The 252,900-nt window shown below is 40.4% G+C and overlaps 6 protein-coding genes and 2 long non-coding RNA genes across 18 annotated transcripts; 3 read left to right on the plus strand and 5 right to left on the minus strand.

The window, feature by feature from the left end:
* Window positions 1–5,327: 5,327 nt before the first annotated feature.
* Window positions 5,328–27,331, minus strand: DCTD (dCMP deaminase). 2 transcript variants are annotated; one of them, XM_048078264.2, is made up of 6 exons: window positions 27,178–27,331; window positions 23,407–23,518; window positions 21,870–22,005; window positions 12,370–12,486; window positions 10,736–10,832; window positions 5,328–6,981 (listed from the first exon to the last, which is right to left on the minus strand). In XM_048078264.2, the coding sequence occupies exons 1-6, from the start codon at window positions 27,207–27,209 to the stop codon at window positions 6,903–6,905; spliced, it is 573 nt and encodes a 190-aa protein (XP_047934221.1). In that variant the 5' UTR covers window positions 27,210–27,331; the 3' UTR covers window positions 5,328–6,902. The 2 variants fall into 2 exon arrangements, with proteins under 2 accessions (XP_047934221.1, XP_047934222.1); XM_048078265.2 differs by lacking the exon at window positions 27,178–27,331 and adding an exon at window positions 24,468–24,490.
* A 34,860-nt stretch (window positions 27,332–62,191) lies between these two features.
* WWC2 (WW and C2 domain containing 2) lies at window positions 62,192–169,062 on the plus strand. 5 transcript variants are annotated; one of them, XM_013179853.3, is made up of 24 exons: window positions 62,564–62,696; window positions 65,706–65,763; window positions 103,165–103,274; window positions 118,543–118,746; window positions 119,750–119,826; window positions 124,386–124,465; window positions 127,895–128,024; window positions 128,648–128,794; window positions 129,747–129,820; window positions 133,907–134,149; window positions 138,546–138,635; window positions 140,382–140,995; window positions 144,380–144,503; window positions 147,043–147,123; window positions 147,207–147,293; window positions 149,134–149,326; window positions 151,027–151,191; window positions 151,958–152,076; window positions 152,739–152,931; window positions 154,877–155,041; window positions 157,563–157,655; window positions 158,772–159,014; window positions 165,088–165,215; window positions 166,497–169,062. In XM_013179853.3, coding segments are annotated over exons 2-24 (3,429 nt in total). In that variant the 5' UTR covers window positions 62,564–62,696; window positions 65,706–65,761; the 3' UTR covers window positions 166,564–169,062. The 5 variants fall into 5 exon arrangements, 4 of the variants coding, with proteins under 4 accessions (XP_013035305.1, XP_013035307.1, XP_047934199.2 ...); XM_013179851.3 differs by lacking the exon at window positions 65,706–65,763 and having other exon boundaries at window positions 62,192–62,696; XR_007168824.2 differs by lacking the exons at window positions 62,564–62,696; window positions 65,706–65,763 and adding an exon at window positions 62,802–62,974 and having other exon boundaries at window positions 165,077–165,215.
* Window positions 159,337–221,883, minus strand: LOC125184582 (uncharacterized). 2 transcript variants are annotated; one of them, XR_010831208.1, is made up of 4 exons: window positions 221,764–221,883; window positions 214,183–214,295; window positions 164,934–165,026; window positions 162,888–163,022 (listed from the first exon to the last, which is right to left on the minus strand). It is a non-coding gene; the product is annotated as an uncharacterized lncRNA (long non-coding RNA). The 2 variants fall into 2 exon arrangements; XR_010831209.1 differs by lacking the exons at window positions 162,888–163,022; window positions 214,183–214,295; window positions 221,764–221,883 and adding exons at window positions 159,337–159,573; window positions 192,590–193,310.
* Window positions 169,538–170,750, minus strand: LOC106035127 (putative claudin-24). The gene has a single exon (XM_013179734.3). It carries the CDS (start codon window positions 170,638–170,640, stop codon window positions 170,014–170,016), a length of 627 nt encoding a protein of 208 aa, XP_013035188.3. The 5' UTR covers window positions 170,641–170,750; the 3' UTR covers window positions 169,538–170,013.
* Window positions 171,778–172,645, minus strand: LOC106035190 (claudin-22-like). The gene has a single exon (XM_013179855.3). It carries the CDS (start codon window positions 172,520–172,522, stop codon window positions 171,869–171,871), a length of 654 nt encoding a protein of 217 aa, XP_013035309.1. The 5' UTR covers window positions 172,523–172,645; the 3' UTR covers window positions 171,778–171,868.
* On the plus strand, window positions 217,245–221,331 carry CDKN2AIP (CDKN2A interacting protein). Its single transcript, XM_066996207.1, has 3 exons — window positions 217,245–217,547; window positions 217,660–217,790; window positions 218,623–221,331. Exons 1-3 carry the CDS (start codon window positions 217,324–217,326, stop codon window positions 220,074–220,076), a joined length of 1,809 nt encoding a protein of 602 aa, XP_066852308.1. The 5' UTR covers window positions 217,245–217,323; the 3' UTR covers window positions 220,077–221,331.
* Window positions 221,884–222,464: 581 nt separating the features above from the next.
* LOC106035137 (uncharacterized) lies at window positions 222,465–231,001 on the minus strand. 5 transcript variants are annotated; one of them, XR_007168828.2, is made up of 4 exons: window positions 228,147–228,454; window positions 224,890–228,080; window positions 224,561–224,776; window positions 222,465–224,274 (listed from the first exon to the last, which is right to left on the minus strand). It is a non-coding gene; the product is annotated as an uncharacterized lncRNA (long non-coding RNA). The 5 variants fall into 5 exon arrangements; XR_007168831.2 differs by having other exon boundaries at window positions 224,561–224,982; window positions 227,983–228,080; window positions 228,147–228,451; XR_007168830.2 differs by lacking the exon at window positions 228,147–228,454 and adding an exon at window positions 229,114–231,001 and having other exon boundaries at window positions 224,561–228,080.
* Window positions 228,607–232,845, plus strand: ING2 (inhibitor of growth family member 2). The gene is made up of 2 exons (XM_048078262.2): window positions 228,607–228,920; window positions 231,551–232,845. The coding sequence occupies exons 1-2, from the start codon at window positions 228,752–228,754 to the stop codon at window positions 232,219–232,221; spliced, it is 840 nt and encodes a 279-aa protein (XP_047934219.1). The 5' UTR covers window positions 228,607–228,751; the 3' UTR covers window positions 232,222–232,845.
* Window positions 232,846–252,900: the final 20,055 nt, after the last annotated feature.

Genomic DNA, 252,900 nt, shown 5'->3' on the forward strand with positions numbered 1-252,900 from the left:
AGTGCTTTCACTATGCTTCCATCTAACTTCCAACTAACCATGAAGGTACTCTGCAATGACCTCTTAGTTGCCTGGCACACTAGAAGCACTAACATAGCCTATGACTTTCAAAAGACAATAACTCTAGTTAGCACAAAAGAAACACAGATTTTCATCAAATAAAGAATATATATTACCTAACCAGTTTGAAAAAATTCCTTCAGTTTAGGACAGGGCTGTCTGAGGTGCTCAGCTTCTTCACCCTTCCTCTTATTCAACTTTTTTTTTTCCTCCAAATTATAGGGAGGTTCCTTCTCTCCCTCTTTCCAGATATCTTCATTTGGCCTTGAAGTGTCCAATAGATAGCACAGCTCTTATACAAACACACGTCCTTTTCTCTCATTGTTTCATCTTCAGACTTCAACGTCTTACCACAGAAAGTCCCTGTTCTGGTCTCCTCTGCCCCTTTCCTCAGGCCAAACCTCCAAGTACCAGCCAACACTCTTCTGAGGTGTTTCCACACCTAACTAGCTTCTGGGTTTTTGTTAGTGTTAGTTTTCTTGTTGTTGTTACTGTTGTTTTATTGTTTTTTTTGTTTGTTTGTTTTTGTTTTTCCCTCTGGAAGACAGATAAGCAATGTTAACAGCAAAGACCCATTTCTTACAAAGCCATTTCCCCAGTTGTCACAGAAATACACCTTCCCCATAAGATTTAAAACCAGAAAGAATAAATATGATACACATATCCAATATAATTAAGTACAGTCATTCCTGAAAAAGGAAATCTGCAATACAAAATCCTGGCATCTGAATTTGAAGCTCTCTAGCAAAACTTGTCAGCTACTCAAGAAATAAATATGAAAACCACACCACAAAACACTAGATGCATTATTATTAGTATCTTAACAACAGTACAAATATTAAAGTGCCATATTGTTTACAACACAAAATTAAAATTTTAATTTTAATCAGTCTTGTTTACCCAGCAACATTCTGATTAGCAGAGTTGATTGAACAGTGAAGGAGGGGAAAAAAAAAAAAAAAAAAACAAGAAGATATGCCACATAAAAGACTTGAGCACAAGTCAACAAGCAGGAACAGCAGAGTTACACAGCCAACTGAAGAATACACCCAAGTCTCTGGCAAAACAAGACACATATTATGCCACTGAAGTGGTGATTTGAATACATTTCATTTCATTTCCTCTCCTTTGGTGCAGGAAGCCCTTCTGCATATTTGCATGACAGAATTGAAATACACATTAGCTTAAAACAATGAAGGAATAGGGAGGTAGAGAACATGGAGTAGGAAATCCCATGAAACCATAGGCAATTGCTTCTTTATTATGCATATTTTGCTGCTGAAGCACATTATTCTCATTCTCCTTAGGGCACCATTTGTTAAGAGCACAGTAAATAATGTCAATAACAGAAAATCCAACACACCGAGCTCAATTTTTTTGTCTCATGTGTGGGTGAGAGAGGGTATTGACAGAAGCCATATTTTCCAGCACAAACCTCAAAGCACGCAAGAGGGAAGTGGCAGTTCTTCGTTCCAACCCCTGCTCTTTAACACCTCCCAAAAATAAAAAAGTCAGGTTCACAGGAAGATGGTGCCCTTCGTAGAATCATAGAAGACCAGGTTGGAAGGGACCCGTAAGGATCATCAAGCCCAACTCTTGTTCCTCATGAGGAGCCATGGGCAGCTGCCCTCCGCTCAGGTGCCACCATTTTGTGCCACGACTATGGAGGTGGTGCCTCACGGGCAGGAAGCTGAAGGCACCTTCCTCCTGGAAGGCCTGCTCCGGAGGGACTCACTTCAAAGCCATGGTCATGGTACATTGGAAGGGTTTGGACAACGCCATCCCACTGCTCTTGGAGATGAGAGCGTTGGGAAGCCAGCTGCTGCCATCCTGCTCCAGCAGAAATCAAATGCTGCACTCTCTTCCAGTTTGATTAACCACACGCTTCATTAAACCTTTCACTGTTGTTTAACAATGCTGTAAATGCCAGGAAGACATTGGTTGGTTGGTTGTTTTTTGAATGAGGCAGAGACAATTCAGAAATGCTTTTTTTTCCCCTCTTTTTTTTATTTTTTCCCCTCATTTTCTTTAAGCCAGAGAAAATAAACAGGTGAGTTAAGTGTAAAAGGTAAGGAATGCAGACTTAAAAGGTTTCATACAGGGTTTCTTAAACAGTCAGTCTGTTAAATGCTTTTCCGTTGTGCACCTTTCAGTAGTTCCTGAAGCTGAGAACACGGAAGAGATGCAGACTACGCACTTGAAACAAGTTTTACCCCTCTGTTCTCAAGTCACAGAGAGTTTTGCACTAGATTTTAAAGGAAAGGGAGAGAGAAATCTACTAAAAACGGCTTCAGTGGAGCAAACTCTTTGAGCCAGCCCCAGTGAAGAGAGCAAGAGTTGTTTCCTCACACTTTCAGACATGTATTACATAGGCCCTTTTCTTACCTACAACTGAGAAGAAACAGCTGCAAGTAAGCAGCCCTTCAGCTGTGGTCACTTCTGAACTTCATTCTTAAGTGCTTCCAGTGTAGCAAAACCTGAAGCCAACCCCTTTGGATTACTAGAGTACTGCGCTCTGCTTCTTCACGAGTTTCTCACCACTCGATAGCAGCTTCAAGACTCCCTGCGGCACAGCTGCTCCCCGCAGCCTCACCTCGTAAACTTAGCGCAGACACCCAGGTGAGACCAAGCCCTGCCTAATTGCTGCTTCAGGGCAATCAAGTGGAGCCTCTGTGCTTTGTCCCACTGCACTTGCATCAAGTCTCCCATCACCCAACTTCAGAGAGAAAAGTGGAGAGCAGTAAGTCAGAATTCTTGTTTACTTTGCTTGCTCTCAACAGGATAAAATCCCTCCAAGATTCATTTCAGCAGCTGATTAATTGCTGCAGTTTCTGCAGTTGTATGCACGGAGCTTTCAGTCTGAGTGATAAACCAGAAGAGCTTTTATTGCCAATGCTATAGCAGGCTATTTTGGAAATCAGAACAATTATACTGGTCACAGCATACTTTTTGTTGTGTTTGTGAAAATATTCCTCATATACAAAGCAGTAAAGTGTTCAGTCAGTGATCAAAGTTTCAGAGATGAAGATTATACTCTCATACAAAATGAGAGAGTATGAAACCACCCTTTCTTAAATGAAATTTATGTAAATAAGATTGCTGGTTCCTTGGGTTCTCTGACGGTGGAATAGAATAATATTTAGAAGGAAAATCTAGATGGCAGGATTTAGATTCAACCTTTATGGTGGTGTTATATTGAACTCAATAGGATCTCAGAATTTATTTGAATGTGATTTCTTCCTCCAATTAATGCTGCTGAGGTAACTATCAAAATGCTCCCCAGTCCCCTTTCAGCTTCCTGCAGTTTTTTAAGCAGTCCCCTAAAGAAACCCCATCCTAGTCACCTGCCCATCCTCTGGCAGGCTGTGGAGGTGGTTTACCATGGGTGCGGTGTCAGTAGCCACGATGGGTCCTGTGAAGCTTCATGCTGGTGAGACATGGGGCGCAAAGAGTAGTGCGGCTGGTAGTTCAAAGCCCAGCTGTGCCAACGGTAATGACTGGAGGGAAGGGCTGAGGGAAACATGATGGATTGCAACAAGGCAAACACAAAGTCCTGCACCAGGAACAGAACTTCACATTACAGGACTGGCTGGACACACACACTGGTTAGAGGGCTCCTTGGTAGAGAAGGACTGAGGTGGACAAGAAGATGAAGCGCCCTCACACCAGAGAAGGCTAACTATGTATTAGGCTCTACTCAGAAGCATGCAGCCAGAGGGTTAATGGGGTGACTATTTGTGCTCCTCTGTTCAGCGTTTTTAAAAAGGCATCTGGAGTAGTGTCATCTTGGTGCTCCCCAGACAGTCAGTAGAGGGACACTAAGATGGTGAGGGAGTTGCGCACGTAATGCATGAGAAAGAATGAAAGCAGCACTTGTTCAGCCTGGAGAAGAAAAGGTTAAAAATGAGGGGAACCCAGCTGCTAACTTCAGATACCTAATAAGTGGTAACAAAGATGACAGCCAGGTATTTTTTTTCAGACACCTACAGGGAACAGATGAGAGGCAACAGACATAAACTGTAGCAGTGGAAATTCTGACTGAAGTAAAATGAAACCTAGTGAGGGTGGAGCAAGTACTGGAATGGCTGACCAGAAAGGCTGCAGAATCTCCATTCTTGGAGATTTGCAAAACTCAACTGGACAAGGCCTGAGCAACTGGATCTAACTTATCAGCCAACCATGATTTCATCAACAGTAGGACTAAATGACCTCTAGATGTCTTGCCAGCCTGAATGGTTCTATGTATCCTCAACTTGAGCTTCAGGACGTGACACACAGTTTATGATATTTAACAATTTTCATTGTTTCCTCTGGTAATTGACATAATTATTCTTTATTTGGAAGGCAAAGCACTATCTCCTAAACTATTAAAAAATTATAATAATAAAATTATAAAATCATTATTAAAAATTAAAATTGTTATAAAATAATAAAATTATAATTATATATAATTATTTTATTAATTATTAAAATATTATAATATAATTTTATAATTGTATATTAATCATATTATAATTATGTTATTTATGTTATTAATATTATATATTAATTATGTATAACATTATACTAATATAATACAATACACATATTGTTAATATATTAATTATTATTATTATAATCATATAATCATTATAATAAAAGTCAGCAACATAGATTTCTAGGCATGCACACAAACAGTAAGGGTCAAAGCATCTTCAAGATTTTTCTAAGACATTAAGCTCAGGCTAAGCATATGTTATCTCAACAGTGTATGTGCTTTTTTCCATCTCTTATCAAGTTGCTCTGCAAATCAAAGTACCTACTTGCTAGCCTGGATCAACAGAAACTTACTCTGAAAGGTTATAAACATGGCTTTTAACAGATCAAAAACAACGATTGGAAGAAATCTATAATCCTATCATACTCTCCAGTGCTGCTGTTTTGTTACACAGAGAAGTCTTGGGGGGGGGGGGGGGGGGGGTGTATAAATTAGTGCATTGCATTCCTAAAAACACTTGAACTTTGGTTCAAAAACCTTTTGACTTATGTACACTCTACATTCCTGTTATCCAAGGCCTTATAGAAAAAAAAGCTTAAATTAACCTGAATCACAATGCATACATCTCATAAGTCTAAAAAATTAGCAATTATCTATGAGGAAAACAGCAGTTTTGCTGCCAAAAACAAAATTTTGCTTCTTTTCTCCCCTCTGTCCCATTGTCAGAACACTGTAACTTAAAATGCTTCTACTTATTAATTTAGGCCAAAGAAAAAGACGTGCATAAGCTGTTTTAGTGACATTTTATTAAAGTAATTTTTCAGGTTTCACCCTCCCCCTCCACATATGTGCAAATTTCTTCTTCTGGCAGTAAGCCACAGACCAATTCTGAGGTGGAAAACAGTTGTAAGAAAAAAAAAAGTCAGAAATTACTTTATAAACGGACACATTTTATAATACATTACAATGCTCCCTTTAGTAGCCAAATGGTTCGTGAACATTACCCTTTATGTAATATCACAAATGCACAAAATATGCTTTGCATATGATTGCAAAACCAGCAGCACTCTGGAGCCAAGCACATGGTTTAATATTATAATAATGAGTCTACTTCAACGTAGTGGATTTTAATAAGACTTTAATAATACTGGTATGAAGCCAAATTACATAATGTCCCAAAATATGAAACAAAGCTTTTACAGAGAAAATAAAAGCTCACTGAAGTATAACCACATTTAAAAAAAAAAGGCAAAACAAAAAAACAACCCACCAACAACGTTATCTAAACAAAGCCATTAGGCATATTTAATTTAAAAAAATCAAATTAGAGAAAAGGAACTCAAATCTATTCCCAGATCTCAAGATAAAATTAAAAAGGACATTATTTTAGGCAACATTTATGAAAATGAAGGTACTACGCCAGCACTGGGAAACAAGCTAACACCATAATTACCTCTTTTGGCACAGATGTGGATACGGGTTGAATATCTCCAATTTCTCTCAAAGGACAAAAAATGATTCAGTTACCTTATAGGTTAATTTTAAGATTGAACTATGTTGGATTGTCTAGAAACAACTTAGACCAATAATTTCCTTCTATACACGAAAACCAACTCCAAATAAGAGTCCCAAAAGTAAGAGACAAATGATTTACTCCCTCTAACCCTCTCAGTTCTAGAGTCTTGGGAAAAATAAGGAATTGAAAGGGCTCTGAAGCTTGCTCCATCATGGACCATTCTCAGAACAACTTCCTCTCTCACCTCTCCTCAAATATAACATTGTTAGATAGCAATTAAAAGAAAAATCAATATTCCATTGTTGGATAATGCATGTAGAAGATCACACATTCTTTAATCTGTATAGCCTTTAAAAATACTAGTGTTATGCTAGTTGGAAGATTACTATTTGCATGGATAACATTTTTTGTTATCTATTAGAATCAACTATTTAGACCCACATACCCAATAGAGAGATCAACATATATTAGCATATTCCAATGTACCTCTAGTTACAATAAGAACTACTGTTAAACTGAGTCTAAATGAATGCTGACAGCCTATCAGAGCATGTGGTGAAGAATACAGCAAGAATCAGAACAGTTTTCTTTACATACAGTATATTGTCTCAACTACACATCTCTAGACTTTTAAAGCAGATTTGATAAAGGCATTAAAATTTTTTAAGTAGATTTAGATTCCACGTGACAAGATGAAGTGAGGGGAACATTTTATGCCTTACATTTCTTAGAAGTTTACTTTAGCTATAGAAACCATTAAAAAGTTGCAAGTAACTTCAAGATGAAAGGCATTAGCAGCTTTTTAGAAAAGGATAATCACAGTCTTCTAGAGATTTAATGAGACTTAATTCACAGAAGCTTTTGACTTGGTCTGCTGTTAATTGAATCAAAGTCGATGATGATCTTGTTACATTTTGGCTTGAATTCCCTAAAATAAAGAAAAATACATATAGTGAGTAGTTAAAACATTTTGCTTGCTTTAGCTCCAGCTAAATTTTTGAAAGAAAAAATCATCCTTGGATTCACATAGTTTTCATCTCTGTGGGAGCCAATTACAGTGCAACAGACTGCGAGAAACCTGGACAAGAAAGACTAAGACAAAAAAGACACATGGAGTGGGTTAGCCTTTACATTCTTCAGCTATTGGAGTTCATAAATTACCCAGGAGTCAAAGGACTTCTAACAACTTAGCTGCAGGTGGTGGCATCATGTTACCACGGCTGGGATTTTTGTTCATATATATTTATATTTCAAATACTTTACACATAAAGATGTATAGGTAAATGTGTTTGTATGCATATATGTAAATATTTCCATATACTGTACACGTTTATATACATACGCACGTGTGTATATAAAATATTTGAAATACATTTTGATGAATGTTTTGATCACTTTTTTTTTCCTCACCAAGTTTTCAAAGAACTTTGATATTTTGCCTCAGTGTATTTTAATATTTTTTGAGCTAGGGGAATAGATCACATTACATTTTGTACTGGGGTAAAAACAAACTAGTTAACAGAGAATCATTTAAAAATTGTAACTTTAGAACTATAAAATTAATACAGACACAAAATGTTTCCTTTTATTATCATTAGAGCATCTGCTACAGCAATTAGTAAGTAAGGTATTTGGGGACTGAGCATATATTTTACAGTCTACCAGTAAACAAAGGATTATGCAAATAGTGTGGATTTAGTGCCTAATTAAGCTCTGCAATTCAGTTCAAGAGGTTCATTAAGTACCACCTACATCCTTAATAATCAATACAAGAATGAAGAATAATCAACATAGAAAAAGCTCATGCTGCTGACCACAGAATCTCTGAAGGACTGCAACACACTTTGTCCAGAATAGCAGTCCAAAATACAAGAAACATTCTCACCCTGGAGAAGTTACAAGATTTGACTTGCAAGAGAATGATTTATGCTTCTTAGTCAACCAGTCTTAGTAGACACAAAATACACTGAAGGACTAAAACTGAATTTCAAGTACTGCTATATTTTTTCATGGATGTTTCTTAGCCCAGTAGGTACCTTTCATCCTAAAATTTTATGTCAGAATTGTTATGTTTGCAAATTTTTCAAAGCCTTTGTATTAATATTGTAAGACTTTTTAGAGCTGCAAAGCCTCCCTGACTGCATAATTACCCTCACCCACAGCATGCTACTGCTATCAGACTGGCTGTTGAACAGATCGTAGAATGGTTTGGGTTGGAAGGAACCTTAAAGCCCATCCAAGTTCCAACCCCCTGCCATGGGCAGGGACACCTCCCACCAGACCAGGTTGCTCAAAGCCCCATCCAGCCTGGCCTTGAGCACCTCCAGGGATGGGGCATCCACAGCTCCTCTGGGTAAACTGTGCCAGTGCCTTACCACCCCCAGAGTGAAGAATTTCTTCCTTATACCTAAATCTAAAATCTCCCCTCTTTCAGTTTAAAGCCATTACCCCTTGTCCTATCACTACACTCCCCGACAAAGTCCCTCCCAAGCTTTCCTGTAGGCCCCCTTTAGGTACTGGAAGGCCACTATAAGGTCTCGCTTCTCTTCCCCAGGCTGAAAAACTCCAACTCCCTCAACCCGTCTTCACAGGAGGGGTGCTCCAGCCCTCTGATTATCCTCATGGCCCTCCTCCGGATTCGCTTCAACAGATCCATGTTCTTCTTGTGTTGAGAGCCCCAGAGCCCCCTTCAGGTGGGGTCTCACTAGAACAGGGTAGAGTTGGGGAATCACCTCCTCAGCCTCCTGGTCAAGCTTCTTTTGATGCGGCCCAGGATACAGTTGGCTTTCTGAGCTGCAACTGCACATTACTGGGTCATGTTGAGCTTCTCCTAAACAAACACACTCAAGACCTTCTCCTCAGGGCTGCTTTCTCCATCCAGCCTGTGTTTGTGCTTGGGATTGCCCCTGACCCAGGTGCAAGACCTTGCACTTGGCTTTGCTGAACCTCGTGAGGTTTGCACAGGCCCACCTCTCAGGCCTGCCCAGGTCCCTCTGGATGGCTCCCTTCCCTCCGGTGTGTCAACTACACCACACAGCTTGGTGGTGTTGGCAAACTTGCTGAGGGTGCACTCAATCCCACCGTACATGTTACCAACAAAGATGTTAAACAGTGCCTGTCCCAACACCACTCATCACTGGTTTCCACCTAGACATCGTGCCGTTGACCACAACTCTCTGAGTGCGACCCTCCAGCCAACTCCTTATCCATGGAGTGGTCCGTCCATCAGATCCATGTCTTTCCAATTTAGAGATGAGGATATCATGCAGGACAGCGTCAAATGCCTTGCAAAAGTCCAGCTAGCTGTCAGTTGCTCTTCCCGTATCCACCAACGCTGTATCCCATCATAGAAGGCCACCAGATTTGTCACGCACAATCTGCCCTTACTGACACCACGTTGGCTGTCAGCAATCGTCTCCTTATTTTCCATGTGCCTTAGCATAGTTTCCAGAAGGGTCTGTTCCATGATTTTGCCAGGCACAGAGGTGAGACTGACTGGCCTGTAGTTCCCTGGGTCTTCCTTTTTTCCCCTTTTTAAAAATGGGAGTTATGTTTCCCCTTTTCCAGTCAGTGAGAACTTCACCAGACTGCCATGACTTCTCAAATATGATGGATAGATCCGCCAGTTCCCTCAGGACCCTCAGGGACATCTCATCAGGTCCCATGGACTTGTGCACCTTCAGGTTCTTTAGAACTGCAGCGGGCTGTTCTTCATTATCCCAGTCCCTGCCTTTTCCTTCTGTGACTTGGGTGGTGTGGCCAGAGCTCTTGCCAGTGAAGACTAAGGCAAAATAGTCATTGAGTATCTCAGCCTTCTCCTGGGAGAAGGCCCTGCTTTGTTGCCCCTCCAACAAGATATCAGGGTGGTTGAAGTCTCCCATGAGGACCAGAGCTTGTGAATGCAAGGCTGCTCCTATCTGTCTACACAAGGCCTCCTCCACTTGGTCTTCCCATCTGGTAGCCTGTAGCAGACCCCCACTATAATGTCACCTATCCCTGCCTTCCCTTTAATCCTGACCCTGATTGTCTTTAGGTATCTCTGCCAGCGTTTTTAAAAATCCTAGTCTTTTTACTTAAGGCAAATATTCCATGCTTTACACTTTTATCACAAGAAAAGCTGACCAAAGAAGACTGGACACCTATAGGCACCAATAATTATATTCGTTTGGCTGGTTTGATACCTGCCTAAATTGACTGCAACGTGAAGATACTAAGCTTTCAATAAGTATCAGGTAATCCATACAAAATAAATTGGTCATTTCAGTCCAACTCATAGGATAATTCATGTTGTAAGGGAATTGAGGAGGTCATCTTATCAAACCTCCTGTTCAAAACAGGGTCAGTGATGACTCTGAGCACAATGTAACAAATGAACCATCACATTCACAATTTCACTGGCAGTCTCAAAAGAAAAGTCCAGGAATGAAAAGGAATACTCCAAGTGGACCATTTTCTCATACAAACGTTATGAAACTGAACTTCAACCATACTCTAGGGAAAAACAATGGTGCAACAGTCCATCAACCCAGTATCTTTTGCAGGCATACAGAGCAAGCCTGCTATCAGAGAAGAAAACATTGCACAATGCAAAGAAAAAAACAATTGCCCTAAAGTTGGTCTCTTTCACGCACCATTTTCTTCCTTTCCAAAATAAAAATAAAGTTAATTGAAAGTTCACTTGCCTGTATACAATACCAGCTAAATCAAACATCCGCCGTGCTGCTGTCATTTCAGTAGTGTCGTGATACTTGTCAGACATAAAAATAATTTCCTTTATGCCTAGAAAGGTCATACAGAAAAAAAAAATGTTAGGATTACATTGAAAGAAAATAAAAAGTAATGACATACTAGAACTGGTGCACAAAATCAGAAAAGACAGCACTCATCCACATACTTTAAAACTCTCTGGTACATCTCTGCTTCCCCAAATATTACAGGTTGCACCTGTATATAGGGGTGTGTAAGGAAAACAGTTCTCTTAAAAATGTTAGAAAATATTTTCTCCACTTTCACCTAAGTTTACCACAGAAAACCAGAACCAAAAGTTGCCAGCAAACCCGTAAGATAGATGGACTAGAAATTAAGTATTTTTGCAAGAAGTTATTGAAAACTTGCCTTTTTACTTCTCTAATATGGATGAAATTCCTCACAAAGAACTTAACCCCAAATGTCATTCCCCTTCCAAATGCATAGTTGTTTCTTTTTCTTTTGTTTTTCATTTCATAAATAACTTGCAGTCCCAGGTTCAAATCCTTATAAACACATATTGTCTCAAATGGTTGAACGATCTATGCCTAAATTAACGATTTGTGCCCTACTTAGAGGAGAAGCGTAAAGGCTGACCCAAGAGAAGTTACAAATGTTTCAGAGCTTATCAATATCTTACTGTATTAGCAAATACCATACATATCAATACACTGCTATTTTTCTGCTGACCTAGCTGCATAAGGAAAAGGATGAGTGACTGACTACACTGAGAACAAGCAGCGAATCTACTTTGAAAACCATTTGATTTTTATTCTGTAAATAAGAGAATTGTAGCATACAGAATATGATTGTCTTCCACCTTCATCCCTCTTCACTTCAAGCCTTACTGACCAAAATGAGGAAGTATTCTTTTTGCTGCTTTCTTTCTTCCTAGATTCCAATGGCCATTAGTGGCAAGAGGAACTCCCCAGAACAGCAATCCATGCTAAGGCTGCGAAATATACGCTGCCTTAAGCAGAGATTTTTATGGAACTGAAGCCTATTGCAGATATGGCTAATCTGAAAAAGGCGACACATTTAGGCCAGCACACTTGCTGCAGTGGCACAGATTTATAACAATTGTAATGAAAGACATAATTAAATAGGATCATAGAAGTCTTATGACATTTATGCGCAAAGATATTTTAAAATCTTCAAATATCTACTATGCATCACATTCAAATTAAAATTTCATGTATATACTCCCAACAGACCTTTTGTCATGCAGAAGTTTATTTCTTTCTGCCCTACTCTATTCAATGTGTCAGAGCACAGTAAAATTGACAGTAATTATATGCAAAGCCTGTGTTGTTCTTTGGCAGCTCCTGGTCTAAGAAGTTACAAACCTAAATTAGAAGCACGCTTAGAATCACAGAAGATGCAATTAGCACTGGAAAAATTTGGCACCATTCAGATGCAAAAAAACTCCACAAGTAGCATCTTATGAAGTTGACAGTGCAATTAATTTAGATCTAACAGCAGCAATTTAACATCAAATACATCCGTGATAAGATACCAACGAGACGGCAGCTCTGCAACCCTGACAAATCAAGCTGGCACTACTCCTTACCTGCCTGGATGATGAGCTTTGCACATTCATTACATGGAAATAAGGCAACATACATGCTGCAGCCTTTCACATCAGCTGAGTTTTTGTTCATGATGGCATTCAATTCAGCATGGCATACTGATTAAAAAAAAAAAAACACAATTCATAATACTGTTCATTAAAATAAATCAGTCAAACTAAAATTAAAGTGTTACAATATAACTGCTTACATCCTTTCAGAGGCAAATAGCTTGCACAGCTTGTCATAAAGGGCAGAGGAAGAAATAAAAGCAGAAATACCAAGATCAATGAAGGTCAATTGTTCTGACCAGGTTGCCGATTAGTAATGATATCATTAAGCACATTAGCATTGCCATTTGCTAACACCTATAGCAGGCAACAAAGCCTTAGGCTGTGGGCCAAGTAGTTGCAACCACCCTAAGTGAAGCAATATCTCACAGCTTCACAACTCTCTAGAGAATCTAATTGCCAGTATAAAACAGCTCATTTATGTGTTTACATGCACAGATAGGAACATTCTTATGGTTATAAGAGCGCACTGTGTGCTCTTAAAGGCAGGAGAATCATGAAGTAAAACTGAGCAGCTCTGTCCTCTGGGTCCCAGAACTGCTCAGCGCTGCTGCATGATTCTCTCACCCCAAGAATACACAAGACACACTCAACCATAAAAACGTCCCAGCTTTAATATTAAAGCGAGTTTACTGCTCATTAAAAGGTGCCAGACTTCCCAAGCAAGAAAACAAAGTCCTCTATTTCTCCATGGATTTGAGATAGCCCAGGTAGAAACAGACAACCCTGCCTTATTCCACCATAACACAATAGCTCTTTCTGGACAGGTTGCAACTTCGGGTTCAGGTTTTTATGCTGTACACATCAGTACATTATCTAATGTGCCTCAAAAAAAGGTGAAAAAAGCTCAGTTTATGTCATCCACTCTGAAAAAAAAAACATTAGGAAAGAGGATCTCTGCTAGAACCTCCTGTTTACACCTAGAAATGACAGCAAGTTGCATAATTCATACAGCTATCTACTAAGAAACTGTCTGGTACCCTGACTTACTTCGTAAACAGGTGCTGAAGTGAAGTGTGGGTTTGAGCTCATCTAGAGACCTGCATGTGCAGAAACATTAAGCGTTTTTCTTCCCCTGCTTATTTTGAAGAATGGATTTTAAAAGTCTTCCTCTCCCTTGCATATATGGGAAAATTAAAACAGGCAAAGTTAAGAGCCCAGGTTCACAGTAGAGTTGCTACTATGTACTGACCCCATGTGTGAATGATCTCACTGCACAAAGAATAACTGAGTGTTGCACTTTCAACATGCAAGAACTGAATGGAAATGTTTTCCGTATGTGCTAAGGGTCTACATGGAATTTTCTATGTAGCAGCTAATGCACTAGAAATTTACAGCCTAACTTACAGCACACAAACTTTTCCATGTAGGCAAGTCACAAAGGACCAAACGCTTGCTAAAGAAGGCTGAGCATCAACTCCTACAAGCAGTCCCCAGAACTGCAATGATTATGCTGCCCACATACCTTCTCATAAACAGTAAAGCCAGAAACTAACATAAAAAATAGGAAATTAACAACAAAAAAGATTTCTATTACTATTATTTCTATTACTATTGTAATCAGCTCACACAACTTTAAACATGTACCATTAAGTATGTAAGATATACAATTTTATGAACTTAGAAGATTCAGAAAATACTTTTAACTCCAAATATATTACTGAGTTGCAGTAATCTTACCTTCACATGAAACAGCCACAGAATTATTTATCTGGGGCTACAAAAGATTGAGGGAAAAATAATTTCAGCAGCTGGAACCAGGTTGTGTTGACAGGTCAGAACCATCACTTTTAAGTTTCTTTGAACAACATACTTACGTCCCAGGCACCAGTCTCGAAGGCCTCCAGAAAGGAGGATGAGGGAATGTTTTCAAAGGCTTACAGAAGTCAAAAAAACCCTAATTCCTTCAGTAAATATTTTTCTTTCACTAAAACTCAGAAATCTTCAGCCATAAAACCAAACACATTTCATTATTAGTACTACAACAAGCTTCCTTCCTGCACTGAGGAGAAAGAGCCTTTAAGAAACTGCAGAATTCTGCAAATTTTCAACAACAAATCTCCCAAACAAAAACAATTTCAGGCCAAAAATAACTTGTAGAAGATAATCAGCTGGAGTAAGGGAGGGAAAAATTTTGCCTCCCGATCATGTTAATTCAATCTGAAGTTAAGAGCAACGACAACTCTCTAGAGTGGTGAGACAAAAAAAGACCAATGATAACAAGGAAGAAGTAGAAACTAATCATTCCAAGACAAGAATTAGCGGGGTCTCTAACAAAACCGGCAGGATTTAGTTTCAAAAACAAAAGGAGGTGGGCTTTGCATGCACACTGTTGCTCGACTAAATATCCCTTACTGCACAAAGGAGCTGAGAACTAAAGATTTACATTGATTCAAAAAGTCATGTTTTTTCTCCAGTATTTTTTTTCCAGTTTACTGGGCTATTAAATACAAAACGATCCTGTCTCAGTAGTTGGAACTTGGAAGATTATTATTCTGGGGTTCTGTCATTTTGTGTGTCTTTGTTGTATACATTTCCCTAGACATCTGCTACTGGCCCCTGTACGAGGTGTTATGTTAGATGGTCCATAAGAAGGTACAGGCATCAGACAAATATTTTCAGGTTTTCTGCCATCGCTCTTGATCCCCTTTTTCTCGTTTTCCCTCTCTCTGGCAGACAGGCATTGACTATTGACCCATTTATAGATAAGAAATTTCTATGAGTAACAGATTATCTCATAGACCTGCCAAACTTTGTATTGAGCATTACTGAAGGAAACAGAAATCAAATCCAGGAGTTCAAAATCTCTGGGTATAATAAGTACCACATTTAGGGTATTACGAAGTTTTCTAGCCTGTTAAGAGCTCCAACTAGGATTAGTAACATGTTGTTCTCTCTCAGACAGTAAGAGGCTAACTTGCAGTAACCTTTCACAGGTGCACAGCATTCAGAACTCTGAAAGCTGTTTATTTAAACAGACTGGTAGAACTAAGAGTTTTTACAATACCTGTGGGGGCCCCCAGTGTCAGTAGTGTTTTGGGTTATTTTTTCTTTTTTCCTTTTTTAAATATTATTCACATATAGTTAATATTACACTAGGTCTGCAACACTGGTTTCTATGTTGGAAAAGTGACTTGAAAAGTATTCTCTAAAGACTTCATTAGCTGAAGAAATAACCATGCAACGAGAAGTTATTGTGTCCTGTGACATTCTCACCACCTGCTACAGTGTTCGTGAGAGGAAGAAAAAAAAGCAGAGGAATGACTGCTTCATTACTGCTAGTATTAATTAATACTGTGTTTCTATCTTTTCTAATTGCATATTGCTTTGTGTTATGTATGTGAGATAGCACTCATCCTTAAGCCTACCTGTAAATAGGCGACCCCTAATAACCCTACTCATGGTCATTTTTCAGTAATTAAACACTTACCATGAACACGTTCTTGCAGTGTCAGAACTACTCTTCCCACCTTCTAAAAGTGTTCTGATAAATGATTTTATAGGAACCATATGATTATTCAAAATACTTATTAATTCTGTTAAAAGACTTATATGCCTGATGAAGACCTGAAGGGACCACCATAACATGTCACCTTTTAAAAAGAAATCAAAAGGAAGGCCTCCAGGGAGTGACCTGATGTGATTAATTACTAACAGAAACAGACTAGGAATTTGGAGAAATTGCGTACTAAATATGGTGTTACGTTCAAAAGGAATACAATTAAATGCATACAGATTGTCATGCAACAAGTTTTGACCTATTTATTAACATAAGATTTTATACTGCCACATTAACAAACTTGACAAATACTACAGGTTCTTGATACAGATATATGGTTCTGTTCCAAAACAAAGCTGTCACAGAAATAAATATAGGGAGTTCTGTAATTTGGCCCACTTGTTCCTCAGTCCTTTGGTAAGATCTGCACTTTTTGACATTCTTGCCCCTCATCCATTCAGTCTTTGTCCAAGCTCCACCTCTACTGTTACTTTCTACTCGCTGGACCTGACACTTGACACAACAAGGATCACAGAAGGGACTGAGATATTACTGAAAAGCACAGGGTCTGGAGTGCCATCCCTTGGGGACAGTGGTCAATGGATCAGTAATTTGTAGAATCATGACTTTTTTTTTTTTAACCCTTTGCGAAAGCATGGGGATGGGTGCAGGTGACTACATTAGCAGAAGACAGGACACTGATGTAGGGCTGATGCTGCCCTCAGCCCTTCTTCCTCTGTGTGTCAGAGGAAGAGCTGTTGCTGTGGTCAGGGCAGGAAGGCAAGGATAACATGACCAGATTTCATTGGCGTCAGCCTCTTCAGACTGCAGTCAGGAAAAGGGAACAGCCCCACCTCACTAATTTGTTCTCTGAAAAGGGAGAACTGGGCAGTGAAGCTGGGGCCTACTCAGCCCATCTACAAGCATCACAAAATCTGCCAGGGCAGGCCAGGGAAGCCCCTTTCAGAATCTCAGAAGCACTAAGCTAATCCAACCCATTTTCCAGTTCCTCCCACACTGCTCCAAGTCTGTTCAAATCTCAGCAAGAACACCGGGCTGTTTCTTAAGGGACAATCAGAACAAGAGAAATTACTTTCAGTGTTTCCAAATGTCCAAGCTTTCTAGAGATTTGGTGTGTGACACAAGAATCGAAAAGATATCCATGCAGGACAAGAAAGTGAGTGGCTGTAGGTGGAGACTGTCTCCTATAGATCCCCCTTCCAGTTGAAGCTTCAGCTTTGCACTGCCAGTTGGGAAAGAGAGCATCACACTTCTTCATAGTGCCTTATCAAGTTTTGTGCTGTCAAAATAACAGCTTCCACAAAAGTAACATTTGCCTGAATATGTTCAAGTGTTCATCTCTTTAAAAAAATGACGAAAAGCTCATAATCCTAACACGACAAAATGTTGCTAACAGTTTGTTTCATTTTACACAGCAGGTACTCTTCAATTAGAGTATACTTTTTGCCACAGCACATATTTTATCATATCTGAACCTGTATAAATATTTGTAAGCATATTTACTGAATATTTTCTCTATTGCTTAGAGGTTTCTATATTTGCCAGTCATTTTAATTTAAAACTCTCTTAATTGGAGACTGGTTGTCAAATAGATGTTCTTAGATTACAGTGGAGACAGAGGGCATAACAGGAGCACAGCAACTAGCATTAGTGGGAAGACTTACGTTAATAGGAGAAAAACATAGTACTTTAAATGATCAGTGAGAGGAAACAGTGCATCATCAAATCCTTGCATTCATCTAACAGTAACAGAGGGCACTCACTTTGACACTGAAAGCCAGAATTCTGTCTAATTATTAGGCAGGTTCTACACACTGTATTGAACACAAAGCTTTAGGAAGAGCTTTTAATAACATCTTAGTAAAGTAGGTATCCAAAACCTTTCTCCTGTGTGCACAGAAACATCCCCATTCCTGTCACTGACTGGCAGCCTGGAAAGAACCAGTTCCCACAAAGCAACAAAAGCCTGATTTTGTGCTGTGAAAGATGGCATCCTGCAAAACACTAACTACTTTCTGACATAACAAGGCCATACTACTTAACTGTTCAAATATATTCTGCAGCTCGAAAGAAAAGTTCTAATCAGTTTCAAAACTCTCACAAGGAATGTGAAATATGGGTACAGGCAATCCACATCAGGATTCCAGTATTGTACAAATGCAAACATCTGCATTCTCTAAGGTAAAGAGAGCACTACCTACCACATTTTCATGCTTTCTTTCAGTAGCAGCTCAGATTACACTTAGGTACGAGTAAATTCCTTGGTTTATTTTTTTTTTCTTAAATCAAGCATAGCCTGTTTCTTAACACTGAGCTGAACAGAAGCCATACTTCAGGGTGCCGGTTAGATGCTCACAACGTACCGTATATTGCAGCAGACACAGATAACTGAGACACTAGGGAATTTCAAGCCAACAGGTTTCAAGATGCAGTAAAATTTAAGAGTGATGGGACTTGTTTAGCCTTAAAAAAATAAAAGTTCAAAAGATTACTGTTATCAGTAAGTGCACAGGGGGAGGGAGAAAGGAAGAAGCAGCATTGATGGCACAGAGTAAGAAACGCTAAAAGAACAATGCTGGCATACACAAGAATGTATAAATTAACGATAAATAAATCTAGCATGGAAAGAGGAAGTTTTCTAGCCATGAAACAATGAAAATGATCAGAGCTGTGGGGTCAATGTACCCATCTGTTCTGCTGGAGCTCAATAAATTTATTATAGGATCATCTAACACACTTCTGCAAAGATAGCCTCTGGGCCCAATCCCCTGCTATGTCTGTGCTACTAAACACAGACAGGGCCAGGGACTGACCCTTGGCCCCGAGGCCAACTGGCACAGACTGGCTCCTGCTCCTCCTTCTCGGGGCTCCAGCAGCACTACATAGCACTTGGCCCCAGGTTTCCTTGCGGCTCCACATCTCCAGAGTCCCATGGCAACACACACATATTTTGTATGTTCAAAGTGCATAAAGAAATGAGATGGCTTTTTTGCAGCCCACCAGTGGTATTTTCACAGCATGAAACAGAGTATGCATTGCATATCCCCCAGTATGGCCTGAGGGAGGGAGGAAGGTTAAGCATACCATCTCAGCAGGCTTTGCATGATAAGCCCATACAGGATGAGACTTTTCTTACCGCCTTTCTTCCACCCTGGCTTCTGGAACAGTGTCTGAGTGAGCCATTTGCAGAGAAACACCCAGGCTTTGTTCTGGAGAGAGCCAGTCAGGGTGGTCCAAAACACCCTGTGAAAAAGTTAGTTGATGTTTATGCCTAAACTAATGCAGTACGTAAAACCAGGAAGGAGGTCAGCACTCAAATTCAACGCCAGTCCTTTCCTGTAGCGCCAGAGACGCATAAAATAGCTCTAGAAGGCATCTTCCAGGTTACTGTGGTGGTACATGCACAACTGTCATCAGCTTTACCCAATAAGTTACATTGCAGCTCTAGTGAATACAGTGCCAGCATTCCCATGATAAGCTAATGGAGCACATAGTAAGATTGTATCGTCTGCGAACAAGCTAGTCAGGAAAAGTCAAGGATAAAAAGTTCAATTTACACAAACGCTGTGATGATTAGTAAAAGCAGAAAGGAAAACATGACAGTTTAATGAGATTTTAGCAGCGATTCTATGTGTCTCCTTGCATCTACCAGAATTTTTTAAAGCAGAAGATTATTTTTTTTTTATATATACTTGTCTGGTCTGTCAACTGTGCTATCAAGATTAATAAGAAACTGCTAGAGTTTAAATGATCTGTGAATTACAAAATAGGTCGTTTATTCATCACAGCAGACATTTTACGTTACAAAGTTGTGATTTTTTTTAATGAGGTGAAGACTAAGATTCTTTGGGGGGAAGGGTGCTACTTAGACCAATTCCTAGAAAGGAAATCAGCTCTCCAGGCTGTTAGATTGGTTAGTGCATTTTTAAAACGTGTTACGAGGTTTTTACATGCTAAAACATTCTACATCTTTTGGAGTCAGCGTTAACTAAAAATAAAAAAATTCTCATGTTATCTCCTGCTAAAATTCCCCACAAATCCATACTTTTTTTTTTTTAGTTTAAGTTGATCAACTTTATATTAGAATGCCCTGTTTCTGCATCTCTCCTGGAACATGCTTACATCCCAAAGACCACCCACGCTGATCTTAGTTCAGAACTGAGACCTAACAGCAAGCATTACGACTCAACCAAAATCAATATTCTGTCTTCAGTACTTTGTATTTAATCAATGGGCTAATGCTTGTTTCCACACCCTATAAATAAAGAGCAGTCATACCACGCTGTACCGTTATGGGACCTTCATTGTACGTAAAACCACTGCTGCTGTGCCTTAGAGCAGATGTTAGAATTTGGCAGGAGCTGGCCCTACCATCAGCAATGCATCTCTTATGAAAAATAATATGAAACTGTATCAAGTTTAAGAGTTAATGTTAGAGGTTTTACAGCAAATTGGTAAACTGAATAAGGACAAGTACCGGAGTTGTAAGAACTCAAATACAAAACTGATTGAGCTGAACCACTGCATATAATCTTTCACTTCAATGCTACAGGAAACTGGAACATGTAATGTCAGTGTTTAGAGAGAGCTTTGGATGAAACAGGGAATTTCAAAACTAACACAAGTCTAATTTCTGTATCAGATCAACTTTTAGAAGTTATAAAAATAAAAAATAAAAAAAGTAATTAGTAGGCAGAGATAAATACTGTATACTGGAGGTGTCAGTATCTTTCCAAAGGCCAGATTCTGGTGCTCATTTCCCCACACCAATGCAGGCAGAAAGGGAGAGTTTCTCAGGGCTCTTGTTCAGCTTTGTGACTCTTCCCCCTTCCACTCCTGAGCCCAGGACAGACTATGATGCGGCACAGCACGAAGGAGCTCCGAATACCCATTTTTCCTACTCCACTGGTCTCATCCCACAGAGGTTCAGCAGGAGCTGGTGTGAAAGCAGAAAGATGAAGGGGGATGGAAGACAGAATGCACTCCCTCCTTCCTTATCAGTCCTAACCACAGTTCCTGCCCAACATAAGCTACTGAGGGCCACAAGGCAGCTCCCAATACCATTTCCATGCCCAAGAGGCAGTCCTCATGGAGTGAAGCCTGAGGCAGTCCACTGGGTTATCTTCACTGGCTCCTTCAAGCCTGTGGCCCAGAGGGGCAACAGTACAGCCTTGTACCACCGATATTCATAGAGGACCCTTCAAAGCAGGCTTGCAGAAGGCCAAACTAAGCCTGCTGCAGAGGCAAAGACCGGATCCGAAGCAGCACTCACCTATATTTACCATGAAACTGTCATTGCTCTTCATTCATTCTCTCAATTTAGTACATGTGAACCAAATCATAGGTTGAAATGAACAATGCAAGTCACTTTACCTGTAGCAGGGCAGATCTACTGCATACCATATAAGACAGAGGCATGGAATGACAGAATGTGATATTTCAAGACAAACAAAATTCAACTCTTTCATAATATGCATTGTCTATGCCATGAACATCTGAACACTGGAATTTCCAACAGCCACTAGAGTTTACAATTTTAATACCGCTACTTTAGACGCAATTATTTGTTTTGCATGTGCACACTCTCAGTAATTTCTGTGGAGACAAACACACTGAAACAGCAATCATTTGCATACACTGTGACTGTGTGCTGATGAGCTGCATTCTATTTACAAGTTTTCATTACATAATCCAAACCAGCTAACCATTCATGAATATATTTCACGAGGAATTCAGTCCTTCATGAAGACTTTCCATTTACTTTCACAGCTGTGATTTTTATCCTGACATATCACACGTGCACATTAACAAAGTTGGGTGAGTGGAAGAAAAACTGACTGACATTTTACCAAATGAACTTTCACAGACACAGACATCAAAAGCTTGATTTGTCAACCGCAAGATGCCTTACCATAAGGATATTTTGTGTCTAGTCTATGTGCTGCTGTTCTCGTCCAAGGTAGTACATCATCGCTGCAGCCATTTGGCATCCCATTGTATCCAATTCCAACAATCTTGTTTTCTGAATTTACAATGCAGGCACCAACCTAGATAAAATAAGACTTATACAGTATCAACAGCATGAAAAATAATGTATCAACAAGCACAATAAAACCTGAACCTGAAAAGCCAGTCCTACAAATGTAATTTAAGAGATACAAGCTTTACCCTGTATTAAGTCGCACTGTCTTGAGCACAACAAGGCTACGATAAGCAAGGCCACAACTGTACCTAACTGGCAGAGCTTGAAAATAAATCAGGGCAGACGCAAGCCTGCTACCCTCTGGTTATGCAGTCCCCAAACCAGTCTGCCAGCACCATTCCTTGCCTGGCTACAAAGTGAACCACGTTCAGGGAGCAGAACCAGCACAGAACTAACTGTACTAAGTGTAGGTTTTCTTGTAGTTTAGCTCCCCAAACTAGCAGCAGGAGCTAAAGAAAACGGATGGAAGATAAATTAAAATGTGGTAGTGCTGACCTACAGATAAGCTCACAAACCTCTGTGGCTTGTTTATGCAAACATGCACCAAAATAGCAGACCATTTAACTCCCACCCCTTATTACTTTAATAAAAGTCTGCACAGGAGCCCTACTTTTAGGGTGATGAACTGCCCCATTTTTACATTTTCTGTCCATATTTTATATATATTGAAACAGCAACAGCATTAATTTTACTTCATACAATGTGTTTATTAACCAGCACTTGGGTAACAGGAATTTAGTCCTAAGTAAGTATGATTCAGAGAAGTGAGAGCCATAACGTACAGAAGCCAGCAAGTAATTGAGCAAGCTGTTAATATGCATTTTAATCCATTGCTTTGTTGGGATTTTTTTCCAGACATTTGTCACACAAAAGAAGACTAACAGTATGACTGGGCCCCGCAGAACAGCATGTTTCAGGAGAGGTTATCTATCAACTCCAACCGATGTTCAAGTGCAAGAGAGGCACATGAAAGAAGTAAAGAATGGAGAGACAGGCAATGAATTGGAGGAGCAAGGAGAACTGGAAGGAGAAACCAAACTAGATGACAACTCAAATCAACCCAAGAACAAACAACTGGGAATTTTTATACTCTTACAGGTGAGGAAAAGGAACTTGCTGAGATGCTGTGTCTTAAAAATTACAATCTAAAATTTCAGTAGTTACATCCTCCTCTCACAGTAACTACATTTACTAGAAAAAGAAGAAAACATCTCTTCATCTGAAAGTTAAGATGACATAGAAGATTTACAAAACTCCAAGCTGCAAACGTACACACAGAATTATACACATGAGGTCAGACCCAATAAGAGAATTTCTGTAACAAAAAGTGCTGACCATGTTAAAAATTCAATAGCTATATACTGAAATAACTTTTAATAACAAAGCCCTGAAAGTGCTACTTGTGCATCTGATGTGATGTGCAACACAGATTAGGTTATGTTACTCTTATGCATTGCCTCCTTACCTGAGAACTTGGATCCTTGCTTCTTTGTGCTGACAAAAATGCTACGGCCATAAAATATTCAGGCCATTCCAAATAATCCTCTCGTTTTCTGCAGGATGCTTCATTGCCAAAACTACATTTTATGGGAAAAATACAAACATCAGTAAACAACACGTATGTACAGTTACTACAGACCGTATTTTTTAAATGTGCACAAGTTTAATTTAACCAGGATCAGATTGTGGCTAAGACCACCATATATTCACCAATATTTTAGCAGTAAAATAGTCAGTGTTATGTGCTTTCCAAGAACTTATATATGCAACATCTCCATTCAGGGGAAAGGCACCCAAGTGAGGTTGCAAATTTCAGTTTTAGATAAGAAGGCTGAGCTATTCAGAGCACTGAGCTATTCAAAGACAGAGCAATTTATCCCTGATAGATAACGCCTTGTATATTTCTAAGATCCAGGTATATCATGTACTGGCATTCTTTTCGCTCAAACAACATAATCTTTTTTTATGATGACTGTGCTAACTGCAAGCCTCTAATCTAAGCTATTTTGTACTTCTGCCTACGACAAGTGTTCGTTAGATTTCTATTTGGAAGCTTCCTGTGCAGGCTTTCCTTTCTGTCTGTACAATTATAGCGGTGAGCTTGCCTCTCAATGCAACACTTACTGGCAACAATCTGACCTTGTAAACTATTCTGATAGGCCCCTGCTAAGTTGCTCTTGAGATTATGCCCTTTATGAAAGCCTCCTAAAAGATGATACGAGATAGATTGAAGATTTTTTCCCTTAGAATATATAAGCGTGGCATGAAAAGCAGTTTCTTTCCATACTTTTTGGGGGTTTGTTTGGGGGAGGCAAAGGGGATGTGAAGAGGCAGAGGGGATGTGATTCATCACTTTCTCTTGCCTCCTTATGGTTGAAAGGCTGCTTAGACAGCATAAGAAAAAATTCTGTGCTTTCCAGTTCAAAGAGGGAAAAGACATCCCCCTCTCCCCTCCAATATACTAAAGCTTAGCAGATTTCAAGGAAAATATTGAATCCAAATGAGCTTCCCCCAGATCCCACTTACCATTGCTACACTTGAAAAACAAAGTGATGTCACAATTCTAACAGCTCTCCAGTGATCCATGGAACATCTCAAATACAAGACAGTAAATAGCCTATAAAAATACAACGGGTGCAGTACTTTTCTTCTTGGGCCCCTCTTACCAAGGACTACAGCTTAAGATATTTTAGGAAAAAGAGGAAGGAGACTGAGACACCCTTCTAGCAATGTTGAGCCATGCAGAAAAATACTTCATAGGCAATTGCAAGTAGCAAGACATCTTGTAGCCACTCTAGTACCAGCGCCTTCCAAGCACAAACATTAGAAGACAAATATTTTGTTAGTTGTGGTTTTTATAACAAAAAATATAAGAATAGCATGTATTTGAGGTTTGCAGTTAGCTTGTCACACTGAGGTTACACTATTTATTGAAGAGATTGCTGGTACATGAATGATAAAACTACAAAGGTGCTATCTACTAAAACTAAATTGCTGCTTTTGAGTTGTTTGTATATGACACCTTACAACTAAGCAGTTTTGGCTTTTCCGTGGAATGAATGAGAATTATCACTGAGGCCATCATCTCAGTATAAGGTGGGAGAAACGTACATTCTCTGTGCAACCAGCACACCTCTCACACTGACAACACTGTAAATAGTGTGAAAAACTGTCAATTATGAAAGCACACAAAAACGTGAGTGCCCAAACTGGCCTGAATCATTTCAGCTAAAGGGTTGGAATGGTATCCTACTAACAAAGAATAGTGTTCAGAGAACAAGTTCACAGCAGAAAGAAAAAAATTTAAGGCTTGCCTTACTGGTCTTGCCATTTTTCCATACCAAACTGAACTTTGACAGGTTAATTAAAATGCGAAAAAAGTACTTAAGCTGATTTGAGTGATTATTTAAAAAATGTCACAAAAGCAGGTTTACACAATCCAAAACACCAGCAGACTTCAAACGATTACTCTAATACATTCCAAACTAAGTGACATTCACAATGATGTCTTCAGAGAGTCCTCAGCAGAGACATTTAAGACTCAATGCAGAACTACAGCAAATAAAACATTCTGAGAAAAGCTCTCCAGAAAAACAATAGTACTCTGAAATAAGAGATCCTGAGGTCTCCTTTTGTTAAATTATCCCCTAGCAACCCTAGTTATTCAAAAAAAAACAAAAGCCCCTATTTACTTTTCTTATAAGTACAGAACGCTATGTAAGTGGAAGTCCCTCGGAGTACCAACTTAACAGGGAGAGGAGCATATCTGAAAAATGAGCAGAAGGCTTACATCAAAGGGAACATAAAAACAAAACAAAAAACCCCTTACTCAATTACTTCTACTTAACATCACAATGATTGGCTAGATAATTCCCTCAGCTCAATGCACAGGAACACAGGAGTGTGAAATGGATATAAAACACTTCATTTCTGATTGAGCAGAAGCCAAGGACTTGGCTAGCACTCAAGCACACAGAGGAAAATTAAGTTTATAGATTTTGGGCTGCTGGTCATCCTCCTCACACTCATTTATAAGTTCTAGAATTGCATGAATAAAGGCTATTCTAGAAAATATGATAGCTGGCTGTAAAATAAGCAAATAAGGTTTATCCTCGTGATAATTCATAAGAACTTATGAATAAAAGTAATGGGAAGTAATAGCCATGAATATAACACCACTCAAGAAAGAAGAAAAAAAAATCTTCAAATTCTACAGTGATTTATAGTCTGCAGGAAAGTCTGCATAAACTGTATTTCAAAGGCAAACAGAGAAAAAGATTCTGTAATTAAAGGACATTGCCTCTGTTCTCAGCTCTTTTGCATCCATCCAGGCTTCAAGCAAACTGTAACACGCTGTCTCAAAAAGGAAGAAGTTTCATTCAACTACTAAAAAATAAAAAGTCTCCCTTAATGAAAGATGTAGTCGAGGATCCTAGAACAGAATACACCATTTCAAAAAGATTTATGGTGGTCAGTTACACAACAATGTAGTACAACTCAGGAACAACACGGTATCAGGCTATTTTTTTTTCCTCTCTCTTTTTTTTTTCTCTGCTGCTTTCATATTTGTGATATCATGTGCATTATACTCCAACTATAACGTTGGTTTTTTTTCTTCAGGATGGATTATGCTCCTGAAGATCAACTATCAATATTTTGTCACTCAACTTGCAGCAGTTAGGGTAAACGAGAGGGAGGGTATTTAAAAAAAAAAAAAAAAAAAAAGCGCCTTTAGGCACAGTCTTTTTCCCCCAAGGCCACGTGGGATACATGTGTTTGATGGCTTCCAGCACTAACTCCTTTAGGGCTCCCCATTTTGTTTGCAACTGGTGCTTTATCAAGTGGGCCTGTCATCCCGAGGCTCGGCACCTTTCCCCCACGCGTACTGGGATGCAATCGTTACATGTTCCTCACTGGGAGACAAGTTTTTGAGAGAAATAGAAAACAAACCTTCCCCACCGAGAAGCGATACTGAAAATCAACTACACCCCGATTTTCCACGAGCCCCCCCCCCCCATACCCCTAAACGCAGGCGCTTTCTAGAAACACCCAGCCCCCCGCAGCACCCCGCGGCCTGCCCCCGCGGCTCCCCGGCCGAGAGCCGGGCCCAGCTTCCTCGAAAGCAGCCGGCCCGGGCCGGGGGCACCCCGCTTCCACCCCCTCCGGGCCGCGGCCGGCAGCCGGGCCGCAGCCCCCGTGGCCGTGCCGTGCCCGGGAGGAGGCGCTGGAGCCGTACCCGTTAACGTGGCCGGGCCGCTGGGCGCTCATCCCGCCGCTCGCCTTCGCCCGTTGGCGCCAAAGCGGGAGCGGGCGGGGAAAGGGGCGGGCGGGGAGGCGGGCTGCCCTGCCGCCATGTCGCGGGGAGCCACCGGGGGCCTGACAAGTTCGCTGAGGTGTTCAGGCAGCTGAACGTGTATGTAGGCCACGCGCGCGTTATAAGTGCGAAATAAATGTGTGTGCTCGCGTGGTGTGTTTGTGTTCTTTCGGCCGGGGGCTGCCCACTCTGGATGTTTGGTCGCCTTTATGGAGGCACTCGAATGGGAGCAAGTTACTGATGTTTGCGCTTACGGGGCTGTGAGACATCACGAGGAGCCTCCCCAAATCGATCCGTGTGTGTCCAACTCATTTCCCACTGTAAACAGCGACAGGTGCGACAAACTCACTGATGCACAAAAGAAAAATGCCTTTGAGGGCAGCCCTGACACAAGTTTGAGCACACGAGCTGTGCAGCTCGCACTGTACTGTTGTCCTGAACGCGGTCACCAGACACAGCTGAAATAACTGTTTCCTGCAGCCTCATCAAAAACCATCCTCTTAAGCTAAGACGGCATTTCTGGGAAACTGGGCACACAGTAGTCTTAACCCAGAAGCTGTCCTTAGAGTCCCCACATGCTAACTAAATGCATAGGAAACTGCACAGGTGAGTATACCAGGTGATGTAAAGTACACCAACATGTGCTGTGAAAAGGTGGCCAAGTCAAGGATCCCACCATGGTCATAGCTATTCTTGAAACCATCCCAAAAAAGAGAGGCAATGGTGATCAAAACAGAGATATGCATTGCTAATCCGTTCATATTTAGATCGCTGCATCAGCTAGCTGTCTTTTTTGTTGTTGTTGTTAACAACTGACAAGCCATCAAGAATGAAAATGTTACCTAATTTTACAGATAGTCCTATTTAGTTGTCATGAGAAAACTTGGCATAAGCAGCCTGTTTTCTAAGTTTTTCAGCCCTCAGAGTGGAAAACATAATTATTTTGGTTTGTAACAGTTCTGTGTTCACAATTTCATACAGACAACTAATGTTCATGAAAAGGAACAATTTAAATGCAAGAAAAAGAAAAGAAATTTAATGAAAGTAGCATCAGTCAGGAAAACATGAGTCTGAAGGTGAAATGAAAGGCCTGATTATGGCTGATCACGAAGAGAGTTAAAGAGCACTCATTTAATTAATCTGGAGAAAAATTTAGCATAATGCAGTTCAAAAAGTTTGCTACTAACTGTGTATGTGTTTCTGCACTCTTGAAGTATGAATTAAAATTAATAGTGCTACGATTGCCTATGCCATATTTATTATTGTTCATAATTAAGATTCTGAGGGCAAACCATAACAACTACTAACTTTTCAAAAACAGTGCTTATATGCTGATCATATGCAGTGAATGATGGATTTTCTGTTCTGTGAACACTGATTAAGAGTTCTCACAAACTATTCCCTGCCTTGAATTTATGTTTTCCAGCTTCCAGGACACTGTGGTATAAACATAGGGTTGCACTGAGGGCAGTTAGCTCGTCTTCCTACAGGTATGGGGCAAAGTCCTGCAGCCTGGTCTGTTCACTAAGACTTTTTTGGTGTCTGCCTACTTTGTAGCCCCTCTGCAGCTAATTGTCTGAATCCTCATCTCTACTACCTTTGTCTTACACTGTGATCTAGAAGCCTATTTGCCTCCTTCATCTGTCTCAGGACCATTCAGATCTTTGTGATAGAATTGGAATGCTCTAACTCAAAGCCCCTGTTAAGAAAGGCATGCACTCAAATAGGCTGAATTTCATCTAATTTTGTATCTGACACTTTAGCCCTTCCTTAGACATTCCTTGTTTGTTCCACAGAAGCAGGATGTATATGAAAAAGCATGGAGTACCTCAGGTACTCTTTTATAGTTTGTTTTTTTGTTGTTGTTGTTTTCTCTGATTTCATAGATGAAAGCCCTGAGCATGGAGTATCATGAACTTGCTGTATAGATGTCAATAAACAATCTGAGCTGATACAAATATTTTAGATGCTCTTCTTAATGAGAAGCAATACAACTTTGAAATACATGCTAAATGTATAACCATCTGTCAGGATATTTATATTTTTAGCTTAATGCTTAGGAAATGATCATCTTCTATCTTTTGTAAGTTTTGATAAAAGCAAACTAAGTTGAGTTTGGGGTTTCGGACCCTCTCCAGGTTTCAGACTCTCTCCCCATATTCTTGCTGCTTGCCAACACACACTTTTAACTTTGTTAATGTAGCATATACATAAGTTTACTCAGAGAGTAGTGTTTGCTATTGGCCAGGTTATGGAGCATACAGTTTGCTAGATGACCCTAAAATCAATCTCAAAACTTAAGAGAAAAGTAAAAAGAAATTGCTAATGAATTGTTGCTTTTTTCTCTAATAGAATAATGTTTTCAGAAACTAATTACTAGATTTAGAAAAAAAAAAGTCAAATAAATACAACAGTATGTCTATATCTGCCTATTTCTTTACATCTGGTTCTTACCCGTCTTTCAGAGAAATACATCTAGCTGACAGGATAATTTTCATAGTTAGAGAAGGGGAGTCATTTTTAGGTGTCTCATCATCCAAATATTTTTCCAAATAGGAATTTCTACTTGGGTTAAACTTTTTCTTCCGTACTTGCTTAGACACTGAGAACACACTCAATGCAAATGGAGCTGCTCATATATGCTGAACTTCTCAATTTCTATAGCCAATTTAATCGTGAATTTATGACTTCCTCACTGATCAAATGACATTTGTATCAATGTAAGGCTTTGTTCTGTGAACAAACTCCTATTGATGGAACCCTCTTGCTGGAAGACCTAAACAGGGTTAGCTGCAACAGCTTGTTAGTAAACCAGTCCATTAATAGACTGCAAAAACCTGTTAGATTTGTATAACATATCATTTTGTATAGGGAGCATAAGCATTTCAGAATTGCTACAGGAGTTTTAAATTATTACCATCCTTTGATCAAAACTAAGTAGGATGATATTGTGATACATTTGGTGCAGGTGAAAGCCTGTTGCAAATCCACTGTTTACAAACTCAAGTGCCAAAATTCAGGATGTCAGGTCTGTGTTTAGATGCCTACAGTTACACAGATTTGTGAACACAGAATGCCAAAAACACTTGATGCAGTCAGTAAAACTGTGCATGATGAGCATCTCTGACAGAATCCATGCAATACTAAGGTATTTCTGTGATTTTCAAGGCCGAATGGAAATCTGTTCTCTTTTTTATTTTTAGATTTGCTGATTTGTATATTACCTTACCTAGGATTGAGTGCTAGATTTAAGTTTTCTTCCTTCCTGTCAAAGTCTAACACTATCTATTTTGAATATCACATTCTCTGTCCTCCAGACTCAAAATTTCCACAGTTTACCAACTCCCTAAATCCAGCTTCTCACATTGCTGATAGCAGCTAAGTGTCTTCTCTGAGATCTGCCTTTTATTTGCGCTTTATTCTCACTGGGGTCACAAACAGTCTTCTGTTCGATTTTTAGCATCACAGCTATTTTTCATCTCACCTAAAATTTTTAAGAACGTATGTTGTTCTTCCTAATTCTGACTGTTTGCTTGTTTTATTCATACTGACCATTCCAATATCGGCAAATACTCTCTTCCCGGTGTCCTGATCGCCTCATCATTACTCTGATATCAGTATATTCTCCAGCTAGATTTGTTCTTTCTATATCTTATTTGCTGCTGCTTTCTCTTTTTTTTTTTTTATGTTTTTACTTATGACTCTGATCAGTCTTCTACTTTTTAAATTCCTTGTTCCATTCATACCTGCCCTTGCAAGCCAAATTCCCTGTTTTATGCAAGGTGGCATAATTGACAGGACAGAGACAAGTGCTAGAAAAACAGGTGATACCACATGTGATCTCTTCTCATACCTCTATCAAGAATAAATCCCAGATAACGTTGCTAGGTCATCCTTGGGAAAGTAAACTGAGATATAAAGTCTCAGACTGCAAGTCTTTTGGCAACCCTCATGTTTTTTTTCCAAAAGATGAATGACCTTCTTTGCCCACCCATACTAGTCATAATCACAGTTATTCCCTAATTAGAAGTGAGAAATTAATTTTCTGCTTTCAATATAATATTTCACTTTCTTGGCATGCTGCTTCTGTATTCAGCACCTGCCTACGTACTTCACAGCTTTCTATTTCTTCTGTTACCTTCCACTTATTATTCAAGGCTATTTTTGATAACTAAGAAGATTATTTTCAACTTCTGTACCTTCCACTTTACCATGATTTCCTATCATGATGCAGTGGCTTTTTACGTTACTTCCATGAACTTTGCCTAAGTCCCAAAATCTCTTACAATGCATCAACTTGTAGTAACTCTAGCTGGACTATAAGATGATCTGTACTCACTGCATCAGACACATTCTGAAGAAGGAAGTCTTTACTCTGCCATCACATATAAATAATCTTGAACACATGTATCCCTTCATATCTAGGGAACTGGCTTGCTTTACATAGTCTTTTTTTTTTTCCTCCTTGATAAAAGTTCCTTTTATGCTTCCCTTCTTTTACCTCAGTAGGTAGGTTTTCTCTCCATCTTTCTTCTTGTTCCTTTCAGTTTTTTCTTTGTTTATGGTAAGCTTTAGCTTTCTTCTATAGAGAGTTCTTCAATTTCAGTGTATCATTTCCTGTCATTTATCTTAGCCGTACCTTCAGATTTCATTGTTACAGTGTGATAATACTTAAATCTTCATATAAGAGCTGCTGTACAGAATCGTTTTCTTACATCTTTATATGGGCTTTAGCATGGACAGTTTTAAGTAAGCATGCTAAACCCATCCTGTGGTAAGATACCAGTTACCTTTTCAGGTATCCTCTGGATCATGGTTAAAAAAATAGACAAGTATTTCAGGATTCTTAGATACACCTCTTTAGTTAGCAGAATTAAATTAAGTTAAGAGAAACAAAAAGAACTGCTGTTATCACCCTATTTTTGTCCTGTTCCTCACCTCAGTGTGAGGAGATCCCTTTGACCTATTTGCCTTCCAAGTTTGCCAATATTCCCATTTCCCCAAATACCCATTAGCACCAGAGGTATTTCCTGTCTTCAGTAATAACTGCTCAATTCCTAGGACAGAGCAGCAAGCGAACTGTGCAGCAGAAGGCACAGAGCCTTCATTTTATGACGTCCCAGCATTCGCTTGGCAGCAGGGCAGAGGGAGCCCAGGTGCCACTATCATCATATTATATGTGAGTTCTTTTCATCTATTCCTACTCAAGCTCTGGCTGTTTCCTAAACTCATTGAACTAATTACCGAAGAGCAGCTAACAGCCACGATGCTTTAACTTATCAATAATGAAAAGTGAGCTGGAGCTGTCAGGAAATACATTTGACATCCCAGCTTTGAAGAACAGGAACTCTGCGCTCCGTCTATAGATACGAGGGGAAATATAATCATTAGTAAACCTAATTTATTTTATAAGTAGAGTTGGCAGTGTGATTCCTTCTCAAGATTTCCTGGCACTTTCCCATTATGAGATTCTGCTTTTAGTTGTCTACATCAGACAAACATGATTTGTTCAGGCTGAAATAACCCAACCTGGGTATTTGTCTCTACTAACATGATTTTTTATCTTTCAGGTTGTATTCATATTAAAAATATATATATATATTGTACCTTTGAAACCATTATAAATGAAAGCATATTCACATTAGAAAGGTATTGACTCAGACAGCAAAAACAGTGTATGGTAAATGAGGAATTTTTAGCATGGAGCCACAGCGGCTTTGGGCTATAGAAAACATATGATTAGGTAAAGGATGCAAAAAGCAGGATGTGATCTTCTAAGAAGGAATCGTTAACAAATTCAAAGGTAGAAGGACTATAGATTGTGGAAAGAGAAGACAGGCATTAGTTACATATTTTCATTTTTTATTTTTCAAAATACAAGAGAGTATTGGTAGGGTTCAAAGTACTGAAGAAAAATTGTCTTTCGAGGCCAGCCTTCACAGCAGCCTAGGGAGATAAAGAAATTAAAATAACACTTGCACTTATTTTTTCAAAACTGAGGAAGCAAAGGGAATTGAAATGTGATATTCTTCAATTACAGGAAAGCAAACTAAGAGACTCTCTATTACTTCTACAAAAATTCCTATATACCCCTATAATAGGTTCTGTAGGGAGAATAGCAAGGAGAACTCTAAATCTCTCCACTGGTGTATCTGTCCTCAGGGGTCAGCATTTTTCCACAGAAGAAGAATGTCTTACACAAGCAAAATAAAAAATAGGCCAAAAATGATAAGAATTCTTATGGATTTTTTGAAAACTCTTTACCCTTGTTAGTGTAACTTTTTAGGGTAAAAATGCAAAGAGCCTGTTAATTTGACCTTAGGTTTTTCAAAGGATTAGAAAATGGAGGTTTTTCTTTTTGGGTGATATTATGTGAGTTATTTTATTTGTGGATTTTGCATTAGAAAATTCTTTTAGATTTTGAATGGTGCTTCAGATGATCTGCAGTACAAGAACCTGAAATTAGCTAGCACAATGGAATCAATACTGAGCAATATTTTCTTTCTGAAAGAAATTCAGTCTGACAGAAAAAACTAAAAGCGGTTTAAGGAAACTGAGACTCTGGCTAAAAAGCTGGATACAGAAATTCCCTGTAAAGCAGTACAAATTAGTTGATGTCACCAGAGCAAGAAAACCATACTGACAGAATAAAATGTTATCCAGGTTCCAGAATACTTTATTATCACCACCTTAGGTCACTAAGCTTCACAAGCTATATCCATCAACTTTGATAGCAGTATATATACTCACAGCTGAAGCTAGAAGGTGCAATGCTTTCAAGTACTAATGATTTACATTAAGACACCTGGGTTCAAAGTCAGTTTATGACAAGAACAAAATGGGTTTGTTGGTCTCAGCCTGCTCTCTAGTGGACAATCACACATTAACCCAGTCCTGGGAAGAATCTCAAGAATTAGATTTGTTGGCCAAGACATAAGGTTAAATTCATATTCTCTGAATAACATTACTAGGAATAAAAATAAACTCTGTATCTGTGGTTTTTGTGCTATTCCAAAACACTGCAAGGTGAGATATTGCCATTAGCATCTCATAAATACTGTATTCAGTATTCTTGTTACCAGAATTTGAAAGGATACAAGAGAATGGGAAAAGATATGATGGAAGGCAACAAAGACAGTTAGATGCTTCCATGTTCAAGGAGAATGAAGATACGATGAAATACCACCATAAAAGATGTAATCCGTAATGTTTATGACTAGGTAAAATATTTTTCATTATTTACTCTTTTTTTGTAATACAAGACACATAGAAAAAATAGACAATAACGATTTTTTTAAAAAATCTGATATATAATTAACCTACAAACTTGTGTCTGAAAGACATCTTAGAGATGAGAGCTAAATAGCACTTTTAAAAGACTTTGGTTTTTATATGAATAAAAATAATAGTAAGAGTTATGTTAGATAGCATTAAAATGTATGAGGGATATAACCTCTCATGATTCTACATATAAAACACACATAAATTGCTAGAGCTTAGGAAGAAACTACACCCACAGATGTTTTATTTCATTAGTATATCCCATACAGTGGTTACGTTCACTTCATCAGGCAGGCAGTAGAATGCTGGAGTCTTACAGTTGTATAGTCTGTGGCATTTCCTACCTTTCCAAGACAAATTCCTGAGTGACTCATTTGCAGAAATCAGCTGCAAAAAATTGTCAGGAACTCTGACCTCATTTCAGGTTATTCCCCTTTACATTGCTTAACTTTTCATTAGTCAGGAAGATAACATTCATCGATACCCAAGCATTTCCAATTACAATCACATTCTGATTACAATCACATGCCAATTACAGAGGCAAAGCAAAATTTTATTGAGTCTCTTTTCAAAGCTTTTTTAAAAATATAAAAAAATAATCTTAGCTATCACTAACTTATAATTGACAATTACATACTATTTATATTATATATTATACATTAACATATATATACACTATATGTTAGCACCCACATTTTCTTACAAAGTCTTGCACTTTTGTCATAGTCTAAGATGACCATTCCATAATTTTTCATCAGATTATCTACCTCACCTTTTTGCAGGAATGCTAGAATATTTCTACATTTTACAAGCCTACATTTCAAATTCAAGACTAATTTAAAATTCAGTTCTTATCCAAATGGATCTCACGGACTGGCTGTTGTTTACTGTATTTAGAAAGCTACATTTCTGGATTTTACAATGAAAAAAGAAAAAAAAAAGCTGTCTTTTGAATTAATGATGTTATTCTGGTTCCAAATTTAGATTTTTTTTTTCACAAGAAAACAGATTTACTTTCAGTTTTGCAAAGAAATGCAACTCCAGATATACTTTAAAGGACAATTTGTCAACATTAATTTCCATTGCTTTCTCAGTTGCTAATTATACTATTAGTTATCAAAGTTCTTCTTTCTACAGTGCTTTCATAATTACCATTTCTGATTATTTATTTCTAACCTTGTGATATTTGATGTTTTACTTAGAGGTTGAGCCAGTAAATGCTAGTGTGAAAATGTGAGCTGTCATTTACAGAAAAAAAATATTCTTTCTAGACTTTGTAGTTAAAAAGTGAATTTTAACTACTTTTACAAAGTAAACCAAGTGAGTCTGAAAGTCCCTTAAGTCACAAGGCAAATGAAGAAATAATTTATTGGGGAAGGGAGCTGACTCATAATTTCTGCCTATGTGAAGACGACAATATGTTTCCGTGAGTAAATTCTTACTGCAAAATTATGTATTTATGGAATAGCTTGACAAGTGTAATTTCCTTGAATATAAAAAAAAAATAATTAGAAATGTTAAATAGGACCTAAATTTGTCAAGCATAATGCAGAGGAATGGAATGGCTAAAATCTCATAACTTCAAAAGAATTTGAATTATGCATTTAAATTCAGACTTGTGGCGTGAACTAAGATAATTACCAGGAAAATAGCAGCTTTTGCAGTCAATAACAGACATTACATTGAGTTTGTCAATTTTTCTGAGCTGACAAATGAAAGATGATGGCTGCAGAAATGAGCTGCCGATTATATGAGAACTACTACGGTCCATAAGAGCTAATGCTTTTATTCTCAAAGCCTGAAGCTGTAAGGAATATTAATAAAGCTATTTGTATTTAGCTAGTTGTAGTGCATCAGGTACCTAGTAAAGAAAGGTTTCTTCATGGAAGTAGTCTTCTGTTTCTACTTGGCATCCAACACAGCTTTCTAAAAATGTTTTTCCTCTCTATTCTCCTGATAATTCAACAGCAAAAGGACCAAGGAAACCCTGTCAGTAGTACCGACTGCTTGCACAGAAATTCTGTTGTACTCATGACCACTTGCTGGCAAACATTAATGCACAGAACAAAAATAAGTAAGATGTGCTATAGCTCAAAACAGATGTGCTGGAAATGGGATATAGTAAGTGATAAAGGAGAAATCCATCATAATAGTGTTGCCTGACTGCTAGAGAGCAAATAAATAAGTAATAATAATAAACAGTATTTAAACTATCCAATAACTTAATCTTGATTTGTTATCTTATAAAAGAGCTTCAACTATTTTATTTTCTGAAGAGCAGAGATCCATGCATATTAGAGGAGGAACATACTGTAACCATGTATATATATATATATATATATATTCCAGGGATATAAACCACTGAATGACAGCTCAGGATCAGCCAAAACTGATCAAAGTCTCAAGAATCTTATCTCCCGAACTTCTGTGGGAGCACACTGTGACAAGCTTATCTCTTTTAACCCAAATTTAGAATATGTCAGAATAGCTTAATCCTACATGTTTATTCTCACATTTGACTTTTTTTTTTTTTTTTTTTTTAAATTAACGTTGTAAGTGGGACCCAAACTTTCAATTTTCTTCCCGGTTGCCATCATTTGGAAAGTGCCATGGCATGGAAAAAAGTTCTAGCTTCTGAATTTCATCTTTCAGCTGAAATCTTTTCAGCTTTTTCTCAGCTCTTCTTCAAAAGGCTTCTGAGCAGGTTTGCAGGGAAACCTGAGTAGTAAGGATCCTTAGAACAGAAGTCTAAAGATCTAGCCTAGAAAGAAAATGAGACTATCGTTATTTTTACACCTCATAATTTTTCAAAGTATCATAATGCAACTTTCTTAGCAACGACAGAGATTCCCCAGAGCGGATGGCAGTTCCCTCACACCATAAGGCGTGGTACACTTGAGAGCAGCAGGCCGTCACCCTGAGCAGGGGACCCTCCGCCAGCCTGACTGGAGGCCGAGTTACCCGCGGCATGCACAGTCCTTCCACTGATATGAGGAGAGCCCTACACCCTCCTTCTGCACAATCTCATTAGCGTTCATTGTAATTGTCACAACTGCCCCTATGTGTGAAAGGCTTGTGAAAGAGCTGGGTCACTGAGCAGGCACCATGAAGAGCTCTCCCTGGTGCCTTAGCAGGGAGCCAGAGGCATGTGCTCCTATCTACTACAGCCCTACTGGGCAAAGCATCACCCCGACTACCATTGTCATTCCAGACATGGCAGCAGAGAAAGTCCAGTTACTCCCCACTGACATGGTCCCAAAACGGCAGTAAGGGTGCCACAGAAACTCAAATAGGGACAACCGTTCAACAAAACTTACAGTGGTTTGAGAGAAGTACAAGGCAGCTGGGTGGATTATCCACAGGAGTAAGGGGACAAAGTAAAGGCAGATATAAGCCTGGGAAGCCCTAGGGCAGCACATGCACATACCTCCCCATGTTTTCATTTTTTGGTTCTCTACAGAGACAGCTCTGAGGAAGGGATCCCTGCCAGCAATCTCCTAGACTAGAGCATGGTCAAGGAACAGCTAGGAGCTTACTCCTGGGCACTTCCTCACTATGGTTTTATTTTAATTCAAAAAAGAGCAACAAAGTAAGAAAGAGGACGTTTGTTAAAAGTCAGTCTCAACTCTGTACAGGCCCCAAAGAACCTACTTAAGGATTTGTACTAGAAATACATGCTTTCTCTTGAGAAGGACTTCAGAAAGGGCAAAAGAAAGCTCATGTAACTAATCGGCAAGGTAAGAGAGGTTGTTAGAAGCAAAAATACATCTTTGAAAATGCTGAAGTCATGTTCAAATGACACAAGAAGAAATAGTTACAAACTCTGGCAGGTTAAATGTGAAAATGTACCAAGGCAGACCAAAAAGCACCAGAAGAATAAGTAACAAAGGAATCAAAATTACTAATCCTTTCCTTTATGAAATACATCAGGAGCAGGAATTTTGCTAGAATATGTCAGACCAGTTGGTTTTCAGGGCATAAAAGAGTACTCAGGGAAGACAGGGTCATTGCAGAGACGCTAAGTGAACTCTGCATTGGTGTTCATTGTGGAAGGAACTGGGAAGATTCTGAAACCAGAACCCTTCTTGGCAGGGGACCCATCAGAAGATCAGTCTGAAATTGAAATTATTGTAGAAGAGATTATGGAATAAATAGATAAAGTGAAAATCACCAGGATTGTCTAGTATTCACTCCAAATTTCTAAAGGAACTCAAGGACGAAAGAGCTGAATTACTCACAGCAGGGTGCAACCTATTGCTTTAAATTGCCTTGCTTCTGGAAGGCAGCAGATGTGACATCAATTCCTTAAAAAGGTTCCAGAGAAAATCTGGGGAATGGTAGCAATGTAAGTCTGACACGTGTATTGGGCAAATAACTAGAAACAATGATAAGGAACAGAATTAGGGGACACCTGGACAGATCTGATTTATCTGGGAAGAGTTAGCATCCTGCTTAGGAAAGTACCACCTTACACTCTGATAAAAGCTTTTCAGTGCATTCAGATGTAGCCCAGTAAATATGATTTTGCCAATTCTAGTAAAAGGCCAGAAACTGCATAGTGACCTGGCAGTGCAGGAGTTCATGGGAGTTACCTGGGCTTGTCTTGACTTAAGGTGGTTTGGGATATTTTTCAGTACATTACAATTGTCTAGAGGTCATGTGGGTATTACCTAACCAGGTTAAGTTTGGCTCTGTGGATACTTTACATAGTAAAAGCCTAACAATCCTACTCTCACAATAGCCTTTTTATCTTTTTTATTTTTTTACTTTAAAAGAGGTTGTGAGAATCTGTGGGGCAGATTTCAGTCTTCAGCAATGAGAAGGATGCAGACTGTAGTAAGAAAATACAAGCAGACCCCAAAACAGAGGGGAAAGGCCCCCTCTCCCCCATGAACATCACACTCCCAGCAGCAAAGACGTGGGAGGCTAGGGACTCATAACACCTCCATTTCTGCTGCAATTTTTTCAGGAAGGTGAGGAAGATGGAAGTTGTTGGCCTTAGGACCCAGTGGTACATACAGAAGGTGAGCACAGCACCAGAGAAACTGAGTAGATACAAACAAGTTTATATACAATGATTTTAACTGTATTGTTAATGTATTCTTTCTGCATTAATGGGATGATTTCTACCATTAGGTTGTTAAAACATTAATGGGACTAACAGTGCATTCTTACCTCCTTCTATAAGGCATGATCCCTTCTGCCCATAACAGGATTTAAATGTAACATGCATCCAGCCTCAGGCTAGGGCTAGTCCTGAGGGCTGGGGTTAAGGTGTGATAAACCAGAATGCTTACAGGGCGTGATGAGACTGATGGTAGAAAAGGGAATCCAAGAAAGGACAGGTCAGGTGTCCAGGGGTTTCCCACAGAGAACACTACTTGATGGGCCTTAAGCACACTATGAGGCTTCAGCCTAAGCTTCATGTTAGCCTTTGACAAAGTTCAGAAAAGGTAGTTGAAAAGGGTGTGCTTCTTGATTCAACGTGGAAAATGTCTAGAAAGCAGAAAATACCTGTCACGAGTAAATTCCACAACAATATCTGCTTTATTATTCTTTTTGGAGCATTTGAACCTGAGCTTTGGCTAGGCCATGATTAAGATTTGTTTAAATAAAATGCTGACAGGGATGGTGGGACTCCACGGAAGTGGACGGCAGGCCTTAAAAAGCTTTGCAAAGACAGCATTAGGCTAGGGGATTCTGAGCATAAACAGTGAGGGCATCAAATGGAAGCTACTTGCATGGATAAATAGTTGGTTAAAAGATCAAAAAGAAAGCATCAAAGTAAATGGTGAGTTTTGATAGTGGAGGACATCGCAAGCGAAGATTCAGTGGTTTGAGACATGTTCTTCAGCATAAATGATTTGGAAATGGGAGTCAATAATGAGATGACAGTGTGTGTTGCTAATAACATCAAATTAATGGTTAGAGGGACAAAGGTTTCTTGTGAAGAATGGCTTAAGTCCCAGAGCCTGGTGAAGTCCCTAGAACATACAATGCAAACTAGGTCTCGTCTTTGAAAGGAGATAAAGAAAGTATGACAGGAAAGTTACCCACTGGTTCAATATTATGTATGAGACATCAACTCTGTCAGTATTCGACTCCCCAGTTACAGATACATCTAGTGTGGTTCAGGAAGCTTTGGGCTTGAATGGTCCAAGAGACCAATTGTCATTGTCCAGAAAACCTCAAGCAGCAATGGTAGGACATCAGCCAGTGTAGTAAAAGCAGTAAGTCACACAAATGGCTAGAGAACCTGTCCTCTAAGCTAGAGTCTGACTGCTGATTTGTGAAGTTGGCCATAGTGGTCACGTTTATGGGACCATGCTTTGCATACGGAACAGTAATGCTCTGGCTGGGAACAGGCCTTGTTCTGATTTCAAGCAGTCAAAAAGAAGACAACTCCCATTGTTCTGTTTCTTGTTATTTAAACTCTGTATCAATAAAAGAAGAAGAAGAAAAAAGTATGAAGTACCTAAGGAAAAAAAGTGTTGCTCTGAAGTCTATATTGCCCTTAATATGCCCGCAGAACTTCCAGGGAGATGCAAACATCTCCAGTCAGGCTTCTTTTCACTGGGAATCCCTGTTGAATTCATAGGGCTTTCAATGGCAACGAGTTTTAAAGGAATTCCAGTTCTAAATATATAACAGCCTAATAATTTGGAACAGTAATTCTTCCCCCATCAAATTTAATGGGTGCTTTTTGGATTTTATGTGTTTGTGACATTTTTGCAGACTCGTATTTCCTTTGTTGTCTTCGCATTGCTACAGAGTCGCACCCCAGGGTACTTTATGAAACTGTAACTGATGTAAAAACTTGATTGGCAGATTTTTGTGTGTAAAATATATGTTTCATGACATTTCAAAGTATTTCTTGATGGAATCTGCTTTGTTCTCTATTAGGCTGTAGTTCCTTTCTGTTTTGTGAAATTGTATTTTTTGCATTGGGTACTGTACCAAATACATTGCTTTATATAATGTCTCTCAGTAAAATATTAAATAATGCTTATGGGATTATGAAAGGTATCTAAAAATACATGAGAAATGTTTCTGCTTTGTTAAACTGCCCAGACCCTCCATGTAAATAGAATTTTTAATATTTAAGTGTGAAGATCACCAAAATGAAAATAATGCATAATAAATTTGCTTAGTTTCTTTGAGGAAATGACAACAAAACCAGGCAAGAATAAACAAGTATACATTATTCACTTGGATTCCAAGGAAGCTTTTAATACAGTACCAAATACATTATTAATGAATAGGGTAAGAAGGTAAGGAAGTAATACTCAACTGGCTAACAAAGTGGCTTGCTTACAAAGTCAGAGAATGATCATAAATGTTAAAGGAAGATGACAAATGCAGCACCACAGAGCTTAGCATTAGGTCCTCATCTTTGTCGTATAAATGAACTGGAAAACTGAGAGAGCTTTGAGATGTGCAATTTGATGTGTCAGGAATGCAGGGACCAGCCGGTCAGGAACAGGAAGGAGGAAAATACACTCCTTTGAGTGGGAAATGAATGGGAAAAAATGGTATGTATATGTGTTAGAAGTGATAAATGTAAAATGTCTAAAAGTAAGAATAAGGAAGTTAAAAAAATAACAGAGGTTATGCCCTAAATTATGGGCTGTATTGAGCAGGTCAAAGATCTGGAAACGTTAGATGCAAAGCTTAGAACAACAGGTAATTAGATGATTATATTAAATTCTGTTCAAATCATTTGGTAAGAATAAAATGCTGCATAAATACAATTAGCTGTTCAATATCTAGCAGCAGCTAGAAAGGACAAAAATTCAATGCAGAAGATGGAGAATGCTAAATCCAGACTCACTACAAATGAGCATGGAAAGAATTGAAAATCAGAATATTAATTTGAATCTGTCCCAGGAAGACAAAGATTAACAGCTCAAGTTTACTCATTTGGCTGTCTTTGTGCAATGAACTGATAATTAAGCCAGCAGACACATTAGTGACTGACAGAATAGCAAAATGAAATTTTCTCTTATCTGCCTGTTGTTCTCAGTAAATTAGGAGGTATACAAGGAGAGGACAGTACTGGCTGGAAGACTACTGTGATACTTCTGGGAACAAAGAGGGATTTAGTGCACTGTATTTCAAAAGTGCATATATTAGAGCACTAAGAGATGTTCTTCACTGCTATATTCTCTACCCAACAGAGTATATACTAAATTTATCACCGCTATACTTGCCCTTGTACTTTGAGTGTTTAGGTTTGAGTGGCCCCAGAAGGTGCAAACTCAAGAAGAGTGATTGGAAGCAGTCCTATTGCTACCAAATCCTTGATTTACATAGTCATGTGGAAGTTCTGTCTCCTACCTGCCTTTTCAGTTTCCACATGAAGCCTTTAGAAGAACCATTTAGGCAATATTAAGACAAGTGTGAGCTACACTTCACCGCATCTGAGCATACTCACTAGCATCAAGATGGCTTATTCTTTTGACAGCAGCAACTCGCAAATAAACACTGTCTGAAGCTGATGCAAACAAGTAGGTGATGCTACTTGAAGGGCTCATGGAGGCAGTAAGTCTACTCTGAATGAAAACACAAAACTCTAAGTGGCCAATTCAGTCTATAACTAAGGACTGTTTGTGGATTCTCACTGATGCTCTTGCATCTTTGCATCTGGGACAAATGCTAGCTCTCAGGCAGTTGTCTTTGTTGAATTGTAGCAGATTATAACATTCCATTTTACCTAGCTTACAGCAAAGCACTGTGAAACCTGCAGCTCCCTGTTACTCATCTTTTTGGAATCAGAATCAGTTCTGGGCACAGAAAACTCACTCTCCACTTCCCCATATTGCTTTTTCATAGATTCAAAGTTAAATCTGAGATCTCAGTATTCTGCAATCTCGAGTCAAACTGACTGAAAGCTAGGGAATGAAGAATATGAGGTTATGGTTTGACCAAGTTGCCTCTTTGTCATACTGTATCAGGATAACACATACCTAGATAACAAATACAATTCTGTAGGGGCTGAGCATAGGTCAAAGAAAAAAACACAAAATCATTTGTTGCAGAAAGGGTCATACAAGGTCACCACATTCTGTTTTGTGTGCAAAACCAGCTAAAACATAAAACTGGCTCATAAAAAATATTTCCCTATATTGTTAAGGCAGGGGTTAAAAGATGATAGATAGCCTCATTTTTGGAAGGGATTAAAATATTAATATAGTGAGTGCAGTATAAAGAATGGAACAGAACAAAAGAGGTCTTTTCTTTACAGTGAGTTATAACCTTCGCTATACAAAGCAACACAGTTGCCTGCCTACTGATGTCAGATGCATATGGAGAAAATAGGACTGAAAGCAGTGATTGCTTGGGATTGTCTCTCATGGGTTTTTGCACTGGGGATCAGGGTATTGAGAACAAAATGAACCTTCTCCCTGCCCCATTGAATCCTTCTTACAACAAAGGGATGAACTAATCTCTGCTATGCTGGCCTGTTCTATGTGGCTCTTTGTAGATCCTCTATGTTATAAAACCTTTCAGAGCAGCAATCAGTATGGACAGTCTTCATGTTGTTGTTGGTGGGTTTTTTTTAAATCATTCTCTTGAATCAAACTATGGGTGCTCTTGCTTAATTCTTTACATATCTCAGATATTTTCATCGTCTTACTGGGTGACTGTAACACACAGGTGCTGTCAAACACTCCAATGAATCTTATATCTATGCTTCTTATCTAATATTTTCATAAAGAATTTTTCCTCAAAGACATTCAGATATCCACCTTTGGTAGATTTCCAGATTTTGTATCCACACATTAAGACGCAAATTACTCTCCCTCTCCCTCCTTAGAGCAATCTCCTAATGCTTCTTTTCATAACATTGTCAGTTTTAAACTTCTGAATGTTCAGTTTTGCAATACTAATGACCATTTTTGGTAGAATATGCAAAATAGAGTAATCTGCTGTTAGCACCACTGGCATCAGTTGAATTTTTCTTGCTCTTTGTGAGTACAATGATGAATAGAAATAGGCCCAATGCACACAAGAATAGCTTCTCGGGATCCTCTTCTGGACAATCTTCCATTTAATTGTTTCTTTTACAAAGCTTTCAAGACATCCAGAATTTTTAATGTGTCTTTCCACTAGATTGGAAGAAATGTAATAATGTTTTTAATAGGTATGTAAGTGAATGAAGCTATGAAAATGAAATGAGGGTAGAAGCAGAACTGGAAGCAATCTTAATACTGTACTGTAGAAAAAAAGACATTGCAAGTTTGCTTGCTTTATCTTATTATGTGGAGAAGAATTAATATATCAAATATACTTACTGGTAGCTCATTTATAGACAGATGGTCATCAGCTATGGTCTATACGGTGACCTTTACATACTATTTTATGTCCTCTACATTAACGAACGGGGATGAATCTGTTTCATCCCCTAAAATCATAATTGACAAAAATGATGTTTCATCCATGAAGTTTGTAATAAAAATAATATGGCTTCAGGCATCAGCTGACAACTTATTTTCTGAGCACAAGGGAATCATTAATCTTGAGAGACAATCAACTGCTAAATCAATTAAAAAATATAGGCGCTTTCAGTTAGCTTTAATTGTTCATTATCAGAAGAAACTCAAATGCTTGGTGTAGCTGCCTAAGGCACCAGCTAACCAAACCTATGATGAAGTTCTAATAGTTTGCATAAAAGTGAATCTGAAATATTTGAGTAAATCTTTTCAAGGAACATATTTATTAGAGCATGGGATGCCATCCTCACCATAGCTACACCCAACCTCTGTTAGCCTCCTGATTTTCTTAATTCTACTGAAATTGGAAGCACTGAAATGTGTGGTAGGTCCTATCCATAGCATTTACAGTAATGGTTTTCCATAGAGCTGCCTCACTTTATCTTGTAGCCCACCTCCCTCCTTTAGGAAAAACAAAAAGTAACCAACCAACCAAAAAAAAATGCAAAGGAAGAAAGAATTAGCTCATGCATATGGGACATTACCAAGTCCCTGTGAAATCCATGGGCCGTATCTCAGCCTGCTGTACAAGAAATTCTAGTTGCTAGAATTAGTGAAAGAATTTTTCCAAGTATTATTGCAAATCACAATATTCCCTTTAGATTATCACTGACAGAATTTTAAAATATTTACATTATTCATCAGCTCCTGCATCTCCTCATCTAAATGAAAGTTGTAATCAATAAATCATCAATACCTCGCTTTTTCTTTCATTCTGTGGGATGTAAATTATGCAGCTTTCCATTGTTCCTATACATATACAGGTAATGCCCAGCCTTTCCGAACCCATCAGAAATAAACTTACTTCTAATCAATAAAGGTGCACCTATCATGGGAGTTGTAACTACTTCTATATACTGAGTAATGAATTTAAATAGCGCAGGATTAAATGGCAGAAGTTGTTTATGCATTCCAGCTCTGCAACCTTACAGCTTCAGAGTAAAGATGAACAGAACTGGCTCCGATGCTTAGGCAATGATTTAATTTTATTGTGAACTGTGTACTTACAACTCTCCTGGCCTATCATGAGAATTGAGAACGCTCAACACATCAGACTCTATTTTACTGTAGACAGAGCATTGAGAAGAGAAGAGAAGAGAAGAGAAGAGAAGAGAAGAGAAGAGAAGAGAAGAGAAGAGAAGAGAAGAGAAGAGATATAAGTTAAATCTCAATTTCTGCAGCAGTTTTAAAAGGCTCAAACCATAGGTTGCATTATTACCACAAAGTGTTTTCCCCTTCCTGATTTTGCAGTGTTTAAAGTGATTAAAAATGGATGGTAAAACTTAATAAAAAGAGAGTCTTTGTTTTTTCATAAAATACCTCCTTCAGGAAAGGTGAGCTGGTTAATGAAGCAACAGTAAATGCTGAAGATAGAGCTGGCATGCTTTCTGTAACAGAAGTCATGTGGGGCTTGAAGTAGTCCTTAAACTGGCTTTTTTGAGTACAGCTATACTTTACCCACAGACTTAAATGGAAGTTCAGTTTACTTAGGAATTTAATTAACTTTATTTCAAACCGTAGGGAAAAAGACATTTAAAACTTCTTACCATTACCCCCAAACTTGTTTTGAAGGTGTCTTTTGATAAGAAAAACCAGCCCATTAATCTGAATGACAATTATTACTGTTCTCAAAACTAAACCACTTAAAGAGTCCGGGAGTTCTTATGGGAAAGTTTAAAACTATTATACTTCAAATTAAATTTGAAGGTATTGCATATTGAGTTGCTTTTTTTTTTTCTCCCATCATTTTTAATTACTAGTACATTTGCATGAAAATGGGATCTTTATTTCTTGAAAGCTCATCTGCTCCTGCTGCTTATTCTTCATTGAGGATGTCACATGCAAAGGGTTAGATCTTCAGGTGAGGTAAAAGCAAGAACAGATGTGCTTAGAAGAAAGAAAGTTTTTATGCAAACAGTATTTTTAATAAAAACAGATGAGGATAAAAAGTGAAAATATATGCTCTGAAAACAAAATCCCAGTATTTTTTCCAGGAGATATAGTTGTCTCTCCAAACAAAAGTTACTTTGAACTTTAAAACGGAATACAGAATATGAAAAAAAAAAAAAGAACATAGAATATGAAATTACAAAAACCTAAAGATTCACTAGATCACTGTTTAGTCAAAAAAGCACCCTAATTTGTTATTCATGGTTCATTTAAGCCCTCAAAATAAGACATTCTACAATAAAGGAAAAAAAAAATCTAATTTTTTATGGTCCTTTCTGAAAAAAATGACTGATTTCTATCTAAACAGAGGTGTTTGTATTGTAAAATTCAACCAGTCAAATGCTTACACATTAGTGTGAACAAACCACAAATAACACAAAGTGGGAACTACATATTGGCTCCTCCATGTACAGATCCACTGGAAACACAGTGGTACAACACTTTGAGAGTTTGCACTGACATGTGTCTATGCTTTCAGAGAGAAGTGAAGATATTTAACACCTGGTGGTCCTTAATATATGCCCCTCAGCTTCTATTTCTCAACAATGTGGCTTGATTCCAGCTATCAACATAATCGAGTGCACGAAAATAGTCACGAGAGCCTGTATTAGAAGTATAAGAAAAGCTATAAAAGTCTCACACAGTAAAATAAAGCTGTTCTTTGAAAGAGCTAATGTACTCTACCAGATGTTTTGAAGATTAACTGTTCTTTAGATAGCTCCGTGCAGTTCCATAATAGACGTTGAGGTTAGGTTTGACAGCCATTGCACCTGCCTGCAGCCTATCAGGGAAGCATCCTGAAGTTCATCACACTCCGGGCGCCAGATTGGCGATGACACAAGATGAGCTGCTACTCATCGGGTATTCCAAAACCACACACAACAATTTGGCTGCCTAAGTAAAGACTTGGAATGACAAAATGGCACCAACGGTTTCCATGGTCAGATTCCCATTCCACGTAGGGTAAATCAGAGGCAGTGCTGCCGCTCTGCTGAAAGGGGGCACCACTTGATTTGGGAAAAGGGAAGGGAAGGGAAGGGAAGGGAAGGGAAGGGAAGGGAAGGGAAGGGAAGGGAAGGGAAGGGAAGGGAAGGGAAGGGAAGGGAAGGGAAGGGAAGGGAAGGGAAGGGAAGGGAAGGGAAGGGAAGGGAAGGGAAGGGAAGGGAAGGGAAGGGAAGGGAAGGGAAGGGAAGGGAAGGGAAGGGAAGGGAAGGGAAGGGAAGGGAAGGGAAGGGAAGGGAAGGGAAGGGAAGGGAAGGGAAGGGAAGGGAAGGGAAGGGAAGGGAAGGGAAGGGAAGGGAAGGGAAGGGAAGGGAAGGGAAGGGAAGGGAAGGGGTTTAGAACATGAATCCTACTAGGAAAAATACAACTCTGTCCAAACTCCAGAAGTGATACCTGACCTCATTTCTTTTAGTACAGAAAATGCCACATAGGCAGAGGCAAGGCCCAGCAAGTACTTCACCTGCAGCCAGGAAAAATTGACAGTGCACTCAGATACTCAGATTCAAATCTACAATCCAAATGAATTGCTACTAATAAAAACAAAGCACAGAGCCCCTTTTACATTGTTTTATCCTGTTTAAAAGACAAACATTTGCACACTGCAAGCCTCAAATGGATAAAAGCTACCATGAGAACTTATAAGCCATCTGCTAGCTTCCTAATGAAGCCAGTAACTATTATTGTTTACAGTTGAACACCGGGGGTCATGTGTATTTGCTGTAATGAAAGAATCAATGCATCACTGCAGATGCTAGAAGAGAACTTTTTTTTTCCAGACGGCTAATTATAAATACAATAAAATAACAAATTAAAAAAAAATCTGTTCATCTCCTTTGAGAAATAGTGCTTGGCACACCAAATACAAATTGCAGCACTTTTCTGTTTTCTAGTAGTCTCTACTTGATAGACTCAGCATACAGAAACAGAATCACGAAAAAGTTGCTCTTCGATTCTTAACGAATAGCTGACCACCAAGGAATGTTTAGTCCCTAATTCTCTAATCTTTACAAACCTCCTGCATTACTTAATTGCATGGTTTATCTGAATGTAATGATGAAACATGCATTAGCAAGCAGCCAGATATCTGTTGTTGTTTCACTCTGTTTCTCTTGCCTGAAGAAGACACCATGACATGTGAAAACTTGGCTCAGTCGGGCTATTAAAAACGTCCTGAAGTTTCTTGGATTTCTCAAATGTTGGCTGAAGAGAAACTGATACACAGCAGTGAAGCAACCCATTTCTGGCTTACTACTTCATCACTCACACAAAAATACACTAACAAAAATACACAAAAACCTATACAACAATATGAATTCCCAACATCTAGCAAAAACAAACAAACCATTCATTCTGAAACCTTGTCAATGGCCATTACGTGTTTTAAGAACGTATCTCAATTCCAGAAAATTTCATGAAGTCTGTAAGTCAAGAGAGCTGACTTGCTTTGCTGAGTGAAACAATGCAAGTGACCCTTCATGCCCTTCATAGACCTCTGATACCATGGTCTATGGTGCAGCCCTCCTAAAGCCCATACTCTTCTCATTCCACCTGTAGCATAAGTGGAGGTGCGTGTCTATCATGTGACTAAAATGCAGTATAAGATCCTAGCTAGATGGGTTGAGGTAGAAAGGAAAGCTGTATTATTGTATGTACCGAATCAGTAAGCACATTAGAAAAGAAAGGGGGACAAACTATATTCCTCTTTTACGATGACGCATACTTGTAGCAAGCTGTACCCACCCTGGAGACTGAAATAAAGGAAGCTGTCAGCAGAATACCACTTCTTTTTTTCTATTTTGTTTTCCTATTGTGGTGATGACCAGAGAGACAACACCTGGTGGATCAGCGTGGGCAGAGTTCATTACCAACAGCCTGCTGGAAGCTGCTGGCCCTCACTGCAACCCTTTGCTGTGACCCACTCCTTGACTGATGACCAGTGTGCAAAGGCAGACCTACTGCATGAATTGTTACACGAGTACCATCACTGAAAGAGCTCAGTGATTAGAGAATGGGAGAGGGTGAGAATAGTTTAGTTTTGGTTCCTACTCTGACAGTGTTTCTGTCTTTGTGGACTTAAGCGAATAACTTAATTTATATGTCTTAATTCTCTTGTTTCATAAAACGCCTCAGATAATACTTTCTTCCCTAAACTATATGCAAATGTACACGAATATGCTTGCATCCCCAAATTACAGGGGAGTTGCAAGAATTAATTAGTTAATGTTTGCAAAGTGCTTTGAAGGCAGAAAGCACTCTATAAATGCTAATTATTAAATCAAAGGTTTATCTGACTTTATTACCAAACCACTAATAAAATAAGTTACATAGCATGTGCAGGCTGGAAAAGGCACTTCTACTGTCTAAAAGATATAAAGGTTTTAATTAGCAAATGTTTTGAAAGCACTTTGCTGATGAAAAAATGCTAAATGTTAATAAAGGTTTTCCCTAATGAAAACAGCTACAAAATATGAACTCCTGGATGCTACTGTAACTTCTGCATATATTATCTAAAGTTTTGTCCCATGAGAACAACATTTTTATTTGAAGCATGGTTTTTGTAATATTGATGAAAAAAATTGTGGTTATGTTTGTCAAATGAATGTTCAGATGCAGCAAGAGATTAAAGGTATCATTCTTAGGAGAGAATAGCAAAACCTAATGTATTGTCAAATTATAAATGTATACACATACTATTGTTTTTACTATTTAACTTAAAATGGTATTTCGCTATGCTTCCAAGCATCTGCTAACTTACAAAGTTCAGCTCCTCCAAAACACTCTACATGCACATATGTGACCTGTTATCCACATGCTATCTTAAAATCTAAGCATGCAGACATTTGAATCGGTTAGGAATAGGTTAGAAAGACTGAACTCTGAAACTTCCTCAGGCCTTCTGAAACACTGTGAATCCTTTGCTTCGTATGATTTTATCCTGCCAGGGGAAAACTTTTGTTCACCTGTTTGCGACACTTTTTTGCCCTCTATATTTAATAGTATAAACTTGGATATAGTAATTTAAACATATAAATTTATTAATATTAGTGTAATTAATGTATTAACACAATTGACTCTGATTCATTCCCTCCCTACACACGTTTTAAAGTTAAACTTGACTTTAGAGCCCTCCGGAATAATATTATTATTTTGAAATTATCAGATGGTAATCAGTACTTGTCAAAAGCTTAGGCTAGTGGTTTGGAAGGAAGTTTGAAAGTAGATCTTGGTATGCATAATACCTCTTGTAATGTCTGCAGAAAACATGAAACCTTGAGCAATGAGCAAAGCCCTATTAATCTGCTTTGCTGAGAGGGAAGAGGCATGCCAGCATCCTCCCTACTTAATGCCATGCAGATGGCAGCAGGATGAGAATGCAACCAGTCAGGCCTGCTCAGTGAAGCAACGAAGCCTGGCTGCCAAGGCAGAAGCTGCCTGTTTCCATGGTCCAGGAGAGAAAATACCTAGTGCTGTCCCTGCTGCTTCCAGCAGAAGGAGAGCTCCAGGTGCTGCTCCTCCAGAAACCAACAGGGTCTGCCGCTTTCCAGTGTCACAGAATGCTGACTCAAAAAGTTACCTCTAAAATCCTGGGGTGTGGGCAATTGTACGTGTTCATTAATTTGAGACATAAAGCTCAAATAGGGCAGGAAAATGCCCAGAATCTGACATGCTACAGCAAGGGGTTGTGTCCATTTCTGTGCTCTTAGGATAGCTCTTCCGAGCAGACTGGGTGAGTCAGAGCAGCAGCAGATGTGATAATCCTTTATCACCACATCTATTTGTCAAGCTTGCCCTGAAAGAAAGGCGAGCAAGATTTTTGGAGAGGGAGGACGGTTCAGTGCTGGGGAAAGGAAAGGTCATCTGGGAATAGATGGGAAATGAAAAGTCCTCAGATTTGGTAAAATGTCAAATGGGTTTTTAGCAGAAGGAACTCAAGATTACTGATTTTCTCTAAGCCCAGCTTTTTTATTGTGTTTTCTTGGGTTCCAAAATTACCTTCTAGAAACATAGTTACTGTATTTTTTACAAAACAATTCCAGACTAACCAATAAAAAGATAGTCCGCATTATTTTACAGTTAGTTTAACATTACACATTGTGAAAAGCAGTACCAATGAGGTAAAGCAAGAGCAGCAGTGCTGAAGTAAGGTCTAAAATGGTATTCCTTATAGTATTATAGCTATTAGCCCTTATTTTTGTGAAAATATGGGAAATTTTGTGGCCTTCCTAGAGAAATCTTATGGATTTTAAGATTAATGGATGGCATTAAGATTACACTAAAAGTTGTGACAAAAGTAAAATAACCCTTTTAAAATTTTTAATGCTACATTAATTAAATCAGAATGGAATAACTTAAAGGTATATACAAATCCTTGCTTGGAAAACCTTAAGACGTATGCCAACTTGCACAGAATAATTTTGATGGCATCAGAACTCAAAAAGACAGGTCCACTTTCAGTCCTGTATTTTGACTTTGTATAGTTCTGATATCACCAGTGGTATGGGTCCATTCCTGGATGGAAGCAATAAAATTATAAATAATGCAGAAAAAAGCAGGCATGCTCATGAAATGCTTCTGTCTTGCAGCTGGGGAAAAGGCACATTAAGTATTAATAAATGATGCTGATAAAATACTTCCCATTCTAACAATAAATCAAAAAAACATTGTGATGGAACTGGGACTGGCACTAGAGCTTTGGAATACACTGGTCAAAAGTAAATGATATTGTACAAATATAAAGTCACATATCTGAGAAACAAGTATGCAGGCTATCCTTAGAGGATGGAGCCCTTAAATCACAGCAGTAATCCTTGATGAGGTGCTGTGGCAGGAGTTAATCCAATCTATGGACAAAAAAACATGGAATCTATAGTAGAAGAGGAGAGATGCCACATATGCCTATATTTGACACTAGTGTGACAGTTATTTATATTTTTGATAATTTAAACTGAAGAAAAATCTCCTTTAATTGGAGTGGAGTCAGAGAAGAGAAGTGAAAATCATTAATGGACTGGAAACTGAGCTATAGAGTGAAATCTTATCAAAGAGAAGATTAGGAAGCAATTTGACCACATTATGTGCATTTGTAAAATAGAAATAGTCATTTCCACTTGTGAAAAAAAAAAGATTTAAATAGGTCTGACAAAACACAAGATTGGAGAATTCTGGCATGGAAATGTTTACCTCTTTTCTACAGCTATGCTTAATTCAGCTATGTATAGAGCGATATAATTAAAATCCAATATTTGAAGATGATGCAAAAATCACTTGCTTGACTTGCTTCAAATAAAAATTCAAGTTGCTATCATTTAGCTTTTCGGGTTTCCTGCAGTCATTTGAAGGCAACCCTAAAAATGATTTTTTCTATTTGGTTTGGTATTCCACTATCCTTATTTACTTTAGTAATGTAGTTTTCTTCCTAACTGACACGTGTCTCCTTTTCAGAAAACATATTTTCGCGATTTGCCCCAGAACAAGTTGCTCAAACAGATTCACATTTAAAATATTGATAAGCCTAGCTACACTTTGAGACAATCTCCTATCCCACAAATCCCATGTAATGACCAACGTAGATTAGATGCCAATGCTAGTCTGGAAAAGAAAGGTTTTGCAGAGGTGATGAAACCCTGGCATATCCTGGCATTGACAGCATTTGCCCTGTACCCAGTTAGACGGCTTTTGGCATGGGGGGTCATGCTAAGGATTTTAAGTCATTGGACTGACTGAAAAAGGATTTCCCAACAGTGCTACAAAAGTATCAACTGTCCCATAAAGCTGGAGAGGCAATAGGAAGTTTTGACATACTAATTACAGGCTGTCTTACATACATCAATGTTTGGCTTTATTTGTTTTTTGCTTTTTTGTTTGTTTTGTTGTTGTTCTTTTTGCTATTTCTTAGTTTTCCGCAGGTTCTTCAGTTCATTATTTGACATTGTTTCCAAAAATATGACATGACAAGACATCATAATTATTCTGTCAGGATGATTTGGTATATTTGAACATATGAGTCTTCTGTAAATAAAGTGAAAGGGATATGAAAGAGAATTTTAGCTCTGCAGTCTGGTTTAAGGCCTTTGATTTTACTTTGATTTGGAAATGTCATGGTTCACTGAAAGCTTACCAGAGCGAGTTTAATGGATTAGAATATGTTATTAAAATGAGATGGCTAGAGACATGTATTCCACAGATGTGGAATATTGAGAAGGGAGATTAAACAAACTGACTTGCAAGAGGCCTCTGCTGCATTAAAAGGCACTGTAGACTACTTTTTCTTTCATGGCGTTTAGGATGAAGGGCAGGAGTAGCACTAGAGGTTCATTACAGCAGTGTTCTGAAGCCATCAAGTTTTCCCTGTTTGTACCTTTTCTTCATTTACACTGAGACACCGAAAAAGATGTCTCAGAGATATATGCAGAAAAATGTTAATATTTGATGTGGTGTTATGGACACACAAAATCTGCATATATGTGCTTTGAGAATTTTTTATGTTCTTTTTGAGATTATTTTTTTTTGGAAACAAGATTTCCTTCAGGGATTTCTTTGACTCAAGGAAATCTCTTTTAATAAGCAACTCCTTACTTTCTTCTCCCCCACCCCAGCATATTTCTTTTCCTCCTCTTACCAAAACAAACAAAAGCTTGCATTAATCTGTTCATGACCTACGAAAACAACCTAAAACTTTAAAAATATACATTTTTATCAGTCAGAACTTTGTTTTCTCTTAACAGAATCTTGAAACCTATAGCTAGTGGTTACATATAACCTGAGTACAGCTCTTTCCCTGTAACTCTTGTTCTAATTGCCTAGCTAGACCAAAAAGGAAATCAGCACTGAGTCTAAACATCCAGGGGCTCACTTGCTGGGACACTTCTGCTCTAGAATTCAAGCAGCATATTTGCAGCATAGCACTTTATTTGTTTTGGTATGTTTGAATTATGTGCCACTTTTTTGTGTTCTTTAAAGTAGGGTTAACAGGAACCTCATGAAGTTGAGCAAAGGCAAGTGCAAAGTCCTGCACAGGGGGAGAAATAATCTCATGCACAATTACATGTTCCAGGCCAACCAGCTGGAACACAGCTCTGCAGAAAGAGACCTGGAGGTTCTGGTGGACAAAAAGCTGACCATGAACCCGCAGGTGTCCTTGCAGCATCCTGGGCTGTGGTAGGATGAGTGTTGTCAGCAGGTCGAGGGAGGTGATTCTTCTCTTCCAGTCAGCACTGGTGAGGCCACACCTGGAGTGTTGTCCCCAGTTCTGGGCTCCCCGGTACAAGACAGACCCGGACATACATGAGAGAGTCCAATAAAGGGCCATGAAGATAACAAAGAGACTAAAGCATCTCTCCTGCGAGGAAAGGCTGACAGATCTGGGACTGTGCAGCCTAGAGAAGGATCTGGGGGGATCTTATCAATGTCTACAAATACCTGAATGGAGGGTGTGAAGAGGACAGAGCAAGGAACTTTTCAGAGGTGCCCAGTGACAGGACAAGAGGCCATGTGTACAGACTCAAACACAGTAGTTCTCTGAACATCAGGAAAAACCTTTTCACTGTGAGCATCACCAAGCTCTGGCACAGGTTGCCCACACAAGTTGTGGAGTCTCCATCCTTGGAGATCTTCCAAAGCCACCTGGGCAACGTGCTCTAGGTGCTCCTACTTGAGCAGGGTGGCTGGGCCAGATGGCCTCCAGAGGTGCCTTCCAACCTCAACCATCCTGTGATTCCTCAGCTGTAAGCATCAACTGTATATCCTTAGGTTTTACATTCACACCTTTACAAAACAGCTGATTATCAGCAACAGCTCTGATATTTCAGTCCAAGGATTATGTTTTAATACTTAAATTTTGCAGACTTTGCCTAGCTTTGAATTATTTTCCTTGAATTATTATCTATTGTAATCTTTTACACTGTTGGAGGTTGTTTCTTTATTACTGCATTTCATTTATGAACATACAAGTATAGCAATTTATGCTTTTGTAATGTTGTTCCACCAAAAAAATTCAAAGAAGAGAGCTGTAGGAATAGTGTAATGTGTCATATATGTGGACATGGGTATTTCATAACATATGTTTCACCATATGGACTTTATAGCTTTTATACACCATATTTTACCTGGGAATTAGATTCAAAATAAAAGGAATTTTTGTATGAATTCTAATCTTTTCCTTGTGATAAGAAAGCTTATCCTAAGTGTTTCTGAAACCACATATTGAATTAATAAAAATGACACAGTACAGTTCGACAGACTCAGCTCAGGAGCTGAAAGCATCATATGTTCTCATTCCTATCCTATTTCGTTTAGGTATTTTTTACTACATCAAGTCACTTAACACATCTCTTTTGGTACGTCCACCCCAAAGTGAAGATAGTAATACCATGCTTGATCTTGAAAACTTTTTATTGGGATTCTGGGTTTTAGATACCAGACTGGAATGAAAATTGCCATGGGATGATTAGCACAACTCAGCAACACCTCTAGCAGTCCAGAAGTGCTAAATCTTAGTTTTGATGCATCAGTCTCATTCTTGCTACAGATTTGAACAGGCTCTCAGATCATATTTTTGCAACATAGTTTTCAGCCTCTGTTAGCAATCAGATAGAATTGGGGTTTGTTTGGTGTTTGCCAGGACAGAAGTCAAAATACCTTACATTCATGCAAAGAAACTGCACTTTTTTGAAGGGAAAAAAGAGGTGGGAAGTAGGTGGAAGAGAAAAGAAGCATTTTTTTTTCATATAGAAGTTTGCTGGGTTTGTACTCGTTTTGTGTTTTGAAAAATAGGTTCTTTAACTCTCTTAATCAGTCAGATCACTTTTTTGTAATGCAAATCTTAAATACTCAAGCAATTAATCCAGTCCACTTCATCACTGCACTGTTTCTGAAAGTACATGGATGATACAGAAGAGAATAATACTTGAGAATGTTATTGATAAAACACTCCTTTTTGTATTTTATCCATTGCCTCCTTTAGATACAACACGGCAGACGTGCTTTCTTCTCGCCGTGGCGGGAGCTCTTAGTCCTTGCACCAGTAGAAAGGGACTGTTATAAGCATTAGCTCTGTAAATCTTGTTGGAGTATCTTAACTACTTGAAGAAATTAGTTGCTGTTCACCAAAGGAGCTGATGTTGGGAAACTTTTTCATTCTTCATTGAGTCCCTCTACTGCTCGTCTATTTCTGCCCTACATGGCCAAAAGAGAAGGCCAAGCTCTTGAGAACCTCCTTGGCTGACTGGGCATGCCTTTGTGATTCTCCAAAGCCATTAGACAGCAGTGAAAGACACTGCAATTCCACAGATACAATGAAATGTAGGAAAGTTAAATTTGTATGCACAAGAGAGATCATTTAAAAAAAATACACCGAGACTATAGAAGATATAACATCAAGAATATGTACCAAGACTGCATCAAGAAACTCTCTTTAACCTCTCTGATTAACCTCAGAGGTTAATTTGGACCTCATCAAGCTTAGGGGTTTTGGAACAACCAAAATTATCCATCTTCTTTTTCCTTTGTCCACAGCAATATTGCTGATATTTCAGCAGTATGAATCAGAGTTAACAGAACTGAATGCTGAGTTAGTTCTAATGAGTGGTTTAAAGACGGCTGAGTTTAAGATTTTTATCATGAAAACATTACTCACATTTCCATAGTTAAGCTTCAGGCAATACTATTACCACATAATTTCTACTCTACCTACTCTAAACTTTTAATCTGACTAACAATCAGTTAAAATTCTTCTGTGCACTTATTTTCAGATGTATGCGATTAGAACTATGCCTTCAAGGACTCAAAACGTGTAATTTCTTGTGATTTTCTTCTATGCACACCTGAAAGCAAAACCAAGGCCAAAATTTTGAAAAAGCTTATATATATATATATGATGAACGTATATACATATATATATATATATATATATATATATTCATTTGAAGAAGAGCCCTGTATGGGCTTTTTCAGTAATACTCTGGAAAGTCTTTATAGGACATCCTATTTTAGCAGCAAGTGGTCCAACTGAATATCAGGGAAAAGAGCAAGCTTTGGAGTAAAGAGAAAAACTGAATGAGCATAAGCATTATCAAAGCTGTTCACTGGCTCCATTGCTTCTGCAGAGTTTCATCATAAATTCAACTAGAAACAGTATTATTCAAAGATCTTTTACTCTCAGCTGTATCCATGCATAAGAAGCTGACAATAGTAAAAGTAGCACTCCTCCGCCTTTCCTCCCTCCCCCATGTACACTGTTTTGCTTTACAGGACTTTTAAGAACATTCTTAAAAATCTCCTGGCACGAAGGAGTCTTAGTTGTTTTTGCTTATTTGTTTGTTTGTTTGTTTTCTTTCCTTTTTTTTTTGTGGTAGTTTTTGTTTTGTTTTGGAAGACGTTGCTATCTTAGATAAAAATCACCGTGCTTATAAATAAATAAGCTAGTATTTATAATGCTTAAAATATTGACATTTTTTACAGTTCTACAATACCTATACGTCAGGGAAGTCAGATTGGCTGTCCAGATTGGTTTGTACAGTGTTTAAGTGTCTAAAAAAATAGCGACACAACTAATACATACATATTCAAACATTTTTGTCAGATGTTTTCAGAGATTAATTCTATCAGCGTATTTCATAATTCATCCTGCAATCAAATTCTGCTTGAAAGCAGTGGAGACTGAACTATGTAGATTTTCAGGGAGACAGCTGTGGCTCTTGATTCAGAGCCATTTATGGATAGTATGAGTTAGGGCTGTAACAGCTGTAAATTTCTTCAGGGACATCACTTTGGAGAATCATCAAGTTAAGGGATCCTTTTGTTATAGAGGGACAGGGCACAAACATGCCTTTTTTTTATAATCACAGTTAGTCCCAGAAACAGCTTTACTGTGAATCAAGAAGTAAGCAGGGAACAGCAGGAGATTAACTACGCTAGTACGGACTGGAATAGGGAATGCTTCTTGTTACATGGCAGGAGCACAATCATTTACCCGTTTCTGGGTTCAGCAACCTCCATTCTTGTGTTCCAAATTTTCATTTTTTTCTCCTGGCCGGTAAGAGTAAAGTAGAAAGCACACAAAATAGTTATGATTCTAATTCCCTTTAACTTAGTCCTTTAACTATGTACTACTTCTAATGTGAACTTCTTCATACGTGTTAAACATGCATGCACAAAGCAAAACAGACGAACAATTAGCTCCTTTTCATTGAGCCTATCTTGTTATTAATCATATTTACAAATAAATACTTAAGTCATGCCAAAGCTACATTACTCCGTGCTTTCAGACAACTCCTTCATATGCACCCTTCTGTTTTGAATAAAGCACGCTTACATCTTCTGAACTATTCTGTCTTATGCAATTAAGCCAAACAATCTGTGGTATGCTGTCAGCTGACAATGTCAGCACAACATGCTAGGAAGGTTATCAGTTGAGATGTAGGAGGTATACTTGCAACACTACTTTCAGTTAAAATTTATAGCATATTTCGGGCTAAAAAGGATCATTATGAACTTCTTTCTACCTTCCTGTATTAGACATATGAAAGAATATCAAAGGATAGTGGAAGAAACTATTTTCCACCAGTTCAAATTGCAAAACAGCGGGAAACAGGATGATAGTTTGTATCTGTTACCTACAACAAAAGTAGTCCTTTAAAAAGCTAAATGTTCTTATTGGTAACGATAAAGGTCTGTCATTTATTTACACAAATATTACCTATACTTTTTGTCAGTATGACTTCAACTATTGTCATTCCTAAGTAGCTCTAAATTGGTATTCTGGACTGTGGACTCTTAACTACAATGAAGGACTCAAACAACGGAAAGTGGAGGGGGGGGACAGGGAAAGCCTAACACTCACCATGTAACAGTTTGCATTTCAGTGTAAGCACATCTGTATATGCACACACAAGCATATACATAGAAATTAGACAAGTATTCAGTGGTCTTAATACATTTATTCCCCCAAAAATTAAGAAGTGCCATTTCTATCTGTTTGTACAAATGAAAGTGTTGATGTTTTCTGATGAGAGGTTTTACTTCAAAGGATAGTTAGAAATCAGCTCAACATCCATGTGGATCTCATCTAACCAATAAAAAAACAGATGTGGTTTGGACTGCTGTGGTGGTGACATAGAATAGGGATTAGTTACTACCTCAGATGTCATAATTAACTTTGGGAGAAGTGACGTTTCAGTTTTGGCTTGATACTAGAAGTTTTCTAACTGCATGTACTTTTTTGTGTGGATTGTTTAGAGGGTAGGAATATAGGAATGTTGCTGTATAACAGGCCTCCTTTTTCAGAATGAAAAAGGCTGTACCATTATAAAAGCTTCTTATTAGTGCCAAATATAAGTAACTGGCAGCTAGGTTCAGAGAAAATATCCTCTGTAGCTTTTTTCAGCTTACATAACAAGAAACCTCATTGATAAAGCAAACTAAACTTTAAAATGGAAAAGGAAATCCAGCTTATCCTGTCCCATAATTGCTACATGTACTTTCCCACTGCAGGATGTCACCTAAAAGCAAGTTTATAAAATTACACTATTGAAAGAGACACAAATGTCAATGGATAGTAAAAGTGCTTCTTTACACTGATGGAAAAAAAGACTGGACTTTATGAACCAATCAGCTGACTGAAACTTAATACTCTCAATGAAAATGAATGAGTCTGTCACTTTAATTGGAAATGATCCTGTTGCTTTCTGTACCTGAACTCTGATGGAGATCCAGAGGTTAGGACAGCTCAGTTTTTCTCCACTGTTAACCACCAGGGCCTTATGTCAAGTATGAACTTTCATTGCACATTACCTTAATTCAACAGAAGTAAAAATAAAAACTTTAAGATAGTCTGGAGCTTAACAAACAGGTGTTTTTTGGGGGATATAGAAGCCGTTTGCAGAGATAGAAAACAGATTAGTATTACAAAATAAAATAATTAGAATGACTAAAATTACATAGGTCTTTGCCAGATTGGTAATTAGCTAAATTAAAATCATATTTTAATGGTATTTTTTTTCTATTTAGGAGCAGAACCAACAATGGGACTTAGATGTTTGCAAATTAGTTACTGTAATGCCTAGTGGTTAGGTATCTGGCCTCTGAAGTGGAATCCAAAACCCTGTTAGGCAGCGGACAAGTCCAGTTCTTAATAAGTGTAATTTCTATGGGAAGAATAATTCATAAAGCTGAGCGCTAAACGTAGCTATAATAGAGTAGGCAGGCAGATTTAAGAAAGAAGGAAAGGAGAAGATAGATCTGGATTCCAGACCCCCCTCTCCCAGGAAAAATGTTTAATCCAATAACTGCTAAGTGGAAAGAGACAACATATTCTGGAAAATAGAATAAAACTTGGGTTACCTAGGAGTCCCAGATGCTAAACTACAGCCATACTCTACCACCGGTGCTCCACTTCTGGTACCAAATCTCGGGAATCAGATACACATGCAAATGAATAGAGCTCATTAAGTTACCTTCTATCAGCCGAGCCACGGTAACTAGCCTCACATACTCTTCTCCTGTGGCAAACAAGATAAACGTAGGGTAACTCACACCTGCTTTCTATACTTAATGCAACGTCGTAGGTGGCTGCTTTTCAGGCCGGGATGGTTCTGTGCACACAGTATATACATATTCTCTGCTGGTGTTTCTGTTTAAGAAGAAAGAAGGAAAAGTTTAGGTACTTCCAGGGTTAAAGGAGAAAAGTTGAAAACTGAAATCAAAAAGAAAACCTTAGGTATTTTAAACGTCAAGGTCCTCTCCCCAACCCTTGAGCCTTGGCACGGCTCAGAGCAAGTCCACCTGAATGCCTTTCCAGGGCCGCGGCTGGTGAGGAGCAACACCTCTCACCAGCCCTGACTGGAAGCCGAAGGGAGCTCCGTCGGGGCGGCCACGACCCGGGGCACCGAGGTACGGGCCAGGCTGCCCTCAGACGTGCCCTCCGGGGCCGGGACAGCCCCTGGGGCCAGCCCCAGACTCGGGGCCGGCCCCCGGCCCTCAGACAAAGGGCCGCGGCGCCGGGCGCACCTCAGGCCGGGGCGCCGCGCTGCCCTCGCCTCACGGCAGCTTCCCCCCCCCCCCGGGGCTTTGGGCACCCGGGGGGGCAGAGGGCTCGGGGTGACGGAGCGGTGCGGGAAGCCAACCCGCTGGGGAGTCGCGGGGCCTCCCTCCCCGCCTTCCCCGTCCCCTGCTCCTTCCCCACGCTGGGCATTTTCCTGCCCCCGCCCCGGTCCTCGTCCCGCCCCGCTCGGGGCCCGGCGCGGTATCGGCGGGCAGCGCCGTCAGGGTTAACCGCGAGGAATGCGGCGGGAGGAATGTGCATGCAGATGAGATGGATGCTAATCTCATGCTAATGAGCGGCGGCCGCGGCCGCCCGGGGCTCAGCCGGGCTCCCCGCACCCGCGCCCAGACGGCAGCTGGGCTCCGCCGGGAAGCCTGACCCGGGCTGCCGCCCGCCCCGACATGGTGGACTGAGAGCCGGCGGCCGACGAGGCTTTGCCGGGCTCCCTCCAGCGTGTCCCCCGGCCTCCCCGGCCCGGGCGGGGGCTTTTCCCGCTTCCCTTCTTTCTTTCCGTCCCTATGGAGCAGCTACCCCCGCCAGCCGACCATGCCTAGGAAAGCGGGGAATGGGCAGCTCCCCTTACCCGATGGCTGGGAGGAGGCGAGGGATTACGACGGCAAAGTCTTCTACATCGACCACAACACCAAGCAGACCAGCTGGATCGACCCCAGGGACAGGTGGGTGCGAGGCCGGGGGCATGGGCTGGGAGAAAACCCCTGTGCCTTTCTCCTCCTCCTCCTCCTCCCCATCGGCACACTGTGTGCGAGCCCCTCGGTGACTTGATGTTGTCAGGCTTTTATGGACCGGGGGGGGGGGGACGGGACACGACACAACTCTTTCCGGAGGCAAGCGGGGTCGCTGGAGTTTGGGGAAACTCTGCCTGGATGCCTCGGTGGCGGGGGCCTGGGGACAAAAGGTGGCCCCGGGCGCTGAAAGCAGCCGGGCTTCCCAACAGGTACAAAACTTTGCGGCTCCCTCCCCAGCCCGAGGCGCTGCCCGGTCGCCATCCTTCCTTCCCCCGCCGCCCCCAGCGCGGCGGCTGTGGGGCCGCCCCCCGGGCGCTGCCCCCTCCGGTGTCCCGGTCCTGTCCCGCTCCTGGCCTTGTCCCCGGTCCTGGTCCCGGTCCTGTCCCGCTCCTGGCCTTGTCCCCGGTCCTGGTCCCGGTCCTGTCCCGCCCGAGGCGGTCTCCCCTGCCCCCGGGGAGGGAGCCCGGGCTGCCCGAGGCCTCGTGTGTCCGCTAGGCCTCGGCAAGGCTCGCTCCTCTCAGACCCCCGGGCTGCTCGTTGGCTGCCTTCCGCAGCTCTCAGCGCTAAAATCGGCAAAACCTGCCCTAAAACGCGGCGTGAGCCGGGCGAGCAGCTCGCATGCTGCGAGCACATGAGTCACTGGGGCAGGGCTTTGGGCTGGGGCTGGCTCCTGCCTTTCTGGGGGGACTTCAGGCTCCACAAGGGGCTGCCTTTTAACAGCGTGAGGGTGGGCGCCCCGGATACCTGGGGTAAAACGTGTACTGTGGCCAAAGTGGTCCTGAAAAGTTCTTAAAAACCAAAACTTTGCCTATATGACGAAATTACATGTATTCCCTCTAATACATAACCTATATATATAACTACATATAAAATACAACGATGCATTCCAGTTATCAAAACCTTCTAAAAGGCATTATAAATTTATGGGACGAGCTGTGCTGAATTATAAATGAAGGCCCGGCATTGTATTTCTCTGGTGGAATTAGAAAAGGCCGTTGTGACAAAGTTTGCAGCCCGTGAGCTGCAAAGGGGGGCTTTGACAAGCATCCTATGCTGTGTCAGGCCTGCTGCTCTGTTGTACTTGGTATAACAGCAAATTCCAGTAATGGCAAACGTAATGCTTAGCATGGTTTGAAGTGCGAAGGAATTTAAATGCCTTGTAAATATTAGTGAGCTGGTAAAGTATACTGGACAGTGGTTTTTATTACACCTGTAATAAATAGGCCTTTTGGGGTCATTGAGTTTATTTTTTCACTGCAGACAATAAGAAGTCCTGTTTTTACTGTTTCTAGAAATAACATATTTAAAGTTTAGTTTTAGACTTCTGTGTTTGCAAAGCAGATTATAAGATGGTGTAATTGCGGTAAAGCAAAAAGTGAAAATTTGAGTCTACTCGTTATAATACTGCCTCATAAGTATATTAGTTTATTTACTTTTTACACATTCTGTAGCCTTGAAGATTTCAAGGGTATTTATTGGTAATAGTTGGTGGTAACATCTGAGTCTTCACTCATTAATAGACTGGGCAGCTGACTGAGTAACGGTTGTCTGTTTGCCATCTGACAGGTATAGGATAAATATTGTTTCATTAATATGTTGATTGCAGGCGAAAGGGAAATCAAGTCCTGAGAACTGATAGCCTGTAATGAGAACTAAGGAAGTAAAAGACTTTTTCAGAAAGTGTGGTGTTTGGAAATAATTGTTAACCCTTGTCAGTCATGCAAAACAAACAGAGATTTTCTGCTAGGTGCTCCAGCAAATCCATAATTTAGTATATATGGCTCAACCGTGAAGCTGAATTGCCTGCACAGGAGCCTGACAAGCCCATTTTATCTGCAGTTTACATTGCTTATATTTACAATATCTGTATTTACAATCTGTTTGTATTGGTGACCTGGTTTGGAAAAGTGTCTAAGAATTGTTTGAAAGTCTCGTGATGGCTTTGTTCTAGATTCCATTGTATTTTCCAGGTATTTAGAGAATGTGTGTTCTGAAACCATGTAGGACAAAATGAGGGCTTCCTGTCAGAAAAACTGAAAAGTGATCTTCCAAGTTTGTTATTGCAGTAAAATCTGGATTTGTGCTATTTCTAAAACTTACCTGAGATCATCAGAATGAAGACTATGGACTCTACAGGAAGACGAGAAACACATTACCTTGTACGATGATACTTGCAGGCTTTGTTTTCAACTTTTTTTTTTCTGATGGAGTTTTTCATAAAGTTTTCATAATCTACTTGTGGAATATTACAGTACGCAGGCTCCTAACATCTTTCACTGGTAAAGCAAGCGTGGAATATGTATGTTTTTATGGACCATTTTTCTTCTGCTTTTATCGTACAGCATTCCCTGGATATTTTTACAAAGAAAAGTGACACTTGAAGTTTTAAAATAATTTTTTATCCTCTTTGATTTAGAAGATGCAAATAATGGAGACTAGCACTGTGAGACGACAGCCATATGTCTGTGGGTCGTCAGGTGTGTTTGGGCACAACTAGGAGTCTTTGTTACTGGTATAAAATATTCATGTCTAGAAATAACCTGACAGTTGAAAATACCATATTCCTAGGCTTCTTGGAAAATTTTGTGGGGTTTGTTTGTTTGTTTCCTAAATGTACTAGTACTTGTTTCACTTACTTTTCTATACGTTCTGATAGTACATGTAACTGTTACTGCTTATGTGGTGCAGGTTTGTTGACAATAATGATAACTTTGTGTACAGCTGTGAAGAAAATCTCGTGGCTCAGTTTTCAGTTTTGCCTACTTCATTTATCTGAGTAAACCCGTTGACATTAGAGAAGCTCACACTTACAAGGGCAAGAGTGACATGACTTGTGTATTTCAGGGAGTGCTGTGAAAGTTATTCGAATTGCTCTGTTCTTTAGTTTCTTTTGTTTTGTTTTGTGCTGTTCAACAGTGATTTCTCTCTCTGAACACTTAGGGTATCGTATTGGTTTGTTCTGAAGACCGGTGGCCCAAGTGAGAGAGCACTCTGAGATGTAAGTGTGAGGAGGAGAAGATGTAATGGCAAGAACATGGGAGTTGTGGTAACATTTTCACTGGCTAAATATATGGGTGTTATTTCTTCTGACTCCTCCAAGCTACAGCAAACTGAGAACTCACTGATCTTATCAGTTCCTTTGAAAGAGATTTATTGTAGAAAGGGAAATAGCCAGAAATATCAATTGTGTCCCACTGCTACTTGATAAATTTAGGAAAAGACAGCTATGGACTGAAGAAAGTGAGCCAGAGGAAAAGGTGTGAAAGGGCTAGAGGAATTTGTATTCTCTTTGAAGTTCCCTTGAAACTCTTGCAAGTTTCTAGGATGCTAAAATACAGTAAGGTGTTTTTGTTGTTGTTTGTTTGTTTGTTTTCTGATAGGCCATTAAGAAGGCCTTGGAGTGGAGACAGAAATTTAGAAAGGAAAACTTTAATTTTTTTTCCATCATTTGGCACATTTTAAGTGGGCCTCATGTTTGTTACAGTCCTAGGTGGAACCAACAGAGTAGAGCACCAAGGAGAAACAGAATAGGAGATAGGAATCTCAGCACGCTCAAATCTTCAGCAGTTGGATGATGGTTGGGTTTCTCATCAGGAATGCAGGGCTTCTCGTCTCCTGGTTTCTGCATAATAAGTGGTCCATGCTCCACTACTCAGCATCACTGACTTATATATATATATATATATATATACTTTTTTAATAGCTTGCCTAAAATGAATTTTAGGCATAACTACATAAACAAGTGCTTGAGAAACACAGGATATGCAGAAACCAGAGAGCTTTTCTACTTAGAAATTGTGAAAGAATTTTCATAGTGCTGACATAAGGAGGTAATGCGGTTTCTATTGCTGCTTTCATCTTTTGGGGAGTTGAAGACACTACAATTTCTACCATGGATTTCTGTAACTTGTGTGAGATTTGTCTGTCTGAATTAGAACTTCATTAGTTGGTGGTAGTTAAAAGTTGCATGTCTTTTTCCCTTAGAAATGAAGGGCACTTTGTTTCTTTCTTTTTCACTGGAACTTGCTTTCTCTTGTCCTGTGAACATCAGAAGCTGTGAGAAGGGAAGATGCAGAGGTTGAAGCTACTTGAGCAGGAGGGCTGTCATCCCATCTCCTTCCTGGATACTACTGTGGCTCAGGGGTGCTTGGTAGGAGACTTCAAGCCACTTCAAGTTGGAAACGCAGAGGAACAGGGCATATGGGATACTGTGCTGGTAGGAGTTAAGGGTAGCATCGAAAATGGAGAGAAAGTGGAAGAGAGAATAGCGTGATGGGGATGTACCATCAGAGATTTAAAAATACGTTTGGATCAGTTCTTTTTGCACAGACATAAGCTGTGTTGTGACGATAAGTAAAATAACTTACTTTCTGAGGTGTTCTGTGACAGAGGTGCTAGGCAGGTACAGCTCTGTGGGATGCTGGTGGCTGTGGGTCAGGAACAACTTCTGACACGTCTCTCCCCTGCCCCAGGAGCTGTAGTAGTGGTGGTGTCCACAAAATTGGGACAAAAATAGGAGGATGATTCACCTGTCCTTTGAAGAATTATGATGTTAAATTGAAGCGTTAGTCATTACATTTTGAAAGGGATGGTTTTTAATTCTCTTTAAGTGCAGATTTTCACATTGCAGGTTTAAGGTACAACTGGAGCAACGACCTGATAAATCCTTTCTTCAGGGTGCTGCTTGCAAAGAATCAATTTAATGGCAAACTGTCCCTGAAAGATTCACCTTCTCATTCCCTTTCTATTTTACATTGCTTCTCCCTTGTTCGCTAGCAGTGGAGGATGGAGTGAGGCCTTCAGTTTTTGGTGGCATTGAGCTGTTGAGTGATTGCCTCACCATACCTTAGGAAATAATAACCTTAATATGAAAGTCACCTGCCTGTTCCGGAAATTCAGTGGAGGACCATTTGATGACACACTGAAGTGTACAACTTGCAATAACTGTGTAGTGAGGTAGAACAATTACTTTTTTTCCCCACCTGTGTTTCCCAGTATCTTTTCCTGCCTTGTTTCAGCCTGTAGCATCATTTGCTGTTTGTTCTTTATCCTCACTCCACATAATTCATAATTTGTTCGTGTCTGCTTGTCTGTCCAGGAATGTGCATATTCCCTGTGAAACTGTCTGGTATCTTATTCTGGTTTCAATGACAGGTTGGGAACTGCTTTTATTTAATTGCATATTTATTCAAAATAAAACCTGTGGTGCAAGTACTGAACTAGCAATGAGAGACTAGCCGTGTCTGAACTTCTGACACCTTCATTTGTTTATCCAGTGTAAAGTAGCATTCCAGTATTACAGCGCTAATATGGCTGTGATAGCATCAGACAGTGTTAAAATACATAGTGATTGTGTCTGTGGGTTTTTTAACCAGTCTGTCATTTGCTTGAGGATATGTGTTGTTGGTTTTAGCATTAGTGAAAATGGCTGCATAACTCTCAGATAACGCTTTTATTCTTTATTTCTCTGGGAGTGATAGGGCTGCTCTGTATCTTTCATCTCGGAGCATGTAAAGTTAACAAGTCAGGAAATGCAGACTATTTGCTTATGTGTGCAAAGTATGTACCACTGCTAAAGCCAAGGACTGTGACCTGTTACGTAAAATGGGGCAAGTGGTCTAGACTGTGGTTTAACCAGACCTGTGTCTGCAGTGCTTACCTACTGGAGCTATGTTGATTAAAACCTATCTTGACTTGCAGGATAGCATTACTGTAGTTCTCACGCGCAATGTAAGCCATGTTTAATGAGAAATTGTACGCAAGAAGGAAAATACACCTTTTCTCAAGTGGAGCAGAGCTCTTTGCTAGAGATGTTTTCCTACCACAGATAAAAAAAAAAAAAAACCTTCGGAACTACCTGATACTTTCAGGGAAAGGAAACTGGCTTTACTTTGAAGTAATGGCTGAGAAAGAAGTTCTCATTGTACGGAGAAATGTCAATATAGAGATCAAATAGGACAAGTTATTTACAATGTTAAGGATTTGTACAGTTTGTGTTAGTTCTTGTCTTCTTCCATTTAAAAAAAACTTCTGTTCAATGCTTTGGTTAAAATGCAGTGCTTGGAAATGTTATTAAGACTATTGGGAAGAATAAGCTAAGAGGATTCCCTGCTTTCACTTATTAATGTTTATAATGGATAGACAAGTTGAATTTTGTGAAATATGTTGTTGTTGTTGGCATTCTTTTTAGTCTAGAAAATGTTACAGATATTTGAGTTTTCATAATTTTCATATCACTCAGATGACTAGAAATCAGAAGAATACTCATGGAAATAAAGGAAGCTATTGAAAATGGACCAGCAAAGGTCAATATTTCCATGGTGACACATTTTCAGAAAGATGCGAATAAAAACAATGCGGAGATTCCCAAACTGTTATGCTGAGACGTATAAATTCTGATTACCACAAGCTGCAGGCAAGTGGAAGAGGTTTGTAGAGGGGTAATGCATCCCTCTGTCTGGGCTGTCACGGTCCTGTTCACCCATCCCTCTCCTGCCACTGAGTAGTAAACGAGGAGATAAGTAGTAAACCAGGAGGTGATTTGGCTAAAATGAGACCCCTTGTTCTATAGGATTATTTTCCAGCAGAATTGGCTTGTGTCACTGAATGGATACCAATGCTGCTGAGAGGGAGGAGACGAGTCCAGAGCTGGGAGCAAGAGGGGATGGCTGATTTCCATTGTCTATGAAAGTAGATTAGAAATTCTTCGATTTTTGGAGTATTTTTTTTTTCTCATTATTCATACAACATGTTATAAACTCAGCTGCAAAGTATCTCACCCTGCAGATGTTGGCTTGCAGTAAAGTTAGGCAAGCAGAATGACAATGTAACTCAAAGCTTTGAGTGTTTTGTTGGGTGAAGCACACTGGAGCTGTTTGTCTATATGGACAAATTGACTTGCCCCTCATTTGGAAGGAGCAGCCAGTGGCTGAAAAGGAGCGTGATGCAGAATTTATCTTTTCCCTTTCGTTACTTGAGTATTCTATATGGTTTTGCTTTGTGGGTGTGGGATTTTTATTCTATTTTGTTCTGAAATAGCACATCTAGAGCTTTGCTGAATACTCTTCTCAGTGGCGTTTTCTGATTAAAACCACCAGTAGTGCTGAAGTTCCTACCCAGTGAAGTCAGTCTCTGACTCTTGTGTTTTTAAAAGGATAATGAGAATTTGGTTTCTTTTTTTCTTATTTTCTTAAAATGTACATTTTTATGGCTAATTTGCTTTTGGATTTTTTTTTTAAATTGTTTACGACTTCTGGGCTAAGGCAGTATGTCAGTGATATGAATGTATTCTGTCAACTGAAACAATCATTTGCATCTCATAGAACAAGATCAGATGCTATCCTTTGAACTTGAATACTGTTTGTACTTGAAGAAAGGCAACTTTATCTCATCAACTCTGAATACATATTGTATTCAAAGTAACTGTTTGGATATGTAAAGACATGTATTGTCTTGGGACAGCAAACTCAAAATCTGTCTGCTCTTGATTCATGCTATAAAATGCTGCAGGTTGGACATACTTTGGTGTATCCGTACTATTTTTCTCAACTCATTAAATCAAACTTCAGTCTTTGTTTGAAAAAATAAAAAAGCTATACTGGAGTGCTTTCCATAATAAACTGTTTGTTCTTATAATCAGGATTTCAATGTCTAGAAATACCAGTCTTGCTTTTACTTTCAGTGTAGGGGAGAAGATCTAGAAGGATCTGTATTTTCAACTAAATCCTTCTAGGACATTCTATTTGTGTTAGCAACTTTCTCATGTTGTTAATGATGAAGAGTGCTTTACACACCTATTGTTTCTTTTTAAAGTACATTCAAGTGCGAAACTGTAGTCTTGCCCAGATAAGCTTATCTTATGGCCTGCCGATCTGGCTGGTGATGAATTATTGCTCTGATTCAGTGCCGTGCCCTTCGCTCTTAACAGCTTGCCTTGTGTAGCTGAGAATGTTTGACAAAGCTGCAGGTATCGCCAGTCACATGGCAGGTGAACTTCTGGTGTTTGAAGATTGAGCACAAGCCCGTGGTGCTGCATGGCAGTGAGCATTGCCAGTGTATGACAAACGGTGCCCGTCTTAGCTACGTGGCAGGTGGATGTCCTGGTAGCATCTCATCAAGGAACAGGATTTGCCTATAGCATAGGCGCCCTTCGCCATATTGCTGCACACCAGAGCATTTATTTTGATCACGCACTGGGGGATGTGCTGGATGTTTCTGTAGTGGTTCTGGAGGAGGAGGACGCATGGCCCACTTCTGCTGAAAACACAGGCTTTGTAACCTCTCTTGCTGCCCGTAGTAGATTGCAGAAAAATTGTAAGGGAAAGAAATTTATTTCCTCTTGATGAGGAAACAATGGGGTGGGATTTTTCCTTTGTTTAATGCTGTCAGCTGTTAAACTGTGGTCTTGTCCAGAAGCATCTGTCTCATGGCCTAATAATCTGACCGAGGAAGAGTAATTACTCCTACTCAAAGTCTTGTCCTTTCATTCTTAATTTGCATTTACTTGATTAAGCTGAAAACATTTACGTAGACTTAACACTTTGTGCCTTTTCACGGGTGTTAACAAAATGCCTCTGTGAAAGCTAATTCCTGTTATAAGTAACCACGTTCAAAACTTCAGTTGGTTAATAAACAGTTACTGTGCATCAGAGAAAGATGTAATTCTGATTTTTAAACTCCACTGTAAAACGCAGTTATTTAGCAAATGGTTACAGTTCTCATCCTGTGATTTGATTCATGTTCAGGAGCCATTCTGGCTGCATAGGACCTCCAGGTGGGTGCTGCTGTCCTCGCTGTAGCCTGACTGATGCAGAGCCTGAGCAGAGGGATGCTGGTTTGCCTTCTGCTCTACAAAGACCCAGTGGGGACCATTGCCAGGGAGCAGGGTTTGTAGTGCAGTAAGGCTGGAGTAGTTGCAAGCCAAACAAGGGAGCGAATGTTTTGGTTTTGTTTGTTTGGGGAGGGCACTGGGGAAGTGGGACATGTCATAGAATGTAATGCACTTTGCTCCTCTGGTGTACTCTGTGGTTACTATTGCTTATAAGGCTCCTTTCAACTATGTCGCCTTCTGCATTTTTGTCTGACGTGCACATGATAAAAAAATTCTTCGTGAACTAAATGATGTCTCTTTTCCGTAGGTAGTCCATCACTCAGGTGCACTTCTACGTTTCTTGTCAAATATGTGTTGTTAATTGGGGCTTGATTTCAACTTCATAACATCTTGGCTGCCTTGAGTTACACTGTGTAAGACTTGTTTCAGGTATTATTTTTATGTATACGTGCTTCCTTGGTGAAGCACTGACTAGTGCAATATCAAATGTTTTCTTTTGATTTTAAAGAGATACAGCAAACATCCCATGAGATACTTGTGAGCTTTCAGAAGTTTAGGAGCTTAGTAGCCTCTTTCTTTAGGACATAATGACTGGATGGGAATTCATTAACTCATAGCTTCCCTTCCTAATTTGTTGCTTGTTGTCATAACTTTGAAAAAAGTTAGGTCATGGTTCTGCCTTGAGAGGTATATGGGGCTTAATTATGCTTTTTGTGTACTCTTGGGGGATGTATACCTGGGCATGCCAAAGCCCACTCAAATCCATTCCAATCTGACCCCATATTCCCAAGACCTATATGATGTGTATTCACATTAACCAAAAGAAAAAAAATCAAGTCCTTTTTAGTTCTTTCTGTCATAGGCTGTCTTAACACGTTATGCCATTTATGATAAATTTTGAAGTATAACCTTGCAAACATTACGTATATCTTTTTTTTTTTGTCACTGATTGATTTTTCTCACATTCTCAGTAATGGACAGTTTTATTATCTGCACGATCTGACCTAAATGGTATTTTTTTGTTGTTGTTGCTGGAGACATTTAGTACAAGGTGCAGAGATTTGCATTCACTTCCCCCTCCTCTCTGTTTTGTTTTGTTTTCTTCAGTTTGGACACAACTGCAGAGTGGTGAGCAATTCTCGTTTGGAGTGCTGTGGCCTTCTCTCCAAGAGAGATTTGCAAGATAAGCTATGATAGGAGTTTAAGGCATGAAACTATTCAGTACTAAATTCCAGAGAGTGCAACGATAAACTGCCAAAACTGGAATTGGAATGTCCATAGCGTTGGAGTGAAAGAGGGAAAACAGAATGCTGCGCGGATGCTGCAGCCTCTGAAGGTCTGACTTGAATTTCTTCCCTCTGAAGTAAAGGGTAGCGTTCCCTTTAATATACCAGCTTGGAATGCAGACCTGGAGAGAAGCTCCAGCTACTGCTGTGTTACAGTACCTAATGTTCCTGTACAGTAGGAGGTTGGCTGAAGTGTTTCCTATTTCCCACGTTCTTTTGCAGTTGTCAGCTTTGTTTTGTACAGAAGTGGCAGGCTGAGGTGGTGCTTCAGTGAGTTACAGCGTGAAGAAGGATCACTTGGAATGGAAGTATTAAATATTTAAAATACTTTTTTTCTGAGACATCAAGTAGTAAATAATTGTTCATAAGAGCATGCAATTCAGGGTAGTCTGACAGGGAGTAAAGACCTTTCTTCTGTCACGTCATGAGTATTGCAGTGTTTGAAATGAACAGTTAAAGTATTTACAATCATTCTGGTAAATGGTAGAACGCTATGGATGTGAATAATCATCTGAGACCTCTGCGGGACATTCCTGAAATACTGTTCAAATGACTAGGGAAATTATGGGATGCAGCAAAACACACAAACACTGTGTGCTCTTTAGTCAGGCTCACACAGTCAGTGGTTTACTACTATAGTAAGTAAGGCATAATACACAGGAACTGAGACATTAAATGTTTTTTTTTCAAGTTTCTGAATTTCTGATGTTCTTTCCCTTTTTTTTTTTGCCATGCCCCCCCATTTATTATCCCTAGGTTCTGTTTTTCTATCTACTCTTTCAGAGAAAGACTTCAGTGAACTAAAGTTTGAGGTTCGTTAAGGAATTTCCCTTAGTTAGACTGCTGTGTTAGCTAATTTACTGGTACTTCAGTCTAGAAGGTGAATTGCTCATAGCAAAGCAAATTATTATGGTGATGTGGATTAGGCTTTTGGGGTCTTGTTCATGTTGCTTGCTTGTTGTGTTGTTCTGCCTCACTTGCTAGCACTGCTTACAGCGATGTAAAATGCTGTGCCATGGAAGGTTGTTGATCTGCATTCAGGGCCTGGCTGGCCCATTTGCTCAGAATATGTGAAAATCATCAAAACTTTCTTTTTTTTCCAGGCAAAATTTTAGCAAGAAAAATAAGCCTTGAGGACAAATGTAGAAGAGTTAAGTATTTTGCCTTTAAATAAATAAATTAAATAAATTCTTTAGAACCTCCTAAACCCATTATTTCCTGTCCCTATTTGTATTCTGTGGAAGACAGACCTGTAAGTGTTAAAACAAGTATTTCAGGGTTTTATAACTTGCGTTTCTTGCATTATTGACTGGGCAAAACGTGGCTTTATTGGGGGAGATCAACAAATTCACTAAACGTGATATTTTGGAAAAAAAATCCTTGTTCCAGAGAAGTAATGTGTTGATCCAATCTGTTTAAATTCAGGGAAAGCACCTAGGACCATACCTCCCACGAAGTCATTAATCCCAAACACCTGTACCTTTAATGGCAAAATCAAATGATGACCAAGGAGTTACAAGACAAGGATACTAAAACGTGCTGTACTGAAATGGAAATTATGAGGGTAGGGGGAGGTTACTGGTGGTGCTTTGCCGTGTAATGACATTAACAGAATCATTACCTGCTTCAGCGGTGTCCACAAAATAATGTAGATCTTATTTTGCTCTTGCAATAAATCCTATGAGCAAAAGTATGGAAATCAGCTTTCTTCTTTTGAAGACTCTTTCTCCGCTATGTAATAGTGAAATAGATCTCTGACACCCAGCAGTTAGCATGTACCTTGAATTTTAGAATTTGATGGGGAAAATGTAATATACATCTAGTGATTGGTTTATTAAAGGTACTTGCGTGAGGGCTATGTTATTTGCAGTGTAATCTTAAAGTTAGTCCTAGTTATATGTACTCAAAACATCTCATTATTATTTTTGTCAGTTCCTCCAAATGTGACTTTGGAAGGGACAACATTTTAAAGTTCGTTCCAGAAAGCACTTTGAGAGATAGGGATGATTGAAAACAACACTCCTGAATGGCACCTTGCTGTACTTCATAGATCATAACAGCTTTTATTCACCACTGTGATTGTTTTTTAAATTACTACCTGTGGATGAATACTTGAAAGAATTGCCCTGCTGGCTGCATATTTGGTTTGATTGGGGGCTATCTTGAAGTTGTCTTTAAATTACATGGGGTTCTTGATGATCCTAGCATTTTCTAATCTTCTTTCTTCTGCAGTTTTGTTTCATAGACTCTTGCAAGTTTAGGAAGAATAATAATTCTCTTTAATTTTTTTCTTCTTAAAAAAAAAAGTCATTTCGAGCTAAGATATTCAGAGATGCTTCTTTCAAAAATGATAAACATGCTGTTTATTTTGCATTATTCTTCCCCCGAAGATGTAAATTTTGTAATGAATGATTATTTTACTAATAGTTGCTGATGGACTGGAAACTGCTTAATTTATAAAAGATGCATTTGTCGCAGGGAGAGTGCCAAGTGACATCCAGAAGAGCGGTGTACAAAAGCGATGCTGCTTTAATACTTTATTAAAGTATCACTATGGCAGTAATGTGCTACATGTTTTTCAGAGGTTGATGTTTCATTGGACTGTCACTAAAAAGGCAGAAGAAAAGAGAGGAAATGAATGTCGTGAGACAAAGTGACAGTTGAAGTTAGCTGAAATATTTTGAATAAACAGCTTTTTTCTTTTTTTTTTTTTCCACAAAACTTGCAGTCTTGATAAGTCTGTGTAAAATGTTACATTTTTCTGTGTTGATGAAAATTTTGTCAGGGAGCCCTTTTGGGAGCGTGAAAGGCTGGGAAGGTTTTATTGCTTGTTAGGCAGGGCGCTGCTCTGGAATGTGAAGGAATCAGATTCCAGTCCCTGTCCGGACTCAGAGTGACTTGGTGCTGTGGAAAAGCCATCTCCCCCTGATGAAGGAGACAGGGCAGGTACCTGAACGCCCTGGTTCATTTCCTTCACGCCTGCAACCTGAGGCAAGAGGGAAATCAGCCTCCGGTTTGGAAAATGGAACATTGCAAAAGTTCTTCTGGAGGGGAAAAGCAAACAGAGGAATAAAAAGAAACAATGCTGTAAAAATTCCTGTGAAATGTAATTGTTGTCCTCTCGATAGCAGTGAGGTGTGCCTATCACTAGAAATATTTAACCAGAGACAATTCGTAATCTCCATAAATTCCTCTCAGATTTTTATCAACAGCCGTTTCCAGCTTCAGCTGCCGTGCCCCGTGTTCCCGCTGTTCCTGGTGCACGGCCTTCCTGTATTCACTCAGAACATCGCTCCAGTGAACGAGCAGAAGATGGGAGGGTGATGGAAAGAGGGGGCTGTAGCCCGCCCAGGTATCTCACCCTGTCTGTAAGGGTAGCGTGGGATGAATAAAAGGAGGTGAGAGTGATGGCAGCAGGGGAGAGCGACATTTTTCACTGTGCCCAAGTCCACCGTCCAGCTGAGCGTGGCAGCCTAACAGCACAGCTCGGGCTGCTGGTGGCTGGCATGGGGAGCACGATTTGCTCGGTGCGGTTCTTGTTAGGTCGGCTCCTTGGGCCCCGCAGACAGGCTGAGCCAGGCTTTCCTTCTGCAGATCCCTAAAAACTGAGTTCACAAGGTTCTAGCTGAGTTTTGGGCTACCTTTGCCTTTGGAAATTGCTTCCCCCCTTCTGCTCTCTTTTTCTGAGGTATTATAGCAGCTGGAGGAAGCAAGACAGAAGGAAACAAGGACACAAAGGTCAGCGTTGGGGTGGTTCAGTCCTTGTATTGTCTTAGCAGGGAGTTTGGTTTCTTATGGCAGGCTGCAGATATCCCCTGTACCTCAGCTGAGGGATTTCTGACCCTTCTCTGCCTCGTTCTGTATGCAGCGGCTGCAAACCATGCTCTGCGGGCGCTGCTCCGTCCTGCTTTGCTCTGCTGACAGAGACTTAGCGGTCTTTCTGCCTAAAGTGACTTTCACAGGAGCATCCCACCACATGGATCACTTTGCCCGTGTCCTCACGGCCCGCAGCAATTACCCAGGCTTATCCAGAACACTGTCAGTCACAACACATTGCTGCTACCTGGGCCACCCATGAAGGCCTTTGGTTATGGCCTAAACATAGCGTGTGATGGTATGGTAAAGGCCCTTTGGGCATTAGTTAAACTTCCTAGTCAGGTTAGCGAGAGGAAAAGATTTTGTCTTCTCAAAGCCCGCTGAAAGGATCAAAAAATTCTCCAGCCTGCTTTCTTCAGCTGGTACGGTGGATTACCATGCTCCATCAACCGGACTAATTCTTCGGCTGCCGGTGAGGGTCACCAAGCACTGCTGCTTCCTTGCCTATCTCCCCGCGGCTGGTTGCAGAGGGACAGCAGGAAGAACAGTCCAGACTCGGACAGACAAGAAGACAAACTGTTTCTTCACAAACCCTATACGTCTCTGTTGCACAAGGCTGTGCATTTCTTCTGCGGGCTCTGGTCAAGCGAAGCCAAATGTCACTACCAAAAACCAAATGGGTTTTATGAAGGTTTTTGAAGGCAGAAATCACTTCTGGACAGTGCTGATGCAGAAATGCTGATAATGGCTGAAATACTGTAATGTTAAGAAATGAGCTGTACTGTTACTCAGACTGCTGGTGGATGTCTGTGGTTCTTTAAAGTGATGTTACTATTTATATAAGCTGTGTAAACCAAATTAGAGACCTCGTTACAATCTATTTATTGTTAATGTAAGTGCTAGAAACACAGTGACTTCAACACAGAGAAAGTAGTAAAGTGAAGGAGAAAAGAAATGCGATGCGGGCAAAATGAAACACTTCTTGTCTCTTTGGCACGAAGCAGTGATGTCAGCAAAAAGGACAGAACTTAGGCCCTTTCACCCGGACTTCAATAAAGAACAGAGTTTTTCCACTATGTGACCAGTGTAAAAACTAATGACCACAGGATTTGGGGTTGAGAGAGGATAAAATTACCATATCCTGAAAAAGTGAGTGAAGAGCTATGCAAATCACCTTTAGGAAAGAATTTAACTGCTTTATTTTATTGCAAAGCCCTACTTTTCTTCCTTAATGTGTTTGCCTATAAAGTTCAAATCTTTACAGCATAGCACAAAAAGAGATGCTTAGTGTACTGACAACTGAAAGCATGAACTGGTCATCCCACAAGCGTATTAAAATGTTCAGAACTGAATGCGAAAGAATGGATTTTTCATTAAACAAGCATGCAGCACTGATGATTCCTCTTAACTTCTACCATTTCAAAGACCTGACAGAAGATCAAATCTCTCTTTTTATGGCTGATTTAAATCAATCATTGTTCTGTCCGGCAAAATTCCAAGCCCACATTTGAAAGCTCTTTTGAGAATTATCCTTCCCCCACCCTAGGTTATATCTGCCAGATCAGGAAATTCCAGCTTCTTCTCTTAAACTTACTGTGGAATCCCCAGAGTCTGAAATGCAGAAAACAGATTTTTGCTGGACTGCAAATAATCACGATCCTCTTTTTCTTCCCTAACCTTTTCACATGCTTTCTAAAACAGAGCTTTAGCCATGCTGGGCGCTTGAAGATAAGCTAAAAAAGAATTGCATTGAGTGTCAGGAGTTTGGAAATCTGTCCTCGTTTGGTCCAAGTCCGTGCTCGTACACGTTCTCTTTAAATGTTAATCTTCCTTGTATTTGTTTTAATTGCTTTACTTAATATACTGTAGAGCGTTGAAATGCATGCAGGCACTTAATGGTATTTTTAACAGATTAGAAGTTTGGCTCCTATTTAATTGCACTGCTCCCATTTTTAAGCTTTCCAATCCTTCTGGAAATTGTATTAGACGACTGATGTTTGTAGGAGGAGAGTCAGAAGTCTAGCCTCCAACCAGATACATTTTATTTTAAAAGCTTGAATGATACATGAAGTAATTTCCCAAAGGAACCTTAGGATATCATGTAGAATTGGAGGAAAAATAGCATCTGAAAGTATTAATATTTATGTTAAAGATTTTTCACAAAAGCAAGTGATGTAGATTGATTTATGAGAGATAGTATGAGACTTTCATTGAAAAGTTTAAAGAGATTACACAAGTAATTGGATAGTGGAGATTTGTATCTGGACTATCTCTTAAGAGCAATCTTCTCTGTTCAGTTTAAAAGAATAATAAATGGCAAATGGAGATGTAATGCTTATCTTGGCAAGGAGTGACTGCGTACTTCCAGCGTGTGAGCTATTGTTGAGGTTTTTCATTACTCAAACTGTGTAAAAACTTTACATCTAACACAACACTTAAGTGATTTTTATGGAGTAATCATTTAAAAATACAGTGCCTAAGAAATTCCAGAAGTCTGTGAAATCGCAGCTTTCCAGTCAGCTGAATTTATTGAACCATCGCTTATATGGCAACTTGCCTCTTCCAGTACAAAAGACATATACAGTGTGGGAGATTACTGCTTAATCAGTTGTTTATGCTTAGGTGTTGTTTTTCCATGAAAGTGCCTCTGCTTAGTGTTTGAGACAGTAGTGTAGCTTTCGGTGGTGTTGGCAATTTTTGAAAACACTTCTTACTGGAGCCTCATTAAGGAACTAGTTTTGGCTTTAAAAATCAACAAGGTAAAGCCTCTCGCCGAAGGACAGAATGCTTCTTAGATTTGTTTTTGGCAAACATGGTGGAAGTCAGGTAATGTGACTTTGGTGTAGAAGGAGGCTGTATGTGGAGTGTTTCCTTGGCTTGCTCTGGAAAGGTGCTTAGCATTCATAGGATTGGGCTCTTCAGTGATTCATGTGGCTTTGCTTTGAAATTCAAGTAGCCAGGAGATCAAGGTATTGCAATGAGTAGCCATTTTCCTAATTGCCCAAGCAATTCCAGTTCATAATACTGTGAAAATTAAATGCCATTCTCAGTCATTTCTTCCTTTTTTTTTCAAAGCAGGACTTTGCAACCAGTTCCAGTTTGTTGTTAGCCCAAAAAAATCCTCACCTACCAAAAGCGATCTCCTAACTTTCACCACATAAAAACTGCACGCTGTAATTAAACACCTCTCCAGTTTTGCATGCTTAATCTTATCTGTTTTAATAGCTTCATCTTAGGGAGTGTTAGTAGCAGTCAGGCATATTACAGCATTGCATGCAACCTCCATGAAGGAGCAGGGTTTCAGTGGCCATCCCATGACTTGTCCGTACCAACCTGAATTGGGGCTGCGGTTGTTCCACCCTTTAATGTAGCATGGGCATTTGTACCAGTGGTGAACTGGTTAGGCAGCTGAACTGGTGTGGAAATAAATAATCAAATCTCTCCACTCCTGCTAGTTTATTTCTTTGATCTGGCTTGCTCTGGAGTCACATGAGTGTCAGCACGAGTGGAAGAGACGGGGCATGAACATGGAGCTGGAAGTGGAGGGAGAGCAGAACCGTGAAAGCCAGGAAGTGGTAGGGAACTTCAGTATTTGGCGTGGCATAGGCAACCAACAAAAATTATTTTTCTTTAGGCAAGATATCTTACAGTGGGGTTTTTAAGCACCAAGACAAAGGCAGGCAGGCAGGAGTGAGTCTACTTGTCTATGTGCGCGCATGCTTTGGAGGTGTGACGATAGCAAAGATTTAAAAACTACATGCAAAAAGCATGGCCAGCTGTGAGATCAGACCAAGGTACTTGGGCACCAGATCTCTGGCTAACATGTTCCACTGCCTGCTTGTCCTCATGGTGAGATTTTTTTCCTTACATCCAGTCTGACCCTGTTGTTTCAGCTTCTGCCCATTTGTTCTCGTCCTCTCACCGTGCCCATCCGTGTAAAGTGCCTGACACAACTGTCTTAAAAAAATTCCTCAGAAGTTGCTGTTGGGTCACCCTGAGCACTCTCTTCTCAGGGCTGGAGAAACCCCAGTCCCTCACATTCAGCTCGCTGCCAACCACGACCCCAGGGCTGCAGAGCAGCTCCCCAGCTGGTCAGTCCCAGACTGTAGTGTTGCAAGGGGTTTTCCTTCCTGCCTTCAGGACCTAGCAGTTATCCTTGCTGAATTTCTTACAGTTCCTGTCTGTGATTCCATGGCTAGGTTAGCCTTTAGCTTTTACTGAAATTCAATATTGACCATGTATTATTTGCTACAAATGTGATTAATAACAATCTAAGAAATCTGGATTCAAAGCCACATTTTTGTATTTAAAATAAAATCCTTTGTGTGACCAACTCAACAGAAGCTAAAAAAAGAAGTGTCTTAGGAAAAACTCAATTGGCGTATTGACTCATAAACTATTAAATAACCAAATGCTTATTAAGTAAGAACACATTAAGGGGACTTAAAAGATAACTTTCCCTATGAGTTTGGAGTTTCTCTGTAATGTCTATAGTAAGGCAGTTAGAAGAATCCTTTCTAATAGGGGTCCAGTTTGAGGTGTATGTGCAAGGCCAAAGTATTTTTATTTATTTTTTTAATCCCAGTGGGGACCATTCTTCCCTTTAATCATTGTAAATTAACCCTTAAGATTTGTGTATCTTGTGTTCTTTTATGTTGCCAAAAAACGAAGATTGTACCACACTGTTTTAGCTATGCTAATATATTGGTAGCTATCTTGGATCAGGTATTAACTTTCCTTTGGTCGTTAATATAGAGGTCAGCAGCTTCTGTGTATGTTGTTTTTTTGTTTGCTTGTTTCTTTGCTTTTCTTTAAGCTTACTTTAAGACAAGGTACTGCATCTGACATGGTTTCTGTCCTTGGAATTCTAATTTCCAAAGCTAACAGCCTTAGGAAGGAAAGCAGTAATGGGTTTAATTCATCGGTCTGCGTGTGCCAGAAGGGCGAACTCAGAATAGAAATTCCAATAACAAAATGGTTGCGTATGGATTTCATGTTTACTATCACTGTGGAGCTACTCTTTGCATTTTTTGTGGTCTGTTTTTGAAAGCAATTACAGTTTTGACTTCAAAATCTTGTGGCAGTGGGGTTCAACTATGATTTTGTTGTACACAACTTTGTTTTGAACCTGCTCTTCTGTATTTTGTTTGTGCCTCCTTATAGTGTGAGAAACAGAAAATAGTTGCTGCCTGTTCCCTTCCTTGAATGCAATATTTCTGCTCTGTAAGCAACTTTCAAGATGAGTAATTGTAATCTGTTCAGTTACATATGCATTTTATACCCTGATTGTTATTGCCCATTTTTTTCCATATCTTCATCTGTGGTTTTATGTTATAGATGTGTGTGTGTGTGTGTGTGCGTACAGGGCTGTCAGAGCTTAACGCTGTGTTAAAGTGTAATCACGGTAACTTTATAGAAATTATATGATGATATTTTCTGTTTGGTTTTATATTCCTTTCCTAGTAACTTGTAAAAGAGCTGTTTGGCTTTTTGAATGCTGCTAAATGTTAGGCTGATGCAAAACCATCTACGAGGAGCTGAATGCCTTCTTCAGCAGTATTGGCAAACATAGTTAATGTCTCTTGCTCCAATTAAAAGTGATTCAGTGCTACAAAATCTCTTTGCTGATTTTTGTGTGTAACCTCTTTCCTTTTTTTATTTGGAGTTTCTGTGTGTTAGCTTAAGCAATTAAATTTGCGAATGTGCAAAATAACCTCATGCTCGTGTTCCTGTCTTCTTTCCCCTTCTCACATACACTTTCACCTTGAAAGACAGGATTGGTAAAACGTTGCTTTTACCTACTCATGGGAGTATTATGAATATAGTTTTGATGTTTGTACACTTATTTGAAGAAATGATGGTAATTTACTCTGTGCTATTAGGGACCAGAGCCAGGGAATAGGTTTTAACAAACTTTGTGATCTCTGAAGTAATTCCTTAACCTGGATTAGAATTATCTTTGTAAACCAGTGATGCAAACTGCTAACAAACTTGAAGGGAGCATTTCCACATGTAGGAAAGGTAGACAGCTCTATTCCAGTCTGGTAAGTAGAGCATTAGCTCTTCTGGCAGGTCCAGGTTGCCTTTTATAATGTCTCGCAGAATTCCTAAGCAATCTTTGCAAATTACCGCCTAGGAAGTATTTCTCCTGCTCTGAACAGCTGCGTGTGCCAAATATACTCAATAAAGAGGGACAGAGGGGGTAGAGGAAAGGCTTATAAGGGTTCTGTGGTTTTTTTTTTTTCCTTCCTTTTTTTGAATTTTGCCTTTCTAGGAACTGAAAAGCATATCTGACCTTGAAAGATGTTTAGTCAGTTTGACACAAGAGGTAAAAGCTGATTTCTTTCTTTATTAAACGGAGAGCCATGCTGAAGTAAATTGAGTATATGTAGTACTCCTGCTAGTGAGTACTAGAAAGTTTGGTGCATTTGTACAAGGTTTTGGTATAGCGTTTTCTCTTTTTTTTCCCTTTTTGAAGGCAGTTTCTGGGAGTGGGTGTGCGGGAAGGAAGTCAGAGCAGAACACTTCGATGTTTCCTGTTATATAATTGCTGGATATTTCCCATTCCTCAAATCGTATTGCCAGTGGGAATAAATTTCATCTAAAACTTGAATTCAATTAATATTGCGAATAAAGAATGTAAAAACAGCAGAGGTGCTGAAGGAACTCTATTTTGTTTAATGGAATACTATTTTGGGCGTGGCTTGAAATATACGGAGGAAGGCAGTTTAATTTCACTAAATGTATTTATAACTATTTTAAGTTTTTATTATTAATATATATATTATATTTATATTTATTTATTTATAAGTTTTATATATTAGCATCATTGGAAGGTGGGATTAAGTGTAGGCCAGGACGTATATCTGAAACCTTGTTGCAACTGTGATTTTAGAGTACTTTGATACCTCAGCACCAAGTATTTGTAAGTTGTGTGATTAGATTTGTGTGAAGCAAGCACGTTTGTCACAGTCCTTATTTGTTATTTCAGTCGTGCAGTTTCACTGTCTGGGTCAGGCTGTGGTGTCCAGGTTTCTTGGGCAGCTGCAGGGTCCCTCGCTCTGCTCTCACGGATGTAAAGGCTTTTCTAGAGGCTGGCTTCTGTGGAACTGTAGCCAAAATGATTTAAGGCAGCTTTCTTAACCATTTGCACCAAGGGTTGTCAGACTTTTTAATGGTCTGTTATTAACACTAAGATGCAAACGTATTCCCCTCTCTTTCTTTGTAGTAGTGTGCTGCTTGCAGTTGTATAAAACCAGTGGTGTGTTTGTTCCTTTTCCATGTAAACAATCGTTAGTCCATTTTAAAGACTGCTACTACTCTTGTAGCATCTGGAAATAGAGTTCACCAGCGCCAGAGGTTGGCCAAGTGTCCTTGGTACTGTTAGAGCTAGGGCAGTCTTTTTGCAGCAGGAGCTGCGGGGATACCGTCAAGTACCTAATGGTTTCATGAGGTCTGCGGTAAAAATGGCTACAAACCAAGTGATTGGGTGGGAAGCTAGAAATACAGACACGAAGAGCTCGGTATTGAGAATTATGGTTAGAGATGGTGTAGTCTCCCCTAGGGTGCAGTTTGTAGGTCTGTGTCTGAATTGCAGTGACCTTGGGCAGTTAACTTAAGTTCACTCTTCCCTGCTTGTGGAATGATTGGTGTACTTGGCTGAAGTGCCTCGCGGTGCTGAAGGCGAATGTTTGTGAGGTTATTTGAGATGTTCAGATGGATGGGAGTTTTCAAAAGAGCTTGTCACAGATTTAAGTTTCCTGCTACTGAATTTGGTAACACTCCCGTTGACTTCAGTGGGAGCAGAGTTAGGCAAAGGAGTGTGATAAATACCCTCTCCATAAATCCAAAGGTTCCTTGTAGTGCAAGCATTCGTCTGCAAGAGGAGCAAAGGGGAGTTCACAGAACAGCATTTTCAGGATTATTTTCTGTAGAGCTCATTTGGACAAGTGTGTATATGAAATTACAGATAGGGAGAAAGGGAAAGGTTAGGGAGAAGGAAGATCTATTAATGCTGACGTTACTGTCATGATTGTTTTCTGGTTTGGACCGTGTTTCTTCATTGAGTTTCTCTTTCGCAGACTTAATTTTCATGCTACAGTAACGTACTGTCTTTAACCCTCCTGTGGTTAGCTATCTGCCAGGAAGTGTGCTTTTGATACTTACTGCCTGACATACCCAAGCTGATAAATCATCCAAAATAGCAAAATAAAGGTTTTAACCATTTATAATAAGTACATCTGTCTTGATTTATTCAGATAAAATATTTCAGCCTGTCCTGGTTCCAGTTAGGACAGAGTTAATGTTCCCTCATAGTAGCTGGTAGGGTGCTATGTTTTGGATTAGGATGAGAAGAGCGCTGATAACATGCTGATGTTTTAATTGTTGCAGAGCAGTGTTTACACCAGGCCAAGGACTTTTCGGCTTCTCGCTCTGTCCTGCCAGCGAGCAGGCTGGGGGTGCAGCAGGAGCTGGGAGGGGACAGACCCAGGACAGCTGACCCAAACTGGCCAAAGGGGTATTCCATACCATCTGACGTCATGCTAAACAATATATAGGGGTGGCTGGCCGGGGTGGGGGGGCCGGCTGCTCGGGAATAGGCTGGGCATCGGTCAGCGGGTGGTGAGCAATTGCATTGTGCATCACTTGTTTTCTTACACATTATTATTGTTAATACTATTACCATTATCACTATTATTATTATTATTGTTATTATTATTTTCCTGTCTTAATAAACTGTCTTTATCTCAACTCACAGGCTTCACTTTCCCGTTTCTCTCCCCCATCCCAGAGAGGGAGGGGGGAGGGTGAGCGAACGGCTGTGTGGTGTTTAGCTGCCAGCCGGGTTAAACCACAACAGTCTTTTTGGCGCCCAACGTGGGGCCCGAAGGGTTGAGATATCGACAAATCTGACCAGAGTGTGTTAAACTAAAATTGGTATAAGTATTGGACCTGCTTAATAGTTGCTAGTCACGATGTTGATTGCCTTAATCTCCAGTCTGCTGTACCTGTATTCCAAATTGAGTTTTATGGTGCGTTACTTTCTGTATGTGCTCCCTGTTGCACTGTTTATCCTTTCCGGGCCCTGGTTTAAGATTGTTATGGTACTGTGCGGTGTAGCAATGGCTTATGAAATGATGAGATATCTGGTCATGACTTTAACCTGGTATTTGTACTCAGCACTGACGTCGACTCTATACTTTGGAACCCATATCTCGGAAACTATTAGCAATTACACCTATTGCCTGTTTTCGTTAGGGAGCCAATCTGTGAAGGGGACAGGGGAAGACATGTTTCCCTACCTGTTCACTCTCCCTTTCTCCTTCACCACCACCCTCTTATCCCCCAAGCTAGTTACGGTGGTTCTCCGAGATGTTGAATATCCTTGGGATACTCAGACCAGCCTGCTCTTGTTGTTATGTCTCCTGAATGCGCTTCAGATTTTGTGGAGGGTTAAACAACTACTTAGGAATCTCATCCGGAGATCTGTCTTGAGGCGGGATAGTTGCGAGTGGCAGGGAGTGTGGGAGGATATGGGCAGGTTTCTAGAGCAGTGGTCACCTCCAGTGTTTTGGACATTCACCCCTGAACAACTGCAAAATCCTAAAAAGCTGGCAGAATGCTTGAAAAAAAGGTGTCATGACTCTGGCAGTTCCAAAGTGACACAAATCACTGTAGCGTGCTGGGGTCTGGCTTGTGCCTATCGAGCTGCAATTGATGTTATTAGCAACCTAGCTCCAGCTCCTGCAGCCGCTCCAGCTGCAGCTCCTGCAGCCGCTCCAGCTCCAGCTCCTGCAGCTACTCCAGCTCCAGCTCCTGCAGCCGCTCCAGCTCCTGCAGCCGCTCCAGCTCCAGCTCCTGCAGCCGTTCCGGCTCCTGCAGCCGCTCCAGCTCCAGCCCCTGCAGCCGCTCCAGCTCCTGCAGCCGCTCCAGTTCCAGCTCCTGCAGCTACTCCAGCTCCAGCTCCTGCAGCCGCTCCAGCTCCAGCTCCAGCTCCTGCAGCCGCTCCAGTTCCAGCTCCTGCAGCTACTCCAGCTCCAGCTCCTGCAGCCGCTCCAGCTCCTGCAGCCGCTCCAGTTCCAGCTCCTGCAGCTACTCCAGCTCCAGCTCCTGCAGCCGTTCCAGTTCCAGCTCCTGCAGCCGTTCCGGCTCCTGCAGCCGCTCCAGCTCCAGCCCCTGCAGCCGCTCCAGCTCCTGCAGCTGCCCCAGCTCCTGCAGCTGCCCCAGCTCGTGCAGCTGCTCCCACTCCTGTGGCTGGGTCAGAGAAACGAGCTGTAGCAGTGCAAGTTGACCCCGCAGAGGGTATCCCAACCCCTGTGGCAGACCCTGTGTCTGGGTCAGAGAAACGAGCTGTAGCAGTGCAAGTTGACCCCGCAGAGTGTATTCCAAGCCCTGTGGCAGACCCTGTGTCTGGGTCAGAGAAACGAGCTGTAGCAGTGCAAGTTGACCCCGCAGAGGGTATTCCAACCCCTGTGGCAGACCCTGTGGCTGGGTCAGAGAAACGAGCTGTAGCAGTGCAAGTTGCCCCTGTAGACAAGGTGAAAAAATGGTATAGAGGCTCAGGTCGTTTAAAACGCAGACAGTCTTCTGCTAAGTCTGGGCGAAGTGAAGACGAGGCTGGGCCATCAAAGGTGCAGGAGACTGAAGATGAGGATGAGGATGGCGAAAAATCAACAGTAACTACCCGGACTCCATACCAGCCATCAAAGGTGCAGGAGACTGAAGATGAGGATGAGGATGTCGGAAAATCAACAGTAACTACCCGGACTCTACACCGGCCATCAAAGGTGCAGAAGACTGAAGATGAGGATGAGGATGTCGAAAAATCAACAGTAATTACCCGGACTCTATACCAGCGTGAGCTACGAGATGTGCGAAAAGATTTTGGTCGCTGTATAGGCGAGCAGCTTGTCACCTGGCTGCTCCGGTGCTGGGACACGGGAGCCAATTATGTGGAATTGGAGGGCAAGGAAGCCAGGCGGCTGGGATCCCTTGCTAGGGACGCATGCATTGACAAAGCAATTGGAGATGGAGCACAATCTCGCAGCCTCTGGAGGCGTCTCCTGTCAGCTGTGAAGGAAAGGTATCTCTTCAAGGAAGAACTTGTATGTTTACCAAGCAAATGGACCACCATGGAGAAGGGAATTCAGTACCTGAGGGAATTGGCCGTACGGGAAGTAATTTATAAGGACCTAGATGACGCACAAACATCCGCAGATCCAGATGCAGTCCAGTGTACACCACCCATGTGGCGGAAGTTTGTACGGAGTGCCCCATCATCATATGCCAACTCATTGGCAATACTAGCCTGGAAAACGGAGGAGAATCCCACAGTGAATGAAGTGACTAAAATACTCCGGCAGTACGAAGGAAATCTCTCCTCTTCCCTAAAGGCCTGTGTCTCAGCTGTGGAGAAACTCTCTGAAGAGGTCCACCAACTTAAAGAGAATTTATCTTCCCCTCCACCTGAACGAACCAGTGTCCACCAGCTAAAAGAGAATGCTTTAGAGAAACTTTCTGAAAAGATCCACCAACTTGAAGAAAGATTATCTTCCCCTTCACCTGAACGAACCAGTGTCCACCAGCTAAAAGAGAATGCTTTGGAGAAACTTTCTGAAAAGATCCACCAACTTGAAGAAAGATTATCTTCCCCTTCACCTGAACGAACCAGTGTCCACCAGCTAAAAGAGAATGCTTTGGAGAAACTTTCTGAAAAGATCCACCAACTTGAAGAAAGATTATCTTCCCCTTCACCTGAACGAACTAGTGTCCACCAGCTAAAAGAGAATACCTTGGAGAAACTTTCTGAAGAGATCCACCAACTTAAAGAGAGTTTATTTTCCTCCCCACCTGTACAAACCAGTGTCTCAGCTATTAGGGGTAAACGTTCATCTATGCAAGGAAGACAATATGGTGGGCACACACACCGCGCCACCCTGTGGTTTTACCTACGTGACCATGGAGAGGACATGAGAAAATGGGATGGAAAATCTACTGCGACCCTAGAGGCACGGGTACGTGAATTGCAAAGGAAAACAATTGGGAAAAAGGAGTTCTCTGAAAGGTTTGCTGCTCCAACTTCCAGCAGGCAGTCCTTTAAACACAGAAATGAAGATTCTGACCAGGACTAGAGGGGCCCTGCCTCCAGCCAGGGGGAGGAAAGGGACAATCGAGTTTATTGGACTGTGTGGATTCGATGGCCTGGCACGTCAGACGCACAGAAGTATAAGGCTTTGGTAGACACCGGTGCACAATGTACTCTAATGCCATCAAGCTATAAAGGGCCAGAGCCCATCTGTATTTATGGTGTGACGGGGGGATCCCAGCAGTTAACTGTATTGGAGGCTGAAGTGAGTCTAACCGGTAATGAGTGGCAAAAGCACCGTATTGTGACTGGCCCAGATGCTCCGTGCATCCTTGGCATAGACTATCTTAGAAGAGGATATTTCAAGGACCCAAAAGGGTTCCGCTGGGCTTTTGGCATAGCTGCTTTGGAGACAGAGGACATTAAACAGTTGTCTACCTTGCCTGGTCTCTCAGAGGACCCTTCTGTTGTGGGGTTGCTGAGGGTTGAAGAACAGCAAGTGCCGATCGCTACCACAACTGTGCACCGGCGGCAATATCGCACCAACCGAGACTCCCTGAGTCCCATCCATAAGCTAATTCGTCAACTGGAGAGCCAAGGAGTGATCAGCAAGACTCATTCACCTTTTAATAGTCCCATATGGCCAGTGCGAAAGTCTAATGGTGAGTGGAGACTAACAGTGGACTATCGTGGCCTGAACGAAGTCACGCCACCACTGAGTGCTGCAGTGCCGGACATGCTAGAACTCCAGTATGAACTGGAATCAAAGGCAGCCAAGTGGTATGCCACAATTGATATCGCTAATGCATTTTTCTCCATCCCTCTAGCAGCACAGTGCAGGCCACAGTTTGCTTTCACTTGGAGGGGAGTCCAATATACTTGGAATCGGCTGCCCCAGGGGTGGAAACACAGCCCTACCATTTGCCATGGACTGATCCAGTCTGCGCTGGAGCAGGGGGAAGCTCCTGAACACCTGCAGTACATCGATGACATCATTGTGTGGGGTGACACTGCAGAAGAAGTTTTCGAGAAAGGGAAGAAAATAGTCCAAATCCTTCTGAAGGCCGGTTTTGCCATAAAACAGAATAAAGTTAAAGGACCTGCACGAGAGATCCAGTTTTTAGGAATAAAATGGCAAGATGGACGCCGTCAAATCCCAATGGATGTGATCAACAAAATAACAGCTATGTCTCCACCAACTAGCAAAAAAGAAACACAAACTTTCCTAGGTGTCGTGGGGTTTTGGAGAATGCATATTCCAAATTACAGTCTGATTGTAAACCCGCTCTACCAAGTAACCCGTAAGAAGAATGCTTTTGAATGGGGCCCTGAGCAACGACAAGCCTTTGAACAAATTAAGCAGGAAATAGTTCATGCAGTAGCCCTCGGGCCAGTCCGAACAGGACCAGATGTAAAGAATGTGCTCTACACCGCAGCCGGAGAGAATGGTCCCACCTGGAGCCTCTGGCAGAAAGAACCTGGGGAAACTCGAGGTCGACCCCTGGGGTTTTGGAGTCGGGGATACAGAGGATCTGAAGCCCGCTATACTCCAACTGAAAAGGAGATATTGGCAGCATATGAAGGAGTTCGATCTGCTTCGGAAGTGGTCGGTACTGAAGCGCAGCTCCTCCTGGCACCCCGACTGCCGGTACTAGGCTGGATGTTCAAAGGAAGGGTCCCCTCTACGCATCATGCAACTGATGCTACATGGAGCAAGTGGGTTGCACTGATTACTCAGCGGGCTCGAATAGGAAACCCCAGTCGCCCAGGAATCTTGGAGGTGATTATGGACTGGCCAGAAGGCAAATACTTTGGGATATCACCAGAGGAGGAGGTGGTTCGTGCTGAAGAAGCCCCCCTGTACAACAAGCTACCGGAAAATGAGAAGAAATATGCCTTGTTCACTGACGGGTCCTGTCGTATTGTGGGAAAGCATCGGAGATGGAAAGCTGCTGTATGGAGTCCTACACGACGAGTTGCAGAAGCTGCTGAGGGAGAAGGTGAATCGAGTCAGTTTGCAGAAGTAAAAGCCATTCAGCTGGCTTTAGATATTGCTGAACGAGAAAAGTGGCCAGTTCTCTATCTCTATACTGATTCATGGATGGTAGCAAATGCCCTGTGGGGGTGGTTACAGCAATGGAAGCAGAACAACTGGCAGCGCAGGGGCAAGCCCATCTGGGCTGCGGCATTGTGGCAAGATATTGCTGCCCGGGTAGAGAACCTGGTTGTAAAGGTACGCCATGTAGATGCTCATGTGCCCAAGAATCGGGCTACTGAAGAACACCAAAACAACCAGCAGGTGGATCAGGCTGCTAAGATTGAAGTGGCTCAGGTGGACCTGGACTGGCAACATAAAGGTGAATTATTTATAGCCCGATGGGCCCATGACACCTCAGGCCATCAAGGTAGAGATGCAACCTACAGATGGGCTCGTGATCGAGGGGTGGACCTGACCATGGACACTATAGCACAGGTTATTCATGACTGTGAAACATGTGCTGCAATCAAGCAAGCCAAACGGTCAAAACCTCTTTGGTATGGAGGACGATGGCTGAAATATAAATATGGAGAGGCCTGGCAGATTGATTACATCACACTCCCTCAAACCCGCAACGGCAAGCGCCACGTACTTACAATGGTGGAAGCAACCACCGGATGGCTGGAAACATATCCTGTGCCCCATGCCACCGCCCGGAACACTATCCTGGGCCTTGAAAAGCAAGTCTTATGGCGACATGGCACCCCAGAGAGAATTGAGTCAGACAACGGGACTCATTTCCGAAACAACCTTATAGACACTTGGGCCAAAGAACATGGTATTGAGTGGGTGTATCACATCCCCTATCATGCACCAGCCTCTGGAAAAGTTGAACGATACAATGGACTGTTGAAGACTACACTGAAAGCAATGGGTGCTGGGACATTCAAAAATTGGGATACACATTTGGCAAAGGCCACCTGGTTAGTCAATACCAGGGGATCTGCCAACCGAGCTGGACCTGCCCAATCAAACCTGTTACGCACTGTAGAAGGGGATAAAGTTCCTGTAGTGCACGTAAGAAACATGCTGGGTAAAACAGTCTGGGCTACTCCTGCCTCAGGAAAAGGCAAACCCATTCGTGGAATTGCTTTTGCTCAGGGACCTGGATGCACTTGGTGGGTAATGCAAAAGAATGGGGAGGTCCGGTGTGTACCTCAAGGGGATTTGATACTGGGTGAGAATAGCCCATGAGTTGAATTGTAGTATGTTAATTATTATATAATAATGTATGTCATCACTACCATGATTGCTATATATCATAGATGAAAATGGTGATTAATTAGAATGTATTGGACAGAGTGTAACCTGAGCATGACATAAATGGTATGGAATAAGGGGTGGATATCTGTCCTGGTTCCAGTTAGGACAGAGTTAATGTTCCCTCATAGTAGCTGGTAGGGTGCTATGTTTTGGATTAGGATGAGAAGAGCGCTGATAACATGCTGATGTTTTAATTGTTGCAGAGCAGTGTTTACACCAGGCCAAGGACTTTTCGGCTTCTCGCTCTGTCCTGCCAGCGAGCAGGCTGGGGGTGCAGCAGGAGCTGGGAGGGGACAGACCCAGGACAGCTGACCCAAACTGGCCAAAGGGGTATTCCATACCATCTGACGTCATGCTAAACAATATATAGGGGTGGCTGGCCGGGGTGGGGGGGCCGGCTGCTCGGGAATAGGCTGGGCATCGGTCAGCGGGTGGTGAGCAATTGCATTGTGCATCACTTGTTTTCTTACACATTATTATTGTTAATACTATTACCATTATCACTATTATTATTATTATTGTTATTATTATTTTCCTGTCTTAATAAACTGTCTTTATCTCAACTCACAGGCTTCACTTTCCCGTTTCTCTCCCCCCATCCCAGAGAGGGAGGGGGGAGGGTGAGCGAACGGCTGTGTGGTGTTTAGCTGCCAGCCGGGTTAAACCACAACACAGCCTGTGGTCATTTTCCTCCTATTGTTTGTTATATCATGCTTCGGTTAAATGGTAAGCTTTTGGGGACAGATGTTGCTTGGTTTTGCTTACAGAAGCTTTTGCAGAGTTTGAATTTCACAAACCAATGCTTGACCTTTTTTATTTTTTTTTAAACATGTATTTCTAAGGAAATGTCTTCCCGTTGTACAAAAATAGTTTGGTAATATACGAAATGAGAAGCGAAGTGAGAGAAGCCAGGTAAAGGAAACATTTCCAAGTCAAGTTTGCAGGTAGAGATTGTAGGGTTGATAACATTTAATCCAGCTGGAAAAATATCATAGTGCTTATGGCCTCAGATTAAAACTAATAGCTAATTTTCTTAACAGGGCTCTTGATTGACATCATGGTCTCCCTCTATCAACAGTGTACAAGCACGTATACAACTAACCTATAGCAACGCTGCAAGTAACAGCCTTTTCATAATGTCACTGCATTTGAGCTTTCCAGGGGAAAAGCTCAAAGGTCGTATCGCTGGTTTATGGCTGTGGAATTATCCCTGCGCGAGGGTATGGTTATCAGACATTCCTGACATTCCAGGTGTCTAATATTATAGTGCTTACATGCCAGCACAGGACCAACTGCCGTGTCAAAGAAAGACGCAGGAGAAAACATGTGTGGCATTACCCATTTCCACTCCTCCGCCCCCTGCTCCCCCACCCCATAGCCTTGCAAAATGTCTGCTTTGCGTTGAACTTGGCAATGCTGAGGGGATAAACAAATTACCAGTAAAGTGATCTGATTGTTTGTTTTTTTTTCCCCTACAAAATATTACTCATTCTCCTTTTCATTCTTTGTTTTTTTCCATTATCTTCTGTTGCTAAAATGATGTAGCAAAACGTATAGCTGTGTTCCGTGTGTTTTTTTTTTCTTCGCTGATGGTTATTGTTAAGTAGAAAGCAAAAACAGTTTATCATAATCAAAAGGAAAAGGAAACAAAAAACCATGCCAGCAGGCAGTTTGACCTGGTCCTGCGAGCAGTGGGTGTGGGTCCCTTCCTTCCCAAAAGCGTTCTTCCCCTTCTGGGTCTGGGCCATTCAGTCTGTGTGCCTTTTCAGAAGCACCTGTGAAGGGACAGAGCGAGCTGACATCGAGCTAATGTTAACCCCTTGGGCACTGGGAAGAGGCAGTTCAGCTCTATTTCATTGCTGCTGTAATGGATGCTATGGCCATCTTGAAGATGCACGTAGCATCTCATGGTAAGCTGGGCGGCAGCACGTTCCCTCTTACATGCTTTCTTGCGTGCCTGTGTGAGGAGGACATCAGTTCCCTGGCTGTTTGGTGGTGGTTGGTTTTTTTCCATCCTTAACTTTTCTATGTTTGGGAATCTGGGGATGGGTAGGAAGTTTGAGCAATGGGGATATGCCTTTTTCAAAATAAAAGCACAATAGTTCTTGTTCACATACTGCGAGCACTGATGATGATTCTATAGGACACTTGCAAAACAGTGAAGTGAGGTAGGGAGGGATCTTTTGGGAAAACTGGGCAGTCCATCATATAAGAATTTTGATTTACATATTTCACAGCACTTTGGATTTGGTCTGGTTGGTTTTATCCCTCCTAGGTTGCATGGTGGGTATCTTGGTTTTTAGTTTGGTTCACTACTTCTGCAGATTTTATTGGCTTTTCTAAGACAAAAACAAACAACAGAAAACCCACCCACCTTTTTGTTAAGGGACAGCATTCATTCTGTAGTAGCTTTTCTTCGGTTATTCTTATTATCAGATTGTAATTTTGGAGGCTTTATTTGCGCTGTTAAATTAAGTGGACTCATTCTTTGCAGATGTGAGTAGATATTTGTTTTAAAGAACTTGCTGCTCTCAATGTGCAGTGCATCCTGTCTCTTAACTACATAGGCTGCATTATCTTAGAGTGGTTCTGTTTGTAGTAGATGTCTTACTGGAAACAAGTTTTTTTTTTTCAAAGTTTGTTTTTTGATGTTATAGAAGTTTAGTAAAAGTGATGTGTAAACAAATTGAATTTAGGATTTTTTTCCTGTAGTAGGGTTTCAGATGGGTAGTTTGGCTTGTTTTCATCCTTGTCCTGGCAGTTGAGTGTTTCTTGACCGAATTGGGAAGAGTAGTTAACTGGAAAACATTGAAGGAACAGAGTACAGTTTCCTACAGTACTTAGTGCTTGTCTCCAAAGCCGTTGATGGTGAGGTACCAGCTTGTTTCTAAGCAGTATGCACTGAATATTGTGAGCGGCTGTGTGCCATGGTACAGCATATGGAACTGAGCTGGTCTTCAGGAAGGCCTTTTGGCAGTAACAGCCCGCACAGATAATGGGCTGCCACGGCCATTTCACATGGTAGTGCTAATGTAACTGCGGCTCTGAAGGGCTCTCTAAATGAGAACCAAGAAAGACACCATTCAGCACACTGCCCTTTTCAGCAAAGCATTTCAAAACAGCCTTGAGTACTTTGCCTAAATTATAGAGAAGAAACCATTTATTCAGTACTCTAAAAAAGATTTAAAAAAACAACAACAAAAACCAATGAGGAAGGAAAAAGATTGTTTAGTTTCTTTCTGATCTTTGTACGCTGCCTGAACACAATATTCTGTTGACCTGGGCTGCTGGCTAGCTAGACAAGAGTCTTTTAATGGAAACTCTATTTTTCCAAGCCTTACTTAGGTTCCCTCAAACATTTTTGCATGTGGTCTAGTCCTATCTACACAAATCCATAACTGGCTTGTAATATGGGAGATGTCATTGTAAACCACTGCCAGAATGAATTCAGTACTGGAGCGAAGTGCTTGAGCTTGTAAAACACTTGCGAGAGCTGTTACCCCAACAGTACATCCCCAGATATTGTCCAGCCATTCCGTGTTGCTGCAAGGTGGTGAACTTACTTACGCATGTCTCTTAGTATAAGCACTTACCTGCGTGTGTGTACGTTTTCATTTACCAAAAAAACCTCTAAAACACAAAAAATACATTTCTTTAGGGCCTACTTGCTGTCATAAGTATTTGGGGGTTTAAAGGAATTATAGGATAGAAATTGCAAGCTATTAAAAATGGTACTATACCTGTATGGTGTTTTGAAAACTAGAGTCATCTCCCAATTATTGCAGGTTTCCATTCTTTGTATACAAATTTGACTGTTTTACTCGTCCTCGTATTATCAGGAACAAAAGGATCTGAGATCTGGAAAATGAGTGAAAATGTTCAGTGTATCCCAGAAATAAATACCTGCTGATGGGATTAGTAAGTCTTTTTCAGCTAAATGTGCACAACTCCCCTGTGACTTAATCTCTGCAGTTAGCTTCTGAGTATGCAGCTGTGGTACAAGAAAGCAAAGGCACGGTGCTCTCAGGGTACTGCTGGCAGCTACGTGTACAGGTGAGGTGTGTAGCTAGGAACCTTTATATGCCTACACTGATGTATGCATGCAGGTGTAATGCTGAACAGGCTAATGGTGCACGTGCTATGGTGGCTGTAGGCATAAACAGCGTTATCTGGTATTATTGAGAGCTTTTCATAATTAAAGACTGGGGTGGCATTTAGTTTGAACTATTCTTACTGATTCTGTATTGGTGTAGAAAAGGTGACGTGTATGTTAATGTCCACTGAAAAATGATTGCACAAATCTTGTGAGCAAGACAAACAAGACTCTTGACCCTCTGATATTTAAGGACTATAATAAAACAGGGGCTGCCAGCATGCTAGCCCTTGTTTAATGTATTCTCATGTCATGCTGATGTTCGCTGAATTACTCGTTCAAAATAATACCTGTAATGAACTGGTAGTTTATCTTAATAATACCCTTGTTAAAAGAGAACGTACCTAAGCGTTGCAGAGTTTGTACATAACGTCTTGGACTGCTATCTGAATGGGAGGGACTGCTGTGTTAAGAACACGGTGTTTAGAAACTGAAATCCTGTCAACAGAACCGTGAATGAGATTTTGGAGAGAGAAATTGTGCATGGGGTTGGCTAGTTTATAGACTTGAATGATCAAAGAAAATAGTGAAAAGAGTGTTTTATGAGCATGCAAATTCTGCCACTTTCTACAGGTAAGTGGTCCAGTTACCACTTCTTAAAGTTAGGGAGCTGACAACAGAAATTAAGCGTGTTTTGTTGCAGCTTCAGCCACTAATTTGTAGAAGAGAAGATGGTCTTCCTGATGTAACTTTTGTGCTGCCAGTGGATACAGACCTCAGCCCTAGTGAGCCGCAGTGCTCCCTTTCTAACCCTAGCCTGCAGCATGGAGATGCAGCTTGGTCTCCTCTGCAGTGCTGTATGCAGTCTGCTACCTGGACAGTACCGCTAAGTATTTGTCCTGCTTAAATTTAGTCACCTTGCTTTCGGTCAGGAGCCTCATATTTAGATGATTTCTACCGTCACGTAGAAAAAGAGGGAAACCTTCAGAGTGTTATTCATCCTCAGTCTAAGTAGATGTGCTGAATTAGTCTCCATAGGGAACCTAAATGAGTAATTCAGGTTAGATAACGAACTCTTAAAGTTGATGGGATGAATTGCACCCGTGAGTTTTATATAAGAAATCCATCTTGGGTGCCTGACGTGAGTAAAATCCATGTCTGGCAGCATATTTGGAATGGGATTAGAAGATAGGTTAATAGATCTTTTAAATTCATAATGGTTGTAGCATTAGAAAACTGGGTAAGAGTTTAATTGATTTTAACTTTTAACAATTGATCCAACTCGAACACTAAATTAGGAGTTCTAGTAAAGAATTTGAACACTTCTCTTTCTCTATACATTCCTTTGCCTGATCAGTTCATTTAAATATTTACATTTGAGCTACTGCATGAAAATAAGAATGGAATGTTTTCAGTTGTGTTTTTGCAATATAAGTGAGAAAGTAACTGACGTTGATCATATATGCTTGTATTCTGTGTCCTTGTGCTGACTGGAAGTATTTGCAAGGAAGTGCTCAGAAAAAGTGGTGTTACCATTGTATTGTGTGGCTGGTAGGTCACCTGTACACCCTTTTGTAAGGGTGTGTGTAGTTAAGTGAGGCAGGTTCCAGGTAAGTGTGCATGTGTCATTCCATCTTTGGGGTTCTTCAGTTATGTTTTAATAGATGTACCTTAAAGTTTTGTCTTCTCAGTTCATAGAGTGTGGAGAAGAGCTGTATTTGTCAGAAGAGTTGATAATCTCTTTTAAAAAAAGTAATAGAGAGTCCTGCATTGTATGAGAAATGTGCAATGTACATCGTTATATAGCATTCAGTATACAAGAATGAATGGGTATGAAATTTAATCTGTGTAACACTTCAGATAAATGTTGTGCTAGATCTTGCTGCAAGGCAAAGCACGTGAGGGCATTCTGGGTAGGGGATAATTGGGATTTGGAGAAGGTTTTCAAATGGATGTCGAAATTGCTATAGAAGTTGAGCATTGACCCTAGTTATAATTGAATTCAAACCTCCGAGTCTTGACTGTAGGTCAAGCATTGCACAACAAAGGAGGTATTCTTGGAAGTCATTTTGAAAGAGATTAGGATGAACCTGTTCGTAGTTCTCAGGTATATTTTATGCACCTTTTACCAACCTGCATTTTTCTCCTTTCTAATTGAGGAAGAGTGTTGGATTTGTTTCTTTTTTGTTGTCCTCCGTCAGTTTTCTGAGATGTGCCTTCTTACTTTTCTCTATTCTCCTCATTCTTCATCACATTTATTATGAATTGCATTACATCAGTCTAAGCAAAACATCTCAAGCTTTACTCGTGTAGTCCTTGCTTGTACGGGTAACATCAGCACTTGAAATATGCTAAGGAAGTCAGATGAATTTAGAAGGGAGCAAAGACCAAATTCTGGAGTTTCCTGTTGATAAAGTAGAGTCCTAATCATAATATGGGTAATTTCTGCTTCAGTGTTGTGACTTCATCCTGAGGAGATTTTGGAGAGAAATGAAGTCTCAGAGAAGGGATGCAGCAGAATGCAGCATTACTCTTGTATCGAATAATGCATGGAAATGTTTTTGTGTGTACACATATGCATACCCTTTTGAAGAATATGCACACTGATCATCAAGGAAGTGTGAAATACCATGGGTAGTCTGTATCCTAACAGAAAGAGAGCATTTACTACTACATGTAGTAAATTTCTCATTTTTTGTGGTCATTGACCTTAGGAAAAAACATCACTTCTGTATATTTTTGTGGTCTAGGGAGTATCTCAAGCACAAAAGTGCACAAAATTGACCAAATCAAACAACACTGCATTGACAGTCGGTCAGTCTGTAGTTATGTTTCCATTTTACAACATCATCATCCTCTTTATTAATTTTGAATGCATATGCAGACTTATCTGTAGTCATGTCTATAAGAGCAGCAGCCATTAATGATAACACGTATCATTGCAGAATCTACTTTTCAAAGTCTTGGGTAAGTTTTTTGAAAACTCGAAAGAAAAATGTGAATTTGAGGTGGCAATATAGCTTCTCAATTTGTAAGCCGTATTTGTCTCCTGGGTTTCCCAGGGTATCTGTGGAGTGATTGGCAACAGCACAGTTATATACTGTTTGCACAGTGGAGTTAGAGAGTTCTTCCTGGCTTTCCTAGGAGTAGGCACTTCTTGTGGTACGCACCCGCTGCTTGTTCTCGCGGTCCTTGGAGCATGCTTCAATCCATAGGCTGAAATGGAAACATGGCAGCAGTACAGGGTTGAGTAGAAAAAAATTGCTATTTATGAGTTTAAGGCTAATGAATTAGACTTCATTCGGACAGAATTCTAAAAAGGATCAATAAATAAATAAAAATATTGCCCATAGGTGGGAATACTCGAGTTTAATGAATATGCATTTAAAAAACCTTCTGTTAACTGGTTCAGCTTCATAGTACACTAAATGTGGACTTCAAGTCATCCTTTTCTGAGTATTGGCATTCTTTCAGGAACATGTAAATTGATAACCACAAACCGAAGAAGTGTTGCAAACTACTACCTTGGAATATCAGTGCCCTGAGACGCAGCACTTAATCCTCTATTATGGTGCAATAAACCTCATTTTTCTTGGGTCACGGTTAATGAATGTAATGGCAGTCCGTCCATCAGCTGTTTTTATGTCACAGATAATGATATTCACACAGGCAAGATTCCTGCAGCCCCTGCTCTCAGGTATTATTTCCTTCCCAGTTACATCTCATAACTATCTCATAACTCCTTGCTTTCGACTTCTGTCTTACAGATTTTCTCTTGCATTTTACTTGTCTTCATGTCATATTAATTTCATCCATTTGCCGTATGTATTTTGAAAGTAAATAGTATTTATATGGGGACAGTTTTGAGGGCTCAAACCAGCCTGATATCTCCTTGTGCTGATTGCTGCTTCATCGTAAAAAGTGTCTGGCTCAAAAATCCTGTGCTATTAAAAGACTCTGGAACAAACGAGAGAGCCATGGGGATGTAACACTGTTAGATAGTTATGATCTTGTTATGTACACACCTGCCCAAGTTTTAAAAATGTACTCAGGAGCAGTTCTGATGTAGTTTGGATGTCACAGCTGTGATGTCCAAGCATGATCCAGAAGAACAGAATCTGTCCGGCACTATCCGGACTTTGGTGCCTCTGCCTCCCTCTTCTTCTGTTTGAGGACTAGAGTGGGTCGCTTGAGTAGTACTTTTCCACAGTGTTTTTTTTTTTTTTAATCGCATTAATTTATGGAGAGTGGGAAGAGACGGCGGCTGCTTTTCATTCTCACGGTGTCCGATTTCTGAAAGGTGATAACACCTGGGCACAACATCCATATGGCCAGAGTGGTCCGTGCAGCTCCAAGCTGCAGAATGAGCTGTAACAGTAAGAAGTCAGTATTTGATTAAAAATAAAATTGGTGAGGAGTACAGATGAAAAGCCAGGATATTACTGGGAATACATCCTTCCTGTAGAGGTGGTTTAAAAGTCACAACTTCTGATTGTTGCTAGCTGTGTTGTGTCTTTGGTGAAAGTATTAAATGCTTGTACAGAGTTTTAAGTGAATTTATTAGAAAGACCATCTGTGCATGTTTATACGAGTTTGCTATGATCCCCACTCTGCGATATTGTGTTTCAAATATTTTTACTCCTTAAATCAAAATGCAAATCTTGCAGTTCAATACTATAACATTAAAGCTAAGGATGAAGTGGATTTTTTATTATTTTTTTTCAGTGTAAGAAATGTTTTATGAAAATCCACGTCTGTAGTGTAATTCAAGGCAGGACTTTCTTCGCAGCATGATGCTCCTTCGTAGCTGGCACAGGTCCACACGACTAACCGGCCGCGCTGAAGGGCTCTTGCTTTCATGCCATTGATGTTTCCTCTGAGTAGCGGCCTGGGAACTCTTTATCACAGGTACCCGGTGTTCAGTCCGCTGCGTGCTGCGGACAGCCTGACTGAAGCTGCGATTGTATTATCCTGGTTTTCAAAGGCTTCTCCTGCTTTCCTAAGATCCCCCTCTTTCTGTCTAGCTGTTCCTATTTGCAAACAAGGCAGTAATCTTTGCTGCGATGCTGGTAACTGCTAATCGGTAGCGTTTGGGCAGGCGCGTTTGATCTGGCAGGGCAGCTGGTAACCCCAGCAGCTTGCAGCTTTTTCCTGTAGAATAGTTGTTCCTGGACTGTAGCAAGGCAGCATGCGGTGGGTTACGACAGAGAAGAAGGAAAACAGGTACTACAGAAGCTACATCTTTTCACAGTGCTGCGAAAAGTGGCGGTGGCTGGCCATTCTTGTGGATAACCTCTCCCGATAAACTTTTCTCACTGCTCTCTCGTGCTGCTTATAGCCTGTATTTTATACCTTAGTGGTCCAGATGTAATTTCACATTGGTGTTTTCACCTGAGTTTTGTCATAGTTTTCGGTGTGTTTAGTGGTTTTGCACAGCAGTTTGTAAGTGGCAATAAATAAGCAAACTTGCTTTGTGTTTGCTTTCTTTTGTTTGTCAAAATTAAGTATCAGTAACTTTCATGGGATTATATTTTAAACTTCAGAGAAATACAAGAACATAGATTCATGCTTACCATTTAAGAAAAAAAAACAACTGTCCACTCTGCAGAAATTTTGGAGCATTAGAGCTTGATTATTTGTAATTTCTACAACCCTAATTCGCAGGAACAAAGTATTGCCCTACTTTAAGAATTGATAGGTCAAATCCATCAATAATTTTTCTGTGGGGCAATAATTTTGAAATCAAAACTGTGCTCAGCTACATGAAGAACTTAATTCAGTAGCTTTTAAAAGTATTTTCTCTGTAGTGTTTTCTGCACAAAAAAAGCCCTTTCATTTTGTAGAAAGTAAAATATGCCAATCTTCTCTCTGCCATTCCTCACAAAAAATGTTGATAAACTGGTTTGTTTTGGAAAATTTGGAAATTTGCAAATAATTGTTAAAAAATACCAACCCCAAAAAACCCTATGTGAATTAGATGGTTAACTTTTTATTTATATGGAATTTTCATGATGAGATGAAAGCTTCGTTGAGCAAAGGAGATGATACTTGTGTGTCCCACAAACTGCGTTTGGTAATCCTAGTGTCAGGATTTATATTTTAAATTCTGAGTATGTACTAACATTACAGTGATAATCTTAAATCTTTTGTTTTTCGTTTTAAATATATCAGTAAGTGACATGGCTGTGGTTTTATCAACAGGAAACTCAATACTTAATACTCGTTTCTTTCCCCCAAACCAGCAATAACATGATGATGCAAAGCTTTGCTCAGCCTCAGTCAAAAAAAATTGCATGTATTATTGTTACCAAACTATTTCGTGCAAATAGTTTATTAAAATGAAAACCTTTAATTATCTATCTTTAATTCTTTATTTATCTATCTTTAATTATCTATCTTCCTAAAAAGGAACCATGTGAACATCTGAATGTCTACTGAATGTTACTTATAAAGTGTCTACTCTATGCACTCCTCCAAACTGCTGCTAATTTTATTCAAGTACATGGATTGGTTAAGTGCTGCTAGCAGTATCTTAGATGGTTATATTTTCTTTTCTGTGTTTTCTGTCTACGGTCGTTAGAAAAGATGACCTTGAAATCCAGTGTTGTCATCACAGTCTCAAGGTTGAAGGGTCCAGTTCTTCTGAGGACAAATAGGGATGTAGATTGTTCTTTTACAAGCTATTGGTTGTTGTTTAATTTTGAACTGTCAAATGTGTAAGATGTTGCAATGAATTTCTCACTTGAGTACCTGTACTGGAAAATGTTTGCAATAATTTATGTTATGTTCTTGGAGTTAATGAATTCATGAGGATGGAGCAGGGGAAAAAGAATCAAGAGCCTAAACTGTAAGGGGGGTTTGAGGGATATCTCTCCTTTCTCTGTATTGTCATTCTTTACCTTTTGTCACAATAGGAATTCATACAAATAACAAACATACGTAGGGAAGAGAGAGAAGCTATACCTTGAACTTGTTTCTTTATTTGTAGGTTAACAAAACCCTTGTCATTTGCGGATTGTGTTGGGGATGAACTGCCGTGGGGATGGGAAGCTGCGTACGATCCTCAGATTGGTGTGTACTATATCGATCACATCAACCGTAAGTATTTTTTCAGTTTGCCATATTGATTTTATAGGAAGGCTCATCACAATTAGACTTTCCTGAGAAGCTCCTGAAGCGTAACGAGGAGTAGGAAAAGATTTCTTAGGTGGTGGTTTTACCCTGCTGGGCAGCCAAACTCTACCACAGCCACTTTCTCAAAGGGAAAGGGGGATAAAATTAAGCCATCTGGAGCTGGCTTTTATCTGACATGGGGCAGCTTCTGGACTTGTCTCACAGAGGACAGCCCTGCAGCCCCCCTGCTACCAAAACCTTGTGACGTAAACCCAATACAGAATTGTAGTTATAGTAATGATTCGTCATATTCAGTAACCAAATTATCACATTGCTGTGCCTGGGTTTGGGAATGGTTGCAAATGTACTCACAGTTATTCACAATTATTCACTCTTAATCTTCCTCTGTGGAAGAAGTCCATGTAATGTATGGTAAATAAAGATGGTTTACATCTGTTGGTACCTGTAAAGTGTAGGATGTTGGATGGCTATTACATATTCAGCAATGCACACTGGTGGGTATGGGTATAGTCAGACATGAGTAACCAAAAACTGGCTTCAGTCAGACTACAGAAAGGAGCTATGTAGATTAGGCAGTATGGAGTGTGGGGGGTAATTTGCAATTTGTATGTGTGGTCTGGCAAATGTATTGTAGTTTTAAGAATGTTGTAGGATACAGTTCAAGCTATAAATAATGCTGTATCTTGTAGTAATTGGAAAGGGAATGGGGATCAAAATGCTAGGGAAAAATTGACCTTTGGTATAATGTTATTGGCTTCAGAAGGCTTACAAGCAAATCTGTTGCAGAATGACTACATCTACTTCTACATATATTTTTAATTGCATAGGAGTTACAGCTAAAGCATACAAAACTACAGCAAAAAATTTTGAAATGCAATCCATGTTAGACTTAGCCAAATGAATACATTAATGAAAGCATTTCTGTCTTCTTTTTATGTCTTCTTTAGTCCATCCTAATTGATACCTTTCTCTCTTTTCTTAGAAATGCTCTTTTATAACATAATAGAAAGGATTCCATTTAAAATACCTGAATGTAAATGCCTGTATATGTGCTAGCAGCGCTGTGTACTTAAAGAATAGTAAGGTGCCTGTGCCTGTGGTGGTTTTACCCTGCTATGCAACTGAACTCCACTGCAGCTGATCTCTCACTCCCCCTCCTCAAAGGAAAAAGGGGAGCAAATACAATGGGAACGGCTCAAGGGTTGAGATAAGGAAAGGGAGATTGCTCACCAGTTACTGTCATGGGCAAAACAGACTCACTGTAGGGAGATTAATATAGCTTATTGCATATCACTAGCAGACTAGCACAGTGAGAAACTAAAAGCAAACTAAAAACACCTTCCCCCCATCCACCCTCCTCTATGTCCTCCCCCTGAGTGGCACAGGGGAACGGGGAATAGGGGCTGTGGTCAGTCCCTGCGACTTCATTTGCACCACTCCCTCATGGTCACTCTGTGCCCCCGCTCCACGTGGGGTCCCTCTCATGGGATGCCGTCCTCCCCAAACTGAGCCAGCGGGGGCTGCCCACAGGCAGCAGCTCTTCAAGAACTGCTCCCACACGGCTCCGTACCACGGGGTCCATCCATCCCCCAGGAGCAAACTGCTCCAGCATGGGTCTCCCATGGGTGGGCGGCAGCTCCCCCCAGACCCCCTGCTCCTGCGTGGGCTCCTCTCCATGGGCTGCAGCTCCGGCCCGGGGCCTGCTCCTGCGGGGGCTCTCCATGGGCCGCAGCCTCCTCCAGGCCACATCCACCTGCTCCACCGGGGGCTCCTCCACGGGGGGGGCTGCAGCGTGGAGATCTGCTCCGTGTGGGACCCAAGGGCTGCAGGGGGACAGCCTGCTCCACCAGGGGCCTCTCCACAGGCCGCAGGGGAACTGCTGCTGCCTGCCTGGAGCACCTCCTGCCCTCCTGCTGCACTGACCCTGGGGTCATTCTAAATAAATGAGGACATACTTGACTGAATTTAGAAGATGAAGAAAGAAAAGGATTTGCTTCTGAATCTAAATGCTATTACAAGCTGAAACTTGTCTTATTATAAAACTTAGGCTGTAAAGCAGGTAATCAACATTTTGGGGTGCTCTGAAAGTGCTTTCAGATCACTGCTCTGATAATCATGCTCTTTTATTCTATATATGTTCAAAATTTTTAATCGCTTTTAAAAATGTCAGTCCTATAGTTTCCTTTTTTTTTTTTTAGAAATGAGTGTTTTTAGATTTTTTTTGTCTGTTTAAATGCTATTTTTGTGCATTGAGTGTGAATTCCTGAGTGTTAGAAGTTTCTCATGGGTTGAAGTTCTGTTTCACACATGTAAAGAGTTGAGGCCTGGACAGCATTGTCTTGGAGTTATGTTGAAAATAGTAATATACTACAAACAGTAATGCTTCCACCTAAGAGAGAAGAATAGTGTATGTATATCCATCTGAATATGGTCATCTTTCTGAGGCTAGTACAAACAATTGTGATTAGCTGGGTTTCTTTATATTAACACATATGATGTATGACAGTGGTGTAGTTTGGACCTCGGTGTGGTTAAACTGGTTTCCATCCAGTGTTTGGCAGAGTATTTGGTTCCTGTTTTATTAATACAGGTTGATTTATAGCAATTTTGGTGAAAATTATTGTTTTGTAAAACAAAACTGTGTTTTATTTTTGTGCGTTGTATTTTGCAATGTTTGGGTGAGGATTAACCAAATTGCTGGGCAGTAAGCTGCCTGAGGGTCTTCTAGGCAGGTCTAATGTGCCAAATGTGGACATTAAAACTTCATCTTACTGGAGTGCAACATATGTTTTGATATTATTGACATCTCTAGTATGGAGCTCCTGCTTACTGCTTTATTAATGTAATAATTCAGATGTGTTGGATATGCTTTGTGGTTTTGAACTGGTAAAATTGTGTGTCAGGCCAGTGGATATGTTAGAAGACTCTCCTTCTTTTAACTGTATCAATTCCAATTTTGTTAATTCTTTTAGTGGACAAAGAAATTCAGGGAGGGAGAAAAACGAACTGCATCCATTGCTAGGAGGAGGACCAAATGGGCAGATGTAAGTTTCAGGTTGTCCACAGAACTTGGAGCAACAGTAGTAAACTGGCCAATCTTGTTAGCTTTCTCAGTCTAAACCATTAAACCATGAGCAGCAGGATGGATCTTAGTGCAAAAAAAAAAAAAGTAAATTCAGAAGGTTTTACTTCTGGTTGTTCCCTCCTCTTCTGTTAAAAACTTAAGGTTGAAAATTTCAATGGTGGAATTTCCATTAGTGCACATTGCTAAGACTTAGTCTACTCTTTTTGAGGATGGATAGAGCCAAAAGTCCCATTGATTTCAAGAAAAAAGTACTAGGCTGGAACTTGCAATGTTATAAAAAATTCTGCCAAATTTCTATAATGAAAGATTAAATTCTTCAAATATTCATATCAATAGATCTTAAAATAAAACCTTGTAAATATTTTCCCCAGCTTTGTAATTAACTGTCCTAGTCCTTTACCTTCCCTTCTCCCATACAAACTGAGAAAAGCCTTAATTGCCAGTGGCAACTCAATTTCTCCTCCAAAGACGGGTAAGAGTTGGCTGTGAGCAGTCTGCAATCGTAAACACTCTGCCTCAAACTTGAGGAACTGCGCATTTGGTGTCAATATGTTTAAGTATAATTTGGTTTTATTATCATCACACATTTTGTGTATTTTTATATATGTCCGTGGAGTTCTTTTCAAATACAAATTTCTTCTAGCTCTTCGTGATTGCCTTAGAGCTTTCTCATGATCCTCTCTGATGATGTAACCCACTTCGAGAAACACTGACTGAGGTCATTATTTTATGAATATATTACCCCAATTAGGAGTCTTAATGTGATACTTCCAGCCTCAAGGGAGACCAGATTACAGGCCATCTGTCACGGCAGAACATGCTTGCGTATGATGTGGGTAGCTAATACTGTAAGAAACTAAATGCTTATGCTGTGGTTCAGTAGCACCCTTTGTTAGAGGGATGACTGAAGGGATATTATCTGGTGATCAGGGACTGAGGAGTTCCTTTCGCGCAGGATCCTTCTTGCTGTGGTTTGGGTGAGTTCAAAGATTTTTATCTTGTGCTGTTCACACTTAAAATTTTTGTTACCCATGTGTATTTGTATTCAGCCACTTTAGATGTCTAATTTGCTAACATTCATTAATTTTGCTAAATAATATGGTTAGGAATTCAAAGCAATACAAAAAATAACACAAACCTATTATTCCGCTTAATTTCATATATCTGCAAGCAAAGACGTCACTTCCACATTTTTCCATTTCTTTTTTTTCCTGCAGGTTTTCCAACATCAGACTTCAAGTGGCTAAGGTGCAAACGTTTGTGCTCGTAAAGATTGGATTTGCAAAGACTTTTAAGCTGATAGAATCTCTGAAAGAATTGGTCCTGCTCTATTGTTACCTCTGGCCTTTTGTTCCGTCCCTGCAGTGTTTTTGCTTATACTGGCATGAATATTTGCATGGCCAGACAGTGAATCAGATCAGGGAGCTGATTCGAGTTGAAACTAATCCGGCACTGGGAAAAAAAAGTTGCTGTTTGTTCTCCTTTCCACACCCCTGTTTATGCAAGGGAGGGAAGGTGACCCAGGAATATGAATGAACGTTCAGGTAGATGAGACAGGGGACAGCAGTTTTTTGCAGTAGCACTGGTTAAAGGCATTTTGAAACTACACCCCTGAACTTTCATCTGGTCTGTGCCCTGTGCAGGCTTGCCAGGAAGTAGTTTTGACTGTGAGGCTGTGATATCCAGGTGCAGTTCTTAAATGGTGGTGCCAGCAGCAGTAATCGTTGCTTACTCTGGTTCCTGCCCCACGTTGTGTCAGCGTGACCATGTAGGGAACAAGGACGATGGGTGAGCATTCTGCTTCCTGAGGTGTGTGAGTCGTCACCCCCCTCCTCCACTTCCTTCCCCACTGCTGCTTAGCTTTTCTGAACTGGATCGCTGCCTCGGATGAGTGTACATGAACAGCTGCAGAAAGGTGGCAGTGGGAGAAGAGTAGGGTGGGAGCCCTTTTAGCTGGTGGAAGTGGCTCATGCGTGGGAAACGGTCTGGGAAAGGGAAGTCAAGTTTAAGGATGGTCAACGCCACGGACATTTACCCTGTTAACATGCTTGTCTACAGACTGTAGGTGCAGAAGTATATGGGCCTGTGGAAAAGGAGAGTTTCATTGAAATGAGTGAATTAGATTTAACTATATTGTTCCTGTTTTCTTGAATAAGTGAAGTTAGGAAGTTGAGTCAACATATTTATATGTAGTTGTGTTTTTTTTTCTATTGCATCTGCAGATAGCATCAATTAGGAACTCTGTATTTGGCACAAAGAGGGAGGGATCACTAAGAAATGATAACTGTTTGCACACTTCTAGGTTTCTTAGCACTTAGTGGTTGGCCAAGTATCTAAATATCTTCTACTTCAAGTAGTGTGCTTTAGTCAGTTGGGATACAAAACAAAAGCCTAAAGTTTCAAGTAATACAGAGGTAAAATAGATAGGTAGCAGACCTGTTTTTATGAACGTCTTCATTTCCATACTGTAAATAACACGTATATACTTCCAAAATGATGGGCAGGGTTGTTGTGTTTTGTAATTCATCGGTGAAAATTGATGCAATGCAGATTTATACTTGGACTTTATTACTCAAATTTTGTGGATTCCCATTGCTATAAGCCATATTTTTAAGACCCTAGCTTTTTTCAACAACTTCTACTTTGGGCTTAAATGAACAATTAGTAAATGTGTCATTTAGTATGACAGCGATTTGGGATTTTTGTTGACGTAATACAGTGTTAAGCAATAGTTGCTGTAATTGATAGCAAGTTGAGAGAGTCGTGGTTTTTTGCTGTGTGGGTTCTTTTTTTTCAGTTCTAGAAGTGTGGTCATCACAGTTTAGCAATTGTTAAAAGTTTTTTCAACTTTTCCAGTTCAGTAGAGAGTTCTACTTTATAAAAAATGCTCAGAATCACATTTTAGGAAGTTTCTCAAAAACAAAACAAAACAAAAAAAAAAACAACCTACTGTCAAAGGGAATTACTATAAGTTAGCTTTTGTTTTATCATGACTGAATGGATGAACTTCAGTGGGTTTGTGGTTTTGGTGGAAGGAAGGGCGATAATTGAAATCCTTGCACAGATCTTTGTGATCATCAAGATTGCGCTTGAGCTGTAAACTTCCAGATTCATTTTACTGAGTCTGTGTCTCCTTGTGGTGATGTTTCATTTGTTTCTGGATGGGTCCAAATAACAGATATCAATATCTAAAGACAAGCAAAAGCAAAAAAGAGAAAAAGATAGCAAGTATAGATGCACAGGGATGTATCAGTCTATGACAGAAATTTTATTTTCCTCAACATTGCTAGAGATATCAATGTACTATTAGCACTTACTATAATAATAGATTGAAGTGCTGAAATCCTGATTTGTTTTCTTAAATGCTTGAAACTTGAGAGATTACTTTGTAATGTGACTAGTTGATTTCCATTATTAGTATTAATGGTACTCAAGAAGCCTGTTTCCTGTACGTTTTGGGAATTTACAGAGCTCGGGGAATAAAGTCCTGTCGTTCTAAACACTCTCTCTTTGTGAGACCTTGGCTTATCTGAAAGATTTCTACTTTTGGCTCAACATGAATAGTCTGAGGGAATCCTGGGCTGGGACAAGTTCTGCCATGCTTTCAGCACCCTACATGTTCCTAAATAACTCATCTCCTTCCAGATTTATTTTCAGGCTCAGGAATAACCAGGCAAGAGGTTGTTTTCCTCATGGTGTTGATCTAGCTAACCTAGAAAACAGGTACTCTGCTGTTGGTAGGTTAGTGGCAAAGGTATTAGAAAGGAGCTGAGTGACAGTATTTAAAAGATAAGGATGGGGAGGAATAGCTACTCCTAGCCCAGTTGTATTTCAATTCATTGCATCTCCTTTTTTTTTAAAAAAAAAAACTTTTTTTTTTTTTTTTTCCTCCCTGCCCTCCACCCCTCTGCTCCCAGCACTTTTCTTCAAAGAAGAAGTTGAGCATCTACCTTCTCTGCTTCTGCAGCTCCTCCCTACTTAGTTTTAATTTTCCACTTTGGAAGCATGAATGCACATTTTGGTTCTTTCCCAGAGGCTGTTTTCTGCCACTGATTCCTCCGCAGAGAAAAAGAAAATTAAGTCAGAGTGATGCTAAAAGGTCAGGAAGCACGGAGTTACAGGGATTTGCGTCTACTTAGCTCAAGATGAGAATTCACTGAAGGTCCCTATTTCCCCACTTGGTTTCCTTCCTTCTTAAAATTTCAAAGCCTAGCTTTCACATACACTGTTTGACAGTTCTAACAATATTTTAACTACAGGTGCTCTTTTTCTTGCTGTAATCATAGAGGCTTTCATGCCATTTTATGTGTGTGTGACTGGTTTATCTGTCACAGGGACTTTGTGGATAGAGTGACACTTCTCCGCTCCAGCCTGGGACTGAAGTACGTCTACACATATTGCCAGACCATATTCTTGGGCAAGGAAAAAATCTGAAAATCCCACCATGAGTCTGCAATTAGCATTAGCTTGAGAGAGTAGGATTGTGTATTGTGTAAGTGTGTACTGTTTGTTCCCACGACACATCACTGTCTTTTAAGCAAGTGGTGCCATGCAGGCATTTGGGAAACAATTGTGAAGACTCCTTACTGTCAGCAGATGCATGGTGAAAACCCAAGAGCAGTGCATCTTATCTCAAATCTCATTTATAGGTTGCTATCTTCCCTGCCCCCGGCTATAGAGAGTCCTATGTAATAAGAAGGGATTAGAGTAATCTGGTCTGTGCTGGCTACAGAAGGCAATGAAGGCTCTGGATTAAAGATGGTTTTAGCTGCTGACTTTTATGTAAAGATTATACTTGTTTTGTTTTCTTGTTTGTTTGTTTGTTTCTTTTTTCTTTCCCCTCATGTCATATTTCTGATAGCCATAGCAGTAGAACATTACCTACCTACCTATGAGATAATGTCTATAGAACAAATGCTCAGAGTTTCTACTGCTCTCGTCTCTAGGATGTATAAGCATATGCTACCACAATGTCTAGAAGAAACTAAAGTGCCATAAGGATAACATGTTGCTCAGTATTTCTTAGTAAAAACCTCTGAATAAATATTTCTTGGAAATCTGCTCACGCTTGCACGGTAGAGCTGGAAAACATTCTCATTTTCTCTCATTTCTCAACTCAAGCACAGAATAATTTTATGGAAAAGTGAATAAGGCTTCTGGAAGGGAGGAAGCATTGTTCTTGTGTGAGTTCTATGGCAGGAAACAAACTGTAGAGAGCTCAGTTCAAAGCATCCTCTGAATAACCTAATTTTCCTTCATGTCTCTCTTTAGAAGCCATATTCCATCTTATATAATGTGGTAGAATGTGATTTTCTTTGAGTATCCAGCAGTGTTTTAGATCATTTTAAAGACACTGCATATGTCACCTTGTTGGGCTGCACAGTCTTCTGCTTCTCTATAATGTGCTGCTCTTTATTTTATGTACCTATTGAACAAATACATCAGTTTGAAACAATACAATAATTTTTGACTTTGTCCTCAAATTTGCGGCTTCAAATTGCTTTTCTTATTGTTCGAGTTTGACTACGAAGTATATACTAAGAATTTTGAAAGGGGGGAAGTGAAGAGAAAAAGGACTAAGAAAAAAAAAAGTCTTTCAGAAAGCCTCTGGTATGTAAACAATGAAGCACATTCCTTACGCTAGTCCGGGAACACTTTGTTATGCTCCCTGAAACCAGCGCTAGTGCGTTTGTTCCCTTGCTGCTGGTTAGGGCTTGCAGCTCAGTTACCTGCAATATTTGTTATGCCAGCTGAAGTATGATGAAGTAATATTTACACTCTTTTTTCCCACCTGTACTTCTGTCTGATTGCAGGCAAAAAAATGGAGATTTGAGAGCCAGTTTGCTTATCAAGAAACACAGGATATTCTCGTAGAATAAACATATCCATGGTGGTTACATAATGGTGTTTATAAAATTGCTTTCACCACCCACCATTAAGCTGGCTTGAATTGCCCTGTGATGGTTGGTATCAGACACCCGTTTTCCGCTTCTGATGTAATATATCAAAGGGTTGTTGGTGGTTTTGTGTCTGTGCCACTGTGAGGTGGTTGTGTGCGAGATACCATTGAAATCCCGGTTCTCTCTCACCACGGCTACCCCCAGTTTGGCTTCGCTGCAGCCGTTCTCCAGGGGCTTGCCCTCAGCAGGCTGCGGGCTGTTTTCCAGCTGTCCCCTCCTTCTCAAACCACTTCTGTGGAACAGGACATAACGCTACCACAGCAGAGGCAGCGGGGACTATTCAAAGACCAAACTGGGTTTAGTTTGAACACTTTCTTCAGCTGCTGTACTTCAGGAGAAACTCCAGGGATGGAGGAGCCCTGAATGTAGTCAGTTACTGCGTTTGAGTTTTCGAGGCCCATGCTGTTCTCTTAAAGTTGGGATCTGTTTGGGTGGAGGTGGTAGTCACGTAATTAGGATGCAAGATAACCAGAAATGCTAAGTGTAACAGCTATCTTTTCATCAGTTAACTTTTCAGGCAGAGAAACTGCCAGCACACGATACACTTGCTTTTTATATAATATTTTTGGCTGAGTGAGTATATGGGTGGATTTAGTGTGTCAAATGGGCTTTGTGCTGGGTTGGGTGAACACCACAGATTGTGCAGAGGAGAACATGTGAATGTACAGCGTTGTGGAGCATTGATGGAGACAACGTGGTGGAAACTCCCCCTGAAAAAGGGGGCTTTTATCACAGCTACAGCTGTGATGGATGAGACTCCCCCTGCTCTAGCATCCCCCTCTGCCATACAGGTCCTGGGGCTCTGGTCTGTGTTTCTATAAAGGTCAGCTAGTTTCACTTGAAATCTTGAAACTAGTTTCAAGTGAAAACCTGCACCAGAAAAGTGCAAATTCTGTCCCAGAATTCTGAGATTCTGATACACTTATAAACGGGAGTAATACGGGCAAGTGATTAAACAGATGAGAGCTCTGTCAATGGATGAGAAGTGTAATGCCACAGCGTTGTCTCCACCTGCTCTGCATGTGTCCTTCTCAAGTAGCAGTCCAGAATCTCCGGCATTTTTTTGGTGGGGCCCTTTCGGAGTGCTTGCTCTCTTAACTGTGGTGCCTGAAAACAACCTGCCGGACTGAAGACAGCTTTCGTACGGGTCATTCTAGAGCCAATTGACACTATTATTTTATTTGGCAAAGGGAGATGCTGGAAAAACTATTGCTTCCACATATTGTTAATCCTGTAGTAAAATGTCCAATTCTCTCATGTCTAGCAGTGGGGCGTCAGGGAGCCGTTCCCTTCCCTGTGGGATTTTCTAGTGGGATTTTAATTCCATGTATTTTAGAGAAATACGATCTACTGCTGATAAGGTAATAGTTTCCTTCTGTTGAAGTAGACTGTAAAAATTTGGCAGAGTGTCTGGGTAGCAGACAGAAACATAACATCTGACTATCTAATAAAAAAAAAAAGACATGCCTGCATATCCTGTGTGTCTTATATATAATATATATCTTATGTATAATTACATGAGGCAAGTGTAACATTATAGCTTGAAAAGCTTTGTTTATTTCTTTGGTTAGAACTCGCTTCAAGGGCAGTAAAGTAAGTCCTGGCATTTTGGCTCCAAGTGATTGTTTGGGCCAGATCCTTCACTCAGCTTAAGTGCATCAAACCTGGCTGGCAGTGAGCCAGGAAGATTGTATTTCATTAATAGCAGGGTGATCAAAGCCAACGCAGCTCGATCTTCCACATTGCAGGTCTGTGATAACTTCAGTGCTCAGGAACGTCCTTGGGTGGAGCATGCCATCCTGCTGCTTGTGCAGTTCCGCCCGTCCAGAACTTCCCCTCAGCCAGGGGTAGTCGCTCAGATCATTAAAAATGGAAGGAAATAAATTGCTGGTTGGTAATTTTGCATAAATTACTTATCTACGTACTTGCAGTAATTTATTTAAAGTTAAATTAATTGGTTTTAAATCAAGATCTCTTAATAGAATCAAGTAATTTTGATTCACAAATGGCTTTGCCAAATGATGCTAAAGCCAAGTTACGTCAGGAATGTGTAACGTAACTATTAGACATGCCCTCCCCCCCATGAATACTGTTACTAGAGTTTATTATTTTGCATCGTGATTGGACTGAGAAAGTCGATATATATTTTTCTAAATTCAGTCACTGCTCTCGACAGAGCCTGATGTACCACTCTTAGTTGTTTAAAGATCCATTTTAAGGAGATGCCTTTTGTTCATATCAAAGTTTATGCCACAGAAAATGAGGGCCACTAAATCTTCATTTTCTCTGCAAGAAACAGCTGAACTAGTGAATTTAACTATCTGGTGATGCCAAAAGGGTTGAGAGAGGTGATGCCTAGGGAGGTGGTTTGTCTGTTCTCCACTGCTGATGGTGGGAGGAAGTCCGGCTGGAGTTTTCTAGAACAGATATAACCGTAGAGTTTCTTGCATGATTTATATCTGCTCTAGACAAAGTTCTAAGTCCTGTTGCAGTCACCAGTGGAAACACCTATCTGCCCTAAAAAAGGAATGGGCCTCTCTAAAGTTTGTTCTTCATCAGCTGTTGAATTATAAGGGTAGGAGACTGTTGGGGTCTTATTTGTGGTTTAAATCCCACTCTGTAGTTTAAAGATAAAGGGCTTCACATCTCACTTTGAAACACTCAGCAAGCTGTGCCCTCGGTACCATGCATGTAACTGCCCCAATAATATTCTGTGTGTACAAATATGACCCTAACAGCAGGTGCTTGAGACACTCTCTTTCAAGGAAACAAAAAAATCTTATTTTTCTGAGGCTTTAGCTTTGAGAACTATAAATATTTGTTTTTGAAAGGAGAACTCTGCCTTTTTTTTTTAAATTTACACGTGCTCAAATTACGTGTGCTCAATGAACGTACTTTTCACAATGTAGCAGTACAATACCAGAACTATTATCCGTAGTTCTGTCAATGTTTTTATTTTTTCCCTCTGTGGGGTAAAAATGCTGATTACAGTTCAGATGACTGAAAATTATAAATGAACAAGTGTTCATGCTGCTACACGTACACATGTATATATATATGAAGATCTTGCCAAACAGGTAATTTAATATGGGGGGGTTTCCACTTCATCATATTTGAGAAGACATAGAGTGAAAAATACTCTGGAGCCTTCCCTGCGTGGTGAAAGCTGACACCAGTATCAGTTCTGGGATAATGATCCCAATAACGCTTTGCCTTTTCCAGGATTATGTTTTTCTTGACTGAGCATTTGTTCTGGAATAAAATACCCACAGATAGACTTGGCTGAGCATAGTTTGGCCAGCCAATTTGCCTACCTGGGCAGTTACCCAAACCTCAGTGTGCTGAAGCTGCACTTCTTAAAAGGCAGGGTCACCTCTAGTTCATCTACGACTGTCTGAATAAAAGAAGTTAGGTCATATCATCAGAGCTTTGTTTTGCACACGCGGCTTTGAGAGGCAAAAAGAAAATGTATGGTTGTATTTGTCAGCAATAAAAAATTATCTGCTCTTGATCAGCTTTGTCCTTCTCTTGCAGTCACAAGGACAGGGCATCTGTAGACCACATTTTAGGACTCTGCAGGCTACATTTGGTCTTTGGGCTGCATGTCGAGCAATCCTCACTTAAAACCTACAAGGCAATTACCTACAACACGCTCGAAGATGAGACCTTCCAATCTTGTAAGATTATTCGGTGGCTGCTGGTTGCACTCTTAAAACACAATCACATCATTACACTCTTCTAAAAAAGCAACATAACTGCATTTATCCTATTTGATCACTGACCCATGAGAATCCTGCTTCATGCTCTTCATCCCGCTTCACAAAGAAGGACACCTCTGGAAACAGGCACTTCTTATCTTGGGTAAATAACCGGGAATGTGGAGGTGCCTTAAAGCACAATGGCATTAAGTGGCCACAGATAGGGACATGTGTTGACTGTTTAGGAAAGAAAAGCTATTGATTTGCTTCTTTGTGCTCCTGATAGCTTTGTAGAAAAGAGCAGGTGGCTACAAACACGGATGTGTGCGGCTGTAGCTAGAGGTAGTTTTTTGGAGAATGTTCACGTTGGGGTTATTGGAAAACCAACTGTGCATAAAGCTTCTCCATGTTAATCCTTTATGCACCACGCCTGGGTTATGTGATTTATACTCTCCATGCTTCCACTGTGTGCACCTAGGAAATACCTTCCCATGTATAAACACAAAAGCATGATGTGTTTGTAAATGGTGGGGGGGTCACCAGCATGGGGTGGGGGTACGTGAATTGGTTTGTTTGTCAGAGCACCAGGAGTTACACAGACATCGTTGGTTTAGGATTTTACAGAGTTAGTTCTGTGGGAAGCGTCTTTTATTTCCACGTCTCTGGTTTATGGGATGTTAGCACCAAGAAGAGCTTTTGAAAAACTGGTAATTAGTTGTTATGAGAAATTGTTATTAACCAGAACCTGTCCTTATCAGCAGTTACAAAAAGTCTTTTCAGTACTTAAAAGGGGCTTATAAAAAAAACAGAGAGCTAGTTTTGACACAGATAGATAATGATAGGACAAGGGTGAATAGTTTTAAACTAAAAGAGGGGAGACTTAGATTAAAGGTTAGGAGGAAATTCTTCACTCAGAGGGCGGTGAGGCCCTGGCACAGGCTGCCCAGAGAAGCTGTGGATGCCCCATGCCTGGAGGTGATCAAGGCCAGGCTGGATGGGGCTTTGGGCAGCCTGGGCTGGTGGGAGGTGTCCCCGCACATGGCAGGGGGTTGGAACTGGGTGGGCTTTAAGGTCCCTTCCAACCCAAACCGTTCTGTGATATGATATGAAAATGTGTAGTTGAGTGAATGCCCTCTGCCCAGGACAGCAGTTCAGATAGGGGCTGGGGCAATGGGGTGCTGCAGTTCTTTTCTCCCCTGTGTCTTCAGCCACACGGTCCCATTCCCCCCTCCCACCCTGTCCTGGTGCTCACAGTGAACCAATTTAGGGAATCAAAGTGGCAGAAAACTTAAGCCAGAGAGTAACCTTTTCACCTGCTTTTTGCAAAAAAAATGAGTAAATACTTTGTGCTTAAATACCTTAGTACTGAATGTTTCTGTCAATGTGGATCCACATGGATTTATAGTATGTAACTTAGACAGAAAATGCCGTGTGGTGCCCACCTTGCATTCAGCTTTCAAACTTTTCATGGCTACGTCTTACGAGAACACCAGTTTTTCTACTTGGTACAGCCTTTAAGGAAGACTATTCATTGGACAGCTTCAAAACGTGCTGAGCTAAGTCTGGAAATATGAATGATAAGGTTGAACATTCAGCTTAACTCTTCCTCTTTGCACGTTTACGAAAAAAAAAAATCAAAACCTGGTCCTGGTTAGATTGATAGTCACATACTTTCTGTAATACATAGCACTGCCATATGTCTGATGGCTTTCTCTGTGCTTTCTACCCAAGTCTTACTTCTGTGTAGCTACTTGAGTTAAAATGTTTCACGTAAAATCTTCTTAAGGGCCTGTTCCAGCCTTCTTGGTTATATTACCTGGGTAGTCAGTGGAAAGGAGGAGACTCTTCAGAAAGGTGGTTTGGTCCCATACGTCTTAGGCACGTGTCTCAGGTGGAACGACATGCTGTCCCTCTCTTGCTGTTGACCATAAATTATGTTACATCGTCAGTTCAGTTGCAGTGGAAAAGCTAAACAGAAAGACTGTTTTCATAGAGGAAAAGGAGAGAGAGAACCACAATAAAACATGAAAAACAGATGGCTGCAAAAATTAATGAAGTGGGGGTTGTGGTTTTTTTTAATAGCTAAAAATAAATTTCATTTTTTTTTCTTCAGAAATGCATTTAATTTTAAGGTGTCATTCGAAGACTTTTTATTGATCCTGTTATTTCCAAATGCTTGGATGCAAAAAATACGGGTGAAAAGTTTTCATATATTTTAATTCAGTGTTGGGGGTGTAAGAATGATCTACATATAGCATTACATATTGTGCACTAATTCCTAGTTTTACAAGTTATCACTGAAGTACTGTTTCTGAAGCACACTATTGTGGCAAAGAGAAACTTCTATAAAACCGAGCATCTGCTTAGTAAGCAAAGCCAACCTATGGTTTAGACTTCCAAAACTGTGGATTGCAAGCAAAGAAACAATTCGGTTGTGACCACATTTCAGCAGAAGTACCTTTAAATTCTTTCTTTTTCCTCCCATAAAGAAACAACACAAATAGAAGATCCCAGGAAACAATGGAGGCAAGAGCAAGAGAGAATGTTAAAGGATTATCTTATGGTAGCCCAGGATGCTCTCAGTACTCAGAAAGAGCTGTACCAGGTGAAGGAACAGAGGCTAGCACTTGCACTGGATGAGTATGTACGGTTGAACGATGCCTACAAAGAAAAATCAAGCTCTCGTACAAGCTGTAAGTACAGTAGAAAATACAATGTAACCTCTTTGATCTGTGCCCTGCAGGAGATCATGTTTCGCTTTAGGATGAGTTTTCAAGGTTTGCTATGAACACCTTGTACTTTGGCTTTTTTTAAGAGGTAGCATCCCTCCCTTTTTTTTTTTTTTAAATATAAAGGTATTCTGCTGGAAAGAGCTCTCTTCTGTCCAATACAATTGAACTCCTTTGAGCCATGGTTTAGAGTAGTTGGCTCTGAACTCTGTTTTGTCACGCTGTTTGTCAGAATAAAATTCTGCCAAATCTAGGTTCAAAGTAAATAGGATCCCCTGCATTTCGTGGCTGCCTACTGAAATGACCCTACTATGTTGGCAGGTACCTGCAGTAGACCAAAAAGAGAATTTGTTGCTGCTTCATGCAATAATCTTGCAGCACGTATGAAGTGATAAGGTGTGAAGCAGAGATACGTATTACAGTATTGGACGAGGAATTAGTGTATGGTGAAGTGCTTTCAGAAGCCTGTATTTGGTTTGTTGGCTAAATATCTCTCTTAGAAATGGATGGTGTGATAAAAGTAACATGTGCAGCTTGGGAAGAACTGAGCAGCAGACCTCTGAGACTTCTGAATTAAATCTTTTGCTTTCCAAAAACCTCCTTAGAAGCTATGCCTTCCAGGAAGAGGTGATTGCATGATTTTGAGATGTCTCAGCTGGAAGAACAGGAACAGAAAGCAAGGGCTAGAAAGCCAGGGAAAATGAGATGCTACTTTTGGATTCTGCAATAGAATGAAGGAGGGGAGATACAAAATAGTGATAGAGGAAAGAAAGAGGGAAATTTTGATTGTTCATTAATTATTGCCATGCTGCAATGCTGACTGTTCTGTAAAAGGACATATATTTGTAAAGTATTTCATGTTTTTCTGTACTTTATAGTTTTAGGTCAATGGGGTTTTGTCAAGGAAGGGAGTAATTAGTGATCTAAAAGTACTTAAATATTTGTCCTTTTTTGTCTTTTGAAAAAGTGTTCTCAGGCTCCTCATCAAGCATGAAGTATGACCCTGACATTCTGAAGGCTGAAATCTCCACTACAAGATTAAGGGTGAGAGTTCTCAATTCATATTCATTTGTATTCTGTATGCAAACTTCCTGACTGTAGAATGCAAAGTTTGAACTAGCAGAGGTATGTTGTACCCCGATAGTGAAACCTCCTGATATTGTCATTAAATATCATTCAAGGGTTTTTAATGAATTTTAAGTGAATTTTTAAAGCTGTCTCAGCTACTTCTAGAGAACACACTTTGGTGAAACTTTGACAGATATTCTAACAAGATGTGGGTTTAAATAAATCGGAGGTCTATTTTCACTTCTATGCTCCTGCTTTTAAAAGGAAGAATAAAAATAATTAGGTGAAAATAAAGTAGTAGGCAAAGATGAGGTGCAGCTAGGTGACTTTTTATGCAATCTTTCTTCTGTGAGAAATGGACCATTAGCTACATGAACTGCCTCACAAATTTCTGTTGGTTTAAAAACTTGCCAGTAATGGTGTAAAACTTTGCTTTGATTTGTCAAAATAGAACATTTTCGGTCAAGATTGAAAGTTATTCACTTTTTGAAATTGCTAACAAGCAAAAACATTATTTGGTCAACTCCTTTCAGTATAGTCAGTAACAGACTCCATACAAAGAACTTTCATTCACAGGTTAGTCTCTAGTGAATTCATCTTGAATGAGGAGGAAATGGTGTGGAAGACATTTAAAATCCATATAGGGAGTTCATTTATTTAAGCTGTGGCGTATAGTGCTCAATGGATAACCTGGACTTCCTGTAGTTAGTAATGAAAAAAAATCAGATCAAACCATGCGGGATGAAAAAACAGCACCTCACAGCACAGTCCTTGAATAAGGGCTGGGATACAGAGTCTGCATGAGCAGAGACAGCACAAGCGATGCCAGTTACTCAGCTCCTCCATTGCCCCCTCCTGGCTTCTGCACAGAGCAGCACTCGCAGAAGCCTCAGAGACTTTGCTGAGAGTAATGAGTTATAATTAGGAGTCTAAACAATTCATGTTTAAATGGAATTGTGGAATATGGAATAGCTCATTAAAATTTAAAAATGATATAAATGAAAGATGGAGTACACTGTAAAACTGGTGTCCAGATGTTGCCCTCCTGACTGCTTGTACAGGCTGCCCTTCCTTAGAAATACCAGTTTGTAGTCCCTTATTTTTTAAACAGAAGGGAAAGTTGTTAGTGAGAAAACCCACTTCAGCAGTGAGAATGTTGGAGAAAAAAATTTGAAGCTTCAGAGGGAGAATCTATGACAATAAGGACCCTGGCCAAGAACAAGATTGAAAAGACAAGGGCAGAGCTTCTTTCTAAAGCCAGCACAGCAGTAAAAGAGGTTCCCTGTTGGCAAGGGATCACTGGTATATTTGGGAAATTAATGGTGGTGTTGAAGAACAAAACACATGACCAAAAGTAAATATAGTCACCTAAGAGTCAGAGGAGAATATTCAAACGTGGTCCTATGCTCAGTTTTTCCTGTTACTGTACTCTGGTCAGCTCCCAACTTGGAATGCACAAACACTGAATCACCTCTTGGCTACAGTTCTACAAATTGTCCATTCACTGGTGAGAGGCTAATGTGCTAATCACAGGAGTTAAGTTTTTGGAGGTGCCTCCCTCTCTTCATTGCTTGTTGGAGTCAATGAAAACCTAGCGTCCTGCTGGTTCTCAACACAAGGTTTAATGGCGTTGCAAAGTCCAAGTTGCGTATGTGCCTAAAATAGGTGACCTGAATCTTGTCTGCAGAGTTTAGAAGGGTGCAGTCCAAGAATATCTGTATCAGCATAAAGTGTGCTGTCATCCAAACCCACTGGATATGAAAATCGTTGAGATAACAAAAAGTGGAGCCCTGCGATGCTAGGGCTGGAAAGTGGTTTTCAAGGAAGATGGCAAGAGAGGTATGACTGTATTATATCATAGTTTACCTTTCTTTGAATGTTTGAGGATGCTTTGCTAATATTCAGCCTTTTGGCATTCTGCAGTACATGCATGCATGGACTTAATGGGAAACAAAGTTAGTCATTAGCGAGCTGCGAGCCAGCTAGTTAGAATTTGCACATTGTTTAGTGAACCATTAGGTCAGATGTACTAAACCTGTTTCTCTCTCTCACACTGGCTGAGGCTTACTGGCATCGTCAGGTTAATGGTGGCTGGAGGGGGGGAAACTCAGCATTCGAGGAAGTTCTGAAGTGGCTTTTGGCCTTTTCCTTGTTAGCTGGGCTTAATATATGCACACGGAACCTTTTGGTTACGTGAACTGCCTAGTGCACAATATGTCACGGAGAACACATGACAGAAATATGAGAGCAGGGGCAAAAATTTGATGTGTGATCAAAGTCTGTTTTATGCATATGCAGCAAGTAGGGGCTGAACCTTTATGAAATAACAAGATTTTTGTTGTTCCATTAAGCTTGAGTGCTGGGGGTAGAATGGGTTAGCACAGAAGCCCGATTGAAGATACAGTTAGGAGGAGGAAGCAAGAGGCCTGCCAGGTGCCTTGGGAAGATGTGCAGAAGCAGTAGGAAGGGGGTGAAGGATAAAACACGTGAAGAGTTGTAAAAAAGAGGGGATTATATAAAAGTTATGAAGGAGAAGGCGAGGAGCACAAGTATAGTTTAATGCGACTACAGTGCAGTAAACACAGAGTCTATTATCATGTAGGTCACGTCCTTCTATGATAACATACCTAACTCACATTTCTTGATAATGAAATGATGATGAATTGCAGAAGAGGACACTCAAAAGATGATCTTGAGAAAAATGGAAGGGCTTCTGAGAGATCCAGTTGAAAGCGAGTGTGCCTTCTGCAATTACTACAAATTCACATTTCAGATTTAAAAAAAAAAAAAAAGTTCAGTCATTCTTCATTTCTTGGAAAAGTTGGGGCTTTTTTTCATATTCTATACATTACTTTACCTGAAACCCAGTGGTGGTATGTTTGTTTTCTATGAACCTGACTGAAACTCTTGAGAGAAATTATTCTTGCAGTTTAATATTCTCGCTTAGTTCTCTGTTCTGCCTAACTGCAGGAAAGCGTCATGCTAGTCAGAGAAGAAATAGTTGAAGAGAGCTGAATATGTAGTTAGTTAGGGGCATTGCCAATTTATTATACTAAATATTCAGTATAGTGAAAATAAAAACAGTTTTCTGTCAATTAAAGCAACTAGTGATAGTTTCTAAAAGTCTGAATGGAACCCCTAATAATCTAGTAGCAGATTTGCTTTGGAGAAAATGGAGATTGTAAGCATTTTATTTCTGTCAAAGAAAATTCATTAGCCAGAAGATACAAACTTGAATGCCGAAGTGTCATTTACAAACCCATGTGTATAAACACCCAAATCACTGATTATTTTAGACATAGGAAGCATTTTAAGTCTCTTGGAAAGCTACAGCAGCTGCTTCTCATGCTTTTGGTCACATTTTTTGATTTGAAGAATAGCACGAAGTAGAAAATCTAAAAGGAAATGCTTGCAAACAGTCTTGGAGACATAATTTTGAAATTATTAAAGTGGTCAAAATTATTTATTTTAATACAGTCTGTTTTTCAAAATGCAGTTGAGTATCTGAAGACCTATATGAAAACAAGCAAGAGTTTCACAGTGATAGTGAGAGCAGAGGACTTCTAGCAGGCTTTTCCTTTTTTCACCTTACTGATTGGAGAGTTTTTAAAAAAATAAACATCTGGCTAGTATGTGGAGTGCAAATGAGGCAGATGTAGGTGTATAAATACCAAAATTTGGGAGTCCACATTTCATGTACACATTTCTGTCTCTGTGTGTGCTGAGGATGAGTTTTAATTTGTGTTAGAAGTACGCTGTTTTATGGGTAGTCCAGAAACTTTGTTTTAGTGTGTTTGGGAAGGGTGACATTAACAAACAAACAAAAAACAACCCTCCATTTAACTTTTAATATAATCCTGGTTCGTAAATATTTTGTAGTGTACTCACCTGCTAGCCTCTGAAAGAGCAATATTGGGGTTAAAAAACAATTGAGCATGCAAATTTAGAGAAAGCATGGAAGGTTTTGCCAAAGACACATCTATTGAATAGATGCATATATTTGTGATCCAAATGTGCTTAGTTAACGTTGTTTTGGAATTAAATGAATGTGAATTTTATTCATAGGGATCCGATGTTTGTAAAGCTTTCTAAGAAAGGGAAACTCACAGAAAAAAAAGGGGAGTCCACACTTTGTCTTTTACTGTGCAAATGACTTGAGAGCTTCCTGGAATGAAAAAGCGAAAATATAATAAGCTTAAAAATAAACAGGAATGTCCCTGTAGAACAGTTGGAATGCATGCTTAACAAGTGAGAAGTAAATTACTTGTTAAAGTTCTCTCAGGTTTAATAACGCAGTGTGGTATCAATACAAATAAGGAATGTGATTTAATCTGCTTGTGTCCCTTTAATACTAAAGCATGTTGCCCATAGACATAAGGAAGAGAGCAGATCCTTTTGTTTTTAATGTGTGTCAGTAGAGCAATTTACTCTCTTTTTTTCTCATCCGATGTAGAGAATACATTAATTTTTCAAAGCCATGTGTTATGCCATTTAACAAGAGGAATTTTCTAAGTCTTGCTTTGATTTAACACAAGGTTAAGAAGCTGAAGAGGGAACTCTCTCAGATGAAGCAAGAGCTGCTGTACAAGGAACAGGGCTTTGAAACGCTGCAACAGTGAGTAATGAAATAGTTGAAATTGACTTAATTCAGTCATCTGATCTTTTTTGTTGTGGAATTGAATACATCTTATATGAGATAATTATTGGTGGAAAAATGAGAATATAACAACTCTTTTTGTTGCAGTTAGGAAACAGGAAATCAGTAGAAATAGCAAAGCTATTATGCAAGTGTTAACGTGAGAAATCTCTTCCCCCTTCTATTTTTTTCACGAAGGAGCTTGTGTTGCAAAGAAGCAGAAAGAAGGTCACACACACACATACACACAAAGTAATTAGGTCTGTCTTTCCTCCTTCCCCAAATCTCAGCTCAAGAGAGAGGAGGGTGCAGATCTCAGAGGTATAAATGGTGCCACAATTGTGCAGGGTTTGAAGTGAGTCACAATTTGAGGATTAGAGACCTGACTTTCTTTGTTCCAGTTGCTGGGATGCCTGGGCTCCAAAGGGCTGATGCTGAACTGGGTGAACATTCTGGGTATTTAACCAGTTGGACTATTAGGAACTGATTTTTTTTATTATTATTTCTTCCCAGTCAGAACAGTCCCAGCTGCTCTTGACTTACAAAGTTGGGCCATAAAGTATTAAACATAACTCAAAAAACTATCACCACAGAGAACATGGTGGTTCACTGTGGGACATTACTCGCTGCAGAGGAAACTTTACTAACAAGTATGTTTTCTTAACTAACATGAACAAAGAATTATTAATGCTAGTCATTATCTGTATTGTGGTATGTACTCATACATTAATACAGTAAAATGCTGAGCTGTGTGCTCTTGGTACACTAGTTCCAGTAGCAGAAGCAATGTTTCATTGTTAATGTAATACTGTCTGGATACTTTTACCCTTTTCCTCAGGACCTCCTGTGTATGGTAGTGTAATGTCATATAAGTAATAACCTTTATTCTGGAGAGCTTGCGGAGTATATAGGGAAGATGGACAAAATGTAGGAGAAGGGAAGTATACTTCTATCTTGCTGATAGAGTGCTAAAACAGAGAAGTGATTTGCCCAGGATGACAGAGTATCTTTATTTGGAGCTGAGTGACTGGGGTTAATTTCTCACTTCTAACCAGAGCATGTTGTAGGTTGTTTCCTGTGTATTTTAATAGATCAGTTTTGCACAGTAGGTTTTTTGGTTTCTTTTTTTTTTTTTTTTTTTTTGAACTGGGAGAAAGAAATTCTGGTCCCAGGAATGGCCAAGAAAAATGGTGAAAACAAATGTTGCTCCATCAGTGCTATTGTAATTACAGACTTGTCCAAATGGAGCAAATTATTTATTTTTTTTAGTATGAAGAGTTTGAAGTTGATTAGGAACTGAAAACCCTTGGCACCTTAGGAGGATACCAATCAAATCCCTACCCTCTTTCCTTTTGACTAAAACAGAAATGTAACATTTGTTGTTATTTAAGTATATAAAGACTGGAGTGGAGAGGAGAAAAAGATAATTGAATTTAATAAATAGATTAATAAATTAGATTTCATTTGAAGCAGAGTTTAGAAAAGACAGACATACTGATTCTAAAGTTTAAGGTAATAAGAACTCATGCTGCTGTCCCAAGATTAAAGGTTAGCCAATCATGCTGGTTTTATTATATTAATTCAACAATGAAGTATTGTTTTGAGGCAGCTTGCTCACAAGCCATTTTGATAGGAATCCAAAGCATGTTTCAGAAACTGTCAACAGCATTCCACAGAAATACAATGGACATTTGTTTTAAAAATTCAGTCAGCCACTTTTGAACAGTACTAATCCCATTAATTTGAAACAGGAAGATGGAATATTGTATATGTCAGAGATCCTTCTTGTCCATCTTAATTATATACAGAATAAAGTAGTTGCAATTTGAAAGTGACACGTTGTATTACTAGGCAGCATGTGGTGTATTACCCAGCTGTTCATTCATGGCTGTAATTGTTGGCATATCCTCTATCTCTTTGACTTTAGCAACCTGATGAGTTACCAGAAATGAGGTGCTTGCAGAGAATAAGTCTGTGAAGTGTGTGCATACCTATGAAAGCGTTTGAGGATCTTTCAAGTTGAAACAAATATATTCTTGAATGGGAATCTGAGTGTTGAGTCGTGTTTTTTTAATCAAATTTTCTTTAAAAAAAAAATAAAAAGGCTGTTCTAATTTGCATAAAAACTGAAACATGGAGAAAGGAAAAAAGATACTGTCACATCTTTAATGACTGCTTTAGAACCTTGATACCTTTGTGCATAAAATTAGAAGAAAAACAGAATACTTTGTTACAGGTTTTGTGTTCTTGCAGGGGATGCTCAAGATCACTTCTGATCACTAAAGCATTTGATCAGTCTTCACTCACAAGGTTAATGTCTTGTAGCAAAGATGATGGGTGATGATAAAAAAAAAAAAAGGAAACCAATTGCACTATAAAAATGTATTCTCTACTAGATGCTCGACTTTTGTGAAGATGCCTGTTGTTTTTAATTTTGCAAAGCACAGCTGCAATCATTTATATGATGCTATGAAATATTCAGTTAAACTAGAGGTTGGAGAAATGTGTTTACAAACTATACTTTTAAGTCAAGACTGAAATAAAATAGCTTCTTTTTTTTTTCTCTGAGTTTGGGAACTCAGAATTTTAAGGTTTTTTTTTTCTTTTTTTTTTTTTTAATATTGATATTCCAGGTATTTAGTAAATCGTCTGGTTTATGACATGATATTTATTATCCAAATATTTTGTGAGTAAAGAGAGCCTGGTGACTGGGGGAGCAGAACAGCTATTCTAGGTGCTTAATGCCTAGGATTAGAGTAAACAAGATGGAAGCTGAGACAAGAATATGGTTAAATGTCTTCTCTGCAAAGGTCACGAGTACCAAGAAGCTTGTTTGTCTGTTGGATGTCACATTGTGGGTCTGGGTAGAGGAATACTGCTCATAATAAATTCTGCTTCTGTAAGGCTCACGCACAGTTAATATTATTAAAGTTGTACCCCAAAGTTGCTTCTCTGCTGCAGAGAGTTAGGGTGGGGATGGGATTTTTGATTGTGTTGTCAGCAATACGCTATAATTCTGGTAGCATGTTAGGAGTATTATTTCAGATAGTGCTTGCTCTGTGCCTCACATGTCTTTAAGACTGGATCAACTGAAAAATGTGGAGTCTCTGCTTTTGGTAAGGCCCCGATAGTTTAGCTAAGGTGGTTTTAATGCCAACATTAGGTTTTTCCATAAAATTTCCCGTGTCAGCAAAACCCATCCATTGTGTGTGTGTTAGACACCTTGACGCTTTTGCCAAGCATTAAATAGTATTTTAATGCAGACTTCAGTGTCCTTTTTTCTCTTTACATGTCTGTTGAAGGAAATAGTCTCTCCTTCCCTTCTATTCTCTAACTATGCTTGTCAGAAACAAAACAGCAGAGGTGTTATTTGCTGCATTCAGTATTAATACTCTTTTTTTTCCACAGAATTGACCAAAAAATGTCTGGAGGCCAGAGTGGGTATGAACTGTGTGAGGCCAAAGCCATCCTGAGTGAACTGAAATCTATCAGAAAGGCAATAAGTTCAGGGGAGAGAGAAAAACAAGATTTAATGAAGGTATTTCATAGGGTTGACATAAGTTTTATGTGGATTTATTTTATTGTAAGGAGCTTTAATGATGCTAAATACATGTTAGACTTTTTCAAGGGATGCTCAAAACTGTGAGTGAAAGTAGCATTAAAATCACTTTTCAGATGCAGAAACTGAAGCCTGTGACTTTCTTAATTCAAAAAGTCACACTATGGCAGTCAGAGAATATAGATATCTGAATTTGTAGGTAAGCTGCAATGCATGTTACTTCTAAACAATTTAAAATATTAAATGGACAAAACTTGAGATACATGTTTAGATGTGTAAGCGGTGAAGGTCTTACAAATCTAAATTGCACTATATCAATTTCTGAAACCATACCTTTTCTTTTTTTAATCATCCAGTTATTTAATTGTTTGATAAAAGGGGGGGAGAGAGAGGAAGAGAGAGAGAACGAGAATGGCGTGGTCATACTTAGTATCATCTATGAACTGCTTGGTTAGAAGGCTAGTTTGCTTAATGTGAGGAATGAAAACTAGAAAATTTATACTGGAATCTTTTAGGTAAACATCTTTTGAAGAGAAACTGGTACAAATGCTGTAAAGTACAAAGGCACTTTAACACCACCTCATTCTCTGTTTCCTGAACAGAGTCTTGCAAAGCTGAGAGAGAAATTCAGTCTTGACCAGACCATTGGGACATCTGAACCAGACTTGAGTTCGAGCTCTGTAAACTCCCAGCTGTGTTTTTCTAGACAAACATTGGATACAGGGTCTCAGACTGACATTTCTGGTGAGGTGAGCTTTTTTCATTTGGTCAAATGTAAAGAGAAATTAAATCAGAATGCTGTGGTTAATGGAACTGGCTGTTTCAAATGTCTGTTTACTGTTGCTGATAGGTGTATATATATGCATGTTTAAAGAGAAAATTCCTTAGTTAACTGATTTTCCCCTTAAATTTCAAATCAGGATTCAGATGAAGTTTTTACATTTGGCATGAAGCATTTATCTGGCATCTGATTTAATCAAACAGTTCCAGTACAGTGAAGTTCAGCGTAAGTAGGTAGTGTTTTGTGGATCTGTCTGTATGGTTATGTTGCACCTTACAGACTTGCTTTGATCTGAAGATGTTTTTAATTTTCAGAAACAAGATCTCAGAATTTAACTGTGCAATTTCATTTCACACAGCTGAAACGCTGTTAATGGAACTACCTCTTTAATGATTCATTAATAATTTCTCTGTTTCACTGACAGTATATTTACAGTGACAGAAAGCTGTGCTTAATTTTGGCACCTTCTTTGAACTTCCGTGGGCTAGATTTGTAAGGAAGAGATAGCACTAGGCTTGCCAAACAAAGAACTACACTTGTCTATGTTTCGCAGCAAATTTTTGAAGTCTTCCTTTAAGATGTACTGACTTAACCCTAAATTTTGAGTTCAGTGGAGTTCAAAGTTCAAAATTTTGGGTGCAATCAATGCAAGACTTGTTTGAAAATGCACTTGATGTACTCTGATAGAATATGGTAGGTAGTACAGAAGTTAATAGCAGATGAACTGTATGAGAAGAAAACAGCACTGTTGTATATCTGAGTATATTCCTAACCGTGTATATAGCAGCAAGCGTGTAGCTGAAGGCGGGTGTGGTTTTATTTTCTAAGTGGTAATTTTTCTACCCTGTGCATTTGTTTGGTGTTGTTGATTCATTTTACAGTTTTACACAGTAATAAGGCTAATATTTTTTTCTCAACAGGTTGGAGCAAGAAGTAGATCAAATTTAGCAGAAAAGGTCAGATTAAGTCTTCAGTATGAGGAGGCAAAAAGAAGGTAATGGGGTTAGTTGCTTTGTTAAATTACAGTCTCGAGCTGGGAGGTTTCCGACCTCTCCAGTACTAACATTGTGCTCACAGTGACATCTAGTGGACACCTCTCTGGAAACACCGTAGGCATTACTGTAAAATGTTTCTTTTTCTCCAGAATGCAAAGCGGGCTTTCAGGAGCCTTTAGTGCTGTTGAGCAGTAGTTTTTACATTTAATGCTAAGTTACATATGTTAAGAAATAAAATGCAGACAGTGACAAGTTAACCGCAGATCCAGGACTAAGGGAATAGAGTTAAATGGCGTTCCACTGACAGGGGTTGCTAGTCTATTTATGTCCGTGTAAATCCTTCTTAGGGGTCATCATTTCAGTTCACTGTGCCATTGAAGGTTCTTCGGTTTTAGAGTTGCTTCAGATTGTCAGTGCAGGTTTGGTAGGCTTAATTATCTCTTTTTCCCTGAGATTTTGAATAATTTAAATACTTGTTATCACTGTGGGGTTATTTTTTTAATGAGTTTAACCTGAGGAGAGAAGAAATCAGGAACTGTCCCACTGCTGAATGTGAAATGCTTTTCAAATAAAGTTCTGCAGTGGTTGCTCTTGAAAGCGGTGTCATTTTGATGGATTGCCACAGCACTGAAAGAATGGTCATCAGCAAGCAGAACATTCTGGGTTAGAGTGACATGCCTCCTGGTACGCCAGAGGAGTAGTGCTGCATAATATTGGGGCAAGATTTATTTTATTTTAAAAAATAAATCATGGATATGTTTTTATTTATTAATGTATTAATTGTGTTGTATTATTTTCTAATATTTTCCACAAAATTAAGTATCAGCTATTCAGAAACCATACAGCTTTTGTTATGTACTTTAACAAAAATAGAAGTCTCACACCCAAGGTTCCTACTCTATGTTAAAAAACAAAGCAAGACAATAAAATAAAAATTAGCACTTTTCCACAGATGAAAATTGTGATGAGAACTCCGTTTACGCTGTGACCTAATTATTAACTCATTTGGAATACTGTGGTATGCTCAATTAGAAAACCAGGAAGAGAAATTGTAAGCCTTTACTTTGTATTTATATGTTTTAAAGGCAGGAGGCAGCACAACTGATGTTTTCCTGTCTAATTCCAAATATATGTCGTCTTCATATATGTTAGTAGCTACGATCCTTGCTGGAAACAACAGTAACCCTTTATAGCCTCACTAGGGATCATAAAAAGTTATTATATAATCAGTGCAGTCAACAAAGAGTGCTGTGGCTGTGTCTGTGTTTCTTCAGTATTGAACTTGGGTGATTTTGCCTCAAAATCATTGTGTACATAGTATTAATTGTCAGATGGTGTTTCAGGTGCATGTAGATGGCATTTTCTGTCAACTTCTTTCATCCAAAACCAGATCATCCTCTCTTTTGTCTATGTCTTGTTACAAGGAAGTCCCACCATTGTGTTCTATATCTCATTTGTAGGAACAAGAAGGTACCCTGGCAGTAAATTGGTGTATTGCTTCTAGCTAATAAAAAAGCACAGTGTTTGGGGTATGGACTACTGCAGCACAGGACCTTACTTTCTCATAAATTAGCCAAGAATGTGGGTCAAAATTGCAGTAGCTCAAGTACTTAATCTTTACATAACTAAGTATTTGTTCTGTGCAACATCAGTGTGTTTCAAGCTTAAAATACCTTTTAAATGGTGTTTTTATTCAGTTTTGTCTGAGAACTTCCAAATAATGGATATTCCTTTCCACTTTAAATAAGACAGATTACTTGAAGACACTGTTGGAATGGTTTTATCAGTGATAGTAGGGTAAACTTAATAAAGTGTACATATCTCAGACTAATGAAGAAATGTACTAAAATGCAGTATCTAATTACATTCCCCCTAATTATTATGCCCATTGTAATCATCACTGGAAGTTAATGAATATTGACCATCTTTTCTGAAATATTAAATGTGCAAATTCTTAGTTGCTTTGTGTTTAAAAAGAGAGAGAAGATCTTGTGAGTGAAGTTGTTTACTTAAAAAAATTCTTTCCAAAGTTATCAGATAATTTTGTATGTTGCATATTTTATGCTGTTTAGCCAGCAGCGTTTTGAAGAGGTGGAATGTTGTCTGTGGAGAAGGGTATCAGGATAGCAGAGGGTTATCTGTAGCAGAGGGAGCAAAAGAACTGTTGGGAGACCCGCATCCCATTCCGCTAGCCATCAAGCAGCTGTCAATAGCAGCTACTTAGAACAAGGTTAGCTACAGAGCAGGGTTAGCAGGAGCTAGTGACCTGGAGATTGAAATCTTAACACCTTGTTAGCCATCTGAAATGATTCAGTTGTTTTCCGTCTGCATACAGCTCCTCTAAAGGACTGTTAAATTGTATCCATAGCTGCAAAATATGTTGAAATGCTTCATTTCATTTCATCCTGCCATTTGGTTATGGTAACACTGCTGATGGTATTTCTGTTTGTTTTGCATTGGTGTTTTGTGAAAATGCTCAATCTTGTTCTTGCAGCACTTTGGTGGGTGTATTTTTTATTAATATTTTTTAAGCTGTTGTTTTTTCATTGAGGTGCAGATGAGATAAATTTTACCCATGGAAAAAGAAAGGGGAGGTTCCCCTTAAGCTTCTAGTATGAGCAACAGGATAGTTAGATTTAATATTAACTATTCTTAGCTTTGACCATAAATAAAAGCCTTAATGTACTGTAAAATTAATAGTTGAGGTGCAAAATAAGCATGATATCATTAGTTTTGTAAATGACAGAAAACAGACTGGAAGGATGAAAAGCGTTTTCCTAGAAATATGTCGGGACTACAGAAATATGACACAAACCAAATTGTGTGTGTGTGATGATGCAACATGGGATGGGTCATTACCTTAGGCAGTGCCTGTTAACACTGAAGTTGCACAGACTTGGGTCAGTTTGTGAGCTAACTTAGGTGTATTTAACTGTGATAGTTATAAATAAAAGCAACAGAGAAATTCCTCTTGCCCTAGATTGTCAGGGAATATCTTTCTATTTTGACTTTTCCTTTCTCTGCCTTTTCCCAGCCTGCAGTAAAGCGGTGTGGAAGGCTCAGAGCCATTACGTAGTTCAGAGCTTCCCATAACTCTCTATGCAGTTATTTCAGGCATAGCTAAGGCTGGAAGTGATTAGAAGTTACCATCTGGCTAGATATGTGGCACCTATAATGGGAATTTTTATACTTTATATGGTTTCCAGTGGACAATGAGTCTTTATTGCAAAACCTGCGCTTTTGTGCTATGCTGCTGAGCCCAATGGCAGAGCGGTTCTGGAGACTGAATACTGGCAATAACCTTTCTCGATCAGAACTGAGCCATCGTACAATAATAATGTAGGGAACTTCCTTTGCTACCCCAAATCTTGGGGCTCCTAACTCTGTGATCAGACATCTACAATGGAATAGCAGTTGCACAAACTTCCAAGCAGATACTTTTCCTTCAGGTGTCTACTGTCATGTTACCTTTTCTTTTCCATCACACAGAAGAACAATGCTTTTGCCTTCTAAGATTTGCATGCGTATCTGCTGCTGAAGTGAGCACCTTGATATTGTGTGTGTTCTTTAACAGCGGTCCTCGCTGTTTGAGAAGCAATCAGTCTGCAGCAGCTTGGAGAAATAGACCATACTCCTAGATGAGTAAAGCAAAGTAAAGCTTTTTCAGTAAAGCTTTTATTAATGTCGAGACTTTTAATTCAACTCAGGAGGAACTCACTTTTAATGCATATGCATATTACTGTCCATTTTAGCATTCTTCCATATATGAAGCAGGTAACTTTGGAAAGGGCACCATAGTTCCAAGGTTTGGCGTTAATTTTTTTCTTTCTCAGAAGTACATTCTTCTGAGGTATTTAGGACAGAGAGGACTACACAGCCTGTTGGCCTGGATAGGTGGCTTGCTTCTCTGGCAAAGTCTGCTTTCTTGTGAAGTAAATGTAATTAAAAGTATGTTAAGTAAGAAAAGGAGAAAGTAGAAAAAGTAATTATATACTTATACCTTTCAAAATATTGTATCACTTCTGTCTTTCCTCGGAATCGTGTGCTGTGCTGGGCTCAGACAAATCTGTTATGTTTTATTTTAGCATGGCTAACTTAAAGATCGAACTGTCTAAGCTAGATAGTGAGGCCTGGCCTGGGGCACTGGATGTGGAAAAGGAAAAACTGATGCTAATCAATGAAAAAGAAGAGCTTTTGAAGGAACTCCAGTTTATTACACCACGCAAACGTACTCAAGATGAGCTAGAGCAGCTAGAAGCAGAAAGGAAGAGGCTTGAAGAGGAGCTGCATTCTGTAAAGAGCACACCCAGTCAAGCACTTGCTGAAAGGTAAGGGGTTGTTTCTGCTGGTATTAAATGCCTCTTCCTGCAGTCTAACCTTTGTACTCATTACAGACCCTGAACTGTGCCTTGATGGGCTGTTTTCCTTCAGTAACTGTTCTATGTAGGTCTTAATTAAATTTGTTATTAGCCCAGTGGGCAGAAACACAAAGAAGTCTTCTGTACTCTGAGAGAATGCGAACACCCTGTATGTGCTCTGCAATATCAGTTGCTCTGCATTTCTTACCAGCATGAAAATGCCTGTGACAGATGTTAAATAACTGAGGAATGTCAACATACCAGCAGGAGGGCAATACATCATTCACTGGTGTCTGATAATAGCAGCAAACTATTTGAACTCAGGTTACAAAGATTATCTTGATTGTTGCAACATCTGAAGCCTTTCATTGTGAGTTTTATTGCACGCAAAAATGCAACTGAAAGAGAAAAAAGGAAAGGAAAAAAAAAGTTCAGAGGAGAAGCATGATTGCTGCAAAACTATCCTAACTTGTTGCTTCCTAACTGGCAACTGAAGCAACTCCCACGATAAATGGTATTAGACAGATTCAGAGTTGGAGAAAATCAAAGGTGACTGTCACAAATGGACTTTTCATCAACTGTAAGTGGAAATAAATTTATGGGAATCTCTAGCACACATAAAAATGCAATAAGCACAACATGTCACTTTATTTATCAGTGCAGTATGCCTTATTGAAGTAATATAATCAGCATTGTAAGACTTTCCTACTTCCTGCAGCAAGGAAACACCTGCTGGTCCTCCGTTTTCACTGAATGGTGAAATTCTTATTATTGACGTTAGAAGGCAGCTCCTAAATTTTAGCTGAGTAGTGAGGAAATTTGTTCTTGTTTCCAAATAGGTGTGTGTGAATTAGGCATGGATTTTAAATGTATTTGTATACATCCTAATATTTTAAACTGCACCATATTGAGAATCCAAAAGTGTTTTAGGATAATGGTTGTGTCCTACTGGAACTACGCTTCTACAGGAGAAATTACCTGTCTGTCTTAGTAGTATCCAAATTACAATGGCTCCATTGCTATCTGGCTTCCATTAATAAATGGACAATAAGTGGTAAATAATAAAATCACATTGACAAAAAATTTGAAACTAAGGTTTTGATGATAATGCCGTTGTAAGTAATAGCTAAGTCTTGACTATTGCTGTAAATAATTAGCTTTTTACTTAGTCTTTGGTTTTGGTTTTGAATGTTTAGTGCCAAAGAAAATTGTGCACATAACCTTTTTCCCATACATGCCAGATGCCAAACTTGGAGTACCAAGGGGAAGAAAAACTGTTTCCCATTCAAGTAAAAGTGAAACAGCAGCTTTTTGTTTTGTTTTGTTCTGTTTTTGTTTTTCCATGGATAGTGACACAGGTAGTTGTTATTCTTTTCTCTCTATTTTCTTCAAGTTATTCTCCTTTGATTTTTATCCTGCAGCTGAAAATGTGGAATTGTCTTCTGAGGTTACCATACGATTTCATGTCATACTCTGCTAGTTGAGGCAGTATTTATAGTGTTTTCTGGCTTACTTTTGTGCCATTTCAGTGAAGCTCCAATAATCTCTACCTGCAGCTCTTTATCATATTAAAACTGTTTCCCTTGATGACTTCAGAACGAGTCAGTTCTTTCACACCAAGCTATTTTGGGGGTTGTTTCTGGTGTGTCTGCTGTGAATGTAAAGAAAATCCTCATTTTTGTAGAGGCGTTCAGATGATGAAGCTTTTCCTGAATCTATAAAAACATTACAGTTAATTGTGTCAGATCAAATGTCGTCATTTTATTCCTTAGAGGTGAGGAAGATTGTGCTCTCCATTATCAGTGGAGGAGCCGCCCCACCTTCAAAGCACAGCACTGTCATTGCATTACTATTTTCTTTCATAAAGTTTCATGAATACCTTAGGTTTCTGGTCTTTCACTGATACTGATAATAAAGCAACAGCATAAGAAGCTGTGGATTGTGTCAAGAGCTTGATATGACAAGTTGTTTTTCCTTTCGTAAGTTTTTGGTGTTGTTTTTTTTTTAAGGGAGAAGAATAAACAGAAAACTTGCTCTGACTTACAAACATTGCCAGTGTAGCCCTGGGTTATTTTGGAGAAGAGTGCTGAAACTGCCACTAGTAGATGTACTTGGAGTCAGTTTGCAGAAGGAGGGTATAAATCGTAACATATCAGCTTCAAAAAAACAGACAGGGTTAGTCTAACTGCTCGAAGAAGCCTTCCAGCAACTGCTCAGAAATAGCTGCATTGTGGAACTGCTGAGAACTGCCCGCTGCTTTCTTTCCTCTGCATTTGTGTTAGGGAGAGATTCCATTACTTCTGGAGTCCTTGGCAAAATCTTCTAAGTAATCACAGACCTTTAGACGGATGCATGTTAATCTTCTTGATTGTGCTGTTGCCTGTAGTACTGGCCCCCCAGTCTTGTGTCTCGCAAACAGACGTGTCCACATGAATTTCCACTGAAAGGTGAAGTGTGTACATGTTAACGTTTTAATGTTTTTGTTTGCTTGTTAAAGATTTTATGCCTCTGTCATCAGTGTTAACAGTCTATGATCAAAACTGGAGAAAGGTATCTCAAATCACTCCTGCAATGAGCACTGGATGAATTCAGATAGGAGGGTTGCAGGGGGGGTTTACCCTGCTGATGGTTTGGGTGTTTACATGGTCTATGGCATATTAAAGATCCTGTCTATGCTACAAAGTAGGTTTAAAAGTATGGAATGTGGTTTGATGTAGGAGGGAAAAAATAGCTTGAATCTCAATTAGTTGTGGGATAATGAATTTATGTATTGAAAAGTCACAAAAGAGTTAACGAAGAGCACTGTTGCTTGAGAAAAGCAGGACAGATTGTGCTTTAAAAGAAGGCAGAAGGCACTATGTAGTAAAATGTGCTGGGAAGGAATGTCTGATGCCCTAGTTGAGCTTAATTCTTGGTTGGGAAACCTGTGTGCATGAGCAGAGAATGAAATACCGTGTTATGCTTTTACCAGCGCTAGCAGGTATTGGCAGATGAAGGCGTTACCGCGGTGTAGGAGCACATGCGGCGTATGCAGTGAAGTGGAAGTTCACACCCTGGCTGACCTCGGGGTAACTTATTCACCTTTGCATAACCCAGATTCGCTCGCTGAATGAGCATGGGTGTAAGCAAGTGCTTTTCATGCTTTGTTGAATTGAGGACTTAATGCCTTTTAACTGGTATCTTGCACTGGGGGAGCGAATTCTGGGAACTCTGGAGTATTTCCTTCACTTTGCATAAGAAAGCAATGGTTGATTTTTGGTTTTGTTCTTTGAAGTGTTTCTCTGCAGTTGAATTTTAATTTACACGTCTTTGAGATGCCAGAAAGGCCAGAGGAAAGGTTTCTGAGAATGAACCTGAAACCGTTTTAGAGTAATTTTTGCCCTCCCTCAGATTAGTTGCTTAAGAACTTGTTACATGTATCAGTTGACTGAACAGGGGCTAGAGGAGAATATACTAATCCACAACTACAGGAGGGTTTTAGCTGAATCCACTGAGGGAAAGCAATTTATTTGGCGTTGCAAATGGAGTGATAAAAGGGAGTTATAAAAGGAAAAGCCACTGTAAAGGTTATTGAATCCTTTCTGTTAGCAGCCAGCCGAAAGGAGTGGGAGAACTCTACCATTTGGAGCTGTAGAGCTAGGCTGGATGGCAGTGCAGGAGGTAATAATCCTGCTTTGTAATAAAGGTGAGCCTCGATAATGAGCATTACAATGCCATGTTGCACAGATGTGATGAAAAAGCAGTTGGGAATGTAGAAATCTTTACCAAGGACTCCTAAATAGGATCCGCCATCTCAGAGCCTTACGTTTGGATCCGGCCTGTTTGTTGTGCTTTATCTCTTGAGGAAGACTCTGAGATCAGAGGGAGAGCTTTAATTTTAAACTCCCTGCAGTGCTACCCCAAGTTCTCGCATTGTCAGCGTCAGTAGTGGTATTGGTGTCTTTTGCTGTTTGTGGTGCTGTTGTTTTCTTCCCCTGAAAGTATACTAAGTGAGAAGCCAATCTGTAGCGTGGCTTTATTAGTATTAGTGCAGATCTTATTTTCCTGAAGTTGCAGCTGTTTTCCCAGTGCTTGTGTGTTAGTCCTTGTTTCGCTTGGTGCAGTATGAACGTACCAACGTGCTGCTCACTTGCACGCATAGCAGGCTTCTTACAGTGCTTAGTATTCTGCAGTCAAAGTCACTCTGCTGAAGTGGTTGGGGTTTAATGACAGGATTGAGAGCTAACGCAGCCTCTTGGATTTTAGTAGTCAGCAACCAGATGAAAACGAGGGATCTTCACTTTGTTTCTGTCTTACCTGTGAGGTGTTTTAGCCTTGTGACTATTCAGTAATGCTTTCCTCTACTTACATGTACCTCTGTTTCCAGGTTGAAACTGGAGGAGAGAAGAAAAGAGTTGGTACAGAAACTTGAAGAAACTACAAAACTGACTACTTATTTGCATTCGCAACTTAGGAGGTGAGGCTGTACTGCATAATGTAAAACCTGGCTTCAGCAACAGTCTGGTGGACTTGGTTGTCTAAACTTCAGTCTTGGATTTTTCTCTTAGCTGGGGGCTGAACAAAATTTGTTTAATATTTAAGTAAGAAAATGCAAGTATAATAGCTTCAAGCATTTTGCCTCTGTGTAAACCTGGTGTACCTTCATATTTTTAGTAAATATTCAAGACCGGATTAGATGGATTTTTTTTTTTGGTATTGTTTCTATAATTAAGCAGAGATACATTTTCTTGCTCCAGTGTAAATAAATAAACAAATTGTGAATTCTCTAATTGGTCAGATCTCCAAAATGCTGTCACTGAGGAGACAAAATTGTTTCTCAGGCATCTGTGTAAAATGAGAAGTGCAGCCTTTGATCTGCATAATAACCGGAGAGGCTCAGTGCATACATGTGTACATGTAAATACTTGTGTGAATAGTTGGTTCTGATTTTATTCTTCAACACTGACTTGTGCCTTCTGTAGACAGAGAAGTACTCTCAGCAGGATATATTTTCCTCAGTCATTGTTTCAAAATATGACTCTGGGTTCATGAAATTCATAGTGATAACAAAGTAGTAATCAGTTACAGCAATTGTGAACTCAAACTCACTGCTCTGATGGGAATTCTAATATTTAACAGCTCATGTATTGTCCTGAGGAAGAGTTTTTCCCATTTCTGGACTGCGCTCTGGGCTACCAAACCATGTGTCCATTATGTTTATATGTATATTTATTTTCCTGAATTTGGTCAAACTCCTTATGTATCCCAGTGGGATACACCAGTCAAACAGCTGCATTAATGTTTGGGTACTGCTTTAAAAATCAAAATGGGTCTTTAAGAGGAAAAATGTTTTTAAGCATTTTTAAAGGTCCCCTCACAATAAGCCATACCATCCTATTTTGGCAGTCTAGGTTGGCTTAACTGTTTCAAACATCTCAGCCAGATCCTGTAAATTGCATCTTGATTGGTGATCAGTTAGAGAAACAGTCTTCTAGTCTTCTAAAAATCCACCACCACCACCCTTTTTTAATGTAGTTTGTAATCTTGTTTCTTTAAAAGGGGCTGCCTTGAATTATTTTTCCTGCTGTTTTTTCCCCATCAGAGTCCTCCTGAGCCAAGGCAGTGGCACGCAGTTTCTCTGGCTTGGCAGGGTTCCTTGTCTTCACTTATTAAGAGGAAAAGATTGCGTGTTATGGCCTGTGCCAAGCTTATGTATTTCCTGTGCGTGTGGAGTATCTTACAGACGCGAAAGTAGTTCTGCTGTGAGTCCTCTGCTTCTGAAAGCTGCCATTTCTCCCATGTGCTTCGGCAGAGAGCAGGCCGCATAAATTTCTCTGGAGGTGGCAGCAGTCTTCTGCTGTCATAAGCTCTTTCTTTTGCTGTGACATTGACCCCCATGAGCACCCACACCAGGGTCATTTGAGGGAGCAGAGCAGCTGAGAAAGCTGCTGTCACTGCCAGACCAGTTTGTCAAACGCTCAGCCTTCCCCGGAAGAAAAGGGGCCTTGGGAACAGGCCATAAGCTGTTTAAAGTGCACTGATGGTGTGCAGGTTGGGCATGCTGAGCTAAACCACGTATGATCGCATTAAAAAAATGCCCTGAGCAGCATTCAGTGTAAAAAATTGTTATGGTGCAGCTCCCAGTCAGTCTTATCTCTGCTCCTACTGTTTCTGCTGGTTCAGTTTAGTAACATCAGTGTACGTTTTTGTTCCTTCTTTGCAGCCTCTCAGCTAGCACGTTGTCTGTGTCTTCAGGGAGCAGTTTGGGATCGCTGGCATCCAGCCGGGGGTCTCTGAACACATCAAGCAGAGGGTCGCTAAACTCACTCAGCTCCACGGATCTCTACTATAACCCAGGCGATCAGATAACAGACTTGGACTATCAGTATAAACTTGACTTCATATTGCAAGAAAAAAGTGGTTATATTCCTTCGGGGCCTATCACTACTATTCATGAAAATGAAGTGGTCAGCTCCCATGGGAGACTGGGTTACAGTGACTCTCCTTCAGCTGCAGACCATCCCAAACTGAGTGAGCCTCCCAAATCCGTGACATCGCTGTCTTCCAGGTCCTCGCTGTCCTCGTTGTCCCCCCCAGGCTCCCCTTTGGTTTTAGAAGCTGCATTTTCTGTCTCGGCTCAAAATTCCCCTCTGCATCACCTCACTACAGACTTTGAAGACTGTGACCTTTCAGGTGATTTTGCAGGCATTAGTCTCTGTGAGAACCAAATGTTATTGGACTCTGAAGCCAGAGCAGGATCTCAGATTCCTACAGACGACAAAGATCTTAATGAAAGCATTAGGCAGCCTCTGCCTTCTCTACATGAAGGAAGTTTAGGTAATTAAAAAAAAATGTAATGTCAAATGTATACGTAACGTGAAGATTTCGAACTAACAGATGGCTTTTGAATAGAGAGATATCTCCTGTAACTGAGGAGTAGCTTGAACTAGTAGTAGTTTGTCGTTGTGGGCAGTAGTTCGGAGGGACACTACATAACTTCTAGCTTCAGGTGCAGAGAGCTGTGATCACCCCAATTCCATCTACATTTGTTCAACAGCTGTCTCAGAAGGGAAATTCATGTGTTACAGACTTTATAGCCTGAAAAATAACAGAAAAAATGAAAGCTGGATCTTGAAGACAAGGAGGAGGCAAGGTGTCCCTAGGTATTGACAGAACGTGTGGGGATAGGGCAAAAATACCTTGTGCTATTTCTTGGTAACTTGAAATCAGATGCTTTGTTTCTCACTGAAGGGTAAGTTACAAGCTGGCATCCTCAGTAAAAGAGATTTCTGGACTTAGAGTTAGAATTTTTATGTGCATTTGAACCTACTGTCACCAAAAGATCTGCAGTTCATTTTGGATGTGAGCTGAGGGACAGGACAAGTTACCACGTGCCATGTAAGTTACAGTGAAACTCTCTGCCTGTTTTTAACATGGATTTCATAGCTTTCAGCTTTTTATCCACCTGCGAGTTAGAACAGAGCACCTAAGCTAGTCTAGGTTCCCCCTACAGTCTGTGGGTAACTTCCAGAAGGATGAGTCGTCCGATCCCCAAACTTGCTTCCCTGTAAGGAAGATGGATGAATTATCCTGTGAGTTATTGAGGTAACTAGGTAATATTAACTTTGAGATGGCAGAATTAGGTGTAATGAATTCCGCTCCTAGTCTGTAGTAAAGGCAGCGCAACACAGGGTTCTCATATTGTCACAGCCTTTGGCAGAGTCAGAACTTCAAAAATCCCAGCTGCCAGGAATCAAAGGCTTGTCCTTAGAGCACTGACTTTGCTGCCAGTTGTTGAGGTTGACAGTGTGTTGTGCTTTCTCTGCACGTTTATTTATTGACGTTTCCTAGTGTCATGCAGCGGATCCATTTTGCCAATGACGAACCGAAGGAGCCAGATTTCCTCTAGCACAGAGCATGAAAAAAAACACATGAAATGCATCTCATCAGCACCCGATATTCCCAGTTCTGCATTTTTGGGGCTGAGCTAATAGTGAAGTAGCTAACAGAGAAGTTTGGGTGTCTTAGAATTAAAATATGGCGTAGCTAGAGAGTGCATTGTCCAGATATGTTACCAAGTTTGAACTCTTGTGCCGGGAATTTGCCAGTTTGGAAAAAAAAAGTACCAGGACATATAGATACAGACACATTTTAATGAGCAAATTATTATTATTTTTTAATATCAAGGAATTGTTGTCACAACTGGTGGTTTATTAGCTTAGCTTAGTGCAATATTTTAGTAATTTCCATATTGACCAGTGCAATTTCCATATTGACCATGCAGAAAACATGGAAACATGGAAAGAAATTGGAGGTGGGGAGGGAGAGGGAGTGCCATTTTGTCCTTTGTCTTTTCAATATAGTAGAACACAGTAGTTATTTTGTTTTTGAGCTATCTTACGGAACATGGAAAAAATAGTTAATTTCCCTGCCCATATTTCAGCAGCATATCCTTTCCAAACTACCAACTTTCTGTCTGTCTTTGCAATCTGGCTGCAATCCATCTGGTCTGAAAGCTGAATTTAAGACTGTTTGGAATTTGGGAACACAGGGCTGTGAGGAATCATTTTTTTTGGAAAAATAATGATTTAAAGAAATACATTTTTCAAAGGCATTATGTGGTTGTCTTTTTGAGGTTTTTGAGGACCTGTAATTCCGGATAATGTCAGGGTATCTTTTAAGTCTACAGGCAGTTATGATTTTAAAGTATAAATTCATCCTGGTATTCTTCACACTGATACTTTCTTACGTAGGGTCACATATATGATGTAAATTATTTTAAAATCTGCATTAAGACTGCCAAAACGAGCACTCAGATTCTGAAAAGCCAGAAATTAATTAATTAAGCTTCCTATACCACAGGTTTCCACAGTAAAATGGGCCTCATGGTGAGGCTTCAATACGACAGAAGTGAGGTGTGGAGCTGGGGTAGGTTCAGTGTTCCTACTCTAATTTCCCTCTTGGAGCTGCTGCAGTGGTGAATGGGAAGGTTTTCAGCAAACTCAGCTTGAGGCATAAAACCTGCACGGAAAATTTCAGCGTGATAGTACAAGTTTTACAAGACTACGAGTCTGAATACTACAGAATCTGAATTTGGGGGTAGACCAACAGCTGAAGACGGTGTAGGTAGTATTTTCATGTCGTAAGCTACTGTGGCTATTTAGATGCAGCGCTCACCACCTGCTGTCTGTCCCTGACTTTTCTCCACAGGTGAACCATACACACATTTGCCCCTCTGTACATGTCCCTGCTGTCAGAAACCAAGTTGGAATATCATGTAGTTCTTCCACAGTCAGTCTCTGTCATTGTCAAAGTCAATTCAGACTGCTGTGGTAATTCCTAAGGGTAATCAATAAATCATGTCATCACCTTCACCCCTTGTGGTGGGGGGGAAGGGGAAGAGCACTTCATCATCAAGGAAAAAGCATTCCTACTGCCATAAATAAAAGCACAAATGCAGCAATCAATCGTCTAATCTGAAGCCTTAAATTTTAAACATTTTAACAAGATGTAAAGTCATGATTCAGGTGGGGACGATAATGCATACCAACATCCTCACCGCTCGGCAGATAAAAGTACTGCACAGGTCCTTACCGTACCACACTGCAGAACGTGGCTTTCAGTGAGTGCTGCTGCCTCGCTCTGTGAGACTGGCACTTGAGTAGGAGCTGAAGATTAAAGGTGAGCAGTAGCTGATAGTAAAGACTTCATAAAATAAAATAAAAAATTGATGATAGTAAACTAGAGGGTGTTTTTCATTTCTAGTAGTTAAATTGCTGGGAAGAGGGCTTCTGTCTGACTTCTGAATATTTAATAAACAGTCGGCACTCAGTCACTTTGCATGTAGCTGAAGTGTTACAACAGTGCAGAATGTGAACATGGTAAATGCAGGTTTGAAGATCAGGATAATGGGAGTTAATAATGAAGATAATGAAGGATAATAACTAGCTCAACTGATACAGGTGATGATAGAAGCATGTATCTTTGGAAAGGAATAATAGTTGTACATTTTGAAGTTCATCAGTTTGGAAATATCCCCTAGACAGAATATGCAGTAACAGTAATAAAGTCTCAGAATGTTTAATGATGTGGAACAAAACTAGTCTGTGATACTCAGTTAAGGGTCACTGCTTGCAACTTGACGGCTTTCTAAGCTATGCACTTCTCTTTTCCTGACTGTTAATCTCTTGGACTAATTTTCCTTCTTCTTTCTTTTCATAGGTGTTGACTTACCAAGAAGAGCAGCTGGTCACCTGCTTGCAGAGAAAACAGCTTGTGTATCTGCTGCCGTGTCTGACGAGTCTGTAGCTGGAGATAGTGGTGTATATGAAGCTTCTGTGAAACAGTAGGTTTGAGAAATAATGCAAGCCTTCCCACCAAAAAATTACACATACCTATAAGCAGTTATGTAATATCAGCGTAGGGAGTTCAGACATTCTGTACAGGTTCTGCCATGTGGCTGTATTGGCACTGCTCAGAGTGACTTTTGTTACTTACTGTTTTGTATAACTCTTATGACTGCAAAGCATTTTGCTGGAATATTTTCTTTGTTAAAAAAGTGGGGATTGGAAAGATGAGAAGATCCCTAGTTGAAACATTAGTATAAAAATAATCCAAGCTAGGGTTTAATATTCACGCTTCACTGTGGTGGACAGCATGCAAGAAGAAAAGTATTTGCTATCAGTGCTTTTTGACAAGACATGACTTCCATGGGATTCTTCACACTTGTTTATATGGTATTTTCACTCTTCTAGCAGCAAGAAGAATAAACTTTAGACTGGATAACAGAAGACTGTTGCGAACTGTGAGAGAAACTAAAATCTTTATTTTCTATCTCAGTGTTGGCAAGTTCTTGACATTATGAATTTTTTGTCCTTTGAGTATTCTGAGGGCTATTTTTGCATGATGCTTACAAAGATGTAGATGCATGTCTTCTGTTGCCAGGCTAAATGCTTTTTTATTAGGACAGATGAAGGTGCATTATGGTATCATAAATGGGCTTTATTGGCCTCTGGTAAAGGTATTTCTACTTGTGCAGTCTTTCACAAATTAAAAGGTAACAAAAATGGATTTCACTAAACAGAAAAGCACAAATAAAAAAAGGATTTGACATGAAGTATTACAATGGCCATTCCATCTCAGCGTAGATCATGGACCCATACTTCACCTTGAATTCTGAATCCTAGTATTAGTTTGCTCCCTCTGTTCAGTTCGACCTAAAGCAATTTCGTACACTGAAGTAAAGTTCTGTGTATAAAAAGGACAGCACTACTTCTTTCAGAAAGCATTTCCTTGCTGTACGGGTGATGGAGCACTGGAATAGGTTGCCCAGAGAGGTAGCAGAGTTCTTCCTTCGAAGTGGTAGTGGAGACTTGCTTCCTTCTTTGAAGATCTTGGAGATCTTCAAAGCTGCCTGGATATGGTCCTGGGCTGTCTGCTGTAGGTGCCTGAGCAGGGGGATTGGACCAGATGACCTTGAGGGCCCTTCCAGCCTCAACCACTCTGTGAAAATTCAGCCTTCACTTGACAAAGCGACTGCAATTGTTTGGTTTGATTCACTAGTCATTGGTGTCTTTCCACTTTCAGTTCTGAGCCACTGTGATCAGAATTTGCCTTCTGCTCTGGTTATAAGCACAGTGGGTAGAAATGAACAACCACTGGACCAAAAGCCATGGATGTTCTGTGAAGCTCTTTAGTTGTCCTCTCCAGTGACTGGAAGGATAGCTGAAAACAGAACCAATTCTTGTTTTTTCCCTGCTATTACTCAGGAAGAGAGAAGAAGAGACGGTTGCATCCACTAAGCCTGTACACAAAAGCAAACCATTGCCATTTGTGCACGCTAAGATTTACAGACACTAGGTTTTCTGTGATAGCTCCAGGTGTGGATGTTCTTAATTCTTACTGAGTAGGAAGTAGTGAAGAGGTAATAAGTGCCTCTGTGTGATTCGCTTATGTTTAGTAGAAGTATCTTTATGAGCACTCTGTATGGAATAACTTAAAATTTCTCGGTGTGCTCCTGAAGTTACAGTACAGTGATTTCCTTTGTATAGACCAGTCCTTTGTGTTGAGTCATTTAAGGCAGGGGTGGAAATAAATACACCCTATCATATTAGCCAGCTGCTAGGAAATGACTAGTAAAGGGAAACCTCTAAATGCAGAGTCTTAAAATAACCCTGTCATGTCTTGGTAACATATGGGATATCTGTATCATTCTCCACATTTCCTATTTTGACTACCGTTTAGTGATCCCAACAGTCTGTTTTTAAAAATAATTGAAACATATTAATACCACATCCTCATTGAAACCTCACAGAAAATGACTGGATTTTTTTTGCCACACTGATTCTCTGTAATTCCATTCTGTACTAGTTGCTCTTCAGCTACAAGGATTGAGTCCTTTTGGTTCTTTGAATGGCTTTGAAAACAGGCTCAGAAGAAAGATCTTTCTTGTTTGCACAGAAACCTCTTCATTATAGAGTTCCTCTTAAATGTTCTCTGAAGCAGTATTTCATATGCAGCATACATGTGGTCTGGTGCTTATTAGAAACCTTAATTTCCAATTTTGTGTTCAGGGGGATAAAGAAGTACTAAACATATATAAAAAGTCATCAGTTTTTCTCTTGCCTTTTAGTCTGGCCTGCCTCAGTAATCAGCATAAGGCCTTTCCAGCTCATTACTGGAGTTGTCAAAACATCCAGGCACCAACTATCTTAAAACAGGAGTTGCTATTATGTAGGCCATGAAATTCTCATTTGGAGTGCATGCTGCAATTAAATCAGCCTGTTTAGGAGAATATATACACGTTCTGTGTGTGCGTACGTCAATTATTGCTGAAATCTAAGTACAGTTTTCCTAACAATTGAGTATTTGCTTGTTTGCCCTAGACCAAACGAAACCGAGGACATTGTATATAGTGAAGATGATGCAGCAACTCTCGAGGCTGCCCAGGTACAAATAGGACTCAGGTGAGTGACCAGCAAAGGGATTATTTCTCTTCCTATGTAAATGTAAATGTTGAGCTTTCCTCATATTGTCCTTTCTTTAACAGATATGACCACAGCAATTCAAGTTTTGTGATAATCATAGTCCAGCTCAGAAATCTTCCAGCGTTTTCTGTCCCCCTTGGCTCTAAAGTGTAAGTCAAACAATCACTGAGCAGTAGTGTTGAAATATGAGAGTATAATAATACACTGTGTACATTTTCCAAAGGAATGGATTGATTTACTGCTTAAGAACACTAAAATACGTATAAAACATTTCTAACCATAGTAGTACTTAGCTTTTACAGATTGTATCAATGCTGCAGGAAAAAGAAGTTACCAGAAAATTTGCACATTAAAGTGGAATAATTAATATTTGTGTCAGGGGCATTTATGATCACCTGGGAAGATAGAGGTTTGTCACAGCAAAATCTGAGGCATTGATTGACATTTAAACTTTTTTTTTTAATTAAAATGAAAGTAAGCACTCAACAAAGCCAGTGAGCACTTCATCTTTTATTTGTCTGTTTACCCATCATTTTGGCCTGATGCCAATAAATTGGCTAACAAATATTGAAAGAATGCTCCAGTGAACCATCTTTTAAACACAATTTTAATATACTCTATCTACTATTCCTACTTCTTTTCTGAACGTTTCCTAACTGTATTACTTAATCTACTAAAACGGCTACTTTCAGTAGACCATACAAATTGCTCAGCTACACTTACGTGAATACCACAGCAGCATTACTGAAATTAGATTACACTGCCACTTAACTTTGGGATTGGTTTGTCAAAAGGCTGTACGCCTGCTCTCCAGGCTTGATAGCCAAACAACTTAGATCTTACTCTTTACCCCAAGAAGCTGAACATAATTGGGGAATAAAAGATATGCCTAAATTCAGAAAGCAAAATCAAACTTTTCCCAGACCTAATTTCTTCTGTTTCACTTCATGTAAAACTAAATTTTTAATAATACTAACAGTATGTATAAAATCACTACCAAAAGATACAGTAATACTGCTGTAACTATGGGGAGATTTTTTTTTCTCAGAAAGTTTTTTGCAGAATACTTTTCCTTGGCCCACTTGTTCTTCTTGCTTTAGCTAGCTTCATTGCATTCTATTCTACAGTGAGTATTAATAATATTTAAAGCCAATACCAGAAACAGGTTAGTAGGCACAGAGAAGATGCAAAACAATTACTGGTGCTCTATTCATGTGTATGAGGTGCTGTGCACTAGGTAAATAACATCAACAAATTGCATTAGGAATGTCTTCACTCCATCAAATCACCATTAAAGTGAGACTTTCAAGTTAGGTGTTAACTACCTTTATTCACACAGTATCCATCCATATTTGTTAAATAAATAGAATGTGGCTGCCTAACAATTTCAAGACATTTCCTGAACTGAAGTTCAGGCTTTCAGGCCGCATTCTTTTAAGTCTCACTTCATGTCTTACGAATTAGTCTTAAGCAGCTATGGCCCTAACTATTTTCTTCCTCATTTTTCTTAGTTTTCTATTTTCTTTGAAGTTTTTGTATCGTTTGCTTTTTTAAAAGATTAAAGGACATGTTGCTGCTTTTCAGTGCTGCTCACATTGTTCTAAGACTTTAGTTTTTACCTCTACATTTTTTTTTTTTTTTGTAACTAACGTTAAGATCATGTTTCCTCCTGTCTGGGGCATGGTCTTCACTGTTCCCAGTACTACACCAGAGGATAAATTTGGATAGAGCCAGAAATAGCTACCTCTTTTGCTACTACCATCCCAGTTGCAGACATTCCTTTTGGGGAAATGCTTGTGCAAGGCATGGGGTGGGGGGGTAGTTTTTCGGCCCCTTCTCTCTTTTTCACCTATTTGATTCCACCTCTGATTTGCTGCTGTTTGATTTTCTTGGCATGCAGTCCTTTAGATAGTGGGGTCAACTTCTATCACACATCGCCAGCAAGTGCTAGTTTAAATACAGGTAAAGGTTTTGTTTTGTTTCCGGCAGGTATATTAGAGTAGCAGTACTTCCATCCTCAACCGATATCAGCTGTCTGTTCCGCACAAAAGTTCATCCGGCCATGGAGACCATTTTATTCAACGAGATATTCAGAGTGGCCATTTCCCAAGTAACACTGCTCCAGAAGACGCTGAGAATAGACGTTTGTGCTGTCAGTAGAAGTCGTCGGGAGGAGTGCTTGGTATGCAGGTTTACTTCTGGCTTTTTTTGGCATGCATTTGTTTATTGTGTCTCCTCTAATTTTTGATGGTCAGGGCCACTGAAATTTCACAGTACTTGCTTCAGATTTTTTTTTCCTATTCATGCTTATTGATTTAATACTTGAAATACTGCCTTTCTCTGAAATTCCAGATACACGATCTAAGCCTGGATGGGTGTTTTAGGAGGTGTTTTGATAATTCTAACACTGCATTACCTTAAGCCTTTAGCTATAGACTGGTACTGCAGCTTTGCAGTTTTAGATATTAAAATAATCACAAATTTAATGCAACATTACTTTAACACTAGATTGTAAAAAGCTGAATGAGAGGCACAATAAATCCAAAAAAATCATTGTGAACCCTACTTATCAAAACTTGTCACAAAGAACAAAATTAAGCTAAATAAAGTTTTGCACATTGTTGTAGGTTATATTAAGTCCACTTTTTTAGCCTTTGTGATCTGTAGAAATAATAATGAGGCATAACATTCATAGAACAGCCTATTTCAAACTGGCTTTCTTGTATTCTGTTGTTAATTGTGGTCATTGCCTGATCAGTGAAGCTTCATTTACTTTCAGATTGCTTTTGCACTTTCTGGTGCAAATCAGCTTACTTTTTCACCACAAGTCTGTCTTAGTAGCACAGTGAGATTTTTAGTTAAAACACCCTGAAGATATGCTGGATTTCTGTAAGGGTTCATCAGACCAGATTACTGGGAATGGCCTCTCACTTTCAAAAATGCAGAAGTTAACTTAGCTCCTGGGGGATGCTTTGGCCTTTCTCAGTGTGTTAGCAGACTGAACTCATCAGCTTGACTGATGTGAAGAAAACCAAGAGGTTTCCCCTCAGGTGAAGGAACAGTCAAAGAACAAAAATGCAACAGAATGGAGGATTCAAAGGTGAAGGAAAAAAAACCAACAATAAAAAACAACGAACCAAAAGACACAAGGGCTAATCACAGGATCAAATGAAAGACTTGGGAATATGACCCCTAGCAGAAAGCCCTGGGCAACATGACCAGAGTCTTGGCAAGAGCTATGTACTTAGCCCAGTAGCTGTGAGGATGATTTGTTTTGCCAAAGAACGAAGGGTTGTAATCTCCAAGGCACAGCCCCAAACCAAGTATTTTATAATTTCCCAGAGTGCCAACTCAGTGGATGTTAGTGCTTGTCCAAATGAAAGGGTTTCTTAATCTCCTTTATATAGTGTCTTTTCATCTGCTTCCTCACTGGTTAGAGCAAACAAGGTCATCCATTATTGTTTGCTGTATTGATGATTTTTGTGGTGAAATAACTGAAAAAAATTGACTGAAACTTGCTGCTCCACGAGTTGACGCTGCAGGTTTCACTGACACAGTTTTCCTTTATTGAATGCTATAGGAAGCAGGCGTGTGTTATGTTGATAGAAAGGGATTTGTGTGCATGCATGTGGGGAGAAATTCCATATACTGAAACAAAAGACAGCAAAATGGACAGTGTGGGCCTTCCCATGTACTTCTCTTTATTTTGTTTAATTAGAAAGGGAGGGAAATAGAAAAATTGTACAGTTAAAAAGAAAATTAAGATCCATGTCAAATTTGTGCTGCCTAATTTACCTGATAAATTCTGTAGAATTTATTTTCAGCTGTCTTGCAGGAAAATGACAGATTTAAACTTCTTTCTTTCCCTTTATTTTTGTGCAGGCTGGAACTCAGATCAGTCTGGCAGATTTATCGTTTTCTGATGAGACTTGTACTCTGTGGTACAACCTTTTGCCTTGCAAGCAAATTCCTGGCAAAAAAAACAAGGAACAGAATGAAGAATCCATGTTTCTGTTAAGCAAGCAGCCTTCGGACTCATTGGACTTGGTGAGTGATGTGTTGGCTATTACTGTAATAACAAGGAAAAAAGCCAGAGACTCTACTTGTCATTGCGCTATGATTATGTGCGTATTAATTGTCCTCCCCCAAGACCCAGTCTTGCAGTTTTGTTCATATTGACTTTTTGTGTGAGTGAGTCTTATATGGTGTTACAAACCTGCTGCTAAGTGTGGCTAGGGATGAGGCTTCGTAGTGGATTACAAAATTGCACTCCAGTTCACAACACTTGAGCCGTTTCTTCTTGAAAATAATCTTAACAAAGCTTTTATTAACTTTACCATTGACTTTCATATGCGTGTATTAAAAATTGCTATTTATTATTTGAATTTGTGTGCTTAAAAAAAACCATTTATGCAAAACACTTGCCAATTTTTTCTAGTTAAATAAGCTTTTCTGCTTCAATGCCTCCTTAAAAGAACTACATTTAAAATGTGACTCTAAAGAGCAATGTGTTTTTTTTTTACCTAGTGATATTACAAGTATGAGGGGAAAAGAGAGACAAGGTATTACAGGATGACAGAAATATATTTGATTCCATGACCATTTTACAAATAATCTACTTTTGATTGAGATTTATTAGTTAATGTGCTATACAATGACAATTCAAACCCCTTGTATTTGTGATCTAAGTTGCATTTTTGCTGGCACCAGGGAGCACCAGGGTAATACAGCTCTTGTGGGAGTTGTGATTTTAATTTTTGCTTATGTTATATATCACTCAGTTCTGTTTTTTCCTCTCATTCCTTGTAAGCAGGATGCTGTGTCAGCTCTCCTGGAGAGGACATCTGCTGAGCTGGAAGCAGTAGAACAAGAGCTGGCTGAAGATGAGGAGGAGGAGGATGAACAGGAGCAAAGGGGCTCTGAGGAAGACTGGTAAAGCCACTTTTTTCCCCTTACTGTTCAGGCCTGCATCTGCTCCTTCTCCCTATCCTTAGACAAACAAAAGGGCTGTACTTCCAGAGGAGATGTCAGTGAGGGGACCCTCATTCTCCTTTGTGATCAATTCATTCACCTTCTTTTAGGTTTACAGCGTCTTGGCTGCTCTGTTAACTCCCATTGCCAGTGCCCCTCCGTGCACGTCTTCCTGTGAACCCATCTGGGGTGTCTAAGCCACTGGAGGTGTACTAAATGTGTCATATTAAGTGTTAGTTGCAGTAATAGGATTTGAAGGGAGACCTGCTGCCCAACAGAGTCAGCGTGTAGGTGCTTCCACCGATAATCTTCTTTTCGAATAAGCTGTGAACTTTTTGTGACCAAAGTCCTTCAATGTTACCAGCATGCAGCTATAGTATATGGCACAGTGTTATCGTAATGATCCTGAAGGTGACCTGTAGTAGAGCTTGCTGGGTTTTACTGGTGCATATAATGAAAAGTGCTTTCATGTGAACTTCTTGGAACCATTTCAGTGATACTCATTTTCCCTGTCAGGAAAACGCATACATTATACATGGGTGAAGGCCTTCCAATATCTTTATGGTGGATATGGTGGGCTTTATCACTTCAAGAATAAACCTGGGCTACTTTTGTTTGTACAGGTTAGAAATGCTCGTAGAAGCATCTGATGAAATTGTTGACGAAGAGGAAGATGGCATTAAGCTGGCAGTAGAAGGCAGCTGTGCTGATGACATGGGGTTATTCATTGATGCAGCAGAAACGGAGGAAGACAAGGACAGAGAGAACAATGATGAGGGCCATGAAAGCCAGCAAGCTGCGGTAATACTAACACTGGTGAGTATCTTGGAATATGCATTCCTGTGGTATCTTGCTATGTCTGTAGACCTGTTTCTGAGCAGTTAATCTAGAAATCTGTCACACCTGAGCATTCACAATTTGATGTGGCATTTGCTGTAGGACTTGTATGTACTTTTAACAAAACTGGTGTGGTCTCTTCTGAACCATACAGAAGGCATTTAACAGATATGCTACCCAGAGCTTTTAAGTTAAAGACGATTAATTAAAAATGTCAATCTTCACCTTTTCTTTTTTTGTTGCACAGTGAGAATATTTAAGGTACAGGTGCAGTTCAGTAGTTAAAATATTCCTGCATGCCCATTCATTGTTGCCTATTTTCTTCTGATTTATGTGCTCTGTTTCCCTTCTAATAAATAGGGGGAGAAACAGAACAGGGGTCAAGATCTCTAAACCAATGAGGGGATTTCATTATTTCTTCTCTTTATATTAGGGCATGAAATACAAAAACTGCTTTGCAGGGCAGATGCAGAAAGACTAATTTAACATAAAATTCCAAAATGTACATTAAACTGTGTACTGTTGAACCACTCACACACTGCACATAACAAATTCCACGTTCTTGTTAACTGTTTACCTAAAATTATACTCCACCATTTGGAGAGCACCTTTAGAAAACCTTTCATACAGATGTGCTTGATGTGGTAGCACAAACTCTAGAAATAAAATTTTAAGAATGCTTTTTAGCATTTTATTGAAAGTACTGGTGCAGATATTAGACATACAGATTCTGTAAAATAGCAAGGTAAAAAGACAAGAATGACAGCTTGATCCTTCAAGTTTGTGACAATACAAAAGTTTGACACCTCGGTGGACTTGCTGGAAACTGTAATTAACTTCCAATTAATGTGGAAAGATGCCAAATGAACCGAGGCTGTGGTATAAAAGGACTGACAGTCTTCTGGGTAGCAGACAAATATAGATCAAAGCTCTAACTCAGCAAGGGGAGACATCAAGGAGACCATCTGAAGGTTAGACACACACATAAGTCTTTTGCTAAGCCAGGGCTGGACCCGGACAGTGAGTGAGAGACATAGCAGACCTCATTACAAACCAGCCACAGCACAGATGATCTTGTGCCAGAGCCTCTCAGGGTTGCAGTTGTGCCATTTAGGCCCTTGTATTTATCACCTACGCGTTCAAAACCATGGACCTCATTAAACTACCCGAGTTGGAGAAAATGCCCCAATGCACATCAGTAATATCAAACGTGCCAGCTGCTGCAGTGCTTGTTGTAGCCCTGCTGTCAAGGTGATTGCTGCGTGTTAGCACACACTGCGCCACCTATGGGGATGTTGCACCTGAGGCTCCCCGTGACACTCTTGGGGCAACCATACTAGGCAGTGGCCCCTTTTGAGGGACAGCAGCTAGAAATGTCTTCTGCCTGGGTTTCACAAGGCTGGCAAAGCTCTGTAGATTGTCACATAGAAGTCCTGCTGCTGGGCCGTTGGGGCTGTGTGACTGTATGGAAGGGCCAGGGCAATGCAACTTTCCCAGCTGCTGCTTGCAGGGTGCCCGAGCACCATCTCGGGCATGGCAGAACCTCGTTTTTCTGCAAATGCAGAACAAAGCCAAAATGCATAGTCATAACAACAATAATAATAATCTCTGCAAATGGCAAACCAAAACACTTGTACCATGGCAGTATCAGACCATCTGCAGGGCAGCAAAGGCAGAAGCCTTCGTTCTGTAGGATACACAGGGTACCTTCAAAGACTCCCCCCAGTGCCTCTACACATTTGGGAGTTTTGCTTTTCTTTACTTGCCGCAGCTTCTCTGTTATGTGCAAAATGATTTTTGCTACTGGTATTTTTCCATCCCCTGGAAGGAGACAAGAATGCCTGTAGAATCCAAAGACAGAGAAACTATGCAGTGGCATGTGTCTTGATACAGTAGTTCTTATAAACCACATTTCTTTTGATAGGTTGATAAAGAGACTAACACTGAGGAACCAGTTAATGAGAATGCAACAGTCCGACCCAAGGACAGGGCCAGCTGGAGCTCCAGACAGCGTCCCTTTGTCAGGAACAGCATGATAGTGCGCTCACAAACCTTCTCTCCAGGCGAGCGGAACCAATACATCTGTAGGGTAAGAGGAAAAACACTTGGAATGAAGAGCTATTAACTAAAGAGTCATTTAACTTCTTGGGAATGATGCATTAATGACAGTGAGTCATGTACCAATTTTCCCTGCAAGAGGCAGAGCCTGTGCTTTCTCTCAGTTTGTTCTTTCTCTAACTGACCTGATGTGTAGTAGAACTGGCTTCAGCAAAGTTTTGTGCTCTTGCAAAACTCCTTTACTAGGGCAAAAATAGATCCTACTGAAGAGAAGTAACAAAATCCTGTCCTGTGCTGGTTGTCTGCAAAAAGTATTTTGCTGCACATGAGCAGCTACGGCTCTCACACGGCAAAATAATTTGTTAAAACAAAATAGAGTTCACTGTAAATTGCCATTACATTAACATATTTTAATAATATAACCATTTAAATGTAACAGTGTGGAAAGAGCTCAGTCATCAGTTGTAAATATCACTTTGTATCGTAACTGGTTTTAAACCTGGGCAACCCAAATCCTGCTGTAATTACCTATTTGAAGGATGTGTGAGCACAGCCTAGGGGCTAAGTTTTAAACATGGCTATGACGACAAAGTTCTCCAGTCTCTATTGATGGTAGTATGGGAAGGAAAAAAAAAAAGAATATTTAAATTATCAACCCTGTTGCTGCTAAGCTGAGAAAATCATGTATTTGAAGATTTAAAGCATGGACTACCAGCTCTATAGATTGTCACTTACAGACACCCTAGAAAATGCAGGTTATTTTGATCTTCAGTTTCTACAGGCTACTCACACAAGTATGACTTCTTAAAATACTTGATGCTTTAATTCTTCTCCAGTTCAGTTAGAGGTGGTTGTGTTTATCATTTGGAAATGGTAATGTTGGTTGCCTCTCTACGATTCTCATTGACCTAAAAATCTATAGTCAGTATGTAAATATTTAAATAACTATTCATACATATGAATGAAAAGTAGTGGATAGCATTGTAACAATCTGTACATGATTTGGATAGATCATTGGCTGAATTCAGAACTTAGCCTTCATTTTAATTCCTGTATACTGGCAACTGTCTGTAGTGGCAAAAAAAAAAGGGGGGGGGGACCATTAACTTAGCGCCTGTGGAGGTCTTTTACAGGAAGTAACGCTAGGTGCTCTGATGGTTTAGTTAGTATAAACCCCTGAGGTTTCTGCATCCATAAAGTTCTGCACTTTTGTAGCTTAGAAACTTGCCACGTACCTGCTGCCTGAAGCCAGAACCTGAAATAACAAGCTGTGACCAAAACACAGTCTCTGTCATCACGTACAGTATGTCCTGGAAGCAAAGTAACCAAGAAAAAAAACACGTTTGCACAAATCCATCTTTTGCAGCTTCAGAAATACTCATGGTCCGTTGCCTGGGCTCAAGAGTGGGCACTGTAGCTGCATCCGACTCTGTGGATAGGGCTGAGCACTCGTGTCTCCGCGGTCCTAGTCCCCAGTGAACACCACCAGAATAGCCGGCCTTCCTTGCTCTGTGGTACCGTACTTGAAAGCACGTGAAGGGTGTGCTCTGGCTAGCTGCCAGCTGGTCTCTTTTCAGAAGAAGTAGCCCAGCTTAAGAAAGCACCTGTTCTCATATGATGTTACGGCAAACAAATAAAACTATTTTTGAGGCCTAAAGCACAGACCCAAAGTCTGTTGGCACCTTTGAAAAATCTTCCTTGAAAAGTGCTTAAAGTGGTGGTCAGTGATGACCACCACCTGTGCGTATCCAGGGGTGAGTTCCCAGCAGCATCTCCGTGGTGAAAAGACAGACTTCTCTCTAGAGAAGTGTATTCATATTGCAAAAGTATTTTATTTCTCACCCCCAACTCCCAGTCAGTCCTGTATAAACATGATTTAGGGCTCTGGCAAGTTGGTTATTGAAACGTTAGCGGAGTGATTCTTTTTATCTGTCCTTCTCTGAGGAGGTGAAAATAAATATTTAGATAGATGCTTCTGTTTTCTTTGAAGATTTACCACCACGCATGTTGATGCATCTAACAATCCGCCTGCATTGATGTATATGGGACTAATGCTATAACTAAGAAAAAAACTACTGTTGTTCTGTGGTGCATATTTGAGAAGGAAAAAGTACTTCTGAATGAAGCTGTACGCACACCTGTACTTGTTACAAATAGTAATACAAAAAAACAGGTGCATGTCTACAGAAATTTTCCTTCCCTGTGGTAAATTTGTTAAAGCCTGCCCCAGGTAAATGAAATCCATAATAAATGAACTCCATAGTATAGTCTGCAGTCATACAGAAGCCACCCAGTGATTTGGTGGTACTTAATAGCCAGTTATCTTCCTTGATTTCTGAATAGTCTACTTACTGTTCAGTAAGATCAATGATTGTCTTGGCATAGGAACAGAAATTTAGAGTAGACACTCTAGTTCTCTTTTTTTGTATTTTATAGTAAGAATGACCTATCTGTATGACCAACACTGAGGTTTTCGGACTGGCTTTATCAATACAGATGTATCTGTATGTGAAGATGCTTTATATCTCTGTTCATTATGTACATTTTGACAGTTGAATCGAAGTGACAGTGACAGCTCAACACTAGCCAAAAAGTCTCTCTTTGTGAGAAACGCCACAGAAAGGAGGAGCCTAAGAGTTAAACGGGTGAGTGCTGCGTTACCTGGATGGTTTAAGGCTAAGAGTTTGGAGATGAGGAATAGCAAATAACTTAAGCCATATGCTTTATTTCAAGTATTTGAGGAAAAGTGATGCAAGTTACCAGATGTAGACTTAAGTTTCAGGTTGAGACCTCCCCACAATGGTCTTCATCCTTCACCATCCTCCACTGACAAAGCTTATGTTGCTCCAGTTGTGGCTGGAGCCAGCTGGTGCTCAGCATTGCAACATCTACTATTGGATTTTAACGTGTTACTGTCAAAGCAGTCTGAGTTAAAGAACCGTAGTGTTACAAAGAGACCCAAGGCAGCTTAAGCTGCACAGATGTGAACATCAGCAGCATGCATCTCGAGCAAATTTTGATGGAAATTTCAAGGATTCAGACATGCTTTTAAAGTTGATTTACTCTTCTCCAAGAGTGTATGAGTAACAAAGTGACTGAAGGAGAAGAAAGTAAGATTATATTTATTTTACATAGAGTTCATTCTTATAAGTTGTGAGGTGTATTTTAATCTTGATTGTAACTAAAAATATGCTTCCCCAGAAGGGTTGTTACCAGGTAGCAGGATTACATTTGGCATAAGAAAGATGTATAAAATAGCCTAGGACAGCTTGTACTGCCCAATTTATTCATGTGAAAATGCACAGTGAAAGGATAGTAAATAAATGTGAAGTATACGAAAAAAGTGCCTGTTTACAGAGTTCATAACATTGTTTGCTTGGTCCTTGAAAAAGCAAATTTTGAGTATAAATAAATAATAAAATAAATAATAAATAAATTATATAGTTGAAATCTGCGGGGAAGTCTGTGTAGTTTTGGACTACTGGTATTGTGCTGTCCTGAGGATCAGACCAGGGTTTTTTGGTTTTAACCTGTCAATATATCATTCTACAACTGGTTGGTGAAACTTTTGCACTTATTTTTAATTACTGACCGAAGAATAATTGCAGAATAGATGGATGTTTGGATGTGGATCTTATCATAGCAACTTTCTGCTAACAGAAAACAGAAAACAGTTGAGCTTTTCTGAATGTATTCTGTCAAATTCTGCACTAGCCTTTCTGGATATTAATTTTTATTTTTCTCTTTCCCAAATGATTCAGCCTGTTTGCCAACCGATCATGCGAAGAGCTATGCAAGAGTGCCCTATCCGCACTTCCCTTGACTTGGAGCTGGACCTCCAGGCGTCACGCACACGACAGAATCGGCTGAATGATGAGCTTCAGGCCTTGCGGGATCTTAAACAGAAGCTCGAGGAAATGAAAGGTAGAGGAGAGACAGACCTTCCCCTGTGTGTGCTCGAGGATGAACGATTTCAGAAACTCCTGAAACAAGCTGAAAAACAGGTATGAGCAGCATACAGATTTTGTGTGATTGAACAGATATATGCCCTTACCTTTTCTACAAATGCGTTTACAGATTTTTTATAGAAGCTCAGAGTTGACTACTTATGCTATGTAATTCAGATGTGTAAACACTATTTCCTCTATTAGTCAATACTACAGCATTTACACCTAGAATTTGAAGTAGCATTTTTGTAGCGCCCCTACCTAAATGCTGTAGTAATTCAGAGTAGAAACTCTATTATTTGAGGTAATAGGTGCGGTTGGTGTAGTAAAATAGCAGAGGAGTCTACTTGAAAGTTCATTTAACGCTTGCATCCCAGCCATATGTCTACAGAGTTTCGTACGCTTTTTGTCCTCCAGCATTAGCTGATTTGCAGCCTTCACAGAACTGGTAGCCAAAAGACCATTTTAACAGGTAGAGAGAGGCAATGGCCATTACTTACAGTAGTGGGGGTGTATGGGAAGGGTGGTACTTCCACTGTGGCTTAGTTCCTTAGGCAGGACATACTTGTTCTAATTTTGGCAGATTAAAGCCAAATTCTGCTCTCCATGGGATTGTCTCTAAAAGAATACAAATATATATTCAGTCTCTAATTTAACAAATTAAGATGGGATGCCCTCATGTGGGAAAAGACAAGAAGAAGTATAGAAGGGATGAGAGGCAGCAGTGACAAGCTGGACCATGGGAAATTCTGACTCAATACATGAAAAAAGTAGGATGTTAAGCGTTTTTTGTTTTGTTTTAGGGGTGCGTTTGGTTGTGTTTTCTAAACTGTGAGGGCGATCATCCTCTTCTGGAGAGTGACTTTTGACACAGGCAGATATTGATAGGACAAGGGATAATGGCTTTAAACAAAACGAGGGGAGATTTAGATTAGGTACAAGGAAGAAATTCTTCTCAGAGGGTGGTGAGGTGCTGGAAGAAGTTGCCCAGGGAAGCTGTGGATGCCCCATCCCTGGAGGTGCTCAAGGCCAGGCTGGATGGGGCTTTGGGCAACCTGGTCTCATGGGAGGTGTCCCTGCACATGGCAGGGGGTTGGAACTTGGATGGCCTTTAAGGTCCCTTCTAACCCAAGCCACTCTATGATCATGCATTGAAATAAGGGCATAGAAAGGTTGTAAACAAACAAACAAAGAAACAAACAACAACAACAACAAAACAACAACCTCTACTCTTTCCCCTATTGGAGATATTGAAAACTTAACTGGACAATACCCTGAGCACACAGCTCTCACTTGCTCTGCTCTGAAGAGGCAGTTGGAGCAGGTGCCCCCTGGAGCCCCCTTCCTCTCTATGTCAGTCTGTAAACATCAGTTCTCGATGAGGGGGGAGGTTGGTGGTGACATTCAGGAGGGATTAGTGTTCTTTAGCTGTTCATAGTTGATAGATGAGTGTTTTTGATGACACCAAGTTATTCAAAGTAGTAAAAATGGAAGCCAATTTTAACAAGCTGCAGAGGACCTCTTAATATGTAAGTAACAGTTTTAAAAAAAGTTAATGTCAGTAAATAGCCTTGTGTAGGGCAGGGAAGGGATAATCCTAATATTTACACATGCAAAGATGGGCTCTGAATTAGCTGAATTAGGAATGAGATATCGCAGATACAAGAAACAAAAACTTCACAGTGCTCTGATGTCAAAAAGCAAATAAGACATTGGGAATTAGAAAGCTGGAACAAAACAAGTCATCATTCTTTAATGATATAAATACATGTTCTACCTGCAACTTAAACATTGTTCAGTATGGTTCCCCATCTCAAAGTAGATAATAAGACTACGGAGGGTGAACAGGTACGGTCAAAGGAAGGAAACATTCTGTGTTAGGAATCGCCAAGTACCTACAACTAAAGCAACAACTGTAAAATCACGAGTGATGTGGAGGCAAGCACTTATATGTTCATCATCTTTTATAATATGAGAAATAGGGAACTGAAGGGGTAGCAAGTTAAACAAACATAGTTAAATAAACATGTTTGTTTAAAAGCTGTAACAATACTTTTGACCGAACATTGTGAATAGCGCAAGTTTACGTAGACTCAAAAAGCAGTTTGATAAGTTCATGGAAGAAAAATCCAGCAGACGTCATTAACCAGAGTGATATCACCTACTTCAAGAAGGCCTTGACCATCAGCTTAGAAAACAAAGCTTTTTCCCAGTATGTTCTCCCAAGTCTGTTCTTGACCAGTGCTGTCCTCTCTGTCTGTCTCTTTCCTTGGCTTCTGCTTTTGGCCATACTTAGCTAAGTTTTAAAACGGCTATAAAAACTAGCACAGTTCAGGCTCAGTGTTGAAAAGTATTTTGAAAGACCCTTGATTAAAATGGAGTAAGACATCACAACATTTAAATATCACACCTTGTATCCAAGTTTTATTATTATTATTTGAATTCATTGGATGTATTTGATCTTTGAAAAATTTAACCCATAAGAATAGTGGTTTATATAAAAGAAATTTATCTACATTTGTTTAGAAGTTTATAGGTTGTATCTAATGCTCAATGCAGGATAATCATTTTAAATTGTTTGTTTAATTTAAAACAAAACCCACAAGCTTATTCCCATTAGAATAGAGAACTGTTTAATATTACAAATCCTTTGGATTTGTGCATTCATATTTCAGCCATCTCTTCCAAGGAGATAGGTGCCTGATATATTTCTGGAGTCAGTTATCAGCCCCGTGACACACGCTGCGATGAGGAATAAGGGCAGTAATATACATTCTTAAAATACATGCAGGCTGCAGCACAGCATTTAAGTCCCTCTTTCCAAGCTAAAAGTGAGATCAATGATCACAGCCACTCCACCTCTTTGAACAGTGCTTACCAAGTTTCTAGATATATTTCTGCCCTTAGTATCATTGAAGCCTTCCCCTGCGGAAGGAAACAACCCTGAGAATGCTGTACTCTGCTGTCAGTGTTTCCTCTTGGGTTAGCAGAACACAGCAGTCCACAGAACATCATCATACATTATTTTTGAGATCCTGCAGGCATTATAATGGCACAGACTAATGCAGCAGCTAGAAGTGCCAGAACAACTGAGAGAGTCTCAAGAGGAAGAAGAAACTGCAGATGTAGGGGATATTGAAAATCAGTAGCTGCTTGCTAGCACGCAGTTACTCTGCTTGAAGCCCAATGCCCAGACTCCATTCCTTCCCTGCCCACCACACATTCCTAAGTATAGCAAGAATGTAAAGCCCACTAATAACTTCAGATCAAAAACAGTAGGTAATTCTGTGCAGCACAAACATTGTTTCTTGTTTAGGTCGCATTTCTGTGAGAAATCATCCAGGATTTCAAAGTTTGTCTTAAATCCTCATACAAGTAAGTTTTCAGATACCTAGCGTCCTTTGAAGTACCTCCTCTTCGCATGTGTCCAAAAAAGATTCCTGTGTATAGCCACAAATATCTTTTTTTTTCCCCAATACACGTTCTATGTAAAAGTAACCTTTAATTGTGTCATTAATAACACAAGCATGTCCTTGTTTCCAGTGTTTTGGTGTTCAGCACAGTTAACAGTTTTTCTTTAGGCTCACTTTCATTCTTCTATACAAAAAAATGAACGTGACAGGAGTTAACATTTCAGCTTTAATTTTGCTTGTCTTTCCTTATTCTTTGTTATCTCATGCTTAAGTTAAGCACGGGTACCGAGATTCCTCTCTGGCTGAGGTCAGATTTTTGGCGCTTAAGGAATGCACAGCCAAAGTATTCGTGTGCCTTTGTGTTTTAGATGGATGGAGGATTAACTGGCTATAAATCAGTCAAGAAACATGATATTAATACAGTCCCAGTCTTGTACATACCTTCTCATGTGCATGTTCTCATACTAGACTGAAATCAAAGTCTACCTGAGAGCATCCTGAAACTGTCAAGTTCTGAGTCCCAATCCATGTTCGAGGTAGCTGTGGCAAATGGGAGAGATTACTTCCCTTGGTTGTCTGCTCCTTCCTTCTGCTGGAGATCGCTGCTCTGCACTAGCAGGGAATGTCTCTTAGCTTCCTGCAGCCTGACACGCTAGTTCAAAATAAATTTGACACCTGTCTGACAGAGATCACAAGTGTGTAGACCTTTGGTCTCTCACTATGTGTTGTTGGCTCAGAGTAATATCATGCATATAAAAAATTAAAGGATTTTTCTGATAAAAATATAAGGAGTGCAATATCAGCAAGGTGAATGGACAGCAGTAAGAACGAAGTCATTGTATTTATGCTGTTAGCCTGAAATGCAGTAGTCACAAAAATCTTGCATATAATTAGGGAAAAGATAAGATTAGTAAATTTTGAAAAATTGTGTGTTTAGTGCATTGATGAGATAAATATTAGCTGGGGGATCTGATAAAAACATATGGCCAGTGACATACGTAAAATTAATTAATACACTACCAGCTGTAGATTGCAAACTTATGTTCACTAACTAATAGGGGAAACAATGTTTACAGGTTAATTTCACTTTAAAATCTTTGCTCTTTTGGAGTTGGGAACTGAAGTTAACAGCAGCACAAGCTTACTGGTGGGTAGGTATTTACTGAACTGCATTCATATCAAGAAAGGTCCTTGAAACCAGGCCAGATACCTTGGTACCAGGCTGATGTTCTTGCCTTGGCTTTGATACTGCTACAATGCAAATGAAAGAATGAGTCTTTATCCACATGTAAAATCTGTGTTTTTTAAGCGGTTTACGTGAACCTTTCCACTAGGTCTATGATTTCACTACCATTAGGACTGAGAGAGCATTGATGGGTATCACCAGCTCTAGGGAGAAGCAAGTCAGGGAGGGCTGCTGAGATGGAAATCAGTGTCCATGGAGCAAAGACACCCCTTGGGAGTTCTCATCTTTCGCCTGTTGTTTATTCCAAAGCTTCTGTTCCCTTGAGCTTTTATTTGCGGTCTCTAGTAAGGGATTCATAGAATAAGGAAGGGGCTACCTCACAGAAAATGCTAAACACATCTGTTTTATACAAAATGCCTTTGTCTTGTATCTACCCTTCTACCAGTTTGTTTTTAATCCCTTAGTAACATCATAAAACAAGGACTTACAGTAGATTTCACTAGAAAATTTGGATGTAGTAAACTGAATACGTTTGTTAATGATAAGTGACTGTATTTCCCACTCATACTTGCTTGTGTGGTACGAGGAACTTGATTCCAATGCATTTAGCATCAGCTTAACCTCATTTTGGTTTATGCCCTCAGTGCCTATAAAGCGTTTTAATAGTAGAAGATGGTGATGTGAAAAATATATTGCAGAAGAAAACAATTATTTTACAGCTTTGTTCTTCCCACTAACCAGTTCAGTATATAGTAAGCATTTTTCAAAAACAGGTATATTCTTACATAAAATTACAGAACACCTCTAAGCTGAAGTGGATACTAAAGCTAGACTTTCAGCTGGGTGAAAGCAATTTGAAAGGATATGTCTTTAGTCTCACATTTCTTTCAGACTGGTGCATCTTAGCATTTTTAACAAAAAAATACAGCGTTATTGCAAGTATTAGAATTGACATGCATTTGAGTAACGGTAAATATGGTTTGTATATAAATAGAAACATAGTGTTGTGTCATGAATAAAAGTGTAAGAATTCATGAATATTAACTTTGCAAAGAAGGTTAGCAGAACTTGAATGTGTATTTTGAGAATTTTTTTTTTTTTTAATAATTTCATCATTTAGTCATTTCAGATTAGGTATAGACAATTTTCCTAACAGCTGACATTAGGAAATAAAAATATTTTACCCAGAAAGAGAATTACTGTTTCTCAGTTCTAAAAAGACATTTGGATAGACAGCATTTGTTTATACAAATTTAAGAATTGTTTAACTGTCTAGGTATTGCCCTAAGAAATATCAAACTTAACAGCACTTAGTAACTACCTGTGATGGCACGTGTTTTTTTGTTTTTATTATATTTTTAGAAAATGCTCTGTTACCTTACTGAGTGCTCATTGCTTAGACTTCGTAATGTCTTCTGTCTTGCTGGCCCTTTGTGTAGAGATATTGGTTGACAGAAGAATTTGTCATTTCTGTGAAATAAGCAGTTGCTCATTATTAGCAAAATATAGTTATTTTATAGTTATTTTACAGGCTGAACAGTCAAAAGAAGAGCAGAAACAAGGTTTAAGTGCTGAGAAACTGATGAGGAAAGCTTCTAAGGATGTATGCCGGTTACGGGAGCAAAGCCAGAAAGTGCCACTGCAGGTGCAGTCATTCAGGTATGGCCTATTCTGCTTTTTCACATTTTTTTAGTGTAGTTAAGTAACGTATTTTTTTTTCTAAATATAACTAAACATGACCAGCAATAAAAGTCCACGCACCTTTGAATTGCAAGATACATCATCCCTTTCTAATGCAGCTAAAAGTTGGAGTTTCAGAGGACTGGGTAACTTGCTCACATGACAGAAGCTGAGCTGTGGTGGTGGTAAGAAAGTGGGGTGAGAGGAGCAGAATGGGTTCCTCAGCAAAGAAGCGTTACAGTTGCGCTATTTAACTTCAGTTTGAAGTTCAGAGCATCTTCAAAGAGTTTTCATTTTCTCAGCAACTCTTTTTGAAAAGGGGGGGGCAGTGATGGTAATTTAACAGTCATCACAGAAACGCTGCTGCATAAGTTTACAGAAACTCGTGATAGTGCTTAAGACACTATCATTCCTCTGCAAGAAGGGTATAGTAAGCCTCCCTTCTCCTTTATCTCCTAATCACAACATAATTAGCCCAGGAATCCCATTTATATAGTTGATTTTGCTCTGGGCTACTATTTTTGAACAGAACTCAAGCTTACCAGTGAAAAAGATGGTTTAGTCTCTTGGACAAGTAGTTACTTCCTAAGGCTGAATTGTAGTCATCCTGCTAGTTGGACTTGGTACGATGATGTGTGGCCTCAGACTAATCACACAGAGGCATTTTGAAACTCTCAAGAAGAGTGTCTCTTCTGAGCTTTGATTTTTATGCCCCCAATATTTATCATCTGCTTTCTAGCCTTCTGGCAGACAAGCACGTATAAACTTGTTATGCTTCAGTAATCTCTCAGTTTGTAAGAGACAGAAATGGTAACAGCACAGGGGAAACAACTGGAGACTGGGATGACAATTCTGCTGCTTGCCCAAACCTAGTTCTTAAGTCTTCTTTCCCTTTTCCAAAGTCAGAATCAAATGTTTTGCCTTTTCTTCACTGCCTCCCCCCCCCGATATCATCATAGGAAATGCGGTGACTGTATCAATATTTTAGTCTTGTCATTGTAGTTATTACTGAAACATTGACTTTTTCTTGTTCAATATTGGAGCTGCTTTTTACATAAATCTGCCTAAGAAAGGAATTAAAAGAAGATATTCTGGCAAATGCACTTGTAAATAAATTCACTGTGTATTTTCCTCACTGTGTATTTTTCCAAGCCTGTATTTTAAAGAACTATGCTGTGACATTAGCAACTCTACAGTAGATGATATTAGAGTCATGCCATAAATGGTGAAATAACAACTTGGTTTTGTTTCTAATTTCAGGGAGAAGATAGCATATTTCACAAGAGCAAAGATCAGTATACCAGCCCTTCCAGCTGATGACGTATAATTATGCATTTTCATTGAAGCGTTTTCCCACTTGCTCATCTCTTTTTTAGATGAACTTTTTAGTTCTAGTGACCTGCTTTAAATATCTTCTATTTTACATTCACTATTGATATGTTTATTTGTAAAATACAGTGAATTGAATTGTTGTATGCCTGAAAAAGAAAAAAAAACAACAACCAGAAAACCAAAGTAGATTAATTTTGGTATACTGATGCTGATTTTGTACAGTTTGTATGTATTGCATGTGTGTTTTTATTTTGTAAAGATGGAACAAAGGAACAAAGGCAGTACTAAGCATGTATCCTGTTGAACCACACTGTGTTAAGAAATATTACGTTCAACAGAAGACTGTTTATCTTTTCACTATTTTCATGTGAGCAGACTGTGAAGATGGCTGTTTTGCCATGCAATTTTTGTATAAGAGTGTGACTTTCATAGTTTGAAGTTAACTACAACTGTAAACTCCTTTCCAAAACATCAAGGCTGCCTCACAACAGCTGCTAATTAGATTCAATCACCCACATTGGAATTTTGTTTCTGAAAACAAATTTCTTCTGTTTTTGTTTTTAATACTTTATAGGAAGAAACAGAGTCCAGAGTTTAGTTTTGTGAATGTACAGTACTTTAACCTGCACTAAAAGGTTTCTTGCATCTGCGGGAGAGTGAGGAAAGACAAAGCAGACAAGTAACCCTAAAAACTTATTATGAGACTACCAAAAGGGCAGCTGCTTTCTGAACTGGAAGCTGAATAAAATTTGTAACACCAGCATTGACATGAGAGTAGTTATAGCCACTGTACACTTAATGGGGGTTTCCTCTATACGAATCTTTTATCTTAAAGGCTCTTATTGCTGACTAGGAGAATATAACAACATTCACTAGGCTTACAAATACAAAGAGATTTTTATTAAAGTATTTGTACCAATAGAAAAATCTGTCAGACAGTAACTCAGTCTGTTGGTAAAGTAAACACTCTCCGATCTGAAAAGATCCTGACTAGAAGGCTTTGCATATTTCGGTACAAAACATTGTGAAAAATACACAATTGACCCTGTATGCAGTTGAGCGTGCACAGGTTTAATAAGTAGATATGAAGAAAACATTTCAAACTTGTTTTATATGAAGAAGCCTCCTAGGAAGAAACATCAACTTGTATTCATTCTGTTAGAAGTCCAGAACATCGGATGTTTACACAGCCCTGTCTGGGTAAAAGCAGTTGGGGTTTTACCTTGTTTGGACTGTACAAGTAGGCAGACATCGTAGACAGAATTAGTTCGTTTTCTACTTAGTGTGTTGCACTCAGATGTATTTAATGCAGTGGCTGAAGTTTTCTTCCCCAAGCAACAAGCCGCATATGCATGGTCTTAATCTTTCAAAAAGGCTGTAATTGGTGAGAAAATGGAAGTGCCTATAACCACAATATGGCAGCTGTCTGAAGTTCAAAGTGACAATTCTGTCATGAGAGGTCTGTATAAGCCTCACCCAAGGGTTTTCTTATGCACAAACGCATCAGTCCACTTCAATGTATAGCAAAACATGCTATTTTGGGCATTATGACTGGTTGAACATCCTTTATGAATGCCCCATTTGTTTTTTGTTTCTTGGGTTTGAGATAACATTCATATTTGAAAGGTCAATTTTAAAAAAAGTCTGGAATTATTTAATGTAGAGGTGAAATGAAGGTTGGCAGTTTCAACTTCTCAATATGATTATATAAAATGTTTGTAGAATAATGTTTAGAGGTATACTTTATGATTTTTCTTTTATTTATTTACAGTCTTATTTATGTTCTGTTTAATATAGTTCAGTTCTGGCCATAAAAATAAGGATGCTGTTGTGAAAAGTATTTAGAGCTGTCTAAATTCTTGCCAGCTTAGCTGTTTTTTCCTCACACGTTGAATAATTTTCAAAAAGTATTATCTGATTTGTAAGCATGGGGTAAGGCCAAAAAGTAAGTATTGATGGCTTTAGCTTGCAAAACTCATTTAAAAATGAGAGACTTAAAATATATTTGTGCTCCTCCCTTTCCACATTGATAAGGCTGAACATATTTATAGGCAGCTTTTAACAGTTCCGTTTGTTTTGTTTTTAACTAATTCAAATTATGCACACTCAAAACACTCAATAGAATAAGCTAAAATAATACATACAAATAACCCCCCATGAGTTTAAAATTATAAATATTACTCCAAGTAGAATTTACTCTGCACAGCAGGGTATAACAAGTGTAATTAGTTCTGTTTCCAGGTACCAATATCATGCAGTTACATATATCAAAATCTAAATATTACTGGTACAAGAATATTTAGCCAAATGAGCAAAGGTTAGCAGAAATTTTAATAGAACAAATCATCTTTTTAAAACTATTGCTATGTTTATACTGTATTAAATATCAAATGCTCAGGACTGAACTAAATATTTAATCAGGTTATATTCTGAATGTGTTTCTGTTCTAATTTTGTCTGTAAGAGTATGCAAATACATCACATAGATTAACTTGTCTCTGCACTTTCCATGTGTTTCAGTGATTGGAAAATACTTTTTTTTTTTTTTAAACAAAGCTCTTTTCCAGACCAGTGTTTTATTTCTTTTATTGCTGTTCTGTGTGTTCATATGCTCTTTGCAGAAACAGATGGCTGCTACAGGTTTGTCAATGTAAAATCATTGCAATTTATAGAAAGTTCACATCAATCACTGACAAGTCTTAGGATAAGTTATAAAGAAAATTATTCATACACTTAAGTTAGTTCTTTACATTCATTAAATAAGAACTTCAGTAGTGATGAGCACAGTCAACTCTCCACCAGGCAGCATCTTACCATTATTCAAAACTGCTGGCTTACCAGAGATCGTGTGTGTGTGTGTGTGTGCTGGAATATATTTGATCACGTATGTGCACATACACACAGTCTGGATGGAGAATCTTGTACTTCATGACATTGAGAACATTTAGTTTACACTGGTATAAATGAATACAAATCCATGGAATTTCATTTAAGGTTATACCTTGTATTAGATTTCTGTATTGCGTGTTGAACTAGCACTACAAACTGTTTCAGGACTTGAGTATTTTTTGTAAGAAAGACATTCTTTAAAGCAGCCCCATTACATCAGTACAGCTTCTGCCATGCAAAATATGGTCAAGTCTCCATGCATACCTAGAGATCCAAGATTTTATACTCATTTATCATTTAAAAACACACACACAGAAAAACACACACAAACACTGCAATTGATCAGATTTTGGAGAAAAAACAATGGTGACTTGGATCTGCAGAGCTCATGCATTAGTGTAATTAAAGGAACTACACAGTAAGAAACAATCCCTGCCCTCAGTCTTGTAAACAATAACCTGTCCGTTCAGCAGCCTTTCCTTACTGTAATGCAGGAGTAAAATCTGAAAACCCAGCATCTACCCTTTTCAATGTCTTCTGTTGCCAGTTTCCACATACTAACAGGTGTCTTGCATATCTGCCATTGTATACTGTTCTGGTAATTGATGCTCAGATGACAAGAAGACTGTGGAGAGGAGTAGGGAGCCTCCTAGAATTACGAAAAATCCACCAAACCAGCCACTGAACAGTGCATCCCCTATTTCCCATCTGGGTACAATCTCCGGGATCTCTTCATCCCAAAATTCCTGGATTATATTATGGGCAACCCAAGAAACAGGGACTAGGACCAGAACTCCAGATACCCACAGGAGTATTCCTCCAAGAAGTAATAGCTGTTTCTTTAGCTTCTGCTCTGTGTTCTCCATCATTAGGCAGTCCAAACCAAGACTAGAGATCACAAGGCTCAGAAAGCCTAGTCCATTTGATGAAGATACTAAAATCCTGGAAATCCTGAATTCTAGAGGCAAAGCTAGGAAAGAATCAAAGTCTTTACAGTGTGTTCCTCCTACATCTTGGACTATACACGTTTGCCAGAGTCCCATAGTCCAAAGCTCCAGTTCGTTTAAGTCTAAGTTGAGATTTTTCCAGTCTGGTAAATAGTTACAGGTACCGGTTAAAATCCATCCTAGTGTAGACAACAGCAATCCAACTAACTGTAGCCTGTGTCTGTGGACCAAGTTCATTTTTAGCAGTTGTAGAAGTACCGAACTGCTTGCTTTTGCAGACAATATATACTGAACGTTGGCAAAAGTTAAAACAATGCTTTGTAAAGCATGAAATACTCCTCCCCCTCCAGCCTTATGCTATGTGCAGTGTTTGGGGGATTGGGAAGTAGTGTGGTAAACCAGTAATTGAAGGGTGTGACCACAGCCAGGCTCATCTTTCATTAGTTTGCATTTGTAAGTTATTTAATTTTTTTAATTATATACTTTGCTGTGCATCGATCTGCTAGAGCATTACAGCAGTTCTGCTAACTTTGGCATTTCATAGTTTGTTTTTAAATTAAACTAAGAACCACAAATACAAGGTATTTTAATACCACATTGGTATATTCCTACTTAAGTGAGGCTGTCTGCTTTGAGGCCGGTTAAGTATCATTTGCTTAAAGTTGACGGGTACATGTTGAGAGCAACACGTTGCTGTAGGTGAATAGATACCAAGAAGCCTTTGACAGAGCACATAAAACCTCAGTGCACTATCTTCTGACACAGGTAGGTATTTTGAAAGCTGTGTATCTCAGCTTCTTTTTGGTGCATCAGGTATGCGGATCTTAGAATAACTTGTATGGGCAATTTTATGTGCTAGATTGGGTAAACAACTTCTTGGGTATGAAGTACCCACACCGTAACACCCCATCCACAAAAAGACATCCGCAACTCTTGGTAGCATGTCAGAAATCTACAGTTTTCTTAGCACAGCGATTTGCTAGTACACTGAAAAACAATTTGAGGCAATGAATTTACGTAGACTGTTCAGGATGAGAAAAAAACACTCGAGCTCATATGTCACTGCATTAGGCAAGTGGAAAATTGCGACAGGGAATCAAGCTTTGCGGCTCAGTTAATTGGGTTCGTATGAAAAGGAAGCGTACGTATTTTGGTTAAAAGCCAAGACGTAATAGAACATGCATATTCATCTTGAGGATTTTACAGTGCAGTTGAGAAAATAAAGGCACCTTTTCTACACAGTCTATGAAAAACTTCAGCATTCTCCTGTAAAACAACATTTTAAATAGTTCTACAGGTGAGAAAATACACCACTTTCAAATACCAGTTATGAAGAAAACATAAAAGTTTAGGAATCAGCTAAGTAACAAAGAGTCCTTTGAATTACTACGGAACAAGCTTCTGGCTTGCACTGGAGTTTGGAAAAGATAGGGCAGTCTTTCTGTACTACTTGAAACCCCTGGTTTTAAGGCCTGGTTTCAGTTTCCAAGTGTTGACACTGATCTTGCTGTTCTGCTACTGCGTAATGGGCTGAAGATGGATGGACTTCAGTTGAACAGATTGTGCAATTAAGTAGGAATCCTCCTAATATAAGGCAAAATCCAGCAAGCCAGCCAACAAATAACGCTTCCCCCAAATCCCACCTGGGAACAATATCTGGTATGTTCTCATCCCAAAATTCCTGGACTGTGGAGTGGGCAACCCAAGAAACTGGGACAATAGCTGTAATCCCCGATATCCAGAAGAGCATTCCTCCAAACTGCAACAGCCGTTTCTTCTGATCCTGTTGTCTTTCACCAATTTTCAAACAGTCCAACCCAAATCCCGAGAGCAAGAGGCCCAAAAGCCCCAATCCATTGGAGAAAAACATCAAAATCCTAGAAATCCTGAGTTCTGGAGGCAAAGCTAAGAAAGAATCAAAGTCCTTGCATTGCATTCCCCCTTCTTCCTGGACAACACAAGCTTGCCAGAGTCCCATGGTCCAGATCTCCAGTTCATTCAGTTCCAAGTTAAGATTTTTCCACTGGGGTAGGTAGGTAGTGAGGCAGGACAGGACCCATCCCAACAGAGATAACAACATGCCACCTAACTGCATCACTGGCCGATAGACCAAGGCCATTGTAAGAGCGCAGACCTTGAGGCTCGAGGAGGAAGGTCTCCCCAGCCGCTCTGTAACAACTGCTACCTTGAGCCGTGGTGGACGCTATGATGATTTTAGTTCTCTGCTGCCCCGAATATAAGCCTTTGCTGTTAACCCCTTGTGAGCTCTCAAGCACTGTTTTGTTCTTCACGAATATAATGTTTCACATAAAGGACGAAGAACTTCGCTAAACCATGAGTTAGGCTTTCTGATAAGGATTTGATCTGTTACCTTCCAATTTGCTTGGTAAAATTATATCCCAATGGCTGATAATTACAAGCCTGAGGATGAACAAAGAAGGCTCTATGACCCCTCACCCTAAAACACAACGGAAATCTTTGTGCTTCAATACGGATTAATTAGATTATAAGTGGTGATAAAAAGTCAGCTCTGTGTGCAACAGGACTTCATTGTAATGGCTAAATTTGAGATTTCAGGGATGTAAATCAAGGCCTTGTAAAGAAAGGTAGACTGTTTGCCTATAATCTTTATTCTTAGACTTCCTCAACATACATAACGGCTTATCTTCCACTGCCCTGTTTTATGTCCCCAGCACTGTAAAAGACGCTTTGTAAAAGATCCTTACGTTTCACATTTTCTACATTCACTTCTTTTAAAATGGGCTTTGTTTTGACCGACTCTTAAGGGGAAAAGGAGACGGGTATGGTCAAAGTACCGTAGAGAATGAAATCCTAGACATCCCACCACCATAATGAACTTAGGCAGCTCATCAGACGGGGTAAGCTGTACCCGCCCCAGGACCTCAGCAACACCACGGTAGCAGCTTACACCAGCCCAGTGTCCCCTTTCCTACAGCCCATGTCCCAGATGGCACAGAGCATCTGCTAGTGTCTAACAGCTTTTGGCACTCCGAGCCCTGAGGGCCGGGGGATGTCTAGTACCTTTCTGATCAAAGCAAAATGCCACTATGACATTACCCCGTTAGGAACCCCTGCTTTTTCCTGCTGTCATGTTAGCTGTATTGGTGCTTGTCTGCCGGGTCAGCAGGAAGAACGCTTGTCTGTTATTGCCCCCCACAGGCAACAGCACACCCTGTATGGGAGAAAGCTGAGCAGAGCAAACATGCACGCATGTACAACCCTGAGGTTCTCTCCAGCCTTCCTTGGCTTCATTTGCTGGATGTGATACAGCACCAAGTCTGACAAATCCGTGTATTTTCATTTGCAGTTGTTCAAAATGGGTTATTGGGTGATGGAAGAGCATGGCACTGCTTCTGAAAGTCTCCAGAACTTTCTAACCCTCGTGTTTTTACTGCCACAAGTTGTGAAGAGCCAAGACAAAGAAAGATGATCTGTTTCCCCTATGCTTGTGTGCCAACTCAGGCAAACAACCTACAACTGGTCAAAAAATTACCACGTACAAGAGCAGGATATCACCAAGGATATTACAGACAACACTGGGAACAAATTGATGCAAGCAAGGCTCTAACTTTGGCCACCCACTAGGCATAAGAAATAAAAATTCATTCAGACTCCAGATTGCACTTTCAGATTTGGCAGTGTTGTTTCTCTCCCCTTTCTGTTTTCAGAGCAAGGAAACTAGTTCTGGAAATCATCGTGACATTCAATGAGAAACTCCATAATGTCCTTTGAATAATTTTTCAGATAAACAGCTATGCTTCAGGAGTGCTTCTGCTCATTCAGGGGCTACATGCTTATTTGACTTTTAAATCATGGTCACTGCCAGACTATTACCAGCAGCCAGTTGCACTTCCCTTGTCTATGCACCTTTAACATTTCCTTCCCTGCTGCTAATTCCAACAGTCGATGCAGTGTGAAAGCACAAGATCAGGCACGTGAAGGCCATTCATTCTGCTAACGCCGACCATAGCAGCAGCAGTATGCCAGCCTTCAAATTGTAGCAGTCAGAAGCCCTGAGACTGCAGCATCAGTAAGAGCTGCCAATTCCGTTCTGCAGCTTACTGTTAACCGCGCAGTAACTTGGGGCAAGCAAAAGCTTCCTTATACTATCCTGTGCGAGATTATAAAAGGATCTCTGTTTTTCCAGTGGAAGAAAAAACAGCTAAGATTTGCCTTGTTGCCAGGCTAGTAACAAGGTCTGAAATGCCTTCACTTGGAACTTACCAATCTTACGAAAATCTCAGCAAGCCCATGAAGACACAAAAGGGCTTCTAGCTGAACCTAGATTAGGTGAATTCTCAGGTTGGTAACTGTCTTAGTCCTATCTCCCTTGTGATTCTTCCACACTTTTCCTCCCCACCATTACTTTTCTTTTTCTTGCATCTAAAAATGTCTCATTCTTGGAAAAAATTTATTTTGGTCAACTTGTGCCTACACAGAAGGAGCTACTGCTGACCCTAGGGGTTAGAATCGGGCGACACACAGCAGCCACAAGACACGCAGCACGTGGGGCTGTGCCCCAGCTGTGCTCAGAATGACATAAACCAGATGCTGACAGCCGCGTAGCCCAAAGCACTGCGGGCTGCACCAGCCCTTTCATCTCAAGGGGTTTTGGTGGAGATGGCCACTGCCCCCCGAGCCAGCCAGGCAGGGTCGCCGCCCCTGGGGGATCCCCGCAGCTGAGGCCACGGGGCCGCACACTGGTGAGCTGCTCCAGGACAAGCCCCTTCTGCTTCCCCTGCCAGCCCCTGCAGCAAGGACGGTGTTTGTCTAATGCAAGGCTGCCAGGAAGGAACGTGGTATAGCTGTCAGTGAACAGCATGCTGTCAGGTACAAAGGGAGAGGATGCATTTAGAGGGGCTTCTGATTGCTTGGTCTTGGAGCACCTTTTTCTGTAGGCTTTAAATAAAGCCCAATTGTATGCAGCGTTCAGGGGTACCATCCTACAACATCTTAAGCAGCTGAAATAATCTCAGTGTGAAGAACTGAGGCAGCAGGCTCACCGTAGCATCACACCCTCCCAAAGCCCGGCACTCGCCACAGACGCCCACATCGGTACATTTCACATGTGCTGCGGTTGCCATTTGACTGTTTCAGCAGCCAGTTCCGTGAGACATGAAGCTTTCGTAGCTCCCATTACAGTTGATGCCCATGAACATAAAGCACAGGGCACAACTGGGTTCCTACAATTTCCGTAACGCTGTTTTAAGTGCTATAAATCACATCATTCATTCTCATCACCTCCAAGCATTGTTTGCAAAGTAGACTAGACTAGATTTTGGCTAGATTAAAGCAGAATGAGGATGATCAGCATGTATATCATTTTGTGCAGGTGAGCGCATTACACTTTTTTCTCCCCACAAACCATTTCAGGCTGAAGACGAGGATTCTGAATCATATTGCAAATAGGTATTTCCTTTAAAAGCTTTAGCGCTACCTTAGCTCTTCTGGGAACCTCACGGCCAGAGAGTACACTTATACACTAGGTACACTGATACTTTACCCCCTGCAAAGAGCATTGGGGAATTGTTGTCTGTACACAGCTCTGCAGCCCACACAGTTAACTAAAGTTTTCTGTTCAGCATAAGCAGAAAGAAATATCAGGTGCAGCACTTTGGGAGCAGATTAGAAATTGAATCCCACAAAAGCAGTCAGTGCATTGTAAAAGACTGACTCTTTCCTACATTTTCAGTTCTTATGTAAGACATAAGCATGTTCACATTGAGGGTTTGTTTATTCTCCTCCAGCAGTCCCAAAGTGTGCTCATCTATGAAGTGAAAGCGTCTCCAGTAGCATTCCCCAGACACTGCCATAATTTTTTCTAATTCTGAAGACTGAACTGAAAATAGGGAACTGAGTTCCCTAAATATTTTCCATGGCTCATTTAAATATCTAGTATTTTTATGAATCATTTATGGGTGTCTCTTATCTTTGGATTTCCATCTTATAAATGCATATGCAAAAGATGGAAATAAGAGCCAGTGTGTAGATTTTTTTCTATAGCTAAATCTTATATAAGCCAGCGAAAGACAGCTACTGTCAGAAGCTGGCATGGTAGTGCCTTCAGCATCTTGTTACAAGTGAGTTAGTTCATTCAGCTTGGCAGTCTTTTGCCTCCCACCTTACTGCTTGAACTGCAAGTTTTGGGAGTTAGCATTTCCTTACCCAGCTAAGATCGCACTTTGTGATGCTGGAGAATCTTTTGGTTTTGGTGCCCTTCAGGGAAGCAAACAAACATCAAGCAAAGAACACAGCCCATGCTGCCAGCCAGACTGACTTACTCCAGTCCGCATTTAAGTGAACTTTGACATTATGGCCAAAAATAATTATTTGTATTGGAGGATCTTAAAATTACAGGGGGCTTCGCAGAGCACCACAGTAGAAAAAGAGACTGACTTCTCCCTGAAAAATTAACTATGTGCTTTCAAACACTGACAGTCATCAACTTTGCAAGAGTGATAGCAGGTATATTATAGCCTTCTAATGAAGTGAAGCAGACTGATCTGAATTTTATTTATTACTCAAGTTGTTACTATTCTTCTTTTAATTTCCTCGTCTCCCCCACTGAAATTAACACTACCAAGTTAGATACACCCTCACACAGATAATCCAGCGTATGAACGGCATTAGTTGCTACATACACATCTGATCCACAACAGCAATACTTCATTTTGAACACTCAGAAGCTGTCAGGAAAGCACTGAAGAGAGGCAGCAGGGAGGGGGTTATGCCAGTGATGCAGCTAATGAGCATTTCCATTTTAGAAGGGGAAGAGAGGCTATGCTTTGAAATACAGAGTTGGCTCATGGTGTCGTTACACTTTGATAAAATATCTGACTTAATATTTAGAGGTGATGACTTGAGACTACAGTACTTCTTTCTGTATTACATCTAAAGAGAGCTTCCCTCGGTGAGTGCTTGGATGCTGCTAGAGCAAAGAAGCCATGACACACACAGCCAAATATTTTGTGGAGAAGTTACAGCAGAAGGGGACGGGTCAATAGAGGCAAAGCAAATCATCACTAAGGCCATATCACCTCTTCTGATCCGCCCTCCCTGATGCTGGCAGAGAGCGCACCCCAGCAATTGGTGTGCAGCCGCTGCAGACAGTTTTACAGCACTGCTGCACCAGGGCTGGCACACAGAGCACGAGGCAGAGCTGGGGCGAGGGCAGCAGCAGCAGGTGAGCGCTCAGCACACACACAGCCCCTTAACATCTTCAGGAGAGGCAGCAAGGGGCAGCGGAGCCTTCAGACATGGAGAAAAGGCATAGCCATGGCTGGCCCTTCTGAAAAGGGCCTCCCTCCTCAAACAGGCATATTCCCAACTTTTCAGTATTGCAAGGGCTGCCCAACCCTGCACATCTTCCCTCTTCAAATGCCAGATGTAATTAATTAAGCAATTTTAACAAGAGTGTATTACATATGCAAAAGAAATGCACTTGTAGAAGTGAAAAGCCTTGCTAACAGTTTCACTTTTGCAAGATTAATCAAAATCTTGAAATAAGATGTCCTGCAGGATTAACGGCAGTTGGACAAGATCTAGAAGGCAAAGGAACTAAAAGGGTTAAGCACAGCAAGGTGAAACTGCCTCTCTCTGCTTTAGGAACTTGCTTAAAAGATTGAAATGAGAGAGGGTGGATTTGCCATCATTATACTGGAAGAATAAAGAATGCTTTAAGGCTCAGTACTTCAACCTTTGCAGGAACTTTTCCATCACCATCCCAATCCAGACTTCAAAGTGAGGGCTGACTGGGTAAGGAAATTAGCCTTATCCTTCAGGGAACTAGTTCTGATACACTGTTAATACAGGAGATTACTATAAGTATGAAAACTCAGGTCACTTGCAGTGATTGGAATGTGATTTCCTTGAATGACGGAGGTCTAAGAAATTAATTTCTGAGCTGTGAAATGTATAGGCTTATCATTATCCATCTCTTATTACGAGACTCTGGTTTAAGTGTTACACACATGTATTTCTACAGCGCTCTTCATTTGACACCCGCAAACAATTTTTATAATAAGCTTTCTCTCTTTCCTTAAGACTTGTTTCATATTTTCAGTAAACTTATGAGAAATTTGTAGCACTTAGTTGAACCTGCACTGGGAATTGTTACTGCATGACAACAGGGATTTCAAAGATAATATAGACTTGTTAACCATAAATTAGAAGATTGCACGTATCTTTTAACACTGAGCTAGCCGGGGTGTGAAATGAGACATGAGAGTGTCTGACAAGTGAAGGAGGCGAGGGACACCTGTGGTGTTTTGTTCATCTGCCATAATTGGGATTTGGGGGGAAGAGAGAAAAGAAGCTAAACAAATTCTGTAGTAGTTTGAAATATGATTTTTTTTCCATTAGATTCTACTGGCTAAACAGTTTAAGTGTTGTACCTCTCAAGGTGCTGGGAGCTACGAGATGCAGAAAGGGAAGGTCTTTCCTAGCAAATAACTGTTCTCTCTAATGCTGCAGAGCTTTTTGCTACAAAAAGTAGTTTTTCTTCCCCCACAAATGGAATCTTAGCAAGTTTATACTTGAAAGAGTTTGTGACATCACATCATTAACAAACTAAACCACTAATATTTATCAGTATTATTTAAAACTTATTCATACACCTCTTACTCTCATCTTCTGTAACGTTCGTTCCCACACCTTCCCTCTGCTTCCTCTCACCTTCCACCCATTACACACAAAAAGCCCAAAGCCCTCTGTCTATTCATTCAGCTTCCTTCAGGAGGACAGTGAGAAAAGGGTCAAACACAGACTTCTACAGGGCCAAATGGGCTCCCTGAGGAAGAAATGGGTGCAGGGAGTGAAGAAACAAGAGCAGTTTCCTCCCTTCGCTTTCCCCTGGCCCTCTCACTGACTGCTGCCACTCAGCAGCATCCTCTGATGTCAAATACTGCCTGCAGAGGTGAGAAGGATGATGTGGAGAATCCACTAACACACCCAATGCACCATGTACTGCAAAATACTGTATAGCTGAGACAGGTGAGACTGCAGGAGTCCTGGTTAAATCTGCATCAGTAGATTGAGATAATGCCTGGCTCTGTCCAGTAGGAACCCAGAGAGAGGGAACTGCTGAAGACCTCTATCTTGCCTCAGCAACAGTTACGTGATAATTATTTTCCTTTTACCTAACTGATGATTGCTACATGTTGGAAATAATCCTGCAAAAGTGCTAAGCATCTTTTGCAGAGTATCACACACTTTCTAAACACTACTTGCACAGAGGCAAGGGCTACCTCTGTACCACAGATTCAAACACTTAAACAGAAAATGCTATACCACAAATGAAGGACAGCGAAGGGGCTTAGGTTCTGACTGCAAGAAAATGATTGTGGAAATTATTACAATTCATATTTCCCAACATAAAGACAAGCTGTGTTCACTTGAGCAGACATCTGCTTTGAATTCTTATTCGTTGGTCACACAGAAGAATCTACTTTTTCTTTTACACAGTACACAGCAAGTGATACTGATAAAGTGACCAATCTGCAGTGTACTCAAATCTTTGTATTATTTCGCACAAAAGATAGCAGCTACACGAGTTAAAGAAACATATAAATAAAGTGCAGATGTACACATCACTGAGCTTAGTATTAGTAAATGTAGCTCTGCAAACGTACACAAGTGGATACAAGGCTATAGGACAGCAGGCCAAGCCAAGCCAAAGGTCTATCTAGCCCAGCAGCAGATAACCAGGAAGGAAGAGAAGACAAGAATGTGATAAGGATAGACTGATACTGTCTTCCTCCTACAGTGTAAAGATCTCCTGAACTTGGACTTCAAGTCAACATCTTTATGTTTAATACCTTTGATGGACCTTCCCCCAGTGAATTTGCCTGAAAAGTACATATTTACTGCATCCAGAGCATCTTACAACAGTAACTTCCACAGTTTAGTTTTGCCTTGTATCGTATTTTCCCCCTTTAATTGTAAACTCACTGCTGGATCGTTTTATTCGCTAGCACCTCATTCTTATGAATGCCTGTTCAGTCTGCTTCCTAACGTAACTCATTACCTCAAAACAATTCATTTGTTTTCATACTTCATACTTCTTTAATATGCTTACACAGAGGTCTTCTCCATGCTGAGGAGTCCTACCTTATTAAATAGTCACCTCAAAATAGATGAAAGAGTGGCGATCTCTTGTGGCGAACCCACCTGCCTACTGTCACGAGCTCAATAAAGCACACACACTGCCAGCTACCACACTGCAAGAGAATTCATCTGGGAAAGTAAACCTCTCTTCTTTCACACCACTATTATTATAATTGTCAGAGTTATTTTTCTGTTGACCATACACTTTAGGACAGAAACCAATTTCTTGTTGAAATGTCTCCTGAAGATGGAAATATTGTGAACAGCACTGTGTTGGTATATTTGTGAGTTGGTAACACCATTTTGCCATTTTGAGAAAAAAACTCCTCTAGCCCAAGAAATAAAAATGGAAAAGAATTAATCCTCTCAACAGTATTCTGCTTAAAAACTAGTATCTTTCATCATATGATCTAAAAATAGTGGGGTCTTTTTGTTTTTGTTTTTAAATAGGAAGGGTACACTCCCAAGTGGATATACAAATGAATTTCCTGTAATATTCTGCCAGATGCACAGATGGCATGAGATTAGGAAAGAGCTCCTGGCACCAAACGCATGATGATTTTCATAAAGTGTAGGTTCAGTGGTTGGGAGTAATGCATCTGTATTCATGTGAAAACCCTTTATGCTACATCATATTATCATGCTTTCTCTTTACCTAATTATCACTTCTCTGCAGGACAGTGATCACAGAATTTGCTGCTGTTGTGCTAGAGAGAAAAATGGGGCATTACATCCCTCAAGGAGTGCAAGTTCTGTACCTGACCCATGTCTGCAAGAACCACCGCTCACATGAACACCGCTGACAGCAGGGTGTAGAAACGTGCTTAACCTGGGGAGTCTCCCCACAAAAGTGGGATAAAGTTATGTATAGTTTTCATATAAGTTGAAAGAATCATTACAAGTCATTTTTGCCCATCTTCTTCTTACAAAACAAAGTAAAGCAAACTAACAGACACTTATTTAGATTTTCTTTAAAAGCCTCCAATGACAGAAAAAAAACCTCCAGCATTCTTAAGCAACCTATTCTACTGAAGCATTAGAATACAGATCAGATCTCCTAAGGCCATTGTTCTTGTTCTCCCCTTTTGTTCTCTTCTCTTAAGCAATGTCACAGAGGTTGGCATTGTCTGCCATCTTGCATACAACATTCTTGATGGCACAGTCCCTAAACAGTAGTGTTTTTTCTTGTTATCGACACCATCATAAAAATCTGATTCAATTTATGATTTACTTCAATTTTTAATTCTGGTATGAACTACGTGTTCCTTGCAGTGCACACACACTTGGTCTTCTACCAATGTCAAAGACAAGGACCTTTCCTGGCTCCCAGCACAGCCACGGAAGAAGATGAGGCATTCCCCTTCCACTACTCCCTGCTAGGCATGACGGAGAGCATGCAGGTATCCCTCCATGAAACGCCAACACAGACACCCGTCTCCCACCTCCACACACAGTTTGCTTTCAGAAATGTTTGATCGCTGAGCTCCCTGCTGGATCCTTATCACATCTCCACAAATGCAAGACAAAAGCAGCCTATTTCATATTTCTGCTAGGAGTCAAAAAATGAAACTACCACCAAACTGTGAAAGGCTGGAAGTGAGGTGGCTTGAGAAAAGGAAAGGGAAAGGATATAGCTTGGGAGCATCTCGTTTGAAATCGGAAGCACAGTTCATAAATACCAAGTCCACCTGGGGTGTAGTATGTATCAGAAAAGAATGCAAGTAGGTTTACAGCTTTGGCACTTTCTCCCTCTTAATTACGGAACTCTTGGATTATTTTTGAGGGCACAGAAGACATTAGCATGCTCAGATCATCTCACTGCTACTACACTGAACATTTACCTTTCTTGCCTTCAGAGCATGTTCCACAAAACCTAACAATTAAACTGGCTTCTCAGACTTGTGCAGGAAAGCCCAGCTCGGTCTCCAGACCTGGGGGAGCCCAAACTGCAAAGCCAGCGATCCTCATGGATCCGAGGAAGCCAGCTATGACCAAAGTAGGAGTCCCATACACAGCAGCAGTGCTGTACTACCACGCTGAGCTCCCACGACAACAGCATCTTCCAACCCACTCGTGACTGTGGAGCTACATTATTTGTGCAAGGGCAGGAGAGGTGGGTCAGGGAAAAGTTTAGGCAAAAAGATAACGAAAATCCTGGCTCCTTTGTCTTTTATGCAATTTAGCTTTTTGTATCAGAGCACAGTAGGAGTGAAAATATGCTGTTGGAGCCTAGTGAGCAACCTAAACAACCAATAACAGACGAAAAGACCTTGCAGCGTGATGAAAGGAAGACGCTCAAGTTTCAGTAGAAGGATCTGCAGTGTCAAGTACTGCAGCACAGTCTGGGACTGCCACAATCCCCACTGCCAGCTGGAACAGGAATTAAGGGCAGAAATGAATGATTCTTGCAAATGAAACATGAACTACAGATGTGTAATTTGGGAGTTTCCAACAGCTCAGGGAAGAAGCAGTAGTTGATAGAAAGCCGAGAGCTGCACAAGAGATGCCTACTAACGTTTGAGCAGTAAAGACAAGAAAGATTTACAGTCAGCTGGGGAAACTGGGACAAGAAGCTTTCTTTGATAGTGTGCCTCACAGAAATGCTGCAAACTAAAGCAGATCTTTGAAATGCTATATATGTATATTCAGTACTAGATAATGATTACAGAATATTTGACCCTGCACTGCCATGAGCACCTGATATATATGTATAAAAAACTAATTTATAAAGACATTGCTAGGGCCCTGAAGGCAAAAGGGAAAATAATTCAGATCATAAAGCAAAGAAACTCCATTGTTAGGATTTGTATGAGAAGCTGTCAAGGAGGTGGGTTGATGCAGGATTCAAAAGGCAGTTTTATACCTAAATACATTGAGAACCATCTTTGACTACCTTGCTTTGCTTTTAAATGAGGGGGCAGGGGAATCAGTCTTTTAGGAGAGCTCAGAGAGCTCCAACTGAAAGCGTACTATTAGCCCCAAACAATAAGAAAAATCTTCTGTTGCCCAGACACTCATAAATCTTGCCAAATCCACACGAGTAAGCACAGATCATGGCCACTGCGTGGCAGGCACCAAAGTGCTGCTTAGCCTGTATGCTATTTCTGTCAGTGACCGGCAATAGAAGCTAGGGAACAGCCGAAAACTGGGGCAAGCAGATAGCTCAGCTTCCTCAACATATTTACCAGCCTCCACCTAAAGGCAGGTCAGGGCCTTCCTAAGTCTAGAGGCAGTGTCTTTGCATTCAAAGCTTTTCCCTGACTCTTCTTTCATCACTTTGCCCAAGCACTTACCGAAATCTTGCTCAGCTTCAAAACAATGATATTGGGCCAAAAAACTCAGAAAACTCTCAAAAAACAGAAAACTCTTGCCAGTGAAGTAATGTTAGCTTTGTTCCCTTCCCCCCTTTTTCAAAATCAGTACTGAAATAAGTTGTTTTGCTCGTATAGCCTATTCCCTTTTGAGGGAGTACGATGTAATAGACAAAATATAATAGAAAGGTTTTCCAGTTCAGATATCCTAGCAGGCCTTTTCTAGCCTTTAGAAAAATAGCCAGATCACAAAAATATATATTTAGTAAGTGTCCACACAAATTAAACATATACCAGTAATGTATTCCTTCTGGTATTTAATTTAAAAAAAAGTGCCAAGCTGTTCCAAGTTTCATTTTCTGTGAATCAAAGCTTATGCTTTACTTTCAAAAATTGAATGCTGTTCCCAGTAGCCTCATCTCATCCGTCCTTAAAGCATAACACTCACAGTGCAAACTATTTCTTGGGGTTCTGGAAGAACCGAATAGTGCTTCGCTCCCTGTCTTTGTTATGTGCACACTAAACACTCATCTCCTCCAGGCACAAATCAGACTTACTGGTTCTACAGAAGTGACAGGGACCTCAAAGGTAGCATAAAGCTACATAAGCATAAAGTTCTACAACAGTGATCAGAACCATAAAGCCAGCGTTAATGCATTGAAACAAGCAGACAAATCCCAATAAAGCATTCACATGTAGAGCTTAACACAAGTGGCCATGAGAAGACCTGAACTCAAGGTTTGATTTCCACACAAACTGTATGGCAGACAAATGATCGCAGTTCAGTTTCATAACTGAGTCTGGATTCACTGCAGCTCTCTAGGTAGCCTAAGCAAAGCAGTACCCAAAGCAAGGAATAACACGCAGAACAAGGAAGAGGACCATAGGCTGGAAGTCAGACTCTGGTCTTTTTCTAAACTCATTATGGACTAATTTTTAAAGAAGCAATTTACATACATTTTCTGTAAGTACTTTGTTCTCTCTCACCTGTAAAATGGGATTCAGAGCAGACAAAACCATGGGTTCTTATTGGCCACCTCAGATGTGCAAAAAGATCCTATGTAAGATACTTGTACAAAAAGCAATCTACTTTTGCATAATTATTAGGCAAATCATCTCACTTTCAAAAGGGAAAAAAAAAGGCTATAGTGGATTTTAGTGCACAGCACATTTAGGAATAAGTCTAGAAGTGTTAGTATTCTGACGAAGAAAGTGGTCCTAAGGGTTGATGCATCTTATGACTGTAGGAGAATTGATGGTAGAAGAGAATTCTTTGATGTTTTATTTAAAAGTTGTGCTCAATAATTCAATAAAGAGTTCCATTATAAATCAGGAAAGAGTAAGAACGTGTCATGAGTACAATCCAGTAATGAATAAAAAACAAACACAAGGATAGCAAGTATCTGTAATTTAGGAAGCATATAGCTCACTATTTAACCCTAGTGAATTAAGTCACCTGGGGTGGAAATCAGCACGGAGTCTTGGATCTGAAAAGTGACCCTACTGTAACGCTCTCATCCTGTGAGATTCAATAGATGAAAATTACACAGCAGCTCCAGTGTTTTTACTAACAGACATGCACTACTCTGGCTTTTTGATCAACCATTGACACCAGATTTTTTTTCATGCTTCCAGGTGAGGCAAAGATAAAAAAGGAAAAGTACGACTGATGGTATGTGTTTTGTTTCTTAGATCTTTCCCTCTTATCCCAGAACAAGTACTGTCAGGTCAGTTAGATACCCCAGTGTCTACTACTTAATCAAAACTCTGTTATGCACAAATCCAGAAGAATTTAATCCCAAGAATAAGATTTACCTTTTCTTCAGAGAAAGATAGGAGGACTCAGTACTCCCAAGTATGGGGAACAACAGGATTAGATTTCCAGAATTTCTGTTGGACTTGGCTTCAGGGACACCTTATTTCCCCTTCAAGCTGCCTTCAATTAGTCTCAGATACAAAAGGATGAAAATACTAACTTCTTATGTTCCCACAACCCCAACTCAACTTGCCATTCTGTATTTTCTAGCAAGTAGTACAAAATTATTTTATATAACCTCACAAGCATCTGCTGGCAGCAAGGAGGCCAAACCAAATTAGGAAACACATTTCCATGAAGAGTCTTCCATCAAAACACAGCAAATATGGAAATTTCCAACAACTCAGCATGTTGCTACATCGCCATTTGCCCATAAATTCCAATAATACACAGCTCTGGGATCCCATTAGCATCCTAGAGAGTGAATAATGAGTGAGCTATAAATCTCAAGGCCTATAATCACAGTCAGGGCTACCTATCCCCAATCTTTGAATCCAAAAATATATTTTGTTAATTGCATTAGCTATTTTTTATGTTATTTTGTGCCAAAATAAGCAATTCTAAACTGAGTGACACCTTTTATCAACTTCAGCTGTAACTCTGTCATCTATCACCACTTTCTACCTGGATGTCTTGTTTAGAGAAGGAAAAAAATCTCAGCTTCAGGATCTGTTATTACAGTGACAACATCACAACCAGATGTGGAAGGCCAAGTACCTTGCCTCTTCTTCCTTCCCAGGAAGTAATATTCCCACCTGTTGTTATTCCTGCCTTATCTCCTCCCCCAGTCTCCCAATAACTATTATACTACAGATGGTCCTGACAGCCCCCTCAGAACACACCACAATTTGCCCAAGATGCTTCTCAGCAGGAATTGATTTTAATATATACATATATATATATATATACACACACACACACACGCACACACACACTTCCACCTTTCTTCTTGACCCAGGTATCTCTGAGGCACCCAAGCCAACATCAGTGACTCAACCCAAGCCACTATCAACCCAAGCCACTATCAACCCAAGCCACTATCAACCCAAGCCACTATCAACCCAAGCCACTATCAACCCAAGCCACTATCAACCCAAGCCACTATCAACCCAAGCCACTATCAACCCAAGCCACTATCAACCCAAGCCACTATCAACCCAAGCCACTATCAACCCAAGCCACTATCAACCCAAGCCACTATCAACCCAAGCCACTATCAACCCAAGCCACTATCAACCCAAGCCACTATCAACCCAAGCCACTATCAACCCAAGCCACTATCAACCCAAGCCACTATCAACCCAAGCCACTATCAACCCAAGCCACTATCAACCCAAGCCACTATCAACCCAAGCCACTATCAACCCAAGCCACTATCAACCCAAGCCACTATCAACCCAAGCCACTATCAACCCAAGCCACTATCAACCCAAGCCACTATCAACCCAAGCCACTATCAACCCAAGCCACTATCAACCCAAGCCACTATCAACCCAAGCCACTATCAACCCAAGCCACTATCAACCCAAGCCACTATCAACCCAAGCCACTATCAACCCAAGCCACTATCAACCCAAGCCACTATCAACCCAAGCCACTATCAACCCAAGCCACTATCAACCCAAGCCACTATCAACCCAAGCCACTATCAACCCAAGCCACTATCAACCCAAGCCACTATCAACCCAAGCCACTATCAACCCAAGCCACTATCAACCCAAGCCACTATCAACCCAAGCCACTATCAACCCAAGCCACTATCAACCCAAGCCACTATCAACCCAAGCCACTATCAACCCAAGCCACTATCAACCCAAGCCACTATCAACCCAAGCCACTATCAACCCAAGCCACTATCAACCCAAGCCACTATCAACCCAAGCCACTATCAACCCAAGCCACTATCAACCCAAGCCACTATCAACCCAAGCCACTATCAACCCAAGCCACTATCAACCCAAGCCACTATCAACCCAAGCCACTATCAACCCAAGCCACTATCAACCCAAGCCACTATCAACCCAAGCCACTATCAACCCAAGCCACTATCAACCCAAGCCACTATCAACCCAAGCCACTATCAACCCAAGCCACTATCAACCCAAGCCACTATCAACCCAAGCCACTATCAACCCAAGCCACTATCAACCCAAGCCACTATCAACCCAAGCCACTATCAACCCAAGCCACTATCAACCCAAGCCACTATCAACCCAAGCCACTATCAACCCAAGCCACTATCAACCCAAGCCACTATCAACCCAAGCCACTATCAACCCAAGCCACTATCAACCCAAGCCACTATCAACCCAAGCCACTATCTAGCAGGACATGATAGTAGTAACGTTTTTGATTAAAGCAGGATCTTGTTTCCTTGCAATCTCCTGCTGCTTTATATTCCTAATACGAAGGCAAATGCCACTCAGTTTGATATGCCTTCAGGTGAAGAATAGCAGCCTTCATTTCGTTACACTAACATTACACTAATTGTGGAAAAAAAAATCAATTAAAAAAATCCCTGATCTCAAAGAAATTATTTAGGAACAAGATCTGAGATTGATATAAACCTTCCTTATGCTATGATGTCAGGCATAACTGGAAAGACAGAAAAAATGGGAAACTTAAACCTGAGGAACAAAACGAAACGCGAGTGAAGCAGAACTAAACCTTCTCCCCTTAAGCCTCTATATTCTATTTCTCTTTCTTAGTTTTGGAAGGCTGTAGCAGAGCTCTGTTCTTTTAAGGACATCACATAAGTATTCAAATGTAAAAATTCTCAGATTCTAGCAAGTCTTCAACCTGAGGCATGGGCTTACATATGGCAAGTATAGCAAATTCTAATTTCCATTGCCATATTATTTACATTTTTAAAAGTCAAACCGGACAGTCATCAAAATTATGTTAGGGGCTCAACAATAACAAGGTGCATGTTGTACAAGGTTGTGGTGGCATTTTAAAAATTACTTTATCTGTGCAAGAGAGGACTTTTTTATGCTTATGCTGCTATTGTGTCAAAGTATTCAATTTCTAGAAGGCCAGAATCATTTACTGTAACATAAACTATCCCTGACTTGCTAGATTTACCTCTATTTAAGTAAGATTTGTTCTTTTAAACAAATCACATAAAAAGTTATTCACATATACAATGTTTTCTGTTGTTCCATATACTAATATCTTTTAATACGAATACAATTTTGAAACAAGTAAAATATAAAAGTGTATTACTACCTGACCACAGGTTTGCAGAAAGGGATGAACAACAGTTCCAGACAGTTTCCCCATGGATAAATTCCCTCTCCACTTAAACGTGAGACATTTAAGGGGGTTATTTCCAGATGGTTTAAGTGTATTCGTAAAGCAAACCACTTGGTTACATACCTCAGAGAAAGTTACAACAGACTATTGATTAACATTATACTTAACTCTTATGTTACTTCTCTTGTGTTATGACCTGAGCTGACAAGTGTTTTCAAAGATTGAGTTTTCAATTAAATGCAGCTTGAGTTCTTCAGCCTCCAAGTGACGTGCTGCAAAACATCCTTATTACACAGCTTACAAACATTTTAACACTACTGCAATAATGTACTACAACTTGATTGTTATTGCTCTAACATAAGAAACAGCATATGGTTCCTGACAGACTATTCTGTTTATTTCATTCTTACAGCTGTTGTGGAAGCAAATAGAAATTTTAGGTAGACCTCTCCAAACCTTAATTGGTTTCTGTATGCATAGCTATTTATGCTAAAAGCTTTCATTTAAACAAATACCTTAGTGCAGTTAGCACAACGCAAAAGCAATTGAGAGTCATTTGCCATTTGTTTCTCCGTTCATTATACAACTACTCTGATCCTAGGGACAAATGGAGCAGTGCTGGGAGACATGCTATGACAGCGTACAAAATTCTAGTGCCTGGTCCTGAAGGACTTTCAGACAAAAAAAAAAAAAAAAAGTTTAAAACTTTCAGTAATAGTTACCCTGCAGGCCTGATGAAAAGAGCCACATCTAAGTAATATTATTGCAGAAGTTCACTGAGACTCCGACCAATGCAAAATAAAACTAGATGCTGTACTAAGTAACAGCACTTGCCTCAACTTTCTTTCTCTGCTCTTAACCAGGGTCCCCATCCTTCCCAGGAGCACAGCCAATCATCAGATGGGAAGCCTGGGGCTAGATAAAAAAATGCACTCATTCTCCTCAGCTTTATGACAGCTTTTAAACAGACAGTTGTTTGAAACTGCTTTCAATTTTGGAACATTAAAAATGGCCCCAGCAAAGACAGATCTGTGAGTTAGACACAGAAGACTGCCAGCAGTGAGAAACAAGTTGTCAATGAAATTTACTACCTCCCCATCTGATGGAAGCTAACACATCTTCTCAGACAGTAACAAATGCATGAAAATATGCTTTAGTCCAACAAAAAGTTTATTTTGTCACATCTGGAAAGAATATAGAATTGTCCCTTTCCCAACCCGCAAATAAAGGAAGCAGCCTGGTAGTACAGGTAGACCAAATTCATGCCTGAAGTACCAGCTTCTGGAGTCCTAGAATTGCATCCAAACGTGAGCTTCCAGTTTTCCATCATCAAATACATCAGTGCAGGCCTGAATCTGCAGAAAGCCTAATTCAATTGCTCTGGCAAACACAATTCACTTCTTGACTGTTCATGGGTTGTAACCTCACAACTCATTGCTAGACACACACAACTCGTGTGCCTCTCAACCCCCAGCTGTACAGACACAGTGGGCTCCCCCCAGACAGTTGCTATACAGTCTGTATATCATGCTTATCTACCATAAAGCCTACTTGCTATTGTTCCTAGCAGCTCTCTGAGGGAACATCTGGAAACACAGCGGGGGCTCAGTGCTTGGTATATAACCAAGTTTTTAGGACAGCACAGTCTGATGAATTTGAGCATGTCCAGCAAGGATTCTGAGTGCGCTTGTTGTCTGCACGTGTCTAACAAGCAAGTAAATCCTATGAGCACACAACGTGTGCCGCCGAGACAGTAATATTCATGGCCAAGAAGAATAAGCATGCCTCACATTTCTATTAGTAATGTATTATCTTGCTGTAAATATTGACTTTGCTGTAGTTTAGAACTCTAACTGTAAATTAATGGAAAGCTTATGGGAACATAAGGAGACTATGCTCTTAATGATCTTAATAGTACCTTTCAGCACACCAATGGGAATTATGGGGAGATGCATTTTGAGATATTATTTCTAGTGCCATTACAGCCTTAAGACACACAGATAAAAGTGTAAGATGACATCAATATGCTTAAGGAGGATTTTAGTGACTTTTTTAATAACTTCTTAATCACAGAAGTGCTTCTAATGCAATTGTTTCCAGCATGTAATTCAAACCGAAAGTTAACGTTTAACAGGAATAGATGTAATAAAACAGTTTTAGAAGGATTTCTTGTTAGAATATCTGTTTCTCCAATTAGCAGAAGCTAATGTTTTAATATTGAACACTGTCACTGCAGAAGATGAAAGCTCTGAATGTTTCGAAGATAAGCAACACTGCTTCTTCCTTCAGCCCATTTTGCGACGGAAACTAACCACTTTCTGATACATGCCACTTAAAAATGCTGAGGGTGACAAGAGATAAAACTCACACTTACAAGTTATTAGGAGAGCAGCAGCTCAGAACATTTTTACATTGAGACAAAAATATGTAATAGCTACAGAGAGACTATTCTGGTTTTGCAAAATAGACATCTATCCCAATCATTCTCTAAATGAGTTAAATGCTTCCACTTTAAGCAAAGAAACTTCTCAGTGGAAACAGGACAACCTACTAGAGCTCTGCTGGATCATGCACATGTTCAAAACGGTAGCTCCTGAGCTGACCTAAGGGCATTCCTCAAGTTAACCCTGTCCTGTGGAAGAGTTCCACAACAAAATTCAGCTCTTACCACCACACAGTATAATGTAAGTCTGCAAGACGTGTTCTGGGTCACCATCAGAGAACCATACTGATACTAAAAGGCCTCAGGTAATGTATAGATTTCCTCATAATTTCAGTATAAATACAATTAATTGGATTAAGAAATAAAATCTTGCACCATTTGGGTCTCTTTTTGAGGGGTGAAGCTAGTTGGAATTCTACAGGGGAAACAAACAAACAAACAAACAAACAAACAAACTTCCTTGCTCACATTGATTGATGGGGTATATACCAACAGCCCTTTTAAATCCTCCAGTCCAGAGTCAGGTAGGCCTCCAAAGCAAACAGGCTCTACAGTGAAGCACCTCAGCAGTAACAGCCAGCTTTGCAACTGTGCTGCCTGTAACCTCTCTGGAAAGCATTTTCAAGAGCCTCCAACACAGCCATTATAGGAAAGAAAGAAATCCATAAGCACTCATTCAGTATACCTGCCTATCACCAGCCATTCTCATGAAGGGACAGACAGGGCACTATTTATGAAAACCAGGAAACAACTGGAAAAACACTGTCTCAGAAACAGAAATACCAAAATTATGCAGCACCAACTGCCCGGCTGTAGGCATGCACAGATCTTGCTACATCTTTCTTCAGGGAGGGAAAAGGTTAATTTGCAGGAAAGGCCATCGAAAACCTCAGCCAAGGAGCACTCCACACTTGCCTTTGTTCAATCTAATCTCTATCTGCAAACAGCAACTTTCCACACCAGTACTGCCATACAACTCCTGCCAGGCTGCGCAAAGAGGAGCCCCCGTCAGGAGCTAGCACGAGCACAACAAAAAACACAGCCTCCTTCACAGAGTGGAGCAAGGCCTTGCTGCAGCACTTCTCGCTCTGAAGTGCGACCCCCTCAGCTCTTGCATCCCTTGCTAAAGCCCACTGCAGAGCAAGTAGGTCTCAACTTCTCACAGCACAACCCCTCCTTAACCCCAGCCTTCCAGCTTTCAAACCACAGGCTATAAACAGCAGTTTCTGCTCTCACCTGGCTTCCTCCAGCTTTGTTTCTCCTTCAGGTCGCTGTTCACAAAGATCTTGTTATTTTCCTGAAGCCAAGCACCAACTGTCTGTCACCACATTGAGATTTTTCTCCTCCCTGCTCCCCTACCTTACCTCTCCTGCCGCAGCACCCAGCTGCAATCACTCCTCACCCCCAGGTGTAGCTGAGGGCTAATTAGGTATTTGGGCTCCTTTCTGCTAAGTCTGAAATTCCACCACAACTTGCCATCCCTATGGGGAAAAGAGGGCAGATTTAAATCCCTGTTATGTACAGAAGACATTCAGGAGCTTTTGGGTTGCTTTTTCACTTGAACAAAGCAGGAAACAGACTGCTTTTCACCACTGCAAATATCTGCGGCAGTTTAAGAAAGACATTTAGCTTTGCTTTGAGATGGATCCATATGTTTTAAAAATCTACAGGGATAAACTGAGATAGACTTGCTCGCTCCAGAAGAGCAAACAGTTCAAAATTTAGGCTGTTTTGCTGAGATCAAAGAGACACTATTCAAGTTAAACTGACTGTGACCTCTGTCCCTGAGATTGCAAATGAGTGTCCTGGTCACCTGGGTACACTCGCATGTGGGTACTTGGTCTTGACTAGGAATTCCATTCACGTGGGAGAAGTTTACAGTGAAGGGGTTATGTTCTTGCAGAAACTGCTGGGTTACCAAACCAGCACTTTCTACAAAGAAAGAGAGAGACAAACAATTTCCTTCCCCACCAAAAAAAAAAAAAAAAAAAAAAAAAAAAGAGAGAGAGATTCTTGCCTTTACTGCAGCAAAGGTGAACATAGAGCATTCTCAACACCACACTTCAGCAGGCTCAGGAGCAAAGTGAGGAGCTGCTCCTCAGCCCAGCATGAAAGAACTCAACTGAATAGCCCCATTTTTAGTTTTTGCATGTAAAGAAAGTAACCTCTACAGCCTGGTTGTTAGATCTGCACAAGGGAAGATGTGGATTTCAGCCCCTCTTTTGGCAACTATCCTACACTAATAATTCATAAGAACTAGAATCCCCGTCTTCCCTTTTCTTTGGGAGTGCTCTCACCAGAAAATGACACTCATGGTTCTTGATCCAAAGCATATTTAATTATTCCATGCAAAACTTCACTAAAGGGAATTCAGTGAGCAGGAGACTGGAACACTTTATAGGCTGGCAATTAGGGCACTGCCTTTCAAATTCCTGCAAGCAGTGAATAAATGGACTTTGTGTACCTATTGCCTGCATGAATGCTCTAATCATTAAGCTCTCGGATAAACGAGGAGAGGGTATAGGCCACTCTTACCTCTTACCAGCCTAAGATAAATAAAACTTTTCTATCTCAATGTCCTTTTAAACACAAACAAAAAATACCCATAACATGTCAACCCACCAAGGAGCAAAACGTTCTCTACCTGACCCTTCAGGCTGGACTGTGGAATGGGCCACTACCACGTATGGTCACCTGGACACCAACACCCACTGAATAACTGTCCCTTCCAGAGACGCCCGGCGCTGGGCTACCCACTTCTCTTCCTGGGCTGGTGTCCAGTTTAAACTGAGCTCTCCAGCACCATCAAGTCTGAGACGCCCCTGGGCATACCACATGGCTGGAGGGAACTCTATTAGCAGAGAAGTGATTACAGATCCTTTCATGCAAAATTGCATCAGGGTGTACATTTTAACGTTACAAACATACATACCGATTAAATCCATTTGTGGATCTAACCTTTAGTCCTTTCAAAAACAAAATTAACCATAGAACCTACTTTCTCTTTCCCATCTAACCTGGGAATAAAAGAGACAATAAGCTCACAGCAAGGCCACAAACCAGTCTGGAAATAAAAAAGACAGAAAGTCAATTTGCTTAACACCTACCCTAGTCAAATGAACCCCAAGTTTGTTGTGCATTTATCCTTAAAGCACATTCAACAATAGGGCAACAAGATGCTGAAATGCTCAAAGGCAAACCTGTTCTGGTATAATCGGTTTATGCACATGCACAGTGTGCTGTTCATTGTATGCCTAATACAAACCCCTTCTCTGTGCTAGAAGACAGAAGGGCTGTGGAGGTTTACTGGTCACGAAAGCGAATTCTTGCTGTATGTCACCATATAAGCTAGTAAATGTGTCATGAAGCCATACCCTTACATTATAATGCAGGTTAAATCAAAACCATACCAAGATACATCTTTAAAACAATGCAATCTATATATTCATAGCATAGCTTCTCAGACACTGAAAATATGGGCTAAATGTTAGTTTCAAATATGTGCAGCAGGCTCCTTGACTAACATTTGACTGTCAATAAAGAGATTACTGTAGGATTAAGCCTTACCTTGGGAGATAGAGAAGAAACAAATCTCTAATTATCTCTACTCTTGTACTCCGGCCATGATTTCTGTTTCTCTGGGGAAAAATAAGCTTTGTGTTGTCTTAAGTTTAATGTGTGTATTCTTTCAGTTAGTTTTAATATATTTTAAAGTATTAATAAGGTAACTTCTCACTTTTATTTTCTCATCTTTACATGTATTTTTAATAGGAATATTTTTGTAATTGTTCTTGCAGCATATACACTTATTGATGCTAACCAGCCTTGTTCTATACATTTTACCCTATATCCTGATCTTCCCTTTCAAGAATGACCTAAAACACCTGAACCACCACAGAAGAAGGAATTTTGGATTTGTAATCAAACAGTTTACCTTTTGTTACTAATTAACTAAACTACTGACAAATATTTGCAAAGCAAACTCTGTTTGTTAATGACTAAACACCAGCATGAACAGAAGTAACCTTCCTCATTTTGAGAGGAATGCCATTCAAATACCATCTTACTCTTTCTCCTACAGACAAAGCTGAAGTTGGAATTAAAATAAGTGAGAACAAAAAAAGAAGTCTTGATCTAGAAAAATTATATCATGGTTCTGCTGAGTGGAGTGAAGAGGGAAGGAAAATTAAGGACATACTTTCTAATAACGTGAGAGAAAACAACCCAGTATGCAACTGAGGGAGAGAAGGAGAAATTAATGGTGGAAGAGAACTACAGTTTAAAGTAAGAAAAGCACAGCAGAGTGCTTTCGGTAAATTTGGTGAGGAGGAAAGAGAAGGATGAACGAATAGAATGTGGTAGAATGATGATAAGAAAAGGTGTATAGAAATGAGGGTGACTGACCAGATGTCACAGGGAGGTAAAGGAAGGGAGCAAGGGAAAAGCATGAAGTAGACATGAGAAAGAAATACAAATTGTTCAGTGAGAAGGAAAACCATGATAATTACTGATGCTGCAGATGCAGAAGAAATGAAAATTACCAGGAAAAAATCACTAGACTGTACCACAAAACAGGAGATAGAAACGGAAAACAAAAACATGAGAAAAAAAAATCAGGCTCTTTGTTATTTCTTCATTTGTATTAAATCTAATTTAAACTACAACACTTCTGTTTGACTTAGAGGAAGTCAGGAAAGCTCTACAAAATATTTTCTTTCCCTGGAAAGTGAATGTCCAACTCACTTTTCCTGAAATGTTCCTATTCTGTTAGGAAAAGCAGAACAAAATGTGTTATTCTGAGTTACACTGAATTGGTGTTAAGTTTGCCTAACCAATCAAAAAGACTCCTTATGGGTTAATCTGTAACTAAACTTTTCCTGTATGAATTGTTGTAGGGTTTCTGGGAAGTTATTGTTCAACTATCACATTCTTTTCAATGAACTAACTTTCCAGGAGGCTGCAATCCTGCAGCCTCCCATCTGCTAAAACTGTTAGATTAGACACTATTTGCAGGAAAAACATTATGTCATGGGACACTTGGCCTAAACAGGCACCTAGTCTAAAGACAAAAATGGGAAGGAGGCACAGAAGTGTTTCTTGCATAGAGCTCCCTCTTCCCATTTGTACTCATTTTTTGCACTCTCATGATTGTCTTTCAATTTCCAGTCCTCACCTCCTCTCACATCCAAAGTTACTTCTAAGCTCCATGCTTTATCTCTTACCATTACTTCCACATCTCTTTCCACATCACCCCTTTTGCTCTCCCACCCAATCTTTATTTACTAGACACTCTGCCTGCTACGAAGACTAGAATGTCTGCTGTGAAAGGTTATATGCTCCCCTTGTTATTTTGGGCACATCTGCCTGTCCAGGTATCTTCATTCTCAGGTGGCTGTCACTCAGACGCTTTCCATGAGCCCAGAAAACAAGTTTCTTAGCCAGTGCTAGTTAAGGGGTCAGCTGAGGATGTGAGTGTGCTTGTAATACATGAAGCTCTTGGTGTGTGCTGGCACAAGAAATACATATTTATAAGTCACACACACATACACAAAGACAGCACCAACAAAGACTCAAGCATATAAAAGAGAACATTTTTCAATTACGTGTTGTGATGTGTATGCCCAGGGGTTTAACACATATGTGTGTGTATGTGATAGGTGTGCTGATGCTAAGAAATGTTCTCAGTTCTTGCTGATCTTTTCCTTACCCCTAGGACTTGTTATAGAAGAAAACATATTTCCAAAAATATATTACAAAAAATACAGCAAGATAGTAGTTTTGGTAACAGGCATTTAAGAAGTACAAAAGCAATTCAATCTTGTATCACAGTTCAATTGTAACTACAGTTCTTCTGGCTTCTTTAAAGACATCAACTTTATGTATTTTACAGAATAAATAAGCTTATATGCAAAATTAATTGCTATGTGTCACAAATTTGTAAGACTTTTTAGCCTTTCCTTCTGGAATCAACTAACCTCACTGATTAGTCACACAGGACAAAAACCTTTTCAAAGCTTCCCTCCAAAGAACATTTGTGTCTGAATTATGACAGACCTAAAAGATGAACTAGTCAAATGTTTTCCAAATCCTGAGTAAATCGGCTTTGTGTTGAGATGAGTTGTCTTCCTCCCCCACAAAGGAATTTCAAAGGTGTGAGTTACTCAATGCACTTGTATTTTTCAACAGAAATAACAGATGTTCTCAAGTTTCTCCAAGCTGTGACTCCAACTGTTGTGCTGAAAAAAGTCATGACCCAGCTCCTACAAACATATTAAAACTGATTTTATTTCGCCTTACATTTTATTAGCCAGTTGCTCTGTCTATTTATACTATTAAACATGAAGCTTTCAACGACAAAGGGACTCATCACACACTAATTGAAACCAATGTCAGCACTCCAACTGGGTGCCAGAGTCCTTTACAAACATTGGCAAGCATACCCAGTAAACTCAAATTTTTAAAAGTCCAGTCTTTGCATAATTTTGAATGCCTTGAGGTAGTCAGAATACCAAAATAATAGGCATGGGAGCCAAAGCAGTTTGTCAGGGAGCTGTCCCTTCCTAGTTATACCCCAAAACTATAAGAATGGAACTGCCCTCTCTATTTTAGAACAGTGGTATTATTAGATGCCTGCTTGTATAAAACACGCATAACTCAATGATGCAAACATAGGATAAAGCTCACGAACTGTTAATTGAGAATGAGCCCAGGGCAGGGCATGACTCAATCCAGTTCACAGTGGACAAGTGAACCTGTAAAAATACACAACAATCATTTGCAAGTACTCCTTAGTCCATCTCATCTCCTACCTGTGAGCTTGACAAGAGGTAGCACATGACGTGCAGCTTCTGAATTAGGCATCTAGCACACCTTACAGAAATGGTAACAGCTGATCTTGTTCTAAAACCTCTTCACCATGGGAGCACTCATGTCAATTTTTCTCTCCCCACCTGTCAATATTCACAAAACTTGTAGGGTTTCAAGTGTCTTTGATATGTAAAAACAATTTTCCTCTTAAGCTTGGCTGAAAACAGTCCATAGATTCAAAACTTGTTATGAACAAATTGATAGACCAAGACTTGAAACCAGGTAAAATAGCTGTATTGCACAAAATTAACGTGCCCCATGCTGAATGCATAAAAATTGCTTGACTGACAGGTCCTACAATGTAATTACCATGGTGAAATCATTAACTAGTACCACGTTAACTCTGTGGAGCTCTGCAAACAAAGATTCTCTTTTAGTTTGCCAGTAAACTAAGAGAACAGTATCTTTCTCTTCAGGATGTGCAGGTTGCAATATTAAAGAATTTGTTATCCCAGTCAGACAGGTCTATCACAGCACAGTCTTCACTCAAAATCTCTGTTGATAACACCAGTCATTTGTTAGAGCCATATTCATAATCCCAAGAAACTGTCTTAAGAACAATACAAGTTGCACTTGTTGCTTTAGGAGAGATCAGGTGATTAAAAGTAACAAAAATTATTATTTTTCTCTCTTTCATAGCAAATTGCACAAATTTTAGTTTAATAAAGCCAAAGAAAGAATCAGTCTGTCTCCTTACAGCACTGTCTCAGTTGAAATATAATTTTGAAGAATACAAAATGTTTTGATTGCTGACAATTGAACTGATTTTATACAAAATAATTTCTGTGCTGCCTTGTTTTCTACACACAATAGATAATTGTTCAGGGCCCCAGCTTGCTAAACATTCATGCCTCTGAGACTTTTGCACATAAAGAAGGAGGGAGCCTTCCTTACCTTTAGTCAGAGAGGTTTTGTCTGTGTATGGTTTATTCATATAGAGCATGTATTATTTGAATGGTTCAAGTCAAAGCCCTTTTATTATGAACCTACTAGAATCAATACTTCAGATCCGGATAATTAACAAGGTTTGCAGCTAGCAAATCAAGTCTTCCTGAATAACGAAGACTAAATATATAGTAGTGGTTATTGGGTGTATAACCCACCCTTTAAAAGCATAAATATCCTGAAACTTCATGGCCTACCACAATAATTAACCAAACTTAGTAGACAACTAAAGAGACATTTTTTTATCAGAACTTTTGTTCCTGGGTGTTAAAGACAATTTTGCCTTTCATTACATGTGTGGAGATATCACTTAGCACTGTATTAACAATTGTACTGAGAATTGTGCTGAGAATTGTACTGCAATCACTGAGAATCAGGCTTTTGACACTGTATCCCATAACATCCTCACAAAGAAGCTGATGAAGTATGGGCTGGATGAGCAAACACTGAAGTGGATCAAAAACTCTCTGAATGGATGGGACCACAGAGTGGTTGGTCAGTGGTGCAAAGTCTAGCTGGAGCCCAGTAACCGGCAGTGTGTTCCAGGTCAATACTGGGTCCAGTCACGTTGAACATCTTCATTAGTGACCTGGATGTTGGGGCGGTGTATCCTCGGTAAGTCTGCAGACAACATGTAACTGGAAGGAGGGGCTGATACACCAGAAGCTCGTGCTGCCATCCAGAGGGACCTGGACAGACAGAAGAAGTGGGCTGGCAGGAAGCTCATGTAGTTCAGCAAAGGGAAGTGCAGAGACCTGTGCCTGGGGAGGAACAGCCCCAGGCACCAGCAGATGCTGTTCATTGTGAACTGGACTGAGTTAGGCCCTGCACTGGGCTCGTTCTCAATTAACAGTCCGTGAGCTTTATCCTATGGTCGCGTCACTGAGTCATGTGTGTTTTTATTCAAGTAGGAATATGACTACTTACTTATTAAAAAGGCACATCTAACATACTCCTGCAGTGTAACTAGAAAAGGACAGATACTTGACCAACTGATTTCGTTCGTGCACCCAATATAATATTCATAATATTTGGTATTATGGATACCTCAGTATGTTAGGTACTATGCAAAGACTAGATATCTTTCAGCTGAAGGCATTAGGAGGGAATAAAGTCATAGAAATCATAGAAAGAAGGCAGGCTTACTGCAGGGAGCTGTGACGTAACAAACAACTATACAGAAACCAGGTTTCATTTGTTTGCTTCCCACACAACATCTCTTTTATGTAGGCTGCCATACAGAACAAAACAAATGTCCTTCATAAACTCTAGTGTGTTACATCAATAGAGCCATCTTTATCAACTGTACTCGTAATCTTGCCAAAGAACAATATGAAAGTTGTTTGACAAGACCTGCTTTTTCTGAATAAAACAGGCATTTCATGGTCATGAATGAAAATGTGATATTCTAGCTCCTAAATATTGAAAACGTGTAGATCTCCCAGTTCCCTAGCTCTCTGGTCACCTCTCAGTGATGACTTAAGTCTCTAAAAATCTTGAATGGCATACCCTGGTTATTAACCTATATTCTGCTCCACTCTCATCACTTGCAGTTGCTTTTCAGAAGGTATAGCTTACAACACAATATTCACTTTACCTACACGAGAGATAATAAAATTGAAACATTTCCAAAACGAACAGAAACAACCAACCACTTCATATTAGCTCTTCATAAAACAGAATTATGCAGAACAGCATGCAACCCCATTCTGAAGACAAAAATTAAAAGCAGATGTGGCCACTGTTTGTCCAGTCAGCATTGTGGATGAATACAACTGTGATGCTGGTGGGGGACCTATAAAAACCACCACTGTGCTCCTATCCCACCATCCTCGGCATGATCCTCACTGAGTGAGACAAACGGGGTGACTGTGAGACCTCAGGGTGCAGCCTGGTGATACTACTAAGTCAGTAATGGTCATATGCCACAAAAGGCACAGTCCAGCCTCCCTTTTTCTCTCTTAGCCCCTATGGCAGATTTGTTCCTGGAATCAACAGACGTAAGAGACTTCAATAAGGCAAATTAAACATCCTATGTTGGAGCTATTTTTGGAAGTTATCGACAGATTTGCAACCAAGACAATTTAATTTGCTTTGGTTTTATTATTAATTTTTAAAATTTAAAATTCCTGCACCTAAAAACTACCCACATTTTAGCTTGCACTTTACAGACAAAACAATGAGGCTCTTTTGTCTCGGAAGTGCTTATTATTTATTATTTGGCTCACAGAGAGAAGATGAGCAATAAGAGAATGTGATGCTGGTTCATATGAAAGTGTCTAGCAAAACAGTTGTGTTTCTACGCTTAGGCTCTGACAAACCTAGGGGCAGAGAAGAGATGTTTGACAAAGCACAGGAAGATGGGCTTATGGGTATTTACAGAGATTTTGTGCTATGCGTAATCAGCAGCATGGGTGGAAGCCTGAAAAGTATGTGTACAACAGTGCTTTAAAAGACTGACATGATTTATATAATGGCAGCGACAGACTACTTCTTGGTATTGTAGAACAGACGGCTTGAAAAGTAAAGAGAAGTCGGTCGTATTTCATACATTGAAGGAAAGGGAGCCAATGGCATTGTGCAAAACAGAGGAGTGACAGGGCTGGGACAAAGAGCCAAGAAAATAACCTTTGCAAATGGACTGAAAGACAATGGAAGTGTTGTTAAGCACACATAACTCCCAGCAGGTTATTTTGGGGAAGAAGAGGGTAGAAGGCCACAAGAGCTGAGAAGGTAAGCAAGACATGCCTGAAAAAGATAAAAAGCAGTAACTGGATGGAAATCAACTGTTGAAAACAGACTAGAGCCCACAGATTAACAACTTGAACAGCTGGTTTGGGTGAGATGAGGCAGCACAAATGCATTCTACCATTACATGTCCCGTAATTAAAGGTTAGAAATATTTTGTAAGAAATTCACATAAATATGAGACTGCAGTCTGGAAAGCAGCAATAATGAAGACTGTAACTCAGAAACAGTACCAGTCCTGAAACACGTAAGCACATGCTGAACTTCAGGGAAGCTGGACATTCTTGGTCTTTCTTAAAACAGATGTGAACCTCAATTAAGCTTAAAGCAATTTCATTCCAGTTACTGTCTTTCTTCCAGTGTCTCTAGTTTTCCCACTGAGACCCAAAAACTGTGAGCAAGCAAAAATGAGAGCCTTAAGAAAAGGCCTGTCTCCTGCCAGAGCTCTTGAGAACTGATCTGGGGATACAAAGAAGTATATTTGGATTAGCAGGCTACCCGGAGATTCTCCCAGCATACTAAATTCCCCTGGATGATAAAGGTCTGGGTGTAGTATAAACAGTAATGAAATTCTTGGTTTGTCCAAGAAACAAACCTTTTTTTTTTCTTATTCTGGCCAGGTGTCATTCTGTCAGGGAAAAGGGATTTGCTATAAACCTTTAAGAGCAGTACACCGACCAATCCTATATTAAAAAGTTCCATGTGGACAAATCAGACTACAACATTTAGGGAGACTCAGGAGAGTCTAAAGAGTACTTTCATGCAGCAATAGCAAGGAATACTCTGACAGCTAGGAAACTTCAGCTATGAGCTGCTAATTATCATGTGCTCCAAACGTCTTCTCACAGACTAAAACCCTCAGCAGTTGAAGCTCTGCAGTCTCTGAAAAGCTTATCTTGAGTTTATCCTCCAGAGGCTGTGGGGAGAAGGGGAGCGACCCTTCCCTGACTAATTATGTAGCTTTATGTGCCTTCTCAGATGGAGACTTCTGAGGAGGAACCTGAAAGAAATTTCAGTTTCAAAGGCTGTTATACACTCTCGCTGTACTTTTTCCTGCCTTAGAAAAATAGTTACTCAATTTTGCACTTCTCTAAACAAATGCTGTTTGAAATATATGCCTCTGAGAAATGGTCTATCACCCTTTCCTAGGAGGAGAAAAAGTTGCCTTGGTATAATCAATGCCTCTTTCTGTGCCTGCATACAGGCTGGTGTTTTGAGCCCAAGCTGTATCCAGCCTGGGAAGAAGTGGTACCTCCCCGAGGTTGCCTTACAGTGGAGAAACGTGCACCTTTACAGCATGGCCTGTAAGGAATCAAAGACATGACTACCCTGTGGTGGTAGCTTGCAGCATTAGCAAGATGAAATAGTCCTGTAAATTTTTAATATTCTGTATCCTGTGCCTTGCTAGTGCTCTCCCCCTTCCCGCTTCTAGGGTTGGAACCAATTTGTGTTTTGTTCTTATCTACAAGTCTATGAACTTCTAAATACAGAGCCATCAGGTCTTGCAATTAGACAGTTATTTATGACACACTGTCTGGGTTGTCTGGCAGACTTTCACATGATACTGTCTTCTTAGCATAGTAATGTTTCATCTGGTATTTGGTAGAATACAGATAGTTTTTATATCTTTGTGCATTATCTGCTAAATGCATTTATTGAGCAACACTTCTTACCTAAATAAAAGCGGAGCACTACATTTGGCGTTCGCTTCTTACCGACAGATTCCCTCATATTCAGTTGTGGAATTGCCTTAATTCTCTCAATACTGTTTCCAGCTGTAGCGTGTTTCTTTAAGAAAGGGGTTTTGTTCCCTCAATCTTGGCAAGATTAAATCTGATCACTTTTAAGCCACTGTTCTGCATTTAAATACGAAGAGAAGGAAAGAGAAAGTACCCTTCTACAAACTCATCGGAAGTTTGCATCTTGGAGATCATTATCTTACTGTTTTCCTGTACTCAGCAAACAGAAAACCACAAGCTTGTGCTCATGGTATCAGCAGTCAAGGCTCTAGCTTACAAATAAAACAAATAACATGGTAGCCATAAGCTTAATATTTTGCTTGTGTTGTTGCCAGTTCTCTTGTTTGTGTAAATGATCTCTGTGCAGTCACTGTAGGGAAAAAAATAAATACAGACAAAAAACACACAAAAAAACAACCTCTATTGCTGGCCCAGAATTAGAATACATTTGATTTTTGCCTGTGTTATATTTTGAGTTCCTGTCTGCAGTAATTAATTATAAACCATTGCTTTCGGGCCCTCTCTATTACTGTTTTCTAAACAGCAGTGCCTGATTTTGTATATATAATGATTATTATTTCTTCCCAGGTGTATTACCTTACATTTATCTATATTAAATCTCATTTCACTTTCCTCTGTCCATCTCTGAGAAGTTGCCCCTAGTCTTATTCTCCAGTGAGGAGAGATCCTTAGTCAGAACTGCTTTGTTTATGGGATACATTGCTGGGAGGGCGTAATAGGTGAAATAATTGTGTAGCTCTTCTAGACTTTTCATTTCCTCTTCCCTGCATTCCAATTCTGCTCCCTCTGATGTAGTCATTGACTTCAATTCAATCAAGAACAAGCATTTAAAGAGCTGGCCCATTGTACGGATAATGGCAACAGTCCAGTTATTGAAATTTCCTAATCCTTTGTTTGGATTAAATTTCGTGTTCTCTTCTGAAACAGGCATAGGGGATAAGAGAAGAGATTAAACTATATTACACTGCAGCCTAAGCCTGCAAAAATATTTCATAAAAGTGCCTTGTAAATACTCTCAGTGTCTGCTGTTTTTCTGCACCTGAAGGAGTTGTTTAATTTCATGCCAAGACCTTCATTTTGGCCTGTTTGGATTCAGTTGTGTCTCTGCTGGACTCAGGTTTGATTTTGAGCTGACAGAATTTTGATTCTGGGCTAGCTTTTGGCACTGCAACCCCAGTACTGTATATCATCATCAATTTGTACCCTGATGGCTCTGAAGATGAACTAGCTGACAGCAACCCTTTGGGTTTTAGATAGCCTTTGACAAAACCTTGCCCAGGAAGTGAGTTTGTCTGATCCTAGCCAGCAGCCTAACTGAATCTGGGCAAGCCCCTCATAGAGATGAGAAAATGAATCTTTTCCACCAGCGTCACTTGAAATGTTCTTGAAATGCACTATAGATGCCAGCATTGCTTCAGTAGCCTACTCGGGGGTTTGGGAGTTCCTGTTCCCTTCCTTGCACTGGCAGTAATGATCATGCAGTCCCGCAGGGAGTCAGCTCAACAATGATACTAATTAATTACTGCAGACAGGAGCTCAAAATGTAACACTGTTGAAAACATCAAATGCCTGTGCTGTTTTGTCTGCAGCTGGTCTCTAATGGCTGCATTTGAGGAAAATCTGTAGCATAGCTAAGAGCAAAATCTCATTCTCTCTCACTCTGCTGTTAAGGAAATATAAAACTGAATGGTAGCAAATGCCACCAATTAGAAGCTGGCTAAAGTAAAATACAGGGTAAAGAAAAAATTAGTTTTCAACAGTTTTAACAGTAGGGTGCTCTTGGGAAGGATAGCTCTAGAAACATTTGTCTGGAAGACACCAGCTGGGTCGCTGAGTCAGTCCCTGCAAACACAAGCTGCCCTTCAATAATCATTGAGTCCAGAACGATCCACAAAATATTGACTCCACATGCCTTCATACACAACAGGCCTCTTTCAACATCTTACAATAATCTTAAGACCTACTATGAACACAAAAAAGTGACATTGATAGCGAGCATCAGGAAACGAACAAGTGAAATCATGGACACTGCCAGAGTCCAAGGACGTGGATTCATGATCCAGCCTTTCTCCCTTCTTTTCACCACATGAAGCAGAACGCTGCACTAGAGCGGATTGCAGGTTTGGCTGAAAACTCGCTGTACGAAATAGTGATTAATTTTCAGCCACATCAACTTCCTGAAACCAGTCGAGAACGACCAGCTTCTTTTTTTGGCAAGCTTAGCTCTTGGCTGCTAAGCTTCCTGGACCAACCCACTGCTCAGCTGCACAAATACCAGGAGGGACCACGGTAGCTCTGACTTAGATGAGGATAAACTGCTAGAGAACTGCACTCTGGAGATGAAATTTCTCTTAGCAGCAACGCCAACCGAATGACCAGCTGCTGCCAAACGGAGCAGTTCCATGCAATTCTGCCCCAACTGGCAGTTCTGCACAGTGAACCATTCAACAACTACTCACTTTTGAGCTGGAGTTTGTTTTCTTCTAGTTCAGCTCACCATGGCCACTAGAGAAATGGAAATGCATGGCCAAGGAGGAGGGAAGAAGTAGAACCACCTCACTTTGGACTGGCAAACTGCTAGAGTCACGTGGTTGCATTGGAACCGCTTATGCAGTGTAGCTCTGCCTTTAAATGCTCATAATACTATAATAATAATAATAATATATTTGTGGGCCAGCATACACGGTCATGAAGGCTTGTGATGGACAGGATTAAGGACCCAATCAAACTAAAGAAGACTGGAGAAAAAAAAAGAATCATTTTTTTTCAGCCAGGGATGTTCCCTGGTTACGTTCCTGTTAGAACCGAAAAAGATTTGCCTGCATGCTGGCAGATCAACAAAAAGTAGATATGCGTAGCAGATAAGGAGCTGAAGAAGCTGTTGACAAAATTTTCCCATGAGGAGCGTTGGTGACAGCCTGCTTCACACACAGAGCTGGCCACGATGACTTCCAGACACCCTTTCCAAAACTGCATTTCTGTGTTTTTATATTTTCTTACTACAGGAACAAAAAGCCGTAACCCAGTACTCACAGCAGTTTTAGTACGATGTGCTAAATGAACTGTGCTAATAAGTATATTTTAAACCTGCACAAGCTATTAATTACGATGTTTTTCTTAGCAGTTTTCATATGTCCAGACTTAAGCCAGCCAGCTCTGTTAAATTTCAGCTCTTCCTGGGGAAAACTCCTGTCTGGCTGCGATTTCCACTCTTGCTGCCCAGGAAAGCAGTCACTCAGAGCTTCCTCAGAAGACAGCTAATGTGCTCTCTGAATGCCTTTTTGCCCTTTTCTTCCCTTGTTTCTTCTACTCTGAGGCCAGCAATAGAATAGCTCTTCTGCTTCTCTTCGTAATACAGGACCTCTCACATGAAAAGGGCAGAATTCTCTCTTTACAACCTAGCCTTTATTTAGAAAATTTGGGATTGCAATTTAGCTGTATTAGTGGGATTTATGGATAATCTGAGTAGCACAAAGGGACATAATATGTCAGAAGATCCAGTGTTATTCTTTTAATTTACAGCACGCATTCAGAGTGCAAGTGTCACACCTGTAGTTCTAGGGTCTACATTTACCAATCTATCAATACACGCAACATATTCAGCAAACAACAGCTGCAATATATAGTAACTGTTTATTGGCTGTATGAAAAAAGGAAGTAACTGCTAGGGTGTCGCCTTGCTCTGAACACCGCACCAGAAAAGCCAGTGCCTGTGACTCAAGGATGCATAAACCCAAGAGAAAATTCAGACAGAGGGCAGCAAAACGATCCAGAGGTTGAAAAAGAATCTTTATCGTATACGGTTTAAGACATCTGTTAAAAGATACCTGACAGTGGGGGGCTTTTCAGTTTTGCAGACAAGAACATAACAAGATCTAATGACTGGAAAATGAAATGAGACAAATTCAAGATTGAAATAAGATGCAATTTCTTAGCAGCTGGGGTAATTAACACTGGAACAACTTACCAGGGGAGGTGGTAGAGTCACCATTGATTGGAGTCTTTAAGGCAAAATTAGGTATTTTCCCAAGAGACATACTTCAGTCCAGCCTCTAGGAAAACTGAAGGAGATTAGGCAAAAAAATCCCTAAGGTTGCTTACAGCCAAGAAACCTTTTCATACAATCCCATGAATACAGCCCACCAGAGTGCCAGCTATGCAGTTTGAATTGGGGAACTGGGGCTGGGCCTACAGTATCAAATTTATAATGTCCCTTCTGGAAGAAAATGTGCCCTCATATCCCAGGCACAAATTTGATCTAAATATTTATCATCTGCTAGCAGCAGATGGATTTTTAAAATAGAAAAAAAATCAGAAATCAAACATACACTGCCTATAAATATTTACAAAATTTTCATGGTTAATGTTGGCTTTTGTGTGTTTCTCTTTAGTAGCATTTTGCTAAGTGCCGTGACTTTAGAAGTCAGAGATATCTAGCTGTGCATGCATAAATTTTCCTGGCAGACACAGTGGAAAAAAAAATAAAGAAAATTGAAGATAGCAACAAAAAGGATAAAAAAAAAGGAAAAAAACTTTGTTTTCATGACTATTTAATCTTTCTTTTAGCAATATTATTTCTAAAATTCTATGTTTCTGCTATTGTGTGTTCACTATCACTGTCATAGCCTGGATAAAAAAAGATAAGTTGATGACTTTATAAAGTTTGCAATGATTGCTCAAATCTTCAGGGAACCGGATCCCTCCCTGTGACATTAAACAATTTACAAAACACCAGGAACAACCATTCCAATAGCAAGAAGCTATTAATTTTCATCATTTTCATAATTTCACAGGTGTCAAATCTTAATCCATTATGCCCAAGCATATTATGCTGCACAGTTCCTTGCTGACTTGCCATGGGCTAATTATTGATGGTTCACTACATTCTAATAAAACCTTTATTTCATCTGTCTGTCAAATGGAAATGAAATAACACAGAGAAGTTGCCAAAACGACTACTTGAGGCCATTAAAAAAAAAATAGAAGAGATGTTCCATTGCTTCCATCCCACAGGCCATTCTGAATACTGCCGGTTGAATAATGTTTTTGCTTTGCTTCTTCAGTTTCACTTTTTCTTACTAACAATCATAGAATCATAGAACGGCTTGGGTTAGAAGGGACCTTAAAGATCATCTAGTTCCTACCCCCTGCCATGGGCAGGGATGCCAAATAAGCACCTGCCTTCATACAAACATCAACTTGAACCTTTAAATTATTTTGAAAGAATGTTATATTTATGGATATATTCACCAGTTATTTCAGAATACGGTAATTCAGTCGTCAGTGCTTTGGGAGCATACTTGCCACCCAGACAGGGAATTTATGCTTTAGTTGTGATTGTATCTCTAACCTGAAACATTGCTTTGTCTCACTGGAGGGAAAAGGTAGGTCTCCTGATAAATGTAGTGGAGGAGACTGTGCTTTGCTCTTTGCCACACTGCTGTCTGCCACTGTGACCTTGCAGTAGACTCACAATTTCTATAAAGTTATGGTGGCTGAAAAAATTACCATCCTGGTGTCTTTCCTGCTCTCCACCAATACTTACCGCTCTAATTAAGATGTAAAACAGACCTGTTTCAAGCAGCAGCTAGGTTGGACGTCCGTTATTTCACAGCAACAACGCACAGCCTGAAATATACACTTAAAAGGGCATCTTCTATTTTTACCAAGAGGGAGGTAAATGCTGGCACAAAGCCACTTCTGACACCTGTACATGAAAAATGCATCTGCTGCTGCAGCTAAACCCTACAGGGGTAATGAATAAAAGGCCACGAGCCAACGATTTCTCTCGCTGGACGTGCACATATGGCTCGATGCAGCACTATGTGCGGAATCCTCCAGCCAGGTCTGAGCCAAAAAGTCACAGGTGTATTTGCATGACCACCGTGTTGTGTCCAACCTAATTAGCACTGTGTCCAGCCTAATTAGCACCACCCACCAACAGCGTTAAGTGCTTTGGGTGCAGCAACACTCAGCAAGTCTACAGACTTGCAAGTCTATTCCAACACTATGCAACTCTACAGACGCTGCTTCCTGTGCTCTGTTGCACGGTTTAGAGGTGCCCTGACGAGTGTTTTTATGATAACAAATTCAAGTCATTTTATTTTATTGTTTCCAAGGCAATGTGAAACTTCACTCATTGCTATTTTTCCATACCTTTTCTATTTAAATGAATAGGAAAAAAAAAAACGCTTACCATGCCAAAATACTAGAATAAAATATGTTTAGGGTATGCTTATACAGGTGTCTAAAAAGAACCCAAACACTAAGAACAGCTAGGTGAAAAGAACTCCCCAGGTCTCTATGCTCAGCTGCTCATTTAAGCGCTGACTCCCTGCTATCTTGTCTCTGGGGCAGCAATTTACAATTCTGTTAGATGTTACTGTAAACTGCTTAGTAGCAATGCTGTGTCCATTTGCACAAGCATGAATGATGATCCAAGGTGCGAAGCAACAGCAAATCAGTCTCTGCTATTTATATGTGACCTTAGGGAATTACATCTGCTTCAGGGCATAGCTTTGAGAGTATTTTGGGGGGAGGTTGTGTGGTGTTTTTGATTTTTTTCAAAAAAAAAAAAGATTCTGTAGCAGTTTAAACCCTTTTAGTTTCTCAGATAAACTGGCAGAGCATACCTATTTCAAGCTAATACACAGACACATTAAGTCCAGTAATGAAATCCGTAATTCCTACAAGCAACTAAACTGGGCATTATCAGCTAGCAGTTTACTGTGGCATCTTCAAATCTTGAGAGATTTGAAGGATGCAGTGATTGCCTCAGGGAAGATATTCCGTATGTTGAGGGTGACCAAAAGGACATCATTAACACAATTACAAGAAAAGCAGATGGACTAGATAAGGAGACTGTGAGAGAAGAGGACAGCAGATGACAGGAAAAGACAAAGTTTGTGAAGTGTTTTTGTGCAACTGAGAATGCAGCTGAGCTGACAGAGCACCCAGCTGCTGCTGAGAGGGCAGGCTCCATGGGCATGCAGCACAACAGCCAGGCAAACCCTTACAAGAAGCGGCGAATACTTCTGCGATCGGCTGGCTCCCACATCTGGCTTGCTGGGGAGCTAGGTAAGCATCGGTGTTGGCACAGGGGAAGTCACAGGAATCCAGGAGGAGGGGAGAAGAAGGAGGCACAGCACTACTCCTTCGGAAGCAGCTAGCTATTAGCTGGCTTACCTCTATCGTCAAAATCAGGTCACGGCTCAACAGCTAGCAACAGTACCACCTAAACCAGCACAAGCCATTGCAGCCTGCAGCTGCTCATCTCTCAGCGCTTCGATCTGCCCCTGACCTAACCCCTCCGTGGCACCAGCCAAAATGCTGTTTGACAGACCACACCACAGAAACAGGCAGCTGGAAAAGGTGCCTCTCCTCCCTCCCCCCTGTTGCTTTTCAGCCAAATCAGGTTCCTAATCTGGATTACCACGCAGCCGAGCAAAATGACTGTGCCAGCAAACTAGCAGGGATATCAAAGGGACAGGAGTGAATGGCTGTGAGCAGAGACTGTCTTAGGCCAGCACTGCTGCCAAAAAAAATTGTCAGACTGCGCTCTCAGAGGGCTAGAGGGCTTGCAGACACAGGGAAATCTATGGAGGTACACTAGAGATGGAAGTACAAAAAGGAACTACAAAAGAGTCCAGGAAGATAAGTGTAACAATAGTGTTTCAAGGAACCTCTTTGACAGGTCACAACAAGCATAGGAAAAAAAAAAGTCATAAGCAGGATGAGACATAATAAAAGCCTAAAAAAGCCCATCTGTGATATGGACAGAGATAACAAGACTTTGGAGAAGAAAAGGAAACAGAATTCATATCCATCAAGATAAACAGGTTTAAAAAAACAGACTGGAGTCAAAGAGGACTCCCAAGTTATAGGTCTGATTGACAGTGAGCAGTTGTGTGCCTTCCAGGCAGGATCAAAGTCCCTACCCAGAAAAAAACAGGGCTCCTTGTGTAGGGACTGCAGATGGAATTTCAAGTTGGGAGGATCTCTGAAACACTATACAACAGTTCCTCAACAGGTGGAAGCTCTTAATTCTGAATGAATTCCTATGCATTTTTTTAAAATGAGCTTAAAAGCTAGCATACCGAAAAGTGTACCTGTTTGCAATATTAAAAATGGCCGATATGGACAGCATTGCCATGGAGGACAGAGACCAAAAATTGTTGGGATGCTTTGCAAACCTTCACATGAGAATCCAGAATGAGCCAAAGCTGCATCTTTAATTTTCACCTTTTTGACGGGAGAAGAAGTATTTAGATTCAGAAGCCTATACTTTGCCTCCCCTGTAATTTTGCTACTGTCAAAAACTAGAAGTACATCTAGGAGTGTTTAAGAGCTGGTTTTGATGACAAAGTATTACATCGGGATGGAAAATGAATCCACATTTGTCTATTTCAGTAATGGAGTGAAAAAGTAAGCCATTCGCACTTTTTGAGGTTACACTGAACTTCTAGAGATATTTCCATGCGATCTTGTCTCCTTCAGTGCCATCCAGTGGCGTTAATGCGAAATATCCGAGAGGATATACAAAAACACCAGAGCACACAAAACAGCTCTGTATTTTCAGGAGGTGCTGTTCATACCAGGTAAATTGCAGGTTGTCAGGGATATTGGTGTAACAATAATGAAAAACAGAGCCATGATTTTCAATAGCAATAATTCAAATTAGATTTGACATTGTTGCCTGGAGTCTCAGGAAAGCTCCTTATATCATTTCTAAAATAGTTATTTGTGTCTGCAAAATATGTAGCACATACAAAATTCATACTGGTACAGCACGATATAAAGATTTAATAGCATCCATTTGCGTAATGCAGCTATCCGCAACCCAAGCCAATAAAATATTAGTTGTAATTTTTCTCTTTCTCCAAGGCATGAATAGTTTGACTGAAGGAGCTCGGGTATCTAGATTTACAGGTTCTTACACTCTCAGTAATGCAAGTATATTTAAAACGTATTCACATATATATACGGTACTAGATATGTGTGTGTGGACATGCATACACATCTACACACAAAAGTTCAGTGTGTCACAGCCTCATTAGAGATTCTTTTTTTTCAGATAAGGTCTTCTTGCCCTTTTAGTGCTTTCCCGAATCCTCTTGAATTACAATGAACTCAAGCCAATATTTGCATTAAGACTCTTAATACTGTTTCCTTGCTTTCTCCAACTCAAGGGTAGAGCTGTCTGCCAAAGGCCTAAGGCTTCCTACCTAAAAACTCTTAAAAGGTGGCTCTGCAAGATGGATTTCTGCAAACAAATGGATTTCTACCTCTTTTGTTCCTTTCTGGCACACAAAAAAAGACAAGAAGACATCTTATACAAAATTAGAAGGGCAGAATATTTTCTTGGTGTTACTTACCCTAGCAGATGCTTACTGCAAAGGAAAAATCTATTGAAATGCTAATGTCTCTGTGCTCACAGAGTTTTCACTTTCCCTTCCCTAAGTCTCTGTTTAAATCCCAGAGGTTCCTCTGTCAATGCTCCCCCTTCCATCACTGCTTGTCCCTTGGCTCAGGGCTGAAACTTGATTCTGTGCAACTTTTTCTGCTCTACCAATATAAACAGCCTTCCAGATCTATCCTCTCATTCCTCTTAGTCCTAGGCTCCCGGCATACAGTCCCCCTCATCTGTATGTACTCGTTCTTTTGCCTTACACTCTACCTCATTGATTTCTCCTCAAGAATTTAATTTCCTCCCTCACCTAATTCCAGTATCCTATCCCAGGTTAACTTATTTTCCCCGCCTAGTAGTTTCAGTCTCACCATGTCCCCTGCCTCAATTCTTACTGCTTCCCTCCCCTCAGTCAGGTACATGTCCCCTTACTATTCCTATCAGACATACTCAAGCACCAGTGAAAAAACAGGAATCAGCAGCTTTTCGGGAGCACAGGGAATGGTCTCTGTAACCTCACTTCCAGTCCCCAGTTCCATCCTAGTCCGGTGTGGCAAACAGAGCTGCAGCTCATAAGCAGAGTAGGCTCGACTGCAGCAGTAGTGGAGGCTGGGGGTGGGGGGGGGGGAGGACCGGGACACATGCTAAGTCAGGAGTGTGGAAAATTAATTTCTTCAAATGCTTATAAATTTGGCCAAGTATAGTCAGAAGATCAGAAAACACCTGCCCCAAATTCAGGTTTTCATGGCAAATTCCAAATCAGCTCTAGAGCATAAAGGCACTTCAAAGATAAGATCTCCACAATATTTCACCCTAGACAAAGCCCTTTTTTCCCCTGCTTTTTTTCTTAGATCACAGTTGGTAGCAGGAAAGTCATCCTAAACTCCCACCTGTAGCATGGAAAATTATATGCCGGACAACGGATGTTTAGCAAGTTGGATGCTTTATTTTAACTAACTCATATGAAAGGAAATAACTGACAACCCTATTCTAGGCATTGTTTCAAGTATAACATAGTAATAAATGCAAAGCCATATTTTAAGCTAGTAGTAAGAGCACATGAGTAAATGAAAATAATTATCAACTCAGCTCTTCATTTTTACCTTTAGTTTTATCCACTGCAACTACACAGTATGTTTTCCTCAGTTGAGAAGTCTCAGGAGAGGGGGTGACTTTATAATCCAGAGCTGCTTACAGTAGCATAACAGTAGCATACCTGCGGTGGAATAAAAACACAGATTCACTTTAACCTTCCTTCCATTGGCAGGCTTACATAGTCATTAATGCTCTTTCAGCAAGTATTTTCTGTCATTCGAAGAAATGATGGCATCTAATACGATTCCACAACCTCAGGTAATGAGGTCAGAAAGCAAACGCACATTTGCACCTCTGGGTTACTGAACAGCAGTGACCGGCTACCTTGGCCCACGCAGACACATCCCCCTGAAGTGCTGTCTCTTGCCCAGCTAGGAGACCTTCATTCAAGGCTCTGCTCCAGCAGAACCAGAACATTACCTTGGGAAACAGCAAAAGGTCTCCTTCTCTTCCAGCGTCAAGCTGCATTCCTAACAAACACAACCCAGGGCTCGCGAGTGCTTGCTCATTACTTATTGCAGGCACCAACCTACGGATGGTGCTCAGAGGATTCATTGTGCCAGGCCAGTCAGATCCCACCGCTATTACCCTTCTGCGACAATAACTCCAAGCTTTATCTTTTGCACGGCTGTGATGTTAAGGGCACACTTCCCGTATTAAGCTGAATAAAGAGTGTCACTATATATTAACCTTAACTGCACAGAACATAATTGAACTCAATGGAGCTGCTGCCCTGTGTTTCAGCGGGACTCGAGTCTGGAGAAATAATAATTCACTAGTTTACAAAGGCAGAAATAAACTTTCTTTATTATACAGCGAGTGCAGGTGCAATACTGTGATTATAGACACTGGTATGATTCACCTTGAGATTTTAGTTGTATCTTGCCAAAAGAAGCTATTATCAAGCCCCAAATGACTCTAACAACACTACTATCAATGTGGTATTTAGAAGTTCCTTCCCTAGTGGGAACAAAAACATCTCTTTTCTTCCAATCTGGAAAATTAAATGCACAGTATTAGCACCATCAATGAGGTGTTTAACTTCAAAATTGCCTCTCCTGGTGAGAATGAAAACACTACTTGTTTCCTTTTTTAAAATTAACAGCAGTGTTTTTCTCTCTTTTCTACCAAACGCACTTTTTTAATCAACCTGAGACACAGTATGTCCCTAGCGCTCAGCGAGCACTGCGGGCGTACATCTACGTGTGTCTGCGAGCCCGTGCGTGACATCACACGCTCTGGGGCTGGCATCGAGCCTGTTTCCAGTATGGTGCGAGCACACAGTCACCTTTGTCCCAACAAAAAGGCTATGTTGATTCAAAAGAAGCACTAAATAACCCCAAGCTAACAGCACAACGTGCCAGAAAGGTGCCAAACCACAGAAGTTGCTCACCACAGCCAAAAACTGTTGCGTGGCATGCCAGGAGCGTGATGACTCTGACCTTTCTCCAGCTGTCACCTATGTTTGCACTCACCCATATGGTCAGTGGTCAAAGAGGTGAAACGACTCCCAGTTCATTTGTCCTATAAAACTGGGCAAGGAAGAGTTGCAATCAGCTCTCGAGCCACTCTAGTTCCAGATCATGCGTTAGGCTTTGTAGCTGTATTGAGCCATCAACACTCCCTAAGACAATGCTTTTAGAGGAGCCCAGGTCTCACAGATGATCCCCAGATCTCAACACTGCACATACACCTTCTGGGATCCCTCTGAGCATACGGCATTGCCACTCTCACTCCCTCAAGTCCAACCCCGCCCAGCTCCTACTCTTAACTGGTAAATTACCAGTTCAGCATGGGCTGGTCCTTAGCACTTTCACTTGGCAGCTCAGGTGGTTGCAGAGGAAGACGGAGTGTTCAAGGCTGTGCTGTGTGCTCTGCTACCTTCACTAGGTTACTGGCAGTTCAGCCAGTTATCCAGGCCTGCCCGAATTCCTGCTGGCCCTTAGGGGCAGGTGCCAAGTCTGGGCCAAGCCTCAGCTGTCTTTGTTAGAGAGAGACCTGGTTCATTTGGGGCTGCAAACAAGGAGGCTGGCAGCATGTATCACCTCATCTCCAGCCCAGACTCAGACCTGTTTGCCAGGGATTCCATTCACCATTGCCTTTCAGTGTCTGTATCGACCCCCTAGTCCAGAATCCTGGTATCACGGAGTCAGAGGTCTGGGAGACAGGCCCGCCCCATCTCTACCTGGAAAACCTCGTGTGACAGATCACATCTTTCCAATGTTTCAGGCTGTATTACCAGATAACGACACACAGCACTGATTACCATCTGGATACAGATGGGTGACACCACCCCGGTGATGACCACAGTGCTGTTTCTGAACACTCTGACACCTCTTCTGGACAAACCCATTGCTCCCAGACCCCCCCGCCAGGCAGCACACAGACCTTCTCTCATTTTCTTGCCCTAGTTGCAAATACAGAGCAGTGAGTTTGTCAGATCCCATCACGCTTGTTACTGTCCTCTCTCTCAGTCCCCAGTTATCCTTACCAATGCGAGAGAGAACACTGGGTGAGTTAACTACACAGGGGAAGGAAAAACCCTTCCACTCTACCAACAGATACCGAGAAAAAGAGCATTGGCTTCCCTAGTGTTAATTCCACAAGCAGCACCTCAGCAGGCTGGCGCTGGGGATACCGTCACAGCGCGCTCACGACTTTTTCCACACAGAATTCTCGGCGCGCTTTTAGAATAAAGCCCAAGGACGAACTTTTCCAACGCAAAGCCCGCCTGCAGAGGAGCACAAGCCGATACGCGAGCCCCTCACAGGCGGCAGTTTCCGTTCTTAGCCGGTCTCCTTTATTAACGCTCCCTCCAGGACAGGACAGGACAGGACAGGACAGGACAGGACAGGACAGGACAGGACAGGACAGGACAGGACACCGCCCCCCCCCCATTCCCCTCCCCTCACGCGTCCGCCCCTCCCCGCGGCCGTTGGCGGCGCGAGCGCCCCCTCGCTCCTGCCGCCGCCTCGCGCCGCAAGGCAGGCTGGGGCGGGCGGCGGCGGCCGTGAGGTCATCGCCGGCGGCCGGAAGGAGCGGCGCGGAGCGGGGCCGGGCCGGGCGGGGCGGGGAGCGCCGCGGCGGGGCCGTTAGGGCCGTTGCGGGGCCTGGCTGAGGCGGGGGGGCGGGGGGGGGCGCGGCGGGCCATGGCGGGCAAGGCGGCGCGCGGCGAGCCGCTGGGGCGCACGGCGGAGGAGGTGGCGTGGGCGGAGGCGCTGCGCGGGGCCTGCGAGCCCGAGCAGCACTGGCGGCACCGGCGGGAGTTCCTGCTGCGCAACGTCGGGCGGCCGCCGGCGGCCGGCAGCGCCGAGCTGCAGCGCCTCGTGTCGCTCTCCATGGTGTGGGCCAACCACGTCTTCCTGGGCTGCCGGTGAGTGCGGGCCGGGTGGGGCGGGCGGCGGGCGGGGGGGTGATGGAGGCCGTCTGACGGCCTTCCTCCTCCTCCTCCTCCTCCCCCTCCTCCCCCCCTATCGCCCCTGCAGGTACCCGCCGCAGGTCATGGAGAAGGCGCTGGAAATGGCCGAAGGCATCCAAGTGAGCGACGCGCCCGTCCGCACCACGAGAGACGAACTGGTTGCCAAGGTGAAGAAAAGAGGCATATCAAGTAGCAATGGTTAGCAGATCATAGCTGTGACAATACATAGGAGTTAGACAATGCTTGCCTGTGAATGTTCGAGCTTTACCTCGGGTTTAATGTAATCCAGTTAATTTACTCTCCACAATCCCTAACCGTCTCCCCTCTTTATGCTATTTTTTCCCTCGTTAATGCTTTTGAAGTAGACACAATGTGTACCTACTCTGCTGGTGATTTAGAGCTCTTGTTTTGAAGACAATGTTTGTAAACCTACAGCCTGTGCACACCTTAAGCCAACTTTTTAATGCGATGTAGATGATTGTTCTCCAGCTTAACGGAATTCTTGTTGCTTTGCTTTTTGCTTTTTATTCAGACGCTGCTGCTTTGTAAGAAACTTAGAGTTTTGTTTTGTAAAGAAATTCCTAAATTGGTATTTTAAATGTTTTTTTATGATATTAGTAGACAAAATGCACTTTTTCTTTTTTTTTAGGTCAGACAATCTATTTAATGTGCTTTGGTCACTTTTGTTCTGGCCTGCAAGAATACAAGTACATACTTGGCCTTCAGATCCCAAACCAAAACCAGAAGTCTAGCATATGGGCACTTTTAGATTTATTTTTTTTTTTTTTGCCAAACAAATACTAAAATGTTCTGAAATGGTAGGTTGCACTTTTCGTTTTTTTGTCAAAAATTACTAAAATATTCTGAAGTAATAACTTAATTCCTGAAATTATGGTTCAAGGTGTAATCCTAATATATACCCTTTAACTTCAGAGGGATGTCTGTTAGAAGTTTTTAGATAAATTGCTTCTAGATGGATATTTCACAGTGCAGAAATTGAAGAGAATAACGCACTTACTTTGTTTTGCAGAAGGGGTAGAGGAGCCCTCCAAGAAACGAGCTGTTGAGGAAAGCAAAGATGCTAAGGATACCGAGAAGGATGTGAAAACAACCGAGGCAGAATCTCCTAAGGAAACAGAGAGCACATTGCCAAAAAAGCAGGAAAAAGATAGTAGCAAAGAATCAGAAAGCTCCCAGTCAGCTTGCAGTTCAAATCAAGCGGCAGTCGTAGCACTGAGCATAGAAGCAGAAGAAAAACCTGTTAACGCTGAAAATACTACTGAGCAAAGTCCAACCCCGTCTTCATCCGAAAAGGAGTCGGGAGAGAATCCACCTAAGGAAGGCAAGTGTGAAAATGAGCCGTCACCTGAAAAAACTACGTTAAGTTCCGGTCCACCGGCTGCTGCCAAGAGCGCCCCGCAGGCAGGAGCAGTGCCACCGGCGGCTGCCAAGAGCGCTCCACAGACGGAGGCAGTGCCACCCGCTGCTGCCAAGAGTGCCCCGCAGGCGGCAGCGGTGCCAGCGACTACTGCCAAGAGCGCCACGCAAACGAGCGCTACCTTGCTGTCTTCCAAAAACCAAGCGAGTGCCATGCCATCGGTGTCCAAGAGCGTCGCCCAGGCGGGCGCCTCGCTGCTGCTCGCCCCTAAGAGCGTCGCTCAGCCGGGCACCTCGCTGCTGCTGGCGCCCAAGAGCGGCGCCCAGGCCGGCACCTCACTGCTGCTGGCCTCCAAGGGCAGCGCTAAGGCGGGATCCTCGCTCCTGGCCTCCAAGAGCAGTGCGGAGGTGGCTGCCTCGCTGCTGGCCGCTCGGAGCGGCACTCAGCAGGGTGCCTCGCTGCTCACCTCCAAGAGCAGTGCTCAGGTAGCTGCTTCGCTGCTGGCCGCTCGGAGCGGCTCTCAGCAAGGTCCCTCGCGGGCTGGGGCACCCTCCAAGGGCGGCACGCAGGCCGGTTCGCAGCAGCTTGCCTCCAAGAGTAGCTCGCAGGCAGGTGAAAGTCCCGCTAAGGCTTTGTGCAAACCGTTAACCAGTGAAGATGCAAAGGAAAGACAACCTTTTTTCAACAGACTCTACAAAGCTGTAGCCTGGAAACTGGTTGCTGTGGGAGGCTTCAGCCCTAGTGTAAATCATGCCGAACTTCTTAACTCGTCTATTCAGTCTGTAAAAGCTACCTTAGATGTTGCTTTTGTTCCCCTGAAGGAGCTTGCAGACTTACCTCAAAACAAGAGCTCTCTAGAAAATATCGTTTGTGAACTGAGGTGCAAGTCTGTCTATTTGGGTACTGGCTGTGGTAAAAGTATGGAAAATGCCAAAGCAGTTGCTTCAAGAGAAGCTCTGAAATTGTTCCTCAAGAAGAAAGTTATTGTGAAGATATGTAAAAGGAAGTACAAAGGTAGGGAAATCGAAGATTTGGTACTTCTGGATGAAGAATCAAAACCCTCAAATTTACCTCCAGCTTTAAGAAATCCTCGGGAGATCATGTAGGCAAGAGTCGCTGTTTGTACCACGTATAGTATTTCAGTACAAGGACTGAAGGTTAATTTTGTACTTTAAAAATGTAGGCTTCCAGGTATTTTGTATTTCTTTCTCGGTTTTGCAAGACGATTCTCTTCCTTTCACTTGGTAGCAATTGTATAAAACTTGTTAGAGATGACAAGTGTGCATTTAAAGGTATGCCTTAATACATGGCACACTAGTGTGCTGTTTTATTTGCAAAATAGTCTACCTAATTCTTCTATTTTTAATTAAACGATTAAGGTACAATTTGCTGTTTAAAACCTGACGATTTTGTAATTCTTACGATTTGATGGCGGTGTGCTCAATTGTCTACCATGTCGTTTTTTTAGCCACGTAGACGTATGTATATAGGGACCATAATACTTGAATGATTGAAAGTTGTTTAGGAACTTCGATCAAAAAGTTGAATCATCCGTTTCAGACGTGTTGCTCATAATGTTCACTGTTCCTCTTACTAGGAGAGAAAATAGTTGGTTGACTATTTCTACGAGACCTTGTAATACTTGCAATATAAATGACATCATGATCCCATTGAATGTTATACTAGCAGTTAGATCCCATTTAACATTAGACTAGCAAGTTGCCATTTAGCAGTCGAGTCACAGCTACTTCAGCCACCAAAACTCCGTAAGTGGATCTAATTTATATTGTGAAAAATCCTTTACAGTTTTTTCAAATAAACGTGGGTTTCTATACGAAGCATATTTTGACTGCTACTAGAACAATAAAACCTCTGGGATATGTGTTTATAGTACTTTGTTTTTAGCCATTAACTATTCCAACCATTTCAGTAACTTTGCAACACCTTAAGGAAAGCTTTACTTTGAGTGGTTTCAAGATGTAATCCCACTAGGCTGAGTTGTTTTCTTGGGATGCCTAGTTGCAATACTGTAATGCTGAGTGGACCTGTAAAATATTTCTGCTTTTCTAACACTTACTAAGAGGTAGATGAGCAAAATCAAGCTGTCGCTGTCTCCTAGGGACAGCGAGCGTATTGTAAAGCGTTCACACGAGTCGAGCCCTTTGTTACTTTTTTACATGATGTTCGCAGTGGTCTGAAGCGAAGGAAGCGGGAGATTACCTTGTTTTTGATGTTCTGGAAATACCTGCACAAATTGCATGTTCTGATATATTGGATAATGACATGTAATTGTAAAAACATGATGTCTTCAGCGTTGTTTGGAATTAATCTCGTCTAATTACAGTAGTTAGTATCATTTAATGGAGGCCTGGCACTTGATTGACAGATCCATTGATGGAGTACTGTGGGAGTGAGTAGGAATCCCTGGGATCTCACTAGCATATTCATCCACTTAAAGGCTTTGAGTTCTGTGATTTCTGGGACGAAACCACAGTGGTGTTGGTACACTGTTCCTGGTGTGACTTTGAACAGCAGGGGCTGGCTGGGTGGTAGCACCTGAAGCCTGCGAGTTTCTCATGCTTTGGGACGGCCGGGTCAGAACCTGCACCTCATCCCTGTCCCCTTGGATCGTCCTTAACTCTGGTCCTTCCTCAGGAGCCCCCGGGTGTTGCTTGAGCATGACCCAAGGTTTGGTTTGCAACACGCAAAATTGCTTCTTCCATAGCGTAAGAATTGGTGCATGCCTGTAGCGCTGAGAACTTCGTGCTCTTGTTTTGTAATGGGGAGTTGTACCTGTGCCAGGAAGCGTGAGGTCTCCTCAGGTCCCCGTTCGGGTGGAGGCGCAGAGGCAGGACTTTGCTCTCCGAAGTGCAGCTTTTCTGTTAGTTCCTTTGGGTACCTCCGGTTGGGAACTGCAGCAGGTGTTGGGATTCCAAAACCTGTTCGCTACCTGTGAGAGGGAGCTGGCGGTGTGCCCTGACCTGGGGGTGTTAGGAGAGCTGCGGTAAGCGGCTGGGGTGTGGGATGCCTTGTCCTGCCTGACAAGCCCTGACGGGGTCTGTCGTTAGCGTTTGCGTGTTACTCGGAGGTGTTTGGTGGTGACCCATTGAAGGACGAGCCTGAAGCTTCTCTTAGCAGAGCCCGGAGGCCGAAGCGCGTTATTTTTGCTGCAGGCGGGGGGACGCAGCGCGGGCGGCAGCTGCCGGCTCTGTCAGGCGGGGGGCGGGGCCTCGCGGCGCGATTTGCATAAAGTATTCACGGTGGGCGGGGCCGCGGCGCATCACCCCGGTGGGGCCGGTACCACGGCCGCCCGCGGGCGTGACGCGGCCCCGGGGCGCAGCGGCGCGGCTGTGCTGCCTGTGTACGGCCTCCCGGGGCCGGCGAGGGGGCGAGCGGGCGGCGAGCGGCACTCGCCCTAACCGGGAGGCGGCCGCTGCCGTGGCGCCATATAAAGGCGCGGTGGCGGTAATGCGGCAGGGCGCCCTGAAGACCTGCTCTCTAGGCCACGCACGGGGGACGCCGTTCCTCAAGGGCCGCGCGCCCGCCTAGGGGAAAGTCCCCGGACGGCGGGCAGAGAGTGCCGGGCGCCGCCGGCGCCAGCCCCCGCCTCGCGGCCCGCGCGGAGCCGCCGAGACGCCCCCGGGCAGAGCGGGCGGGCGCGGGGCGGGCCCTCGTCACGGCCACAGGCACGCAGGTAGTGCGCAGGCAACGCGCATGCGCACCAACAGCACGGGGCTCACTCTCAGGGCGTCCGAAGCCTTTTGGGCGCCCGGCACCGCGCCGCTGCCTCCCCCCCCGCCTCGAGTTCACACCGAAGTGCTTACGAATCCTCCGCGGCAGGTCCGGGGCCGCTAAACTACCGAGAAGTCTTAGTTTACCATTATTTTTAAACTCTAGGCACACGACCCATTTGTAGGTACGGCACAGTCCGCAAACCCGCTGCTTTCACACATGACAAGAAAGAACCGAGCTGGGGCGCAGCTCTGCATAGCTTTGCTTTGGTTTTGAGGGGCTGGAATGGAATCCCAGTGTCCCAGTCTCGGTTGCTGAAAAGGATCTGTCTAAAGCTATAGAGCTAACGTTTCGTTAGCTGGCATCCCTCCGTAGAGGTGGCACCTGAAGGGCAGCCTGAAGACTGCAGACAAACCTGCGTTTGAACCCTGTGCAGTGACCAACTTTTTATTTTTTTATTTTTGGACCCTAAATGTTGCTCTACAGAATCTCATCAACTTGGGCTGTTTTTCTCTGTGGGAACACATTTTACTCTCTCGCTTGTAAATTATGGTCAGTGTCGGTCTTCTTCTTTGATACTGCCTCCCTCTTACCCTAACCAGATCTGTTCCCATTTACTAGGTTGCAAACTGCAGGGAAAATAACAGCAGTAGCTGCTCAGTAAAATACGTCTTTTAAGCTTTTCTTTCTGCTAAAATGTGCATTTCTGCAAGGTTTGCATATTGTATAACATGGCGCACTCTTTGTCCACGTAACAATTGCCTTGTAGTTGTGCACCTTCTAGATGGTTCGGCTAGTTGCCGCAACCCCAACAACAGTACTTCCATTAGCAAGGCTACGTGTTTTTAAGAAAATATTTAGTCAGACACCTTTGCCACTATTTCTTCTACCAGTAACATTCCTGCAACTGAAAATGACTCGTACAGCTCTGATGTCTGCACCTAAAGAACTTTAAAGTTTGATTTGCCATTGATGGTTAAGTGACACAAATTGTTAGGCCCAGGTGGGCTGCGGAACTGCGTGTTTTAAATGCCCCTGTCCGCTGTCAGAATTCACACTGAGCAAAGGACACTTTATCTCTGGTAGGAAAGTAGATCTAACCCACGTTTGTCGGTTTTCCAAATCCTCTGGCGTTCTAGATTTTAACTGCTGTCTGAGAGACAAACTATATTTAATCAGATGCTGCCATAGGGTATGGAAGTTGAATGGGAAGAATTGTAAAAATAAACAGTTACTGCAAAGCACAGCATGACATAAACCTAGGTTGCACACTTTACTCCATTTTTAACTTTGCTCATCATGAAATAAACAGAACCCACTGGTCCAAAGCAAAGAGAGGAACTGGATATTGCAGCTGGCTTCTTCCTCATGTTAATACAACTCAACTGATCGCTACTTTGGGCTGAGGAAGAAATTTTCTTTCAGAGCATATTGGCAGAAAGCTTGGAATTTCTCCAGTTTTCAAACAGATGTTTGCATTCAGATGAGGAAGCACATACATCTCCTGATCAGTGTGGGATGTTTGTTACTTGGTGTTAGAGAGCTCTTTGATACAGCTGAGAATGAGGCTAGCTGGGAAAAAAAAAACACATGCTAATATTTTTAAGAAATGTACTGGTTTAATTTATCACCTTATCAAAATAATCTCATGTTTAGTCAATATCTAATGTTTAGGTGTCTTACACTCGCATAAACGAAAGAGAAAAGTAGTAGTGGTTGCTTCAGTATGATCTGTAATCTACCAGACAAATCAAGCCTAATTTTTTAAGGAAAATCAAAAGCGACAAATCTGACATTACAGGGAAGTATCTTTTTTTGGATGACCTGGCGTTAGGGAACTTGTTCGAGAATAACCTACCTGAATGAACACACTACCTCTGCAGCCCTGGAAAAGCCATCCTCTTCCCCAAATACCAGTTATATGGTGGCCACCTACAGCCTACAGCTCTCTGCAGCTGACTTTTAAAAAAGCCCAACTGGCTTGTGCTCATTCGTTCTTTTCTTTGCATTTCTTTTCTCCGTATCCTGTAGAATTCTTCATCTTCTTCATCCCATGGAAACCAAATAAGCATACCTGCCAACACATACACGTAGTCAAAAATCAATTCTGTTATCAATGCTGCTCCATTTGCCTAAAAGAAGCACCCTGCTATCATCCTTTGAGCATTTCTACTAAATGCGAGGTACCTCTTTCACAGTGACGGCCCCTTTTTACGCTTTTTCTCCTCAATAATGCTGCTTTTCGTTATTTTTTTTCCACACGCTGAAATTCTTCCTAGGCTATCAATGAAAAATTGAAAAGATGTAAACAGCTTGTGCACTATTAGGTGAAACGGGACAGGAACCAGCTATGATTCATGGACGTAAAATCAGGATTACAACAGATGGAAGACAGGCAAAACTACGAATGGGGGAAATCAAATTTAGATTAAATATCTGGAAATATTTTATCATAGTAAAATCTATAATGTGATGAAATAATCTTTCACAAGAAGAGGAATACTCTGGTTGGGACTCTTAAAAATATACTAGGACATGACAAAGGAACAAAAATGTTGTTTTCTCCATGGGAAGTGGGGTATAGACATATAAATGCAGTGAAGATTTACTACTTTGTAGTAATGTACCTCTGATACCACTGTGAATATCAAGCTCGCTTTGACAATTCTCCACTCAGTGGAGAGGGTTAGAGTGAAATTTATGGTCTTTCTGCCTGTCCATCTCTACCATCGCTACAGATAGCAAGGTTTTGCTCTACCATGCCTCCTCTTATCTCCAGATTATTCTCACAGTCATCAAAAGTATAGACATAGCTGGGTCACGGAAGCTACCGAGCTGCAAATAGTCCAATGCATTGAAATTCTCCAGTGCTTGCTCCCAGGCACTCCGGGGCATTACCAAGCCAGAGAATTCAGCCTGCTGTTCTGGATTTCCTTTCCCCCAGGGCTTCCAGCATGCAGCAAGCTAAGGCTTCATCTTCCTAGGGAAATCTGGTCTAACATTACTGATGCATTCCTAGACTGCTCAAAATTGAAATATTTCCTTCAGTGTTCAAAAGCAGCAGACAACATTGAAATTCAGGGAATGTTAGCTGATCTCTGCTGTACCTTAGATACTGCCTCCCACACAGTGACAAACAGCAAGTTTTTAGCACAGAAACCACCTGTAGCATGCCTTATGAATTATGCTACAATGACTTTCTCAGTTTTTTTCTTCTTACTGATGCTGCATATACAATTTGTCAGAAAAAGCAACGTCAAAAGTGAAGTCAAAATGTTATTTTTCATTAACATTTAATTGCAATTAACATTTATTTTTAAACAATGTATTAATTTTTAATTACCATTTTTGCTTTATTTTTCTGCTGTGTAGCGGAAATATCTATTTCTCAGTTTTATTTCTTTATGAGGTAGCAGAATGATGCAGCTGTTCACACTTACTGCAAGCAGAAACACAAACCCTCAAAACAGTCGACATCTTTCTAAAGAATTTAGTATCATTGGTGTTGATCCTGTTCCTTTTGCACTGGTGTGTAAGTTGGGCTTTCTGCCTGCACAGTAAGCATTATTTGTTAATGTTATATGAAAGAATTCAATTGCTTGGATTTCAGTTACTCAGAATTGACAGCAACGAGCACCACGCAATAAAGTTTCAGCACTGTACTGTCACTGGAAGTGAAAGTAGCTAGATTGTTTTCATTTTCTAAATCTATTTGTGCAAAAATGAGACAAAGGGCATAAAATGATCTGAGATTTTGCTTCGTTAATCTGAGCTGTCACAACACACAAAGGAGCTGGTTTTACTGGTGAATGGATTTTAACGTTGCAACGTCCTCTGAGGAACTTACTGACTTGCAGACTTCCTGCTTTTATGGCCAGAGTGACATCAGTGTAACACACAATGTTTTGAAAGTACTGCCTACAACTTTGTTTTCATTTATTTTATGAGCTTGCCAGCACACTGATGACTAGGGCTAAGACATCTGTCTACAGCTATTGCTCAACACCTTAGCTGTAGACTCAGAAAAACACCGTGACAGGATACCAGTTTAGCAGCTGCATGAGCTGAAAGTTTAGAATGTGTTTAAAGACCTTCCTGAACTGGGTGTTGAGGAAATGATACTTGGATACTGCCATCATGTAAGATACGGATCTCCCTGCTGGTTAGATGAATCAGTGAGGTTCAACACGCTGCTTTTGTCATGGGGATAGCCGTGGGGCCATCTCACGCAGTCAACACACTCACAGAATTGCAGGAAAAAAAGCAGGCTGTAAGGGATCCTCTGGAGGCCATCTAGTTCAGCCCCCTGCTCAAAGCAGAGCCAGCTTCACAGCCAGATCAGGTCGTGCCAGGCCTCATCCAGCCAGGCTCCAAAAATATCCAAGGATGGAGACCACGAAACCCCTCTGCACAAGCCATGCTGCTGCTTATCCACCACTCTAGATCGTTCCATCCAGAAATGATGTTATCTACAGCATTAGTATGGCCACCGTTTTAGTGCTGGCCATTTACCTACAGGTAGGAATATGTAACATAATAAATATCTACTTCACTCTTGAATGCAGTCATCTCTGATGCTTTTTTTTCCTCCCCCAAGTTTACAGGATCTCATATTTTTTCCCACTTTTTTTTTTTCAGGTGCCTGAAATATAAATGCAACATACTGCAAGATGTACAGGTCTCCTGGTGATATTGCCAGACACCACAAGTTGTGTTTTTTTTTTTTTCCCTAATGCTTATGATTTTTTTCATGTAGTAAAGATCACAGGAAAACTTCTGAAAGAGAAGCAATTCTTGGTATTTTTTTTTAAATAATTCTAAGTGCTTGGTATCACTCTCCCAGTAGTACTATAACTGAAAAGTATATGTATTTCTACTTTTGTTGCCTACTATAGGTGTTGTGGCCAGCATTTGATACAAATCCTGCAGCAGCCTTGGGGGAGACAGGATACTCTGTCAAAATCAGGAGATTTGTTGGCAGGCGAGTGGGTTTTAAGAGACTAAACTTCTTTGACACCCTATTTAGAATCCTCTGAAAAGATTCCTCGGGATAAAATGTCACTGCGCTTCCCTAAGTAATGGTTTATCGTGAATCATTTTGCTCTCCTTTAGAGCTAAATAAGGCAGCTCTATCTTACGGGAAAAGCTGCCTAAGTTACCGCTGTGACAGTTCGAGGATATGAATTAAGCAGATGCGTGAGGAAGAGCTTGCCTTTCAGGCACCCTCCGGTGTAACAGAGTGAAACGCATCTGTGGCCGTGCCGTCGGTGCAAGCCTTACCTCACGATGAAGAAGCTCCTCAGAAACAAATTGCTACAGCAAGCAGGCTCACCTCAGGGCGGCGTGGGGGAGGCTGACGCGAGCCGTCTGCAAGCAAACTGTTTAAAGGGGATGTAATATAATATAATATAATATAATATGAACGTTACCGCGATCAGACTTACCCGTCCCCCCCGCTCGGGCACGCTGCCCTGGGAGGGGGGCTCTGGGGGGGATTTGTGACGGGTTGTTTGGGGCGCAGGAGCGCCCCGCGGGGACGCTGCGTGAGGGTGGCAGGGAGGGGGGCTGCGACACCAAATCCCCAATTCCTGCGGGTTTCGGGCCACTATTTCCTCACGGAATCAAAGGGGCTGTGACGGGGGCGGCCGTTGGGGCGGCCGTTGGGGCGGCCGTTGGGGCGGCCGTTGGGGCGGCCGTTGGGGCGGCCGTTGGGGCGGCCGTTGGGGCGGCCGTTGGGGCATCCCCCCCCCCGCCCCGCCCCGCCCCGCCCCTCAGCCCGCCCCTCCCGGCGCGGCAGGGCGAGCCCGCGGTCCTTTAAGCGAAGCCCCGCCCCCGCTCTCCTCCCGCCCCCCTCCGCCCTCCGCGCCAATGGGAGCGCGCGGCGGGGGAAGGCGGGAGAATGCGAACCCCTGGCGGCGCCGCCGGCCGCGCCTTATAAGGGCAGGGCGTCGCGCATGCGCGCAGCACGGCGGCGAGGGGCGGGGGCTGCGAGCGGGTCTCGCTGCGGCTCCGGCGGCGGCGGGGGTCGGGAGCGGGTGGCCGCGGGGGGATGATGCTGGCGGGGCCGCAGCTGGTGGCGGGGCCGGCGGCGGGCGGCGGCGAGCGGTCGCGGCTGCTGTCGCTGTACGTGCAGGAGTACCTGGAGTGCGTGGAGTCGCTGCCGCTCGACATCCAGCGCAACGTGTCGCTGCTGCGCGAGGTGGACACCCGCTGCCAAGGTGGGCGCCGGGACGGCAGCCCGGGCCGGGGGGGGGTGTAACCGCCCGGCAGCGCCGCACATGCGCCCGGCGGGGCGGAGGGAGGCAGGGAGGGGAGGGGAGGCCGGGCCGGGCCGGGGCTTTATGCGGGGAGCCCGGTGCCCCCAGGGGGTGGCGGCGCCCCCCGGGGTGTGGGGAGGGGGCAGGGGCTCACCGCGGCCGTCCCCCTGACGGCCCTGGGAGGTAGCTGCTGGAAGCCGTCCGGGTCTTCGGGGCCGGAGGGTGAAGGCTCCGCGCTGCTCTGGGGTCTCTGTCAGCGCTTCTGGGCGGTCCGCGGTGACCCGAAACCTGCGCGGGGCGGGTCCGAGCCTCCGCTTACCCCGCGCATCGCTTCCACAAATCCTTTCAGCCGCTCGCGCGCCACCGCGCTCCTCAGCCGGTTGAAAAGAGCGAGGAAAACAGGCTAAAAACTCGATAAAAAATACCTATATCTTAGGCCCGGGCCTGCGGATCATCTGAAAGTACTGCTCGTACGGTTTTGGCTGGTGTGGAAGGCAGTGATAGCTCGTGTGGGAGGAGCAACGCCGCTCCTGGGCTTGGAAAACTGAAACCCTTCAGCTTTTCATTAGCTCCGCCAGGCTTAATCGTGTTGTCTGTGAGGAGCACTGGGTCGTGGCTCAGTTTTGTTTAAAACAGAGGTTTCAGAGCTGTGTAGCAGGGTGTACAGGTACCTCCTCCAGTCCTGGGGGTGAACACGGAGATGGTTTGGTGCGCTCGCATCTCTGCCGCTCCTGAAGTCCCTTCTTCCACATGTGAGAAATTTGGCTGCCCTTTGGAGAGCGGGTCCCGTGGTGGTCAGGACAGGCTGCTCCAGGGAACGATCAGCTTAAAAAGGTGTCTGCAATGCAGAGCGTTTGTTTTTTTCCCTGTCACTATGGAAAAACAAACAGTTATTGCTCGTGCATTCTCCCAGGCAGGGCATTCCCTACCTGGGAAATCTATAACTACACCTATACCACCTATTTTTTTTACCTCGCAAAAGAAGGCGAGGTGGGAGATAATGTGGGGGGAGTACCGTACTCCGCGCTCTTCAGGAACAGAGTAAAATTTCTTTCCATGTCAAGGCAACAGATGTGGCTGTGCTTGTAGGCAAACAGAGCTTGTGCTTTTAATGATAGCCGGAATGCTAGCACTGAGGAAAAATAGGCTGCGTGACTTATTAGACAGGCAGAGTACTGATTTTTATCTTCCCCTTGTGAAGGTCTCGAGTTAGAACAAAGTGCTGTTGGCTTCTCCTGTCACGCAGGTTGCAGAATTTATAGTAAAAAGGGGCTGTTCGCACTTAAGCTGCCATTTCAAGATGTCAGCAGGGAAAAAAATCACGGTGAACAAAGTTGTGATAATATCTGTGGCTTCCACTCAGTGGGAGCTTGAATTATTTCACAGCTGTACAAAGCAGGCAATATTCTTTAAAAATGAAAGCCAGTTTGTAAAACAAGGGTCTGCAGAAAGAGAAGGATTGTACTACACGTGTTCTGGTCACAGAAGTACACAGTTGAGTATCGTACATAAATTCCCTTGCCTGTTAAAATCTTCAAGCTGTTTCCAAAGGAACCGGTGCTGTATCTAACACTGCATCAGATCTCGCTGTCAGTTCTACTGATCTAGTTCCTTCCACTGCAGCAGTTCCTCTCTTTTATGAATAGATCTAGTGTAACTTTTGGTCTAGAAAATATTATTTTAAAATCCAGCAAAATAGTAGAGTAGAGAACAGGCAAAGGCTGTTTGATGAAGCATTTGTTCATCTCCTTTTTGGGTTCAATAAACTTGTTTCTAGGAACTAAATGTCGTGAAAGATTCGCAGCAATCCCTGCAGGTATTTTGCATGACTTGTGAAAGAAAAAAGCCTAGGAGTGAAACCGAAACATTCGTTACTAGTAGCTTAAAAATATCCTGTGATGCACTAAACTGTAGGTCACCTATTCTGAAAAGTTCAGCCTTTATTTAAAATGAAACTTGCTGTAGCTTCTTTGTAACGTGAACGCACCAGTTTGAGTGGTTTACGTTGACTTAAATCCCAATTGTACATTTGCTAATGTGTGACTTGAAGCGCCATACATCTTTATAACTAAGCGTGGTTGAAAATGTAATACCAGACCTTTAGGTGAATAAGAAGGGGAAGGAAGAAGGCCTGAATATCTGGAGTGATGTCTGTGATATATGATGGCTACATGAATGACACGTGATTATAATGAATTCTCAGCTTCTTCATATGATATGATAAGCTATCACTTCGGTTTGTAGGCGTTGGAACTACTGGAGAAAGGAACCTCAACAAAAAATTCCTGCTTTGTCAGGTGCTGAGGCAGCATCTGGACTATCCACACTTCAGCAGCAGTGGTCGCCTTTCTTTTTCCAACGGCTTTAATAAGCTTGCTTTTCTGTAGAACATGAGAAACTTTTCTCGCAACAGATTGCAATCTTAAACACTGATTTGACGTTCACGTGCAACTTGAATTAAATATCGGATCTAGCCCACTAGGGTATACTATAATTAACACTTGCACTATTTTTTTGTTAGAAATACATTTTTATATTTTCTTGAGTGTGTTCAATCTTGTGTAATTGTTTCTATTATCTTCATTTTGTAGAAGCGCTAAAAGAAATAGATGAAGTCTATGAAAAATACAAGTCGGAAAATGATCCCGTTCAGAAGAAACGCTTGCAGCAGCATCTTCAGCGTGCGTTAATCAACAGCCAGGAACTTGGAGATGAAAAAATTCAAATAGTTACTCAGATGCTAGAACTGGTAGAGAATAGAGCCCGGCAAATGGAAACACACTCTCAGTGTTTTCAAGATCTGTCTGAGAATGAAAAGCCTCTGGAAAAGGCCAAGATGGAGTCCTGCCAACCGGAGAGGTCTTCACGGAGACCTCGTCGCCAGCGAACCAGCGAAAGCCGTGACCTGTGCCATATAGCAAACGGGATTGATGACTGCGATGATCAGCCACCTAAAGAGAAGAGATCTAAATCTTCTAAGAAGAAAAAACGCTCCAAAGCCAAACAAGAGAGAGAAGTTTCACCTGTAGAATTTGCAATTGACCCCAATGAACCAACTTATTGCTTATGCAACCAAGTGTCTTACGGCGAAATGATAGGGTGTGATAACGAACAGTGTCCTATCGAGTGGTTCCACTTCTCGTGTGTTGGACTCACCTATAAGCCAAAGGGGAAATGGTACTGCCCGAAGTGCAGAGGAGATAATGAGAAAACTATGGACAAATGTACTGACAAATCAAAAAAGGATAGAAGATCGAGGTAGTGAACGCAATTTGTGTTTTAAAGAGTTGGTCCTTTTATATTAAAAATGTTTAATTTCCAGAGAGCGCTGTTTTAGGAAATGCATAAGACTATGCAATAATTTTTAATCTATAATATTAATGGCGTATTAAAAGCTGTTATACCTTCTGTGAATCTTTAACTTTCTGCACTGAATAACCAAATAGTTGAAACAGGGTGGCTTCAGACCTTCACAGAAGACATCACAAGCATATGGCGCTTGATTTCAATTTAACCCCATTAGTATTTAAAAAAAAAGGCAAAAACAAACAAAAAACCTTGTGAGTCTTGAAATAATGGTGGTAGGAAAGATACTGAAGAACTCTTTCATGTTATGGGGAAGGCACTGAAATGCCTCACCTAACTGCTAGAACCTTAACAACTGAATTTGTTCTTTATCCCAGGTCTTAAGTTTCTAGTTTTTGTGTTAACATCACACATTTGGAAATAGGGTTTTTGAATTCAGCTGTAAATGTTAAAGTCTTCCAGGCTAAAAGCAGACCTCTTCAGTGACTTTCGTATGACCAGTACGTTATTTCAAGGAAGAAAATACCACTAACTTAAGCTTTTTTTGTCAATATTAAACTCTTGTCTTTGTGACTTTACACATGAGAGTCAATTTTTGGATTTGACAGACTTGTGGTGTATAAGCAGTTTTGGATTTTCTTAGTGGGGTTTTATTGGGGTTCTGTTGAGCATCTTGATATGGTCTTTATTGTTTAAGATGGTCTCCCTAGCGATGAAACCATTTCCTTGATCATTTGTATTTTGCCACTGCCTATACAAGCCTTGAAGCTGTAGGAGGATCCCTTGAGAAGGGGATATTGACATTTCTGGGAACAGAAACTGCAAGTGTGATGAAATCTTCATCATAAACTCTAGAGATCTGGAATATGATTGATATTCTTTGGGACATCAACTTTGCTTTCCTTCAGTAGTATTTTGATACGTGTGTGGCCACACCAGGGTTTAAGTATAGCACAATAGCCCTTGAACTTGGGCAACTATCCAAAAAGCCTGAAAGCAAAAGCTTTCACTTAAAGTATTGATGATAATGATAATAATAAAAAAAAAAAAGTGTGGCTGGCATACAGCCAGTAGACAAATCCTAGCAGATTTCTGATGGGCTTTAACATTAAACATTACTTTTTCTGAAGTATGCTGATAGTGTCTAAACTTAGCTGGTTGTTAAAAGTTTATTTTTTAACTTCCTCCACCCCCTAGAGGAGGTAGAAAAAAGATGGAAACAGCTGCTTCTGCTCCTTTGCAATGGGAGACACTAACAGAGGAGAAATAAATGGTATACCAAAGCTTATACCTAGGGTTATGCTTGAGTGTTCTTCCGTGAGAGACTGCCAGTGCCCTGGCAGGGCAGATAGAGCAGGCGTGCAGGTTATCTCTAGGTGGGCTGGAAGTGCTCTGAAGTCCACGTAGGTCTCTGTTCTTTGCTGCTAAGGTCTTTCGTGAGGGCACAGATGAAGAAGTGACACCGTCTGTGGCCAAGTACAATTGAAATGCACTGCTGAGTTGAGAACAGCGTGGAAGGCAGAGGAGCAAAAGCAAGCTGCTGTGGATGAATACCCTCCCAACTCAATCCTCCATCTCCACTAGAGGGCTGTGCTGGCTGGGGCTGGAGGGCTAGGTGTGCTGCACGTAGCGTAACGAAAGCCTCAGCGCTGCTGGGCCAGATGGTATGAATCAACGTGCAGGTCTCCGAATATTATTAGCTACATAAAACACTGAGCCTACTTCTACAATTAGGATCTGATTCCTTAACGGGATTTTAGCATTTGCAAGTAATATTAGTTAACATATGGCAGGGGAGTGTGGAGCCAATATTGTGAGCTTTAAAGTTTTAGTTTAAGTGAACCAGCTTCACTGGGGAGATCCACGCTGCAGTAAGTAAACTGCACTTGTGGGAAACTGCCCCAAGGCCTTTGACCATCAGCAGGGTAGGCGGGAATGTAAACCTTACTCTAAGGCCCTGACTTGCTTTCCAGGCTATTGCGTGATAAGGTTGCAAAGAGGGGATCATTGTTAGGGACTTTGTCCAGAGAACGATGCAGATGAGTGTCTCAAGTTCTCCTTGGTGCATATTACTCCTTTTTCTATTTGTTACAGCTTAGTAATCCTTAAATTTCCTTCCTGGGCAGACTGGAAGGCTTGGGCTGGGGATTGTATCAACGTGTAATATGCCCATAAAATGGTGATGCTTCCTAGTGTTAAAAAGAAAACAAAAAAACCACACCCATTTAAGTAAACACTGAAGTTGCAGTAACAAAATGCAAGTGAAATTGTAACTATTAACATTACTAATTTATCTTGGAAAGTACATTTGTATTTCTGCTAGCTAGATCAAGAATGTGTTTTTCCAAGGCAGAGAAGAAGGGGGCTTGTGGGCCTTGTATAATCACCTGGAGTAATCGCTGAAGTAGGACTAGCGTATGCTGTGGCGGTACAGAAAAGTTTAGATTCTGACAGTGGCTCAAATATCTCTAACAAAGGGGTGCTTTCTTTCATTGTAATGGCCCTTCTGGTAGGGAATATGAATTCTCAAGGTTCCCAGTGAAGATACTGCTGGGGAAGCAGCATTTGCTTTGCCAAATACCTGAAATCACTCAAATGCAGGAATAATTCAGCACTAGTTTATAAGCAGATAAGCAGTGTGCCTCAAACGTAGATGGGTGCATCTAAAATTACCACTTTTAAATACTTGTAAGTTGTTGCTAAAACCTGTATGAGGAAAGACCTGATACAATCTGTTAGACAGCATTTCACACCTTTCTAACCAAACCCAGATTTTGTGGTTTTGCATCTGTTTTCATGCCAGATCAATGGTAATTACTGAAGACGCATGTGAGATGCTACTATGAAATCAAAGGTAAGTAGAGAACTCTTATGTTGCTTCTTAATGTTGAGCTCCTACTCTGAAAGGAATGAACCTCGCTTGCAAAGTGAAAAGAAAATACAAACTTCTAGTCAGTTCATCTTGAAGATAGGCATTGGCTATCATGAAACAAAACTAGATTCTTAAAATAAAATCTGGGCAACAAACTGTGTTGGGAAGTTGATAGAAGTATGTGTAACTGAAGAGGAAACTGCTTCCTCTCTGGAAATTCGTACTTCATCTTAATTCAGCATGGATCAAATGTCAAGCTTATGTTTTGTTTTCTTTAAGCCTATGAAAATACGGTGTATTTTTAAGTTCCTGCTTTTTACCTTTCAGTTTCAAAGTAATGCAAGTTCATCAGCGGTGAAAGGTCTTTATAACTATTTTAAAAGAATGGCATCAGAGCAAGATCTTTTCTCAAGCACTGTCCCATGGACCAGTTTCATTAATCTTGACAAAAATAACAATTCAACCAACCAACCGTTAAACCAAAACAAACAAAAAAAATAGACCTAATAGAAAGCTTAGCATTTTGAAAGCAAAACAAATGATTTAATAATACTTCCTTCCTATATTTGTAAGGCTGTCTTGGTATCTCCAGCAGTTACTGCATTTTTCTGGACAGGTCTTGAATACTATGCAAGATCAGTAAAAGTTTCCTCCAGTTGCCGTGTCTTACTTTATTGCGTGAGCTGCCTGAATTCAAATATGGTAACCTAGCAGTTGCAACGGGTACAAATACCTTAAAGGTAGTCTTTTGCATGCTGCCATATGTTCATACCTGTTGATTGCTAAAAAGCACAATGATGATTCCTCTGTATTCAAACTAATTTTAACTGTATTTCTCTGCCAAACATTAAATAATCTACGCATCCTGAAATGGTAATGTGCTACTGGAGAGTGGTACAGGAGAGTGGTAAGTGAAATGCTCTATTCTTCCCTGAATTTATCTAAGCAAAGAAAGGGCCTTTGCAAAGAAGGTGGCATTTTCTAATTTTGAAGACCTTTTCTCCATTTAAAGCCCGTAGTTTCAGCTTGAAAGAAACGACTACCATTTGCCTGAATGCATACTTAAAAATGAGCGGTTTGGTACTTCTGTAGCTGTACCACTTCTGACTGCAACAGATTAGATTTTTAAAGCCAATCTGGCTTTTTGTTCTGCAGATTTCAGCGGGGCTGAACCCCACACTGTTCAGTTTCCCCTGAAGTCCAACCAGTCTATCTTGATAAAACTGCCCCATCAGCAAAGCGAAGGGCTTTGGGTTCTTTCTTCCTCTCACCTGCATACAGATGTCTTTTATTAAGAGGTCTTCATCTCCGGGAGTTCAGCAAGTTTTTGATATTGGCACCTCAGGTTGAAGAAAATATTGTAGGTTCCATATAAAAACCTTTATTGCTTTAAATGCAATTTCATGTAGACTCCCACCCTTCTTCATCTTCCCCCCCATTTCTTTATCCTTGCATACCTGGATCTAACAGAGCAATGATAAAAGCTCCTCCAGCTCACGAAGATACTTTTATCATGTCAGGCAGTATGTCTGAAATCCTTCTATTGCGTATGTCAAAGCTGATACTATCTGCTTAAAGTCCTGCGTTAAACTCAAGTGTCTGGTATGTTAGTCCTGAAAGGTACCTATGTAGTCAGGAAAAAAAAAATACAGTATCGTGGGCAGGCAATGAAAAAACAACTTGTCTATGCTATAGTTTAGAAGCAGAATATCTATATCTTTCTCCATCAGGACTAGCAAGTCTGGTTAGTCCCTGTGGAAGAAATCTGAGGCAGGGCAAGGGTGTTTTGACCCGTGGAAATGCAACAGTCTGGAGAAACTAACTGAGATGTATGTTGGGAAGTTCCCACTAGACTAGCGAGGTGAGGTTACAAAAGTAGTTGCACTTGCTGTTTTTCTTTAGACTTTTTTTTATAGAAGCCTAATTGAAGAAAGGTTAAAAAACCTTGAATGGAGGTGTGTATCGCTCTGCAATTCAGAGTAAAGCATCTGATCTTGAAGATAAGCACCTCATAGCCTGTTCACCTCCCTTCTCAAAACTTCTGAGTTACTTTAAGCTGTTTCCTTGAGAAATGGCTTTCTAAATCCTATTTACAATGCATAGCTTTTCTTGGGCATAGCGAACAGTTAAGTCTCTTTGAATAGCTGGTCTTAAGAGATCTGAGATACTCCTTATGTTTTTAAATCATTGGACAGTCTAATTCTTCTTAAGGTCTTCCTCACTGCTAGTGGATTCTTGTTCAAAGAAGTCTTTTTTCAGTGGAATTGACGGTTGGTTTTGCATCTGATCTTCTTAAGATGCTGAGAGAGAGGTTGTAACTCAAACCCACAAGAATTGTTTTTCTGTCCAGTGCTAGTTAGACAGATTTTGCTGTCAGTGGTAAAAACAGATGATACAACTGATCAAGTTCCACAGACTTATATCTCCTAGAAGAAAAAAATGTTTCATTTCTTGTTTTGTTGTAAAAGAGGCATGGTATGTCACAAAAGAGTCATCTCCTTTGTAATGATGTTCTGATTATCCTGCAGTCCTTGGAACTGCTACAGAATTATGGATTTCCACTAGAGCTGGCTGGTAGACCTTTCTATTCTGTGGAAGCTTTTACAATTTCTTCATTAAATGAAGCTGTCATTTATCTTTAAATCCAAGTCTCTTTTTAAAATCAAGTTCATATTACATCTGAATCCTTTCTAATTTTTGGTAGGGAAAGGGGTTTTAGAAACTTGTTTTGACAAATTCTACATTTTTTTTTTCCCGTGTCCTTTTGGTTTACTTGGTAGGGCAAGTTCAGATTTAAGAAAGTCAGCAATGTTTTGAATTTAACTGCAAATGTTAGACAGGAGACCATCTCCGTTCTGCTGCAAACAGCAAGGGAGGAGATGGTGCTGCTCCAGCAGAACACTTTACTGCAGCCGATTTCATACTTCTCAGAGACGCGCTTCACGCACTGCACACTTCTTTTTTCTTACATATACATCATGGAAGTTACAAGTAGCATTTGCAAAGATTCAAATTTTAATTACTTTTACTAAAGGCTTATTTTACAGCATAGAAATCAGTGCTTAGCACAGAAAATGAAATCCTCCCTATAGTTCTGCTGTTACCACTGAAATGGTAAAACTAGTAAATGAATTCACTACGGTAAGTGTGCACAGAACTAGGAGAAAGTTACAGTTCGTAGTTGGAGCGGGGGGGAGCAACAGGGTACTTCTATGTTCGAATGTAACATGAGTTAGGAAGCCTAAAAGGAAACTCTCTCATCTCCTGCTGAAAAGTAGAATAGACTAAAAAGAATTTGAGAATACTTGAGAGTAACTTTCAGTAGAGAAATTAGGATAAAATCCTGGCCCAATTTAAATAAAATTCGGTTGAGCTGGGTTCTACCCACCATGCAGACTTCCAGCTTCCTTTGACTAAGGCCTAAAAAAAGATTAAAGCTCCATGGCAACTGCTATCTTAACTCCTGACAGCCATAGTATAAATTACATCTTGGAAAAACCTAATACTGAAAGTTTTATTTAGGTCACCAGTCATGCTAGGAAACGGTAGGATTACAGATGCCACCCCAAACTTTATTCTGCCCCTGCAGGGTCTCAGTGAGGCGGAGATTTTTGTGGGAGGCAAACAGGATGCTATCTAACTCCATGCAGTACAAGTTCAAAAATCTGTCAAGTTTTAAGTGTACAAATTCGTTTCATACTTTTGGGGAAAAGACTGGAATTTACTTGCTACTGTAGCCTTCCAATGAAAAATACGAGGTTCACCTGGGAGGCAACAGCTCAGATGGGTACATGGGTACTAGCAAGGTTAACACTGCAGCTACATTTGCTGGCAGGAAGGACACTATTGCCTGTTTTTTTTTTTTTTTTAATGGGGAGCAAGATGGACGAAAGTTGCACAATTCATTCGCTTGCCCACAGGTGCCCCATCCCATCATTCATGTTTGTACAATGTGCCACAGAAGCTGTGTGCTCCTTCAGGGCTTGTATGGAAACGCTGTTTACTTGCTGCTTGAGGTATTTATAACTACAAATAGGTTATCTGAGCGGTGGAAATGAATATAAAAGGACATTAAAAGTCTAGAGTGAAGGGAAACTGCGGTAAACAATGAGCAAAAACAAATTTCTGCCTATTTACATAGAGATTGTCTAGTACTGCTATTTCTTTAGTTTGACTTTTCTGCTCCTTGACTGGTTTTGACCCTGTCCTTTCTGGACTACATGCTTTTCAGGCCTTGAAGAGTGTCTTTAATTGTCTGTGGACCCCTTTATTGGAGTGGCTGCATGCTCCCTGGTCTGTCACCTACTGCTCCTTTTCTGGAGCTGTGCAGACCTGAAATTATTGTAACGCTTCTTTTGGCCTCATCAGATAGCAAAGGTTAAGTCTTCAATATCCCATTTTAAATGAGAGAGCCCATCGTTTCTCAAAAATAAAACCGAGATAATAAAACTAAATTTGCAGCCCACTTCATAACTACATTATTGCCTACTTAGAAATTTTGCCTTTTAAATGTTTAACACTAACAGACAATCTTTCTTCACTTCCTGGAGAAGTGTGAGAAATAGAATTGTAGAAGCATTACCAGTACAATAACCAGTTTTACAGACCTGCAAGCAGGACTGCTTTTGCTCCTTCTTCCAGTAGCTGGATTTGGCTGATAACTTGATAATTTGATAACTGATAATTTGGCTGAAGGCTAGTTTGGCCTTCATAACTTGGAATAACTTTGTGCTGGTGTTCAAATGGATTCAAAACTTCAATGCTAGGAACAGATAACAAAAAAGTAAAAAGTACTCAAATATGTATAAATGGTAAATTCTATCAGAAAAGCAAAACCTAATTTTTATTTTTTTCCCCAAAGATTTAATATTGATATAATGTGCTAAGGAGATGCTAACAAATAAGCGTGTTGTCAGTTGAACACATTAACTTGTATAAGTTAGCCACTGGAGCGGAGACAGTGGCTGCAAACAGCTTTTGGGAGACTTTTAAAGAAGTTTAGAAATGGCAAACAACTTGGATTTCTGAATATCGTTTAGATCACTGGATTTTCTGCATCTGTGAAGAAACGTCGTATTAATTTTGTAAAACTTGGAAATGTCAAATAGTGATAAATGAAATCATACCCAAACAGACCCTTGAACAATTTCTAAATAAAAATACCTACTTTTGTTGGCTATGATTTCCAATGCAGTAATCTGTAATCTCATGACAGCATACACCAGAGTGACAAATTTATCTATGTTACAATTGCATTTTATTTAGTGATAGAAGGTGAGAATAATTTTGAGTCCTTCCCCTCTTATGCTATTAAAATATTCATGGTAAACTGTGAAGGTAGTTCTGGGTGATTTCAGTATAAAGAACATCATAATGAAATTGTAGTCTAAACCGTGATGATTACCATACCAGAGGTACTCTAAAGTCGACTTCAGAAGAAATACCTACCTATTCTCAAAGCACCACCAGATCAGGTAAGTTACCAGAGCATGTGTTAATTCTTACATCTGCACTGCAGTGGGCCCTGTTTGTCACGAGGAGATGTACTCTGATGCATTAGCTGATGAAGCTCTACTGAGCCAAAAGGCTCTTCTTCCTGTAAGCGTGCTATGTACGCACTTTGGAAACCTGTTCAAGGATAAAATACGATGCTTCCATGAAAAGTGACATTTTAAGTATTTTAATTTTTCTTTAGAGAAATCCTGAATATTTTGTCCCACACTTGTGACTGTTGCCATGGAGATAGAATTGATTTGGGGAAGCAGGTCAGACATAAGTCTCTTATTTAATAATTTTTTTTGATAACTCTCTCGCTTGTATTTAATGACTTGTCATCTGCACTTGTTGGCATGAGGCACAACAGCAGAGAAGAAAGCACCCACAAATTTCAAAGGCTTGATTTTGCGGAGTGCACTAGAGTGATTCAGCTGCAGCTTCACTAACTGCCAACTATAAAAGGCTACTAAAACTTACAAGAATTAAATGAACAAAAAAGCAGCTTAGAACTTTTCCTAATACTTCAAATCCTGCAAGTGCATCACAGGAGGATCTTGCTGACTGTAACCAGAAATATTCCTGTATCTATTCAGTCTCCAGATGAAGTACTTAAAAAAAAAAAAAATTTAGTATTTTGGAATACAGCCTCTAAGCAGAAGTTGATTAAAAAAATTCAATAGGAAAAAAAAGTTGTTATTAAATTAAGATTGGGTTTGTATGCTTGCCAGAACAACAGATCACTTAGTAAGGCTCTTTCTCAAACCTTATGGCTAATGTAAATCCCCGTAAAGATACGCAGAATGTGCCCAGATTCAAGTCCTATTTTTCCTTCTCACTAAATTAAGCACAGCTTCTAAATGCAATTATCTAATGAGCATAATAATGACAGACATACTTTCATTCAAGACTTTATAGCTGAAGCTAAGTTCTCCTAGGCTGACTGCTTTCAAATACCTTTTACTTCCAAACAGATAATCATTTTCTAACAGCTTGTGTCTTTCCTCTCCAGCCATTTCTCCTAAAGCGTTGTGTAGTTACACACTTTTTCAACAGCGTATGCTCCTATTCAACAGCACAAATAACTGAACGGGATTCAATTTTAAACTGTGCACCAGTACAATATGGAATCTACACAAAGCAAACTGTTCAAAAACAGGTTCAATATTTAAAAAAAAACAAAAACAAAAACAAAAGCCCACGGACACACAATGATGCCGAAACTTTATTTTTGCCTTGCATAGCAAAATTGAGGAGAGGCGCTAGGTAAATGCTCCTGAACTAAAGCCAGCCATGCAAACACTGATTAATGAGATGGCACTAAGCTCGGTCCATTAAGATAGTGTTTGTGCTTTCAGCATAGTGCCCAGGTTTCCACTGAAGGTTTAGCTTAAGTGCATCGACTGAAAGCATCTAACTAAGGTATCCAAGTTGAAGTCATCTAACGCCAGGCTCTAAAACAGGGCTAACCTTCTGCTGGGTCAGGGTTTTTATACTCAATGGTAAGGAACCGAAGCAATGACTGTGGTATTGCAATTTTCCCCATGCTTTTGAACAACATAGGAAGATATAATAAATATCATACCTTTATTATATTACATTAATGTTATATAACAGGGTATTATGAGTTTCAGTTGAACATGGTACTGATACAAGCAACTTCGTTAAACTATAGACTGTATAGCTTTGGCATAGTTTTCTTTCAGTCTATCATTTCAAGCAGATTTCTGTTTAAACAAAAACCATTAGAGATCGCTGATCTCTGATTCACCAGCAGAAACACAAGATCTATTCACTTATTTTTTGTGTTTTGTGAAATTACTTTGTCAGCATTAGCCAGCTTCCTCATTTTTCCTGTCTCAGCAAGTCATTCATTAGAGGAACTTGAACTAATGATTATAGTGTGCCATACATGTAATAACAAAACAGGAACATATTCAGGAATCTACCTGATTTCCATCATGACTCCAAAAACAATTCCAATGGGATCATCTGTAATTGCCACGAAGTACACAGTTGGTTAGTTTTTCAATCATTTTTTAACCTGAAATTTAGAAAAACAGTCTTTTTAAGTATGTCAGATAAACATTATCCTCAATTTGATATTAGTCTAAGGAATAGCACTTTAAGGATTATTTAGTATAGTACAATAATCAATTATAATTAAAAAAAAGATATTTTTAGGAGGACAGGATAAACATGGCATTAATTTTGCGCCATTGCAAAAATAAGACAAAATCTTGTAAGAATAAATAGGAAAGTTGTTTTAAGACATTCTATTCTAAGTTTTGGAAACCACACTTAATGGTGGATGGAGTTCAAATAAGCAACAAGAGAAGAGGTGTAGAAGACAATGACTTCTAATGAAACAGAACAAAGCCTAGAAGCAAGAAGACTGAAGTGAATGATAGCCCTCAGTTAAGTGAAAGTTTACTTGTGAGAGGAAATGAATAGCCTAAGTGAGAAGTACAACAATTCATGTCCTTCAGATTGAGCACTGAAGGTTTAAATAAGGCTTTAGGAAAAAAATAATAATAATAAAAAAAAAAGAACTGACCAACCATAATGACAGTGAAGCACTGGAATATATTACTTTGGAAACTAAAGGTCTCTGGTGACAAAGATGCTACAAGACAGGCTAAACAAACATGTCAGCGTTGGTTTAATTATATACGACCCTGCCTATGGGCATGGGAAATGGATTGGATTTGCAGTTCTTGAGTTGTGGGAAGGCACTGACACCCTGCTGGAGACCTAGACAAGGTTCCAGGAGAATTTAATCTTATCTTTCTCCTTCTTCCTACCTTTTCCCCTAAAACTTCTCTCTGAAAGCTATTCGAAGAATGTATTTGCTCTCTGCCTGTGTACAGGAGGGGAGCAGAGCCAATACATACCTCCTACATAAGGACACATTTTGAGCATCACCAGTAGCCAGCTGGGTGGACGTTTGTTGCATGTTCCTCACATTCCCCGGCTGAAAGTGGGAACTTTCAGTGGGAAAAGCTGTACGGTGTTGGAGGTTATGTTACCATAGTGGTACAAAGTCTATGTGGAAGGCTGTCCTTTATCTTCCCAGGGAAATGATATTATAACAATAAATTTGAGATCTGCTGAAATAAACAACCTCTTAAAGGGATTTCCAGTTCTGAACTCTTGTTGCATATGTAATTAACTAATCACAAAGTAGTAATATTCTTCACGCTCACAGAAGATGTGAAAGATGTTCAGATATTTTAAGAAGCAAACCTGGGTACTATGCTTTGGTTTCTACTCATTCAAAAAACACAGGAAGAATGTTTCGCAGTATTTTCTTTGATAAGTGCTAATTTTTGGTGGAAGGGAAAATGAGTGGCAAAATGACTTCATGAATTTTTAGCAGCAAGAGAACATGTTCAGTAAGTACTTCTCACTTTGCTGATCAATTCTGAGCACTTTCATGCAAATATCTGCACTCTAAACTCTCAGTTATTTTTATAAATATCACATCTAGCAGCCGCTTTTCAATGTGAACAGTGCATTTAAGCTTACAAAACACAATACCCACCATTCCAGTTTCTAAGTTGAACAGTGTGATACAGTCAATTTTCTCTTCGTCGCTGTAGTTGAGAAACACCAGACAGTGGCCAATGTAAGTCAAGACAGTAGTGTATTGAAAGAGGATGGATGTGCTAGTTTCAAGAATATGGGCTTGCAAACTGAACACAGTGAGACAGTGTACATGGTATGAGATCTCTGATAAGTCAGTCACAAGTTCAAGACCTTTTCTGCAGATTTGTATCAATACTTTTCATTTTTATTTGATATCTAACTAAATATATGTACCCTTTTCTCAATTCTTAGTGTATTTATTTATATGAGTAATTAAGTGGCATTGGTGTTGGTGAACGAACCTTAAAGTGCAGTGCCAGGCATAAAGCCTTTCATGTCTCCATATGTGTACATATGAATTAGTGTACGTGTACACATACGTACATGTGTGTAACTTCACCAGCTGATCTGTTGACGTACTGCAGCAACGACCAAGAAAATTAGAGTAAAACATGTTAAATGAACATAGGGCTAAGACTATACGCAGTCAGATGAAAAACTGTTCATACTAAAGACAATCACAGTCCGCCACGGATACTTTAAACAGACAGATGAGGGTAAATAGCAAAGATGATTAATAAACTTTGCAATCTTGTGAAAAATGTCATTCTGCTTACAAGACCATGAGACTGTAAAGTTCTTATTACAATGTAAAATTTGATATTTAGAAAGAAAAAAAATAGAATTTCCACTTAGAAAATTAAGCAATCAAGGTGTGGACTTAATTATGACCATGACTGTCAAACACTTGCCTAATCAAGAATCTGGTATCAAGAACTTCCTGATACCAGATCATAATGGAAACCATGGATTGAGAGCAAGATAGAAAGGAGTGACATTTAAAAAAAAAAAAAAAAAAGAACATCATGTAGGACAAAACAGTTTCTCAGCATTCTAACAGGTGTTGCATAACATACCTGTCAGTAAGCCGAACAGTATCTTGGGATTTGAGAGAAACTGTCATGCCGTGAATTTTGTGTCTTGTTTTAAAAAAAGATCTGCATCATACCCAATGCTGAAATAATTTGTTTCATTATGTGATATAATTTCTTATCACATTGTATAATGACATGGCATTTGGTTATTTGTATTATAGCACATAGAATGCAACACGTTTCAAAAAATGTAATTATAAATACATGGAAATAGAAGACAGAGTAATCCCACTTACCTCATCTCATATAAATTAATCATACTTGCAAGAAAAGGCATATACATTGTAATTAAAGCAAAACCTGACATATTAGGATGTTGTTTCTCACCTTTTCATCTCCACTAAGCAAGTACTGAGCAATGGCATTATGTTTTTCACTAGCAAGTTGCAGTCTTTCCATTTCCTGTTTTACCTCCTTCTCCAGTCTCCAAGGTTCTAAAAAAAAAATTAAATATTGCCTTTTGTCACTTGATACAACCTTCTGACCACATTCATTGAAACAAAATTCCTTGGAAGGAAGGATACACAAATCATTTACCAGTTGGTCACTACAATTGTAAGGTTTCTGGAAAACCTGCTTATTTTTCATCTTTTGTATATTATAAGCAAGTGATGATGATAGCTTGCATCTTAAATTACAATGAACAGCAATGGTAGATTCAAGATAAATTTCTTGCACTTACTCAGAAGTCAGACTGTTTACAGCTCTAGACTTTATGAGGTCCATGAAAAGTAGTGAGATAAACTGTCGGTGTGCTTACCTTCAGTTCACCCAGGACTGTCTTGCCAGTAGAGAAAAATTATGGTCTACAGATGAAAAAATGTTTGGAGACCATTGGTCTAGAGTGATGTCTAGAAAGACAATGATGCTACTTGGTATCACAGTGAGCATAGTCACAATTCCTACTTCTCACTTCTTAGGCAGCTATGGTCACTAATTCTCGTAGATGAAGAAATACAGTGGCCCTTGACAGAAGATGGCCTGCCAGAACAGACTGCACAGGAGCTTTGTCTTCGTATTCTGGCCTCAGCTGACCCTTTGCAAACCCAGTCTCCAAATTCCCAATGACAAAAAGGTCTCTGGCAAAACAATAGGATTCTTTGATATCACATGAACCATGTTCTGGGAACAGCACCAAGAGATCTTATCCAAACATTTCTCACAGACCTCACAAACACTAGGGAAAACCAATTCACTCCAATTGGCACAGGGAAGAATGAGTCGCATCTTCCTGCTCCAGTGAAGTCTTTATTACTGCTTGAGGGTTTTATCCCCAGAAAGTGACATTTTCAAAGGAGAAGGAAGGCAGCCTTAGCTCACAGTTTGGGTCCCACAGTAGCTTTGAAACTAACAAATGCAGTTAACCTTAACTAGACTTTGAAGTTTCTACTCAGATGCACAATATACCGTAAAGAATTGCTTATTTTCAGTTTTTAATTTTGCTTAGAGACACTTCCATGAGTATCTAATAGATTTTAATAGAATGTCTTTGATGTTAATGATTATCATGGCTCCAAAAACAATAAAATTGACAGTTGACCAAACAATCATTCTATTATTTAGAATATTCTATTATTCTATTAAAATTATTTAGCACTTAGTTGCACTGGGAATTAACATATGATTTTTCTATACTTATATTCAGGGATGAGGCAGTGTCAGACGCAAAGTGCTACCTAGTCTCAGGAAGGCCAAGCAGCAGTTCTCCCTCAAGAATTGTCGACTCTTTCCTTTGGCAAATAACAATGTAATGACCCATCTGCTTCTTCGCATACTTCTTTTTCAAAAGCTGATAAATTAATAGAATCCAGTAAAAATTTAAATGAAAGCATGTTGCCTGTTTTGTATAATAAATTATCTAATTAAATGTCCTGTTTAATTAGGTTTTACATAAATGAGAAAAAATCCATAAGCATGCACACCCTCCTCCCCCAGTTTACTGAATAAACTTGCATTTTGTACCTGTAAAATGAGCCTTGGAGAATCTGTAAAAAGAGGCCAGTTCTTCATCTGTAAAGGCAAAGAGTTTGTATTCCTCCTCAGCACTATTTCAGTGCTTTCTACAAGTCCCTTATTCATTCTAACACTACTGCATTGTGATTTTACTATGTTCCACACTGTAATAACTATGGCACTGCTATTCCTGAATATAACATTACCTTCAAGAAAAAAAGCAACCCACGCACCAATCTATGACTGGTGATTATTCATCTTACGTAGTTGTCCCTATTATGTTTTCAACTTTAAAGTGGCTTGATTTGTGTATCTTCTGAACACTCCTATCACACTGATCTTTAATTCTCTAGCACAGATAAATATGCATTTGGTTGCAACACAAGGCTGAAATCCTGGTCTCACTGAAATCAGGAGTTCATTCTTGCAGTTCTAAGCTTCCAACATAAAAAAAAAACAAAACAAAAACAAACAAAAACATTCTTCTTCAGTTTTTTTTTTTTTAACTTGACTGAGAGATTCTAAAAAGTCTCCACAGAAAGACATTGTGAGGATGATTCTTTTGGCTCTTTAGCCAAAACTTGTTTTTAGTTGGATGATTCCAGCAGTGCTTAGCATTGTGTACAGTTATGCTAGTGGTGAATGCACCATTGCAAAGGGTTAGCCCTTTGCAATGTGTAAACAACTTCAGAAACAGGCAAGACAATTCAGGCACAAATTACAGAATTAGTACACTTTGTCGGTTCTTCATGGCAGAACCACCTTTTGAAGGCTTCAGTCATTTTCAAATGCAGCACTGTGCCTATCATGATGTCTTGTCTAATCTGAAAGAATGTTTAGACATCAGAGAGCTGCCTATTTTGAACTTGCCTGGGACAATTGCATATTGCCACGATTTCTTCAGTTCCATTTGTGTTTTTTTCATTGCAATCTTGTTAGAGATGTTCATGCGAAACCGCAGGAAATGACATAATGTATCATGGTAAAGTAGAAGAGATTATTGAAATACATTAGCACAGACTGTGCAATAACTGAAGAATATGGAATGACAATATTGGTCATTTGAGATTTCCATCTACATGATTCTATCAGAAGTGAATCGATCCATAGAAACAGTTCTCCTTTATTGAACGAATGGTAACAGAAATTAAACCATTCACCTCCAAGAGGAACTGAAGGTAACTTGGTCAAATGCCTACGGTCTTCACATCCCTGAACATTATCTCAGTGGTATCAGTGTTTGGAATATGGCTGAATACTATGAGATGAGAGCCCAGATGATTAATGAAGCAGGTGCAAATATGGTCATTGCTGAAATTTTCTGCCTTCAGTTGGAACTTGGCTGGGTAAAAAAGGGATAAAAACACAGATTTTTACAAGGAATTAGGTACCTAAAGTTGCTGGAAAGCAGCCAGTATGATTTTCAAAAAGCTCCTAAAGAATTTAGAAAAGGTGCTCTTGAAGACATCATAGGCCACCAAATTGGGCACAGGTTCATTTTCTACAGAAGAATATAGTTTCTAAACTTCATTTCCTGAAAATCACATGGAAGTAGTCATTAGTTCCCTGCTGTTCCCTGAACAGCAGTCACAGAGTCTTGGCATACCAAGCTTAGCAAGCACATCACTTTTGCTAGCACTGAACACCATGGCTTCTTCTCCATTCCAAAATAAAAGAAGAGTCTATTAAGACAGAAAAGTTATCTGTAGCCTTGTTTTGTCACATCACCAAATAAAACCTGAAGACTAAGCACATATACAAGGCAGACCAAATTCCAGATGTATATGTGCAACACAGTGCAAGAGGTATGTGACAATATCAGGTCTCTATTGTCAGAATCAACTAGACGAGTACATTACAGAATAAAACCCAGAAGCTCTAATGCAGCCTGATTGGACTTTTCATGCCAGTTATGACATGACGAGGAGGGGAAGGGCAATGTTACTATTCCTGCAGTGACTGTTCATGAATAAAAAATCTGGTTTTTATTCAGTCGGATTGCCATATATACTAATTAACCACACATTGTAATGCTAAAAAAGAACACCATGAACAGTAGCTGGGATTACTGTGGTTTGATTTTCCTTCTTTTGAAATGTTTTGCCCCTGTCTCTGCCTGTACTTAACCTTCATGCAGCATGTATTATGATTTGCTATGCTCCCAAAGTCATTATCACCTGCAAATCTAGCATTTAAACCCTTCAGATGTACCAGTGACAAAATATGGGATTTAATACATCAATATGCATTTTGGATTATTCTCTTTATAATATCTTGAAAATATGGCCATTTTGTATTTCTTCCATCCTCTTCCATGGAATTTTTCTAACACTTTGTCTTACTTTCCTTAGACTGAATTTGTCCTTGGAAACTATTTCTATCTTTAATATAGAAAATTTCCAATGCAAATGAAAATCAAATTATGAGTGGCAGACACTGGACTTCCTCATTCTAATCCTGTCAAACACACTGCAGAAGGAATTATGATGACCCTTTTCTACTGTTGTATGTTGAGAAGTGGACTAGCCATAGTTGGAAAAACCTATAATTTGTCAGTGTCTACAATGTTTACACAGAGCAATGATGAATAACAGTAGGACACCAACTGAGAGAACACTTCCTGCCATGCATTAGCACAAATCCGTTTCTCAGAAATTTCAGTTTGACAATCTCAACAAACACTGCATGCTGGATTGGCACATCAAACCAGGAAAGAATGCCCTTCAACTTATGTTCAGAAGAAGTATCTGTATTAGCACTTTATTAGTAGAAGACATAGTAGACTGTTGAGCAGATGATATAAGGAGATGAGGGAATTCATACCTACAAAATGTTCTCTTAATAATATTCCCTTTTAACATTTGGATTATATAATGACAAAACAGTAAATACAGACCAATGGAGGAAGTATAAAGAAATTATGAACAGATCTAACAAAAAAAATAACAAAAATATGATGACAGAAGTCCCATATTTAATTGAATTCTGAAAAGGGATTTTTTTTGTCCTAAGTTTTCAGTGGGGGAAAACATTTTCAACTAACCTGTGTGCACACAGAATATAATCTTTCCTTGAATTCCTCAATGTAAGTATGAAGCAATCCCTGCATATAGGAGTATCTAATGAATAAATGTGTATTTCATACAGTAACTGGCATGAGACAGTCTGATCAAAAACCTGAAATAGCAACCAAAAAAAAAGTACAGGTTCAAACACAGAACTGAGCATATTTCCTGTGCATGCAGCTGCCATATATTCCTTTCTCTTCCCTGACCTCAGAATAAAATATGAGACAATGAAACTCTGAGGGGAAAGGAAGTGAAATGTGAAAACAGAGAATATGAAAGTATCGCCCCCACAAAAAGCAAGAGAGAAGAGTAAAACAAATGAGAGAACTGAAATGTCAGTGTGAATGAAATGCAGAAACAAAGGAAAAAAGCTGTCAAAATTAATTAGAAGAGCAAAAAGCAATCTAAGAAAACTAAAAGAAGTGAAGGGTCACTTCATAGCTAGGTAACTGTATCTGAAAGGCATTATAATACAACCTATCTTCTCTTCCAAAAATAGTTGTAAGATTTTCTCTCCTTCTATTTTCTTTAATTAAGAAAATCCTAAAATGTACATTCAAAGTGTCATATAGCTCTATTATTTATTCAATAGCCATTGCTGAGGAGGAACCATTGTAAACTATATAATTGAAGGATTGCTTTGTTTTTCAAATTTAGGAGTCTTCTGCTAATCTTTCTGAAATCTTTACTTTTGTCTTTCTATTTACTACATTTGACAGATCAATTCCCGTTGAAATGTTGGAAAATGCCTATAAAAAATCCCAAGAAGTTATGTCATTTTTTAACTAAATTGATGGCAAAATAAACACATAAATGAGTCATCCTTTCTGTAATGCTGAAATATGGATAATGAGCCCTTTGTAAGTTAGATAGAATCCAGACAGAATAAAACAAAAAAATCTATTAAAACTTCATGTTTAAGTATATATGGCAATTTCTAACTGAGAAAGCCATAAAGCAAACTCTATTAGACAGCAATTTGATATCAACTTTCTTATATCGTCCTCTGAGGGGCTTGAAAAGCTGTCAAGGAACAGAAACATGAGTTGAAATTGAGGTTATTTATTTTGATTGTTACTGCTTTTGTATGACAAGATTTTGAGTTTGAAAAATAATCTCATAGGAGGTCTAACAGGCTGTCTACCCACAATCAGTCGTGCAGAAAACACATGGAACTGTTATCTGTTCATCATTCCAAACTTGTCTGGATCTACCTGAATAGATCTCTTGAACAGATCTCCATTGATTCCAGGGAATCTGAGCAGGTATCACTGATCCACAACATTTTAATTGCAATACTAGGGCCCAAGTTATAAAGCATGGAAGATACTCGCCTAAACTGCTGTGAGATTGGACATTCCTTGATAAAAGACTTTATTCTGTAAAATACTGCTCAAGGCAGAGTTCCACTGAAGCTAATGGATGTAATGCTCTAAGTAATGATATGAACAAGCCAGAAGACTTTAATTTCGAACATTAAGATGGTTAAAATACAGCACTTTTTTTTTTGTGGCAAGGGAATCATAATGACAATATACCACTGTAATTCTAAGCGTCAGCATATCATGCCTTTTTAAACTGATTTTTTTCTTAATTCTAGCCTTAGCCCACCATTTTTAGTGAATAAAAATTCAAATGAGTCATCCTGTCGGATGGCAATTAGTAGTGTATACACTATAATGACATGCAAATTTTATTGTCACCATTCTACAGGATTTACTGTTTGGTCCTGTAGATGTAGAAACAATGATGTTTATATTGTCAGTTCAAGAGAGATCCAGGAAAAATTATCTCTATACTCTTCTGAATGCTCATCTAAGCCATCCAGACTTATCAGCAGCATTGTATTCTTTATAAGCAATTCCAGCAACTAGGAAATCTCTTGAAATCATGCTCTAAAATCTTTAGGTAAAGAAAAAAGAAGACGCTTCAGGTATTGTAGGTATCTATCTAACACTTTGTTTTTAGTACTCTGTATTTAGTTGTGGCTTATCCCATTGTACTTACTTTTCATTTTACATTATGACAATGAGTTAAAACAGTTTTAGGGAAATTAATCAGGAGTTGTAAGAACTATGTGATGTTCTTACAAAGGATTAACTTGCATGTACCAACAGAGTTACAAACCGCTGTGAATCTTGTGACAGCTACCAGAGTCCAGAGTTCAACCACACACTGCTATGAAATCTTTCTGCAAACTCATATGTACTGAAAGTAGAGTTCAGAGAATTGTCGAGCATCTGGAATGATTCAGGGAAGGCAAATGGGAAGATTTTTGCTGCTTTTTACAAATGTTTTGCTGGCATTATTTTCCATGATGGCAGGCACTGAATGAATACCTTAGTTACGTTATTTTTTTGATCATGGTTTATCTTTGTTGATTTGAAGAACACTCACAGGCCTCATTTTTATAAATCAAAATAAAGTGTACCATGGACTAAATCCAGCTCCTTTCTGCAAATGTGAGCAAAGCAGACTGGCTGCTGGTTTTCTTCTCTTGCTAGAGATCACTAGCAGCAGCTGGACCTCTCAGTAGGAGTCAAGTATAGCCCTGCTTTTCTGTTGTCCCGATATTGAGGGAGCATGGTTGTGTCAAAGAGCAACCTGAGTTCTGATTTCCCACACAGTTCTTGCCTGCTCCCAAGCTAACCTGAGGACAGAGACCTGAATCCAAACTCCTGCAAAGTGGAAGAGAATACCTGCAGTAGGGAACGCTCTTGAGAACT

The sequence above is a fragment of the Anser cygnoides genome, chromosome 4 (genome assembly GCF_040182565.1).
Source record: "Anser cygnoides isolate HZ-2024a breed goose chromosome 4, Taihu_goose_T2T_genome, whole genome shotgun sequence".
Taxonomy (NCBI): Eukaryota; Metazoa; Chordata; class Aves; order Anseriformes; family Anatidae; genus Anser; species Anser cygnoides.

What these genes read in the sequence shown, in the direction of transcription:
- DCTD (XM_048078264.2), bottom strand. Translation starts at nt 27,209, where the DNA reads ATGAGCGCCCAGCGGCCCGGCCACGTTAACGG. An exon ending in GCAAGGATCCAAGTTCTCAG is followed by an intron (nt 22,006 to 23,406) that starts GTAAGGAGGCAA and finishes TATTTTATCTAG; the next exon opens with GTTGGTGCCTGCATTGTAAA. An exon ending in AAAGCTCATCATCCAGGCAG is followed by an intron (nt 10,833 to 12,369) that starts GTAAGGAGTAGT and finishes TGACCTTTCTAG; the next exon opens with GCATAAAGGAAATTATTTTT.
- WWC2 (XM_048078242.2), top strand. Translation starts at nt 62,802, where the DNA reads ATGTTGTCAGGCTTTTATGGACCGGGGGGGGGGGGACGGGACACGACA. An exon ending in ATCAAGCTCTCGTACAAGCT is followed by an intron (nt 118,747 to 119,749) that starts GTAAGTACAGTA and finishes CTTTTGAAAAAG; the next exon opens with TGTTCTCAGGCTCCTCATCA. An exon ending in GGAGCCTAAGAGTTAAACGG is followed by an intron (nt 157,656 to 158,771) that starts GTGAGTGCTGCG and finishes CAAATGATTCAG; the next exon opens with CCTGTTTGCCAACCGATCAT.
- LOC106035127 (XM_013179734.3), bottom strand. Translation starts at nt 170,640, where the DNA reads ATGAACTTGGTCCACAGACACAGGCTACAGTTAGTTGGATTGCTGTTG.
- LOC106035190 (XM_013179855.3), bottom strand. Translation starts at nt 172,522, where the DNA reads ATGGCCTTGGTCTATCGGCCAGTGATGCAGTTAGGTGGCATGTTGTTA.
- CDKN2AIP (XM_066996207.1), top strand. Translation starts at nt 217,324, where the DNA reads ATGGCGGGCAAGGCGGCGCGCGGCGAGCCGCTGGGGCGCACGGCGGAG. An exon ending in CACGTCTTCCTGGGCTGCCG is followed by an intron (nt 217,548 to 217,659) that starts GTGAGTGCGGGC and finishes TCGCCCCTGCAG; the next exon opens with GTACCCGCCGCAGGTCATGG. An exon ending in AGGCATATCAAGTAGCAATG is followed by an intron (nt 217,791 to 218,622) that starts GTTAGCAGATCA and finishes TTTGTTTTGCAG; the next exon opens with AAGGGGTAGAGGAGCCCTCC.
- ING2 (XM_048078262.2), top strand. Translation starts at nt 228,752, where the DNA reads ATGATGCTGGCGGGGCCGCAGCTGGTGGCGGGGCCGGCGGCGGGCGGC. An exon ending in GGTGGACACCCGCTGCCAAG is followed by an intron (nt 228,921 to 231,550) that starts GTGGGCGCCGGG and finishes TTCATTTTGTAG; the next exon opens with AAGCGCTAAAAGAAATAGAT.